The sequence below is a fragment of the Oryctolagus cuniculus genome, chromosome 4 (genome assembly GCF_964237555.1).
Source record: "Oryctolagus cuniculus chromosome 4, mOryCun1.1, whole genome shotgun sequence".
Taxonomy (NCBI): domain Eukaryota; kingdom Metazoa; phylum Chordata; class Mammalia; order Lagomorpha; family Leporidae; genus Oryctolagus; species Oryctolagus cuniculus.
Genome location: NC_091435.1, coordinates 8,403,436 through 8,684,373, shown reverse-complemented (window position 1 = coordinate 8,684,373; position 280,938 = coordinate 8,403,436). Strand labels below are relative to the sequence as shown.

At 51.3% G+C, this 280,938-nt stretch overlaps 4 protein-coding genes and 2 long non-coding RNA genes across 21 annotated transcripts in view; 4 read left to right on the top strand and 2 right to left on the bottom strand.

Annotated features, from left to right (window-relative positions):
- Positions 1–106,098, top strand: part of DOP1B (DOP1 leucine zipper like protein B) — a 119,383-nt gene extending 13,285 nt beyond the window's left edge. For 2 of the 7 annotated variants that reach the window (XM_051833576.2, XM_051833575.2), the window contains exons 3-37: positions 32,160–32,341; positions 32,673–32,843; positions 39,519–39,708; positions 41,753–41,851; positions 42,172–42,295; positions 46,974–47,083; positions 47,251–47,446; positions 50,531–50,651; positions 54,040–54,159; positions 56,962–57,064; positions 57,882–58,073; positions 60,558–61,239; positions 62,607–62,878; positions 66,886–67,038; positions 68,756–68,856; positions 69,467–69,657; positions 73,135–74,764; positions 75,464–75,575; positions 76,242–76,430; positions 78,784–78,900; positions 80,692–80,826; positions 84,096–84,151; positions 85,855–85,959; positions 86,045–86,111; positions 91,668–91,812; positions 94,753–94,835; positions 94,987–95,096; positions 95,187–95,333; positions 95,681–95,742; positions 96,096–96,224; positions 100,067–100,203; positions 101,833–101,885; positions 102,112–102,273; positions 103,837–103,966; positions 105,482–106,098. In XM_051833576.2, the coding sequence (XP_051689536.1) occupies positions 32,160–32,341; positions 32,673–32,843; positions 39,519–39,708; positions 41,753–41,851; positions 42,172–42,295; positions 46,974–47,083; positions 47,251–47,446; positions 50,531–50,651; positions 54,040–54,159; positions 56,962–57,064; positions 57,882–58,073; positions 60,558–61,239; positions 62,607–62,878; positions 66,886–67,038; positions 68,756–68,856; positions 69,467–69,657; positions 73,135–74,764; positions 75,464–75,575; positions 76,242–76,430; positions 78,784–78,900; positions 80,692–80,826; positions 84,096–84,151; positions 85,855–85,959; positions 86,045–86,111; positions 91,668–91,812; positions 94,753–94,835; positions 94,987–95,096; positions 95,187–95,333; positions 95,681–95,742; positions 96,096–96,224; positions 100,067–100,203; positions 101,833–101,885; positions 102,112–102,273; positions 103,837–103,966; positions 105,482–105,730 (6,825 nt within the window). In that variant the 3' untranslated portion in view covers positions 105,731–106,098. The remainder of the gene's footprint in view (positions 1–32,159; positions 32,342–32,672; positions 32,844–39,518; positions 39,709–41,752; positions 41,852–42,171; positions 42,296–46,973; positions 47,084–47,250; positions 47,447–50,530; positions 50,652–54,039; positions 54,160–56,961; positions 57,065–57,881; positions 58,074–60,557; positions 61,240–62,606; positions 62,879–66,885; positions 67,039–68,755; positions 68,857–69,466; positions 69,658–73,134; positions 74,765–75,463; positions 75,576–76,241; positions 76,431–78,783; positions 78,901–80,691; positions 80,827–84,095; positions 84,152–85,854; positions 85,960–86,044; positions 86,112–91,667; positions 91,813–94,752; positions 94,836–94,986; positions 95,097–95,186; positions 95,334–95,680; positions 95,743–96,095; positions 96,225–100,066; positions 100,204–101,832; positions 101,886–102,111; positions 102,274–103,836; positions 103,967–105,481) is intronic. The other 5 variants (XR_011387689.1, XR_007914535.2, XM_051833581.2 and 2 more) reach the window with 5 other exon arrangements.
- A 5,292-nt stretch (positions 106,099–111,390) lies between these two features.
- On the bottom strand, positions 111,391–113,621 carry LOC138849229 (uncharacterized). Its single transcript, XR_011387688.1, has 2 exons — positions 113,424–113,621; positions 111,391–113,106 (listed from the first exon to the last, which is right to left on the bottom strand). It is a non-coding gene; the product is annotated as an uncharacterized lncRNA (long non-coding RNA).
- A 23-nt stretch (positions 113,622–113,644) lies between these two features.
- LOC138849228 (uncharacterized) lies at positions 113,645–121,441 on the top strand. The gene is made up of 3 exons (XR_011387687.1): positions 113,645–114,002; positions 117,276–117,805; positions 120,047–121,441. It is a non-coding gene; the product is annotated as an uncharacterized lncRNA (long non-coding RNA).
- A 15,367-nt stretch (positions 121,442–136,808) lies between these two features.
- MORC3 (MORC family CW-type zinc finger 3) lies at positions 136,809–206,085 on the top strand. Of its 9 annotated transcripts, none has more exons than XM_070071847.1 (18): positions 136,821–136,978; positions 154,194–154,266; positions 156,032–156,164; positions 156,982–157,196; positions 157,775–157,922; positions 160,251–160,398; positions 164,129–164,257; positions 164,461–164,580; positions 166,989–167,086; positions 171,595–171,699; positions 174,797–174,919; positions 175,026–175,100; positions 176,032–176,077; positions 177,582–177,748; positions 185,637–186,528; positions 188,374–188,531; positions 199,872–199,992; positions 201,682–206,085. In XM_070071847.1, exons 1-18 carry the CDS (start codon positions 136,940–136,942, stop codon positions 201,805–201,807), a joined length of 2,916 nt encoding a protein of 971 aa, XP_069927948.1. In that variant the 5' UTR covers positions 136,821–136,939; the 3' UTR covers positions 201,808–206,085. The 9 variants fall into 9 exon arrangements, with proteins under 9 accessions (XP_069927950.1, XP_051689553.1, XP_069927948.1 ...); XM_070071845.1 differs by having other exon boundaries at positions 136,822–136,978; positions 177,579–177,748; XM_070071844.1 differs by lacking the exon at positions 136,821–136,978 and adding an exon at positions 137,268–138,277 and having other exon boundaries at positions 177,579–177,748.
- Positions 206,086–207,407: 1,322 nt separating this feature from the next.
- On the top strand, positions 207,408–238,466 carry CHAF1B (chromatin assembly factor 1 subunit B). 2 transcript variants are annotated; one of them, XM_051833594.2, is made up of 14 exons: positions 207,408–207,497; positions 208,316–208,506; positions 209,260–209,392; positions 213,726–213,843; positions 215,619–215,722; positions 220,723–220,819; positions 222,735–222,819; positions 224,350–224,443; positions 230,512–230,581; positions 230,669–230,760; positions 231,583–231,745; positions 232,778–233,206; positions 237,339–237,433; positions 237,979–238,466. In XM_051833594.2, the coding sequence occupies exons 2-14, from the start codon at positions 208,381–208,383 to the stop codon at positions 238,068–238,070; spliced, it is 1,698 nt and encodes a 565-aa protein (XP_051689554.1). In that variant the 5' UTR covers positions 207,408–207,497; positions 208,316–208,380; the 3' UTR covers positions 238,071–238,466. The 2 variants fall into 2 exon arrangements, with proteins under 2 accessions (XP_051689554.1, XP_051689555.1); XM_051833595.2 differs by having other exon boundaries at positions 207,454–207,605.
- Positions 238,467–277,754: 39,288 nt separating this feature from the next.
- Positions 277,755–279,195, bottom strand: CLDN14 (claudin 14). The gene has a single exon (XM_002721257.5). The coding sequence runs from the start codon at positions 278,958–278,960 to the stop codon at positions 278,250–278,252; it is 711 nt and encodes a 236-aa protein (XP_002721303.1). The 5' UTR covers positions 278,961–279,195; the 3' UTR covers positions 277,755–278,249.
- Between the last annotated feature and the right edge of the window lie 1,743 nt (positions 279,196–280,938).

Here is a 280,938-nt window from a genome sequence, read left to right as displayed (position 1 = left end):
CCCAGTGCTGGCCCCAAGTTTGCCTTCTTAACAGTATTGTTTTCCAACTTGTGAATGTAAGATGTCTTTTGACTTGTTTTAAAACATACACTTTTTGAGGTAGGCAAAATTATAAAAACGATGAATGCGATTTTTTAAAGATCTTATTAATTTATTTGAATGGCAGAGTTACAGAGAGAAGGGGAAACAGAGAGAGAGAGAGTGAAAGAGAGAGATCTTCCATCTACTGGTTCACTCCCCAGATGGCCACAATGGCCAGAGCTGGGTCTCCCTGTACAGGGGCCCAAGCACTTGGGTCATCTCCTGCTGCCTTCCCAGGCATATTAACAGGGAGCTGGATTGAAAGTGGAGCAGCTGGGACTCTAACCAGCATCCCCATGGGATGCCAGCATTGCAGGCCACAGCTTAGCCTGTTGCAGCACCACAACGCTGGCCCCAGCTGCATTCCTTCTAGGTATCGGGGTCGTCAGGGGACAAAACCGACATGACCCTGCACGCTGTCCAGTGTGGTGGGGGAGAAGCACAGTGAACAGAACTCAGGACGTAGGCAACGCTGAGTGTCGTGGGCGCAGGCGAGAAGGGAGGGGCCGTGAGTGGAGGGGAGTGCAGCTTATGAGATGACGTCACCCGGGAGCCCCCTGCTGAGAAGCTGCCATCTGACCCGGGGCCAGGCGCGTGGTAGACCAGGGCTCATGGAGCAGGCAAGACGGGGACAAGGGGGTGAAGCTGGAGAGGCACCGTCTGGCCTGAACTCAGGTTCCATAGGTTGGTTGGTTTTTGTTTTTTAAAAGATTTATGTATTTATTGGTGAGGCAGAGTTACAGAGAAAGAGGGAGAGACAGAGATCTCGCATCCACTGGTTCACTCCCAGACTACTGCAATGGCCAGAGCTGGGCCAGTCTGAAGCCAGGAGCTTTGGGTGGGTCTCCCGTGTGGGTGCAGGGGCCCGGGCACTTGGGCCATCTTCCACTGCCCTCCCAGGTGCATTAGCAGGGAGCTGGATCACAAGTGGAGCAGCTGGGACTCAAACAGGCACCCGCATGGGACGCCAGCACTGCAGGCAGTAGCTTAGCCTGCTAGGCCACAGCACCTGCCCCTCGAAGCCCCTGTTAAGCTGAGGTCCTGACTGGGCTGGGGGCTGGGGGAGTCGAGCAGAGTGGGGTGGCCTGGCTTCCCCCGGGGCGTGAGCCACAGTCCAGCCACTGTGCTGGGCGGGGAGAGTGGGCGGAGGACAGGCAGGAGCCGTTGCTGTGGTGCCGGTGGCCAGTGCAGTAGTGCTTGGTTCCAGATGCTCTTTGATAGTGTGCCCACGGATCTGCTCACATATCAGACACGGGGTAGAAGGGAAGGAGGAGAGAAAAGGGGAGTGTCAGGTGTGCCTCCGGGTGCTTGGCCCAAGAGCCAGAAGGACGAGATGGGGAGGCCATGGTGCCATGGGCCCCCAGGCAGGCAGGTGGCTCAGGGTTCACTGCGGGATGTTCCACTCTGTCAGGGACGCCCCCGTGTCGCATCCACGGGCACTGAGGTCTGAGGCTGGACTTGCATGGCGGATGAGGGAGTTAGCAGGAGGCATGCGTGTTGACAGTCCTGAGACGGGAGTGAGCATAGACAGAAAAGAGGAGGCCTGGGGCTCCCAACAGTGAGAAGAAAAGGAAGGAACCAGCCCAAGGGACTGGGCAGGCACAGGGAGGTCCAGAGAACAGGGAGAGCAAGCAGGTGGCTGGTCTGTGTCAGATCTGGCAAAGAGGCCCCATGTGATGAGGCCCAAGGCTGACCCCTGGGCACCGCCCCACAGAGGTAGGAGAGGAGAGGGGTTGGAGTAGGTGGGAGGTGTGGATGCCATTGTGCCCCCCATGCCCACTCCAAGTGGAACTCTTCATTGCACAGAGCAGGCTTTGGGGAAGCAGTAGACCAAGTTCAAGGTCCCCAGACTGTTTGCTGGGTGCTGTGTTTTGAACAAGGCCCTGACCTGTCATTGTTCTTTCTCCTTAAATTGTAGTAGAATGAGACTTGCCATCCTAGCCATCTTGAAGCGTGCAGTTTAGCATGGTCACTGACATCCCAAGAGTTAGAAGCCTCAGCCTTCAGGTCCGTGTGTTGTGGGATTTGTGGTACAAGGTGTGGTGCTCAGGAGGCCTGGGGCGAGGACCAGGCAGCTGCTGGTCTCCCTGACACAAAATGGGACAGAAACGCGAGCCCCATCCGTCAGCCTGCCGACACCTGCTGTAGCCACCACTCACTTGGTGACACGCCTTGAAGCTCTTTGTATGCGTTACCTGACACTTCACCCTGGTTTCCAGATGAGAACATAGAATGGGAATTTGTTCACCCGTGGCACAGCTGATGCCCTTCCTGGCAGACTCTTGCCCCCTCCTGCTGTGGTTTTCCTGGCCCTGCGTCCGCTGTGGTGCTGCGTCAGTGTGGGGCGCTGGGTGGTCGGTGCATCGATCGGAAGTGCGTGGATCCCAAGTACAGCCTGTTGCTGGCATAGTTTTGTTTCTTACCCTGATGATGAAGGAGACTCGTGCACAAGAGATACACACACACACACACACAGAGTGTGGGCAAAGCCAGCAGTGCTGAGCGGCCTGGCCTGGGAGCAGGCCTGGGCAGGCCCTCGCAGCACTGGCAGTTAAGCAGGCTCACAAGGTTCACCATCCCTGCCGGATTATCCTGCTGTCCACCAACACCCATCCTCAGCCAGGTCAGGGCTTTCCAGGAACACAGGATGCAAAACGAGTCTTCCTCTTTCATTCATTCCCTCCCATGCTGCAGGAAGGGAGAGTCCAAATGCTTTCTCCCCTGACGAGGTCTGCTCACTGGCTGCAGCCCCCTGTGCAGCGCTGGGCTGGGTGAAAGATGACAAGGACAACCATTTGTTGCGGTGTTATCCAAGGAGCCCCCCACTGTCTCCTCCTGGCTGTGCTGCTTATTCCCAGTTGCTGTGATTGGGCAGCGAGTTAGAGCAGCCACCTTGCAGAATCTGCTGGTATCTGTGGGAAGGCGGGTGACCCTGCCAGTCCCTCCCTCGGCCCCGCCCACGACAGCTGACATTCAGAGTGCCTGCTGTGTGCCGAGGACTGGCTGTGACTCATTGTGTAATACCTACAGCATGTCTTGAAATTGGTCTTGGGTTAAGCACCTTGTGCAAGTTCACGGCCAGTCAACGGCAGAGGGAAGGCTCAGACCCAGTCTGGCTGGGCCCTGAGCTCAGGCTCCTGAGCAGGGCTTCCTGACCATTCTTTTTCTTTTCTCTCTCTTTTTTTAGCGATTTATTTATTTATTTGAAAGGCAGAGTTACAAAGAGGCAGAGAGAGAGAGAGAGAAAGAGAGAGAAGCCGGCGCCGTGGCTCAATAGGCTAATCCTCCACCTTGCGGCGCCGGCACACCGGGTTCTAGTCCCGGTTGGGGCGCCGGATTCTGTCCCGGTTGCCCCTCTTCCAGGCCAGCCCTCTGCTGTGGCCCGGGAGTGCAGTGGAGGATGGCCCAGGTGCTTGGGCCCTGCACCCCATGGGAGACCAGGAAAAAAAGCACCTGGCTCCTGGCTCCTGCCATCGGATCAGCGCGGTGCGCCGGCTGCAGCGGCGGCCATTGGAGGGTGATCCAACGGCAAAAGGAAGACCTTTCTCTCTCTGTCTCTCTCTCTCACTGTCCACTCTGCCTGTCCAAAAAAAAAAAAAAAAAAAAAAAAAAAAAAAGAAAGAGAGAGAGAGAGTGAGAGTGAATTCTGGCCACAATGGCCAGAGCTGCACTGACCCAAAAGCCAGGAGCTTCTTCCAGGTCTCCCACATGAGTGCAGAGGCCCAAGCACTTAGGCCATCTTCTATTGCATTCCCAGGCCATAGCAAAAAGCTGGATTGGAAGTGGAGCAGCCGAGACTCGAACCAGCACCCATGTGGGATGCCAGCACTGCAGACGGCAGCTTTTCCCACTACACCACAGTGCCTGCCCCTCCCGACCTCTCATGTCCGTGTCTGCACAGCTCACATAAGAGGAAAGGGCCATGGCTCTGCACTGCCAAGGACCCTGACTACCCACGTGAGGTTGTCCGGTCAGCAGCCCTGTCTTATTGTTGAGGGTTTCCTGACTGGCCCAGTGTCCCGTGGCCACCATGTGGTTCTTAGGGGTTGAACTGCGGCCTCCAACTAAAAAGAGACATTGATGTCCTAACCCCTAGGGCCTCCGAAAGTGTCCTTATTTGAAGAGAGGGTCCTTACAGAGGTCATCAAGCAAAAAGGAGTCGGGGATGGCGCTGATCCAGCACGGCCGGTGTCCCTGTTAAAGGGGACATTCGGACACAGACGCAGACCTGCTCGGAGAGAAGACGCCACGTGTACGTGCAGGCAGAGATGGGGAGGGTGCACCTTGAGCCAAGGAACACCCAAGGTGGACAGCAACCTCCAGCAGCCAGGGGAGGGGCCTGGAATGGGTTCTGTGCTGCAGAAGGAGCCCACTGTGTAGACACGTTCATTTTGGGCTTGAGGCCTCCGGAGAGAGAGAGAGGAGAGGGAGATCTATCTTCCACCCACAGATTCACTCTCCAGTTGGCTCAGCAGCCAGGGCTGGGCCAGGGCCAAAGGTGGGAACCCGGAACTCCATCCAGGTCTCCCTGCGGGTGGCAGGAACCGATTGCTTGAGCTGTCACTGCCGCCTCCCAGGGTGTGCACGCGCAGATTGAGCCACCCAGGGTGTGGCACTTGGTGATGGCAGCTCATACAATGGGGGAAGCAAGATTCACTGAGCGCCGGGGAACTGGCACCAAACACACAGTGCCTGTTCTCACGGGCCAGAGGTGGAGCTTGTCGGCAGGAACAGGTAGCAGCGATGTGACTGCAGGGGTGGAGAAGAGGAAGCCCAGGAAGGGGGGCAGCGGGGGAGGTGGGGGAGGTGGCTGTTTCAGACAGAGGAGGCTCTGATAGCTGGACCATCCCGCACAGGCACGGATGCTGCGAGCCAGTGAGCAGGCCAGGAGGCGTCTGGGATGTAGGCCTGTGTCCGTGGCACGGTGAGGGGACAGGCTTGCTGGGAGTGGACAGAGAGCCAGGAGATGAGGGAGGAGAGGAGGGGGGCCAGGTCACAGGGAGAGGGGAAGCCACTGGGCCTCCTTCCGGGGAGACTTAGAGTGGAGAGACCTTGGCCCTGCCAGTGAGAAGAATCCCTCTGGCTGCCCGCAGGCACGGGGCCGGGGTGAAAGCACGTGGAGCCTTGTCATGGGGGTGGCCCTTCGTGAAGGGTCAGGATCGTGCTGCAGGGAGCAGTCCCCGTCAGGGTTAGCCAGGCCTGATGGCTCTGAGCCTGGCTGCCGCCACATCCAGCCACACATGACCGGAGCCCACATGAGCTCTGGCTTTGCTGAGGGCCTGATGGTGCTCTGGTGGCTTTGGGGCCGCTTCTTGCAGGAATCCCGTGAGTTAGAGGGAAAATAGTGCAGGTGGTCGGGATGCTCATGGGGACCCAAGGGGGTTTCAGGCGGACCACCAGAGGACACACAGCGTCAACCCCGAAGGCAGAGGGGAGGCCTCCAACTCCGCGCCTTTTACGAATGAGAGGTCCCTCCTTAAACGGGTTTTCCCTGTACCATTTTATAGATCTGCCCAACTTCCATATCATTTTTAGAATTTCTCTGTATTTGAGAATTTATCTTTTGTAGGTTTTTGATACATCAGCATGCATAGGTAACTTTTGCTTAATTGTTTATCTGAGACGTCACACCACTGCTTTTTCCTGATTAGTTTTAGATCGGTTTTTATCAGCAAAATATATACGTGGAGAGCCATTCAGCCTTGGAAAGGAAGGGAATGTCGTTTGGGACGGCACAGGTGGGCCTGCAGGGCACTTTGTTACATGCGAGAATCCAGGGGCAGAAAGACAGATGCCGTTTGATCTCAGTCTCCTGGGGAGGCCGGAGCCCTTGAGGTCAGGGAAGTCAGGAGTGGGACGGTGGCTACCAGCGTGGAGGTGGCAGCTTGCTGCTCACTGGGTGTAGAATTCCAGTTAAGGGGCAGGCGCAAAGGATCTGACGCACAGCACGGTGACCCCAGTTAGTAACTGTGCACTGTGTTGTGAAACACTGAGAGAGTGGATTTGAAATACTCCCTCTTCAAAAGTGATGGGTACGTGAGATGATTTATATATTAATTACTTGATTCAGGGAACCATGTTGTGGTACCGTGGGTTACGCCTGCGCCACCAGCATCCCGGATGAGCACTATTCAAGTCCTGGCTGATCCACTTCTGATCCAGTTCCCTGCCGATGCACCTGGGAAAGTAGCAGAGCATGGTCCCAAGTGCTTGGGCCCCTGACACTCACAAGGGAGACCCAAATGGAGTTTCTGGCTTCTGGCTACAGCCTGGCCCAGCACCAGCCATTGTGGCCATTGAAGGAGTGAACCAGCTGGTATTTCTCTCTCTCTCTCTCTCTCTCTCTCTCTCTCTACCTCTCTCTCTCTTTCTCTCCCTCTCTCTCCCTCTCTCCCTCTCTCCTTCCTTCCCTCTCCCCCCCACTCCTATAACTCTGCCTTTCAGATAAACAAATGTTTAATATATATATAAAATTATTAAATTTAACCATTCCACAGTGTGTGTGTATTTCAAATATGCTGTACACAACAAACATATCATTTTTATTTGTCAGTTAAAAATGAAAAAAATTAAGTTTACATTTTAAAGTATTATTTATTTGAGAAGTAGAGTTACAGACAGAGAGAGGGAAAGAGAGTCAGAAATCTTCCATCTGCTGTTCACTCCCCAAATGACCGCAACAGCCAGAGCTGGGCTGATCCGAAACCAGGAGCCAGGAGCTTTTTCCAGGTCTCCCATGCGGGTGCAGGGACCCAGTCACTTGGGCCATCCTCCACTGATTTCACAGGCCATAGCAGAGAGCTGGATCGGAAGATGAACAGCCTGGACACAAACTGGTGCCCATATGGTGCTGCCGGCAGAGTCTTAGCCTACTACACCACAGTGCTGGGCCCTACATCTTCTTTCTGGAAGATTTATTCATTCATTCATTCATTCATTCATTCATTTGGCAGAGTCGCAGAGAAGCAGAGGCAGAGATAGTTCATTCTTGCATCTGCTGGTTCATTCCCTGAAATGGTCGCAAAAGCCAGGGCTGAGCCAGACTGAAGCCAGCAGCCAGGAGTTCCTTCCAGGTCTCCCAATGTGGGTGCAGGAGCCCAAGCACTTGGGCCGTCTTCCACTGCTTTCCCAGGAGCATTAGCAGGGAGCTGGATCAGAAGTGGAGCAGCCGGGACACGAGCCGGCACCATATAGGATGTTGGTGCTGTGGGCAGCAGCTTTACCACCTACACCACATCACCTGCCCCCAAAAATGAAAAGTTTAATCAAATACCAGCCCCATCTCTCCTTCTAAGCAGAGCATGCTTATGAGGCCCGTCAGAGTCGGGGCTGTGTGAGCAGGAGGGCTGTGATCAGAGTCAGTGCCGAGTGAGCAGGAGGAAGCCCAGACCAAGGGTCAGCAGACTTGGTTTCTCTTCCTCTGAGGCCTCTCTGTGGCTTTCTGGTGGCACCTCCCCGTGTTCTCCCACATTCATATCTGTGTGTCTGTGTCCAAGGGTCCTCTGATAGGAGGACACTGCTCCTAACTGGACTGGGGTCCATGCTTAAGGCATCGTTCTTCTGAACGGCTCCTTAAGACCCCGTCTCGGCCGCGCCGTGGCTCAATAGGCTAATCCTCCACCTAGTGGCGCCGGCACACCGGGTTCTAGTCCCAGTCGGGGCGCTGGATTCTGTCCCGGTTGCACCTCTTCCAGGCCAGCTCTCTGCTGTGGCCAGGGAGGGCAGTGGAGGATGGCCCAAGTGCTTGGGCCCTGCACCCCATGGGAGACCAGGAGAAGCACCTGGCTCCTGGCTTTGGATCAGCACGATGCGCCGGCCACAGTGCGCTGACCACGGCAGCCATTGGAGGGTGAACCAATGGCAAAAGGAAGACCTTTCTCTCTGTCTCTCTCTCTCTCACTATCCACTCTGCCTGTCAAAAAAAAAAAAAAAAAAAAAAAAGACCCTGTCTCCAGGTGCAGGCGCATTCTGAGGGACTAGGGGGCGAGGGCTTCCACATGGGAATTTGGGGGGGGGGGGGGGGACACAGGTCAGCCCAGACAGGGTCTGGTGAGAAGTGCAGGTGGTCTCTCTACACAGCAGCTGTCTAAAAGCTCGTTTGGGGGCAGGCGTTTGGCGCAGCCCCCGTCCCTTGTCAGAGTGCCTTTAGATTCAAGCCCTGGCTCCACTCTCAATTCCAGCCTCCCGGTTACGTGCACCCTGGGAGGCAGCAGGTGATGGCTCCAGCACTTGGGCCCCTGCCCCCCATGCAGGAGAGCCGAACTGCCTTCCGGGCCCCTGGCATTGGCCTGGCTTGAGTCCCAGCTACCGAACCAGCTGATGGGAGATTTTCTCTCTTGCTCGCTAATAAAATGAAAATAAATAAATTTTCAAAGAAATTTAAGAAGCTCAGGTCATTCTGTGGCGCCTCACACAAAGTAGCTCTTTCTCACTGCCCAGGGTATGTTGGGGGACCCTGCTGTGACAGGGGTGGTGAAGTGCCCCTGGGCAGGGGCTTCCCAGTCAGGGCGGCCCTGCCGGTGGTCTGCACCCCCCAGCTGCACATCCAGAACCCTAGCGCGGGGCCGCATTGTGGGGTATCCTTCCATCCGCTATGCGGGACCTTCCACTGTTCCGTCCCCTGCCCTCCTCCCGCTGCTGCCAGCCCTGAGTGGTGCCAGACCTGGGAGAGGGGAGCAGCCATCAACGTGAGCTCCTGCAGGATGCTTGGCTCCGTGCAGCCGCCCCCTTGGTGGGACCCCAACCTTGCAGGGCGGAGCCTGTGTCTGGAGCTGTCATCTTAGTGGTTTTCCAGTTACCTTTTTTTTTTTTTTTGACATGCAGAGTGGACAGTGAGAGAGAGAGACAGAGAGAAAGGTCTTCCTTTTGCCATTGGTTCACCCTCCAATGGCCACTGCGGCTGGCACGCTGCAGCCGGCACACCGTGCTGATCCGACAGGCAGGAGCCAGGTGCTTCTCCTGGTCTCCCATGGGGTGCAGGGCCCAAGCACTTGGGCCATCCTCCACTGCCCTCCCTGGCCACAGCAGAGAGCTGGCCTGGAAGAGGAGCAACTGGGACAGAACCTGGCGCCCTGACAGGGACTAGAACCCGTTGTGCCGGTGCCGCAAGGTGGAGGATTAGTCTAGTGAGTCGCGGCGCCGGCCCAGTTACCTTCTGATGCTCTCCCATGGCCATGACCTTGAGCCTCGGTGCCCTGGGGGGAGGATGTGGGTGTGAGTTGCCGGCTGAGAAGAGACCCTGTGGAGAGGTTGCTGGTGGCAGCCGCGTGCCCCCAGAGTGGCGGGTGCGGGAGCACCAGGGCTCAGGAGCTGCAGCTCCCGGAATGTCAGGCCTCGCTCCCATTCCCAGCGTGCGTGGGGCGGAGGCGTCCACATGCTTCGCCGCTGTTCCGTCGTGGGTGATGCGCTGGGGCTTGGGACGCATGTGTGGCTTCACGCTCTACCCCAGGTTACTCCGGAAGGGGCCTCGCTGACGAGGCTGCTCCAGCGGCCTCGGGCGAGCTGCTCACTCACGTTAGCTGAGGTGGTCTTTCAGGGAAGAGCGACTGCCCAGGAGAGTCCCCTGTGCTCGGCCGCTGTTGTAGCCAGGACACCCTGTTTTGTGTTCGAGTCCAAGCAAATGGGGGCCCTGCTTGCTCTCCAGTCTGCAGGTGGGGCGGGAGCAGTCCAGGCTCCAGGGATCCCAGCACAAAGGCCGCCCTGGCAGAGCCAGCTGATGGGCAAGGGCACGGGCTGCGGTCCACTCGCCGTGTATAAATCCTGCCGTGTAAGCTGGGAACGCCGTACCAGCCGTGGATATGGAAAGGGCCATGGGCACAGTCCTGTCCCATAAAACTTAATCCCCCAGTGGCGACTGCTCTGGAGATGGGGTCTTTGTCAGGGTATGGAGGTGAAATGAGGGCGTAAGGCTGGGACTCTAATCTGTCAGGACCGTTGGCCTTGGGAGAGGAGCAGGAGGACGTTCCCGTCCCCCACAAGAGGCCAGGACGAGGCGGCTGGCTGGCAACAGGACGAGAACTGAACCAGCCATCGGAAGAAGTGGGTGTCTGTTGGTTAAGGCACCCACTCTGCCATGTTTTGTTTCAGCCCAGGCAGGCTGACACATAAGGAACGGAGGTCAGTTCAGCTGTTTTGTCTTTTGAAGGTTTATTTATATTTTTTCAGAGTCAGAGTTACAGATAGAGGGAGAGGCGGGGTGGGGGGGTGGTGGTCTTCCATGCACTGCTTCACTCCCCAAAAGGCCACAACAGCCAGAGCTGGCCCAGCTGAAGCCAGGAGCCGGGAGCTTCTTTTGGGTCTCCCATCTAGGGGCAGGGGCCCAAGCATGGACCACCCTTCCTTGCTTTCCCAGGTATATTAGCAGGGAGCTGCATCAGGAGTGGATCAGCCTGGACTAGAATTGGCACACAGATGGGATGCCGGCACTGCAGGACCCACTATGCCACAGCGAACTTGGCTTTTTTTTTTTTTTTTTAAGACAGCTGTTTGACTGTGACTACCAGCATTCAAACCAAACCTACACAGTCCCTTTATTGATGTATTTGTTCTTAAGCTGTTAAGTAGCTTCTGAACTCTTTGTGAAAAAGATTTACTGAGCCGGCGCCGTGGCTCAATAGGCTAATCCTCCGCCTTGCGGCGCTGGCACACCGGGTTCTAGTCCCGGTCGGGGCGCCGGATTCTGTCCCGGTTGCCCCTCTTCCAGGCCAGCTCTCTGCTGTGGCCAGGGAGTGCAGTGGAGGATGGCCCAGGTGCTTGGGCCCTGCACCCCATGGGAGACCAGGAAAAGCACCTGGCTCCTGGCTCCTGCCATCGGATCAGCGTGGTGCGCCGGCCGCGGCGGCCATTGGAGGGTGAACCAACGGCAAAGGAAGACCTTTCTCTCTGTCTCTCTCTCACTGTCCACTCTGCCTGTCAAAAAAAAAAAAAAAAAAGGATTTACTGAATTAGTTATTTGAAGGGCAAAGAAACAGAGAGAGAGAGAGAGAGAGAGAGAGATCTTCATCCACTGGTTCCCTCCCTCAATGGCTGCAATAGCGAGGGCCAGGCCAACACCAGGAGCCAGGATCTCCATCTAGGTCCCCTGCATGGGTCTCCTGCGTGGGTGGCAGGGACTCATGTACTTGAGCCATCATCTGTTTCCTAGGCGTGTCAGCAAGGAGGTGCATTGGAAGTGGAGTAGCTGGGACTTGAACCAGCACTCAGCTGTGGAATGCAGGCATTCCGGTAAGCGGCTTAACCCACTGTGCCTCAACACAGAGAAGTCTAAGTGGTCTTTGAGCCCCGTTTTTCAGCCATATTTTCAGTAAACTGCATGTGTGTGGACTTGTTGAGTTTATATTCCTGTGAAGACAGCCTTCATGCACCTTGTACCCCAGAAGTTTCTTTGAACCCCTCCTCCACCCCCAACTCCAGACACCTGCTGATGTACTTCCTGCCACTGTAGGCTGGTTTTCATTTTCTAAAATTCTGGATAAATAGAATCGTGTCCTTTTTTTTCCCCCATCTGATCTGTCTTCATTCAGCAAAGCTATTGTAAGAGTCATCCTAATCACTCCTTTTTAATGCTGGGTAAGGTTCTGTGCATATACACATTTTGTTTATCCATTTCCTTGTTAATGGATACCTACGTGGCTTCCAGGAGGTATGTGTTTAATTTTTAAAGAAACCGCCAAGCTGCTTTCCGACACGGCGGGTATCACTTGACGTTTCTGCCGGCATGCACGAGCGTCCCAGTCTGCATCCTCACAGACCTTCACGCGGTCAGTCTTTTTAGCTTCAGCCATTTTTGGTACGAGTGCAGTGCTGTCTCGTTGTGGCTTCCGCACTTCCTGGATGACAAATGAATAGAAAGTTACTGCCTGATCCTTTCAAACCTGCATGAATCCCTTTGACGTACCTCACAGAGATAACTACAGGGGGTGGCAGGACTTCACGGTGCAGGAGTACATTGACATACACAGCCATTTGAATGAAACAGACTTGCGGTGACTGGCATGAACAAAACTCGTGGGAAAATGAGAAGAAGGCAGGCGGAACAGTTTACACGTGTGTGCATAGCGTGGGGACAGAGGACTGTATAGGAGTGGACAAGATATAAAAGTGCTCCCTTGTTGCCCTAGTTTATTTCCAGTTTCTCACGATTCTCAATAAAATTGTAATAAGCATCTTTGTGCAGGTGGGTGTGTGTGCCCAGACAACTGCTGGCCGTGGATTCACTGTATCAGTGTCTGTGCTGCACTTGACTCTGTTCCGAGGCTCTGTCTGCAGTGGCTGCCTGGGGTTCTCCCTGTGGCTTTACCTAGAAGGTCCGCTCTCTACCCCAGCCCGTCGCTTCTGTGCTTCTCCCACACTCCACACACAGTTTGGGAACTGTGGAATCATTTGTAAAGTTCAAAAATAAATAAATAAATAAAACTGCTGGCACAGTGGTGTATCGGGTAAAGCCACTGCCTGCAATGCCTACATCCCATATAGGTGCCGGTTCGATTCCCGGCTGCTCCATTTCTGATCCAGCTCCCTGCTAATGGCCTGAGAAAAGCAGCAGAAGGTGACCAAAGTGCTTGAGATCCTGCTACCCACATGGGAGACCTGGAAGAACCTCCTGGCTCCAGGCTTTGGCCTTACCCCGCCCTGGCTGTTATAGCTATCTGGGGAGTGAACCAGCAGATGGAAGATCTCTCTCTGCCTCTCCCTCTCTCTGTGACTCTGTATTGATTTTAGGTAATAGTTACAGATTATTCCAGAAGTGGCATCTTTACCAGTGGGGCCTGTCCACATAGAAGTGCAATAGGGGGCTTGCACTGTGACATAGCAGGTAAAGCCGCCGCCTGCATATGGGCACCAGTTCTAGTCCCGGCTGCTCCACTTCTGATCCAGCTCTCTGCTGTGGCCTGGGAAAGCAGTAGAAGACGACTCAAGTCCTTGGGCCCCTGCACCTGTGTGGGAGGCCTGGAGGAGGCTTCTGGCTTCTGACTTCAGATTGGCACATCACCTGCTGTTGTGGCCAATTGGAGAATGAACTGGAGGATAGAGGACCTCTCTTTCTCTCTCTTTCTCTCTGCCTCTCCTTCTCTCTGTGTGTAACTCTTTCTATCAAATAAATAAATAAATCTTAAACAAACAAAAAAAGAAATGCAGTAGTTCTCTTGTTGACTTAAAATTTTTCACTAAAGCCCCCAAGAGTTTACTCTTCTTCCCCGAGTCCTCCTGCCCTTCATTGTAGGCCGTGGTTTGTACTTGTGGTTTTGCTCTTATAAGTGGGATTGTTTGCCTGTGTGTTTTAATTGCTTGTCAGTGTGTGGCATTTGGAAACTGCACATCCGAGTGCGTTCATTTCTGTGTGTGATCTGCTTGCTGAGTTAGAGTTCATCAGGTGCACAGGTACGCCATCACCCAATACTGAATGTGTGGGGGTTTTCCTGGTATTTTCCTAACATTTCCCGAAACTGCTGAATAATAGTGATACTATCAGTGTATTAGTTACAGTAATGTTAGCTGCAGTGGCAAAGAAATCCAAAAGCTCAGCAGCCCCCATGTAACCCAAGCCTGGCCCCTCACTCGCATGCCAGGGAACAGGGTATTCCAGACACGTGTGCCGCTCTCCTGCGGGGGCTCTGGCGTCCCTGGCCCCTGGCTTTCAGCATCCCTGCACCCACGGCAGCCCACCCCATAGGAAGAGAGCAGGGCAGGTGGATGTCCAGGGGGCCTCGATGGCACCTGTCACTTCCACTCAGACCTCCCGGGAGACTGAAAGAGCAGCATGGCCCAGCACCAACCCAACCGCAGCAGCAGAGTGGGTGGGACTTGGGTGGACAGTCCCAGGCCCGGCTCCCAGCTGGCGCACGCTGGTTCCTGTGCAAGGGCCTCTAGGGTTTCACTGTTATCACCACCCTGTGTGTTCTCCTTAAGGATCACTTACTGCTTAGTTACCAGCTTGGGTATCTGCTGCAGTAGATGTTTGTGTTACTGTAGCAAAATGCCCAAAGGGGGAAAACTTACAAAGAAAAAGAGTTTGTTTAGCTCATGGTTCTGGGCTTCAAGGCCACAGTGCTGACCTCTACTTGGCTCTGAGGAGGGCTCTTGGCAAATGGCAGAAGTGTGTCTGTGAGCAGCCATGTGGCGAGGGAGGGAGCTGGGGACCACGGAGGGCCGCTCCAGCTCTTTCTGTGACAACCCTGGAGTCCCCTGAGGCCCCCACTGACCCCCTCCAAGGGCACTGTCCACAGTGCCCTCTCACAGGCCCCACCTCTCACATGCCCCACTGTGGGCCACACCTCCAACATAGAGACCTCGGGGTATAGGGGGCAGCCATAGCATCTGTGTCTTTGTAGTGCAGGAAACGTCTCATTCCGTGGCCTGATCCATGCTTAAGGGGCGGAGTTGCTTTCTCCTTCACCCGTGTGCTCCTGGTGATTGTCCACCTGGCCCACCTCCCCACGCCTGGGCCACCCCTGGGAGTAAGAGTCCTGAGGATAATGGAGCTCAGATGTGGTGGAATGCGGGCAGGGGCCTGGAGCTGGAGCTCCTGGCTTCATGGGCAGACACCCTGTTCTGAGCCAGGGCGTTCGTGTGGTTCCCCCTTCCGCCGTGCACCCCCTCTTGTTTCTTGCCAGGAGAACCCCAGTGACATTGGAGGTTAGGTCAGGTCCCAGCGGGAAAGGTTATTGTTCTAGGACGTAAGCTCTCATTGTTTTCCTCGGCAGGGAGTGAGTTAGGTGAGGGCAGTGCGGGTACACGACCTCTCTGCCCCGTGAGACGCGGCAGGAAGCTGCAGGCTGGCTTCTGGAACGGATTTCCTCTAATACAAAGAGACGTGAAAGGCGCGTACTTTTGTATGCTGCTGTTGAGAGCTCAGTGCCTGGACCTATGGCCAACCTCGAGATCACGGCAGGAAAAGACAGGCCAACGGGCAGGACAACGCTGGGATCCCTTGGGGCTGTCAGGGAGCCACTATGTAAACCAGGACAGCAACAGGTTGTGCTGAACCCCTCCTCCACTCAGCACACTGGACAGCCTGGGCTGGGGTGGGTGTTGATCCGCCTCCTGGCCTCTGGCCGCCGTCTACCACATGCCAGTAGCACCCATTCCCCACCCCCTTTTGTGACAGAAGTGGCCCCAGGCATTGCCAGGTGAGCCCTAGGAGGAGATTCGCTACAGCTGACTCTGGGTCCTGTGAGGTGGTGTAACCTTCATGCCCACCCGTCTGGCTGACCGAGCTATCCTTATGCCGAGTGTCCTACCCCAGCCTGCAGCCGGGCCACCCTCAGTCCATCGGGGCTGAGCGTGTTTCTTCTGTGGGCTCTTGCAGACATGCTTGTCTGTTCACAGCCCAGGTATCTGTGTCCTTAAAAGAGGCAGAATGTGGGGCCGGTATCATGGCGTAGCAAGTAGGGCCGCCGCCTGCAAACCCAGCATCCCGTACGAGCCGTGGTTCAAGTCCTGACTGCTCCACTTCCCGATCCAGCTCCCCACTGATGTACCTGGGAAAGCAACGGAAGATGCTCCAAGCACTTGGGCCCCTGCACTCATGTGGGAGACCTAGAGGGAGCTCCTGGCTTTAGCCTGGCCCAACCCCTGCCATTGTGGTCATTTGGAGAATGAACCAGTAGACAGAAGGTCTTTCTGTCTGTCTGTGAAACTCTGCCTATCAAATAAATATTTTAAAAAAATGCCAACTGGCCGGCGCCGCGGCTCACTAGGCTAATCCTCTGCCTTGCAGCGCCGGCACACGGGGTTCTAGTCCCGGTTGGGGTGCCGGATTCTGTCCCGGTTGCCCCTCTTCCAGGCCAGCTCTCTGCTGTGGCCAGGGAGTGCAGTGGAGGATGGCCCGGGTGCTTGGGCCCTGCACCCCATGGGAAACCAGGATAAGTACCTGGCTCCTGCCATCCGATCAGCGCGGCGGCCATTGGAGGGTGAACCAACGGCAAAGGAAGACCTTTCTCTCTGTCTCTCTCTCTCACTGTCCACTCTGCCTGTCGAAAAAAAAAAAAAATGCCGACTGCCCTGTGCTGCCCCTGCCCCGGCCGCCTGTGCCAGGGCGGCTGCTGGCCATGATCGAGGCTACTCAGAGGCGCTGCCAAGGATTTTCTGTGTCCGCACTGCAGACGGTTTGTCCTCAGCACAGCCCCTCCGATGTGTTTCTGGGGAGCTCATGTTCTTCCAGCCTCCTGCGGCAGCCATAGCACGCTGCCTCTGTTCTGAGCGTCCTGCCACAGAACTTCAGGACCGCCCACCTTCTGGAAAGATCTGTTAGCTTGGGGCTCAAGATTGTCAGGAGGAAGCCAGGCGTTAGCCCCTCCGCACTTGGTGCAAGCGGCTCGTTTCAGGAACGAGGGAGCCAGGGATCAGATCCCGTCACTGAGCAGCCGGGTGGCCATGGAGAGCTGAGTTCTGGGCATCCCAGCTTGAGGATTCGAGTGACATTCCCTGGTGCTCTTGCACCCTGTGCCTGTCGCCTGCTGCAGGGGTTGGCGTGGTGGGCAGCTGACGTGCAGGAGAACCCCAGCAGGGGCAGGAAGGAACCAGAGCACTCAGAAATGTCCCAGGTTCCAGGCGTCTGTTCTGAACCCTTTCTGGAAGGGCCACTCGGGTGATCTGTGGGTGGCGGCAATGGGCGGGAAGAGGAGACATGCAGTCCCGAGCCAGCCCTGGCCACACAGTCCCGAGCCAGCAGGCCAGCCTGGCTCCCGGGTGTAACGGTGAAGACTGCTGGGTTCTCCCACCTGCAGTGTGGGCCCGCGCCTGCTTGCGACGGCCGTGAGACTCCCTTCCTGAGCGGTTTCTTTCTTCTCTATCAGCTCTGACTTTAGCAAGTCGTTTTCCGAGTCAGCCGTGTTGTTTGCTTGTTAAATATATTATGTGTTTATGGATGCAGCTATGTTTAAAAAGCAGAAAGATAACACTTCCAGATGCCTGTCATCTAATATTTCTAACAGCACCGGGACTGTTAATGGCTCTGGTCTGTGACGGTGGGCTGAGTCCTTGAGTTCTCCACAGCATGCGCGCTTCAAGGCTCACCTGTGCTCCGAAGGCCCCGCCTCTTCCCTTCTTCTTCCTGGGTTTCCCACGGGACTCCGTGGGCTTGGCCTCCTGCCACCATATCTGATCCCTTCTGGGCCCATTACCCCTTAGCTCCCAGGCCCCAGGTGGGGTGTCACTCGTGTACCAGGTGAAGCCTCTGCCTGCAGCGCCGGCATCCCATTTGGGCACTGGTTAGAGTCCCGACTGCTCCACTTCCTATCTGACTCCCTGCTAATGCACCTGGGAAAGCAGCAGCAGGTGGGCCACGTGGGCCCCTGCGGCCACGTGGAGAGACCCCAGTGAAGCCGCACACTGGCTGGGAGGTCTGGAAGCAGGGCAAGCACCAGAGAGTGTCCCAGCCGCCTGAAAGTCCCGTCCCGTGTGGGAAGCTGGAGCCGAGGTGTTGCTGGCGAGGCCGAGGGATGCTGAGAAGGGGCAATGAAGCGTATTTGCACGAGTGCTGGGGCTCACGTTGTGGGTGGCCGTGTGTCTGTCGTGTGATTTAAGAAGTAGGTTCTGATCCAGCATCTTCACAAAGAGGTTGAGAATGCCCTGCATGCATGAAGGACCCTGTTACGTGTGTACAGCATGTGTGTACATGTACACAGTGTGTGTGCACGCATGTCTGGGTGATGGTACATGCATGTGTGTATTCACAGGTGGGTGTGGGTGTGTGCACATGCGTGTTGTGTGTATGCATGTGTGTGTGCGTATGTGATATGTGTGTGTGCTCGTGTCAAATAGGTATGTGCTTATGTCAGGTATGTTTTTGTGCACATTTGGGTATGTACATGCATGTGGTTGGTGTGTATGGTATGTGTGTGCATGTGGGTGTGTATAGTGTGTGTGCTTATTGTGGGTGTGCATGTGTGTTGTATGTATGCATGTGGGTGTGCATGCATATTTGGGGTGTACATGTGTGTGTATGTGTGCATGCATATTTGGGGTGTACGTGTGTGGTGTGTGTGCATGTGATGTGTGCATGCATGTTGGAGTGTGTGCATGTGTGTTGTGGGTGTGCATGCATATTTGGGGTGTACATGTGTGTGTATGTGTGCATGCATATTTGGGGTGTACGTGTGTGGTGTGTGTGCATGTGGTGTGTGCATGCATGTTAGAGTGTGCATGTGTGTTGTGGGTGTGCATGCATATTTGGGGTGTACATGTGTGTGTATGTGTGCATGCATATTTGGAGTGTACGTGTGTCGTGTGTGTGCAGGTGATGTGTGCATGCATGTTTGGGGTGTACGTGTGTGGTGTGTGTATGCATGTAAGGTGTGCATGCGCACTCAGTGTTACCCCTGCCACATGGGGCAGGAAAAATGGGGTAAGTGCCCTGTGTGCTTCAGCTGCTTCTTGGGTCTGACCACACTGCCAGCCTCTGTGTGAGAAGACAGAGCCCCAGGACAGTCCAGTGACCTGAGCCTGGCTGGACAGCTGGTGAGGTGGGGCCCTGACTCAGGCCGGGCGGCTGGTGCAGAGCCTGTGCTGTGTCCCCACTCTGCTCCGTCGACTCTGAGCTCTTGTGACATCGGCCAGCCACGTACTGCCTACCTATAGATCAGGGCTGGGGAACATTTTTCCTACCAAGGGCCATTTGGATTTTTTTTTTTAAGATTATTTATTTGAAAGTCAAGAGTTACAGAGAGGCAGAGCCAGAGCAAGAGCGAGAGCGAGAGAGAGAGAGAGGTCTTCCATCCGCTGGTTTACTTCCCAAATGGCCACAACGGCCAGAGCTGGGCTGATCTGAAGGCAGGAGCCAGGAACTTCTTCCAGGTCTCCCATGTGGGTCCAGGAGCCCAAGGATTTGGGCCATCCTCCACTGCTTTCCCAGGCCAGAGGCTTTACCCAGTTTGCCACAGCACCGGCCCCCATTTGGGCCACACAAAATCATCACCTAAAAAAGCGGCCCTCTGTAGAGTTACTGGATTTCGAATCCTGCAGTTGCCTTGGCAGGGCCAGACCACCACGGCCTGGACGTTCCCCACCCCGGCCGAAGAGCCGACTCTGGGCAAACTGACAAAAGGGTGTTTCTGAAACGGCCAAGCTGCTGGGCCCAGCCTTGGGCCTCGGCTGGTCTTTCCTCAATGAGGAGCCACAAGCCGGGGCCGTGCGGTGCACTGTCCCCTGGGCCTGGTCTGCACCCTTTGCCTCAGCCGTCTGCCCTGCTGTGACCGCCTCTGGTAGCGTGCTCCCAGCATAGGTGTGCTGCTGCCCAAGCTCAGAAAGTAGACATGAACTTTGCTGTAGCCAGCCTAAACTGCTGATGCAAACTAAGCAGGGTAATTGTGAGAAAACCCGTATTCTAGTCATCTCTCTAATGGATGTGGAAGGTCGCATGAACCCAAGCGCCCTCGTCCCTGCCAGTGCTTAGCGCATGGTGGGATTGCCGAGTGCAGAGGCCCCAGGCTGCCAGGTGAGCGACTGGGGGCAGGGCTCTGATGGAGCTCAGGCGACTCTGGGTGAGGACGGTGATGGTGGCATCCCAGCAGCTGGCCTTGTGAAGGAAGCTCCCCGGGTACACAGACTGGAGCTGTGTCCTCACCTGGCTGAACAGAGGCGACCTCACTCTTAGCCGGGAAGCCTCCGTGGGCTGAGATGGCCCTCGGGCTTGGCTCCTGTGCCTCTGCCCAGCTCTGCCCTCCTGTCACTCCTGGGCCCCCCGTAACGCAGGACATCCTGGCCAGTCTCAGCACTCCACCCTACTTTTGTCCTGGAGGGCACTGGAGGTGTCTCTTGGTAAGGACGTGGCTGAGTGGCAAAGCTCATGCCGGCCGGGCTGTCTGACTCGCTCGTGCCGTACACTTGAAGGGAACGTGGCGGTGAAACCAGTGCTACCTGGAAGGAGGCTTTACCTGCTACGCCATTGCACTGGCCCCAGAGGAAACATTTACAAACTCTGCACAGGCCAAATAAGCCATTTTTTAAAATCAAACATAACTCTTCCCCCTTCCCACCCATATGTATATGTTTATGTATATGTATATGTATATGTATATATGTATGTGTATATATATATATTTTTTAAGTTTACTTGAGAGCTAGTGAACAATCTACTGGTTCAGTCCTCAAGTACCTGCAAAGGCCAGAGCTGAAGCCGGGACCCAGAAACTCCACTCGGGTCTCCCACAAGGATGGCAGGGAGCCAGTGACTTGAGCCATGAGCCATCACCAGTGCCTTCCAGGGTCTACACCGGCACGAAGCTGGAGCCAGGAGCCAGGGCAAGTCATTGAGCCCAGACACTCTGATATGGAATAGGAGTGTCTCAGCCACCAAGCTGAACACGTAGTCCCCCATATTACTAAATTGCCTTTTTAAAACATTTTTTTAAATTGTGCTAAAGTGCACATAGCATAAAAGCCACCCTCTTAGTGCATTAAGCTGCCTTTGGAGTCCAGGCCCAGCCTTCTGCGGCTGCCCAGCCTGGTTCCCCTCACAGAGCCGGCCTCCGTCGCGCGGAGAGCCCTGGAGAGCTTCGGCCTGGTGGGACTGGGCCCTGGGAAAGAGACGGAGGGGAACACCCGCGTTTTCTGGCGCAGAGCAGAGTGAGACACCTGCTCGCTAGTTACGACGCTGAGACGTAGGCATCCTGTACTCGAATCTGATGCCTTCACTTTGCGGCCGGCCCGCTGAGCCTGTGACTCTAACGGGGTCAGCAGAGTTGCTGTCGTGTGGTAATTACAGCTCGAGGAATGCCTGTGGAGCAGTACAGTTCCTGAGTGGAATAAGTAACAAAGCCTCATGTCCTGTTTAATGGTCATTTTCCCTCTTTGTACAGCACTTTAAGGATGTGATTACCAAAGCATGGCTGTGTTTTCTTCCGAGTTCATCTGTTTCTGAGATGTGTGGTCTATAGCTGTGTGTGAGCATAAATGACATGTATCAGGCTTAGTAGGCAGCCAGTGTGGGTCTCACCAGCTGTGTAAGGGCCCTGGGAGCCGTCACCCAGCTCCCAGAGGGAGCTGCGAAGGAGAGAGGTGGCCCTGTGGGGGCTGCTGGAGGGATGAAGACAAGGGAATTTGGGGGAGAGAGAGAGACTGGTTTCTTACATGTGGCCTGTTTTAGCCCAAAGAAGAAAAATGTGCACACCTGGAAGAGAGGGCTAGGGCCCCTGTTGTGTCCCCCAGCCCCCACCCAGGGCATGCATGGGGGAGGCAGCCACCAGGGGCATCCTGCTCAGCATCCAGCTGCGTCCCACCGGAGTTTGGCAGCAGGGGTCAGAGGGTTAGAAGTTGACTGTGTGTCCAGGTGGGAGCTGGGGGAGCCTTGGGCAGAGGGGTGAAGATGCTGTGAGCAACTAAGACGGAATCCACCAGAGCTCCAAGCTCCAGCTCCTGGGCAAGAAAGCACACGCCCACACTTCCCGAGATGAAACTGGGAGTTTGTGAGCATCGGAAGGTGGTGATTGTGCTGATTAAAGACTGGAAGCCTCCCGTCAGGAGTGGCTGGACGGAGTGCCGGGCTGTCTCGGATTTGTTGGGGACGCATCCTGCTGCCTCTGGTCAGGAGCAGAAGAGTCTTCAGGCCTGGAAGAGCCACTCAAGTTCATGGTTCTTGCAGCCTCAGCCAGCAGCAGCCGTTGCCATAAAATGCAGCATCATTTTTTTGATAGAGCACACATATAATACACCATTTTTTTAAAGATTTATTTTATTTATTTGAAAGGCAGAATTACACAGAGGGGGAGAGACAGAGAGAGAGAGACCTTCTATTTGCTGGTTCACTCCCCAGATGGTCACAATGGCTAGGACTGGGCCACACGGAAGCCAGGAGCCAGGAGCTTCCTCCGGGTGTCCCAGTTGGAGCAGGAGCCCAGGGACTTGGGCTATCCTCTGCTTCTATCCCAGCCACATTAACAGGCAGCAGGATGGGAAGTGGAGCAGCAGGGACTCGAACCAGTGCCCATATGGGATGCCAGCATCACATGTGGCGGCTTTACACACCACACCTCAATGCTAGCCCCAAAATTTACCATTTGAAGTGCATTACTTAGATTCCCGTTCTACAGCCATCACCCACATCCGTTTCTAGAATTATGTTTTTATCTTCCCAAGCTGAAACTTCGTTCCCATTAATCACTAACTCCTACCCTGTCCCCCAGCCTGTCCTGCCTCCAAGTGTCTGATTCCTCGGGGACTTGGACCTGGTGACACGTGCCATTCGCATCTGGCTCACTTCACTCAGCATCCTGTCCTCAAGGTTCATCCCTGCTGTGCTGTGTGTCCCAGCCCCTTCCCTCTCACAGCCGAGCGTGCCACGTGGTGTCTGTGCACAGACACTTGGCTGCTTCCCCATGTTGGCTGTCCTGGGTAATGCTGCTGTGAGCATGCGTGTGCAAGGATCTGTTCACGTTCCTGCTTGCCATTCTTCCAGGTGCACACCCAGAAGTGGGGTGGCTGGGCCACATGTTAATTTGATAAGCCAAAAAAGCCTGACTCCTTTTTTTAAAGATTGACTGTATCAATTTGAAAGGTAGAATTAGAGAGAGGTCTTCCGTCTGCTGGTTCACCCCCAATGTGGTCACAATGACGAGGGCTGGGCCAGACTGACACCAGGAACCTGGAACTCCGTGCCAGTCTCCCACGTGGGTACAGGGGTCCGAGGATCTGGGCCGTCCTCTGCTGCCCTCCCAGGAGCACTTGCAGGGAGCTGTATGGGAAGCAGAGCAGCCAAGACTTGAACCAGCGCCGAGTAGGCTGTCGGCATCACAGGGAGCGGCTTAACCCGCTGTGCCAGGTGCCGGCCCAGTGTCCGGCTTTCGGAGGAGTCACCGCACTGCCCTCCACGGTGGTGACACCATTTTCCATTCTCACCTGCGGTGCGCAGCACTCAGCATCGCAACCTGCAGGGCTGCTGCAGACAACACTGGGAAGGCAGCAGGAGCTGCAGGCACCGAGCCTGGTCTGACCTGGCGGGGGGGATGCAACAGGGCCCTGCCAGCCCTGCTCGGCAGGGGCTTCTGAACCAGAGGGCCGGACAGAAAGGTACCTGCGTGGGGCCAGGCTGTTAGCAGCAGGAAGAGGGAATCCGTCACCAGATGATTCTCATTCTCCTTTCTAATTTATTTTATTTTATTTGAAAGATACAGATCCGGAGAGAAAGAGGCAAAGCTCCCTCCCTAACCAAATGCCAGCAGCTGCTAAGGCTGGGCCAGGCTGAAGCCAGGAGCCAGGAACTCCATCCGGGTCTCCCATCTGGGTAGCAGGGACCCAAGTACTTGAGCCGTCACCTGCTTTCTCTCAGGGTGTGCGTCAGCAGGAAGTCAGAACCGACACTCAGAGATGAGATGTGGGCCTCCCAAGGGACGTCTCAGGAAGGGCATCCTAGCCAAGAGACAGACGGGGGTGTGGTCTGATGGCGAGGCTGGTTTGTTCAGATGCTTCCTGGCATGCCTGGGTGACAGTCCCGCTCTCTGAGTAGGGCAGGACGTCTGTCACGTGAGGCTGGTCAGGGGAGAAGGGCAGGGGAGGCTGGAGAGTGCCTTCCGAAGGAGGGCGACCGGAGCATGAGAGCAGACCTCCTGCACCTGCTGTCTCGTCTGTGTCCAGGGGCCTGCACCTGCTGTCTTGTCTGTGTCAAGGGGCCGTATTTGGGGGTGGTGTTTCCTGCTGTTGCTCTCGTGGCCAGTGTTCACCCCAGAGAGAGTGGTGTGCTGGGGGTGTGACAGCAAGGAGCCAGCGTGCCGCCTTCCGTGGTGGGCTTCACTCCCAAACGAGGGGACTGGCTCTTCCTCCTTCCCCACTGGCCCCACCACAGCTCCTGCACGAGGTGGAAGAGAGCAGAAGGGGGCGCCGTCAGGAGGTAGGCGGGGTCCTTCGTCTAGCCTGCTGTGGGCACATCGCCTGGCACCGCTTGCCTGGAAGGTGGTGGTTTGGTTTTGTTTTTAGGTTGGAAGGAGGGTGGAGCTGTGCTGTGTCCCCTGCTCCTCACACACACGGCTGAACCGGGTGGAGCTGTGCTGTGTCCCCTGCTCCTCACACGCGTGGCTGAACCTGCCTGGCCCTATCACTGTGTGTGTGGAGCCCATCACGTATGGTGGCGTTCACCCTTGACCGTCCGTGGACTCGGACAAATGGGCTGGCCGCTGTGGTGTCTCAGAGCAGTGTCCCTGCCTGAAGACCCTGTGTGCTCAGCCACCCCCCTCTTCCTCCCCACAGCCCCAGGCAGCCGCTGTTCTCTTCACCGGCTCCGTGGTTTGGCCTTCGTAATGTCATACAGTTGGAGCCATCTGCCGCTCGGTGCAGGGGTCCCCTCTCATTCAGGGGATGGCATCCGAGGCCCGTGGTGGATGCGGAGGCGTGGTGCCATGGGGCATCCTAAGCTGTGTCTGGGTATGTCCGGCCGCTTGTCTCCGCCTGTGCGTCCATACACAAATGCAGTGGCTTTTCCATCTAAGCACGCCCTGGCTACAGCTTCTGCAGTCTGAGGCGCAACAGAAGACCAGCGCACGGTTCTTCCTTCTTCACAGTTTCTCAGATAAATGCTTTGTTCTCAGTGCCAGTCGCAGCCTCGCTCACTGCGCTTCCTGTGAGGCTGAGAGCTTTCACCGTGTCGCTCCAGGAAGCGCCTTTCAGGATGTCCACGTTCCCAGCATCACAGCTCTTGCTCTGGGCCTTCTGTTAAGGACGGCCACACCGGGACACAGCCGATCTGATCCCAGACAGCCACACCGGGACACAGCCGATCTGATCCCAGACAGCTGCTGGGTGACTAACGGGGGGGGGGGGGGGGGGGGGCTGGAGGGTAATTCACACCTTAGGGGCAAGACAGAACAGAACAGAGAGAGACATTGCAACTTAAAATTGTGGATTGTTTGTTTCTGCAATCTTCCATTTCATAATTTTGGACTGGAGTTGACTGCAGGTAAGCGAAACCTCAGGCTAAGAAGCCACAGACCAGAGAGGCTGCCATGGTACACATTTGTTTCTTCCATGTCTCGTCTCTTAAATTCACTCATTCATTTGAAAGAACATCAAAGAAAGAGAGAGGTCTTCCATCTGTGGCCACCACAGCCTGGTCTGGGCCATCCCAAAACCAGGAGCCAGGAGCTCCATCCTGGTCTCCCAAGTGGGTGGCAGGGACTCTGGTTTTTGAGCCATCGTCTGCTGCTTTCCGGGCACATTAGCAGGGAGCTGGGTGGGAAGTGGAGCAGCCGGGACTCCAGCTGCCGGTGTGCCTGGGAAGCAGACTTAGCCATAGCGCTTCCTATCCATTAAAGGGTAATTCCGATCTCCAGTCTTCTGATGTGCAGAATGCTCTTTAGAAAGTTTTCGTTGTCATTAAGAAACAGTATTTTCCCTTTAATCTGTGCCACAATGGCGGCGCTGTAACTGTGCCTCTGAGGATTTGCGTGTTTCTTCCTCATTCTCACCACGTGCTGGGTCTGCAATTAATCTCTCTTCCACATCTACAGCAGTGTAATGTTTTCCTTCCCAATCTCATCTCTGTCTTCATCTTTCTTTGTTGTTCAGCCTCAGTTCTTTTTTTTTTTTTTTTTTTTTTTTTTTTTTTTTTTTTTTTTTTTTTGACAGGCAGAGTGGACAGTGAGAGAGAGAGACAGAGAGAAAGGTCTTCCTTTGCCGTTGGTTCACCCTCCAATGGCCGCCACGGCCGGCGCGCTGCGGCCAGCGCACTGCGCTGATCCGATGGCAGGAGCCAGGAGCCAGGTGCTTTTCCTGGTCTCCCATGGGGTGCAGGGCCCAAGCACCTGGGCCATCCTCCACTGCACTCCCTGGCCACAGCAGAGAGCTGGCCTGGAAGAGGGGCAACCGGGACAGAATCCGGCGCCCCGACCGGGACTAGAACCCGGTGTGCCGGCGCCGCTAGGCGGAGGATTAGCCTAGTGAGCCGCGGCGCCGGCCTCAGTTCTTTTTTTTTAAAGATTCATTTTATTGGTGCCAGCGCTGTGGCACAGTGGGTCAAAGCCATGGCCCGGAGCGCCGGCATCCCTTATGGACGCCAGTTCTAATCCCAGCTGCTCCACTTCCAAACAGTCCAGCTCTCTGCTATGTCCTGGGAAAGCAGTGGAGGATGGCCCAAGTCCTTGGGCCCCTGCACCCACATGGGAGACCTGGAAGAAGCTCCTGGCTCCTGGCTTCAGATCGGCACAGCTCCGGCCATTGTGGCCATCTGGGGAGTGGGCCAGTGGATGGAAGACCTCTCTCTCTGTCTCTATCTCTCTCTGTAACTGTCTTTAAAAAATTTTTTTAAATGCATTTGAGCTTGGGGGCCACAGCCTGGACTGTGGACACAGCCCACTACCTGCTATGTGGGCCAGCTCCCTCGGGCTGCAGGTTCCTAAGAGCGGGGACAGGTCCACTCCTAAGAAGTCAGCACAGGCTGGGCACAGAGACGGTAACCCACACGCTTCTCCTAATGACTAACTGAAAAGTAACCACAGGAGCTGCAGATGAGGCAACCCAGTGCATTTCACAAGAAGCAACTGAAACCCGGCTGTTCAGTAGCAACGTCTTCACTATCACGTAAGCAAACAAGGATAGGAATTAGATGCACTAGTAAGAAAGATTCATTTTATTTATTTATTTGAAAAACGGAGTTAGAGAGAGAGGTAGAGACAGAGAAAGAGGTCTTCCATCTGTTGGTTCACTCCCCAAATGATTGCAGTGGCCAGAGCTGAGCCAATCTGAAGCCAGGAGCTTCTTCCAGGTCTCCCATATGGTTGCAGGGGCCCAAGCACTTGGACCATCCTTTGCTGCTTTCCCAGGTACATTAGCAGGGAGCTGGATCGGAAATGGAACAGCCGGGACTTGAACCGGCTCACATATGGGATGCCGGCACTTCAGAATGAGGCTTTACCGCTGCACCACCTGCGGCCCCTCAGCCTGTTTTGAAGCAAGAGTTAAAGTCCAGGCTCTGTGGCAGTTGAGAACACTCCCAGCCGCTGCGCCCTGGGTACTGTGTCAGCCGTCGTGTTGTGATGCTGCGGGGTTCACTGTCATCACAGCTCCAAGGAGCGGTCTGACGAGTTCTGTCTGGCCAGATCCTGACCTCTGAGTTGACTAACTGCTCGTGATCTCTGGGTCTCTGTGTGCCACACCTGGACCTAGATGTGTTGGTCACACTTGTCCATCTGATGGGTGAGGAATGTGGCTCTGATTTGCCTTTTTCTTATCAGGCGGGGTAAGCATCTCCTCACTTTTCTGTTCATGTCTTTTGCTCTTGCTGCATTCTGTTTGGTTTTTAATTGACACGTCTTAATTGTGCACATCGACAGGGCACCGCATGATGTCTCGACGTGCACACACGGGGCGTACACACAGGCAGGCTTATCTTCATGCTCAAACGCTTATCATTTTTTTGGTGGTGAAAACATCCACAGTTGTATGTCGTAGCTCATTCTTGAACTGTACAGGGCACTGTCCTTCCCCGAGGTCACCAGAACGGATTCCTCCTGACCAGCCTCTCCCACTCTCGCACCCCCTCTCTCCCCAGCCGCTGGTCACCACCACGCACTCTGCCCTTGGATGAGGTCGGCGTTTGCAGGTTCCCAGGGTGCGTGTTTGTGTTTCGGTGCCTGCGTGTTTCCCTGCACCTCGTGTCTCCAGCTCCGTGCACGTGGCAGGAGTGGCAGGATCGTCCCTCCTCACAGTGGACAGTGCTCGGCTGTGCACAGGTGCCAGAGTTCTCATCCACTCATCACGGTGGACGCTTGTGCTTCCGTTCTTGCTGCATTTTTTTTTTTTTAAGATTTATTGATTTATTTGAAACATACCTGTCCTTCAGTGGGCGCCAATTCCCTGTCTCGGAGGTGCTTTACCCGTGTCGATCGGCGTGGCCAGGGTGCAGGGAACAGGCTCATTCTGCGTGTGCTGGACACAGCCTAGGTCCTGGTGTATGCTTCTGTGTCTTTTTCACTTTAAAAACTGGGGAACCAAATCCTGTGAGAAAAACCACAGCAGCCAGCCCCCCGCCTCTGAAACGAACGGTGTGGTTCATCTATAGCAGTGCCCCCTTACCCACCGACTTGCTGTCTGTGGTTTCAGTCACCACAGTCAGCCATGCTCTGGAAAGATTCCATGAAAACTCCTAGAAATAGACAACTCATCGATTCGATTTTTTTTAAAGATTTATTTATTTCAAAGTCACATTTACACAGAGAGAGGAGAGAGAGAGAGAGAGAGAGAGGTCTTCCATCTGCTGGTTCACCCTCTAATTGGCTGCAACAGCCGGAGCTGCGCTGATCCGAAGCCAGGAGCCAGGAGCTTCCTTCAGGTTTCCCACGCAGATGCAGGGGCCCAAGGACTTGGGCCATCTTCTACTGCTTTCCCAGGCCACAGCAGAGAACTGGAACGGAAGTGGAGCAGCTGGGACTGGAACCAGTGCCCATATGGGATGCCAGCACTGCGGGCAGTGGCTTTACCCACTATGGCACAGCACCGGCCCGTATCCATTTTAAGTTGTGCAGTGTCTGGATGCAGTCCCTCCACCCCACCCTGTCCCAGTGTGTCCCGTCACTGGGTGGTGTCTGGGTGATCAGCTCATCTGCCACAGTGGCACAGTGTCGTGTCAGAGCAGCCTGTTGGGTGGCTCAGCCCTGCACCACGGGGCCTGCATCATCCCTTATTACACGTCAGCCTCACAGGAAGGGAGACCACACTCACATAGCTTCCCTTACAATTTTATAATTGTTCTAGTTCGTTATTTTTGAAGATTTTACTTTATTTGAAAGAGTGACAGAAGAAAGAAAAAGATCTTCCAGGGCTGACACGGTGGAGTTGCGGGTAAAGCCACTGCCTGCAGTGCCAGCATCCCATTTGGATGTCAGTTCGAGTCCCAGCGGCTCCACTTCTGATCCAGCTCTCTGCTATGGCCTGGGAAAGCAGTGGAGGATGGCCCAAGTCCTTGGGCCACTGCACCTACATGAGAGACCTAGAAAAAGCTCCTGGCTCTGGATTGACTCAGCTCCAGCGTGAACCAGCAGATGGAAGACTTCTCTTCCCTCTCTCTCTCTCTCTCTGCCTCTGCCTCTGCCTCTGCCTGTCTGTAACAGTGTGTTTCAGTATGTTCCAAATGAGATAAATAAATCTTTACAAAAAAAAAAAAACAAACTCTTCCATCTGCTGGTTCACTCCCCCAAATGAATGCAGTAATGCAATGGCTGAGGCTGGGCCAGGCCGAAGGCAGGAACCTGGAACTCCAAACTGATAGGACTTGAGCCGTCATCCACTGCTTTCCTAGGCACTTTAGCAGGGAGCTGGATTGGAAGCAGAGCAGCCAGGACTCAAACCAGTGCTCTGATATGGGATGCCAGCATCCCAGGCAGCAGCTAAGTAAGGCTAACCCACTGTGCCACAATGCTGGTGCCGTCGATTAAACTTTATTACAGACATGTACGCAGAGGACCAAACAGAGCAAGTGTAGGGCTTGGCACTCATCCTGGTCTCTGGCATCCACGGGAGTCTTGGAACGTATCCCCTGCTCATAAGTGGGGGCTTCTGTCATGGCGTTCAGGTGAGAAGAGTTGGGTCAGGACAGGGAGGTTAACAAGGTAGCGGACGACCCCCGAGTCTCAGCCACCTTTACAGCAGGTTTGCTCCCAGCTCCCTGGGTCAGCGCATGGTTCCTGCTCTGTAGTGTCTTGGGGACCCAGGCTGGCAGGGGCTTCATCTCAGCCGTGTCACCGTGATCTCCAAGGCAGGGCAAAGAGAACCCGATGAGCTATGAGCTGGCTCTCAAAGCCTGTGCAGAAGTGACTCGTAATTCACTCATCTCGTTGGCCACAGCAAGTCGTGGTGCCGTGCCTGGGTTCAAACGGCCAGAATAATGGTGTCCTACTGTGTGCGTAGACTGAGGAACCAAGCACTGGCACCCCTGGTGCCCCTTCCTCAGATGGTGGAAGTCCCAGCAGTGACTTAAAAAGAGGAATAAACAGAAATAGCTGTTGCAGGCAAAGGCGGCTGTGAGCTCTGCTACTCCTGGACCCCAGCAGAGCCCATGACGGTCGAGCATCCCTTACCCAAAACGCGTGGGCCAGAAGCGCTTCAGGCTTCTGAATTCCTCAGATTCTGGAATATTTGCATAGACTTCACCCAGAACCCAAAATGACTCGGGTTTCTGCGCCTTCTGGATTTGGCTCTTTACCTGGGGGATGGATGTTCAGCCTGCGCTGCGTCATCGCAAAGCCACCAGAGCGCCTACAACCCGGTTCTCCCAAGAGCTGTGTCCTCAGGGCCGGCCGGGTGCTGGGCACCTGCTGTCCTGCCTGCCTGGGCCTGGGCCTGGAGGCGCCCACGGTGAAACGTGCCGTTTGCTGCCCACCGCCCACATTCGCCTCCTACGGGCTGCTGCGACCGGCTTGTTCTCAGTCTGTTACGGTGTGTGATTTAAGTGGCTTCCTCAGTTCTTTTTTTGGACGTAAGCACATTTCACAGGTGATTTTGTTGGCTGTCCTCTGTGAAGGGAACCAGACACCTCATAAATAATTGAAGGAATTTCTTGATGACCTCTGGTTGTATCTGATTTTTTCCTAATGTGGTTTTTATGGCATCCGAGAGCTCATTTTCTTCCCTCTCGGCCCTCGACCTCTGACCTAAACTGAGAGTGTGTTCCAAAGGGAGGAACATTTTCCCTGCTTTTTAAAGAAGAGAACAGTGAGGCCCGTTAAGACATAGGGCCCAGCAGGGACTGGCGATTCTGAGGCCCGGGCAGGAAGGCAGGTGGTTTTAGGCACCGTGCAAAGTACTGGGGGATGGGGGTGGTGGAGAGGAGGCGCCTGCCTGCCGGCCCCCTGCTGCCCGCGAGGAAGAGTCCACCGGGTGGACGGGAAGGGCTTTCGGGCAGGGGCTGCAGAGCACAGGTGGGAACCACAGATGGTTCCGTGCAGTTGCAAGCACACGGGTAGACGAAGCAGGCAGGAGTCATCGCATGTGTTGTTGCGCCTTTGTTAGGGACCTCCCAGCCCTGGCGCTCTATGCCGGGACAAGCAGCATCGATCTGGTCCCACTCTTCTTTTTTTTTTTTTTTCTTTATTTTTTTTTTTAAATTTTTTGACAGGCAGAGTAGACAGTGAGAATAGTGAGAGAGAGACAGACAGAGAGAAAGGTCTTCCTTTTGCCGTTGGTTCACCCTCCAATGGCTGCTGCAGCCAGCGCGCTGCGGCCGGCGCACCGCGCTGATCTGATGGCAGGAGCCAGGTACTTCTCCTGGTCTCCCATGGGGTGCAGGGCCCAAGCACCTGGGCCATCCTCCACTGCACTCCCTGGCCACAGCAGAGAGCTGGCCTGGAAGAGGGGCAACCGGGACAGAATCCGGCGCCCCGACCAGGACTAGAACCCGGTGTGCCGGCGCTGCAAGGCGGAGGATTAGCCTAGTGAGCCGCGGTGCCGGCCTGGTCCCACTCTTGACCATGTGCATGGGGTACAACCAAAATCCACCTCTGCCTTAGCAGAGACGAGTCAGGATCCTGCCTGCAGAAGACCTGCTCAGCGTCCCCCTGCTCCAGTCCACGGGGCGGTGGCGTCTCCTCATGTGGACCGGGGTCACTCCCAGCACAATCCCCGAGCCGTGGAGATGCCAGGAGTCACAGCCTGGAAGCCTGCTCCTCCCCTCCTCCCGGTCTGTGTCTTCTCGGTGACCCCCCACTCGGAGCCACCTGGCTGCAAGGCTGAGCTGGAAGAAGGAGGGGACACTATAAACTGCCTCCCCTCCCTGAGCAAAGACCCAGGGCTTTCCACAGCACACAGAGTAGAGTCTTTATAGGGCAGGAGGGTGCCTGACCCGGCGCAGCCTGTGTTGGCTTCAGCTCCTGAGAGAGAAGCACACAACCCTCACCTGTGCATGGCTTCCCAGGTGTGACCAAGAACCTGGCCCAGTAGTGACAAGGTCTCTCTGCTACCTGCTTCTTTTCCACCACTGCTGGGGCTTCCCCAGGCACCTGTGGCCCAGAGCCTGGTTCACAGCCCCCCAGGCCCTCCACGTGCTGTCCCTGTCCCCTCGCCCCACGTGTCGCTCACGGCCACTCCAAGCCTGGTCGTGCTCCTGCCATGCTAAGTCTCGCCGCCGCCTGCCTCATGACTGTCACTTCTCATTGGTTTTCCAGGCCCTGCAGAGTAACCTGAAGTATTCCTTGCTGCCGCGCCGGCTCTTAATCAGCAAGAGACTAGCCCAGTGCCTGCATCCTGCTCTGCCCAGCGGTGTGCACTTAAAAGCCCTGGAAACCTACGAGATTATCTTTAAAATTGTGGGGACCAGATGGCTGGCCAAGGACTTGTTCCTTTACAGGTATGGTTGCTTATTGCCCGAATAGTTCACGTTTCAGTTCACAAGGTTGGGAAATGGCGAACAAGCAAAATAAGCTTGGGGGCACCCAGGTGCCTCAGCCCTAAAGCCATCACCAGGAGATGGCCCTGGCACACCTGCTGGGGGATCTCCGTGCATTTTGTGGGAGATCCGGGCGTGCATCCAGCTTGGCTGCCCGCCCTGGTGTGTTGTGGCTGTGTCACGTCTGGCATCTCCACCACCCGGGTGAACAGCCTTGCTCCGCTGGCTTGTCATCTGGAGCGTCTGACACCGTGTCTTGCTTCTCCCCCCGCCCCCTTCTTTGTTCTCCAAGCTGCGGCCTGTTCCCACTCCTGGCGCACGCGGCGATGTCGGTGCGGCCCGTGCTGCTGGGCCTGTACGAGAGGTACTTCCTTCCACTGCAGAAGCTGCTGCTGCCCAGCCTGCAGGCCTTCCTCGTGGGCCTGCTGCCCGGCCTGGAGGAGGGCTCCGAGATCTATGACAGGTGAGTGGCGGCTTGCCCAGTGCCAACGGTTTGTGCCCATCTGGCCCGTGTTCGTCCCACTGCAGCTGTCCCTTGATACCTCCAGGGGACTGGTTCCAGGCTCCCCACGGATGTGCGAGTCCCTTATGTAAGATGCTATAGTGTTTACAGATTACCTGGGCACGTCCTTCCCTGTACGATTGACTGCCAGCCTCGTGCAGCCCAAGTGTCCTGGCGATAGCTATTAGAGGTTGGAGGTTAGGGAGGAGCGGCATGGGGCGGAGCCACGCGTGTTTAACACAGACACATCTCTGTTTCTGAGCATTCTTGGTCCTTGAACGTCTGGCTGCAGGCCCTGCGGCTGGCGAGGGCCACTTGCACAACAGAAGGAAGTGCTGGGACACGCGGAGCGGCCGGGAGGTGCAGGGGGAGGGGTGGCGTCTCCTGTCTCTCTGGTGGCCGCCTGTCAGAGCACAGTGCTGTCCCAGGATCCTTGCTGCATCACCCCCAGAGGGCTGGAGAACTGAGACCCTGCACCCAGAGACACGGAACAGGCCGGGGAAGGAGGCCCAGGGTCCCCGTCACACCCCGCCTGCCGCAGAGTTGTCCGTATGGTCGCGGTTTACAGAGCGAGGACACACATGCACACCTCCTTCCGCGGTGGTCACACTGGGCCGTACTGGGCCATACTGGGCCCTCGCACCGTGCCTCCTGCACATTGTCTCATCGAGCTCCTGTGTGGCTACAGGTAGGGTGGACAGGTGTGGGGGCTCCCCGGCCCCGCATGTGTCAGACACCAAAACAGTCCCTGTTTCAACTTCCAAGTAAAGCACCAAGTCCAGTTCTCAGGCGGGCAGGGTGTGGACAGGCGAGGTGGTGAGGCAGCCGCCCTGCCCCATCTCACAGCCCCCGGGAGGACCTCGGAAGCCCTAGCGCACAAGAGCTCACGCCCGGTATTTTACATGATTTGGGGGTCCTTTTAGTCACTACTTGGGACCAAGAGAAAGGTCGTTCAAGACAACTGCGTATCCCCAGTGCTGTGTTTTCTGTTGGATCCTAAAGCACGAACTCACTTCAGGTGCATTCCCCGGTCTCCGAGGCATTGCTGGGACCCGCTTCTGTGCATCCTACAAGCCCACGCTCAATGACAGGGACTCTGCCCCAGCTTCCACCGGCTCACACAACGCTGCGCCTGCACATCCCCACCGAGGCGGCCCCAGCACCACCCACGCCTGTGTTGGTGACAACCGGGAGAGTCAGCTGCTCCTGGGCAGCTCGTGGTGTTCCCCTGCACCTGAAGAAACCACGTAATCACCGTGGCTGGAGGGGTGTGGCCGGAGACCCAGGGTGCCATTCTGAGCGTATGCACTGGGATTTGACAAACGCAACTGGAAGCCTGCACCCTGCTGTCTCTGGCTCTCCCGTAGACCTGCACCCAGCTGCCTCGGACTGTCCTGTAGACCAGGTGTTGGCCCTGTGTCTCCCTGCCCAGCTATGTGGCTGCTTCCGTAGGAGGCACAACCTGTCTTCCCGCCTGAGCCTGACAGCTCACTCTGTGTGCAGCAGTGTGTAGAGATCATGGGCGCTCCAGGTGCCAGCTGGAGGACCCCTGTCAGACCCGTGGCCCCTGCCTCTTCACCCCAGCTCTTTCTAGAGGTCCTGCGGTGTCCACGTCCTCGTTTACACGTGTGTCGGGGATTGTAGAGAGTGTGCTGTTACGCAGCAGAGTAAGCCACCTCTTGGGACATTGCGTCCTGTATCAGGGTTGGTTCGAATCCCAGCTGTTTTTTTTTTTTTTTTAATTATTTATTTATTTGAAAAGCAGAGGAGCAGAGAGAGAAAGAAAGAGGTTGTCCTCAAAAGTTCATAGAAAATGTACATTATCCTTTTTTGAAAGGCAGAGTGACAGAGGAAGATCTTGCATTCGCTGATTCACTCCCCAGATGCCTGCAACAGCGAGGGCTGGGCCAGACCAAAGCCAGGAGCCCAGAATTCCGTCTGATCTCCCATGGGAGTGGCAAAACCCCAAGTACCTGGGCCCTCAGCTGCTGCCTCGCGGGCACAAGAGCAGGAAGCTGTGTTGGAAGCAGAGCAGCCAGGACTTGAGGCCACACTCCAGTACGGGATTGGGTGTCCCAAGTGGCTGCATACGCTGCCGCACCCCAACACCCTCAGAGCACATCGCCTGTTCCATGTTTTCCAGGAGCTGTTTGCAGTCCCCTCAGATGACAAATGAACAGAGTCCCAATATTTATTGTAGTCTTTTAAATCTCTAAGTGTGAATCACACCAGTTGGACTGTTTTTATTTGTTTTCCTACTTGATAAATGAGGGTTCATTGGAACAGTTGCTCGAGTTGCTTAACAGGGATGACTCTTCCCTAATGTTGTGGATTCTCGCCATTGAACCACACGCTGAGCGAAGCTGCGTGAATCACTGAGCAGATGGGAGCTGTGACAGAAGAGCAAGCAGTGCCTGCGGCACCCAGAGGCTCTCGGCATCCCACGCTGGGTGCTGGTCGAAGGTCATGTGACCCCTGGCTGGGCTTGGGCAGCGCAGTCATGGAAGTGACAGTAAAAGTTTGGCTTTGTGGCTGTGTCCATTTCAGTCTGAGACGGTTTGGCAGCTCTTGGCTCCCAGAAGCACTTGGGAATGGAATGAAGATTGCGCAGAGACAGGGGTGGGGAGTGGGGGTAGAGGTCACAATGGCCAGGCTGGCAGAAATTGCAAAGGGGCGCGTTCAGTGGAGGCCAGCGGACTCAGCAGTGACTCACGAACCTGACGTGGGCAGACGGTCCCTGCAGTGCTTGTTAGCTAGCCGGGAGGGATGGACGTTTTGGCCAGTGTTAAGCCATGTCATTCACCCTGACTTCCTAACCCTTCGAGGCCTGCCAAGTCTCTTCTGGCCAACACTGGCCAGAAACCCTTTTATGCAGTGCCCATGAGACAGCCACATGGCTGTGTTTTGCTGTAAGTAACAAGAATAGCAGGAGGAAAACACTCAACTTTTAAATGAGGTAAGGGGAAGTGAATGTTGTAAATGGGTTTTGAGAAACCAAGGACTGGCTCACTGGAAATTTCCACTTAAATCAGTGCTTCCGGGGTGGGTGTTTGGCTCTGTATTTTTTTCTTAAGATTTATTTATTTATTTGAAAGGCAGAGTTACAGAGAGACAAAGGCAGAGAGAGAATCCATCTGCTGATTCACTCCCCAGAGCGCCACAACGTCCGGAGCTGGGCCAATCCAAAGCCAGGAGCCAGGAGCTTCTTCTAGGCCTCCCACACAGGTGCAGGGGCCCAAGGACTTAGGCCGTTTTCCGCTGTTTTCCCAGGCACGTTAGCAGGGAGCTGGATTGGAAATGGAACAACCAGAACTCAAACTGACACCCATATGGGATGCTGGCACTGCAGGCAGCGGCTTTACCCACTACACCACAGCACTGGCCCCAAAGGCATTGCATTTTAGATGCTACCTAGGACAGCCCGCGTTCCCTGTTGGAGTGTGTGGGTTTGAGTCCTGCCTCTGCTTCTGACTCCAGCTTCCTACTAATGTGTACCTTGGGAGGCAGCAGGCGATGACTCGGGGTTCCTGCCACTCATATGGGAGACCCAGATGAAGTTCCGGCCTCCTGGCTTCAGCCTGGTCCAGCCACAGCTATTACGGGCATCTAGGGGAATGAACGTTAATGATGGGACCCTTCTGTGTGCATAGGTGCGTGTGTGTCTGTCTGTCTCTCTCACTCTGTCTCTCCGCCTTTGAAACAAATGAAAATGCAAATTTAAAGCCATGGTTCTCCCCAGGGGTGATGTTGCCCTGGGCTGCTTGGCAGTATCTGGAGACGTTTGTAGTTGGTGCAGCTGGGGGCTAGGGTCAGAGGCTAGGGTGCGAGCAGCTGACCCCATGACAAAGACGTAGCCACCCTGAATGTCGCAGCGTCAGGACAGAGGAGCCCCGATTGAAGTAGTTGGAAACATCATGGCCGCATCCCCAGGTGCCTCTGCGCTGCACAAGGCTTCCACGGTGATGTTCTCAGAGCTGTCTGCTCAGCTTCTAACCAATCAATAGCTCCCGCCACCAAACCGCCCTGCGCGCCTCCCGAAACGTTTGGCGGTCAACCCTTCTGTTGTTTTTATCTTCCTAAACAATCGGAGCAGACATCGTTTCTTATGAATATTTTATGAGACAGAAAGCTTCAGGCTCGGGACGGGTGTTCAGGCCGCTGCTTGGTAGACCTGCATCCCATACCAGTGTGCTGGTTCCCGGCTGTGCTGCTTCTGATCCAGCTCCCTGCCAGTGCACCTGGGAAGCATCAGCTGATGGCCCAAGTGCTTGAGTTCCTGCCGCCCACACGGAAGATCCAGATGGAGCTCGTGGCTCCTGGCTTCCGCCTGGCCCGACCCCAGCTATCGTAGCCAGATCTCTTTCTCCCATTCTCTCTCCCTCTGTCACTCTGCCTTTCAAATACATAAATCCATGTTTTAAAAAAAAAAGCTCCAGGCTCATTTTGAAGAAAAAGAGCATCCACCTATAATTTATAAAGGTGGTAGATACTTTTTGTGTGAAATATTGTTGTGTCCACTCAACTGATTGTTGCAAAGTGCTCCAAAGATGCCTGGGGGTGCAGGCGATGGTGGCGCTCATCTGATGGATTTCAGACACACCCCCGTGCTCAGGGTGGGGCAGCCCGGGGCCTGGCGCACAGGCAGCGTGCCCTGAGCATCAGAGGACTTTCCTGCAGAGTCTCTCTTCGTTCTCACTGCATCTCCACAAACCAGAGGCTCTGCCTGTCTCAGGGTGGAGGTTCAACTTGTCCTGCGTCGCCCAGCCAGAAGGCACCACGGCCAGGGTCTAGACATCCAACTGCTGGGGTCCGTGTCACACTGGACTAGTCCTGTCATTTTTCCCCCGTTTTCTTTGCAAATAGGGAGCATGAGAAGGAACGAGAATTCTGACAGCCTCTGAGTCAGGTCATTCAGTAGGGAACGCCTGTGCTGTGTTGTTGGAAGGTGTGCCCACCGAGCCCACACGTAGTTTCTTGGTTGGTAGGCAAGGCCCCTCCCTTAGCAGCAGGTGCACCTGGAGCAGGGCAGAGTCTGTGGGGAAACAAGGCCTGACCCCACAACGGCGCCACTGCTCCTGCAAAGGTGCTGACTGGGCATCATGGGAGACCCAGATCAAGATAAGGGGGCATCAGATCTAAGACCTCGGCACACGAGGCTCACAGAGCAGAGCTGGCGTGCAGAGGTGCTGTGGGCCAGGTGAAGGAAAGCACCGCCCCAGGGCTCATGGCGCTGGCAAGATGGCGCGAGGCCTGGGTGGATTTTGCCCCTGTGTTTCTAAATTCAGATGGCACTTGGCACACTTGGGGCCGTGCTCAGGTGGCAGGCACCTCCATCTCTGCTTCCATCAGTCCCTTGTTGGGAGAGGCCGAGGGACACAGAGTTCTCACCTGCTGAGTCACTCCCCAAATGCCCTCAACAGCCAGGGCTGGGCCAGGCCAAAACTGGGAGGCAAGGGTTCATCCAGTTGGCAAGGTCCCAACTGTTAACCATGACCTGTTGCCTCTCGGGTCTGCATTAGCAGGAAGCTGGAGTCAAGCCAGAGCCACGACCAAACCCAGATACTAATGAGGGGATGTTGGCATCTTAGCCACTGAGCCAAACACCAACCCCTTATACCTTTTTTTGTTTAATGTTTATTTATTTATTTGAAAGGCAGAGTTACAGAGAGGCAAGGGCACAGAGGGATAGAGAGAGGTCTTCCATCCACTGGTTCACTCCCCAGATGGCCACAATGGCTGGAGTTGTTGCCGATCTGAAGCCAGGAGCTTCTTCGAGTTTCCTATGCGGATACAGAGGCCCAAGGACTTGGGCCATCTTGTACTGCTTTTCCAGGCCACAGCAGAGAGCTAGTTCAGAAGTGGAGCAGCCAGGCCAGCGCCGCGGCTCACTAGGCTAATCCTCCGCCTAGCGGCGCCGGCACACCGGGTTCTAGTCCCGGTCGGGGCACCGGATTCTGTCCCGGTTGCCCCTCTTCCAGGCCAGCCCTCTGCTGTGGCCCGGGAGTGCAGTGGAGGATGGCCCAGGCGCTTGGGCCCTGCACCCCATGGGAGACCAGGAAAAGCACCTGGCTCCTGGCTCCTGCCATCGGATCAGCGCGGTGCGCCGGCCACATCGCGCTGGCCGCGGCGGCCATTGGAGGGTGAACCAACGGCAAAGGAAGACCTTTCTCTCTGTCTCTCTCTCATTGTCCACTCTGCCTGTCAAAAAAAAAAAAAAAAAAAAAAAAGAAGTGGAGCAGCCAGGACTTGAACCGGCGCCCATATGGAAGCCGGCACTGCAGGTGGCAGCTTTACCTGCTGTGCCACAGTGCCGGCCCCGCCCGGATGCTTTCATGTAAAGTGGCCTGTCTGCTTGTGCCCTTTTCATCATCCTTTCCTGAGCGCCGCGGTAACTGTGGCCAGGCTGGGGGCAGAGGTGGCGTCTGTGCCACTGTGGCAGGGCCATCAGAAGTGGCACCTCTGAGAGACACATTTGCTTCAGCACGTTGGTATCGCCCATGACACATGGCACATGGACAGCCCAGAAGGGCAAGCGATGGCAGCAGGTCACGGCGACGGGGAGGATGGTGAGCTCCCGAGACAGGATGACCCCCGGGGAGCCAGGGACGTGCCGGTCACTCTGCTGTCTCCCCACAGGACCGACGCCCTGCTGCTGAAGCTGTCACTGGTCGTGGGCAGGGAGGTATTCTACGCAGCCCTGTGGGGGAGCGTGCTGGCCAGCCCAGCTGTCCGCCTGCCCGCCTCGCTCTTCATGGTGGGCCACATCAGCAGGGACTTGCCCGGCAAGGAGCAGAAGTACATGCTGGGCACGGACTTCCATCTCACGGTGAGTGCTCCACCCCTCCTGGGGGCGCAGGTGGGCATGGGGGGAGCGAGGGCGCTCCCAGGATGTGCGGGGAGGCAGCATGATGTGACGGGGTGGGCAGGAGTGGTTCAGCACAGACGTGAGGGTTTGGGCACCCAAGGAGGGCTCAGCGGGGCTCTCAGCCCCTGCACGCACAGCGCGCTCCTGTAGCTAGAATCCCACTTCCTCCGCCTGCCCATCACCCCTGTGCCCCCGCCACACTGCTCACACGGCCCCTCCCCTGGCTCTCAGCCCTGTGTAGTCAGGGTTCCCGGACGTCGGTCTCCAGGCCCTTCCCTGGCAAGAACGTCGGGACCCTAACTCAAGCTTTGGTTCTTTCCCCAATCAGGCCACTTGTTTTAATGGCTTGAGGTCTGTCGCCACCTGGTGGTGGACCCACTAGTGGCATTTCAGATGTGCACTGGTGTTCTTAGGACAACTGCCACTTGTGCACAGTATTTGCCTCTGTGACTCCATCTCTCCTCGCAAAGCGAAGATGCAGATCTGCCTGGGGATTAAGAAGGAAGAGCCCCTTGCATGGGGACGGAAACATCGGAGACCCCCATGAATGCATTTCCTCTCTCCCAGCCCTGTCGACATCACCTCTCTCTTTCTCTCCATTTCATAATCCTGCTTCAGCTACCCAGGCCTTGCCCCTGGCCAAAGACGTCATTTTCTCTCCAATACGTTCTACTCCTGTCTCACTAAAAGATTTGCTTTTCTCCTTTTTTGAAATTGTATTTATCTGAAAGGAAAAGACAGAGAGCGTCCATCTGCTAGTTCACTCCTTAAATGACCTCAGCAGGTGGAGCTGGACCAAGCCAAAGCCAGGATCCAGGAGCTTCATACAGGTCTCCCACGTGGGTGGCAGGGGCCCTGGTTCTGGGGCCATCACCCACTGCTTTCCCTGGCGCGTTATTAGCAGGGAGCGGTGGGAAGCCAAGCAGCTGGGACTCGTACCGCCACTGCACTGTGGCCGGCTGGCGTCAGAAGCAGCAGCCTCACCTGCTGTTCCACAACAGCGGCCCCGGAGGTTTGCTTTGCTAAAGCATGGCGTCGCCCGTGTCCATCTCATCCTTATGAGTATTTGGCACCCGAGGCCAGGCGCTGCATTCCGGCAGTCTGTCCCAGCCTGCCGCCCCCGCAGGCCCTCTGCGCTCCCGCACAGCTGCCCCAGTGCAAGGCTCGGTTTGGCCACGCGGTTTCTTTGCTCTCGCCCATGAAGGAGCCCTCCGTCTGCTCTCCTGCGTTCTCTCAGCTGTGACGCACCTGTACTTGGGAGATGGCGGCATGGATTGAGTTGATTTGGATTCCCTCTGACCCTGTGTCCTCAGAGTTTTAGTTTAACCCAGGCTTCCTGGTGGGTCCCCTCTGGGGTTGTAGATGCGGAAGTGTGAGAAGCCAGCCACGTGGCCAAGACCCCTGCAGCTCAGAGGTGAGGGCCACGTCTTCCCAAGGCCATGCGGCACCCCCACCCATGGCTAAAGTGAGGCTGCGCCTTCGCGACCTGCAAACTCCTGTTCTCTCCCACTTGGTCTTCATGTGGTGGCACCAACCCTCCCAGGAAGTCTTCCTTGCATTCTTATGACTGAAGCGTAGTCTGGGAGCCAGTATTGTGGCATAGACGGTTAAGCTGCTGCCTGCAGTGCCGGCATTCCATATCAGGGCGCCAGTTCAAGTCCCCGCTGCTCCACTGCTGATCCAGCTCCCTGCTAATGCACCTGGGAAAGTGGCAGAAGATGGTCCGAGGGCCATCTGCCACCATGTGGGAGACTCAGATGGAGTTCCTAGCTCCTGGCTTCGGCCTGGCCCAGCCCTGGCTGTTAAAACCATCTGGGGAGTGAACCAGTAGATGGAAGATTCATATTCTCTCTCTCTCTCTCTCTCTCTCTCTCTCTCTCTCTGTGTGTGTGTGTGTGTGTGTGTGTATTTAACTCTCCTTTCAAATAAATAAGCCTTAGACAGTAGCCTGTAATGACGTCACACGTCTGTGAAATGAACCGTTTCTGCCATGTGTCGTATGCAGGTGAAGTCTCTGTGTGCATCGCTGCTGGACTCAAATGTTCTCGTGCAGAGAAACAATCTGGAGATTGTCCTGTTTTTCTTCCCGTTCTATACCTGTCTGGTAAGTCGTGGCGCCCTGCTGGGGGGTGGGGTGTCACTGCTGTTGGCGCCCTGCTGGGGGGTGGGGTGTCACTGCTGTTGTCTGCAGAGTCAGGGGCTGGGGGGTGGGGCGTGGCTCTCTGTCCCACACAGAGTTCAGCCATGCGTGGATCGTCATGCACTTTCAGCCCCTGACAGCGTCTTCAGGACGCTGTTTCCACGCAGATGCCCAGTAGCTTCTGTCCACAGCTGCCGTGCAGAGAGCTGTGTCTTGGGCTGAGGCTTTGTGGACGGCTGAGGGCGCTGCGCCTTGCGGTAAGCTTTTCTCTGTCTCCCGCACAGGATCCCAGCGAGAGCGCCATCCCCCTGCCGCGGTCCGACGTGGTCCGCATGCTCTCGGCCGCCACCCAGACCCTGCTGAGGAGGGACATGTCTCTCAACAGGAGGCTCTACGCCTGGCTCCTCGGTACCGCGTCGCGGGCGCCCGTTCCCGGTTCCCACCTGGGTGCTGTGTTTCTGGCTGGTGAAATGCAGAAAGAAACCACACGAGTAGCGCAGCAGCGGTCAGCTGAGGCCTCCCACTCCCACGGCGCGTGGCTTGTTTTTAAAAGGAAATGGGAAGTGGGATTTTTTTTTTTTTAGTGCCAACTGAGTTCCGTTTTAAGAGCATGAGAGTGACACGGCGGGTTAAGCCACCCTTGGAATGCCGCGTCCCATATCAGAGTGCGCAGAATCGAAGCCTGCCTGTGCTTCTGATCCAGCTTCCTGCTGATGCACTTAGTGGGGCAGCAGGTGATGGCTCAGGCCGCCCACAGGGGAGACCTGGATGGGGCTCCTGGCTCCTGGCTTTCACCTGGCCCAGCCACGGCTGTTGCCGTTGTTTGGGAAGTGAACCAGCAGATAGAAGTTCTCTCTCTGTCTCTGTATTCTACCTTTCAGATAACTAAACTTTTTTTAAAAGAGCATGAAATGCCACCTAGACATTGTAGCTAAACCTTATTCAGGTGGAAGCCTGGCTGTAGAGAAGCTTCCTGGGATGAGAGTGGGTGGGGCGTGAGCGGATGAGGGGAGGGTTCCATACGGATGGGAGGGTTCCTGGGATGAGAGTGAGTGGGGCGTGAGCGGGGGAGGGGAGGGTTCCTGGGATGAGAGTGAGTGGGACGTGAGCGGGGGAGGGGAGGGTTCCTGGGATGAGAGTGAGTGGGGCGTGAGCGGGGGAGGGGAGGGTTCCTGGGATGAGAGTGAGTGGGACGTGAGCGGGGGAGGGGAGGGTTCCTGGGATGAGAGTGAGTGGGACGTGAGCGGGGGAGGGGAGGGTTCCTGGGATGAGAGTGAGTGGGGCGTGAGCGGGGGAGGGGAGGGTTCCTGGGATGAGAGTGAGTGGGACGTGAGCGGGGGAGGGGAGGGTTCCTGGGATGAGAGTGAGTGGGACGTGAGCGGGGGAGGGGAGGGTTCCTGGGATGAGAGTGAGTGGGGCGTGAGCGGGGGAGGGGAGGGTTCCTGGGATGAGAGTGAGTGGGACTGAGCGGGTGAGGGGAGGGTTCCTGGGATGAGAGTGAGTGGGACTGAGCGGGTGAGGGGAGGGTTCCTGGGATGAGAGTGAGTGGGACGTGAGCGGGTGAGGGGAGGGTTCCTGGGATGAGAGTGAGTGGGGCGTGAGCGGGTGAGGGGAGGGTTCCTGGGATGAGAGTGAGTGGGACGTGAGCGGGGGAGGGGAGGGTTCCTGGGATGAGAGTGTGTGGGACGTGAGCGGGGGAGGGGAGGGTTCCTGGGATGAGAGTGAGTGGGACGTGAGCAGGTGAGGGGAGGGCTCCTGGGATGAGAGTGGGTGGGACTGAACGGGTGAGGGGAGGGTTCCTGGGATGAGAGTGGGTGGGACGTGAGCGGGTGAGGGGAGGGTTCCTGGGATGAGAGTGGGTGGGACGTGAGCGGGGAAGGGGAGGGTTCCTGGGATGAGAGTGAGTGGGACGTGAGCAGGTGAGGGGAGGGCTCCTGGGATGAGAGTGGGTGGGACTGAACGGGTGAGGGGAGGGTTCCTGGGATGAGAGTGGGTGGGACGTGAGCGGGTGAGGGGAGGGTTCCTGGGATGAGAGTGGGTGGGACGTGAGCGGGGAAGGGGAGGGTTCCTGGGATGAGAGTGAGTGGGACGTGAGCAGGTGAGGGGAGGGTTCCTGGGATGAGAGTGGGTGGGGCGTGAGCGGGTGAGGGGAGGGTTCCTGGGATGAGAGTGAGTGGGACGTGAGCGGGGGAGGGGAGGGTTCCTGGGATGAGAGTGGGTGGGGCGTGAGCGGGGGAGGGGAGGGTTCCTGGGATGAGAGTGAGTGGGACGTGAGCGGGGGAGGGGAGGGTTCCTGGGATGAGAGTGAGTGGGACGTGAGCGGGGGAGGGGAGGGTTCCTGGGATGAGAGTGAGTGGGGCGTGAGCGGGGGAGGGGAGGGTTCCTGGGATGAGAGTGAGTGGGACGTGAGCGGGGGAGGGGAGGGTTCCTGGGATGAGAGTGAGTGGGACGTGAGCGGGGGAGGGGAGGGTTCCTGGGATGAGAGTGAGTGGGGCGTGAGCGGGGGAGGGGAGGGTTCCTGGGATGAGAGTGAGTGGGACGTGAGCGGGGGAGGGGAGGGTTCCTGGGATGAGAGTGAGTGGGACGTGAGCGGGGGAGGGGAGGGTTCCTGGGATGAGAGTGAGTGGGGCGTGAGCGGGGGAGGGGAGGGTTCCTGGGATGAGAGTGAGTGGGACGTGAGCGGGGGAGGGGAGGGTTCCTGGGATGAGAGTGAGTGGGACGTGAGCGGGTGAGGGGAGGGTTCCTGGGATGAGAGTGAGTGGGACTGAGCGGGTGAGGGGAGGGTTCCTGGGATGAGAGTGAGTGGGACGTGAGCGGGTGAGGGGAGGGTTCCTGGGATGAGAATGGGTGGGACATGAGCGGGTGAGGGGAGGGTTCCTGGGACGTGAGCGGGTGAGGGGAGGTTCTGTAGGAGAGGAGTGTTGGTGGGCCTGAGGAGGGCAGGAGGACCCTGTGTTGTGTTTCTGTGGTCAGCCTGCACACTCACAGGCAGAGCCCTTGACTGTGGTCAGAAGGGACAGAGTCTGAGAAATCACGGAGCAGAGAGGGCAGAGTTGGAGGAATTTTTTACGAATTCTCACATTTGTGTACCCAAGACAGGTTGGAGAAAGGACACAGCTGTTCTTAACCCTCAGGGTACAGATCTGACCACGCCAGCCTCAGGGCGCCCTCCTCAGCCTTCCTGTTACAAAACTCTCAACAGCCATAGCGTGATGACTTGCTACGGATATTTGGGAGGTTCCAGGGTTCTATCCAAAGGCTGATGGTGTCAGATGCACAGTTCCTAATCGGACTTGCACGCTGTGTAGACAGAGGAGCCTGGCCCTCACCTCACTGTGTCCCAAAGCCCCACACACTCTGCCTTGAACAACCTCACAAACTTACCCAGGGCTCCCAGTGAGGGTGCGGGTGCGTGCACACGTACACACAATAGATGGTTTTTAAAAACAGTCCCCATTCTGTTACCTACTCACAATCATCCTTGTAAAAGACAATTTGGCCGGCGCCGCGGCTCAATAGGCTAATCCTCCACCTTGCGGCGCCGGCACACCGGGTTCTAGTCCCGGTTGCCCCTCTTCCAGGCCAGCTCTCTGCTGTGGCCAGGGAGTGCAGTGGAGGATGGCCCAAGTGCTTGGGCCCTGTACCCCATGGGAGACCAGGATAAGCACCTGGCTCCTGCCATCGGATCAGTGCGGTGCGCTGGCCGCGGCGGCCATTGGAGGGTGAACCAACAGCAAAAAGGAAGACCTTTCTCTCTGTCTCTCTCTCTCACTGTCCACTCTGCCTGTCAAAAAAAAAAAAAAAAAGAGAGAGAGAGAGAAAAAGACAATTTGGTTGCATTCTTGGGACAAATTAAATGGATGCGCATTGAGTGAAATTCTGCCTAGACAGAAGACAGAAGAAAATGGAATTCAGTCTTCCTCGGTCTAAGGAGCTGCATTTAAAAAATAATTTACTGAGGCCGGCGCTGTGGCTCACTTGGCTAATCCTCTGCCTGTGGTGCTAGCATCCCATATGGGCTCTGGGTTCTAGTCCCGGTTGCTCCTCTTCCAGTCCAGCTCTCTGCTGTGGCCCGGGAAGGCAGTGGAGGATGGCCCAAGTGCTTGGGCCCTGCACCCACATGAGAGACCAGGAGGAGGCACCTGGCTCCTGGATTTGGATCGGCGCAGCGTCAGCCATAGCGGCCATTTGGGGAGTGAACCAACGGAAGGAAGACCTTTCTCTCTGTTTCTCTCTCACTGTCTAACTCTGTCAAATAAATTAAAAAAAAAAATTACTTATTTATTTGAATGTCAGATTTAGAGAGGAGGAGAGATAGACAAAGAGAGAGATCTTCCATCTGCTGGTTCACTCCCCAAATGGCTGCGATGGTCAGGTCTGGAACAGGCCAAAGCCAGGAGCCAGGAGTTTTTGGTGTTTGTTTTTTTTTTTTTTTTTTTTTGCTTGTTTGTTTTTAAGATTTATTTATTTATTTGAAAGTCAGAGTTATACACAGAGAGAAGGAGAGGCAGAGAGAGAGAGAGAGAGAGAGGCTCTTCCATCCGCTGGTTCACTCCCCAATTGGCCACAGTGGCCGGAGCTGCACCTATCCAAAGCCAGGAGCCAGGAGCTTCTTCCAGGTCTCCTGCACGGTGCAAAGACCCAAGGCCTTGGGCCATCTCCTACTGCTTTCTCAGGCCATAGCAGAGAGCTGGATCAGAAGTAGAGCATTCGAGTCTCGAACCGGTGCCCTTAGGGGATGCCAGCACTGCAGGCTACGGCTTTACCCGCTACACCACAGCCCCGGCCTCAAGCCAGGAGTTTTAACTGGGTCTTCTACGTGGGTAGAAGGAGCCCCAGCACTTGGGCCATCTTCTGCTGCCTTCCCAGGCACATGAGCAGGAAGCCAGATCAGAAGTGGGGCAGCCGGGACTCAAGCTGGCACCCATATAGGATGCTGGTGTCATGGGCGGCAGCTTAACCCGCTATACCACAGCGCCGGCCCCAAGGAGCTATATTGGTAAAGTACTGTAGCACGAGACTTGCACAATATGATGTTCTCTGAAAGTGTAGATCTGTGCAGCTCGTGGTGTTCATTGCTTCGTAGGTTCAGACATCAAAGGAAAAACCATCGTGCCAGAATCTGAAATCTCGGACTCCTATGAAGACCAGTCCTCTTATTTTTTTGAAAAATACTCCAAGGACCTGTTGGTCGAGGTAAAGAGCGTGGCTGGGAGGCTGACCCCGGGGAGGGCGTTCCTGATCCCGGCCTGCAGGGGGTTTCTCTGTGAGGCCTCACTGTAGGCATCGGTGTGGCCGCGCTGCCGGGTTTGGTGAGTTGCGACGAGCTGAGGTGCTGGTGACGGGTGTTCTTCCTGTCCCAGAGTACTGAGCAGTTACACCAACCCAAAGGGTCACCCTGTGCTGCATGCGACCTCCTGCTGTGTGGCTGTCTTTACAAACAGAGTCTGGCCGAGACGCTGCACCAGAAGCTGGTGGACGCCAACGTGGAGGAGCGCCACCACGCCTACCTGCAGCCCTTCCGCATCCTCATCAGCCTGCTGGACAAGCCAGAGATAGGTGAGGGGCAGCCCCGCTCCCGGGGGCCGCCGTCTGGGCGTGAAAGCGAGGGGGACACGACCCACACCGAGCCTGACTCAGCCCGTGGAGTCAGTTCTCTCTGGGCGTCACTAAGGAAAGCGTGCGCCACGGTTCAGGCTCTGGTAGGACAATCCCGCGAAGCTCCTGCCGTGCCCATCTGCGCATGTTCCCTCCTCCAGGGGCACACTGCAGGTGAGCCTCCGTTTGATTCTCACGCACCCCTGTCTCTTACCCCGCGACCCCGCACGAGCCCCTTCTTGTCACTACATACAATGAAAATATTTCCTCTGTAAGACAAAAGGGGCTTGAACTAGACTCTGGTTACACTCGTCCTATGAGCATCAGTTGAGAAAAGTGAGCTTCCTGGGGGCTGGTGTGGTGTAGCCAGTAAAGCTGCCTCCCGCAATGCCAGCATCACACGTGGATGCTGGTTCGAGTCCTGGCTGCTCCACTTCCGATGCAGCTCTCTGCTATGGCCTGGGAAACCAATGGAAGATGGCCTAAGTGCTTGGGCCCCTGCATCCGCAGGGGAGATCCAGAAGAAGCTCCTGGCTCCTGACTTTGACCTAGCCCAGCCCTGGCTGTTGTGGCCATTTGGAGAGAGAACCAGTGGATGGAAGATCTCTCTCTCTCTCTCCCAAGCCCCCAACTCTGCCTTTCAAATCTTTCAAAGAGAAGAAGAAAAGTGAGCATCTCTCTCATGCTTTTCAGCAGCATTTTCTGGGGTTGGCCTCATGGCATAGCGGGTTAAGCCGCTGCCTGCAGTGCTGTCCCATCCTATGGGCACCAGTTCAAGTCCCGGCTGCTCCACTTCTGATTCAGTGCCTTGATAATGCACCTGAGAAAGCAGCAGAGGATGGCCTGAGTGTTTGAGCCCTGCCAGCTACGTGGGAGATCTAGATGTAGTTGTTGGCTTTTTTAGAAAAGATTTATTTATTTACTTGAAAGAGTTCTAGAGAGAAGGAGAGACAGAGAGAGAGAGAGAGAGAGAGAGAGAGCTTCCATCCTCTGTTCTACTCCCAAAACGGCTGCAGTGGCCAGGGCTGAGCCAGGCCACAGCCAGGAGCTTCCTCCAGGTCTCCCACGTGAGTGCCGGGGCCCAGGGACCTGGGCCATCTTCCCCTTCTTCCCAGGCCATCAGCAGAGAGCTGGTTCAGAAGTGGAGTGGCTAGGACTCAAGCCAGCACCCAAGTGGGATGCCAGCACTGCAGGCCTCGGCTCAACTTGCTGCACCGCAGCACCAGCCCCAAACACGTAAATCACTGAGAAGCAGTTTCCTGATCTGCATTGCCTGTGAGCGCCTCAGTCAGCCATCGTTTGGTCTCCCAAGCCCATCACAGGGAGAAGGCCCCCTCTCTGTTGCATTGCAGGCTGGAGCACATGGCTCCAGTGCCCAAGGCGTGCTCACCTCCTGCGTGCTGGCTGCAGGGCACAAGGGGCTGGGGTGTGGGTGAAGTGCTCGCCTCCTCCTGGCCTCAGCACAGAGGCCCTGCACTTCTCCTCCTGCACCGGCCTAGAGCACCTGCTGTGTGGCAGGGAGCAGCAAGGCCCTGGGGTGCAGCAGGGGATAATGGGCTTCCGGTCAGGTTGGATGGGAGGTCCCCGACTGCTTCCACTGCTTTAGAAAAAATCACAACGGCTGAGTGGTTACTGTGTGCTGAGTGTCGGCACACATCACGTGATGTATGTCTGCACACACAATACCCATGTCACCGATGCGGGAACCTAAACTGTCCTTACGGGGACCCAGCTGCTGCTGATCTGAGCGCTGTCAGACAAGCCACATGGAAGATCTTCCCGCTTCCTCATTTAGCAAAGAGGAGCTTGCATGCCAAGCTGTGTGCAGCAGTACCCGAAGCCCAGGTAGGAATCCTGTGTTCTCCTGAGCACGGCTGCCTGCTGGGTCAGACTCCCGTGCCCTCCCCCACCTGCCTGGCTCCTGGGGCAATGGCACAAAGAGATTTTTTCTCTGTTTCCTCTCATGGCTTAACTGCAGTGCCGAGCAGCTGTGATTCTGTCTAAAAGGTGAATCGAGCTGTGTACGTGTGTTGGGAGCGCGCTGTGCATCATGGGGAAGCATCCCAAGAAGGCAGTGTTCACAGCACCTCTGAGATAGGGGCTCTGTGCCGGAGCTCTGCGCCTTAGCCAGCTGCACAGATGCTGCCGCGAGCTCTGGTTCCAGGGGGCGTTCGCTGCGCAGGGGAACGGCCTCACGCGTGGACGAGGCAGAGGAGAGGACCGCGTAGCACAAGGGTGCAGGTGGCCCGGCTGCTGTCTGCTGCTGGCTTCAATCACAGCTTATTTCTCCTGAAACCAGGCGGCAGAGCCACCTGTGATTTGTAAGGAGCACTTGGCACTGTGACGCGGCAGGTGAAGCACGCGTGGTCTCACCGCGCAGGTGGCTGTGCCGGGCCCGCCCCTGGATTTGGTGGAACAGAAGCTCTTGTGCTTTCCACGCGGAGTCCTTGACCCGGCTTCCCTTGCCCAGCCTGGATCGTGTTTCCTGCGCCCAGCGAGCAGCGAGGGTCCTCTCCCATGCAGCCAGCCCGGTTCCTTGGTGCTCGGGCAGGTGGCAGACTCTGGACCTCCGTCCCCTTTGTGTGACCGGGGGCCAGCGGTGCCACCTGTGCCCACAGCTGTGGTGAGGAATGAGGGGTTGCACAGGTGTGAACGGTGTAGAACCGTGTCCAGCACGTACGGACGCGTTGGCTGTCTTCGTGTTGCTCCCCGAGCTGAGGGCGTCCTTGTCACCACTGAGGTTAAGTTTCTCCAGGCTGTGAACCATGTGCCATGCCTGTAGATACTGTTACTCTGTATGTGTTTCTATTAAACAAGCCTACTTCAAAAACCTCAAGGAAAATGCAATTAAAAGAGAAGTTTATTTTGGTGCAAAAAAAATGATATCCACGGATACAAGGGATCTTCAAAAAATTCATGGGAAATATGTGTTGTGGAAAGGCTGTGCTTGTTTCAGAGTTAAAGAATTTACCTCTTAGTTCCGGTTTTTCCACGAACTCTTTGAAGGGCTGCGTCTTTCTCTGACTGTTTCCTGTTTAACTGCAGGGCCTCAGGTGGTTGAGAGCTTGTTTCTCGAAGTCATCAGGGCGTTTTACTCATACTGCAGAGACGCCCTGGGCTCCGACCTCCAGCTCAGCTACACTCAGAGTGGAAATTCACTGATCAGGTAGGGCTCTGACCCCAGCCTCACATTCTCCTCGCCCCGAGCGCCCTCCATCTTTTCCCCTCTGTTTGCTGTCATTTGTGCCATCCTAGACATAGCAGCAGGTGGAGCCACCCCCGCCTTATCCATGGCTTCACTTTCTGTAGTTTCAGGTACAAGCCACAAATATTAGATAGAAAATTCTAGAAACAGGCAGCCCACAGTTTTTTGTTTTTGTTTTTTACTTATTTGACAGGTAGAGTTAGACAGTGAGAGAGACAGACAGAGAGAAAGGTCTTCCTTCTGTTGGTTCAGCCCCCAAAATGGCCGCTATGGCCAGTGCTGCGCTGATCTGCAGCCAGGAGCCAGGTGCTTCTCCTGGTCTTTCATGGGGTGCAGGGCCCAAGCACTTGGGCCATCCTCCACTGCCCTCCCGGGCCACAGCAGAGAGCTGGCCTGGAAGAGGGGCAACCGGGACAGAATCCGGCGCCCCGACCGGGACTAGAACCTGGTGTGCTGGTGCCGCAGGCAGAGGATTAACCAAGTAAGCCACGGCGTCAGCCCAGCCCACAGTTTTTACAGTGAATTCTTGCATTTGTTCTATTTTATTATGTTACTGCTGATCTGTTACTGTGCCTAGTTCATAAATCACACTTTATCCTGAGGATGTGTGTGTAAGAAAAAAACAGCATCCGTGGGGCTTGGTCCATCCAGAGTCTCGGGCATCCTCTAGGGGTAGGTATGGGGCACGTGGTCCCCACAGATTAGGTAGCCATGGGGAGCCACCCTAGCCTGTGCTCTTGAGTCAATCAACGTGAATCAACTGTTCCCCGCTGCGGACCAGGCGGAGCTTAAAAGGAGCTGCATCCAGTGTCTTCCCCCAGCCTGGGATGTGCGAGTGTGAAATCCCCTCAGCTAAGGCAGCTTGACCTTGTGCACCCAGGTGGTGAGTCAGAGGAGGAGAGAAGAGGGGCGGTGGGAGAGGACCGAGTTCAGGACATGGAGCCAGGCGTGGGAGTCTGCAGGAGATGGGGCGGGAGGGCGGCACCAGGACAAGATGCCTGCCCAGGGCCCTGGAGCCATGAGTGGTGTTTGGGAGCAGTAGGTTCCTTGGCTTAAACATGTAGTTACTGCTGGCGCCGCGGCTCACTAGGCTAATCCTCCGCCTGCGGTGCCGGCACCCCGGGTTCTAGTCCCGGTCGGGGCGCCAGATTCTGTCCCGGTTGCCCCTCTTCCAGGCCAGCTCTCTGCTGTGGCCAGGGAGTGCAGTGGAGGATGGCCCAAGTGCTTGGGCCCTGCACCCCATGGGAGACCAGGAGGAAGCACCTGGCTCCTGGCTGCGGATCGGCACAGTGCACTGGCTATAACAGCCATCTGGGGGGTGAGCCAACGGAAGGAAGACCTTTCTCTCTGTCTCTCTCTCTCACTAACTCTGCCTGTCCAAAAAAAAAAAAAAAAAATGTGCAGTTACTATAAACTCTGTGGCTTGTTTGATTTGTGCTAAGGTAATACAACCTCTCCTTTTTGCTTTACTCTTAACATAATTTGCCTCTGCCTAAATTTGCACTGGGCATGCTGCAATCGGTTCTAAGAATTTTCTGGTTTATTCATTGCACTTATCTAGAGAGTCCTCAGAGCTTGCATTTGTCTCCCGCAATGAGTGGTTTATTGCTTTCCTGAGAATGAAAGTAACGCACACGCGTTTACTTGGACTCAAAGGTGTCGAGAAAAAGGATACCACTCTCAGTCCTACCCCCTTCAGAGGAAAACATAAAACACTGGCACCTCTTCCCAGGCTCTCACGGAGCGCAGGAATACACAGACGGCGTGGTTGCCTGCCGCCCTCTGCGCCGTACGCGGCTCTGCGCCTTCCTCCTACCCAGTACTGCAGTTGCCACACTTGCGTTCCTTGCTCAGAATTTCTCATTTATACACTGACCTGTCTCACACTGATCAACCTGGAGGCCGTTTCCGCGTCTTCAGTAATTTTTAATGGCCTTGCAGTGGTGCATCCGTCCCCATGTCCCATGTCCCCATACGAGGATTTCCGTAGGATACACCCCGCGAATGAATTTCCTGAGCCGTGGAAAACACGTGTATCGTTAAAACTTTCCCTGATGAACAGTTGCATCATGTTATTCCATCAATAGAGTATCTAATTACCTATGATTGGAGCAAAATCAATTTTCTGTTTCAAATTCTTTTATAGCAACTCTTTTTAAGATTTATTTATTTATTTATCGTCACAGAGAGGCAGAGGCAGAGAGAGAAGTCTTCCATCTGCTGGTTCACTCCCCAAATGACTGCAGCGGCCAGGGCTGGGCCAGACCAAAGCCAAGAGCCAGGAGCTATCCATGTCTCCCATGTAGGTGTCAGGGGCCCAAGTACTTGGGCTGTCTTCCACTACTTTCCCAGGCACAGTAGAGGGAACTGGATTGGAAGTGGAGTAGCCAAGACTTGAACCAACACCCATATGGGATGCCAGAGCCACAGGCAGTGGCTTAACCCACTACACCATAGCGCTGGCCCCTGTAACAGCTCATAAGCAATGTATCAGTCAATAAATATTGTTTATGGGGTCAGCACTATGGCATAGCAGGTAAAGCTGCCTCCTGCAGCGTCAGCATCCCAAATGGGCACTGGTTCAAGTCCTGGTTGCTCCTCTTCTGATCCAGCTCTCTGTTGTGGCCTGGGAAAGCAGTAGAAGATGGCCCAAATCCTTGGGCCCCTGCACCCAAGTGGGAGACCTGGAAGAAGCTCCTGGCTCCTGGCTTCAGATCGGTGCAGCTCTGGCTGTTGCAGCCATCTGGGGAGTGAACCAGCAGGAGGAAGACCTCTCTCTCTGCCTCTGCCCCTTTGTAACTCTGCCTTTCAAATAAATAAATAAATAAATCTCTTTAAAAAATTGCTTATGATGATAAGCAAACTATATAAAAATAATATCTTTATCAGTTAGCCTACCCAGAACTGAGTTGTAAGTGGGAAAATGAGTCACAATTTGTTTCCTTTTTTAAAAAAGACTTATTTATCTGAAAGGTAGAGTTACAGAGAGAGAGACAGAAAGAAAGAAAGAGAGCTTTCATTTGCTGGCTCACTGCCCACGTGGCCGCAATAGCTGGGGCTGGGCCAAACCCAAACCAGGAGCCAGGACCTCCATCCGGGTCGCCAGTGTGGGTAGCAGGGGCCCAAGAACTTGGACCCTCGTCGGCTGCCTTCCCAGGTGCATTAGCAGGGAGTTCGATTGGAAGCGGGGCAGCCGGGACTCGAACTGGCGCTTCGGGATGGGGTGCCGGCATCCCAGGCAGCATTGGCTGGTGCTCCACGTGCAGACCCCTTGGTGAAGTTTCTCAGACGCCGAGTTCTCGCGATGCAGGACTTCCCGTAAACGTGCTTCTCTCTGCTCCTTTGACAGCACAATCAAGGAAAACAAAAGCGCGTCGGAGATTGTGAAGACGGTGAATTTGCTCATCACCTCCCTAAGCACAGACTTTCTCTGGGATTACCTGACCCGGCACTTCGAGGACTGCTTCAGGTGTGCCTGCACTTTGGAGTCTGGAAGGAAGGGCGGGGGGGGGGGGGGGGTCACAGTCCCAGCGCTGCCCAGCATGGTCAGGCCGCGTACCAGGAGCTGGGGCTGGGTGCTCCTGCCTGCGCTGCAAAGTTCAGCCGAAACGGCACTGGGAGGGTCTCCCGAGATCCTGATGGGCCAGGAAACGTCTCCAGCAGGAAGGGTCCCATCCTCTTGGCCACGCAACGCCAAAGCCACCTTACTTATTGAAGTCTAACTTGAGAAAATCCTCTGCGTTTCCCAGTCACGTTCATCAAATCCTCTTTCTTGGCACCGTTCTCCCGGCCTGATCTGTGTAAAGCAGCTTAGTGTTGTGGCTCTGCCTGGAGAATGTTCTGGAAATCCTCTGTCTTCTTACCTTCCTGTTGGAATTAGTGTAGCCCTGGTTACAGTAAAGCATTAATGCTTTAAGCTACCATAATGAGCTTTACTGACACTTTTTTTAAAAAGCTCTTTTTTTTTTTTAATTTGGGGGAGTAGGATGGAATTTTCCATCTGCTGGTTTGTTATCTAAATGTCCACAATGGCCAGTGTGGGCTGGGCCAGACCGAAGCCAGGAGCTGGGAACTCAACCCAGGTCTCCCAGGTGGGTGGCAGGGACCCGGTTACCTGAGCCGTCACTGCTGCCTCCCAGGGTGTGCATTCGCAGGGAGCTGGAGTCAGGAGCAGAGCTGGGAATTGTCCAGGCAGTCATGTGGGCATCCTAACCGATGTCTCCACTACCAGGCCAAGCACCTGCCCTGGTTATTTTCTTTTTTAAAATAATATTTATGTATTTATTTGAAAGGCAGAGTTACAGAGAGGCAAAGGCAGAGAGGGAGAGAGAGGTCTTCCATCTGCTGGCTCACTCCCCAGAGCTGTGCCGATCCAAAGCCAGGAGCTTCCTCCAGGTCTCCCACACGGGTGCAGGGGCCCAAGCACTTGGGCCATCTTCCTCTGCTTTCCCAGGCCATAGCAGAAAGCTGCACTGGAAGTGGAGCAGCCAGGACTCAAACCGGCACCCATATGGGATGCTGGCCCCGCAAGTGGCTGCTACCCGGGTGGAGCCAGCCCCCCACCCTCCCAGCCCTTGGTGCTGCTTTCCTCCCAGAGGCCATCATTGTCCTGGGTGTCCCTGCCATGCTGTTACGTGCGTCCATAACAGATGTGCCTCCCCAAGTGACAGGGTCCGCTCTATCCAAGTCCTGCAGCAGTAACGTTTTGCAGTGAGCTGTCTGAGGGCACCGACCGTCCACTAAGTGCTGTGGTCTCCTGAGTGAATAAACAGGTTTCAGTCTTGTCCTTGTTGCCTGCAGTACAGTGGCAATGTTGTCATCTGTCCTCTGTGCACAGGTGTGGGGAGCAGCCCGGACTGGACTGAGTTACTGGAATTAAGACTTATTCTATGCATCTGCTCTCCCACAATATGGCGCTGGGAGAGGAGAAAACAGCTTCTACGCAGCTGCCTCCAGTTCAACCAATAAACTGTAGGACTTGCTCCTGATTGGAGGAGAGCAGCGTACTCGGCGTGTGGGCAGCCGAGTTGGGATTGGCAGAGGAGGACTATAAGGGAGGAGAGAGACGGCATGCACCAGGAACATCTAAGGGGAACATCTGAGGGAACACCTGTGCAGCCCCCGAGAGAGCCGGCCGGCGGTGTGCCGCTCCCCTGCGGAAGTGGGGAATGTGGCCAGGGGGAACTGCCCTTCCACGGAGGTGGAAGGGACAGTAGCCAACCCGGGAAGAACCAGCAGCAAACCCGAGGAGGGCCGAGCAGACGAAAGAACAGCGCAGGGTTCAGTGTCGTTCCTCCACGAAGAGGGGGAGCGACACACAGGGTGTTTTGAGTAGACACCCCGAAATAGCTAACACCTCTAGGGTGCGGTTCTTTGAAGGAATTCTCCCTCTAAGATGAACTGTGATCATCAGCGCTGACTTACAGGACAGAGAAAGACCTCGGCATGGGCTAGCCGATAGCAGCGAGGTGGATCCTCAGTTACTGTGCTCTGAAAGTCAGTACACACAGCCACCCTCGGGTAGCCGTGGGGAGTGGCTTCCAGGACACCCCTGGGACACCGCAGAGCCTACCCACATCCCCCTGCAGTGCCTAAAGCACAGGTGTGCTCTGCAGATCCTCCTGACACCGTGTTACTTAAGGCGTCGTGTCCGGAGCAGAGGTCTGAAGGTGTCCACTACAGGCAGTTCTGCCCGCTCTGCGGCTCGATGACTCTGGGCGCAGAACACACGATGGGTCCTGAGGCCACGGCACCCACTTCTGCAGGCACCTGCTTGTTGAGGGGAGTGTCAGACGTCAGTAAGGGATAAGCTGCTGGCACTGGGCTTCATCTGTAAGTTGGGCTGCACTGTAGAAGCCAGCGAACTGTAACCAGCCCAGGTGCTGCTGAGCCCCTGGGAGTCCCCGGAGGGCCCATGTGTGTCAGATGCCTCCAGCCAGGTGCCACTTGGCCTGTGGTGGTCTTGAGCCCCTACTCCTGCCCTGGGACTTGCCTTGGGCCTGGGGCTGGGGACCAGGACTGTACCTGGTGCTGCAGGTCTGCCGGGCGTGACGTCCCACACGGGCACGGGACTGCGCACGTCTGAACTGACAGAGCCCATGCCGCAGACAGGTAGGTCACAGACACCTGCGAGTGTCATCCCTGCTCTGTGCTCAGCTCTTAGAGCGGCAGAAGCCGTCTTTAACTCTCTTGGAAGTGGAGTAACCACCGGAAGTACTGACAGGTGCATTAGGAGCAAGGACTCACTTGTTTTCTCCTGTGATGGCTGCAGGCCAGAGAAGCAGAGGGACCCTGCCTGGAGGAGCGCCGGCCCGCCCCCCACGGTCTCCGAGCTCTGCAGCCTCCTCGTGTTCCTGTTGGACGTGATTCCCTTGGTAGGTGCTCTGCTGGGACGGGACGGCGCCTGCCCGGAAAGCCCAGGTTTACTGAGAACCCCGGATGTTCGTTTCAGCTTGGAAACTGTACCTGGATGTAACCTCTTATGCTCATAATTCTTTTTTTGCTATGAGAGGCAGGAAGACAGACAAACAGATGGAACTCCTGTCTGCCAGCTTGTTACCCAGTAGCCAGGGCTAGGCTAGGCCAAAGCTGGGAGCCGAGAACTTAATTCAGGTCTCCTACGCGGGTGGCAGGGATCTAACCCCTGGAGCCGTCACCTGCACATCCGCAGGAGGCTGGGATTGAGAGTGGAGCCAGGACTCGATCCCAAGCACTCAGACTGAGACCCAGGCATCCCGGCTGGCAGCTTGACTGCGGGGCCAGACGCCGCCCTCCTGCTGTTTTTAACATCTTGTTTAGAAGAGCTCACAGTTTTTGAGCCCCATGTACGTGGGCCGAGCTGACGTCAAGTAAACCAGCTGTTGAACTGGCCATCATCCTGTTCTCCAGCTATTTGTTTAGGGGTGACTGTAAATATATTTTCTAATTAAAATTGCACAGGTGGCTAATTGTCACAGAGGAAGCCAATTTCTGCAGTTTGAAATGCGTGCGGCAGTTTTATTATTTCTTTCTCCATTAGAAAGAAAAGAGTGGAAGAGTGGCCTGCTTGATCTGGATAAAAAGAAAATATTGTTTGTTTTCTGATTTGGGATTTAATATGAAACCTAAGCTCTAAGAAACTGAATTTCCTGGATTTGTCCAGACTGTAAGCGGATGGCGTGGGAGTTCATTACACCTGTGCTTCTTTCACAGGAACTTTACTCTGAGGTGCAAACCCAGTGCCTCCCGCAGGTGCTTGGCTGCCTGGTGCGGCCTCTCGCTGAGGAGATGGGGGCCTTGAGCTTGCCGGAACTCACGCACGCCTTGAAGACGTGCTTCAAGGTGCTCAGCAAGGTGCAGATGCCGCCCTCCTACCTGGACGCGGAGTTCACCAGCGGCAGCTCGGTATGTGCCCCGAGGCGCGGGAAGGGCTCTGCGGGACTGGGGCAGCCTATGGCCGGGGCCAGTGTTGTGCCGCGTCCAGTGAAGCCCCTGCTTGCAACGCTGGCATCAGAGTGCTGGTTCAAGCCCCTGTCCAGCTCCCTGCTGATGCGCCTGGGAGAGCAGTGGAGGATGGCCCATGTGAGAGACCCAGATGGAGTCCCTGGCTCCTGGCTTCAGCCTAGCCCAGCCCTGGCTGTTGTGGGAACTTGGGGAGTGAGCCAGAGGATGGAAGGTCTCTATCTCCCTCCACACCCCACTTTCTCTCCATCACTGACTTTAAAATAAATTTCAAAAATCTTTTCTAAAAAATGGTCAGCGATGTTGCCAGATTGCCTTCCAGAAAGACAGACAGTAATCATCTCGCAGTTTGATGCCCATTGTCTTCAGATTGATGGTTTCTGTTTTCTACTTTATTTAGGGATTTGGAAATTTTGCCCTTGAAATCGGGTCAGGGCAGTGGCGGGCAGGTGACTGGACGGGAATTGGGGCTCAGCATGCAGACCACTTGCGGATGGCGACCCCAGTTACGAGCTTGGGCTCATCTCTGTCTTCTGTAGCTGCTCTAGCTAGTGGAAGAAAATGTCCTGAAAACAACGTAGGGCACAAAGCGCTAGCATGCGTGGTCCACAGACCTGAGCACAGACACCCAGCCGCCTCCCTCCCCAGGAGCAGGTGGGCAGCTGCCGAGGGTTTCACATTCAGTGGAGCCTGGGCCAAGCACCCCTCCCTTCTCTGAGCTGCCTGAGACCGGAAGCGTTTCAGATTTCGGGCTTTTTGTTTGTTTGTTTTTCAGATTTTGGAATGTTTGCATACACATGCGGTGTCTCGGGGACAGGATCCACATCTCAACAAAGATCATTGTGTCTCTTACACGCGTAGGCCAAAGAAACGGTGGTTTAGCACATGCATGGGATGATCCTGGCAGTACTCAGAAAGCCTCAGAGTTCCAGGTTAGGGAAGCTCAGCTGGTGTTTAGTTTAGACAGAGACAAGAGGTGAATCAGTCCATTGAAGGTTAAAGTGGCACCACGCTGGAAAAGCTGCTGTGTGCACGCCTGCATGTGTGTGAACAGGTGTAGGTATACATGTGAGTGAACACGTGTCTGCATCTATATGTATATATGTGTATGTGTATGTATATATATGTAATATATATATATTGCTGAACAGATACTTTTTTCAGCTTCATCTTAGGGTTTCATGCCTTTATTTGACCATCAGCTCAGTTTCCTCATTCATGGTTTTTAGAGCTTTTTTTTGACAGGCAGAGTAGAAAGAGAGAAAGGTCTTCCTTCCATTGGCTCACCCCCCAAATGGCCACCATGGCCAGCGCACTGCACCGATCCAAAACCAGAAGCCAGGTGCCTCTCCTGGTCTCCCATGGGGTGCAGGGCCCAAGCACTTGGGCCATCCTCCACTGCACTCCCAGGCCACAGCAGAGAGCTGGACTGGAAGAGGAGCAACCAGGACAGAATCCGGCGCCCCAACCGGGACTAGAACCCAGGGTGCCAGCACCACAGGTGGAGAATTAACCTAGTGAGCCGCGGCGCCGGCCTAAAGATTTATATATTTATTTGAGAGGCAGAGTTAGAGAGAGAGAGTGGGAGAGACAGAGAGAGAAGTCTTCATCTGCTGATTCACTCCCCAAATAGCCACAATGGCAGAGGTTGAGCCAATCAGGAGCCAGGATCTCCTTTCAGGTCTCCTGCAAGGGGGCAGGGACCTAAGCACTTGGCCCATCTTCCGCTGCTTTCAAAGGCCATTATCAGGGAGCTGGATGGGAAGTGGAGCAGCCAGGACTTGAACTGGTGCCCATATGGGATGCCGGATCTGCAGGTGGAGGCTTTAACTGCTACACCACAGTGCCAGATGGTCATTCACATCTTTTAGTTAGTTGGAAACAAGTTATAAGCAACCTACATTTCTTTTGATTTTTTTTTATTTGAGAGACACAGAGAGCAAGAGAGAGGGGTGGGGCTCCTATCCCGCTGACTGATGCCCCCTCCAACCCTGCAAATCCCACAATAGCCAGGGCTGCGCAGTCTGAAGCGGGGGCCAGGAACTCAGTCCAGGTCTCCCACATGGGTGGTAGGAACCCAGTCACTTGAGGCATCCCCACTGTCTCCCGAGATCTCCCTTGGCAGGAAGCTGGAGTCCAGGGCCGGAGCCAGGTGTCAAGCCCAGCAACTCCAGTGTGGAACACTTGCGTCCAGCCTTGCCCCAGGGCGTGCGGCCCCATCCGCCTGTTCCTTGGGGCCCCACTCCCCTACTTCGCCTGCCTCCTTACTGCTGTGTTCTCTTTCCATGGATTCTCTTGCTGGAAAGGGCAGCAGTCCTGAAAAATGGCTTTGAAGGGCATTCCTGATTTTCAGCAGGTCCTCGAATTCCTCAGTCTTAAGGAGATGCCCAGCACAATGTTAATAGTGGTTTCCTTTTCCTTTTTCAGAGTCCAGTAAAAGGCGAAAACGAAGTAATTTTAGAAACAAAGGCAGTGATTGCCAGGGACGAAGACGCGTCGTTCCCCCCGCTGAAATCTGAGGACAGCGGGATCGGGCTCAGCGCCTCGTCGCCGGAGCTGTCCGAGCACCTGAGGGTCCCTCAGGTGTCCCCCGACCGAGACGACGTCTGGAAGAAGGGCGGGAGCATGCAGAAGACGTTTCTCTGCATCCAGGAGCTGATCGCCAACTTCGCCAGCAAGAACATCTTTGGAGGGCAGCTGACGGCGTCCGGGGAGGAGAGCAGGCCCGAGGAGCCGGCGGGGAAGCAGGAGAAGGATGGGACCCCGCGCCCGGCGGCCAGCAACCCCGGCAGGAAGAACTCCTGGGAGGCCAAGCCCATCACCGTGCCCCAGTTCAAGCAGATGCTCTCGGACCTGTTCACGGTGCGAGGGTCTCCGTTCAAGGCGAGGAGTTCCGAGTCGCCCCCGTCTCTGCCCAGCAGCCCGAGCAGGAAGAAGGAGGGAGACTGGGGCGTGGAGCAGGCCGTGATCGAGCTGGGGGGCTCCAGGGAGGAGTGCAGGGAGGCCTTTGCGGCTGCCTGCCACCTGCTGCTCGACTGCGCCACCTTCCCCGTCTACCTGTCCCAGGAGGAGATGGAGCAGCTCTGCGCGACGCTCTTCCAGCTCCCAGGTGAGTGGCGGCCCTTCCCCCGGAGCCCGTCCCCCTGGGCCACCCCTTACTGAGGCGACAGACGAGCTGGAGCTGTGCCCGCAAGCTCAGACTCCAGAGCGTTTCGGGTTTCGGATTTTCGGGGTGAGGATGCCCAGCCGTGAAGCCTGCGCAGACGTCCCGCCTTGGGAAGCTCCCAGACGCGCAGCGTTCTGAGAAAGGGTGCTTAGCCTGTGTCGGCCACGTTGGTTTCCATCCCTGTTTGTCAATGAGTTGTGAACGTTTTTGACTTCTGTCTCACTCTGTGGCAGGTTGGTAAGGACCAGGATTGTGTTTTTGTTTTATTTATTTACTTTTGCTCCCTGGGTCTGTATCTTTTTTTTTTTTTTTAGATTTATTTATTTATTTATTTAAAAGGCAGAGTGACAGAGGGAGAGACAGAGAGAGAGAGAGATCTTCTGTACTCTGGCTCACTCCTTAAATGGCCACAACAGCCAGGTCTGGGCCAGGCCAAAGCCAGGAGCCAGGAATTCCACCCTGATCTTCCACGTGGGCAGAAGGGGCCCAAGTACTTGGGTCATCGTCCGCTGCCTTCCCAGGTACATTCAGCAGGGAGGTGGATCAGAAGCAGAGAAACCAGGACTTGAAGCAGCACTCCAATATGGACGTCAGTGCCACAGCACCGTAACCTGCCAGCCCCAAGGGTACCTTGGGTAGCTAGGCAGCCCCTCAGAAACCCAGGACATCCAAGGAACCATCCAAAAGTTCATGGCGAATGCATAGCATGTGTTGATTTCAAACTTTTTTTGCACCAAAATAAGCCTATCTTTAATTGCATTTTTGCATGAGCTTGTTGAAGCGCCCTCATCAGAGGTGTTACTGTAGGTGGTTCTTAGGCTGTTTCATGGCACCGGTTATTGCAGGTTTATGTGTTGGTTTGCTGGGCTGCCATAGCAACGCCCCCACAAACAGGGAGGTTGAAGACTTCAGAACTGTCTCCCCTCGCAGTTCCGGAGGCCCGAGTCACAAGGACTGCCCGGCCCCACTCCCTCTCTGTGGCTCTGGGCGGAGCCCTCCTTGCCTCTCCCAGCTCCGGCTGGTGGCCGCAGCCCGTGGCCTCCCGTGGCTGGCAGCTGCTTCCCTCCAGACTCTGCCCGCGTCCTCACAGGGCAGTCTCCCCGGGTGTCTCCATCTTGCCGTGGCATTTTCCTCTCGCGAGGACGCCAATCACGGTGGATTAGAGCTCACCCTAACTGGACGACATCTGTGCAGACCCCGTTTCCACAGAGCACCCCTCCCCCTCCCGCAGAAGGTCAGCACGCTGCCCTCCCGTGGTGCCTCGGCAGACCCGCTGCCACTCACACACTCTCACTTGTCCCTGGCTGCAGGAGCCGGCGACCCCAGTTTCCCAGCCTGGCTCAAGTCCCTCATGACGATTGCCTGCTGTGTGAACGACTGCTGCCTCCAGAACGTGGCCATCTCCACGCTGCTGGAAGTGATCAACCACTCGCAGTCCCTCGCGCTCGTCATTGAAGACAAGATGAAGCGCTCCCGGAGCTCCGGACACAACCCGTTTTTTGGCCAGCTGCAGATGGTGACCGTGCCTCCCATCGCACCGGGGATACTGAAAGTTGTTGCAGAAAAAACGGACTTCTATCAGGTACTCCCTGCTCTCAAGAGGCGTGTCCCCCAGGGGTGGCCACTGGCCGTGAATAGGGCTGTCCTGAGACGGAGACCGCCTGTGTCCCGGGCTGCTGCACAGCTTCTTGGGTTGGTTTTTTCGTTCGTTTGTTTGTTTGTTTATTTGTTTAAGAGGGACATAGAGAGCTTCCTTCTGCTGATTCACTCCCCAGTGGCTGCAATGGCTAGGGCTGAGCCAGGCTGAAACCAAGACCCTGAATCTCCATCCAGGTCTCCCACATGAGTTTAAGGGCCCAAGCACTTGGGCCATCTTCTGCCCCTTTCTCAGGAGCATTAACAGAGAGCTGAATTGGAAATGGAGCAGCCAGGACTCGAACCGGCACCCGTATGGGATGCTGGTGGTAGTGGCTTAATCTGGCATGCCACAAATTCTGGCCCATTTTTTCTTTTCTTTCTGTAGAGGTTAATTTATTTATTTGAAAAGCAAAGTAACAGAGAGAGGGAGGGAGAGACAGAGATCTTCCGTCTGCTGGTGTACTCCCCAAATGGCCGCAGTGGCCAGGGGTAGGCCAGGCTGAAGCCACGAGCCTGAATACCCATCCGGGCCTCCCACGTGGGTGCAGGGGCCCAAGCACTTGGGCCATCTTCTGGTCCTTTCCCAGGAGCATTAGGGAGCTGGGTTAGAAGTGGAGCAGCTGGGACTTGGGACTGGTGCTCACATGGGATGCTGGTGTCGCAGGCAGTGGCTAAACCTGCTGCACCACAACACCAGCCCCATGCACAACCTCTGACCCAGCAGCAGGTACTCAGTAAACGTTCGTATCTAGATTTAGGCTGATTCGACTTCACGTGTAACGACCCTATAATCATCTGAGTATTAGGAGAAAGAACCCATGCTCCAGTTTGTGAGATTAAAGGATGTGGTGGAAGTAGGAGGGCTTAGCCTCCAGGGACTCTTAGGACTTGTCAGACTTAAGAAAGATTATGGCTGAATACGGCAAGCAAATGTTGTCCCTCTTTCTTGGGGACAGAATAAGAACATCATTTAAAGAAGTACATCGTAGAGCCCATTTAACTGCAAGAGACTGGAAGCCACTGTGAAGCTTTCTGTAAGGAGGAAGGGAGCAGCAGGCGTGGCGGGCAGCTGGGCCTCCCCAGACAGAACGGGAAGCTGCTCCCCGTGCCAGGAACTCGCTCTGCACATCTCCCTGCCAGCCAGCCAGCTTTCCAGTGGCACCTCGACCTTCCCTCTGCCTCATGACCCTCAAGTTTGGTTCCCAGAGCTGGTGGACCTGGAGCTCTTAGAATTCTCCACTAAAGGTCAAGGTTGTAAAACAGTCTGCTGGTGAGACCCTCTTGGGTTGGATTCCTTCTGCTGGTCCAGCCCGTGGCAGAGAGGTGGGGTGAAGGGAGGAGAGGCGTTTGCTGCAGACAGGAGTTTGCTTGCCCCCCAGGACCCGTGGACGGAACGTGCCTTCCCAGCAAGTGGAGGGGCGGCACATACCCTGAAAAGTGAGACACTAAGGGATTTACTAAACACAGAACTGTGTGTGAAGGGGTCGTTGAATCCAAACTGTCGTAGAGCTTGCAGCAGCTCTCTGTAAGACTTAAAAAATATATATATATTTATTTATTTGAAAGGCAGAGGGGCCGGCGCTGTGGTGCAGCGGGTTAACGCCCTGGCCTGAAGCGCCGGCCTCCCATATGGGCACCGGTTCTAGTCCCAGCTGCTCCTCTTCCAACCCAGCTCTCTGCTATGGCCTGGGAAAGAAGCAGAAGATGACCCAAGTCCTTGGGCCCCTGCACCCACATGGGAGACCCAGAGGAAGCTCCTGGCTCCTAACTTCGGTTCAGCGCAGCTCTGGCTATTACAGCCATCTGGGGAATGAACCATCAGATGGAAGACCTCTCTCTCTCTCTGCCTCTCCTCTCTCTGTGTAACTCTGACTTTCAAATAAAAAAAAAAAATTAAAAAAAAAAAAAAAGAGAGAGAGGCAGAGGCAGAGAGAGAGACAGAGTTCTCTATCCACTGGTTCACTCCCCAAATGGTAACAACAGCTGGAGCTGAGCAGATCCAAAGCTAGGAACCAGGAGCTTCTTCAAGGACTTGAGCCATCTTCTGCTGCTTTCCAAGGTCATAGCAGAGAGCTGGATTGGAAGTGGAGCAGCTGGGATTCAAACTGGTGCCCGTATGGAATGCCGGCACTGTGAGTGGCATCTTTACCCATTGTGCCACAGCACTGGCCCCTCTAAGACTTTCAAACAGGCTGGATTTTTCCCTACTCATATCGGAATGAACGCATCTCAAAAACGGCGTTTAACTGAGATGAACTCTCTCCTCTTTTTTTTTTTTTTTTTTTTTTTTTGACAAGCAGAGTGGACAGTGAGAGAGAGAGACAGAGAGAAAGGTCTCCTTTGCCATTGGTTCACCCTCCAATGGCCGCTGCGGCCGGCGCACCGCGCTGATCCGATGGATGGCAGGAGTCAGGTGCTTCTCCTGGTCTCCCATGGGGTGCAGGGCCCAAGGACTTGAGCCATCCTCCACTGCACTCCCTGGCCATAGCGGAGAGCTGGCCTGGAAGAGGGGCAACCAGGACAGAATCCGGCGCCCCGACCGGGACTAGAACCCAGTGTGCCGTCGCCACAAGGCGGAGGATTAGCCTAGTGAGCCGCGGCGATAACAGCTTCATAGAGCTATGATTCACACCCTATGATTCACCTTTGAACATGTATACATTTCAGGGCTGGCACAGTGGGTTAAAGCCACCACCCGCAGTGCTGGTATCCCATGTAGGCACCAATTTGAATCCCAGCTGCTCCACTTCCAATCCAGCTCTCTACTATGGCCTGGGAAAGCAGTAGAAAATGGCCCAAGACCTTGGGCTCCTGCACCTGTGTGGAAGACCTGGAAGAAGCTCCTGGCTCCTGGCTTCGAGTCAGCTTAGCTCTGATGATTGTGGTCATTTGGAGGAGTGAACCACTGGATGCAAGACCTCTCTTTCTGGCTCTACCTCTCTCTGTAACTCTCTTTCAAATAAGTAAAATGGGGCAGGCTCTGTGGCACAGTGGGTTAACGCCCTGGCCTGAAGTGCCAGCATCTCATGGGCACCGGTCTAGTCCCGGCTGCTCCTCTTCCCATCCACCTCTCTGCTGTGGCCTGGGGAAGCAGTAGAAGATGGCCCAAGGCCTTGGGCTCCTGCACCCACATGGGAGACCCAGAAGAAGCTTCTGCTCCTGGCTTCGAATCGGCACAGCTCCAGCTGTTGCGGCCAGTTGGGGAGTGAACCATCGAATGGAAGACCTCTCTCTCTGTCTCCACCTCTCTCTGTAACTCTGTCTTTCAAATAAATACAATCTTAAATAAATAAATAAATAGAATGGCCGTTGTGGCCGTTTGTGGAGTGAACCAGCAGATGGGAGACCTCTCTCTCTGCCTCTCCCTCTCACTGTCTGTAACTCTACAGACTGGCTGGGCCAGGCAGAGTTTTCTACACAGGTGGCAGGGGCCCAAGCACTCAAGTCATCTTCTGCTGCTTTCTCACACACATTAGCAGGAAGCTGGATCAGAAGTGGAGAAGCAGGGATTCAAACCAGCACTCATATGGAATGCCAGTGTAACTGCAGGCAGTGGCTTAACCCGCTATGCCACAACGCTGGCCCGGCGGCCACTGCAGACCCACCATGCTCACAGTGGGTCCCCAGGGCCGGCGGAGGCTGAGGCTGCTTCCCTCCCTCGGGTGCAGTCTCCCGCTGACTGCCTTCCTGAAAGTGAAGTTGGGGGTCAGCTGGTGGGAAACCGTCACGGACAACCCGGGCGCTGCGGTGCTGGGGGCCTCGGCTGGGTTCTGCTCCATTCCCGGTGTCGTCTGTGTCGCCGATGGGTCTCTGGGAACCTAGGATGCTCTCACAGCGATGGAAGTCAGAGGCAGCTCATCGGGGTTGGAACTGGACTGACGCGAGGGCACGGGGCACGCGTGTGCGTGCTGCTGTGTTGACGCGGTCTCCGCTGCCTTGTGCTCATCCCAGAGGGTGGCTCGCGTGCTCTGGAATCAGCTGAACAAGGAGACCCGGGAGCACCACATCACCTGTGTGGAGCTGTTCTACCGGCTGCACTGCCTGGCCCCCACGGCCAACGTCTGCGAGGACATCATCTGCCACGCCCTCCTGGACCCCGACAAGGTGAGCGCTTCCGGCCGTGACGCAGCCCCCAGCCGGCCTTCGCTGCTGGAGCAGCCCACTGCCGTACCTCCCGAGACATACTTGGATGAAAAATGGCCTGGAAAGCTAAGTTGATTTGGGCCCCCAAAATTGCAGCCTGCACAGAGGTTCTTGATGGTAGTTTTCCGTAAGCATTTTGAAGCACCTGCTGAAGTCTGGGGCTCTGGGCATCCTGATTCGTGAGCGGGGGTGCTCCAGAGTGTTGGGGCTGGAGGCTGCTGTGCGCTCAAACCATCCCCTTTGCAGTCCCAAGATCAAGGTTTGCAAGGGAAATCTGCCCAAAGTCTGTGTAAGTAATTTTTTTAAATACTTATTTATTTGAAGGCAGAGTTATGGGGCGAGGGGCAGTCCTTCCATCAGGTGGTTCACTTCTTAGATGGCCGCAATGGCCAGAACTGGCCAAGCTGAGGCCAGGAGCCAGGAGCTTCTTCTGGGTCTCCCACGTGGGTGCAGGGGCCCAAGGACTTGGCCATCTTCCACTGCTTTCCCAGGCCATAGCAGAGAGCTGGATCAGAAGTGCAGCAGGGGCCGGAGCTGTGGTGTAGCGGGTAGAGCCACCGCCTGCAGTGCCTGCATCCCATATGGGCGCTGGTTCGAGTCCCGGCTGCTCCACTTCTGATCAAGCTCTCTGCTGTGGCCTGAGAAAGCAGTAGATGACCCAAGTCCTTGGGCCCCTGCACTCGCGTAGGAGACCCGGAAGAAACTCCTGGCTCCTGGCTTTGGATCAGCTCAGCTCCTGCCATTGTGGTCAATCAGGGATGAACCAGCGGATAGAAGAACTCTCTCTCTCTCTCTGCCTCTCCTCTCTGTGTGTAACTCTGCCTTTCAAATAACTAAATAAATCTTAAAAAAAAAAAAGTGTGGAGCAGCCAGGACTCAAACTGGTGCCCATATGGGATGCTGGCACGGCAGGCAGCAGATTTACCCATTATGCTACAATGCCGGCCCCTGTGTTAGCATTTGCCGCACCTCCCAACCTATTGGGGTAGTAGACAGGTGTAGAAAATGTAAGAATGGATTGAGATTTTCTCGTCCCTGGCTCTGCCTTGGAGTCCGGTGTGTGTGTCTTCATTCTTCAGTGTGGGCCCGGCCCTTCCGTGTGGCCTGAGGAGCCGTGCCCGCCAGCGTTTTCCTTAAACCTCGAGCTTCCGGTGTGACCCTAGACACGAAGGCCAGGTCCTTTTTCTTTTTTAATTAATTTATTTATTTGAAAGAGTGGTGGAGAGGGAGACACACAGAGAGAAAGATCTTCCATTTGCTGCTGCACTCCCCAAATGCATGGCCACAGTGGCCAGGGCTGGGCCACATTGAAGCCTGGAGATCCCGCAGGGTCTCCCACATGGGTGGCAGCAGCCCAAGCAATTGAGCCATCCTCTGCTGCCTTCCACGATGGGTCATCCAGGAGCCGGCTCACAGGCAAAGCAGCGGGGACTCGAACCGGCGCTCTGATATGGGATGCCAGCGTTGCCACTGTGCCACGAGGCTGGCCCCGACGCCAGCTCCTGAATGCACACTTTACTACCCGTGCATCTGTGATAAAGTGGTTGAGAAAAGGGAGCGGGTGCGGGTTGTCCCTTTCCCGCTGCTGACGTCAGACCAGTAACTGTGGCATCCTCGCTGCTGACGCCGTCGCTGCCTCTGTTCTTAAGTTCTGTGCTCTCGTTTCTTTCCGGCTCAGGGGACGCGCCTGGAAGCCCTGTTTAGATTTTCCGTCATCTGGCACCTGACACGCGAGATCCAGGGCAGCCGAGTGACGTCTCACAATCGCTCCTTCGATAGGTGAGGCCGCCGCCGCCGTCGTCAGAGTTCCCCTCCCGCGAAGGAAGTTCGGCAGGGTTCTTGCTCGGCATATGGGGCTGGGGTGGGGGGAGGTGACGTCTGTGCTGCACAACAGACGGTGCCTGTCCTCCCCTGCGGGAACGTGGCTGGACACACGTGGATACATGGCAGGAGTTTTCTTCACTTGCTCGGGGAGTGAGCAAGCCAGCTTGCTTCAGACCCTGCCTCCGCCTCGTGCCGTGGGCAGATGCAGGGGCCTCCCCTGGACGGGTCTGGCGGCTGCCCTGGGTGTGCACGTGTGTCACATGGCCGACCGCTTGCCTCAGGTGTAGACAGTATGCAGGAACGCTGTCCTCCATGCTGTTGCAGTCTCTGAAGCGCTAGGTGGGAGGACAGGCGTGCAGCAAGGAGCCCACCCCCAGGGGGAACACATTTTGGTTGAGACCTGGGCACTGGGGTTTTAAAGCGCGCCCTGGTGTTTCCAACCTGAAACCAAGGTTGCGAAGCCCTGGTCCTTGCCTGCTGGGATCTGTCATCAGGGCTTGGGTGCAGCTGCCCGGGGCGTCCGTGTGATGACACCACGGGCTCAGTGCAGCGTTCCCGCCCACAGGTCCTTGTTCGTGGTGCTGGACAGCCTGGCCTGCACGGACGGTGCCATCAGCGCGGCAGCCCAGGGCTGGCTGGTGCGCGCCCTCTCCCTCGGGGACGTGGCGCGCATCCTCGAACCCGTGCTCCTGCTCCTGCTGCAGCCCAAAACCCAGCGAACGTCTATCCAGTGCCTCAAGCAGGAGAACTCGGCTGGTGAGCAGCCCGCACGGGGCCCCGGGTGCGGGAGGGAGAAAACAGTGGCTGGACGCAGCTGCGTGGAGGGACTTGGGCTTCCGTGCTGAGTAGACACAAACAGCGAGAAAGGACTTTGGGAACCTGCGGGGACTTTGGCAATGTAAGGATCCGGTGAACCAGCACCTAGAAATACCAGGTGGTGAGTCTGCTGCTGTCACCAGAAAACTAGATCATTTTGTTATTGAAAAACAAAATTTTTGAAATAGACAGTCCTGTGCAATAAGACGCTAAGCCAGGGCCGGTGCTGTGGTGCAGCAGGGCGCGCTGCTGCTTGCCTTGCCTGGATCTGCCGTATCAGGTGCCGAGACGAGTCCCAGCTGCCGTGCTGATCCGGCTCCCTGCTCGTGCACCCAGGAAGGCCGTGCACGACGGCCGCTGTGCCTGTGCCCCTGCCACCCGGTGAGAGACCAGGATGGAGTTCCAGACTCCCGACTCCAGCCTGGCCCAGACCCCGCTGTCGTGGCCATCTGGGGAGTGAACCAGCTGATGGAAAATTTCTCTCTCTCAGTCTCTCCCTATTTCTCTCTGTAACTCTGCCTTTCAAATCAATCAATAGTTTTTAAATAGATAAGGGAAGTTTATTTTGGTGCAGAAATACATTTTTTCCACAATACCCAGTTCCACAGACTTGTTGAAGACCCCTGCATTTGTGAAGGTTCAGCTATGAGGTTAGTGGTTTCTCTTCTGCCTGCTCTGAGGTTCATTCCAGCTGCAAAGTCCTGTTCATCACAGTAGCAGAAATGCAAAAGAAATAAACCTTCTATTCAGAGAATTTCCAGAAGGCATCTGTAGCACAAGAGAACATAGGGGATCACAGGGAAGGAAAAGAAAAACTATGTAAACCTGACAGGTGCACTAACCCAGCACCGCTCGTGCCAGGTGCACTAACCCAGCACAGCTTGTGACAGGTGCACTAACCCAGCACACCTTGTGCCAGGTGCACTAACCCAGCACCACTCATGACAGGTGCACTAACCCAGCACAGCTTGTGCCAGGTGCACTGACCCAGCACACCTTGTGCCAGGTGCACTAACCCGGCACAGTTTGTGCCAGTGCACTAACCCAGCACCGCTCGTGCCAGGTGCACTAACCCAGCACCACTTGTGCCAGGTGCACTAACCCAGCATCGCTTGTGCCAGGTGCACTAACCCAGCACCACTTGTGCCAGGTGCACTAACCCAGCACAGCTCGTGCCAGGTGCACTAACCCAGCACCACTTGTGCCAGGTGCACTAACCCAGCACCACTCATGCCAGGTGCACTTACCCAGCACACCTTGTGCCAGGTGCACTAACCCAGCACACCTTGTGCCAGGTGCACTAACCCAGCACCCCTTGTGCCAGGTGCACTAACCCAGCACCCCTTGTGCCAGGTGCACTAACCCAGCACAGCTTGAGAACAGTTTTCTAGGTGGGAGTTTAAACTTCGAGTTAGTTTGTTTAGGTGGGTTACTCGGTGCTGTCTCAGTCTTCTCTTACCTAGAAACGTAGCCCAGGGGCAGGTGTTTAAGCCCGCAGTTAAGACACTTGCATCCCGTATCAGCGTGCCTGGGTTCAGTGCTCCTCATTCCAACTTCTGCTGAGGCAGCAGTGGGCCGCTCAAAGGGTTGAGTTCCTGCCACCCACAGGGGAGACCTAGATGGAGTTCCTGGCTCTTGGCTTCAGCCTGGCCCGGCCCAGCCCTAGTTGTTGGAGGCATTTGGGATGTGAACCAGCAGATGGAAATCAATCTCTCTCCCCCACCCCACCTCTCAAATAAATAAATATTTAATTGTTTTTTAAAAAGCCCAATGTTTGGGAAAGCAGGTGCATGAAACAGCCCCGCCTCTTGCTGACCCTGTGAGCCCTCGTAGCCTTTGGGAGGGAAAGCTGGCTGCCTTCTCCGAGAGCAGGCGCTGTGTTAGTCCGTGTTGCAAGAAAGCAAGACTTACGGAAGTGTACACTCAGCACCTTCTTAAAAGGTTGACAGCCAAGGCAGTAGGTCTCTTAGCATCCCTTTGCTTGGGCTTTCAAAGTCTCCCAGCACCTCCTGCTGCTTCCTTCCTGGGCACCTTCTGCCGGCCTCCTGGTGGGAGAGAGGGCTTCGCTCCCACCGTCTCTCCCTGGAGGAAGCTGGACGTGAGCGCTCACCTCCTCTCGCCTCTGCCATCCTCTAGAAACCTAGGTTCTGGACTTGGTGGTGCGCTCCATGGAGCTTCTCCGTTTCCGAAGTTCTGTCCTGGTCCTGTGCAATGTTCAGGGTGTGGATTGGTTGAAACCTGCAGAATTGAAATGTTTGGCAACACCAAAGACCTTTGTCTTTCACTGATTTGTGAAAATGTTTAACTGACATATAGCAATTGTACTATTTATGGGGTACAGTGTGAGAATTCAGTCCATGGATACGATGTGCAGTGACCGCATCAGGAGAGTTAGTGTTTCCGTGTCCTTAAACGTTTATCATTTCTTTGTGTTGGGATCCTTTTTTTGAGACTCGAAGGCCAGCATTGTGGCTCAGCGGACTAAAACACCACTTGCAAACCCAGCATCCGTCATCAGAGAGCCGATCCAAGTCCCGTCTGCTCTGTGTCTGATTCATCTCCCCGCTAATGCACCTGGGAAAGCAGCAGATGCTGGCCCAAGTGCTTGGGCCCCTGCACTCGTGTGGGAGATGCAGGTGGAATTCTAGGCTTCTGACCTCGGCCTGGCGTAGCCCTGGCTGTTGGGGCCATCTGGGGAGTGAACCAACCGATGCAAGATCGCTCACTCCCTGTCTCTTCCCCTCCCTCTGTCACTCTGCCTTTCAAATAAACAAATCTTGAAGAAGAGATTTAAATACTTTCAAATGTTGGCTGCTTTCAGGAATACTAGCACACTTATCTTAAAAACTGGAAGGGGGAAGTCCAAGCATTAGGAAGTCCCCCTGATGCAGGCTGAACGGCATGGGGGTAGGGGGTGGGGTGGGGATTGGCTGGGCAGGCAGCCTGGACGGCTGTCTCCTGGCTGTGTGCTGCAGACGCTGCCCCGACTCGGGCTCCTTCCGTGCCCACCACTCTGCAGCCCCGTCTCCCCTGCAGCTCGCTCCCATCGGCAGCCTGCTGCAGGCACGTCCCTGATGCGCCGCATCTCCTGTCTGTGGTCTGCACTCTGCTTCCCAGTTTGCCCTGGCACGGGACGTTGCCCCCGATCACTTCCAGGGACATCTTAGATCCCTGGTTTTCACCTGCTTTCCCCCAAAAGCTGTAATATGTAAATTCCCTATGATGGAGTAGCTAGATTCGCCCCTCCGTTGTCTGCCTTCTGCCCGGAATGTGATCTGGACTCCGGGGCTGTGGCTTCGTGTGGGAATTTTGTTCGCATTGAACTTCCCGTCTGTGCCGTCTGACTTGACTGTCCCAGAGCTGTTCGCCACAGCCACCCCTGGGTGCTAAAGCCGTTTGTGCTTCTGTCATTTTCAGAGGATTTGCATCGCTGGTTCAACAGGAAGAAAACCCCCTGCAAGCAGGCGTGCGGTGCGCCTGAGCTTCCGGAAGGCAGCTCGGAGGAACACCTGCCCCTGAGCCAGTTCACCACGGTCGACCGCGAGGCCATCTGGGCCGAAGTGGAGAAGGAACCAGAGCAGGGCCTGCCGCGGAGCGAAGTGAGTGAGGAGGACCTGCCCTACTATGTGGACCTCCCCGACGGGACGGCCCACGGTGCCGGGGACAGCAGCGAGCACACCGAGTCCGCGGACACCAGCTCCGGCCACACGGACAGCGAGAACACGTCCTCCTTCTCGTCCCCCTCCCACGAGCCACAGGAGCTGAGCCCGGACGAGAACTGCTGTGTGGCCCTCCCCATGGCGGGCAGGGTGTACCCCAAGCGCCCGTCCTTGCTGGCGGCCTTCCACTCCGAAAGCTTCAAGGCCGGCGCCGGGCTGAGCCTGACCCGGGCGGACTCGGACAAGACCCAGGCTTCGGAGTCGCTGTCGAGCGACGAGGAGGCCGACGTGGAGCTGCAGGCCCTCACCACGTCCCGGCTGCTGAAGCAGCAGCGGGAGCGGCAGGAGCGGCTGGAGGCCTTGTTCAAGCACATCCTGCTCTACCTGCAGCCCTACGACTCGCGCCGGGTGCTGTACGCCTTCTCCGTGCTGGAGGCCGTGCTCAAAGCCAACCCGAAGGAGTTCACCGAGGCCGTGTCCAGCACCAGCATGGACACCAGCTCCACCGCGCACCTCAATCTCATCTCCAACCTCCTGGCTCGCCACCAGGAGGCCCTCATCGGCCAGAGCTTCTATGGAAAGCTCCAGAGCCAGCCCCCCAACGTGTGCCCCCACTCCCTGCTCATCGAGCTCCTCACCTACCTCTGCCTGAGCTTCCTGCGCGCCTACTACCCGTGCTACTTGAAGGTCTCCCACCGGGACATCCTGGGCAACCGGGACGTGCAGGTCAAGAGCGTGGAGGTGCTGATCCGCATCATGACCCAGCTGGTCTCCGTGGCCAAGTCCGCGGAGGGGAAGAACGTGGAGTTCATCCACAGCCTGCTGCAGAGGTGCAAGGTCCAGGAGTTTGTGCTGCTCTCGCTGTCGGCGTCCATGTACACGAGCCAGAAGCGCTACGGCCTGGCCACCGCCGACCGGGGCGGGGCCCTGCTGGAGGACGGCGTCTTCGAGGAGAGCCTCATCCACCTGGGTCAGGACCAGATCTGGAGCGAGCACCCTCTGCAGATCGAGCTGCTGAAGCTCCTGCAGGTGCTGATCGTCTTGGAACACCACCTGGGGCAGGTGCAAGAGGAGGCCGGGAACCAGCCGGCGCTGGCGCGGGAGTGGCAGAAGACCCTCAACTTCCAGCAGGCCATCAGCGCCGTGCAGTACGTGCAACCGCACCCCCTCACCTCGCAGGGCCTGCTGGTGTCGGCCGTGGTGAGGGGCCTGCAGCCCGCCTACGGCTACGGCATGCACCCGGCCTGGGTGAGCTTGGTCACGCACTCCTTGCCGTACTTTGGAAAGTCCCTGGGCTGGACGGTGACTCCCTTTGTTGTCCAGATTTGCAAAAACTTGGACGAGCTGGTCAAGCAGTACGAGAGCGAGTCTGTGAAGCTGTCTGTCAGGTACGCTGACCCGTTTTGCCTCGGGTGCTGACGGGAGGTGACTTCAGTCTGGTCAGCAGCCTCTCTAGCATCAGCACGAGAGGTGTCAGGGAACTTCCAGTTGGGTTGCTTTATTTTTAGCTCTGTGCAGCTACCCAGGCTTTCTCAGTGTTGCCGGGAAAATCCGTTACTCTGTTAATTCTGCATAAAAATGTGAGTCACCTTCATAGAAATTCTACAACATCTGAAACCGTTGTTCCAAGGTGACACTACGAAAGTAAAATAGCACAAGAGATGCCTGTTTATTTAAAAACTCATTGCAGAGTCAGGGAGACAAGACAGAGTGAGCGAGCGCCATCTGCTGGTTCACTCCCCAACTGTGCACAGCAGCTGGGCCTAGGCCAGGACCAAAGCCAGGAGCAGGGAGCCATCCAAGTCTCCTACGTAGGTGGCAGGAACCCAGTGACTGGAACCGTCACTGCTGTCTCCTAGGATCTGGGACTCACACCCAGGCACTCCAGTATGGGACGTGAGCACCTTAGCCCCTTGGCCAACTGCACCCGCTCCATCTATCATTGTTATAACAGTATCTCATGATGAGAGCGTGCGTTTATTTAAAATGGTGACATCTGACTGATCCCATGTTTATAGGGAAGATTAAAACTTTGTGGCCTGATTTTCAAAACTTCTCACGGCCGGTTTCTCATGTCCTCACCACAGCACAACCTCCAAGAGGGAGAACATTTCTCCAGATTATCCACTCACACTTCTGGAAGGCCTGACAACCATTAGCCACTTTTGTCTTCTGGAACAACCCAACCAAAACAAAAAGGTACATTCTTTTTTGTGAATTCGAAGCAATTTTCGTATTTTTTGTTTGCCTTCATTGGGTTATGACTGCTTCAAATAAGTAAAGTATGCATGTAACATTTGTGAGAAATGTGTGTATGCAAATGATGATAATGCATATGCAGGTTGTAAATATATGCAGGCATCACGAATGTGCAATGAAATGTCGGGGGAGCGTGGTACGGATGGGTGTGTTATGCAAATGTGTATGTAAATGCATGCAAATAACGCAAATGCGGTTTTGTTCTTGCTTGAGCGGGCACTTCTGCCCTGCCCCGTGTAACTGTGTGGGGTGCGTGTGAAGCTGCTCGTGTTCATCTCTGCAACGTGTTTTCACTTGTCCTGCTGTTCATGAAATTGGAGACGGAAGCCATCAGAGCGGCTAGTTGCTCCACGCCATCCATGATTAAGCCTTAGATATGATTAAGCCTTAGAGTCCATCCAGTTCTTTGTCGAATGACAGAGCATGTGCAGCGCGGAGCCCCAGACTCCAGCTGCCTCTCCCTGCAAGCAGGCCGTAGTTGAAATGCACAGGGAAGCACAGTGCTTCCCGTAGCCTCACGTGTGGCTCTCCAGGGAGAGACTCCCGCAGCTCAGACCCAGCCCCACCAGCTGTAGCCGAGGCTCACGTGTTCGTTTTCATCTTTAGGCCATGGCTATCGGTGACCCCACCAACTTGAGAAATGCCAGGAACGCCATCCTGGAAGAGCTGCCCCGGGTGGTTAACACCATGGCCCTGCTCTGGAACGTTCTCAGGAAAGAGGAGGCTCAGAAGAGACCTGTCGACATCCTGGGGGGCGCGAAGGGCTCCTCCTCCGTCTACTTTAAAACCACCAAAGTGAGTGGCCTTTCTCCTTACTCTGCCTTCCGTTGTCCCTGCACAGCAATGTGCATCCTCAATCGGGTGCACTCCAGGAATGGAAGTCAGAAACACAAGTCTCCGGTTTGGTTGTTTCGTTTGTTTGTTTTAAAGATTCATTTATTTGGAAAGCAGAGTTACAGAGAGACAGAGAGAGAGCGAGGGAGAGAGAGAGAGGTCTTCCATCTGCTGGTTCACTCCCCAGATGGCCTCAACAGCCAGAGCTATACTGATCTGAAGCCACAAGCCAGGAGCTTCTCTGGGTCTTCCACATGGGCACAGGGTCCAAGGACTTGGGCCATTTCCTACTGCCATCCCAGGCCATAGCAGAGAGCTGGATTGGGAGTGGAGCAGCCGGGACTCAGACCAGCACCCACATGGGATGCCGGCACTGCAGGCCGCGGCTTCACCCGCTGCGCCACAGTGCCTGCCCCTCCAGTTTGTTTCTAAGGAATGAGCTCCCTGTACGTTGAACACGAGGATGTGAGTGGGTCTGGCCTCTTGTTTTTTTCTTCCTTTCTTTTTTGTAGCCTTGGAGGTGGGGACAGGTAGAGTCCTCACCTGAGTCTACAGGGTGGGGAAGGTCTGGCCCACAGGCCATGTGAGGCTGTGACATCATTTGGTCAGACCCCTGCCAAGGCAATCTCAGGCAGGACTCAAAATCCAAGTCTACAGCAGGCTGATTTTTAAGATGGCTCCGTGTGGCCCACAGATGATAGACCCAAATGGCCCCCTGCAGAAAACGTGTTCCCCACTCCTGCTCTACGGCATTTCTGCCCGAACGGCTTGTCTTGTGTTCAGGGCGGCACATCAGAGCGGCTCTGGGGTTTTGTGCTGAACCATCAGCCCAAAACTGCTGCATCGTGGAGAGTCCTTGGTGCCAGGCGTGGCCTCGGGGCTCACCCACAGCTCCTGGTGGCCCTGTTGTCCTGCACTGTGGTGCACACATGGCCTCCAGAACCTACCGCTGGTCCCCATGGTGCCCTGGGAGGGAATCCTGAGTTTGAAGCTGCTACAGGAACCTGCTTTTGGAAAATGTCCAGGGGCCAGTGTCGCGGCACGGCGGGTAAGCCTCGGCTTGCAGCACCAGCATCCCAGAGCAAGTCGTGGCTGCTCCACTTCGATCCAGCTTCCTGCCAATGCACCTGGGCAGGCAGAGAAAGATGGCCCAAGTGCCTGGGCCCCTGCCACCCATGTTGGAGATCAGGATGGAGTTCCTGGATCCTGGCTTTGGCCGGGCCCAGCCCCGACCATTGTGGCCATTTGGAGAGTTAACCAGTGAATGAATGATGTCTCTCCCTCTCCGTCTCTTCTCTGCTTCCTCTGTCACTCTGCCTTTCAAGTAAATCTTTAAAAAACAAAAATTCAGAAACTCACAGCCTCTCATGCTCAGTTTCCTTCCTGTAAACAGGCTCTGTGGTCGCCCTACTCCGTGGGCTGATGGAGAGTGAAGTCATCAGGCTTTTGTTGCACAATGAAGTACCTGAGGAAGGCGAACCTTTTTAAAGAAAGAGGCTTATTAGCCCGCAGGTCCCAGCACACGGCACTGGCACTGGCACTGGCACTGGCACAGGGGACGGGCCCCTTTCCCCCACCCCATTGCCCAGTGCCAGGCTCTGATGGGAGATCAGCGCGGCCAGGGAGGACATAGCAGGCACTCAGCAATCCGTCCACTCAGCCGCTGTGTGCCGCTGTGCACTGGGCCCTGTTTGTGTGTGCAGGCCGGCAGTGCAGGCTGCTCTGGCCATGTGCGGCCCACCCGGGAACCTGACTGCTGCTGGGGGTCGGCAGCGGGCTGAGCTGGACCCCAGGTGGGGAGGATTTAACTGGGCGGGTGTTTCAGGTGGGACGGGCGCCAGATTTGCACAGCAAGGAACACCGTGGGCAGGGCTCAGGAGCTGAAAAAAATCCACGAGCAGCGAAAAGGAGCATGGGGAATGAGGCCCAGGCGTGTTCCAGGAATCCTGTGAGCAAAGACTTGGTTGGCTGGTGCTTGTGGCCTGCAGGCTTCAGGGCCTCGGCCGAGGGGTCTCCCCGCGGAAATGGCGCTGACTCAGTCTCCCAGCATTGCGGGGCTTCTGGCCAGCCCTTCCCCAATCCTCCTGAGCGGCTGCGCCTTGACGTGGCACTGTGTGCCCATCGCACACACCCAGCTCCTCCAAGGCAGGGCTCTGGTTCCTCCTGCGCCCCAGGGTCCTCCAGCCAGGCAGCACTGGGTACCAACAGGACAGGCGTCCGCTCTCAGCGTGCACCACACAGTGGCCACGCATACCCAGGCAGGAATGAGTGCCCTCATGTCACTCTGCAGTAACTTTGTTTTTCTGTTTTCTAGACCATAAGACAAAAAATTCTAGACTTCTTAAACCCCCTGACGGCCCACCTTGGGGTCCAGCTGATGGCTGCGGTTGCCACAGTGTGGAGCAGAAAGAAAGCCCAGCGACACAGTAAGGTGAGGGTAAAGGTCGAGTGGGAGGAGTCGTTAGAGACATGCCCAAGGGGCGTGGGCAGCAGAGGTGACCCCAGAGGCCCACGGGAAAATGGTTGAATCAGTTTCACTGAAACTCCAAGCCGTGTCTCAGAACAACAAGGATTATGCCCAGGGGAAGCCCACCTCTCCCTCCCGTGTCCTAATGTGTAATACTTGTACTTACCGTGCCCTTGAGAGTGCTGGGAACACGTGCATTTGAAGGGAGGAAACCACCCAGGAGTGCACCCCTGGCCCGAGAGGCCATTCGCGATCCTCCTTGGAAAGCCATGGTAGGCCGTTTCCTGGTGGGGTTCTGCCTTCGTGTCTGCGGGTTGCACTTGGCCGTGATGGGAGAAGATGGGAGCCGTCAGGCCTGTGCATGCATGCATGTGTGTGCAACAACCGTGTTCTGCGGCCTCCCGGGCCTGGGCCTCCCTACCAGGGCCAGGTTGCGTGTACCTGGTCTCTGTCTCCTCCCTGTCTGCTTCAGATGGAGCACATCTCTCCCGAAGGTGCTTCCATAAATCCCAGGACGCCAGTGTTACTGCCACAGGGTCCACAGCACCTTCCGTTCCTGATGTGTGCTGGACACTGAACGCGATTCTGTAGTTAAGGGCCAGCTCGCTCTGTTCCCATCCCTGGGGTCCCTCCCACCGTCCACTAGGAAGCATTTGTTTCAAAGGTTGAGATGGGGGCAGGCCTTGGGCCCAGCACTGAAGGCTCCCGTGTCCTGCCTCTGCACCTGACTCCAGCTTCCTGCAACACAGACCGCGCGCCTCAACCAGCAGGAGGCCTGAAAGGGATTCCTGGCTCCCAGTGTTGGCCCCTTTGGCTGTCCCAGGCATTTGGGGGATTGACCCAGTGGCTCCCCCACTTGCTCGCTCACTCTCACACTCCCTCCCACCTCCCCCCACCATCTCTCTGTGTCTCAAAAAAAATTTTTTTAATGAAAACATCAGTTAGATATTTATTCCCATGTCCTATACTCAGTATTCTACAGATTCTAACGTATAATTCTCTTCAACCGTACCAAGTGGTAGATTTTAAAATCTCATTTTCCAGTTGAAGTAACCAAGACTCAGAGAGGGCAAGTGACCCTTGCAAGGTCACGGGATGAACAGGTGGCAGAGCGAGGACCTAAGTCCAGGAACATTGCCACTCGGAGTGGCATGTGGTCTGCATCCTTATAACAACTGAGTAAGCACTCTCCTGAAGTGGGTTGTTACCCCGTGCCTTCCTGCTGGCGTGGCGTGGCGTGGCGTGGCGTGGTGTGGCGTGGCGTGCCCGCGAGCTGGGCAGTAGGGAAGGGAGCAGAGCACCGGAACAGCTTTGCTGATTCGGCTCAGGGTTCACCTTTGCCGACTGCAGAGCCTGCCATCTCTAAGCCAGGCAGCCTCGGCTTTCTGTCGTGTCTGATAAGAGTCAGTCTCTCCTAGGACTAGAACATATTTTGGGACATCACTCTCAAGAGGAACCTAAAAAGTTAAATCGATAAATTTGTGCGCCACTGAGAATTCTTTGCAATCAAGTTGTCCATTGCTTCCTTCAGGCAATGAGCCAATTTTTTTTTAATTTATTTATAAAAGGGAACAAATTCCATGTATTTCACGTGTAGTTTGAAGAGCTTCCTACCATACCCTCCCTCCCTCCCACATTGTTCTTTAATGAAAACAAAGTTCTTTCCCCAAGGGCAGCTATCGTAGAACACTTCTGTGGGTCGGCCCTGTTCTGCCTTCTCTCTGTGAGCATTCAGTGTCCTCCCCCCCTCGGCAGATCATCCCGGTGGCCAGTGCCTCGCAGCTGACGCTCGTGGACCTGATCCGCGCGCTCAGCACTCTGCAGACGGACACGCTGCTGCACCTGGTGAAGGAGGTGGTGAAGAGGCCGCCGCAGAGCAAAGGGGACGAGGTGAGGGCCTGGGGAGGCGGCGGCCCTGCCACCCCGCTTCCTGCACACCGGGACTGGGAGGAAGGCCCGGGCAGCGAGGGCGAGAAGGTATACCGCTCCGTCCGCGGCCTTGGCCCCGGCCGGCCATCTGCTCTCAGCTGGCCGCTGCCCCTGCCCTGCCCGCCATCGGGGGCTGTCTCCTCTCCTCGCAGCCACAGAGTATGGAGCCAGCCTCCAGCCCAGGTGTAGACGGCGCCTGGGAACTGGCAATGGGCAAGGCAGGGAGCTCAGGAAAACGAAGAAGTTGGCAGGGAGAGCAGGGGCCGAGCCAAAGCAGGAGACGGGAAATGACCCCAAAAAGCGAGTCAGGGCCAGCCGATCACCGTTGCCAGGCTGTGTGGATCTGCCAGGTGCTTCTGCTCAAGGTTGGCTCCCGCAGGGGCTGGGACACAGGGAGCTGCCTGTTGCAAGGACTGCTCCAGGGTTCTTGAGAGAGACATTCCTGAGTCACAAGGTCACACAGATGTGTCAGAGGCCCGAGGGCGTATTTCTAACTGTGAGCTTTTTCTTGTTTTTGTCCTTATTATTTGACAGAGCTACCATCTGCTGGTTCACTCCCTCAAATGCCCATACCAGCCGGGGCCCGGGGGGGGTGGGGGGGGAATGGGCAAAGCCTAGAGCCAATCCAAGTCTCCCATGTCCATAGCAGGGTCCCAGAGGCAGGAGCAGATCTGGGCGTTGAACCCAGGCTCTCAGGTGTGGGACACGGATGTCTCAACCGCAGGCCAAAAATTTACCATTTATAAGCTTTTTTAAAGTAAGTGTCTTGGGGTCAGCATTGTGGTGCAGCTGGTTAAGCCCACCGCCCGCAACACTGCCATCCCATACAGGTGCTGGTTCGTGTCCCGACTGCTCCGTTTCTGATCCGGCTCCCTGCTAATGTGCCTGAGAAAGCAGTGGAGATGGCCCAAGTGCTTGGACCCCTGCACCTACATGGGAGACCCTGATGAAACTCCTGGCTTTGACCTAGCCCAGCCCAGCAGTTGTGGCCATCAGGGGAGTGAACCAGTGGATGGAAGATCTCTCTCTCTCTCCTCCATCTCTCCCTCTCTCTCCGTAACTCTGACTTTCAAGTAAATTAAATCTTAAAAAAAAAAAAAAAGTGATACCCTTAGAGAAAGAAGGCAGAGGCCAGGGCCCTGTCCACAGGTGTTTGTGGGAACAAGGGCGGCCCCGTGCTTTCCCGGCAGGCTCTGTCCTTGCTGGGACGCAGCTCCGTGGCTCTGGAACACGCACTCGTGTCTGCGCCAGGCTCTCGGGGTGAGGGGTCACCGAGTCATCCTACCGAGAGCCGCCGTTCTTAAGCCCAAGGCCAAGGCCTGGTTGCAGAGGGCTCAGGGGAGACTGACCAGGACGCCTTAACAAAGCAGAGTGAGAGGACGCAGCTCGGGCAGCTCACTGTGAGCGTGAAGGCGCTGGCTCCGGCCGCTGTGAAGCGGGACGCTTCGGGGTGATGGTGCTGAGCCCCGCCGCCCCGCCTGGTCCTGCTCGCTTTCTGCAGCGCAGGCGAGGGCCCTGGGCCCCGTACAGGCCTTTCTCAGCTCTGCACGGTGGATTCAAAACAGCACGCGCTTTGTGGTTTAATACTTTTCCCTTGGAGCTTTTTGTTTTTACCAAAGCAAACCTCTTTGTAGACAAGTGCAAGGAGCCGTCTTGCTCTTAATTTGCTGGAAGCAGGATTGATTTCGGTCTTGAAATAGTTGCCTTCTAACATGCTTTCCAGCACAAATTGAAAGCAGGGTCTTGAAGAGGTATTTGTACACCAGCGCTGTTAGCTGCATTATTTATAATAACATAACTTAGAAGTATCCCAAGACATCCAGCAGATGAACAGATAAACAAAATGAGATACAGGCTCAGCTTTGAAATGGAGAGAGATCCAAAACAATTTTTTTATTGTATTTTATTTGAAAGGCAGAATTACAGAGAGGGGGGAGACATCTTCCATTTGCCATTTCACTCCCCAAATGGCCACAAAAAGCCACATTTTTCTACATGCGCCTGGGAAAACAGCAGAAGATGGCCTGAGTGCTTGGGCCCCTGCTACCTATGTGGGAGGCCTAGATGGAGTTCCAGGCTCCTGGCTTCATCCTGGCATAGCCCTGGCCTTTGCAGACATTTGAGAAGTGAACTAGCAGGTGGAAGACGTCTCTCTCTTTCTCTCTCTCTCTCCCCTCACCCTTTCAAATAATAAAGCTTTTTAAAATATATATAGGGCTGGTGATATGGTACAGTGGGTTAAAGCTGTGGACTGCAATGCCGGCATCCCATATGGGCACTGGTTCAAGACCCAGCTCTCTGCTATAGCCTGGGAAAGCAGTAGAAGGTGGCCCGAGTCTTTGGGCCCCTGCACCCATATGGGAGACTCAGAAGAGGCTCCTGGCTTCAGATCGGCACAGCTCCGGCCATTGTAGCCATCTGGGGAGTGAACCAGCAGATGGAAGACCTTTCTTTCTCTCTCTCTCTCTCTGCCTCTCTGTAATTCTGCCTTTCAAATAAATAAATAAATCTTTAAATACATATATTTAATATGTATAAATATATATATAATATGTATATAAAATATGCATATATATATACACACACAGCTGCACAGATTAGAGATTCGGGATTAGGAAGCAGAGAGGCAAGGATGGGGTGACTGCCACAGCCCCCATTGGAGGGCCAGCCCAGGCTCTCCCGAGACCGTTGTTGTCCTGTTGCCTTTCACCCCTACAGAAACACGAAGTGGCTCGGCCCAGAGGGTGGAGCTGGGACGTAGCGCGCTGGGGGAGCAGTCAGGTCCTTGGCCAGTTTGCGCTCATGACTCTGAGCAGGTCTCAGGTCGACCTTGAGCTCCCACAGGAGGTCCGTGCCTGCTGCCTGACCCTCTGGCCATGGCCACGTTGGGGAACAGTCTGACCTGGGCCTGGCCCAGCCCTGGCTGTTGTGGCCATTTGGGAGTGAACCAGAGACCTCTCTGTCCTTCCTCTCTCTCTGTCACTCTGCCTTTCAAACAAATAAATCCCTCCCTCCTTCTTCCTCTCTCCCTCCCCTCCTGTCCTCCTCTGTAACTATTCAAATAAATGAATCTTCTAAATAAACAAATCTACCTATTCAAATAAACAGGTAACTTTTTTGGGAAGCAAAGCTTGGCTGTGCCGGGCCCGGTTCTGGTGCATTTTGGTGTGAATTCTCTCGGGCTGTGCTTGCAGCCACCCTGGAGTAATCGGCTGTGCTTTCGTTTCCAGAAGTCACCGCTGGCGGACATCGCCGTGTTGCAGTTCTGCTACGCTCTCATCCAAAGGTAACGCAGCGCCCTGGGAAACGTGGCCCAGGCGCAGAGGCCCTGGCTTCCTGTCCGGCCACCTGGTGAGCCCGAGGTCAGAACAGAGCTCAGGGTGTCTTCACGTCCTCCCGAGGCTTGGGGCGGCCTGGCCCGAGCGTCTTTACTCTTCCTCCCCCAAGGATCTCATTTAACATTTTGAGATCCACGTGCTGAATCCAGAGGACTCCTTGAAGTCAGCAAAGCCCTAGGCGAGGCCTCTGCAACTTTTTTTTTTTTTTTTTTTATTGATTGATTGATTTGAAAGAGTTACAGAGAGGCAGAGAGAGAGAGAGGTCTTCCATCTGCTGGTTCACTTCCCAGATGGCCACAATGGCCAGAGCTGGGCTGATCCCAAGCCAGGAATCAGGAATTCCATCCAGGTCTCCCACATGGGTGCAGGGGCCCAAGCACTTGGGCCATCTTCTACTGCTTTCCCAGGCCATTAGCTAGAAGCTGGATCGGAAGTGGAGCAGCCAGGACTCTCATGGGATATAGGCACTGCAGGCAGCAGCTTAGCCTGCCCTGCCACATGCAACTTTAAAAGACTCAGGTCCATATTCAGTTGATAAGAAAAACAAAAACAAAACAGCAAAGAAAGACACAAAGCCCTCAGATAGGAAGGTGCTGGAGAAGTGACGGCTGGGCCTTGTTCTCCCACTGGGTGGCTTCTGCTTGGCCCTCCCAAACCCGGTCCCCCTGATGAGCAGGCCTGATAAAAGGAGGCTTTGGGGAGGGGACTCCCCGGATGTTCCTCCAGGGACACAGGAAGCGTCACCGGGCGTCCTCCAGACCCTAGGGCCCGGCAGCGTCCTAGCCACGGCTCCCAGGCCCCTGCTCCGCTGCAGTACGTGGGGGTGAGGGGCTGTAGGCCACTTCTCAGGGGAGCCTCTACCCCACGTCGCCACCAGGAGTTGCACGGTGAACAACTCTGGGATGTCCTTGGCTCACACTGTAACTCGCATTCAGCTCAGCTGAAGTTGCCAAGAGCTGAATGAAGGGTCCTAACCCCGGGGGCCCCCGGGCCAGGGCTTAAGTTCAGTCCCGCTGTCACCCCCCACCCGCAAGCATCACTGCGGCTCTCACCTCCCTCCTCACAGCAGACGGAGGTGAACGGTGACGCCTGCAAAGGCGTTACAGTGGCTCAGGCGGACTCCGCTTTCTGTGCAGCTGCAGGTTAGCTTCTGGCCGGCTGCCTTTAGCAGTAGACACAGTGAGTTGGGGACCAGGACTTGGGGAGCCGGGGCCCCCAGCTGCCTCTGAGCGTCAGTGGCCTGTGCTGGGCCACCTGGCTTTGCAGCAGGACCCCAGCATCCTCATCCCGGGGAGTCCTCTCCTGGGGGCTGCCGGGGGGCAGATCAGTCTCCTGGTCCGTGTCCCCCAACCCAGCGCCTTGCAACCTTCTGACAGAGAAGGCTGGGCCGGCGCCATCAGGGAGGTAGAATGTTAGCCCCAGAGGATCCCAGGATCTCGAAGCCGGCCGTGTAGTTTCAGGCCCGTATTTGATAGACAAGGAAGCCAGGAGTGAGTCACCTGCCCCCAGCAGGATTGCAGGTTCCAGGGCCCCAGCCGCTGAGCTTGTGTGTGTTGTCATGAAAGCAGCAGGTCGGCCAGATGGGCCGATGCCCCTCTGCCCAGGCCTGCTCGTTCACGCCTGGGTGTGTTCTCTTGTCTGTTGTCCACAGGCTGCCCACACCAGCCCTGCAGGAGAGCTTCGGCTCGCTGCTGGCCGTGCTGAAGGAGTCGGTGCAGCTGAATCTGGCGCCACCCGGCTGCTTTCTGCTCCTCAGGTACCGCGTCCGGCCTGACGTGTCCTCTCCTGGGACAGTCTGCTCCGGCCACGGTTCTGATCCGGAGCTGATTGTCTCTCTACAGCATGCTGAACGACTTTGTCACCAGGACCCCCAACCTGGACAGCAAGAAGGACCAAAAGGACCTGCAGGTCTGTAGGACGACGCGTCCAGCACAGCAGCCGCTCCATCCCCGGGAGGGGGCGGGGCCGTCGCTGTAGAGAGCAAACCTTGGGCAGGATCCGAGCGCAGCCTCAGAGTGGAAGGCCAACTGCCAGATACAGGGGCCAGGAGGGAGTTAGGAAACCACGATTTTGCTCCATGGTAAACACTGGTTGAGTCAGTGGCTTTTTGTCAGTGGCTTTTTTTTTTTTTTTTTTTTTTTTTTAAGTTTTGTTAAGACAGAGGGATCGAGAGAGGTCTTCTATCCACTGGTTTGCTCCACAAATGGCCGTAACACCCAGGACTGGTCCAGGCCAAAGCCTGGAACCCAGAGCTCCATCTGGTTCTCTCACATGGGGACGGGGCCCAGGCACTTGGGCCATCTTCTGCTGCCTTCCTAGGTGCATTAGCAGGGAGCTGGATTAGAAGCGGAGCAGCCAGCACCTGAACCAGTGCCCAGATACAGGATGCTGGCATTGCAGGTGGTGGTTAGCTCACCGTGCCAGTGTTGACCCCCGCCAGGCTTCCAGTTAAACAGCAAAGCCCTAGGCTGGTGCCACAGCTCACTAGGCTAATCCTCCGCCTGCAGCACCGGCACCCCGGGTTCTAGTCCCGGTTGGGGCGCCGGATTCTGTCCCAGTTGCCCCTCTTCCAGGCCAGCTCTCTGCTGTGGCCCAAGAGTGCAGTGGAGGATGGCCCAAGTGCTTGGGCCCTGCACCTGCATGGGAGACCAGGAGGAAGCACCTGGTTCCTGGCTTCAGATCAGCACAGTGCGCCAGCCGTAATGGCCATTTGGGGGTGAACCAACAGACCAACAGAAGGAAGACCTTTCTTTCTGTCTCTCTCACTATCTAACTCTGCCTGTCAAAAAAAAAAAAAAAAACAGCAAAGCCCTTGGTTCTAAGTCCAGGACTCACAGGTAACAAAATCCAGACAGTCAAGTCCCTTCTGTGCAGTAGCGGTGTTTGTGCAGAACCGGTACCCATTGTCCTGTACATGGTGAATCTTGTCTGCATTGCTTACAACACCTGACACAGCGTCAGCAGTTGTTCCACTGTATTGCTGAGAGCTTAAGGACAAGAAAAATGAGTCTGTATGTGTTTGATGTGGACACAACCATCACAGCCTCACCACATTGCAAGCCCCAGCCACAGTGTGACTTTCTGGAAATAGGCCCCTGTGACCTGAGCCTCTGACCCCACTGTCAAGTCAGGTTCCCAGGGTCCCCTCTTACAGATCAGGGTTCAGGTCACTTGCTGGAACAACTCGCAGATCTCAAGGAAATGCATTTGCTGCTTCATTGTCAAGGGCATCACAGGGACACAGAAGCAGAGATGTAGGGGCTGTGACGGGGCGGGACAGGAGCCTGCCTGCTCTCCCCACCACGCACCCTCCAGGAACCTCCACGTGTTCTCTGGCTGTCAGGGGTTTGTGGAAGCTCGTTACTGGGGAGCCCCTTCACCCTCGGGCCCCTCCCTCCTGAGCTGGCGGCCGGGCAGAAAGACCCAACTCTGGTCCTGCCTTGGCCTTGCTTTCTAAGGCCTCCCTGCCACCAGGAGCCTCCGGGGACTGCGGGGGCTGTGTGCCGGCAAAGGGGAGGGAGACCCGAGAGCTGTTTCCCAGTGTCCCACCCACACCCCCGGTGAGCTCAGTGCCCCTTTTCCTGGTGGTTTCTCCGTCTGGCACGTGGCACCCTGCCTGGGCTCCCCATGGCCCAGCCCAGGCGCACCTACTTCCCACAGTGCAGGGCTCTCGCTGGCACCTAGACCCATCTGCCAAGCTGTGAGCCTTGCCTTGCAGTCAGGCCAGGATTACAGCTCCTGCTAGTTGGGGTACTCGGTAATGCAGCCTGGGAAGCAGGCTCCAGGTGCCACCTTCGTCCCACAACTGCCCAGACGCTTTGCTGAGGACGCTATGATAGTGTACGGCTCACTCCACCCCCGTGTGCTCAGCACCTTAGTTTCAGCATGGGGACATGGAAACCAGAGCGCGAGTGACTCCATTTTGGTTGTCAGCCTGGCCTGTTGGGGCCCTGTTAGAGCTCAGTTCAAAACAGGGGACTTCTGTGGTTTTTATTTAACACCAGCTGGGAGACATGGTCCTTGAAAAACCAGAAACTCAAGCTGCTAATACAGTGTGCACCAGCTGAATACAGTGTGCACCTGCTGAATACAGTGTGCACCTACTGAATACAGTGTGCACCTGCTGAATACAGTGTGCACCTGCTGAATGCAGTGTGCACCTACTGAATACAGTGTGTGCCTACTGAATACAGTGTGCACCTGCTGAATGCAGCATGCACCTGCTGAATACAGTGTGTGCCTACTGATACAGTGTACACCTGCTGAATACAGTGTGCACCTGCTGAATACAGTGTACACCTACGGAATACAGTGTGCACCTGCAGAATGCAGTGTGCACCTGCTGAATGCAGCGTGCACCTGCTGAATGCAGTGTGCACCTGCTGAATGCAGTGTACACCTACTGAATACAGTGTGCACCTGCTGAATACAGTGTGCACCTGCTGAATACAGTGTACACCTACAGAATACAGTGTGCACCTGCAGAATGCAGTGTGCACCTGCTGAATGCAGCGTGCACCTGCTGAATGCAGTGTGCACCTGCTGAATGCAGTGTACACCTACTGAATACAGTGTGCACCTGCTGAATACAGCGTGTACCTGCTGAATGCAGTGTGTGCCTACTGAGTACAGTGTGCACCTGCTGAATACAGTGTACACCTACGGAATACAGTGTGCACCTGCAGAATGCAGTGTACACCTGCTGAATGCAGTGTGCACCTGCTGAATGCAGCGTGCACCTGCTGAATACAGTGTGCACCTGCTGAATACAGTGTGCGCCTGCTGAATGCAGTGTGCAGCTTTGCTATCAGCGTGCTGCCCTGGGTTGGGAGTGTTTTACCTGCTGTCACTCTCTGAAGAAGAATGGTGTTTATTGACGGTAGCAGAGCACCGCAGCGGGGATGCGCTTGCCGTGGTAACCTCTGAGCTTTTGAAAGAGGGTGAGGCAAGGGGAGGTGCTGCGCCGATCCGAAGCCAGGAACCAGGAGCCTCCTCCAGGTCTTCCCACGAAAGTGCAGGATCCCAAGAAGTGGGCCGTCTTCCATAGCTTTCCCAGGCCACAGGAGAGAGCTGGATTGGAAGTGGAGCATCCAGGTCCCAAACTGGCACCCACAGAGGCCAGCACGCCTCAGTGCCGGACTCTGCTCCACTTCTGATCTAGCTCCTTGCTAATGGCCTGAGAGCACAGCCCAAGTGCTTGGGCCCCTGCACCCACGTGGAAGACCGGGAAGAGACTCCTGGCTCCTGGCTTCGCTTTGACCCAGACCTGGTCCTTGGAGCCATTTGCAGAGTGAACCAATGGAAGGAAGACCTCGGTCTCTCTGTCTCTCCTTTCTGTAACTCTTCCTTCCAAATAAATAAAATGAAGCTTAAACACACACACACACACACACGAGGAAGACTGCATGAGGTATTTTTGAAACCGTGACTTTTGGCCACAGTGGTTAACACCCGGGCACAGGTCGAGCGGACGCTTCTTGGACAGCTATCTTAGCAGAAGCACTTCAGATATGGCCGTGGTGGTGTCTGTGATGCTGAGGTTCTGGTGGTGTCTTTGTGACAGCCACTGTCAGGGAGGCAGCCAGGGACTGACTGAACGAGGTAGGTCTGTCACTGGCTGCACACAGAGCACCTGTTCTGATTGATTGATGAGAGACAGCTCCCATCTGCTGGTTCACTCCCCAGATGCCCACAACTGCCGGGGTTGGGCCTGAGCCAGAACCTGAGCCGGGAGCACAACCCAGGCCTCCTGTGTGGACGGCAGGAACCCAACCACTTGAGCCATTACTGCTGCTTGCAAGCATGCGCATTAGCGAAAACCAGTGCTTGGGATCCAGAGCCAGTGTGAGGCCGCCACAAAGCACCAAACTCCGGAGCTAGAGGAAGGTTTATTGTCGAGTGGCAGAAGCCCAGCAGGCCTAGGGGAGAGGACAATAGGGTAAGATCAAGAGAGACCACGTGTCTGGAAACAGGTCCTGTTAAACTTTTGCCGCGGGCCGGGCAGGGAAGTGGGAGTAGCAGATCCCAGTGGGTAGGGGTGGGGCTGACACTGGTGGTTGGGCCATGGGGCTTAGGACCGAAGCTCACTGTGCAACGTGGTGACAGGGGCCAGGGCCTAAGATGGTGTCCAAGGCACAGATGGCGCCGCAGAGAAGACGGCACCATTTTACTAACAGCCAAGACTTAAGCCCAGGCACTCAGTATGGGATGCAAGTATTTTAACCAGCAACGTAACCACTAGGCCAAATGCCTGCCCCAAGAATCCATTGCATGAAGACACTTTGTGTGGCCAAAGCAAGGGGCACTGGAGTAAGGCCTACGTCTGTACCCCCAGTCATGGGGTGGGGTGGATCTATGGAGTGGCCTTGGGGGTGGGGACGTTTCAAGGGGGTCCCAACTGATCCCCAAGCTAATCTGTTGGCTGCAGCCTTTGGTGACAATGACAGACCTTGTTCCATCGAGGACTTGGGCTGCCACACGCCAGAGCACCTCTCACATCTCTGCAAAAAGACGTCCCGCGCTTGGGGGCAGAGTGTTTGCCCTGACAGTGAGAGGCTATTAAAGGCATGGCGTCTGTACCTGCCCCCAGCTTTCTGCTAGTGCAGACCCTGGGAGTCTGCTGATGGCACAAGCAATCTGGTTGCGGGTTCCCGGCTCCCAGCACCAGCACCAGCCTAGCCCTGGCCGTTGCAGGTATTTGGAGAGTGAAGCAGCAGGTGGAAGCTCGCTCTCACTCTTTCTCTGTATCTCTCTGCCTCTCAGAAAAAAAAATGCAAAAAGCAAGAAACTCAACACCGAGCTCAGCAGTCTCCCCTTCCCTCGAAACCTGCCGGCGTGATTTATTTATTTTTGTTATGTTTATTGTAAACTGCTCCACCATGATTCTGACAGCTGTCACCTCCCTTTCACACCACCCTGCCTGAGACAGTAGCTGTTGGCCACCTGTGGCAGGCACTTGCAGCATGGCCAGTCCAAACTCACTGTGCTGTGTGAGATTTCAAAGATGTAACACCCAGAAAATGCAAAATCTCATTAGGAATTCTGGAGTTCGTATTGACTGTTTGTTGATGATCCTTCAGATGGATTGTAGGTAGAATTTACTGTTAAGGTTAACTCCGACTGTTTCTGGACAACTTGGTGTGGCAGAGGGCTCCCAGGTGCTGCCCGCGTTCTGTCCCATCAGGCGGTGCTGTCTGGGGCCTGCGTTCTGTCCCATCATGGTGCTGTTTGAGGCCCACATTCTGTCCCATCGTGGTGCTGTCTGGGGCCTGCGTTCTGTCCCATCATGGTGCTGTTTGAGGCCCACATTCTGTCCCATCGTGGTGCTGTCTGGGGCCCGAGTTCTGTCCCGTCGGGTGGTGCTGTCTGGGGCCCGTGTTCTGTCCTGTTGGATGGTTCTGTTTGAGGCACTGACCCTGCTTTCCCTTAACTGACCTCCCTTCCTCTTTGTCTGGCGGCTCTCAGGAGATCACCCAGAAAGTCCTAGAGGCCGTGGGGACCATCGCGGGCTCTTCCTTGGAACAAACCAGCTGGCTGAGCAGGAGCCTGGAGGTGAAGGCCCAGCCTCAGGTGGCGCTGGAGGAATCCGACGTGGAGGAAGATCTGTATGGTGGGTGCAGGGCCCCAGGCACAGAGCTGGCCTGCCAGGCCTGCTGGCTTTTCCTGAGAATCTAAGTGTTCCCACCATACTCCTCCCCCAAAAAAGGGAGCAAAAAAGTGGCAGCCATTTGAGGTGATGGACATGCTAAGTAGCTTGATTATGATGGTTATTTCACTACCTTTTATTTAAACAGTTTTATTTATTTATTTGAGAGCTAGAATTATAGACCATGAGAGGGAGAGACAGAGAGAGAGGTCTTCCATCCATTGGTTCACTCCCCAAGTGGCTGCAACGGGCCGAGCTGAGCCAATCTGAAGTCAGGAGCTGTCGCTCCCCTACTCGCGGAGGAACGACACCGGACCCTGTGCTGTTCTCTTTGCCTGGCCCTTCCCGGGTTTGCTGCCGGCCCCCGAGCCTCCGCGGAGGGGTGGCACCCCCGCCGCTTCCCCCACTTCTGCGGAGGAGCGGCACACCACCGGCCGGCTCTCTCAGGGGTTCCTCAGATGTTCCTCCTGCATGTTGTCTCTCTCCTCCTTTATAGTCCTCTTCTACCAATCCCAACTCTGCTGGCGTTCTCTCCCCACGTGCTGAGCGCTGAGCACACTGCTCTCCTCCGATCAGGGGCAGGATCAGCTCCTGCAGCTTGTTAGTCGAATTGGTGAGGCAGCTGTGTGGAAGTTGTTTATTCCCTCTCAGCGCCATATGGTGGGAGATCAGGTGCATAGAATTAGTCTTAGCAGTTCCAGTAGTTTAGTCTCGGTTGCTCCCCACAAGGAGCCTGGAGCTTCTTCCAGGTCTCCCACGAGGGTACAGGGGCCCAAGTGCTTGGGCCATCTTCCACTGCTTTCCCAGGCCACAGCAGAGAGCTGGATTGGAAGAGGAGCAGCCAGGACTCGAACCAGCATCCATATGGGATGCCAGCGCTGCATTCAGAGGCTCTAGCCCACTATGACGCTGCGCTGGCCCCTTCAGTACCACTTTAAATTGTCAGTGATGCCTCAGTAAAGCTGGGAGGGGGGAGGTGTTGGAAAGTAAAAATAATAACAACAGGCCGGCGCTGCGGCTCAACAGGCTAATCCTCCGCCTTGCAGCGCCAACACACCGGGTTCTAGTCCCGGTCAGGGCACCCGATTCTGTCCCGGTTGCCCCTCTTCCTGTCCAGCTCTCTGCTGTGGCCCGGGAGTGCAGTGGAGGATGGCCCAAGTCCTTGGGCCCTGCACCCGCATGGGAGACCAGGAGAAGCACCTGGCTCCCTGCTTCAGATCAGCGTGGTGCGCCAGCCGCAGCGCGCCAGCTGCGGCAGAAAAAATAATAATAATAATAATAATAACAACAATAATGCAGTTTAAGCACAGGAACAAGCCAACTGCTTTCTTAGGTCTGTGTTAATTCACCTGCAAATTTCTTTTTCTTTTTCTTTTTCTTTTCTTTTTTTTTTTTTTCTTTGTCAGCAAACAGGCAGAGTTAGACAGTGAGAGACAGAGAGAAACATTTTTTTATTTTTATATTTAACCAAATTCTTCAAGCCGTGTTTTTCTTTAAGTTTTATTTATTTATTTTTATGTGTGTGAAAGAGCAACAGAGAGAGAGGCTCACTGCCCTGCTGCAGCTCAGGCGGACACCCCAGCATCTCACACCTTAGCTGGGCACGGCAGGGGTCCCGCAGGTCAGCTCGCAGGGTCACTGACAGGGACTCAGTGATAGAGCCCGAGTGGATAGACACAGTGGACATGCACACGGGGCCCTCGAAACATGGAAACTAAGTGGAATTTTTTGTTTAGATTTTACTTATTTATCTATTTGACAGAGTAGGGGCCAGTGTGGTGGCTTAGCAGGTAAAGCCATAGAGATGTATATCCTGAAAAAACTAGGTGTGTTTTCAGAATTTTTCTGCACCAAAATTACCTTTTAATTGCATTTTTCCAAACTTTTGCAGCCCTCCCATATTCTGAATGTTTATTTGAGTTTGTGTGGAAAGAAAACTTAGTCAATCCGGGGCAGGTATTTGGCTCAGTGGTTTAAGATGCCCCTGGGGGCGCCTGCATCCCATATGGGGAGTAACTTCTGATCCAGCTTCCCACAGCTGTGCACCTGGGAGGCAGCCGATGCTGGTAGCACTGGGCCTCTTGCAGGATTCCTGGTCATGAGATAAAGCAGTCGCATCGTTGTGTGGTCTGCTCCAGAACACGGAGCTGCGCAGAAGTGCACAAGCAGGTGGGTGGGTTTAGCTGGTGTTGGGTTTCCCTAGGGGAGTGCTTGAGAGGAGATAGGGTTTTTTGCCAGGTAGAGAGCTGGCCACGGGAGGGAGGCAGGGATGCCAAGGCCTGCCGAGGGGCTGGTGGTACAGGTGGCAGGCACGAGGGATGGAAGGCCACCCCAAGGAGTTGGGAAAAGGGACAAGTGGCGGTCAGAGCTGGGATCAGAGGTTTAGGCTGTGGGGGGTTTGCAGACTGATGAGATCTTAGGTGACGGTGGCAGTTGGTGGCCAGGATGGAGTAGAGGAAGATTTTGAAAGAGCCAAGGGGGCTAGCACTGTAGCGTAGCAGGTCCGGCATCCCATATGGGTACCAATTCAAGTCCCAGCTGCTCCACTTCCGATCCAGCTCTCTGCTGTGGCCTGGGAAAGGAGCAGAGGATGGTCCAAGTCCTTGGAGGAAGCTCCTGGCATCTGGCTTCAGATCAGCCCCGCTCTGGCCGTTGTGGCCATCTAGGGAGTGAACCAGCGAATGGAAGACCTCTCTCTCTCTCTGCCTCTCCTTCTCTGTGTGTAACTCTGACTTTCAAATAAATAAATATTTTTAAAAAAGAAAGAACGAGCGAGCAGAAGTTAGGCCCGGGTTTCATCCATGGGGGTGTCTGAGCTGCAGGGGTGGTTGCGGGAACAGAAGCGGGGCAGGCAGTGAACAGTGGCCGCCCATCACGGTGAGACGTGGATGCCTCCTCTGTCAGCAGGTGCCGCTGCAGCCTCCACCATGGTGTCTGCATCCGCCCCTTCGGTGTACAGCGTGCAGGCCCTGTCTCTCCTGGCAGAGGTGAGCGCCCCCTGCCCCCGGCTGGGAGCTCCTCTCAGTGCAGGTGCCCAGGGGCTGCACCCCACCCCCACCATGGGAGTGTGGAAGCCCAGGGTTTCCAGGGTGCCCCTCTCTTGTGAAGCTCCCCGCTTTCTTCCCTTCTCCATCTCAGGTTCTGGCCCCTCTCCTGGACATGGTCTACAGGAGTGACGAGAAGGAGAAGGCCGTGCCTCTCATCTCCCGCCTGCTGTACTACGTGTTCCCTTACCTGCGCAACCACAGGTACCGCCCAGCCCGGCGGCCCATGCGATGCGGGAGAGCAGGTTCTCGTGGCCAGTCTCTGACCGTGACCCTTTGCTTCGCCCCATTTAGCACCTACAACGCCCCCAGCTTCCGGGCCAGCGCGCAGCTGCTGAGCGCCCTGAGCGGCTACGCCTACACGAAGCGAGCGTGGAAGAAGGAGGTCCTGGACCTGTTCTTGGACCCTGCTTTCTTTCAGATGGACACGGCTTGCATCCAGTAAGAAACGCCGTCCTGTAGAATGTGCCCTCAGGCCCCAAGCGGAGCAGGGTTTGGGTTTATGTAACATTGACCCAAATACTAGGCTGGCCTGTCCCGGGCTCGCCTGTGACCCGTGGGTTCATGGGAATGCCCCTGCCTCTGTCCATCAGCGCAGCCTCTTCCCGGGGGAGGGTCCTCTCCGCTTGGCCTTGTCTCTTCCTTACACAACAAGGAATTTTTGTGTCGCGGAAGTTTCCGAAGGCAGTTTCTAGTATTGCTCAGAGGGGTGTGTCCTTTCGTTGGTGCTGTTACTCAGACTCATCCGTTGCATGTGTAACTAATTTTGATTTTTTTTTAATAACCAGTTGGAAGTCCATTATTGACCACCTTCTGACTCATGAGAAAACAGTGTTTAAGGATTTAATGAGTAAGTTCTGTGTTGCTCCCACGCAGTCACACTGGGGAAGCCTGTGCGGCTCTCTTAAGCTGCGCACAGTACTGCTTGCGCTTTACTGCTCGAGACCACATGGGGCGCCCATGAGGCCGAGTGCCTCCACAACCCATTGTCCCGCATCACGGTGTAGACACCGTGAGCTGGTGGGTTTTCTGTGGTGCGTCAGGAGTGCTTTCCTAACCCCATGGTGAAAGCAACAGGAGCACTGATGACATCCCGCTCCCTGCACAGAGCTCATGGTTCCTGGGCAGGGAGGGCACGCGTTCCTGTCCCTGGCTCTGGCTGTGGCTTCTCTGAGTGGGGCCTCTCTGCTGTGTTTGTCCTAGACATGCAGAGCAGTTCTCTGAAACTCTTCTCGAGTTTTGAGCAGAAAGCCATGCTGCTCAAGCGCCAGGCGTTTGCTGTCTTCAGTGGAGAACTGGACCAGTACCACCTTTACCTGCCCCTGATCCAAGGTAAGACGGCAGCCTGCGTCAGCTGCCTGCTGCCCCGCAGGTGCCTGCGCCCGGGCGGCTCCAAAGCAACTGAGAGTGATCAGCTCACAGCTCTGGAGGCGGGGAACCCACCGCTGACAGGCTGGTGTCTGGGGAACCCTGCACTGACAGGCTGGCGTCTGGGGAACCCTGCACTGACAGGCTGGCGTCTGGGGAGAGCCTTCTGCCTGGATTCCCACGGGGAAGGCAGAGGGCAGGAGGGCAGAGGCTGAACTTGCCCACCAACGCAGCAAGGGCCGGAACTTCCTAATCACCTCTTCAAAGCCCCACCTCCCCGCATCATCTGGTCATTAAATTGCAAACTAAGGGGCTAGCATTCCAACCACAGCAGTGGCCCCGCCCCAGGCACACCCCACTCCACCCCCTCCCCCAGAGCGGCTCCGTGGGCAGTGAGCAGGGGGGCCACAGCACACAGAGGTCAGGTACTGCAGCGCGTGCTGTGCAGGCACCTGTTACACACAGCAACTTCCCAACTCAGTCGCTGAATCTGAAGCTTTGTTTTATAAGTCAGTTATTATGCTATTAATTCTTATTAGGTGGATTGCAGTAGGGCAGGCACTGGTGCTCCACAGGTTAAGCAGACCCCGGGACACCACAGGCCATATCCTTGACTGCCTGGCTTGAGTTCTGGCTGCCGCACCCTGATCATGGCACAAGTGATTGGGTCCCTGCCCCCCACGGGAGACCTGGATGCAGCTTCAGGCTCCTGGCCTTAGCCTGGCCCAGCCCTGGCTGCAGCAATCATTTGGGGACTGAACAATGGGATGGGAGATTCTGTCTCACGCTCTGGCTCTTATTCTGCCTTTCAAATAGATGAAAATAAGTAATTTAAAAATTGAAACATAGGTGCTATGGTGTAGCAGGTTAAGCCGCCACCTACAGTACCAGCATCCATGGGCCTTGGTTCCACTTCCAATCCAGCTCCTGCTAATGCGTCTGGGAAAGCAGTGGAAGATGGCCCAAGTGCTTGGGCCCCTGTACGCACGTGGGCGACCTGGAAGAAGCTCCTGGCCCCTCGTTCAGCCTGGCCCAGCCATGGCCATTTTGGGGAGTGAACCAGCAGATTGGAAGACCTCTCCTTCTCTTTCTGTCTGTAACTCTGCCTTTCAAATAAATAAGATAACTCTTTAAAAATTAATAAATAAAAATTTGAAAATGATAGAGGTCTGATAGTGTGGTGCAGTAAGGATACTGATCCCTTCACCGGGGCTCCTGCTGGGCTCTTGCTGCGTCCATGCTACTTAGATCTGTAATCGGCACTGCCTCAGTCCACACTCTCAGCGGAGGCCAGTGAATGGTGGAGATTTTGGAAAAGGCCTAGTTTTTTGCTTGTGGTTGTTTTTTCTCTTTTATGTATCCATCGTATTCTTTGCACTGAAAATGAATTACCATAGATATTGAGCATGATTTCTTTTTTTTAAGTCCCTTTTTTCTGTAAGATTTATTTATTTCATTTAAAGGCAGAATTACAGAGAGACAGAAGCAGAGAGAGAGAGAGAAAGAGAGATCTTCCATCTGCTGGTTCACTCTCCAAATGGCTACAACAGCCAGAGCTGCGCAGATCTGAAGCCAGGAGCCAGGAGCTTCTTCTGGATCTCCCACCCAAGTGCAGGGGCCCAAGGACTTGGGCCATCTTCCACTGCTTTCCCAAGCCCTAGCAGAGAGCTGGATCGGAAGTGGAGCAGCCAGGGTTTGAACCGGCGCCCCTGTGGGATGCCAGCACTGCAGGCAGCGGCTTTGCTATGCCACAGCGCCGCCCCGTGAACATGATTTCAAGTAACATTTTTTTTCTTCATAAAATGCTGAAGTGGAAGATCTGTTTTTAATTAATTCACTCTCTTCCAAGATAGGCAAGATTCTCAAAAAGAAATATATGTTTCTTAATATTCATAGCCAAAGTGGAATCAAATAAAATTGATAGTTCTTGAAGAATTTTGTTATTTAAGGCTGATGTAATGAAACATTTTGCAAATACTAGGATCATGCTATAAATCCTTTGGGGTTTATAAAATCCATCAAGGTTTCATCATATGCAGTAAAGGTCACCGTTTGGGTTAAACGGTTCTGTGAAGTCTTTTTTCGAAAGGCAGAACGATAGAGCCCTTCCACCCAGTGGTTCACTCCCCAGATGCCCGCAGCAGCCGTGGCTGGGCCAGGCTGGAGCCAGGAGCCGGGAGCCAGAAACTCCAGCTGGGTCTCCCCTGTGGGTGGCAGGAACCAGAGTACTTGAGCCATCCTGTGGTCCCTCGCAGACTCATTAGCAGGAACTGGATCCCGAGTAGCCAGGACTTGAACCAGAAATACTGATACAGGATGTGGGCCTCCCAGCCAGTGGCTTAACCAACAGCACCACAGCTGACCCGCTGATTTTTGTGTGTTTATATTATTATTGACATCATAATTATTAGCAGTACTAATAATTGTGTGATTACATAAATGCTAATATTTGTATGATTATGCTATAATGACAGTTTATTCATATAAAGGCAGCATAATGCTGACATGATCAGGTTATTTTGGGAGCTCGTAGGGAAAGAGGAATTTCTGTATATGTAGTATGTACCCTCTACTTTGTCGGGTTTTTTTAAAAAAGATAATTTATTTTTGAAAGGCAGAGATCTTGCATCCTCTGGTTTACACCCAAAATGCCAGCAACAGCCAAAACCAGGAGCCAAGAATGGCATCTGGTGCCGGCGTTGTGGCCGGCATCCCATGTGGACGCCAGTTCAAGAGCTGGCTGCTCCGTTTCACATCCAGATCGCTGCTATTGCGCATGGGCTCCTGGCTCCTGCTTCAGCCTGGCTCAGTCCTACCCAGCCCTGGATGGTGTGGCATTTGGGGAGTGAACCAGCAGATGGAAGCGCTCTCTCTCCTTTTCTCTCTTTAACTCTTTCAAATAAAAAATAAAAATCTTTAAAAAGAAGAAGAAAGGACTAGGATATAATATGCTGACCTTATCTTGCCCAGAACCAGGGTACAAACCACTCGTGTTACAGGTGTCTGAGCCGTGCATGGGCCGTGATTTCACAGAGTCCTTTCAAAGGCGAGCGGTAAAAGCCCACCGAGGCTCGCTCAGATAGAGGGGTCCATCTCTAAGTGTGCAGCCAACCTTAGCCGGCACAGCCACAGCTCAGCTGTTCGCTGTAGCGTTTGCTGCATTCCTGGGAGACTTGAGGCTGTCAAGAAAAGACAAAGTCACGTTCTACAATTACTTCAGTGGAGAAAGAGGGTGTCAGGCGCCAGAGAGTTTGGCCTGCGGCTTTGTCCAGCTGCAGGAATTAAAGTTTTTGTGCCAGCCATGAAATCTCAGCCTGACTGGGTAAATCTGTTGTATTTTCTGCTCCACCTCCGGCCGTGGAGCTGTCTGCCAGCCGAGCTGCAGGATCTGCAGAGCCTGGCCCTCCCCAGGGGCTGTCTGCGGCCTCGGGGTCCGATAGTTCACGTCCTCAGAAGAGGAATGAGCCGGGTCAGGGCTCCCTGCCCTCCCTCCCAGCTGTGCTGAGCGCTGTTCCTTGAGCCGTGGCCACCAACTGCTGTCATCCACAGCACAGAGGGCTGCGGCTGCCCGCCTTGCGTGGGGACAGCATTCTCCCAACACTCGCCCCTAATGCTGAGCTGTCTTCAGAATGTCAGAGCAGGGAGAAAATCCACACACACGTGCACACACGCACACACGTGTGCACACACACACACACACGCACACACACGTCAAAGCTGTTACAGTTTTAATTTTCTTCTCTGGTTAATGAGCCCCCCCCAACCCTGCATATCTGTGTGACTTGTTTAAAATCTTCTTTCCTTAGAACGCCTGACAGACAATCTCAGAGTGGGACAGACATCCACAGCTGCTGCTCAGATGTTTCTTTTTTTCAGAGTCTTGCTGCTAAGAATATCTCCTCAGCATTTGACTTCACTGTGGCCAATCATGGTCTCTGAGCTGGTGAGTGCAAGGGCTTTCCTCTTGGAGCTTTCTTCTTTAAAAGGGGGCGCCGGCGCTGTGGCACAGCGGGTTAAAGCCCTGGCCTGAAGCGCTGGCATCCCATATGGGCACCGGTTCTAGTCCCAGCTGCTCCACTCTGATCCAGCTCTCTGCTGTGGCCTGGGAAAGCAGTGGAAGGTGGCCCACGTCTTTCTGCCCCTGCACCCATATGGGAGACCTGGAAGAAGCTCCTGGCTTCAGATCAGTGCAGCTCTGGCCATTGCGGACTACTGGGGAATTAACCATTGGATGGAAGACCTCTCTCTCTCTCTGCCTCTCCTCTCTCTGTGTAACTCTGACTTTCAAATAAATAAATAAAACTTTAAAAAAAGACATAAGAAAGCTACAGACTGATAATTTTTTTAAAAAAGATTTTTATTTATTTATTTGAGAGGTAGAGTTGCAGACAGAGGGACAGACAGAGAGAGAGGTCTTCTATCCTCTGGTTCACTCCCCAGATTGCTGCAATGGCTGGAGCTGGACCAATCTGAAGCCAGGAGCCAGGAGCTTCTTCCAGGTCTCCCACGCGGGTGCAGGAGCCCAAGGACTTGGGCCATCTTCTACTGCTTTCCCAGGCCATAACAGAGAGCTGGATGGGAAGTGGAGCAGCCGGGACTAGATCGGGTGCCCGTATGGGATGCCAGTGCCGCAGTGGAAGTTTAGGCCATCATACCACTGTACTGGCCCCTCTTGCAGCTTTTTAAAATGCATTTTCATTAACACACGACATGATGTCCACTATGAGTGTGCTTTATCTAGAAGCTGTTTTCAATCAGGTTGCTAGCACATAGCCAGCTCCTGGTTAAATAAACAATTAAGATTTATTTATTTATTTATTTATTTATTTTTAAAGATTTATTTAATTGAAAGAGTTACAGAGAAAGGTAAAGACAGACAGAGGTCTTCCATCCAGTGGTTCACTACTCAAATGGCCACAATGGCTGGAGCTGAGCTGATCCAAAGCCAGGAGCTGCTTCTGGGTCTCCCACATGGGTGCAGGGGCCCCATCCTCTGCTGCTTTCCCAGGCACATTAGCAGGGGGCTGGATCAGAAGTGGAGCAGCCAGGACTTGAACCGTCGCCCATATGGGATGCCTGCCCCGGGGTTTAGCCCACTATGCCACAGTGCCAGCCCCAGGATTGATTGATTGATTTGAAAGGCAGAGATGGTGATGGATCTTTCATCTACTGGTCCATTCCCCAGTGGCTGCAACAGCCGGGGCTGGGCCAGGGCCAGGCTGAAGCCGGCAGCCAGGAACTCGGGGTGGCAGGGATCCATGTGCTCGGTCCATCCTCCACTGCTTTCCCAGGCGCATTAGCAAGGAGCTGGGTCAGAAGCAGAGCAGCCCAGCCTCAAATCAGAACTCCTGTATGCAATGCCAGCATCATTAGCATCAGCCTAACCTGCTGTGCCACAAGGCCAACCCACGTGAAGAATGTTTCCTCTTAGATCAGCTTCACCTCTTGCCTGTCACTCACTCCAGCTAATCCGTAGCGCTTGCTAGTGTTTGCTAGTGTTACGTGGCTGTACACCTTTGGGGAAGTTTCCGGTGTCTCAAATAGTGACTGGAACACCCATTTTCTTTTTAAGATTCAGACATTCATACAGCTCGAAGACGACCTGAAGGAAGACGAGTCCGCACGGTGAGTTAGCCCAGAGCCTGTGCCCGAGTGCCAGGCCGGCCGCGACTAGCGGACTTGGCTTTATGGCAGGCGGCTGCCTAGTGCTGACGGCAGCTTCCTGGTCATGGCACCAGCTGTCCCGGAAACTTCTTTAAAAAAAAAATCCTTCTTGATGCTGCTTCCTACGCAAATGGGCGGTAGCAGATGCGGATGGATTTCTAACAGGGATTTCTTTGTGAATTTATAGAAACAGCAACAAAGTAAACAGAGTGAAAGCCTCAGCCACCGATGGCAGCGGGCCGGCCGCGGGGGAGATGCCCCCGAGTGAGCTGCTCTTGTATTTGTCGGCTTGCAAGTTCCTGGACACCGCACTTTGCTTCCCGCCCGACAAGATGCCGCTATTTCAGATGTAAGTCCACACCGACGTCGGTGGCTTCTCTGCTAATGAGCGCGTTCGCATGCTCGTCCACGGGTGGTACACGAGGAGCCACGGGCCCCGCGAGCCCGTCTCCGATGACCCTCGAGGTCCGTGGCTTCGTGCCCTGGCCTCACAGCGCATCCACAGATGCGCCTGTCGCGGGAAGCGGGCGCGCGTGTTTAGCTGGCTGTGCAGCTTCATTGCTTATACAATCCGGGCCTCCCACAGCTGCGCCTCACGGCCTGTGTGTGGGTTTTTGTTTTTGTTTCGGTCTGTTTTCAGTTAAATGTGGATGCCTGTGTTTGGAGCATGCAGCCTCCGATTCAGGCATGCGTTTCCTGTGGCCCTAATACAGAGTGTCCACGTTTCATGTCCCTCCACTCCGCCCGGAAGGCAGTCATTGGGTTCCCAAGTGCACGTAACTGCATGAAAGAAGCCAGTCGGAAGAGGCCACACTGCGTGTCGCTCCCGTTCTCTGACATTCTAGAAAAGCTGTGGCTGCAACACGGGATCGTGAGGGCAGTGACAACGCTGTGTAAGACACTGTGGTCACCGCGCGCTCGACCACCCCGAGCGAGCCCTAGTGACATCTGTGGACCCTGGGGGGTGATGGCGTCTCAGTGCAGCGGGGCCGGCGGTGTCCGTGTGGGGCTGGCGTCTGTGGGAGCTGAGTTGTGCTGTGACCAAAACTGCTCCACAAAAGGAAGTCTGTCTGTTCCTAAAGCAGGCTCTTACAGACACAAATGACACGGCAGCGTTATCCGTGATAGGCAAGGGGTGACGGCAACCCCGTGGCCACCTGATGAACTCATAAGTAGCGTGTGCCGTAGCCATGCAATGAAATCCCACTCAGCCGTGAACAGAAATGCAGCATTGGGACCAGCGTCGTGGTGCGGCAGGTTAAGCCGCTGTTTGCATCCCAGCATCCCATATCGAAGTGTCTGTCCCAGTTCCGCTCCATGCTAATGTGTCTGGGCGGGCAGCAGAGGCGGCTCAAGTGCTTGAATCCCTGCCTCCTCATGGGAGACCCGGATGGAGTTCCTGGCTCCTGGCTTCAGGCTGGCCCAGCCCCAGCTGCCGTGAGCATTTGGGGAGTGAAGCAGCAAATGGAAGCTCTCAATCTGTCTTTCTCCATCACTCTGCCTTTCAAATAAGTAAATCCTGAAAAGGAAAGAATGAACTGATGTGTTGGTACCTACTAAACATGGATGAAGCCTGCAAGTGTGACACGGGAGAAGGAAGCCGGTCCCAGAGGAACATGGGCAGGGTCCCGTCCACGCCGCACGTCCTGAAGAAGGAATTCCGTAGAGCACAGAAAGTAGTGCCCGGTGGCCCAGATCCCAGGGGCAGATGGGGAGGGGTGGCCGCAGGGAGCAGGGCTCCTTGGGGTAAAATACCCAGCACTCAGTAGTAGGGGTCCACACACTGCATGGAGGAGCAGCCGTGGTGTCACACACGCACTGTGGGTATTGTGTGGGTCTTCATGGAACCGTTGGAAACACCCGGAGGTGGTCCCTGGGCCGGCACACCTGACCTTGGCTTTCTTCCCTCCAGTTACAGGTGGGCATTTGTCCCAGAAGTGGACACAGAGAGCTCAGCCTTCCCATCAGAACTGGAAGAGGGTCACCAGGAGTGCAGACCCCACACTGTCAGGATTCTAGAACTTCTCAGATTAAAATACGGGGTAAGTGTTTTCCTTTTTAGAAATTGTATCAGGGGCCAGTGCTGTGGCGTAGCGGGCAGAGCCTCTGCTTGCGACACCAGCATCCCATGTGAGCACCACTCCGTGTCCTGGCTGCTCTGCTTTCCAATCCAGCTCCCTGCCAAGGGCCTGGGAAAAGCAGCAGAGAATGGCCCAAGTGCTTGGGCCCCTGCTACGCACATGGCAGACCCGGAAGAGCTCCTGGCTCAGCTCCAACCATTGCGGCCATGTGGGGAGTGAACCAGGAGACAGAAAAACCTCTCTCTCTGCCTCTGCCTCTCCGTAACTCTGCCTTTCAAATAAATAAAAAATGTAAAAATAATAATAAAGGGGCAGCGCTGTGGCTCACTTGGTTAATCCTCCTCCTGTGGCGCCAGCATCCCGTATGGGCACCGGGTTCTAGTCCTGGTTGCTCCTCTTCCAGTCCAGCTCTCTGCTGCAGCCTGGGAGGGCAGTGGAGGATGGCCCAAGTGCTTGAGCCCCTGCACCTGTATGGGAGACCAGGAGGAAGCACCTGGCTCCTGGCTTTGGATGGGCGCAGTGCCGGCTGTAGCGGCCATTTGGGGGGTGAACCAATGGAAGGAAGACCTTTCTCTCTGTCTGTCTCTCTCACTGTCTACAACTCTACCTCTCAAATAAATAATAATAATAATAAAATAAAGATTGTATTCATTCTCTGTTTCTCCCTCACTGTAATTCTCCCTTTCAAATAAATAAAATAGATCTTTAACATACATACATACATAGCAATACATCAAGGCTGTGTCCACAGCAGAGGGAGGGCAGGGCTGGGCCGTGAGTAATGAGCTCCATGTGTCACCTGATTGCAGTGACCACGAAGCATCTTCAGGAATCATCCCTTGGTGTCAGAGCCCTGGTGGTTATAAACACCGCTGTGTTCTCTCATGCCTGTGTCACACAGACTTTCTCATCGCGGTGCCAAGAGGCAAAGCTGCCTGGCTGACACAGCCACCCTGAGGCCCCTCAACCCAGGGCTGCAGCGACTAGAGTCTAAATAGAAGCAGTGCCAGGCTGGGCTCAGGGTGGACACCGTGGGCGGTGGCGGCCAGGCGGGGCTCAGGGTGGATACCCATGGGTGGGGGCAGCCGGGCTGGGCTCAGGGTGGACACCGAGGGCAGCGGCAGCCGAGCTGGGCTCAGGGTGGACACCATGGGCGGAGGCAGGCCAGGCTGGGCTCAGGGTGGACACCGTGGGCGGAGGTAGCCGGGCTGGGCTCCGGGTAGACACCCGTGGGCAACGGCAGCCGGGCTGGGCTCAGGGTGGACACCGTGGGCGGAGGCGGCCGGGCTAGGCTCAGGGTGGACACCGTGGGCGGAGGCGGCCAGGCTGGGCTCAGGGTGGACACCCGTGGGCGGCGGCAGCCGGGCACTGGGGCGCCTGCCAGTCACTGGTGAAGGGAACGGGCCCCGTGGGCTTGGCTGCAGGCCTGGGCATCCTCACACCCCTCTCACTGGTGTGCTTCCCTTGGGCTTGCAGGAAACGGGCGGTGCCGAGGCCATGGCCAAGGGCGAGCTCCCCCTGCTGCGCCAGCACTCGGTCTCCAGCATCAGGGAGCTGACGCCCTTCTTCACCACGCTCAGCTCGGCCTTTAAGACCCAAAGTCAGCTGCCTGCCGACGCCCCGGGGGCCCCGACCTTGGAGTTCCCCGTCACGGACAGCCCAAGGCTCCTACAGCAGCTGGAAGAATGTGTGGAGTGCGATTTCTTGGAATATCCGGAATGTTGACGTTAGAAGGGCGCGTCTGTGGGTACTTCGCTGCAAACCAGGACACGTCCTAAAGGAGCAAAGACTTTCAATCAAGTCCAGTCTGCTGCTGCAAGTTCATTCCAATCCCTTTCTGTTCAGCCACAAAACACGCACACCCCGGAATGCCTTGTAAGATATTTGGGTCTGATTCTGTGTTTCCTCCTCAATGTATGTAATGGAAATAAAATTAATATGTCACCCAGCAGTGGCACAAAAGCTGTGACGTGAGCAGAGCACGGGACGAAGGAGCCGCTCCCTTTGCTGAAGCAGAGATGTGACCTTCCTCAGGAGATTTCTCGCACAGTGTAAGCTTATTAAAGATAATTATTTTTCACCTTTCGCACAAACGTCTTTTCAAGCATTTTATTTTGGTTCTGCATCTTCCAACCGAAGCATTTTATTTTCTGAGACGAATTGCCCATGCCCCACTCTTGTCCGTGGAGGTCAGCATCCGCACCGTGGAAACACGTGGAAGCGCAGCGTCGACAGCGTTTGGCTGCTGTGACGTGAGCGGTGCGACACCAGCCACCTCCTGAGCACGCTCTGTTGAGTACAGAGCTGTCAGCCACGTCGTGGGGATCCCAGTGTCGGGAAACATGGCAGCCAGGGCCACCCCTCCGCAGTCGCCCCTGCCGCTGTCCACTCCTTGCCACGTTGCAGGCCTGGCCGTGCGTTCCCATGACCCCTTCCCAGGCGCGGGAGTCTCGGGCGTGGCAGCCTCTCTGCCCATGCTGCGCACCCCGTTGCCTTCTGCCCACTACACCATTTAGCAGCCTGGCTGCAGCAACTGCTCCCAGGCGGGCCTTTGCACACCCTGCGTGCGTGAGCCCCATTCACCTCCCAGGCCTGCCCTGCTCCCATCTCCTGGGTGTTTCCCATCCATCCCCAGCCAGAGGGATGCAGTCTGCCCTGATGTGCGCTCCCAGGCCCACCCCCACTATGCACAGGGTTGCTAGACGGTGACCAACGCAAAGTTTCTCGAAGCACCTTGATACTTAGAAGTTGTACAGTTGCGGCCAGCGCCGTGGCTCAATAGGCTAATCCTCCACCTAGCGGCGCCGGCACACCAGGTTCTAGTCCCGGTCGGGGCGCCAGATTCTGTCCCGGTTGCCCCTCTTCCAGGCCAGCTCTCTGCTGTGGCCCGGGAGTGCAGTGGAGGATGGCCCAAGTCCTTGGGCCCTGCACTCCATGGGAGACCAGAAGCACCTGGCTCCTGCCTTCAGATCAGCGCGGTGCGCTGGCCGCGGCGGCCATTGGAGGGTGAACCAACGGCAAAGGAAGACCTTTCTCTCTGTCTCTCTCTCTCTCACTGTCCACTCTGCCTGTCAAAAAAAAAAAAAAGTACAGTTGTGTGGGTAGCATTCCGGGGCTGCAGGGCCACTCAGTGGCTTACGTAAAACACCACTAGATTCTTTGGATTATAGTACATGTACTTGCTGGAAATGATGTCCCTTTGGTGTGCAAGTTTTGGTCACTAAAATTTAAAATACCAAAGCGTAGAATTGTAAGTTCTTGTCGTTGCTTATGCTCTGAGATCCCTGTCATTCAAGTTGTAACACTCTGATGCGAACATCAAGGAGGAGGGCCGCAGGGGGTGAGAGACAGGCATGGAGCTCCTGGCTCCTCGTTGGGGCTTACCCAGCCCGCCCAATAAGTCTTAAAATAAATAAAAAATAAAAACTGTATTCGGGGCCGGCGCTGTGGCGTAGCGGGTAAAGCCGCCACCCGCAGTGCCGGCATCCCAGTTGGGTGCCGGTTCGAGTCCTAGCTGCTCCACTTCCGATCCAGCTCTCAGCTATGACCTGGGAAAGCAGTAGAAGATGGCCCAGGCCCTAGGGCCCCTGCACCTGCACCCAGAGGAGGCTCCTGTCTCCTGACTTCGGATCAGCCCAGCTCCAGCCGTTGCAGCCATTTGGGGAGTGAACCAGTGGATGAAAGACTTTCTCTCTCTGCCTCTGCCTCTCTGTAACTCTTTCAAGTAAAATAAATAAATCTTAAAAAAAAAAAAAAAAGGGCAAAGGTCTTAAGTAGACATTTTTCGAAGAAAGTATACAAATAGCCACAAGCACATGAAAAGATGTTCAACACCACTTATCATCAGGAAAATACAAATCAAACCACAAGGAGATAACAACTTACTCATTGACTACTGTCAAAAACAAAACCGCCGCCTATGACGCAGGCATTGCACATGGGCGCCAGTTCACGACAGGACTGCTCCACTTCCCATTCAGCTCCCTGCTAATGTGCATATTTGTTTGAAAGGTGGAGGTAGAGGGAGGCAGAGAGACAGAGATGTTACCTCCTCTCCATCTCCCTCTCTGTCCCCCAGAGCTAGAAACTGATTTTTCAAGCCAAGGCAAATTTTGCCTCTGTTGGTAACATAGCTACAAAATGCATCAGAAAAGAATCACGGGATTTGGGGGCTGACATTGTGGTATAGTGGGTAAAGACAACACCTGCAGCGCCAGCAACCCACATGGCCATGGGTTCGTGTCCTGGCTGCTCCACTTCTAAGTCCCTGCTAATGGCCTGCTATGTGGGACCCCAGAAAATAAAGCTCCTGGCTCCTGGCTTTGGCTTGGCCCAGCCCTGGCCATTGCAGCCATCTGAGGACAAAACTAATGGATTGAAAATATTTCTTTCTCTCTCATTTCTCCCCCCCACCACCACTCTGCCTTTCAAATAAATAAATTTTAAAAAAAAGGATTTTTAAGTAAACTGTGTGATGTAACTGGCAAACACCACATTTGATAAGGGGTCTCATGTACAGATGGTCGTGTGCTGTTCATTGAAGATGATCTGAATGTGTGGAATACAACAGATCCAGGCCTTGGCACCCAGTGGCTTCTTTATTATTCTGAAGTCTTAGAATGTGAACTATTTCCTGGTTGAGAAAACACAGATACAGGTTAGCCCCGAGCCAGTGTGGCTCCTGCTTGTAATCCAGACAGAAACTGTGAGTACTGTCAAAGCTCCGATAGGCTCTGTGCCCTTACATTACCTTTTTTTATTTTTTAGATTTATTTATTTTGGAAGAGTTAGAGGAAAAGACAGAGATTGATACTCCATCTGCTGGTTTACTCCCCCAGATGGCTACAACAGCCGGTGCTGAGCCAGGCTGAAGCCAGGAGCTTCATTCGGCTCTCTCACCTGGGTAGCAGGGGCATTAAACTCTGGGCCACCTTCCACTGCTTTCCCAGGCCATTAGCAGGGAGCTGGATTGGAAGTGGAGCAGACAGAACATGAACCTGCGCTTGTGTGGGATGCCAGTGTCGCGGGCAGCGGCTTTTTTTTTTTTTTTTTTTTTTTTTTTGACAGGACAGTGAGAGAGAGACAGAGAGAAAGGTCTTCCTTTACCGTTGGTTCACCCCCACAATGGCCGCTGCGGCCGGCGCACCGCACTGATCCAAAGCCAGGAGCCAGGTGCTTCTCCTGGTCTCCCATGGGGTGCAGGGCCCAAGGACTTGGGCCATCCTCCACTGTACTCCCTGGCCACAGCAGAGAGCTGGACCGGAAGAGGGACAACCGGGACAGAATCTGGCACCCCAACCGGGACTAGAACCCGGTGTGCCAGCGCCTCAGGATCAGCCTAGTGAGCCGCGGCGCCGGCCAGCAGCGGCTTTATGTGCTTCACCACACTGCTGGCCACATGTGCCCATTTATTTAAAGGCCTCATATTCTGGGTTCGGTGTTGTGGTGCGATGGGGTTAAGTGCTGCCTGCAGTGCCGGCATCCCATATGAGTGCTGGTTCCAGTCCCAGCTGCTCCACTGCCAATCCAGCTTCCTACTAATGGCCTGGAAAAGGCAGTGGCAGATGGCCCAAGTGCCTAGGCCTCTGCTACCCATGTGGGAGACCCACATGGAGTTCCTGGCTCCTGGCTTCTGCCTGGTTCAGACCCAGCTCAGCCATTTGGAGAGTGAACCAGGATGGCAGATTTCTAACTTTGCCTTTCAAACAAATAAATCTTACAAAAAAAAATGCATTCAAAGTGAAGCTCACCAGTAGTAGACACTCCCAGATTAGAGTTCCTTTGTGTCTCCCAAGTACCCTGGGCAAGGCTTATATTTGCCCAAAACTCCCACACATGCACAGTGTTGGGTAAACCTCCATGTGCAGTAACATCTGGATCACTTACCTTTGTGTCCCTGCAGATACAACCATAGCTGATTCTAGAGCCTCATGAACGTCTCTAGGACTTTTTTTTCACTGTTTATTTGAAAGGCAGAAAGACAAAAAGGGAGGCCGGCACCGCGCTCACTAGGCTAATCCTCCACCTAGCGGCGCCAGCACACCGGGTTCTAGTCCCGGTCAGGGCGCCAGATTCTTTCCCGGGTGCCCCTCTTCCAGGCCAGCTCTCCCAGGGAGTGCAGTGGAGGATGGCCCAAGTGCTTGGGCCCTGCACCCCATGGGAGACCAGGATAAGTACCTGGCTCCTGCCTTTGGACCAGCGCGGTGCGCTGGCGGCAGCGCACCAGCCGTGGCAGCCATTGGAGGGTGAACCAATAGCAAAAGGAAGACCTTTCTCTCTGTCTCTCTCTCTCTCACTATCCACTCTGCCTGTCAAAAAAAAAAAAAAAAAAAAAAAAAAAAAAGACAAAAAGGGAGAGACAGAGAAAGCGATCTTCTATCCACTGGTTCACTCCCCCAAATGGCTGCAATAGCCAGGAGCTAGGATTCCATTTGAGTTTCCCATGTGGGTACAGGGGCCCAAGCACTTGGGCCATCTTCTGCTGCTTTTCCCAGGGAGTTGGATGAGAAGCCAAGTAGCCAGGATGATGAGGGAGGCCGGGCCCTCTGGTGCTCTCCAAATGGAAAGCTGTAAGGCAGGGTTCAGTCCTGGGCTCAGACAAACACAAACACACAAGGCTTCTCGTCATTTTGGTACTTGAAATAATCACTTGGCTTTTTCACTTCAACATGAGAGCTGTGAACTGTCCCTCTTTGTGACCTGGAATAATCTCCTAAATACTTGCTGTTTTCTTTAAGGAGCTTTAAAATGCAGGATAAGAGGCCTGGCATTGCGGCCTAACAGGTAAAGCTGCCACCTGCAATGCTGGCATCCCATATGGCCGCCAGTTTGAATCCCAGCAGCTCCACTTTTGGTCCAGCTCCCTGCTAATGGCCTAGGAAAGCAGCAAAGGATGGCCCAAGTGTTTGGGACCCTGCCACCCATGTGGGAGACTCAGAAGAAGCTCCTGGCTTCAGCCTGGCCCAGCCCTGGCCCTTGCAGCCATCTAGGGAGTGAACCAGCAGATGGCAGATTCTCCCTCTCTCTCTCTCTCTCTCTCTCTCTCTCTCGCTAACTCTGACTTTCAAATAAATAAATATTTTTTAAAATGCAGGATAACTTCCTGTAGAAATACCACAAAGCTGCTAGGATGCCCACTCGAGCCCTCCCTGGCAGATGTCTTAGATCCCATCCCCAAAATTCCAGGTAATCAAAGAGAACACGAGTCCTTGGCTAGGTCAGCGCAGGCTCTGATGGGCTCAGCAGATCCGCACCCCTTCCACCGCGCACTCAGCCTGGGTACCAGAGCTGCAGGAGGCTTGCTCCCTGAGGCCAGCTCCGCCCACTCCCCTGCCCCGCCCCCATCTAGCCACGCCTCTCACCGACTACTGACTGTCCCCTGGCTTTTTTTTTTTTTTCAAGTAACAAATTTAATGTGCAAAAAATAATCTTCTTTCCAATTATTGAAAGATAAATTTCCAAACAATTGTATGAAAATAGCCAATACGCTGAACAAAGAAAAATACAAAAAGGTAGGTAAATATAATTACATCCTCCAAACCCAAGAGAGCAAGAGACCATCATTATAAGCCAAATCATCCTTGCAGCTAGTTCTTCCAGGTTACCAAAATGCATAAAATAAAAACCTCTACTTTTTATGACTTACAGAAGAAAGAAAACAAAACTCCAATAAGAAAGCTAACAAGTTTTATGGGAAATTGGACCATACTTATAACTTTAAATTTTTCAAGGATTATACTATTATATATATAGGAAATACCTATTGGTTTTCATAGCAAATGAATTTTGACTTTTGAAGCTTAAAAGACCGTGTGATATTTAGACTTTATATCAGATGTAGAAACCAAGAGGAAAGATAATACTCAAAGGGACCCATAGGACTTTAACCTGACCCTAAGTAAACAGTCAATTTTAAGACAAATTAGTTCAAGAATGAAAATATTTTCGTTTAGAATTAAATATAATAAACAAAATTATCATGATTAGGATTTGACAAAAGTTCGGGTAAAAGTTACTTCATATTTGTCTCCCTCATAGATAATATTGGTCACTTAATAATCAATGGATATGCTTATTTTTGAATGAGGATGATGTACTTTCAGGAAAAATACTTATTAATAAGTTTATCATTACTGCCAGGAATTGATAAAACTAGTGTCCAGGGTGTGATATTGTGTCATATCATTATTCAATAAATGACAATTGATTTTTTTGCTATAAAGTATCCTCAGGAAGATGGAAACTAAGCAGAAAGTTATTTCTCTATCCACTATATGATACATACATCTCCTAACTATATCACAAATACAACATTAATATATTTACATACATACTGGGCCAAAATGAATTTACTCTGCTTAAAAAACTTTTCACTGGGAAAACAATAGACATCACAAAATAAAAAGCAAGGCCCTCAAGAAAAGATGGTAACAATTCAAATAGCTGAATACTATTTGCTTTTTCTTAACATTTCTGACACTGGGAAAAAGGAAGAATAGTTGTTTGTAAAGAGACGTGTTTCTATTTCAGAAATATCTGCTAGGAAAAGCCAAGCTACCTAAAAATCCTAGTTCTGTATATGGGCAAATGGCTAATGTTTTTGTCAATGGTAACTTCTCCTATACCTAAATGTTCCTCCTTATGACAAAGCAGAGAGCAGTACTTCAGTCAGGGGGAATTTTCCATGAGTGTACTACTACTTAAACCTTTAGAACAAAAATGAGCAACTTGATTACAGAATATTTGAGGCCTTTCCTCACCCCCTGATTACACAGATTTGAAAACTACTCAAACGTATCAGTTATAACATCTCCCCGACTACTGACTGTCCCCTGACTTTGCACCTAAAAGCGTTCTCTGGCCCAGGGGCTTGTCCTGGTCTTTGAGCTGAAGGTGACTTGCTGGGTTGGACTCAGCTTCCGCGCATACCAGCCTGGGCACATACTCCATGCCTGGGTCTTCTCATCTCTCAGGTGGGAATGCGGGTGGAAGTGCCTCTGACTGTGCGGCTCTGTGAAGTTTAGTGTGTCTCTCTAAGCCCGGGTGTTACATCCATTTGCCTGGAACCAACGTGAATTTTGTATTTTAACAGGAAGTAGAATCTGAAAAAAAAATGGTAAAACTATGAAAAAAAAATCGGCTCTGCTGTTTCCTCCGTGCACCCCCAGGACGAGCTGCACCCCACTCAGGACGACGGCTATGACTCTCCCTCCCGGGGAGCAGTGCCATGTGTCACCCACGGACCAAGGGGCCACCACCCTGAGGGCCCGCAGTGTGTTGGGAGAGGTGGCACTCGCCATGGGCGGCCACAGTACCCGTGGGCTGAGAGTTAGGGGCCCACGGAGCATGGGGAGTGCAGCCCGTGGGTGTGGGTGTGGGTGAACTGGTCCCGAGCGCGGGGCCTGGCACAGCACCCCACCCTGTGTGCGTCAGTTTCTGTTATCCCATCCGAGGGTGCCGGGGCCCTGGGGCTGGTCTCGCTGTAGAGCTCCACGCTGCCGACTGCAGGACTGGGAAAGTGAAACTGCCCTTCAGTTTCTGTTCTCAGAAAGTGAAACCGCTCTGCAGCCCCGGTGGAGAGGGCTTCCCAGGCTGCCCCACCCAGTTAGTTCCTCCCAAAGCCACAGCACCCAGGAGGCCACACAGAGAGGGCGGCACTTCTCTTCCAAAGAATGGCCGAGTGGTTTTTACTCGTCTCCAGGATTTGTGTAATATGCACAGTTAAGATTAGGAAAAGAAAGAGCTAGAACTGGGGAGGGCGTTGTGGTGCAGTGAGTAAAGCTGCCACCTGTGACGCTCGTGCCCCATACGGGCACTGGGTCGTGTCCTGCCGCTCCGCTTCCAGTTCAGCCCCCTGCCAATGGTCTGGGAAAAGCAGTGCAGGATGGTCCGAGTACTGGGGCCCCTGCACCCATGTGGGAGACCTGAAGGAAGCTCCTGACTGCTGACTTTGGCCTGGCCCAGCACTGGACATTGCAACCATCTGGGGAGTTAACTGGTAAATGGAAGATTCTCTCTCTCTCTCTCTCTCTCTCTCTCTCTCTCTCCCTCTATGTTACTCTGACTTTCAAATAAATAAATACATTTTTTAGAAAAGTAATAAAATTACTCTATTAAAAAAGAGAAAGAAATAGCTAGAGTCATGGAAACAGGTGAGGAAGGCTGTACTTGAAAGTTTTGAACAACGACCTGGGAGAGCAGACAGGATTTTGTGCCGCTGGCTTTAAATGCTTCACATAAAGAGGATGCCTTCCACCTGCGAGCTGAGTTCCGTGGGACTGATGCATGTGCAGAACCAGCAACAAGAAAGAAGAGCACAGGGGTAGGACCAGGACGCAGCCTAGGCGAGGGCGCACCCATTCTTCCCAAAGGCGCCTTGGACCTTGTGAGAATCCCGCGAGATGCTAGCCTCGGACGCCGATGATGATCGCGCTTGAGTGTTGGGTGACTTGCTCAGGACGCACTCGCTGCGCGAGTCCAGTCATCCTCCGTCACTTGCGTTTTCACTCTGCAGCTGCCTGAGAACCTCTGCAAGCCTTCTCCTAACGGTTGGTCGTGAGAAACCCGCGTTTCCAGATCTGATGATCGCAGTCGGGCTCCAGCGAAGCAGCTGCAGCTCCTGGGGGTTCTTGCTCTTGTGTGGGCACGAGGTTCACCTGGGAGCTTGTTAACGTGCAGAGGGCCCAGCACCTCCCTGAACCAGCAGATGGGATGGCATCCATGAATCGGCTTGGATAGCCACTGGGTTTTGGTGTCGGTGCTTCCTGGACCACTCTTGAAGTATCACCAGTTATGAGAGCCACGCACTAACAGGGGAGGGCTCTAAGGGAACCGAAAGGGAGCCAACGTGTCTGAGGTGTGTTCGCTCATCCTGGATCGGAAGTGCTGCAGCCAGGACTCGAATCAGTACCCATATGCCGGCTCTGCAGGCTGTGGCTTTAACCCACTGTGCCACAGCACCTGCCCCTATGCTATATTTTAAAATCCATTTCTTTTCCTTTCTCCCTTAGTTTGAAGATGGGCTTGGATAGCTTGCACAATTAACCACTTGGAAAGCAGCCAAGACACTAACCAGTGCCAATATGGGGTGCTAGTGTTGCAGCTTTACCTGCTCTGCCACAGTGCCAGCCTAAAGCTATTTGGGGCCAGCGTTGTGGTACAGTGGGTTAAGCCACCACCTCCAATGCCAGCATCATATGGGTACCAGTTTGGGTCCCAGCTGCTCCACTTCTGGTCCAGCTCCCTACTAATGTGACTCATGGGCAGCAGAAGATGGCCCAAGTTCTTGGGCCCCTGCCACCCACATGGGAGATGGGACTGAGTTCCTGACTGCTACCTTCAGCCTGGCCCAGCCGTAGCTGATGCAGCCCATTTAGGGAGTGGGCTAGCAGATGGAAGGATGGAAGATCCTCTTTCAAACAAATAAACACATTTAAAAAAAAAAAAACTTAATGCTTTTCCCTCCTTCTCCCACCCCCAAAAATAACAATTGGAGTTTTTGAACCAAATAAATTCATTCAAAAACTTACATGGTGGGCCGGGCTGTGGCACAGTAGGCTGGCCTCCACCTGCAGTGCCATTGTCCCATATAGGCACTGGTTCATGTTCTGGCTGCTTCTTCTCTGATCCAGCTTTCTGCTTGTGACATGGGAAAGCAGTGGAAGACAGCCCAAGTGCTTGGGTCCCTGTGCCCGTGTGGGAGACTTGGAGGAGACTCCTGGCTCCTGGCTTCAGATCAGTACAGCTCCGCTCCGGCTGTTGCAGCCTTTTGGGGAGTGAACCAGCGAATAGAAAACCTCTCTCTGTCTCTGTCTCTGCCTCTGCCTCTGCCTTTCAAATAAATAAATAAATCTTAAAAAAAAAAAAAGAAGCAGCTAACAGTTTTTTTTTTTAAGTTAAAAGAAAATCCTAGAGTACTTCTCAAATACTAAGACCCTACCCTGTTTGTTTATCCAATTAAGGCATCACCCCTACCTCATAAAAGAGGCTGAGAATGTCTCTTTGCCAGGGACCACACTTGAGGTCCTTCTTTCTCTTTTTCTCTCTCTCGTGGCTGACACTGGCCCATGCGTGACTGGTATCTCCCCGTGTGGGGTAGCCCACACTCACGGGTGAGTGTATGCTTACTGCCTCACTTTTAAATAAACCCTGTTCTCATCTATACATGGTACTATCCCTCTGCTTAGGGATAGTACCTCTGTGGGGACAAGGCCCTGGATAAAAATGAAAGTGCACAGGCACATATCATGAATATTGTACATGCGGAAAGAAGCCAACATGAGTGGTATAAAGGATGCATGGCTGGTGCCCCGCAGTGCAGAAGCAGCACTAGGTGTGTAACCACACCCACTACATCTTCTTTTTCCTTCTTTTCAGGTTTATTTATTTGCTGTGGGATGCCTGCACTGCAGGCAGCAGCTTTACCGTCTATGCCACAGTGCCAGCCCCACTTTTCCTTTTTTTCTAAGATTTTCTTATTTGGGGGAGGCAGGAAGCAAGGGAATATAATTATGTTCTTGGAGTTGTATCTACAAATCACTCTGACTTTTTTTAAAAAAAGATTTATTTATTTATTTGAAAGGCAGAGTTACAGAGGCAGGGGCAGAGAGAAAGAGAGAGGTCTTCTATCCAATGGTTCACTCCCCAAATGGCCACAAAAGCCAGAGCTGGGACGATCTGAAGCAAGGAACCAGGGACTTCTTCCAGGTCTCCCACATGGATGCAGGGGCCCAAGGACTTGGGCCATCTTATACTGCTTTCCCAGGCCATAGCAGAGAGCCCGAGAGGAAGTGGAGCAGCCAGGACTCAAACTGGAGCCCATATGGGATGCTGGCACTGCAGGTGGTAGCTTTACCCGTTGCGCCACAGCGCTGGCCCCTAAACATTTTTTAAAGATATATTCATTTATTTGAAAGGCAGAGTTACAGTGAGAGAGAAAACCAAGTGAAAGAGTAAGAGATCAATATTCTGTCCACTGGTTCATTCCCCACAGGACTGCACTGGCCAAGGCTGGGCTAGGCCGAACCCAGGATCCTGGAACTCTGCCTGGGCCTCCGATATGGGTGGCAGGGCCCAAGTACTCAGGTCAGCTTTTGCTTCTTTCCCAGGCTCAGTGCAGGGAGCTGAATTGGAAGTAGAGCGGCCAGGACTTGAATGGGCACTCATGTGATACATAACCTGCTCTGCCAGGAAGCCAGCCCGTTCCTTTTCCTGCTCACACTCTAATGAACAAAAACTAACTACTGACTTTGTGGCTAATTAGTCTGTTTAGTTTAACAGATAAACAACACTTCTTTGAAAATTTCTGAAACCGGCAAAGGAATCTGCCTGTCTGGTCCATAAACCAGTGGATTAGATTTATGACCTCAGGATGGAAGCGTTATGGGGGCACCGAGAGAAGAAGGTGGCCTTGGTTCTTGGCCCACATAGAAGACTTTCCATGCGGACAGGACAGTGAGCAAAGCATAATTCACTTAAGTCAGAAACCTCCTGCTGCAGCGTCGGGAGAGGGCTCCCAGAGGGAAGATGAAAACCTGTCAAGGTGGGTCTTACAAAGCACAATTACAGGTGAGCAGACCGGCAGCCAACCAAAGGGCAGGGACGAAACTCATCAGAAGGCAGAACTGTGGTCCTGTCTAGCTGCTCAAGACGGAACAAAGAAGCCATCAGAAGGTTGGGACTGGGAGAGTCTTCCTGTTCTCAGGATAAAACTGGAAACGCAGAAGGGTGGGGTCCTGGCTGTCCTCTTTTATGATGAAGCTGCACACTCAGAGGAGCACTAAAAGGCAGCTTCTGGGAGCGGCAAGTATCTGGTCCACTCTTTATATATATATGAATTGCATATAATTAAATATATATTTATAAATATATAATTTAATGTGTTATGTGTTATATTTATATGTATAATTAAATATATATATATATATACTTATTTTTTGAAAGGCAGAGTTACAGAGAGAGGCAGAGACAGAGAGAGAGAGGTCTTCCATCTGATGGTTCACTCCCCAAATGGCTGCAACAGCCAGAGCTGGGCCATTCCGAAGCCAGGAGCCAGGAGCTTCTTCCAGGTCTCCCACATAGTGCAGGGGCCCAAGCACTTGGGCCATCTTCTACTGCTTTCCCAGGCCATAGCAGAGAGCTGGATTGGAAGTGGAGCAGCCGGGACTTGGACCGGTACCCATATGGGATGCCAGCACTGCAGGCGACGGCTTTACCCGCTATACCACAGCACTGAACCTTCTCTACTCTTAAAGGGACTTCCCCTTTTCTGATTCCAACAGGGATCTGACCCAAGTGCCAATCATTATGGCCTGGCCTGAGGCCAAGGTACTGCTGGCCCTGCTCCTTTTAAAAGTCCTGTTACAGAGCCGGCGCTGTGGTGCAGTGGGTTACAGCCCTGGTCTGAAGAGCCGGCATCCCATATGGGCGCCGGTTCTAGTCTTGACTGCTCCTCTTCTGATCCAGCTCTCTGCTATGGACTGGGAAAGCAGCAGAAGATGGTCCAAGTCCTTGGGCCCCTGCACCCACCTGGGAGACCCAAAGGAAGCTCCTGGCTCCTGGCTTTGGATCGGCTCAGCTCCAGTCATTATGGCCATCTGGGGAGTGAACCAGCAGATGGAAGACCTGTCTCTCTGTAACTCTGTCTTTGAAATAAATAAAATAAATCTTTAATAAAAAAAAAAGTCCTGTTACAAAAACAAAGGAAAACAAAAATAAAAAAAAGTCCTCTTACTAGATTGCAATTCGGGTAGAACATAGTTGGGATAAAGAAATTTGCCTTCCCCTAGTAATTCTGTTCCCTTGCGTCAGCTTGCATTGGTTTGGAGCAGAGAGCAGTCCAGAACTAATTTTGAGCAGTAACACATACCACTATTCAAAAAAAAAAAAAAAAAAAAAAAAAAAGGCGGGAGGGGAGTGTGGGAAGGGTTGAGGTGTGGAGAGGTGGAGAAAAAGCATGTGCAGGGACCAGTGCTCTCAAACAGCGGGTAAAGCCACTGCCTGCTGTGCTGGCATCCTTATGGGCACCGGTTCAAGACCCGGCTGCTCTGCTTCCGATCCAGCTCTCTGCTAGGGCCTGGGAAAGTAGTAGAAAATGGCCCAGGCCCTTGGGCCCTTGCACCCATATGAGCAACCTGGAAAACGTTCCTGGCTCCTGGATTCAGAATGGCACAGCTCTGGCCGTTGCAGCCATCTGGGGAGTGAACCAGCGGATGGAAGACCTCTCTCTCTCTCTCTCTCTCTCTCTCTCTCTCTAACTCTGACTTTCAAGTAAAATAAATAAATCTTTTAAAAAAAGAGAGAAAAAGCATGTGCAAAAAAGTTCAGTAATCTTATTGGTTATGTTGGTGTTGCTGTTTTAAGAATGTTTTGTGGGGTCAGCCCTGCGGTGTAGTGGGATAAGTCGCCATCTGCGGCGCCGGCATCCCATTTGGGCACCGGTTCCTGTCCTGGCTGCTCCACTTCCAATCCAGCTCCCTACTCAAATGCTTGATTCCTGGCTCCTGGCCTTGGCCTGGCCCAATCTTGGTTATTGCAGCCATTTGGGGAGTGAACCAGTGGATGGAAGCCCCCCCCCCCATTGTAACTCTTCTAAATAAATAAATAAATCTTTTAAAATTTTATTTATTTATTTATTGACAGACAGAGTTAGACAATGAGAGAGAGAGAGAGACAGTGAAAAAGGTCTTCCTTTTTCCGTTGGTTCGCTCCCCCAAGTGGCTGCTACGGCCGGCGCGCTGCGCCAATCCGAAGCCAGGAGCCAGGTGCTTCTCCTGGTCTCCCATGGGGTGCAGGGCCCAAGCACTTGGGCCATCCTCCACTGCCTTCCCGGGCCACAGCAGAGAGCTGGCTGGAATAGGAGTAACTGGGACAGAATCTGGCGCCCCAACCGGGACTAGAACCCGGGGTGCCGGCGCCGCAGGTGGAGGATTAGCCTAGTGAGCCACAGCGCCTGCCAATAAATATTTTTTTAAATAATGTTTTGGATACAAAGTGGACTAGACTAGTGAATAATTATGTGCTACTATACTTTATCATCCCTAGCATCCTCCAGAGCCACAGTTCTCAGTGGGAAACAGTACGTCGCAGGTCAAGTAAATACTGAGCGATCTTGAATGTGAGCTGGAGACGACGGAGGGGGCTTTCTGTTTCAACTGCTCCCCTCCCCCGCGATGCTCAAATCAGACAAGCTCGAGTCTACTTATGAGACTCAGTGGGGGAAAAGTCCATATCGAGTTTGCTGGGAATTGGAAGTATCACTATTGTTATGTAAAGCAATAACGCCACCTCCTTAGGTTTCAACACCGACCCCAGCACTATTTCCCTTCGAGAACAGGATAACTTTGAGCCAAAGCTCCTCCTCAGCCAACTGGTTTGGATTGTTAGGATCCAAGATGGCTGCCAAGCGACCTCAAGCCGACCTCAAGTCATTAGCATCTCATGTCCTTGCTAAAGGCACTCCCACCTGCACAGTGATGGTTGACAATCACCATGACAACCCGCAGAGGAGCACATCAAGGAACAGAGAGACGGTGGCTTCCTGACTCCGAGCTTTATGCAACCCGTTTTCCAGAAGATCCGTGGGTATTCCTCCCACCCTGGAGCATCTGCCCCCTTCCCAGCAGTTGTCCCCCGCCTGTGACGCCGCCGCCCTCAGAGGGTTGAGGAGTTGACTGGGAGCCCCGCTCCTGCTCGACAGCACTGGAGCAGTTGCTGCCCCGCTTCGGTTTCATCAGTCACCTTGTGACGCTAAGCTGACAAAAGACCCAATTTGGGGGTCCCTCACCCCTCAGGAAAGGGATAACACTGAATTCATGGGGCATTTTCTCTATGAAAAATACGCATTTTTAAAAAATCTCGGGCTGGCGCCATGGCTCGCTAGGCTAATCCTCCACCTTGCGGCGCCGGCACACCAGGTTCTAGTCCCGGTCAGGGCACGGGATTCTGTCCCGGTTGCCCCTCTTCCAGGCCAGCTCTCTGCTGTGGCCAGGGAGTGCAGTGGAGGATGGCCCAAGTGCTTGGGTCCTGCACCCCATGGGAGACCAGGAGAAGCACCTGGCTCCTGCCTTCGGATCAGCACGGTGCGGCAGCCATTGGAGGGTGAGCCAACGGCAAAGGAAGACCTTTCTCTCTGTCTCTCTCTCTCTCACTGTCCACTCTGCCTGTCAAAAAAAAAAAAAAAAAAAAAAAAACCTCTACTGTGTGAAAAGAGCTAGAGACAATGACCAAGGACTAGCAGCAGTGAGGACCGTGGACGTGACACACTGCTGCCCAGCAGGAAGACCCAGGCCTCGAGATGGCTGATTTCACACGTGCACACACCAGAGAGTGAGAGTGAGAGGTTGCACTGCTGTGTATCAGCGGGCAGCCAGTTTGAGCCAAGAGTTTGGTAGTCTTGTCAAAAGACAAAATTTTAATAAATTGACTTTAATGCTCTAATTGACTCATATTTGTGATCTATGAATAAGGCAGTGTCTCATCTAAAAATACAGAGGCACGCCCCTGGGTGTGGCAGAGCAGTGGGTTTTAGTGAAGTAACTTTAGAAAAAGGAGGAAACAGAAAATACAGAAAGCAGATTAGCATCGGTTCGGTTATTCAGCTAGGGACTTCCTGACCATGCCAGCTAACACTGGCCTTTTGGGGGCACTTGGCTGTCATCTCTCTCCAGACTTCTCAGCAGGTCAGATAACTTAGTTTTGGCTTGGGGACATGAAACTCTAGCACGAGTGACTCCATTTCACCAAGTCCAAGAGCCTGGTGCAAACCAGTGGCCTCCCATGCTTTCCTCTTAATAGGCTGAGTAGTGTCCCCAAAGATATTCCCATCCTAATCCTTGGAATTTGGGAATTGAATGTTTCTTTAAGTAGGACAAAGGGACTTTGCAGATGTGACTAATTATAGGACTTTTTTCATTTTTTAAAGATTAATTTATTTGAAAGAGTTACAGTGAAAGAGGGAGAGACAGAGAGGAGAGAGATCTTCTATCTGCTGGTTCACTCCCAAGTGGCCACAATGACCAGGTCTGGGCCAGGCCAGAACCAGGAGTCAGGAGCTTCATTCGGGTCTCCCACATGGGTGGCAGGGGACCAAGCATGTGGGCTATCCTCCACTGCTTTCTCAGGCGCGTTAGCAGGGAGCCGGATCAGAAGTGGAGCAGCGCCCATGTGGGATGCCAGCACTGCAGACAGAAGTTTAACCTGCTGTGCCACCGTGCCAGCCCCTAATTACAGGATTCTGAGATGAGGCGATCACCCTCGTCCAGATAAGCCAGCCCCAGGTGTGATCACAAGTATCTTTATAAGACAGTCACAGGGCGGTGTAGTCACAGAAAGCTGTTTAAACCCTTTGAGCAAACAGTGGCTGGCCTGGCAAGTGGAGGTGGGGCCATGAGCCACGGAATGCAAGGAATGCATTTCTAGAGGTCGGAAGGCACAGAAGCTCTATCCTAAAGCTCTCAAAGCCTGCAGACAACTTGGTTCAGCCCAGGGACTCTCCTTCCAGACTCCTGTCCTCCAGAACTGGTACAGAATCTACAGCTGTCGTTTTAAGCCACTGAATTTGTGGTCATCTGTTATGGCAGCAGTAGGAACAGACAACAGACAATATGTGTTTGCCTTCTTGACCTATGGTCAGACTTCATAGTAGGCCTCATTAGCGGTCATTTCCATTGGGATCACATCACAGGGAGGAATAAAGGTTGTGTCTCTGCCAGGCAGGAAGATATCCTAAGCATGATGGTATGGGAAAGTTTAAACACCATTCTAATCACTACCATAACCAAGTAAGAACACGTAGTAGGTAAGGTGAGGGTCAGTGGAGAGATAATGTAACTATATATAGGTCAAAAGCTAAGACATTTTGCAATTAGCAGAGTTAATCTCTTTGGGCCATCTTCTGTTGCAAAAGACAAATAGTAGTCATGGCTTCAGAAGTCCACAGTGGCGTTGTGGAATAGCAGGTAGAGCAGCCACGTGGGACATCAGCATCCCATAGGGGCGCTGCTTCAAGTCCCGGCTGCTCCACTTCTGATCCAGCTCCCTGCTAATGTGCCTGGGAAAGCAGCAGAAGATGGCGCAAGCAGTTGGGCACTGTACCCACATGGGAGACCCAGATGAAGCTCCTGGCTCTTGGCTCTTGTCTAGCTCAGCCTTGGCTATTTTGGCCATTTGGGGAGTGAATCAGCGGATGGAGAATCTCTATGTCTCTCTCTCTCTCTCTCTGCCTTTCAAATAAGTAAAATAAATCTTAAAAAAAAAAAAAAGGTTCAAGGGTCAAGTCAGGCGCATACTGGAGGCATTAGGAGGTGGTGTCTGGGCAGGGCTTAACTGAACATTCAAAGGGGGTGGGGTTTGGAGCAGGCTTGAATATAACCAGTTCTTTGCCCATTTTTGGAAATCTTGGACATGTCATGGTGCCAGGTGCATGTTAGGAGTGGCAGTGTTGCCATAGTAATTTTATTATAATGACTTTATGATGAGCTAAAGGTCACTGCCCTGACCCAGCTGGCAGCACCTTGGGATTTTTTAGCTGATGCCGGTTCTAAGCTGCAAAACCGCGGAAGCTTCAGTTTTCCACTGCACAGAAAGGGGGGTGCTGGGGGATGCAGGGGAGCCTGTGGGAGGTGCTGGTTCCTTCAGCTCGTCCTTGCTAGCTACCTCCCTGCCAACTGCAGTAAGAAATGTTTGATAGACTTTCCATGGAGACTGTAGGGAGTCCTTTAACTGATGTCTTTTCAAATAGACCCAATCTCCAGGGCTCAGACCGTGGTGTTTGATGTGTTCATCTCCGGGGAGCGCACTGGAACTTAGCTGTTTTGATTGCAAGCTAATGACTTTGGATTTTCTTCCTCGTTAGTTACAGTCTGGGGCAGCACAAGTCGCTAGACTGCCTGTGGGAAGAGACACCCGGGTACCTTAATGCCTTTTTTTGGGTGTAGTTAGTTCTTCATCAAGCCCTTTTATGAAGCCAGAATTTAGAAGAGTATCACTTTTATGATTTTCAAAGTGTTGTGGGGGATTTTAAAGTTTAAAATGTGGGTTGAAGTTCTTTTCAAGACAAATATAGCAGCCGGCGCTGTGGCATAGTGGGTAAAGCCACCGCCTGCAGTGCCAGCATCTTATATGGGCGCTGGTTCAAGTCCTGGCTGCTCCACTTCCGATCCAGCTCTCTGCTATGGCCTGGGAAAGCAGTAGAAGGTGGACCTAGTGCTCCTCGCTTCAGCCTTGCCTAGCTCTGGCCATTGTGGCCATTTGGAGAACGAACCAGCAGGTGGAAGATCTCTCTCTGCCTTTCCCTCTCTCTGTAACTCTGCCTTTAAAATGAAATTAAATAGATCTCAAAACAATGAATTGGAAGCTTTGTCTCAAAAATTCCAATCCAGTCTCAAAAAATCCAATCCAAGACCCACTAGAATTTGCGAAACAATTTCAAGTTACTCTTAGGATTTATGACCCTGGGTACTCTGACCTACACCAGTCAGTTCAATGATTGGCATTGGAGGGTAAATCAGAAGGATGAAACCCCTGGATGATTCGGATAAAATGGACCCCAACCCCCTGAATGCTTACACAGAACCTGGGGATCAACTGTTTTTTCTAGAGTCTTGGACGGAGCTAAGCTACAACAGTGTAAGCTAAGATCCAAAGAAATTATTCCTAATTTTTCTATTTGTCTTTTTTTAAAGATTTATTTATTTATGTGAAAGGCAGAGTTACAGAGAGGCAGAGAGAGAGAGAGACAGAGAGGTCTTCCATCGACTTGCTCACTCTCCAGATGGCCGCAATGACCGGAGCTGTGCCAATTCGAAACCAGGAGCTTCTTCCAGGTCTCCCACATGGGTACAGGGGCCCAAGTGATATCGGAATTGACCCCTTAAAATTACATTGAAATGTGGCCCCTTAGAGTTCCCCAGAAGTCCCATCTGGGGTGCCGCATGTTATTGGAATTTGGGGTGCCATACGATGTCACCATATGCTTATTAATAAATCCCCAATATTAATAAGCCCAAGTGGTTCTTGCCTAATATTTAGAGAATTCTAAATACCAGCAAAAATGAATGAGGCAGCATGGTACATTTTAGGCTTTTATTTAGTGCGAAAGATGCATATGAGAGTGAGAGCTTTATCTAAGAGAGAGGGGTAAATCTGGGTTCATACCGAGTACCCAGAACCAGCCACGTGGGAGAGCATTAGGCCCTGGAGGCGCAGAGCTAAAGCCAGCCCCCTCCTGGCAAGAAGTTAGGGCAAGGGAGGAAGGAAAGAAGGGTCAGACACACCCTGTTCCAGGCTTTTCATCCACTCTCAAAGGGGAGTGGTTAATTAACCTGATTGGCTGGTGGGCACCCAGGTGTGGCCAGGTGAGGGCATGAGGTCACACAGGGGCGTGGTGAAGGCATGGTCTTCCAGCTCACAAACCTAATCAGTGTTAACCTGCATGCCTGTCTACTTCACAAGTACTTGGAGCATCCTGCACTGCTTTCCCAGGTCACAGCCGAGAGCTGGATCAGACAGCTGGGACACCAACTGACACCCATATGGGATGCTGGCATTGCAGGCTAATTTCTCCAATATGCAAAGAACTCCCACACAAATTGGAAAATGGACAAAAGATACGAATAAAGAGTTCCCAGGGCCAGTGCTGTGGCATAGTAGGGTAAGCTTCTGCCTAGATCTGAAGTTGAGCAGCCAAGACACAACCTGGCTCCCTTATGGGATGCTGGTGTCAGGCAGTAGCTTAACCTGCTGCGCCACAATGCCGTTCCCCACCCCCCCCCCTTTTTTTTTAAATTTATTTACTTATTTATTTGAAAGGCAGAGTTACAGAGAGAGAGAGAGAGAGAGAGAGAGAGAGTTTTCATCCACTGGTCTATTCCCCAAATGTCCACAATGGCCGGGACGAGGCCAGACCAAAGCCTGGGTCTCCCAGGTGGGTGCAGGCTTCTGCTGCAGTAGCAGGGAGCTGGAAGTAAGTGGAGCAGCCAGGACTCGGCCAGCATCCTCATGGCAGCAGGGGTAAACGTGTTCTGCCACAACGCAGGCCCCTCACTTCTTATCTTTAAATCTTTGATCTGCTCGTGAAATTGGAGAAGACCCCCTAAAATTTACCCTGAAATGTGGCCCCTTAAAGTTCGCTAGAAATGCTATCCAGCGTGCCACATGTGCTACCGGAATTTGGGGTGCCATACAATTTCACCACGGGCTTATTACTAAATCCCCGATATTAATAAGCCCGAGGGGGTTCTTGCCTAATATTTAGAGAAGAATTCTAAATACTGGCACAGATCAACGAGGCAGCATGGCACGTTTTAAGCTTTTATTTAGTAAGAAAGATGCATAAGAGAGTGAGAGCTTATTTAGGGGAGAGAGGTGAATGGGGGTTCATACCGAGCACCAGGAACCAGCCACGTGGATGAGCATCTAGGCCAGGAAGCATAGAGCACATGGCCCGAAGGCCATGCTTTCTGGAGGCGCAGGGCTACAGCAAGCCCTGTCCTGGCAAGAGGCCAGGGAAGAAGAGCTGCCCGGGCACACTGTGCCCTAGGCTTTTAACCTACTCCAAAGGGGAGTGGCTAATTAACCTGATTGGCTGGTGGGCACCCCGGTGTGGCCAGATAGGCGAATGAGGCCACACAGGAGCGTGGCAAAGGCATCAGGTAGGGGCATGAGGTCACACAGGGGTGTGGCAAAGGCGTGGTCTTCCAGTTCACAAATCTGATCAATTTTAACCTGTATGCCTGCCTACTTCATTCCCCCCTCAGAGACTCCAGACCTTAATCTTAAGGGGATGTTGATGGGCGTTGAGTCTCCATCTTCTGTAGCTACTTCCTGCTGACTAGGGGCACAGACCCTGCCTGTTCTCGGTCTGGAAGTCTCTGCCTATCTCATCTAATGAGTTCACTTCATGAGCTGGATCTCTTTCAGTCACCGCCATCCTCAGTGTCTCCTGCATGGTCATCATTATTCTCAGAAGTTGCTGGGTTCTGCGGGGTTATTTTAGGTACAAATGAAGGTCCATTGTCACTCTGGAGTGACCACGGGAGTCCATAGTGTGGCACGATGTCTTTCAACAAGGCTTAAAAGCACTTCATGTGCTTTCTCCGTTCAGGTCGAAAAGGCCTCCATCCACCCTGTGAAAGTAACAATACAGACTAGAAGGTACCTATAATTGCTTGTAGGGAGCATATTGGTTAAATCAACCTGCCAGTCTCCAGCTGTTTATGTTCCCCTCCTCTGCACAGGAGTAGACAGGAGAGGGGGCCTTACGTGGCCAGGGTTATTCTGTAAACATAGAGGCCAAGAGCGAGTCACTTCCTTTATGACCATATTTGGTCCCTTTCCTCCAAAAGCTCAGGAGACCAGTTGTACTAAGGCATCTCTCTTCCCAAATGGGTAGAGCTGTGTAATTCTCCATTAAGTGGCCATTGGTAGCATAATTCTGTGATTTGGCATCCACCATCCATTTGCTTTTTAGTATAGCCTCGCTGTTGAGCCCATTCGTTCTCAGGCTCCGTATAGTGAGGTTCCTTAGCCGCTTCCACAGATTCACGTATAAGGGCCATTTCCAAACTTTCCTGTGTAGCTGCTCTATCTGCTAGTGCATTTCTCTGGTTAACATAATTTTCTCCCTTCTGATATCCCTTGCAGTAGATGACGGCCACTTCTAAAGGCTCCAGTGCTGCCTGGAGTAGAGCCAGTATCTCTTTTCCATATTTAACAGGGGAATTCTTTGCAGTCAGTAAGCCCCTCTTTCCAGATTGCTGCGTGTGCATGTAACACAAGGAAGGCATATCTGGAATATATATATATATATATATATATATATATATATATATATATATATAAACTTGCTGACCTTTTCCCAGTTGTAAAGCCCTAGTCAATGCAATAAGCTCCGCCTTTTGGGCTAAAGTATTGTGTGGTAATGCTTGGGCTTCTACCGGCTGCCTTTCTAACTACTTCCTTCAGATAGCTGCTGCCATCAGTAAACCATTCAGCATCTGGATTTTCCAGGGGCACATCTCGAAGGTCTGGCCTACTAGAGTACATCTGCCTAATTCACTCGGAAATTAGTTTGGTGAGAGAGATTGTCACTGTACCAAAATCAGGCCCTGGCTGCTGAAGGCTGGGCAGGCGATACAGCGGAGAGAGGGGAGTCCACTCAGGGAGAGAGTTTGCTTGTTAGAGTGGGCGCACTGAGGAAGGAGGACTCCACGGGCTCAAAAAAGCTCTTTCCTCCACTGTGCAATTTGCAGGATGAACTTGAAAGGGGAAAAGAAAGTTGTTGGGGTGCTGGGTCAGGGGAGCAGCAGGAAGAGAAGACCCTAGGCCCTGAAATTCTTAGGTAAACAGCTTAAGTCCCTAGAGGAGTCACAGGATAAGACCGATTGTTAGCTTTTGTTAGTTAATTGAAGTGTTTGTTAGTTAAAATGTGAAGAGTAGGGAAGGGAAGCAGCATTTGTCTTGGTTACAATCTGAGGTCTGAGTCCGACTTGTTTTTCCAGTTGTTACCCAATCACCCCGCACCATTTATGGAATAAACAGTTCTCTTTGCGCTTGCTGATTTGAAGTGCGCCTCTTTGTCACACAGCTCTTTTTCCGTGCATTTGTGTCCACTGCTGGCCTTTTTGTCTTGTTTCATTGCTCTCCTGTCCATTGCTGCACTGGTACCAATGATTTATTTTCACTATATAGAGATATTTTATACATGCTCACATTAGTTCTACTCATTACCCTTCTTTTTCAGAAGATTTTTGGCTACTGTTCCTTATTTTTCCATGTAAGCTTTTTTAAAAAGTTAATTAAATTATTTGAGAGGCAGAGTTACAGAAAGAGGGAGGGAGAGAGAGAGAGGTCTTCCATCTGCTGGCTCACTCCCCAAATAGCCTATCCCACCCTTCCAATGGCTCTTTTATTTTATCATGAGCAAGCCAAACAGGGCAAATAAGATTACAAATCAGGTCTTTTGATGGGTTTTGTCCCCGCCTAGTAACTGAGTGTTAGCTGATCGGCAGTTTTTTCCCCAAAATTGTGCTTAAAAGCTCCCTTCTCCCCCCCACCAGCCTCCTCCGGTTCCTCTCTCTTGGAGCTCCCTTCCTGGCCACTGCACCAGGAGGTTCTGACTTAAACAAATCTCCCATTCCTCTCTGCCTTGTCCACGTGGAAATTCTTCTTTCCTGTGAGACAAGGAACCAAGGAAATCTTTTCTCCTCTGCCATTCCATCCGTAACACAAGGACTCCTATTATATATGTATATATATTTTTCCTTTTTTCTATTTGTCTTTTTCCTATATTTGTCACTTTCTCTCAGAATTTTCATCTATTGCCAAGTTTTATTTTTTATTTTTATTTTTTTTTGACAGGCAGAGTGGACGGTGAGAGAGAGAGAAAGGTCTTCCTTTTTGCCCTTGGTTCACCCTCCAGTGGCCCCCATGGCAGGTGCACTGCGGCCAGCGTACCACGCTGATCCGAAGCCAGGAGCCAGGTGCTTCTCCTGGTCTCCCATGCGGGTGTAGGGCCCAAGCACTTGGGCCATCCTCCACTGCACTCCCGGGCCACAGCAGAGAGCTGAACTGGAAGAGGAGCAACCGGGACTAGAACCCGGTGTGCTGACGCCGCAGGTGGAGAATTAGCCTATTGAGCCGTGGCGCCAGAACCATAGTTTTATTTTAAATTTCCTTTTCATCTTCCATACTTCTTAAGGCTCTATCTGTTGTGTTGATTGGCTCTTGAGTTCCCTCTAGTTTGGTTTCCAACACTGGTATGATTTTTCTATTTCTAACATTTTCTTGAGTTCTATTACCTAATTTTTTTGAAACATTTACTTATGGGGCTGGCACTGTGGTGTAGCAGGAAAAGCTGCCACCTGCAGTGCTGGCATCCTATATGGGCGCTGAAGTCCCGGCTGCTCCACTTCCAGTCATGCTCTCTGCTATGGCCTGGGAAAGCAGTAGAACATAGCCCAAGTGTTTGGGCTCCTGCACCCCCGTGAGAAACCTGGAAGAAGCTCCTGGCTTTTGGCTTCAGCTCTGGCCAGTTGTGGCCAATTGGGGAGTCAACCAACGGATGGAAGACCTCTCTCTCTCTCTCTCCCTGCCTTTCCTTCTCTCTGTGTAACTCTGACTTTCAAATAAATAATAAATAAATCTTTTTTTAAAAAGGAAACATTTATTTGAAAAGTGAAGTTACAGAGAAGAGACAGAGTCAGAGAGACAGAAAAATCTTCCATCCACTGGTTCATACCCAAATGGCTGCAAAGGCCAGGGCTGGGCCAAACCAAAACCAGGAGTCAAGAGTTTCAAACAGGTCTCCCTCATGTGTGCAGGAGCCCAAACACTTGAGCAGTCTTCCGCTGCTTTCCCAAGTGTATTTTCCCAGGAAGTTGCATTGGATCTGGAGCAACCAGGATTCAAAGTGGTGCCCATATGGGATACTGGCACTTTAGGCCAGGGCATTAACCCTCTGCACCGCATTGCCAGCCCCTAGTCTTATTTTTTTTTTAAGGTTCATTTATTGATTTGAAAGGCAGAATTACAGAGAGGTAGAGGCAGAGAGAGAGAGAGAGAGAGAGAGAGAGAGAGAGAGAGGAAGTCTTCCATCTGCTGGTTCACTCCTCAAATGGCTGCCACAGCCCGAGCTGGGCTAATCCAAAGCCTTGAGCCCAGAGCTTCTTCCAAGTCTCTCACCTGGGTTCAGGGACCCAAGGACATGGGCCATCTTCCACTGTTTTCCAAGGCCGTAGCAGAGAGCTGGATCAGAAGTGGAGCAGCTGGGACTTGAACCAGCGCTCACATGGTGTAGGCACTGTGGACACCAGCTTTACTCACTATGCCACAGTGTTGGCTCCAGTCTTTTTTTCTTTGTTTGTTTGTCTATTTTTTTGAGTGGCAGAGTTACAGAGAGAGAGAGAGAGAGAGATATCTTTCATCAGCTGGTCTACTTTCTGGGCCAGGCCAGACTGAAGCCAGGAGCTTCTATCGGGTCTCCCATATGGGTGCAGGGGCCCAAAGCTCTTGGGCTTCCCAAGTGCATTAGCAAGGAGCTGAAGCAGATCAGGGGGACTCAAATCCCACTCTAGCAACGTGGACTGCTGGTGTTCTGGGCAACAGCTTTGTACTGGAAAGGCACTCTGGTTGGCTTACTTTTGAGAATCCCAGCGGACAGCTTGCTCCAGGCCCCTCACTCGGCGACAGGCTTGTTCTCCTTTGCCGTGGAAGCCACTGTCTCAGCTGCTGTTCTTCAGCAGACATTCTTGAGTGTCACGCTGGGTTCTCACATCCATCTGACCCATTCACTCCCTTCCACCCACACAGATGCCCAAGTCTTCCAGGTCTTGCTGTTGTCCACGTCTTGTTCCACCTGATCCTACTTTGGGTTGGTGATGATGGTTTGTTTAGAAATCCGTGAAACTGACTTTTGCTGTTCTAATTGCTCCATGTGTTTCTGCTGTGGGATGGGGGCATCCCATAGGTTCTTTGACTTCATGCAAGAAAAAATTTGAGGATGAGGCCAAGACATAAATGTAAAGGAATAAGATTTATTAGCAAAGCAAACACACACTCAAGATGAAATACAGGCACACTTGAGGGAGAGCAGCACTCCAAAAGAATAGGGGTCATCCCTTTGTGTGATCTGGGGGTAGTGCTTTGGGTGGAGTTTTCCAGGAAAAGGCAGAGATTTCTGGAAATTTGGTGACTGTCTATTTTCTGGCCTTCTTAGGATATATCAGACATGCCAAGGCATCAGATGCATGATAGGAGTGGGAGTGCCCCCCAAGGTAATTTTATTATCATGATATATATATTTAAAATTTTGATTTATTTGAGAGGTAGAGTTACAGACAATGAGAGGGAGAGACAGAGAGAAAGGTCTTCCATCTGCTGGTTCACTCCCCAAATGGCCACAACGGCCAGAGCTGCACCGATCCAAAACCAGAAGCCAGGAGCTTCTTCTAGTCTCCCATGCAGGTGCAGGGATTCAAGGACTTGGGCCATCTTCTACTGCTTTCCCAGGCCACAGCAGAGAGCTGGATGGGAAGAGGAGCAGCCAGGGCTAGAGCCAGCACCCATATGGGATGCCAGCACCACAGGCAGAGGATTAACCTACTGTGCCACAGCACTGGCCCCAGGATATATATATATATATATATTTATTAAAGATTTATTTATTTATTGAAAGTCAGAGTTACACAGAGAGAGGAGAGGCATAGAGAGAGAGAGAGAGGGAGAGGTCTTCCATCCGATGGTTCACTCCCTAGATGGCCTCAATGGCTGGAGCTGTGCTGATCCAAAGCCAGGAGCCAGGAGCTTCTTCCCAGTATCCCACGTGGGTGCAGGGGCCCAAGTAGTTGGGCCATCTTCTATTGCTTTCCCGGGCCATAGCAGAGAGCTGGACAGGAAGTGGAGCAGCCGGGTCTTGAATCGGTGTCCATATGGGATGCCAGCACTTCAGGCCAGGGCGATAACCCACTGCACCATGGTGCTGGCCCCCATGATATAGATTTTTTAAAATTTATTTATTTAAGATTTTTTAAGGTAAAACAAATTTCATGTATTTCATATATACAGATTTAGGAACACAATGATACTTTCCCACCCTACCCTCCCACGCATAATCACTTTCTCTTCCTTCCTCTCTTATTCCCTCTCTTAATTTTGACAATGATCCACTTTCAGTTTACTTTGTACTCACAAGATTAACTCTATAGTAAGTAAAGAGTTCAACAAATAGTAAGAAGAAAACCACACTGCTCCTCAACTGAAGACACAAGGGCTGTAAACAATCGCCAAATCTCACAGTGTCAATTTCACTCCTGTACATTACACTTTAGGTGCTCTATTAGTTACCACACATCAGGGAAAACATAGGGCATCTGTCTTTTTGGGACTGGCTTATTTCACTAAGTGTGATGTTTCCAGTTGCATCCATTTTGTTGCAAAAGACAGGATTTCATTCTTTTTTTTAATGGCTGAGTAGTATTCCATACCATAAATACCACAATTTCTTTATTGAGTCATCAGCTGATGGCCATCTGGGTTGATTCCATATCTTAGCTATCATGAATTGAGCTGCAGTAGACATGGGAGTACAGGTAACTCTTTCATATGCTATAGTGATACTGTAATAGGCTGTAGGTCAGGTTGGGAGGGGATCCCAGTCAGTAGCCAAATGAGATATTTTTTTGCCATAATAGTAATGTTGGGTTGCAGCCAAGAGGGGAGTTTTAGAGGAAACCCTGGGGGAGGGTGTGATGATATATTTCCCTGGATATATTTTTTTAAATGTTTATTATTTCCATTTTCTTGAAAGGGATATTGACAGAGATTGAGAGGGAAGACAGAGCTTCCAGTCACTGGCTCACTTTCCAAATGACAGGAAAAGCCAGGACTGGGCCAGGCCAAACCTTCCATCTCTTTTTAAGATTTGTTTATTTGAGGCTGGTGCTGTGGCATAGTGGGTAAAGCTGCTGCCTGCAGTGCCGGAGCCCCATATAGGTGCCAGTTCAAGTCTCTGCTGCTCCACTTCTGATCCAGCTCTCTGCTAAGGCCTGGGAAACCATTAGAAGATGGCTCAAGTCCTTGGGCCCCTGTACCCACATGGGAGACCCGGAAGAAGCTCCTGGCTCCTGGCTTTGGATCATCACAGCTCTAGCTGTTGTGACCAACTTGGGAGTCAACCAGCGGATGGAAGACCTCTCTCTCTCTCTCTGCCTTTCCTTCTCTCTCTGTGTAACTCTGACTTTCAAGTAAATAAATAATAAATAAATGAATCAATCTTTAAAAAAAAGATTGATTGATTTACTTGGAAGGCAGGATTACAGGGAGACAGAGAGAGAGGGATCCTCCATCCAGTGGTTCACTTCCTGAATGACCACAGTGGTCAGTGCTGGCCCAGACCTAAGCCAGGAGCCAGTGGCTTGATCCAGTTCTCCCATGTGGGTGCAGTGGCCCACAGACTTGGGCCATCCCTGGCTGCTTCCCCAGGCACATCAGCAGGGCTCTAGTTCTTTTCTGATCCCTGACTATCTCCTTACCCATGTGGTTTCTGCGGAGAGATTCATGAAACTGTGTATCTGGAAGACTGCGAAACTACACCACCACATCATCTTTCCAGAATCTTCTCAACCTCAAGAGAATTTGAAGATATACCGTGTTAGACAATAGGTTGTGAAACAGATGCATCGACCCATCAGCGACCCCTCTGCTTTCAAGCACGCTTGCCCTACTTCCTTCCCAAACGTTTAGATCACTGCAGTTGCTTTTCCCTGGAATGCTTCCCCGACTTCTTTGGAGATTTCCCTCTATGATGGTTTAAAATTTATTTCTTTAGATAAACCTTCCCCCAGTACTTGGGTCATCTGCTGCTGCCTTGCAGGCACACTAGCAGGGAGCTGGATCCGAACAGCGGGACTCGAACCAGATATGGGATAATTTTTTTTTTTTTTTAAGATTTCATTTGTTTACTTGAAAGAGTTACACACAGAGAGAAGGGAGGCAGAGAGAGAGAGAGGTCTTCCATCCACTGGTTCACTCCCCAGATGGACGCAACGGCTGGAGCTGCGCCAATCTGAAGCCAGGAGCCAGGAGCCAGGAGCTTCTTCCGGGTCTCCCAGGCGGGTGCTGGGGTCCAAGCACTTGGGCCATCTTCTACTGCCTTCCCAGGCTATAGCAGAGAGCTGGATCAGAAGTGGAACAGCTGTGGCTCAAAGCCGTGCCCATACGGGATGTCGGGCTGCAGGTGGCGGTTTTACCTGCTACACCACAGTGCCAGCCCCAGATATAGGATAATTTATTTTTATTTATTTATTTATTTTTTGACAGGCAGAGTGGACAGTGAGAGAGAGAGAGAGAGAGAGAGAGACAGAGAAAGGTCTTCCTTTTTGCCATGGTTCACCCTCCAGTGGCCGCCGTGGCCGGTGCACTGCAGCCGGCGCACTACGCTGATCGGAAACCAGGAGCCAGGTGGTTCTCCTGGTCTCTCATGCGGATGCAGGGCCCAAGCACTTGGGCCATCCTCCGCTGCACTTCCGGGCCACAGCAGAGAGCTGGACTGGAAGAGGGGCAACCGGGACAGTATCCGGCACCCAGATTGGGACTAGAACCCGGTGTGCTGATGCCGCAGGCAGAGGATTAGCCTATTGAGCTGCGGCGCCAGCCCAGATATGGGATAATTGTAAGGCCACCACAAAACACACCAAACACCAGAGTAAGGTAAAGAGTTTATTGGGGGAAAGCTGACAGACTGGAGGGAAGGGTCAAAGAAGGAAAAGAGGGAGAAGGAGAGCGTAAGAGAGAGACAGAGGTCAGGAGATGGAGAGAAGAGAGAGCCTGTTCAGGAACAGGTCCTTTTAAAACTTCATGGGGGGTGGTGGGCAGGGAAGTAGGAGCAGGAATCCCATTAGGATGGGGGTGGAGCATGACACCAGTGGTTGGACCATGTGGCCACCTAGCTTCTAGCAATGGTGGTGGGGGCTAGAGCCTAGCATGGTGTCAGGGTGTAGATCGCACCATAGATAAGACTGAGCCCATTTTACTAACAATAATGGCATGGCAAGTGATGACAACGCGCTGCCTGCCTCCCCAGGACCGTTAATACTTGCATTTTACAGACGAGGATACAGGTACATGCGAGGGATAAAGGGACTTGCTGGGTGCCCCACGACTAACAAATGGGGAAGTTGGACTTACACCCAGAGAGACCCTGCAACTATATTAAACTGAAGTTCTCCTTTTGCGCACAGTTCAGACTCACATGATTCATTACAGCTCACCAGTGCGCCAGCACCACGGGCTGACAAGGGTGGGGACCTTCTCTCCGGATAACCACTGCACTCTTAGCTTGCCAGAGGGGGGCTCTACACAGCTGCCCTAAAAGCCCCGCACATAACACCACGATCTTAAAAGCTGGAGCAGGGGTGGGTGTCGGCACAGGGCTTAAGAGGCAGGTCCCAGCGATACTGGATTCCAGCTTCCTGCTAATGCACACCCTGGAGGCAGCCCGCGATGGCGAGTGCTTGGGTCACTGCTGCTCACCAGAGAGACTTGGACTGAGTCGCCAGCTCCTGGCTTGTGCCTGGCCCAGGGGGGCCGTTGAAGGCATTCTGGTTGTCAGTCTCCCAGCCTTTCAATTAAACAAAGAAAGAGCCGGAGGACACCTGGGGATTTCCTAGCCGAGAGCATCAGGAATGGTACTAACTAGCACTCTCGGTGATTTCCGTCACGTTATTTACCCAGAGGTCAGTGCAAATGTGACAAGAGTACACAGTGCTTTTCAAAAATATTCCCTCGCTCATTTATTAATCCAAAAGTATCTGGGCATTTATTAGTCGCCTATCGGAAACACTGCTTGGTATGTACACAAAGTCTACGCCCGCAGAACTGGGGCCTGGAGGCGAATTCTGTTTTTTTTTTTAAGGGATTTTAGAGAACTTGTGGCTGCTTCCTCCACCTGCAGCATCTGCCGGCCGCTGCCTCACTTCTGTCCCAGGGACCACCCGCAGGAAGATCGATCATTCTCGGGGCAAACCCACACCGGACCAATCACCCCCGCCTGCATTTCGCTAACTAGGGCCGCCGACGGCTTTGCTGCAGCCAGACCCACAGCCTACGAAGTCAAGCGCATCGAGGCCACAGAGCGCCCGGAGCAAGGCTTCGCCCCTCGGGGCCTCGAGTCTGCAAGCCCACCCACGCGTCGTGCCGGGCTCTCGCCCCCCGCGCCTCACGCATGCGCCCTAGCCCTGCAGGGTCCCGCGCTCCCAGGCAGGTTCCCGCAGCGCTACGCTCTAACCCGCTCCTCGCGACTGGAGGCGGAAGTGAGGGGGCGGGGCCTCCGGAGCACCGCCCCGGAAGTGGGCGTGGCCGAGAAGCGACCCCCGCAGTTGCCCCGCCGCCTCCCAGTCGGGTTGCGGCGGAGGCCGGTCCTGGCTTTGTAGCTCGCTCAAGATGGCGGCGCAGCCACCCAGCGGGATCCGCCTCAGCGCGGTGAGCAGCCGCAAGGGGTGGAGCGGGCCGTGTCCCAGGAGGGCGGGCAGGCGGGCAAGCGAGGGGGGGCCGGCAGTGGGCGGTGGCGAGTGGCGGGCCCCGCGCGGCGGCCGGAGCCGGGGAGGGGGCGGCCATCTCGCTCCCGTCGGCGGGGCGGCTCGGCGGCGGCGGGCCGGGCAGGGCCGGGGCGGCGCGGCCGGGCTGCGTCCGGTCGCCCTCCGTGTTGGGTTTCTGTTTTGCTCCCGCGGCTTCGGGGCGGGCCAGGGCCCCGGCCCCTCCTCCGGCGCCCGCCTCGCAGCTGTCGTCCGAGGGCGACGCCGCGGCCAGCCGCCCCTGCTGCCCCTGAGCCTCCGCTGCCCGCTGGCCGGAGGGGCGCGGGGACCGCGGCCGGGATCTGGATGGGGCGGGCGCGGCCGTCCGCGAGCTGGCCGGGCCTTGACCTCCTGGCGGCGGCACGGGGACCCGGACTGCCCACGGGCAGAGCCGAGCCGGCCGGGGCGCGTCTTGCCCAGGCGCCTCCTGCAGCCGAGCCGCCAGGCCCCAGCCGCCTGGCGGCCGCGCCTCTGGTTCGGGCCGTCTGGAGTCCTGCATCTTAAGTCGTGGGGAACGGTCACCCGGTGCGACTTAGAGTCTCCGGTCCTCAGACTGGGGGCGTGGCTTCCCCACCTGATTGTCCTGAGAAAGTTTTATTCGCTGCTGGCGCGATGGGTGTTCATATGCAAAGACGGACCTTCTCGCCGGAGGTCTTGGCTTTTGCCCAGAGAGTGGCTACTCCTGGGTCGTTCAATCGAGCGTTCGAGTGGTAAACGCAGCCCGTTCTGAAATGGTGCATTGTTCTGTGACTTCATTCATTCAGCCCGGTTCTTAGCAACGCCTGGCATTGTGGCCGCTTCCAGTGCGATGCGCGTGAAGTGATACCTGGTGTCACCTGCGTTTCCTACTGCTCAGTTGAGCACTTTCCACCTCTGTTATCCTTATTCAGTTTACATTTTTTTTTTTTTTGGCTTCTACTTGCTATGCAAAGCAGGGGACAGAGAGAGAGAGAGGAGAGATGTCTCGCATCCCTATTTCACTCTGCAAATGCCCTCAACAGGCAGGGGCCAGGAACTCAGTCCAGGTCCCTCACGGGGGTGGCAGGGTCCCAAGCACTTGAGCCATCACCTGCTGCCTTGCAGGGTGCATTAGCAGGGAGCTGGACCTGAGCGGAGTAGCCGGGATTGGAGCCAGGCGCTACAGTACGGGATTCGGATGTGGAAGCCCTGGCTTAGCTCTGTGCCACGACTCCTGCTCTCCTCCCATGTATGTCTTATTTCCTGGAATGGCCTGTTCAGATCCTTTGTCTGTTTTTCTCTTTCTTTTTCCTCGGGAGGGGGAATCTGTTGACTGAGGAGTTCTTTACATGTTCTGGATAGAGGTCCCCTGGTTACATAACTGGTTCATTCACTGATGGAATAGTCTCTTCGGTAGTTTGAATATGGAGAGCTGCTTTTTCTTGCCATTGGCTTTAAGCAGCATTTGTACGTTATTCACTCCCCTCTGTGAATCAGGACTGGTGCGAATACTTTGCAGTTAGCCTCAGGTATTAGACAGTCTGGCCTCATTTAGTTTAAAATCTATTCCCTTTAACCGCCCCCCCCCCCCAGCTTGGGTCAAGTTCTGGTCCAGAAACCTCTAATGGGGAAAAGGGGCGACTTGGTTTCTTAACTGTTTCTGCTTTCTGATGCTCTTCTTCCTTCCCCGGCCCCTCCCTCGTTGGAAGTTCTGTTCTTCCAAGATGGAGATTAGGGGGCTGTGTTGACCTGTGGTCTGTGATGCTGGCATCCTTTATGAGCCCCAGTTCAAGTCCTGGGTGCTTTGCTTTGCTTCCAGTTTAGCTCCCTACTAATGCACGTGGGAAAGCAGTGGAGGGTCCCGAAGTACCTAGATCCTTGCCACCCATGTGTGAGACCCAGATGGAGCTCCAGGCTCCTGGTTTCAGCCTGGGCCAGCCTGAGCCAGTCCTGGCCATCATGGCCATTTGGGGAGTAAAGCAGAGCTTGGGAAATTTTTCTCTGTCTCTGTCACTCTGACTTTCAAATAAATAAACATATATATTTTTAAGATGTATTTATTTTAAAGGCAGAATCTCAGAGAGGCAGAGACAGAGAGAAAGGTCTTCCACCCGCTGCTTCACTTCTCAAATAGCTGCAGTGGCTATAGCTGGGCAGATCCAAATCTGGGAGCCAGGAGCTTCTGGGTCTCCCGCACGGGTGCAGGGGCCAAGGACCTGGGCATCTTCTGCTGCTTTCCCAGGCCACAGCAGAGAGCTGGACCGGAGGTGGAGCAGGGGCCAGCGCTGTGGCTTAGCGGGTAAAGCCGCAGCCTGCAGTGCCGGCATCCCATGTGGGCACTGGTTCGAGTCCAGGCTGTTCCCACTTTCAATCTGGCTTTCTGCTATGGCCTGGTAAAGCCGTAGAAGATGGCCCAGGTCCTTGGGCCTCTGCACCCACGTGGGAAGACCCGGAGAAGCTCCTGGCTCCTGGCTTGGGATCAGCGGAGCTCCACCCATTGAGGCCAACTGGGAAGTGAACCAGCAGATGGAAGACCTCTGGGCTTCCCTCTGCCTCCCCTTCTCTCTCTGTGTAACTCTGACTTTCAAATAAATCAATACGTCTTAAAAAAAAAAAAAAAAAAGTGGAGCAGCTGGGACTGGAACCAATGCCCATATGGGATGTCTGCACCGCAGGCAGTGGCTTTACCCACTGTGCCACAGCGCTGGCCCCAATAAGTAAATCTTTTAGTAAAAAGATTGAGAGGAGAAAGAGCAGAGATGGAGGTCAGCACAGTTTTGAGGGACCATTATTGTTAGCCACCTGTCTGGGTGTAGCAGCTGAGCACATGCTAGATCTTTCCTTTGTAGGTAATGTGGGCCATTTGGAGCCTCACGGACAGAAGTCTGCCATCTGCAGCTTCTGGACAGTGCTCCACCGCCTGTTTGCTTCTGCTGGAGGACAGAAGTTGGCAAACTACAGCTCGTGGGCCTAATCCAGCCTAGCACCTGTTTTTGTATGGCCTGTGAGCTAAAAATGATTTATTTATGCATTCATAAATGGTTGGGAAGAAGTCAAAGAATCTTTCATGACATGAAAATTATATGAATACAAAACTTCAGTCTCCAAAAAGTTTTATTCGAACATAGCCATGGACAATTCATAGCTCTGAAATGCTTGTATTAGGAAGAGGCCTAAAATTAATAATCTTATGCATTTATCAAAAGCCATAGAACTTAAGGCACAAAAGGTGAACCTTAATGTATTCAGGTTTTAAAGTGTGATCTTGGAGGTTGAGAGATCCCAGATGAAATGCAGAGTGACAACAGCTTTTCCAAATGTTTGCTCCTCCCACCCCCATATTTCTCAGTAAAATGCTTATACCATTTTTTTTATTGTTGATTTTTTTCCTCTAGAAATCCAGATTTCCACTCTGACTTGTCCTTCCCGTAGTTCTGTCACTTTTTTTTGGTTCAATTAGCATGTGGCTTGTTGTTACCCGTACCTTGAGTCATGAATGAGGCACCCGCTGTTACCAGGATTTCGTTGTCTTGCCTATACAGTGTTCTGTTTTCCCTGAGGTTAATAATTGGTTTATGTTTTGTTTGCTTACTTTTCCTCAGTACTGGTCACTAGTTCATCCAGACTGTCAGAGAACAGGAAGATGTTTTCCAGATGTGTTTAGACACACCCAGTATCTTGGCAATAGGGAGTTAGTTGGGAGCCATTGGGTTGGTTGTGATTTGGTGGCTTCCCTATACTATTTCTGTGGAAATTTCTCCCCCCTTTTGTGTGTCCCTCTGAGTGGAAATAGCTGTTGGTTCTTGTCTTCCTGGAAGAAAGGAATTTGGGACATGAGACAAAGTAGTGGTAAACAAGGTAGCAAGGCTTAGTGCATCCTTCAGAACATTCGGACTGGGGTCAGCGAGAATACACCTGCCAGGCCAGGCGAGCACAGGGGAGCACTGAGCGTGGTCTGGGTCAGAGGGAACGGGCGCTAGTTCTCCCTGCCCCTTCTCCTTCCTTCACCCTCTTCTGGACACAGGGCTTCCGGGGTGTGAGATAGATGAAAATTCCTACGACAGTTTTATTACTCAGTGCTGTTTAGACTGGTAACCTGCTTGCTGCTGGCCAGAGAGGATTCTCCTTGGGCATGTTCCTTGGAGGAAGGCTGGTATCACCTATAAATACGAGGTTCTTGCTGTGTAGGGGGGATTGTGTAGTGTGAACGCTGGGCTGCTGGGAAGCGGCCACGTTGCTTTCTGCAGGTGCTGTTTTCCTTAGGCCCCTTTCACACACATGGGCTCATTTCTGTCTTCCTGCCTAATCATATCCCCGTCCCACATTTTGCTCGTTTGGACTCCCTTGGTAGGCACATTAGCTTAGTGACTTGATGGTAGGGCTCTGGTCCCCTCCCTCTTGGGTTCAAATCCTGACTAAAAACTGGATGTGTGACCGTGGACAAGTCACTTAGCCTCATTATGCCTTAGTTTTGAGGCTGAGTGATGCAGATAATAATCTTAGGCACGTCAGAGGATTGTTTGAAAAATTAAATGAGCAAATACACAGGGAGGGCCTGTTCAGGCCCCCAGTGGTGTTTGCCGTCTCCGTTGCTGTCAGTGGTGGAGCACGTCCACCCTTCCGAAAGCAGATGGAGCTTCCTGAGTACTGGATGCAGGAGGGGAAGAGGTTTTTATGTTACTTCTTGAAAATGGTGTTTTCTACTGTGGTCGTTTCCTCTCCCCACTCCTCACCCACCGGAATTTTATTTATTTATTTATTTGAAAGGCAGAGCGACACATCTTCTGTCCTCAAATGGCCAGAATAGCTGAGGGTGGCCCAGGTGGAGCCAGGAGCTGAGAACTGCATCTCGCTCCTGCACATGGGTGGCCGGGGCCGTCTTCTGCTTCCCCAGGCTCATTAGCAGGGCACTGGATCAGAAGTGGAGCAGAAGCAGTGGCTTAGCCTGCGCCGCCACAGCACTGGCCCCCTTAGAATTTGGCTTCCGGATTAGAAATTAATTTTTCTTAAGAATTTTAAAGATGTTCTTTATTGTTTAATAAAGTCAGTGCATTGTACTGGGCACTTAACATAGACATTTAAGTCCTTCAGAAATGGAAATTTTTTTTTACAAATTTCCTTCCATTTTTCTGTTCTCTTTTGTTTCCTGTTTTCTTCTTTCTTCCTTTCCTAGATTTCCTCCACTTTTTCTTAGATTTTTATTTGTATGCACGATCTCATTCTCTAACTTTTAAAAATCTCCTTGGACAAAATGTTGGTTCTTATATTGGTTAAGTATATTAACCATAGTATTTTTTGAAGTTGTGTTTTCCTCACAGTGTTGTCTCTGTTTGGTTTCTGTTTTGAGACGTCCTCAGATGTGTAGAGATGGTTAGCCTTCTACTTACAGACTCCACCAGTGTCTGGCAGTTGTTTGAGAACCCTGAGGGCTTTGCTGATGGGTAATCAGCGAGGAAGGAGCTATGTCATTGCGTCACATTGTGCAGTCTGCTGACTTGTTGGTTTGCTTGGTTTGGTTATTTGTGTGGTAAAATGCACAACAAGACATTGACCATCTTAACTATTTTAAGTGCTCAGTATTGTTGAGTTCATTCACACTGTGTTGTGCAACCGGTCTCTAGAGCTGTTCCACCTGCAAAACCAAAACTCCTCTGTCCTCCCTCTCTTAGCCCCTGGCGAATGCTCTTCTACTTTCTGTCCATTTGACGGCTGTGGGTTCCTCCTAGCAATGGAATGGTAAAAGGGGTCTACAAAAAATTCATGCAAGATGAATACTATGAAAAGACTTATGCATGGGTCTCAGATTTTTTTTTTATCAAAACAATCTTTTTTTCTTCTGTGAACTGGTGCTTCAAGCCAAGGCTTTAACCCGCTGCGCGAGAGCACCGGCCCCATCTATGAACCATTTGAAGCACTCTGGTACAGTCTCTACCTTTCTGTGACTGGCTTATTTCAGTTACCTGAATGTATTCAGAATTCATCCTATTGTGGCATGTTTTAGAATTTCTTTCCTTGTTGAAGGCTGAATAATCCATTCTATGTTTAAAGCTGTGATATAGTAAGAAATGTGTATTTGTTCCTGGTCCCAGTATTTGGCAGTGGAGTTCCTGAAACCCTTAGAATTTCCTGGGTGATAGGGGGAGAGGAGCATCTTTTGTTGTTTATCATGAGCCCATTTTCAGCCTGACCTCAGTTTATTCTGATGTGCTTGTTTGGCTTTTTAATTTGAAAGGCTGAGAGCACTGCCCCACCTGCTGATGCACTCCCCAAATGCCTGCAACAGCCAGGGGCTGGAGCGGGCTGGAGCCAGGGCCTGGGAACTCAGTCTGAATGTCCCTTTTGGGTAACAGGTACCCAGCCACCTGAGCCATCGTTGCCTGCTGCCTCCCAGGGTGTGCATGAGCAGGAAGCTGGAGCAGGAGCAGAATCAGGACTCACACCCAGGCACTTGGATTTGGGATGTGGGTGTCCCAGGCAGATCATGGTAGCTCCTTGTACAGCTTCGTAATGGAGGTTGGTAGCCAGAGACACCAATTATGTAATTTAGGAGGTTGGAAATTTCGGCTTTAACCTCTTCCTCTCACCTCCAGGAAGGTGAGGAGGACTGAAGATTGAGCCCAGTCACCATCAGCCAATGATTAATCAACCAGGCCTACAAAGTGGGGCCTCTGTGCAAATCCTGAATGATGGGGTTCAGAAGAGATTTGGGATTGGAGAATTCATGAGGGTGCTGGGAGGGTGGTGCAGCCGTGGAGAGCGTGGAAGCTCCAGGCCCCTTCCCCACAACTTGCCCTGTTGAACCTCTGCATCTAGCTGTTTATCAGTATCCTTTGTGATATCCTGAAGAGTAGGCCAGCAGACCTAAACAGCTAAACAAATGTTTCCTTGAGTTTAGCGAGCCATTGTAGTGAATTACAAAACGTGAGGAGGGAATTGTGTGAACCTCCAGTTTGTAGTTGGTTTGTCAGGGGTATTGGAGGCCTGGACTTGAAATTGGCATCAGACGTGGGGGCATTCTTTTTTATTTTTCAGAGATTTATTTATTTATTCAAACGGGAGAATGATGGGGAGGGGAGAGAGAGAAAGAGAAAGAGAGAATGAATATCTTCTGTTTGCTAGGATACTCCCCAAATGCCTGCAGCAGCTGGGACTGGAACAGGCCAAAGCCAGGAGCCAGGATCTCCATTTGGGTCTCCCATGTGGATGGCAGGGGCCCAATTACTTGGGCCATCTTCTGGTGCTTTCCCAGATACATTAGCAGGGAGCCGGGTGGGAAAGAGAGTACCCCAACCCCACATTGCAGTCATGGGCTTGCTGTACCACAACTGCTGTTCCCAGAATTGGGGTATTCTTATGGGATTCAGACCTTGGCTTAGGAGTCTGAACTAATTCCAGAGACTGTTAAAATGGAATTGAATCATTGCTGGTATCCAAAGAGAATTGGTTGTTGGTACAGAAACAATAATTCTGGGACCAGCATGATGGCGTAGCAGGTGAAGCAGCGACCCATGATGCTAGTTTCCTGTATAGGCGCTGGTTTGATCCCCTGCTGCTACATTTCCTATTTAATTTTTTGAGGCACTGCTGCACAGTTTTCCATAGCAGCTTCACTATTTTACATTCCTTCCAACTTGTCAACCTAGATAACAACAGAGTGGCTTTCTGAAATGGTTAATCAGGAATAGCAGCGCACTGCCATAGGAAATCATGTGCCATAGTGAGCATGGACAAGTCCGAGGAGGCAGAGCCAGGCCAGGGCTGTAAAGGCAAATAAGGGGTAGTTGGCATTTGGCCTAGCAGTTCAGATGTCTGTGTCCCTCATGAATTTGGTACTTGGCTCCGACTCCTGACTCCAGTTTATTGCTAATCCAGTCGTTGGAAGGCAGCTGTGATGGCTCAAATAGTTACGCTCCCACCAATCATATGGGAGATCTGGATTGAGTTTCTGGCTCCCAGATTCATCCTGGCCCAGTCCTGGCTATTACAGGTGTTTGGGGAGTGGACCAGTGGATGGGAGCTGTCTCATTCTGTCTCTGGCTATCTGCCTCTTAAATTAAAAATAAAATAAAATAAAATAAAATAAAGGAGTAAAACAAGGATTACATAAATTGTGGGTGATAGCAACCCAAGGTTAGTCAGGCAGTTCCTGGACAGATGTCCTCATGGAATATATTTTTGTGTGCAAAATTGTGGTGGCCCTTGTCAAAGGTTGTGGTTTTGGCAGTCTTCTGTGATAGTGAGACCCTTCCACTCATGGCTTTCCCCGGTTCCATTTCATCACAGATGATTCCCTTTTTGGTACTGACAGCTTTCACCCCACAAAGCCCAAGAGTTCTAGTTTTTCTACATCCTTGCCAATGCTTGTTATTTTGTGTTTTATTATTTTTTAAAGATTTATTTATTTACTTGAAAGGTAGACTTACGAGATGGAGGGAGGGAAATAGGGATCTTCTATCTGCATATGGGTGCAGAGGCCCAAGCACTTGGGTCATCTTCTGTAGCTTCCCATGCACATTAGCAGGGAGCTGGGTCAGAAGTGGAATAGCTGGGGCTCAAACCTGCATCTGTGGGATGCTGGCACTGCAGACTGCAGCTTAACTCTCTGCACTACAGCACCAGCCCCAGAGATTTATTTTTTATTTGAAAAGCAGAGTTACAGATAGGGAGTGAAAGATCTTTCATCTGCTGGTTCATTCCCCAAATGGCCACAATGGCTGGGGCTGGGCCAGGCTGAAGCAGGAGTCCTGAGCTTCTTCAAGGTCTCCCAATTGGGTGCAGGTGCCCAAGCACTTGGGCCATCTTCTGCGGTTTTCCCATGCACTTTAGCAGGGAGCTGAATGGGAAGTGGAGCAGTCCTGTCGTGAACTGGCGCCAATGTGCAATGCCTGCGTCATAGGCGGCGGTTTTGTTTTTGACAGTAGTCAATGAGTAAGTTGTTATCTCCTTGTGGTTTGATTTGTATTTTCTTGATGATAAGTGGTGTTGAACATCTTTTCATGTGCTTGTGGCTATTTGTATACTTTCTTCGAAAAATGTCTACTTAAGACCTTTGCCCTTTTTTTTTTTTTTAAGATTTATTTATTTTTCTTGAAAGTCAGAGTTACAGAGAGGCAGAGGCAGAGAGAGAGAGAAGTCTTTCATCCACTGGTTCACTCCCCAAATGGCTGCAACGGCTGGAGCTGGGCTGATCCGAAGTCAGGAGACAGGATCCTCCTCTGGGTGCAGGGTGCAGGGGCCCTAGGGCCTGGGCCATCTTCTACTGCTTTCCCAGGTCATAGCTGAGAGCTGGATTGGAAGTGGAGCAGCCGGGACTCGAACCAGTGCCCATAGGGGATGCTGGCACTGCAGGCAGTGGCTTTACCCGCTATGCCACAGCGCCGGTCCCCTGCTCTTCTTTTTAATATGGTTGTTTTGTTTTTAGTTGTTGAAGAAATTCTTTATATATTCTAGATGTTAGCCACATATCAGATTTTTTAAAGGTTAATTTTATTTCTTTGAAGGGCAAAGTGAGACCTCTTCCATCCAATGATTTGCTTCCCAAATACCTGCAACAGCCAGGGCTGTGCCAGATCTAAGCCAGGAGCCAGGAACTCCATCCAGATCTCCCACATAGGTAGCCAGGACCCAAAGATTCCACCCATCATCTGCTGTTTCCCAAGGTGTGCATTAGCAGGAAGCTGGATTGGAAGCAGCAGCATTCGATTGTAAGATATGGGAGTGTAAGTGGTAATACCCTTCTCTGCCTCAGTGCCCACCCCAGCAGATACTCAATTTGCAAATATTTTCTCCCATTCTCTAGGTTCCCTTTTTATTTTGCTGATTGTGTCCTATGATGTGGACTTTTAATTTTTATTTATTCATTTATTTTGCTTATTTGAAAGGCAGTGACAGTCAGATCTGCTGGTTCATTCTCTTTAAGTCCCTGCAATAGCTGGGGGCTGGGACAGGGGCCAGGAACTTAATCCAGGTCTCCATGTGGGTGGTAGGGACTCAAGCACGTGTGCCATCACCTGCTGTCTCCTAGGTGAACATTAGCAGAAGGCTAAAACTGAGAGTGGAACCCGGGTTCAAATGCCACCACTCCTGGTATGAGGTGGGTATCCCAAGCAGTGGCTTAATAACCGCAATGCCAGTTACTTGTCCATGATCACGGTACAGATTTTTGTTGTTGTTATTCTTTTTTTAAGATTTACTTATTTTTACTTGAAAGGCAGAATCATAAAGAGAGAGGGAGCAACAGGGAGAGATCTTCCATCTGCTGGTTCATTCCTCAAATGCCCTCTATGGCTGGGGCTTGGCATGGCAAAAGCCAGGAACTTAGAATACCATTCAGGTCTCCCACGTGGTTGCAAGGGACCAAGCACTTGTTCCATCTTCCGTTGCTTTCCCAGGTGCATTGGCAGGGAGCTGGATCAGAAGTGGAGCAGCCAGGACTTTGAATTGGTGCTCATGGGATACTGGCAACACTACCAGCAGCTTAACCTGCTGTACCACAACGCTGGTCCCATGATGGGAGTTTTTTTTTTTTTTTTTAAAAAGATTTATTATTTATTTGAAAGAGTTAAACAGAGAGAGAAGGAGAGGCACAGAGAGAGAGACAGAGAGAGACAGAGGTCCTCCATCCGCTGGATCACTCCCCAGATGGCCGCAACAGCCAGAGCTGCACCAATCTGAAGCCAGGAGACAGAAGCTTCTTATGGGTATCCCATGTGGGTGTAGGGTCCCAAGGACTTGGGCCATCTTCTACTGTTTTCCCAGGCCATAGCAGAGAGCTGGATTGGAAGTGGAGCAGCCAGGACTTGAACCAGCACCCATATGGCATGTCAGCACCGCAGGTGGCAGCTTTACCCGCTATGCTACAGTGCCTGCCCCCATGATAGAGTTTTAAACTTTGACATGATCTATTTTATATTCACTTTTATTGTATCCAAAATATCATCCTCTGATCTGATGGCATGAAGCTTTTCTCATTTTCCTCTGTTTTACAGTTTATTTTTTCCAGTTTAGTTTTTTACTAAATACTATGTAACATTCTGTATATTGCATAATACATTGCACAACCTTCTAGCAGCGGTAGATGACCATAACCATAACTGAGTTTTTTTTCATCAATCAGGAAAATGTTTCCTTAATCAGTGTTCTGTAAACACTTTGTCACACAACGATGAGTTTTTAAAATATTTTTTTAAATTTATTTTATTTATTTGAAAGAGTTACAGAGAGAGGTAGAGACAGAGAGGTCTTCCATCCAATGGTTCACTCCCCAGATGGCTGCAATGACTGGAGCTGCGCCAATCCGAAGCCAGGAGCCAGGAACTTCTTCCGGGTCTCCCACATGGGTGCAGGGGCCCAAGGACTTGTGCCATCTTCTGCTTTCTCAGGCCATAGCAGAGAGCTGGATCAAAGAGGGGCAGCTGGGACTTAGAACCGGCACCCATATGGGGTGCCAGTGCTTCAGGCCAGGGCTTTAACCCATTGCGTGGCAGCGCTGGCCCACACGGTGATGATTAACTCCAGGGACACGCATAGCTCTTTCCATCAAATGCCACTGTAAATGAAAATGGGCAGCTTTTTTTCCTTGCACCCATTAATGAACTTGTGAATGTGTACAGTGGCTACTCTGGGGATAACCAGGCCCACCGCCGTGATGGTGGCTACCTGAGCTGAAACCCTCCTGTAGGCCCCTTAAGGGTGACCAGGAACTCAAAAGTGGGGCCGTGCCAGGTACTTCAGAGGGAGCGGCAGTCAGCTGGGGCTCAAGAATGGCTCAGGTTTCCCAGTTTTAGCTCTACGTTTACATGCTTGATCAATTTTGAGTTAGTTCTTGTATGTTTCTTAAGGTGGAGGTCCAGTTTGGCCCTTTTGCAGTTGGCTGCTTGTTAAAAACATGCCCTCCCCACATTCAGTGATCTTGGCACTCTTGTGAAAAATCACTTTTTCGTACACGCAAGAGTTTATGTGTAGCCTCTGCTTACTGACTTGCTTTTAATTCCTCTGTCTTCAGTTGTCCCTGGAGTCCATGGCCTGCGATTATCAGTTTCCTCGGAGGACAGATCTCCAGACTCTATGGGGTTGCTCAGTTTCAAGGCTGCTTGGCATGAGAGAAGGGACTGGGGGAATCTATTCTGTGTTCTTTTGAAGACTTTGAACCTATCTTGTTTAAATCTGTCAAGGATCGCGGCTTGGTTCTTGTTCGGCTTTCCATCACCTTTTTTTTTTCCCAGTCACCTTAAGACTGGATTTAGGCCGGCGCCGCGGCTCACTAGGCTAATCCTCCACCTTGCAGCGCCGGCACACCGGGTTCTAGTCCCGGTCGGGGGCACCGGATTCTGTCCCAGTTGCCCCTCTTCCAGGCCAGCTCTCTGCTGTGGCCAGGGAGTGCAGTGGAGAATGGCCCAAGTGCTTGAGCCCTGCACCTGCATGGGAGACCGGGAGAACCACCTGGCTCCTTGCTTCGGATCAGCGCAGTGTGCCGGCCGCAGCCCGCCGGCCGCAGCCCACCGGCCACAGCCCGCCGGCCGCAGCCCACCGGCCACAGCGGCCATTGAGGGGTGAACCAACAGAAAAGGAAGACCTCTTTCTCTCTCTCTCTCTCTCTGTCTCTCTCTCACTGTCCACGCTGCCTGTCAAAAAAAAAAAAAAAAAAAAAAAGAAAGAAAGAAAGAAAGAAAGAAAGAAAGAAAGAAAGAAAGAAAGACAGACTGGATTTAATTAATTCCTTCCAGGCTATTACATCAGGTATCACTAATCTGTGTTTTCCAAAGTCCATGCTAATGATTATGTTATCTGCTGCCACCTATCACTTCTCCAATTCTTTTTGTTCTTTTAGATTTATAACTTTTTTAAAGATTTTATTTATTTATTTGGAGGGTAGAGTTATAGACAGAGAGAAAGGTCTTTGATCAGTTGGTTCACTCCCCAAATGGCCACAACGGCTGGAGCTGGGCCACTCTGAAGCCAGGGGCTTCTTCCAGGTCTCACATGTGGGTGCAGGGGCCCAGGGACTTAGACCATCTTCCACTGCTTTCCCAGACCATAGACAGAGAACTGGATCAGAAGAGAAGCAGCTGGGACTCAAACCGGTGCACACATGGGATGCTGGTGCCACAGGCAGAGGCTTAGCATACTGTACACAGTGCCAGCTCTGGTTTATGACTTTTTTTAAAATTAATTAATTTATTTATTTGAAAGAGTTACATAGAGAGAGAAGGAGAGGCAGAGAGAGAGGTCTTCCATCTACTGGTTCATTCCCCAGTTGGCCGCAACAGCCAAAGCTACACCAGATCAGGAGCCAAGAGCTTCTTCCAGGTCGCCCACATGGGTGCAGCGGCCCAAGGAATTGAGCCATCTTTCACTGCTTTCCCAGGGCATAGCAGAGAGCTGGATTGGAAGTGGAGCGGCCGGGACTCGAACTGGTGCCCATATGGGAGGCCAGCACTGCAGACAGCAGCTTTACCTGCTACGCCACAGTGCTGGCCCTGGTTTATGACTTTTTAATTTTCATTTTGGAGAGTTTTAGGCGAGAGCGGAAGTAAACAGTCCAAACATTTAAGCTTCCATGTTTTAAAAGTTTTATATGTAGATTTTTAAAGTTTTGTGACTCATTGCTGATTCTAAAAGTTCTGTTGATTTTTTAAGAATCTATTTCAATTCTATAGTCTTGCATTCATGTGTGTGTGTGTGTGTGTGTGTGTGTGTGTGTTTTTGTGACAGGCAGAGTGGACAGTGAGAGAGAGAGACAGAGAGAAAGGTCTTCCTTTGCTGTTGGTTCACCCTCCAATGGCCGCCGCGGCCGGCCGGCGCGCTGCGGCCGGCGCACCGCACTGATCCGATGGCAGGAGCCAGGTAATTATCCTGGTCTCCCATGCAGGTGCAGGGCCCAAGCACTTGGGCCATCCTCCACTGCCCTCCCTGGCCACAGCAGAGAGCTGGCCTGGAAGAGGGGCAACTGGGACATAATCCGGCACCCCGACCGGGACTAGAACCCGGTGTGCCGGAGCCGCAAGGTGGAGGATTAGCCTAGTGAGCCACGGCGCCGGCCTAAATTGTTATTTTTAAAAAACATCTATTTCTATTTGAAAGTCAAAATTGCAGAGAGAGGGAGGGAGAGATTGAGATCTTCCATCCCTGGTTCACTCCCCAGATGGCCACAGTAGGCCAGGCTGAAGCCAGGAGCCCAAAGCTGCTTCTGGGTCTCCCATGTGGGTGCAGAGGCCCAAGGACTTGGGTCATCTTCTGCCTTCCCAGGGACATTAGCATGGAGCTGGATGGGAAGTGGAGCAGCCGAGACTCCAGCTGGTGCTCATAGGGGATGCCGGTGCTGCAGACAGCAGCTTTACCCGTTGCACCTTAGCACTGCCTCTGTAAATTATTTTCAAATGTCACTTTAAGTGTGTTTTACAGGGTGATGTTCGATGTTCTCCAGGAGTATTCTCTAAAACTACTATACTGGTCTGTTAATATTGGTGGATTATTTCTTTAAATGTTTGATTATTTTGGTTTGTATACCCAAATATTTCCCAAATAATTACCTAAGGGAATCCTGTGCTGTCTGGTTGAGGCTGTCTGATTCTTTTTACACTTTTTCATGTTATAGTTTCTTTGGGATTTGGGAGGACAGGATGGGGACCTAGAATCCAAACTGGAGCAGATATGATTCCTGTTAGGCAGATTTTCCCTAGCCAAAGTGTAGTCTACTCTTGTATTGGGGTGGAGGACTTGTTACTTCCAGTCAAATACCTGCTTCTCTTCTGCTGAATCTTCTAACCCTGAGTCACATGAAAACCAAGATCTTTGTATATCCAGTTAAGTATCCCTGCTCTAAACCCTACTCAATTCTCGTTTTCAAATTGTATTTTGGTTTTAGTTCCTTTACCTGAGGCCCTCACATATTTCCTTGTCTTTATATGAACTCATACTTACAATGCTTACTTGTTCCAGGCATGCTTGTGAGCACTTAAATATATTGTCTTGTAATTTTCTTGGCACCCTGTTGAGCTGATAGTGTGGGTCATCCTCAGTTAGAGATGGCAAAACCTGAGGCACAGCAGGTAGGCCCTTGCCCAGGCTCGCACATCCAGTTCACCTGCTCCGTGCTCTGCTCTAGCGTGTGCCTTGTCTGTTCAAGAGTAGTTTTTCTTTCTGGCTAAGGTCATGTTCTAAAGAATGAGGTTAAGGATGGTTAAAGATAATTGCTTGTGTTTAAATAACCAAGAAGCCACTCTTCAGCATTTGTTGTCTTTTCTTACTGATGCGCTTTTCAATTTGCTCTCAGGGAAATGTTACACCGAAATTGTGTGCCTTGTCGGTTTGGCATCAGTGTAGGGACTGAAGTCATTCAGTGAGTAGTGGGCGGTTGCATCACCACATTGTACCTTACATCTAAATTCTGGCTGTCATAGTGTGGACCAAAACACCCCATTTCTAGCTCCAGACTTCACCCCTAACAAATACATAAAATGCAGCAGAGACAGAGCTGTAAGGATTTGCGGTAGTGACAAATCATCTTCTCTTCTGGTATCCAGAGGTTTTACACTCCATGGGCTTGCTCTATAGTAAGATGTAGAATGTGCAAGGAATATGCCATTTTATAAACAGAGATCGTGCAAGGGGTGGCAGTGGGTCAGGAGGATCTTTCTGATTGGGACTGCTGGCATTTTGTCAGGTAGACACTACATTTGAGAAAAAGCTTATTGTGCAGGATGAAGATCTAGAAATTGATTTTTCATTTAAAACTGTGATGTATACTTTAGAATGACTGAGTTACGTATCCTTATTTTGTGAATGTGTTACGCTGTATTATCCAATGTATGGCATAGAAAGTGAGAATCACATGTATTTTAAATTGAAGAACAGGCTTCTGTAAGATACCATTTATCACATGAGTAATACTTGAACCTGATGATAAACAAAGAGTTGAAGACTGACTAAACAGCAAATGTGGGAAAGCAGAGGAAAAGAGGATCTGTCCTGGCACCTGTTGGCAGCAGCTGAGCATTATAAATGTAGTTGCCTTGATTGATAATCTAGTCCTATTTCTCAGGCTCTTCACACTAAACACAATGCCCCTTTTCTTGTTTTCCTTAACCATGAGAGAATCTTCAAAATGAACACAAGAAAAGTTGCATGGAAATTCTCTGCATATTGACAGTTTCAAGCCTCATCCCCCCCCCTTTTTTTTTAAGATTTATTTTATTTATTTGAAAGACAGAGTTGCAGAGAGAGGTAGAGACAGAGAGAGAGGTCTTCCATCTGCTCCTTCACTCCCCAGATGGCCGAAACGGCTGGAGCTGTGCCGATCAGGAGCCAGGAGCTTCCTCCAGGTCTCCTACGTGGGTGCTAGGGGCCCAAGGACTTTGAGCCATCTTCTACTGCTTTCCCAGGCCATAGCAGAGAGCTGGATTGGAAGAGGAGCAGCCAGGACTAGAACCGGTGTCCATATGGGATGCCGGTGCTTCAGGCCAGGGCTTTAGCTCGCTATGCCACAGCGCTGGCCCCTCAAGCCTCATCCTTTTAAAACCATGTATATACTATACATTTGATGTCTGCAGTCATCAGGAATTTGGAGTGTTCCCTATGATGTGATTGATTGGCATATTCTTTTAGACTATTGTGAGAAAAATCGGAGGTAAGACTCTAGCAAGATGGTTTGTTACATGGAAACTATTACTTGTTGCTGTTCAGAGTTTTCAGGTGCATACCATGACACTGCCCTGCATGTTCAACTGTAGTGAGCTTTGAGTAAGTGCTATAATCAAGTTGAGGCGTCAAATACTGACTCTTGAAGAGACACCAGAAAAGCTGCTGACCAAGCAAAGTTAAACTGATTAGACCTAATACACTAAGGAGAAAACACCCCCCAGACAAGATTGTGGCTCAAAGTGGACAGATTAGAAAATGCTGTTTATGGGATTTTAGGGCCTTGGCAGGATCGTTTTAAGATGGGTTTTGAAAAGAGTCTTAATGTATGAGCTATCTAGTTGGTTCTCAGCCTTATTTTCCAGAAATCATTTAGGTTTTATCTTCCAGATACACCTTGCACCCACTAGCTAAGTCATTTTTGTTTGGTTTCAGTGTTGGTTATCATGGGAACAAAAGATTATATTGGTTTCTGTTCTCAAAAGTAAGGCTCAGATTAACTTATATGAATCTTTATTTTGTTTTAGCTTTGTCCGAAGTTTTTACATACAAACTCTACTAGTCACACTTGGCCATTCAGTGCAGTTGCTGAATTAATAGGTATGTAAACTGACATTTCATGTATGATCTGTGGTTTGTGATTGTAGTTTTAAAGCTATTTATTGAAAAATAATATACAAATGCACTTTAAAAATGTATCTTAAATGATAATACTATGGCCGGCGCCGCAGCTCAATAGGCTAATCCTCTGTCTGCGGCACCAGCACACCAGGTTCTAGTCCCAGTCGGGGCGCCGGATTCTGTCCCGGTTGCCCCCCTTCCAGGCCAGCTCTCTGTTGTGGCCTGGGAGTGCAGTGGAGGATGGCCCAAGTGCTTGGGCCCTGCACCCGCATGGGAGACCAGGAGAACCACCTGGCTCCTGGCTTTGTATCAGTGCAGTGCGCTGGCTGCAGCGTGCCAGCCGTAGCGGCCATTGGAGGGTGAACCAACGGAAAAGGAAGACCTTTCTCTCTGTCTCTCTGTCCACTCTGCCTGTCAAAAAAAACAAAAACAAACAAAAAAACCCAACAAACTAGTGGTGAAGGTGACCTACCATAAAAACTATTAAGGCTTGTATTAGTGACTTCTCTACCTTCTCCCATAAGTTATCCAAGTACTTCATAATATTTAGGATTTAATTTGCTGTGATCATAAATGATATTGGAAGTATTTTTATTCTGGTTATAAAAGTAAAAAATAAAAATTACATTTAGTGAAAAAGTTTGTGTACATACAGAATGGATTAATTTTTCTGGTGTTAGAAGTGTTAATTTTATATTTTAGTTATAGTAAATTATTTCTCCAGCCAATGGGATGATCAAGGTCGTGTTATATTGAATATTGTTCTTTAAATTTATTTGAGAGAGCTCCTGCCTGCTGATTCACTCCCAAATGCCTGCAACAGCCAGGGCTGGGCCAGACTCAAGGTTGAGTGACAGAGCGGGAGAGAGAGAATCTTCCATCCCCTGGTTCACTCCCCAAATGCCTGTAATAGTCAGGTTGGGCCAGGGTGAAGCCAGGAGGCAAAAACTCCATCTAGGCCTCCCACTTGGGAAGCAGGGACTCGAGTACTTGAACCATCATCTGCCCCCTTTAGAGTGCACATTTGCAGAGAGCTGGACTGGAAGTGGAAGAGCCAGGACTGGAACTAGGCGCTCCAGTATGGGATGTGTTGTCCTAAGCAGTGGCCCAATCTGCTATGACATGATACCTGCCCTTATTTTCTGTTTTTAATGTATCCCTTCATACTTGCCTATTCTATTGCTACTCTTTAGCCAGTACGCTAAACAGGATATTAAAGGGATGAGTTTACAGATATAGAATTGTAAAGCTCTCAAGAAACTTCAGTGAAACTCAAGGACCACCATTTGAAATTTGTTAAGCAGTCTTATCTTCTGTCTGTGCATATTGCTTAGTAGAAAATGACAGTGCCTTCCCTTTATTGAATGACAGTTGTGTGTACCTTCCATGTCAACTAGTGCTAGTAGAGAATTCCAGGTTCCATGTGGCAGCCAGGCTAGTCCCTCTGAATCATCTCTGTAAGTGCCTTGAGTTTTCTTCCTTTATACTCTTCAGTGTAGTAGGTACCAGCCTTTGCTCTCTGCTTAACATAAAGGGCTTTGGGAAGGATTAAATCTGTACTAGCCAATGAGTAATTCAGATGCAGGATGCAGAGTAATTTCATGTTTTCTTAGGAGTTCCAAAGTTGCTGCTTTCAAAGTTATCTTAAAATGTGGTATTCAGTTCCTTCTTACAGGATTGTTCTGAACTAATTGATCTTACTTAAAATGTGAAATGAGAATTTCTCAAAACTTTTGTTTCCCAGATAATGCTTACGATCCTGATGTGAATGCTAAACAGATATGGATTGACAAAACAGTGATAAATGAGCGTATATGCTTGACATTCACTGATAATGGGAATGGTATGACTTCAGATAAATTACATAAAATGCTGAGGTATGTAAAAATGTGGTGTGCTTCTTAAAGTCTTTGCTTGTATGGTTTCAAGTGTCATATACACCGTCCTTTGTTTTTAGTGTCTTAAACATGAAATTGCTGTAACCGCTATCTGATCTATTCTTTAAGAGTCTTCCATCTTGTTCTGCTGTTGTAGCTTTAGGCAGTCTCCATGTTCTCAGTACCTACTCCTAGAGTTCTGCCATTGCCGTCAAGTTGTAGCACATCGGTATCCGTTATTTACACGTAATACACATTGGTTTGAACCAGTATTTCTAATAAAACCTGGCACTTTGAGGGAGTGAGGACGCAGCATAAAATAGTAAAGCCTTGTTTCAGAGAACATGGCATCAGTAGGAGTCCAGATGTGCCTGAGATACAGAGTACAGGTGCAGGGTAGAGGGAGAAGTGAGAATCAGGGAACTCTCTGCCCCTTAAATACTCCTTGTGCTGCCAGCAAATCACATTGAGTCCTTCATTAATCATACCATGGTAGGCTTGCTAACAAGAGAATGATTCATACTGAGAGGAAGAGATTCATGGGGTGCGATCTCAGGGCCCAGGGGCTCAGATTTTAAATTGCCTGTTTAATCAGAGAGTGCCAGGTGATGAGCTCCTGTGGTAATACCTGTAATCTTTACACCTTGGATGATAGATTTGGTTTTCTTCATTTCAGAGAGGAGGGATTAGAGTAATTTGCCTGAGAGTATGCAGCATTACAGTGGTTGCATGTACTTGCTATTATACTTGTTGTGTTTTTTAAAAAAACATTGAGGAAGATCGTTATTTATGTTTTAAATCTTTCTGTTCTTTTTAGCTTTGGCTTCAGTGACAAAGTCACCATGAATGGTCATGTCCCAGTTGGATTGTATGGGAATGGCTTCAAGTCAGGTTCTATGCGCTTGGGTAAAGATGCAATCGTTTTTACCAAAAATGGAGAAAGCATGAGCGTGGGCTTCTTGTCTCAGACCTACTTGGAAGTCATAAAAGCAGAACATGTTGTTGTCCCAATAGTGGCATTCAACAAGCACCATATCCTTTTGCTTTTGAAACAGAAGCTGTGGAGAAACCGTTGAAATATTCTCAAACATGCTGTCCTTCTGCCTTCCTCCAAACTTGTGGTTTTTAATCATAGCTGTTCAGCTCATGTCTTTGTCTACTGCCTTTACATTACACCAGAGGCCAAGTAAGGGTTTGTCCCTTTCTCTTCTCTGTCAGAATTGTGCCATGGAAATCCTCAGCATGAAGTGGTTGCATTTTGTTAGGCTTCCTAAGACTGTCCTCTTTATTTCAGACTCACTATGAACAAGTAAGACACTGATAGTCTGGTTTGAAAATATTGCTAACAAATGACCCTGAAAAGCCAGGTAGCTGTAAGAAAATGCCTTCCTTATAAACAGATTGAAGTATTAGAAGGCATTAAATTAGTTTGGAATAATAGTAAACTTATTTTTTAATCCTGCTTGGTGTTCATTTATAAGATCAAAGTGCCATTTTAAAGCTTATAAAATAATTTAGGAAATGGCTTTTTTGTTACTTGTTTATTAAGGTGATTTTCATACTGTAATTTAAAAATACATTGCTGATCTCAGTCTTAACTTCGGATATACGACAGATGATTAATTTAGCAGAATCAAAAGCAAGCCTTGCTGCAATTCTGGAACATTCTCTGTTTTCTACGGAGCAGAAGTTACTGGCAGAACTTGATGCTATTATGGGTAAGAAGGGGACGAGGATCATCATTTGGAATCTTAGAAGGTAAATGTACACTTGTACACTTCAACTGGGTGCTGGCCATTTGGGAAGTGGTTTCCTTATAAATGTCTCATACAGAGTAGAGACGCATGGGAAGGTACTCTTTTGGACATAGTTCGTTCGTGAATTGACTTTTCCAGGGATATTTCACAGAATCCACTCTGACTTCATTTTGAGATATTTTGATATTGCTGCAGTAAATTCCCTGTCTCTGCCATTCAGTCTCCATTAGCTTTCTATTCTATTATCCTACCTTCTTCTCAAAAAAATGAAAGACAAGGGTCGGCACTATGGCGTAGTAGGCTAAGCTTCTGCTTGCGGCACCATTCGTGTCCGGCTGTTCCTTTTCCGATCCAGCTCTCTGCTGTGTACTGGGAAAGCAGTAGAAGATGGTCCAAGTGCTTGGGCCCCTGCATCCACATGGGAGACCTGAAAGTAGCTCCTGGCTTCGGATCGGCCCAGCTCTGGCTGTTGCGGCCATTTGGGGAGTGCACCAGAGGATGGAAGACTTTTTTCTTTCTCACTCCCCTTTTCTATAACTCTAGCTCTCAAATAAATATAAATCTTAAAAAAAAAAAAAGTTCAGCTTGTGAAAGTTAAAGAGTAATCCTTGTCCATTTTCCCTTTGTAAAGGAGGATTTATTATCTGTTAAGAAAAGTAATATAGGTAAAATTTTTGTTTCTAAAAATTTATAGTTCATTATCCTTATGAGTATAAAATCCATTGCAAATAAAAGTTTTAAAATTTAGTGTTAATGTGTAATATAGAGAGCTAAGATAGGCTGAAGAATAAAGCAACAAGTAGTGGTTAGCCTAAGATTGCTGTTTATTTTAGAAAAGTTTGTTTTCATTTTTACTTGAAAGGCAGAGATAGAAATTTGGTTCCCTCCTCAAATGCCTGCAAAAGCTGGGCATGGGTCAGGCTAAAATTAGGAGCCCAAAACTCAACCCAGGTCTCCCCATGGGTGGCAGGGACCCAAGTTCTTGACCCGTCACTTGTTGCCTCCCAGTGTGTGCATTAGCAAGAAGATGGTTTGCAAGTGGAGTAGCTGGACTTGAGCCAGGCACTCCAGTAGAGAATGTGCGTGGTGGTGGCTTAACTACTGCACCAAACACCTACTCTATTTTCTTTTGGTCTGTCCTCCTGTAGGGTTTTTTATAATTTTTAGTTAAAAGTTTTTAAGATAATTATAGACTTACCTGCAATTGTAACAAGTAATTCTGAGATGTCATGTACCTTTTGCCTGGCCTTTCCTGATGATAACATCTTGTAAGAGCTAGAAAACAGTTTATTGATATTGACAAGTTCTTGATGTTGATACAGTCAAGATACAGGGCACTTTTCATCACTGAGAGAATTCCCCTGATGTTGCCCTTTTGTAGCCACATCTATCTTCTACCTTCTTAATCCCCGGCAATTTCTAATCTGTTCTCCAAATCTATACATTAGTCATTTTTTTAAAAGATTTATTTATTTGAAAGGCAGAGTTACAGAGAGAGGTAAAGACAGAGAGAGAGGTCTTCCATCCGCTGGTTCACTCCCCAGATGACTGCAATGGCCAGAGCTGCACTGATCTGAAGCTAGGAGCCAGGAGCTTCCTCCAGGTCTCCCACGCAGGTGCAAGTCCTTGGGCCATCTTCTACTGCTATCCTAGGCCATAGCATAGAGCTGGATCGGAAGAGGAGCAGCCGGGACTAGAACTGGTGCCCATATGGGATGCTGGCACTTCAGGCCAGGGCATTAACCTGCTGTGCCACAGAGCCAGCCCCTAAATTTATCATTTTAAGAATGTTATGTAAGTGGAATACAGTACGAAACCTTTGGGGACTGGTCTTTTTCACTCATACTTCTCTGAGGATTCATCCGGGTTCTTGTGTGCATCAGTGGTTGTTATTTGCTGAGTAGCATTGCTTTGTATGCCTGGGCCACAGTGTGTTAAAGGACATCTGGTTGTTTAGTTTTTGCCCATTCCAAAAAAAAAAAAAAAAAATAGGTGTGAACAGTCACGTGCAAGTGTTGGTACGAACACAGCCTTCATTTTTCTAAGGTAAATGGACGGAAGTGTAATTGCTCTGTCAGGGTAGTTGCAGTTTTACTGTAATGGACTGCCAGACTGTTGCCCAACATGGCTGTACCATTTATATCCCCCACCTCCCACCCCGGGAAGGTATGAATGATAACAGTTTCCTGGCATCTTCTTGAATTCTCTTTTTTCCCTCTTCTTTTGCTCGTTCCCCCTCATGCCATGTTTTGTTTGTAAGCAACCTGTAGTATTTGGTTATATTGCTGCAAAGTAAAATTTTGGTTCTATCTGAAAATTGTTTTTATAGCTACAAAAATGCAACAGAGTTTGATTTTGACAAAGACAAATATGACATCCGAATTCCTGAGGACTTAGATGAGACAACTGGGAGGAAGGGGTACAAGAAGCAAGAACGGATGGACCAGATCGCCCCCGAAAGTGACTACTCCCTGAGGGTAGGTGCTCCGCTCTGTGCAATGAGGAAACCGAGTTTGCGGTACCTGCTTACGATATGAAGGCTGCCAGTGATCTCTGAATGAAAACATCTGAGACAGAAGCCAAATCACTAAAGTTTTCATTAGCTCACTTGTTATGTTTCCTTGTTAATTGCAAGGTCCTTAGGTCTGTCAAGTGCTTGTATTTCTAGTATGCATTTGATTATTGAATTGGTAATGTTGGAACCAGTGTATCAGTATGTTGCCCATCGTAATCAATTCAGTCAGAAAACACCAAATTCAGAATCTTTAAAAAATGTTTATGATGTATCAATACATGCCTAATGTATATTAATTGTTTTTCTAAAGCAATAAATTATAGATTATAATGTTCATTAATTCAACTTTGTGATAATTATCTCTAAGAATTAACCTTAGACATAGGTTGTGTTTAAGATTAAAGAAACAAATATATCAGAAGAACAGTGTTGATATAATAAAGAATATTAAGTATCTTAGTTGCTATGATAAGATATGATGCTTTTTGCTTTTATCTTTTGGACTAAAATTACTGCAGAACCCCAGGCCCAGGCTTATTTGATGTTAGCAGGTTTGTTGTGTGACTTTTTCTAGAAGTCACAGTGGCAGGCATTTGTTGTTCCTTGGTTTTTCCTGATGTGTTCTGGGGTATGTTCTAGCTATTAAGAAAATTTTGTCCAAATATGAAACAGATCCAGAGGCAGCCAGAATAGATAGTGTGGTTTTAGCACACTACAAAGTATACTATTTTAAAATGTTTCTCATAAATTTTATAAATGACAACATATTTTGAATTCAGGAGTTAGAAAAAGGAAGAGAAGTGTTGAAACTTTAGTTTTGTGTTGAACTTTTCATTAGTGCTTTATGAGTTGATCAGTGCATTTTCTTTAGGGCTTTCTGGCAGCTTGGGAGCAGGTACGGGAGAATATATGAAGAGTCTTCATGGAAATGCATATTATGACAAAACTATGTGTGGATTTCAAAAAGTTCACATCAAAATAATTTACCTTTCAATTCCATTTCTTAAATGAACTGTGATTTCCTCTCATTTTAAAATATTTTAAAGGGCCAGTGCTGTGGCACAGTGGGTTAACGTCCTGGCCTGAAGCGCCAGAACCCATATGGGTGCCAGTTCGAGACCCGGCCGCTCCACTTCTGATCCAGCTCTCTGCTGTGGCCTGGGAAAGCAGTAGAAGATGGCCCAAGTCCTTGGGCCCTGCACCCACATGTGAGACCTGGAAGAAGCTCCTGGCTCCTGGCTTCAGAGTGGCCCAGCTCTGGCCGTTGTGGCCATTTGGGGAGTGAACCATCAAATGGAAGACCTCTCTTTCTCCCTCTCTCTGCCTCTCCTCTCTGTGTAACTCTGACTTTCAAATAAATAAATAAATCTTTTAAAAAATATTTTAAAGTACAGAGTTTAGTAAACTTTCTAAAGTAGCTCAACGTTCATACATTAAGAATTGAAGACATAGAAGTATCTTGATGAGCACTGATTGTTACAGCGCAGTTTTGAAAAATACATTATGTTTGTCTACTGGGCTTTGATATTGGTGCATTATATAGAATTCTTTTTATTTATTTATTTTAAAAAAATTTATTGATTTTCTTTGAAAGGCAGAGGCAGAGAGAGAGGTCTTCTGTCTACTGGTTTACTCCCCAAAGGCCACAATAGCCAGAGCTGGGCTGATCTGAAGTCAGGAGCTTCTTCCTGGTCTCCTACGTGGGTGCAGGGAACCAAGCACTTGGGCCATCTTCTGCTTTCCCAGGTCATATCAGAGAGCTGGATCAGAAGAGGAGCAGCCAGGACTCAAACCAGCACCCTTATGGGATGCTGGCATTACAGGCAGTGCTTTACCTGCTGTGCCACAGCGCTGGCCCCCTTATGTAGAATTCTTTTTTCCTATTCAAATGTATATATTACTCACTAATTTTATTAAATCTTGCTGATTATTATTTTTTTAAAATATTTTATTTATTATTTATTTGAATGGTAGAGCTATAGAGGGAGAGACAGAGAGAAAGGTCTTCCATCTGCTAGTTCATTCCCCAAATGGCCACAATGGCCAGAGTTGGGCCGATCCAAAGCCAGGAGACGAGCTTCTTCCAGGCCTTCCTCTTGGTTGCAGGGGCCTAAGATCTTGGCCTGTCTTCTACTGCTTTCCCAGGCCGTAGCAGAGAGCTGGATTGAAAGGGGAGTAGCCAAGACAGAACCAGTGCCCGTATGGAATGCCGGCATTGCAGGCAAAGGCTTGGCATACTGTGCCATAGCGCCGGTCCCTTGCTCATGATTTTTTGCTAAAAAACATTAATTTTGCTTTTTGAATCGTGATAGAAAGGAAGCTAGCTTTGTGGTACAGCAGGTTGAGCCACCACCTACAATGCTGGCATTCCATATGAGTGCCGGTTCGAGTCCTGGCTGCTCTACTTCCAATCCAGCTCCGTGCTAATGCACATGGGAAAGCAGTGGAAGATGGCTCAAGTGCTTGGGCCACTGCACCTGTGTGGGAGTCCAGGAAGGAGTTCCAGGCGGCTGGCTTCAGCCTGGCCCAGGCCCTCCCACCTCACTTCCTCCTGTCTCTGTGTTTCTTCCTCTCTCTCTGTAAATCTGCCTTTCAAATAAAGATAATGAATAAATAAATTCTGATAGCAACATATGTACTTGACAGAAAAAGTCCCTTTGTCTGTATGTGTGTGTATACACACATTTTTTTTTTAAATTAAAATGAGATCATACCATACTTTTTTTAAAAAAATTTTATTTAGGGGGAAGCCATTGTAATCCATTAACTGTACTTTGGAAATTTATATTTACTAAATAAAAAAAATTTAATCACCAAAGTGAAAAAAAATTATTTATTTAAAAGGCAAAGTTACAGAGAGAGGAAGGGAGACAGATATTCCATCTGCTGGTTCATTCCCCAAATGGCTGCAATGGCTGGGGATTGGCCAGGCCAAAGCCAGGAACCTGGAGCTATGTCTGAGTCTCTCATGTGGGTGCAAGGGCTCAAGCACTTGGGCCATCTTCCCCTGCTTTCCCAGGCACATTAACAGGGAGCTGGATTGGAAGTGGCATAGCTGGGACTTGAACCGGAACCCATGTGAGATGCTGGTATTGCATATAGCCACAACCACCCTCAATACATGCATTTTTTTTTAAGGTTTTACTTATTTATTTGAGAGGTAGAATTATAGGTAGTGAGAAAGAGAGACAGAGAGAAAGGTCTTCCATCTGCTGCTTCACTCCCCTAATGACTGCAGTGGTTGGAGATGGGCTGCTCCGAGGCCAGGAGCCAGGAGCTTCTTCCAGGACTCCCACGTGGGTGGAGGGGCCCACGTGCTTATGCCTTCTTCCTCTGCTGTCCAATCCAGAGCTGGATTGGAAGAGGAGCAGCCGGGACTAGCACTGGCCATCATACATATGCGGTTTTTATCACTTTTTTCTCTCAGTGATAATGTCTGCGTTTTTATAGATCAGTAGATTGTTTCTGCAAATCATTTCTACTGATGACAGTATATGAAGTTGATTTTTGATGAAAAATAAATCAGAATAACTATTACAGCTTTATATAGTCTAAAATGTTTCACTGAAAAGTTGAAGTTCTTTTATTAAGGCAAGATAATGATCTTCTGTTTAGGTGCACATCTGGGTGGTGGTGAGCAATCTGTAGATAATTAATTAGCAAGGACAGATGTTGTTATGTTTTTTCTGCAGGCTTACTGCAGTATCTTGTATCTAAAGCCAAGAATGCAGATCATCTTACGTGGACAGAAAGTGAAGACGCAGCTCGTTTCGAAGAGTCTTGCCTACATCGAACGTGATGTTTACCGGCCCAAATTTTTAGTATCCTTTTTCCTCTGTGCGGTGCCATGTGTAGGTGTATGTCAGTCAGGCATGTTCCGCTTTGCCCTGTCCCCTTTTCTCCTGATACAGTCTACCCCCTCTCAGCTTTGCCCTTCTTTATGGACTTTTGGACTTATTGACATAGAAAGGTTGATTTGAAGGGAGTGAGATATTGTGTTCATACTTTTCCTTAACATTTTGAGACTAAAACAGTGAGAATTACTTTTGGATTCAACTGCAGAAATAAAGATCATTATGGAATAATGATGTACCACAGAAATAGACTCATCAAAGCTTATGAAAAAGTTGGATGTCAGTTGAGGGTAAGCTTTATATTTGAGAAAAAATTCATATTTTTTTTACAAAAGTTAGAATAATGTTATTGGTTCATGGAAAATAATTTTACTGTGTTTTCTGTCTATAACTTTAAAATGTTAGTCTTTTAAGTTAACGTTAGTGTGGCATTTGAACTTTTATACTAATTTTTCTCATCTGATCTTGACTGATCTTACGAGGGGAGCAGGATATTTTTATCTTAATCCCCATTTCATTTAAGGAAGGAGCCTGTAGCGGTGAGTATGGAAATGAAGCAGGGCTCTTCGACTGCGTCTGGATCGTTTCACACTGACATGGAACGGGATTGCGTTAGTGCTGACTTGAGCGACCTGAAAACAGTATTTGTGTGTATCAGAACTGACCTGCATAACTTCCACTGTGGTGGAATTCACTTTAGGATGATGAACATGGCCCGCCAAGGCAATCTGTCTCCATCCTCTACTTTGCAGAGAGAGGCCTTTTCAGAGAGTGATTTTTTTAAGAAATTCAGAATTATGAAAGTCAGCTTTGTTAAAAAGTTTTAAGGCTAGATCTATTTTTATATTTTAGTTCTTTGGTTTTCTATTTCTATTTTCCACTTGTGTTTCATTTTAAATTCTTTTTAGAATGATGTGGTCTCTACAGACTGGATTTACTGTGAATACCATCCAACAGATGTTGTCACTGCTTCACATCTGTTACATGGCATGAGCCCAGAGTATAGCATTTTTGTGCAAGTAAATGAACTTTGCTAGCCTCTTCATTGCAACCACTAATTTTGATCAGAAATTAAATTAAATCTATCAGCATGCTATATGATACCAGTGACATTTATTCAAAATATTAATATTCATTTATAGTTAAAATACTAATTTCTGCCAGGAACATCTATAATATGCTATTAAAAATCAAATTTCATTGATAATTTGAAATGCGTGATTGGTAATGGGCCTTATTTCTCTAGAGCTTTTACAGTCAGAAGAAACAGTGTTTCTGCTACGTAACATAAATGATTTTTTCCCTTTTATCATTTACGAATCTGATGTAGATGAGACATATAGACCATTTTTCCAACCCAGTTAAATATGTGTGTTAGTCTTGACCTTGTAAAAGGCTGTTAAAGCTGACAGTGCTTATTTTTACAAGCATTGATGATGGAATAGCATTCTGTGGATTCAGTAATCATTTTATTAAGTAAATACCAGGCAGTATGATTTACCCTACTCTATGTTCAGCATACGAAGATGGTAGCATTCAGAGCTCAGTTTGGTGAGGGGGCTGTGGAGTATCCTTGGAGTGGCTGAAGGGGCTTCTTGTAGAAAGTGGTGGTTGAGATGTCTCAGTTAACCTCACTTTGTTAGAAACTGTGGTCGGGCTTTCCAGGCAGTGCGGACATCTGCAAACATAAAGGAAGTCAATTTGCTGTGGCCAGACCATGTTGTTAGTGGAGAGCAGAGGGCAGGGGCGGAATGGAAGATGAGGCTGAAAGTATAGCCCGATGAACACAGACTGAGGAGGTCTTGATTCTGCTGTGGTTTTCAGGTTGTGAGATGAGGAACCGCAGATGGGCAGGATGCAGATCAGATCTGCTTTTTCAGCCTGCGGTTAGAGCTGTGCAGTCCTGAACAGAATCACACTTGTTAATCATGTGTCAATAATCAGAATATCACTCGTGCTTCCAGTTCAGTGTTTTCACTACCAGGACAGCTGGGCTTGTAGCTTGGGTGAACGGTTTCAGCTTTTGTCTGGCAAACTTATGGACTATTATGTCTCAGCTTTAGTAGGGGCTGCAGATGTTGAAATAAATTCTTCATGATGGCTGCTCTTTAAGAAATTGTACCCTAGTATAGGTCCTTTTCCCCTCGTCTAAATGCACCCTTGTAAGGGAAAGCGATTTTGGATGAGGCACTAATATATTTAGATTAACTCCCAGAAAAATCACCTCCCAGAAAGTGTTGTTTTCAGTCTAAATTTTGTGAGAATCAAATGAAATAAAAATACAGGAAAATAAATTATACAAATTATAGTCTTTAAGAGTCATTTCCTGGGTGCCGGCGCTGTGGCTCACTTGGTTAATCCTCCGCCTGCGGCACCAGCATCCCCTATGGACGCTGGGTTCTAGTCCTGGCTCTTCCTCTTCCAGTCCAGTTCTCTGCTGTGGCCCGGGAAGGCAGTGGAGGATGGCCCAAGTGCTTGGGCCCGGGCCCGTGCACCTGGCTCCTGGCTTCGGATCAGTGCAGTTCCAGCCATAGCAGCCATTTGAGGGGTGAACCAATGGAAGGAAGACCTTTCTCTCTGTCTCTCTCTCTCTCTCACACTGTCTGTAACTCTGTCAAAAAAAAAAAAAAAAATTGTTTCCTTGAGTGTCATGCCTTATGCTGAAATGCTGATTTATTTATTTATTTTTAAATTTCAGGCAAACAACATGGGTGTTGGAGTAGTTGGAATTATAGAGTGTAATTTCCTTAAGCCAACTCACAATAAACAAGATTTCGATTACACCAATGAGTACAGGTATGTGCCAGTGAGTACAGGTATTGATTGAGACTTGTAGGAAATGGATTAGCAAAGCCAAAAAAAAAAAAAGCAGGAATTTGCTTCATTTTTGTGAATCTCAGAAGAACCTGATCAGTAAAAATGGTAAAATATACTACTTCTGATGAACTAGATTCACTTCTGGGAAGGGGAAAAGATGGTTAAAAGTTGTTTTCTGTGTAAACCCGTCATGCACTCATTATTTAAATGTCAGAGTTTTAGAGAGGGAGAGACATTGATATTCAGTCTGCTGGTTCACTCCCCAGATGGTCTAAACTGCCAGGGCTGGACCAGGCTGGAGCCAGGAGCCAGGAGCTTCATTTGGGTCTCTGTGGGTAGCAGGGGCCCAAACGTTTGGGCCATCTTCTCCTTTTCCCAGGCCATTAGCAGGGAGCATGATGGGAAGTGGAGCAGTCTGGATACAAACCTGTGCCCATTTGAGCAATGCCAGCTTTACCCGCTATATCACAGCGCTGGCCCCACAAACTCTTTTAAAGGCCTTATGAGGCCACATAACCTTGCAAATAGTAAGTATATTACAAGAAAAAAATTTTGTCAATTTTTCATAAAAATCTCAATTAAAATAATAGTAAATATCCAGTGACACGTACAAAGGAAACTAGCATTAGAGCCAAGTAGGCTGTAGTTCAAGATAACATAAGCGTTTTTAGTGTTCAAAAATCAATGTGGTTCATCACATTGATGCTAATAAACACAAAATTCTTGTGGTTTTCTTCACTGATACAGAAAAAAAGCACTTGATCAATTTCCATACCCGTTTGTGATCTAAAAAAAGAAAGATGAAAATCTTGAAACAGTATTTACAAGAAGTTATTAGCAAGCATCATTTTTTTGGTTAAGATTTATTTATTTATTTTTCAATTGAAAAGAGAGGGACAGAAAGAGTGATCTCCCATCTGCTGATTAACTCCCCAAGTGGCCACAAATGGCTGGAACTGGGCCAGTCTGAAGCCGGGAGCCTGGAGCTTCTTCTGGGTCTCCCATGCGGGTATAGTAGCCGAGGGACTTGGGCCATTTTCTACTGCTTTCCCAGGCCATAGCAGTGAGCTGGATCGGAAGTGGAGCAGCCGGGACTCGAACCAGCATCCATATGGGATGCTGGCACTGCAGGTGACGGCTTTACCTGTAATGCCACAGCGCTGCCATAGTGGGTTAGGCCAATGCCCGCAGTGCTGGCATCCCATATGGGCGCCAGTTCAAGTCCCGGCTGCCCCACTTCCGATCCAGCTCTCTGCTATGGCCTGGGGAAGCAGTGGAGGTTGTACAAGTGCTTTGGCTCCTGCACCCACATGGGAGACCTGGAATAAGCTCCTGGTTCTTGGCTTCAGCCTGGCTTAGTTCCAGCTATTGCAGTCTTTTGGGGAGCAAGCCAGTGGATGGATGATCTCTCTCTGTCTCTCCATTACTCTGAGTTTCAAATAAATCTTTAAAAATTTTTATTTATTTGAAAGGCAGAGTGATTAGGTGGTGGGAGAGGACAGAAAAAGATCCTCTGGTTCACTCTACAAATGGCCACACTAGCTGGGACTGGGCCAGATAGAAGTCAGGAGCTAGGAATTTCATCTGAGTCTACTTCATGGGTGGCTGAGGCCCAGTGATGACCCGTCCTCTGCTGCTTTTCCAGGTACATTAGCAGCAAGCTGGATCAGATAATGGAACAGCTGGGGCTTGAATCACACTCCAATAAGGGTTGCTGGTGTATTGGAAGCTGCTGCTTAATTTGCTGAACCACAGTGCTGTCCCCAGTTCATGCTTTTAATATATACGATTTGTTTTTTAAGATTTATTTTATTTGTTTGAAAGGCGGAGTTATAGAAAGAGCAAAAGACAGTTCTTCCTGTCTGCTGGTTCGATCCCCAGATGGCTGCAACCCACCAAGGCTGGGCCAAACCAAATCCTGGATTTCTTCCAGGTCTCCCACATTTCTTGGGGGAGCCCAAGTATTGGGGCCATCTTCGGCTGCTGTCCCAAGCACATTAGCAGGGAGCTAGTTCAGAGGTGAAGCAGCCAGGATATTAACTGATGCCCTCATGGGATGGTGGCATCACAAGCAATGGCTTAACCCCTTTGCCACAACCTTGGCCCCCATATCATTAATTTTTTATACATAAAGTTACCTGATTATCTCAAAGGTTACAGTAGTAGTATGAAAATGATCATCCTTTCAAAAATGCTAAATCAGTTGAGTATATGTGAGTAAAATGGACCTAAATTCCTGCCTGTGGGGTAAAAATCAACCTGAGATGTCTTTTCATCCTAAATGAAAACTGAAAAGGAAAAACTAAGTGAGTTTTTAAGGCAGGCTGTAAAAATTTTGATCATGATGGGCGAAAATGGAAAAATCCACATGGAAAGGGCATGGCAAATGTTGGCAAGATAATGCGGTTGGCACGCTTTCACATCGCAGGTTGGTGCAGAAATTGTTGCACATTTTTGGGAACTATATTAGATTGTTGAGTAAGGCTGAACGTCAGTGCACACCCTTGACCTTGCAGTTCCTGCTTGCGGGCGTGGTCTCAAGAGCAGTGTGTATGTTCTCCTTCATTAAGGACAGAGGTTTGAGAAAAGAGATGCAGTGAAGCAAAAAGTGATATGAAGGGAAAGAAAATTTAGGAGGGAAGATTTGTTCTCATTTGGACATTTATATATGATATGATAGTGGGTATTCCTGGGGAAGAAAACTACAGTAAGCAGGAGGAGGGTAGGAGTTTGACCTCAAGGTTAAGGCACTGGTTAAGATGCCTGTGTCACATATCAGAGTACTTGATTTGATACTATTCTGGCTTCTAGCTCCAGTTTCTTGCAAATGCAATGCAGACCCTGGGTGGCAGTGGTGATGGCTCCACTGAATTGGCTTGAGTTCCCAGCTCCTGGCTTTGACCTCAGTCTAGCCCTGGCTGTTGGCTCAATCAGTTAATCAGTGTGTTCCCTCCCCCATTGTGGCTGTTGCTCTGTGTCTTTATACCTCCCAAATAACAATTTAAAAATAAAAAGTATACAGTAGGAAAAGTAGAGATAAATTACAATAGTCATGTCTAATAGTAATCTGCCAGAGTATAAAATGTGAAAATCTTGCTTTTTGAAAGCTTTATTTTAAATGCAGAGGTTATACTGCCTGAATCTTGTATTCTATGCACATGGTTTCATTTTTACTTCACTTGAAAGACAGAGAGAGCTTCCATCTGCTGGTTCACTCTCCAGATACATACATCCCGGCTGGGCCAGGCCAAAGCCAGTGGCCCAGAATGCAATGTAGGTCTTCTACGTGATGGCAGAGGCCCCAGTACTTGAGCCTCCTCGGATATGCATTAGCAGGAAGCCAGATTGGAAGCAGAGCCAGAGCTTGAACCTAGGCGTTCCAATATGGGATGCCGTTGTCCCAAGTGACATCCTAACCACTGAACCAAATGCTCACCCCAGAGAGTGGAAGTCTTGGCTGGCATTGTGGTGCATGGGTTAGCTACACTAGCATCACATGTAAGTGCTGGTCTGAGTCTCTGCTGCTCCGCTTCTGATCTAGCTTCCTTCTGTGGCACCTTGGGATGGCAGCAGATAATGGCCCAGTTGCTTGGACCTGAGCACCCACATGAGAAACAAACATGAAGCTCTGGGCCTTTGACTTTGGCCTGACCCAGTCCTAGTTTTTTGGGCCATTTAAGGAGTGATCTAGCAGATAGAAAATTTCTGTCAGCTGGCGCCGTGGCTCAATGGGCTAATCCTCTGCCTGCAGCGCCAGTACACCGGGTTCTAGTCCCGGTCAGGGCGCCGGATTCTGTCCTGGTTGCCCCTCTTCCAGGCCAGCTCTCTGCTGTGGCCAGAGAGTGCAGTGGAGGATGGCCCAAGTGCTTGGGCCCTGCACCCCATGGGAGACCAGGAGAAGCACCTGGCTCCTGGCTTCGGATCAGTGTGATGCACCGGCTGCAGCGTGCTGGCCGCGGCGGCCATTGGAGGGTGAACCAATGGCAAAAGGAAGACCTTTCTCTCTGTCTCTCTCACTGTCCACTCTGCCTGTCAAAAAAATTTAAAAAATAGAAGTTTTTTTAATTTTATTTTTGTCACTCTGCCTGTCCAAAAAAAAAAAGAAAAAGAAGTGGTCAATGTCTTAATTGTGGGACAGTGTATCTGTTTGAAGCATACCTGTTGATACTGTGTTTACTTCTATACCCCAGAAGTTTGAGCTGTAATTTGATTTGAAGGTTGTAAGCTTATTGGTTTTGGTGTTGAAATGTAGAAGGCTGCTGGTTCTCCCTGTAATTGCTCTATAACGTGGTTTCTTAACACCACCCAGCACAGAACGGTCCTTGTAGATAATTGGCATTCCTTGAAATAATCTGTTCACAAGCTGATGATTCTTTTCATTACAGTGTCCACGTGGTTATTTCTAGATTGTTTATGTTTTCCCTTTTGTTTGAATGGATTTTACTTTGTATCATACTTGAATTGATTTTATAATTTGCTTCTTTAAGGCTTACAATAGCAGCACTGGGAGAAAAACTGAATGATTACTGGAATGAAATGAAAGTGAAGAAAAATGCAGAGTATCCTCTAAATTTGCCAGTTGAAGATATACAGTAAGTGTATTAAAAAAAAAAACCCAACTCACTGATACCAAGATGTGGCATTTGTACAATATTGAACAAACTTAGAATTCTAACTTTTCACAGTAAGACATTCTGCAACATTAGTCAGCACAGCACAAGACAGATGAATGGAAATACACATGAGTACCTGTACACATTCATGAAACAGTATTTACCCATTTGTCTGATACATGTTGATACCCTTTCATTTGAAAACCGCTAATCTTGACCCATAAAGTTAATATTACAGCCCACTAATGGATTATGTCTCATAATTTGAAAAACACTGAGTGTAATTATTAGAATCACAGTCTAAAGCCAAACTTCAGTTTGAATTCTTGCTCTGCTGATTAAGTAGCTATGACATTGAGCCTTCTACTTGGCTTCCTGTAAGCTTCCATTTTCTCATGATAAAGTTGGAATATTAGAGACACTTAACACCTAGACTTGTGAGAATTAAGCAGTCTGATGCTGGGCAAATACTTAGTGACACATGTAGTACACTGACATCCTGTAAATGAATGAGTGAGCAAATCCATGTGTACTTATACGGAAAGTATCCAAGACAGATAATGAAAAACAAGAAAGGAGGAAGTTCAGTGCATAAATGTTTCACTGCATTTTTTAAAAAAGATTTATTTATTTGAAAGGCAAAATGATAGAGAAAGAGATCTTCCGTCTGCTGGTGTGCTCCCCACATGTCCACAACAGCTGGAACTGTGTCACGCTAAAGCTACGTGGCAGAAATTCCATCTGGGTCTCCCATGTTGATGACAGGAATCCAAGTACTTGGGCCATCATCCACTACTTTCCCAGATGGATTAACAGGGAACTCAGTGGAAACAGAGCAGCTAACTTGTGAACCAACACTTGGATATGGGATGTCTGCACCTTAACTACTGTCACACACACAGTGCTTATCCTATCCATTCTTTTGTTTTAAGCTAGTTTATTTTTAACGTAGGGTGACAGAAAGAGAGAGAAATCTTCCGTCCACTGGTTCACGCTTCAAATGCCTACAATAGCCGGGACTGCACCAGGATGAAACCAGGAGCCAAGAACTCCGTCTAGGCTCCCACATGGGTGGCAGAGGCTCAAACACTTGATGCATCCTGGGATGTGTATTAGAAGGAAGCTAGATTAGAGGTGGAGATGGGGGCCAGCGCTGTGGCATAGCAGGTAAAGCCGCCACCTGCAGAGCCAGCATCCCATATGGGTATCAATTCGAGTCCCGGCTGCTCCTCTACTGATTCAGCTCTCTGCTGTGGCCTGGGAAAGCAGTAGAAGATGGCCCTGCACCCATGTGGGAGACATGGAAGAAGACCTTGGCTCCTGGCTCGGGATCCGCATAGCTCCAGGTGTTGCAGCCAATTGGGGAGTGAACCAGTGGATGGAAGACCTCTCTCTCTCTCTCTCTCTCTCTCTCTCTCTCTCTCTCTCTCTCTCCCCCTCCCCCTCTCCCTCTCCCTCTCCCTCTCCCTCTCCCTCTCCCTCTCCCTCTCCCTCTCCTCTCTCTGTGTAGCTCTGACTTTCAAGTAAATAAATAAATAAATAAATAAATATTAAAAAAAAAAAAAAAAGGAAGGGGAGATGGTGGGAAAGCAGTGGAGGTTGGCACAGCTCTGGCCATTGTGTCCATTTGGGGAGAGACCCAGCAGGACTCCATCTTTTGCAATCTAGTATGGTATGTCGAGTCCCAATCAGTGACTATGCTGCCCACTTCTTACTGTGTGTTTGTGTTTTTACAAGTATCCCTATATAAAGCTGTAAGTTTCTGCTAGGATTTAAAAAATTAGTTGTCATAATCTGAAATAAGGGGTTGACTTTATCAATTTCAGAATTGTTTTGAAGTTTTACATAAATGTAAGTAAGTGTGTAAAACCAGATTTTTAAATTTTTTATAACCAGATTTAAAAGGTATTGGGGTAGGTGTTGAGTAAGCCGCTTCTTTGACATCCACGTCCCATATTGGAGTACCCGAGTTCGAGTTTGGCTCAGCTGTGCACTCCAGCTTCCATTCCAGCTTTTCCATTCCAGCTGATGTGTACCTTAGGAAGTAGTAGGTGATGGCTCAAGTACTCGAGTCCTTGCAACCCATGTTGGACACCAGGTGTGACGTCACAGATTCTTGCCCTGGCCAGGCCTAGCCCTGCTGTTGGAGGAATTAGGGGAGTGAAGCAGTGGATGAAGGATTTTTGTTTCTGTTTCTGCCTTTCAAATAAGTGAAAATACATTTAAACAGAGCAAGAATAAGGTAAAATAATCAAATCTAAAACTAATATAATTAAGTTCTTTTTAAAAATTTTTATTTATTTTAATTTTTTTAATTTCTTAAGTGTAATGTTTTCAACTTGTTCTGAGGGGTTGTTATGTGCTATAATAAAGTGTATTGTACATTTGACATTGCAGTTGGTAACTTAATATAAATTTCAAGCCAATGCATTTGGAAACATTTTTAACTTTTTATTATCATAAATAAAATTTAACAGTATGCTGTTAAGTGAGATATTTAAATCACTTTGCTCAAATTGGCCTACAAACTTTAATCTCTAGAAGATATCCAAAGTTTTTTTTTTTTTTTTTTTTAGATTTATTTTTATTTATTTGAAAGGCAAAGTTATGGAGAGGCAGAGAGAGAGAGAGAGAGAGGGGGGCCTTCCATCTGCTGGTTTACTACCCAGGTGGCCTCAATGTCCAGAGCTGTGCCCATCTGTAGTCAGGAGCCAGGAGCTTCCTCTGAGTCTCCCATGCTGGTTCAGGGGCTCAAGGTCTTGGGCCGTCCTCCACTGCTTTCCCAGGCCATAGCAGAGAGTTGGATGGAAAGTGGAGAAGCCAGGACTTGAACCAGTGCCCAAATGGGATGCTGGCACTTCAGGCAGGCTTTACCCACTGTGCCACAGTGCTGGTTCCCAAAATAGTTATTTTTAAAATTATGAATTACTTTACAACAAACATAGTTATGTCATAGAATTTTCGTGAAATCAGTTAAATATCAGGCATTTTTTGGTAGAAACAATATGGAAAATTTAATGAAATACTTAAGAATCCAAATTTTCATGCTTGAATTTTTTTTTTTTTTTTTGGTTAGGAAAAGTCCTGATCAGACATGGGTTCAATGTGATTCCTGTCTAAAGTGGCGAAAATTACCAGATGGGATTGATCAACTTCCAGAAAAATGGTATTGCTCCAATAACCCTGACCCACAGTTCAGGTACCATATAGTTGGTAGTACCCTTTTTGGAAAGGCAGAATGTACTATTTAAGACATTTGAATAGGCGCTGGTGACGTGTTATTGCCATGTGATTTTTCTGACTAGAAATTGTGACGTTCCAGAAGAACCTGAAGATGAGGATTTGGTACATCCCACTTACGAAAAAACCTACAAAAAGAAGTGAGTATCATGTTCATGTGTGATGGTGAAGAATGCCCAAGTCCTGAAAAGTGACAAGTCTACAGCCCTAGTTAATGTCTCTCCCAAGACAAAGCTAGAGTGACACTGTGGAGTGCAGAATATCAAGTTTGTACTGTGGACAGCTGCTGTTTACTGCTGTGCTGACCTCTCTGTGCGGTACTCTGCGTAAGAGCAGGTTTCTGTTGAGCCATGCCCAGGGGAGTGAATCCTAAGTGAATAGTCCCCTTGCAAGCTGATGGTCTTCGCAGAGAAGGCGTGATGAGTGTGCTAACAGTTCGATGTAGATGAACACATAGAAGATACATCAAGTAACGTCAGGAGGCTCCTAGCGAGAGAGTGCTTCTGAACGGGGCAAACGGACCAGGAGCTTCATGAAGATGCTCCTTCTGTCACAGCCCCGGAAGGATAAGCAGGATAGGATGTACAGAAAACAGTGCCTTCCGTCCGCTTCACTGAACCGAATATATGAATGGGAAGAGTGGAAACATTGGGAAGATGGGCTGGGTAATGGTAGTCAGCTGGGAGAACGTGCTGACATGGTATGGGAAGGCCATGCTCATGAAGGACATTTCTGTGGCTTTATTGGCAGGGCACTGTTCCTCGATTAAATCCAGCAGCAGTATTAGAAGTACAGAAACCCATGTGACATTCCAGTTCAGATGTCTGTGATCCATGGCTTTGGGGATGGAAAGCTTTAGGTCAGTCTGAGGATGTCAATTGAAATAAAAGGTGGCTAACTATTCCCTTGTAGAGGAGCTGGCCACCAATTCTAATGAAATTTAAGCATACTTCAGTAAGAATGTCTAAGTAATGTGGTAGTGAGATGGCAGGGATGTCATTGGAAAATGGGTTTGAGAAATAATAATGAGATAAGTTGTAAATATGTTTGTGTTTTATCTTTCTTTTAAAGCAACAAAGAAAAATTCAGAATCAGACAACCGGAAGTGATCTCTCGGGTAATGAAGCCTTACAGTTTGTAGATGTGTTTTCCATTCGGTGGTTCTCACTTTAGACAAAGCTGAGTTGTAGAGCTAGGACTTACGTACTGCAGCTCAAGCTCACGTTCTCCTCTTTCCCTGCTCTCCTTTCCAGTCCCAATATCCTGAATCCAGCAGCCGCATTCGACTGTGCAGTTGTGCCGTTTAGTTGAACAGCTTCTGAGGAGAGGCACACGGTCTTTTTTATTTATTTATTTATTTCTTTATTTTTATTTTTTGACAGGCAGAGTGGACAGTGAGAGAGACAGAGAGAAAGGTCTTCCTTTGCCGTTGGTTCACCCTCCAATGGCCGCTGCAGCCGGCACACCGCGCTGATCCGATGACAGGAGCCAGGTACTTATCCTGGTCTCCCATGGGGTGCAGGGCCCAAGCATTTGGGCCATCCTCCACTGCACTCCCTGGCCACAGCAGAGAGCTGGCCTGGAAGAGGGGCAACCGGGACAGAATCCAGTGCCCTGACCGGGACTAGAACCCGGTGTGCCAGTGCCGCAAGGTGGAGGATTAGCCTAGTGAGCTGCGGTGCCGGCCGGCACACGGTCTTTTAAGAGTCTATTAGTTAGGCAGTTAAGGAAGAAGTCAGAAGAACATGTTGGTGCCATGTTTATGGAATAACATGGATGCCAGCCACAGTTTTTCTTTCCCTTGGACTCCTCGCCTCACTTTCCCATTTCTTAGTACCCAGTGGTGGTCAAAAGCTTTGGCTGGGGCTGGCGCTGTGGTGCAGTAGGTTAATCCTCTGCCTGTGGCGCTGGCATCTCAGAGAGAGAGAGAGAGAGAGAGAAAGAGAGAGGAGAGAGAGATCTTCCATCTGCTGATCCACTCCCCCAGATGGCCGCAAAGGCCAGAGCTGCACTGATCTGAAGCCAATAGCCAAGAGCTTCTTGCAGGTCTCCCACACAGTTGCAGGGGCCTGAGCACTTGGGCCATCTTCTACTGCTTCCCAGGCCATAGCATGAGCTGGAATAGAAGTGGGCAGCTGGGTCTCAAAGCAGCACCCATATGGGATGCTGGCACTACAGGTGATGGCTTTACCTGCAATGCCAGAGCGCTGGCTTAGTGGGTTAAGCCAATGCCTGCAGTGCCGGCATCCCATAAGGGCACCAGCTGCCCCACTTCCGATCCAGAAGTGGAGCATTGAGACTCGAACCGGCTCCTGTATGGGATGCCAGTACTACAAGCAGCAGTTTAACTGGCCACAGCACAGCACCTGCCCCTGCATATTCTTTACTTTTATTTTGTTCATGCTGTTTAAAATGTAAAACTAATGTAGCTCACTTGCAGGCTGGGTTTGGCTCTTGCTCTGATTGAATCCCTGGTATAACACAAAGAATCGACATGTTTAGGAGAGTTCTTGATGCCTCTGGGAAAAGGGAAGGGGAGATTATACCTTGTGCTTTTGCGCATGTCACAATAAAATAATTCCTTTAAAATGTTTTCTTCCTCCCATCCCCACTCACAGCAGATCAATACTGAACTGTTGTTTCGGACAGCACCAATTTCAAGTCGAAGCTTTTCTCCTGCAAAGGAAAGTGTTCCAAGGGGGCATCTTTCAGAAGCGACAAATTCTTACACAACAAGGCTTATAAATAATCATCGTGTTTCACCCCTGTCTGAACCTGAGAGCAACAGGTCAGTGGCTCAGATATATTTTTCCATATGGGCAATTTTATTTCTTTTATTTTTTATTTTATTTAAGGTATACACATTTCATGTATTTCATTTATACAGATTCAGGAACAGTGATACTTCCTACCATAGTGACACTTCCTACCCTACCCTCCCTACCACCCTTGCTCCCACCCTTCTTTCTTCTCCCTCTCCTATTTCCACTCCTGTTTTTGCAAAGATCCATTTTCAGTTTACTTTATACCCATAAGAATAACCTTACACTAAGTAGAGTTCAACAGAGAGTATGAAGAGAAAAAGCACTGTTCCTCGGCAGTTGAGACAGGGGCTGTAAACAATCATCAGATCTCAAAATGTCAAAGTCACTCTTATCCATTACCTTTTTCATATTCTGTTAGTTACAACAGATCAGAGAGAACATGCGGTATTTGTCTTTTTGGGACTGGCTCATTTCACTAAATATAATGATTTCCAGTTGCAGCCATTTTGTTGCAAAAGACAGGGTTTCTTTTTTCTTTTTTTTTAACTGCTGAGCCATATTCCATAGTGTATACTAAACGTAAATTCTTTATCCAGTCACCAGTTCATGGACATCTGGATTGATTTCCTATCTTGGCTCTTGTGAACTGAGTGGCAGGAAGCATGGGATTGTAGATCATTCTTTCATATGCTGACTTCATCTTGTTTTGACAAATTCCCAGGAGTGGGATTGCTGGGTCACATGGTAGGTCCATATTCAGATTTCTGCGGTATCTCCACACTGTCTTCCACAATGGCTGCACCAGTTTACATTCCCACCAGCATTGGATTAGGGGACTCTTTTCCCCACATCCTTGCCAGCACTTATTGTTTGTTGATTTCTCTGTGAGAACCATTTCGATTTGGGTGAAGTGAAACCTCATTGTGGTTTTGATACGCATTTCCCTGATGGCTAGTGATCCTGAACATTTTTTCATGTGTCTGTTGGTGATTTGAATCCTCTTTTGAAAAATGATTGTTCTAAACCTAGGCCTTCAGCAACCAAGTGGTCAATCAAATGTTGCTACAGGGATATACTCAGTTCCCCGCCCAGGAGACAGCGGCTTGAGACATCGACCCATGCTACCAGAGTACCTTGTCATCCATGTCAGCAGGAAGTAGCTCTAAAGACAGATCATCGTCCCTCTATCCCTCTTGGACTTTTGGGACTAATGTAATCCCATACAACTCCTGCTTTATAAAAAACAAAAGGGAGGAATGTTAGTAAAATGGCGCACTTATCTATGGCATGATCTATACCCTGACACCGTCCTAGGCTCTAGCCCCCACCGCCATTGCTGGAAGCTAGCTGGCCACGTGGCCCAACCACTGGTGTCAACCCCACCCCCATCTTAATGGGAATCGCTGCTCCTACTTCCCTGGCGCCCCCTCCCTCCCCCCCCCGCAAAGTTTTAAAAGGACCTATTCCTGAATTCATGGCTCTCTCTTTATCTCTGTCTCCTGATCTCTCTCTCTCTCTCTGTTTGTCTCTTGATCTCTCTTTTATGCTCTCCTTCTTTCTCTCTTTTTCCTTGTTCACCCCTTCTCTCTGGTCTGTCAGGTTTCCCCCAATAAACACTTTCCCTTAAAAAAAAAAAAAGAAAAATGACTGTTCTAGTCTGTTGCCCATTTCTTAACTGGATTATTTGTTTTGTTGTTGCTGAGTTTCTTGAGCTCTTTATAGATTCTGGATTTTTTTTTTTTATTTGACAGGTAGAGTTATATAGAGAGAGACAGGGAGAAAGGTCTTCCTTCCGTTGGTTCACTCCCCAAATGGCTGCTATGGCTGGCGCTGTGCTGATCTGAAGCCAGGAGCCAGGTGCTTCCTCCTGGTCTCCCATGTGGGTGCAGGGCCCCAAGCACTTGGACCATCCTCCACTGCCCTCCTGGGCCACAGCAGAGAGATGGACTGGAAGAGGAGCAACTGGGACTAGAACCCGGTGCCCATATGGGATGCCGGCGCAGGATCAAACAAATGAGCCACGGCACCAGCCCCTATAGATTCTAGATATTAATCCTTTATCAGTTGCATAGTTTCCAAATAATTTCTTCCATTCTGTCAGTTGCCACTTTACTTTGCTGAGTGTTTAACTTTTGTAGCTCAGAAACTTCTCAGCTTGATGTGATCTTGTTTGTCAATTTTGGCTTTGATTGCCTGTGCTTCTGGGGTCTTTTCCAAAAAGTCTTTGCCTATGCCAATGTCTTGCAGTTTCCCCAATGTTCTCCAGTAATTTGGCAGTATTAGGTCATAACTTTAGGTCCTTGATCCATTTCGAGTAGATTTTTGTGTAAGGTGTAAGGTAGGAGTCTTGCTTCACACTTCTGCATGTGGAGATCCAGGATTCCCAGCGCCATTTGTTGAAGAGACTGTCCTTGCTCTGGGGATTGATTTTAGCTCTCTTGTCAAAGATTAGTTGGTTGTAGATGCAAGGGTTGATTTCTGGAATTTCTGTTCTGTTCCATTGGTCTATATGTCTATTATTTTGCCGGTACCAGGCTGTTTTGATGATAACTGCCTGTTAGTATGTCTTGAAATCAGGTATTGTGATGCCTCCAGCTTTGTATTTTGTTATATCAGTTTGCTTTACATGTTTGGGATCTCTTGTGTTTCCATATGAATTTTAGCATCATTTTTTTTTAGATCTGAAAAGAATGTCATTATTTTGATTGGGATCACATTGAATCTGTAAATTGCTTTTGGTAGTATGGAAATTTTGTTGATATTAATTATTCCAGTTCATGAACATGGAAGATTTTTCCATTTTTTTGTGTCTTCTTCTATTTCTTTCTTTAATGTTTGTAATTTTCACTATAGAGGTCTGTGCCCTCCTTGGTTAAATTTATTCTTAGGTATTTTTTGTAGCTGTTGTGAATGGGATTGATCTTAGGAGTTTTTTCTCAGCCATGATATTGTCTGTGTGTACAAAGGCTATTGATTTTTGTGTATTACTTTTATATCCTGCCACTTTATCAAACTCTTTTATGAGATCCAACAGTCTCTTAGTAGAGTCTTTTGCTTCCCCTATATATAGAATCATGTCATCTGCAGATGACTTTGTCTTTTCCAATTTGTATCCCTTTGATTTCTTTTTCTTGCCTAGTGGCCTTGGCTAAAACTTCCAGGACTGTATTGAACAGCAGTGGTGAAGGTAGGCATCCTTGTCTGGTCTAGATCTTAGTGGGAATGCTTCCAGTTTTTCCCATATGGGCAATTTTAAATACCACCTTTCCTTGATACTTCCATGGCCATAAGGAAGTTCTCAGAAATTGTAACTGATATAACTATAAGAAGTCTTCATAGGAAATTAGTTTGCTTTTTTGTTTTTTTATTTTTTGACAGGCAGAGTGGACAGTGAGAGAGACAGAGAGAAAGGTCTTCCTTTGCCGTTGGTTCACCCTCCAATGGCCACCGCGGCCAGCGCGCTGCGACCGGCACACCGTGCTGATCCAATGGCAGGAGCCAGGTGCTTATCCTGGTCTCCCATGGGGTGCAGGGCCCAAGCACTTGGGCCATCTTCCACTGCACTCCCTGGCCACAGCAGAGAGCTGGCCTGGAAGAGGTGCAACCGGGACAGAATCCGGCGCCCTTTGGGGGCCAGCACTGTGGTGTAGCAGGTAAGGCCGCCACTTGCAGTGCTGTCATCCCATATGGGTGCTGGTTCGAGTCCTGGCTGCTCCACTTCTGATCCACCTCTGCTTTGGCCTGGGAAAGCATGGAGGATGGCCCAAGTCTTTGGGTCCCTGCATCTGTGTGGGAGAGCCGGAGGAAACTCCTGGCTCTTGGCTTTGACCATTGCAGCCATCTGGGGAATGAACCAGCGGATGAAAGACCCCCCCCCCCCCCCCCATGTAACTCTGACTTTCAAAAAAAGGAATAAATCTTAAAAAAAAAAAAAAAAAAAAAGAATCCGGCGCCCTGACCGGGACTAGAACCTGGTGTGCCGGCGCCTCTAGGTGGAGGATTAGCCTAGTGAGCCGCGGCGCCGGCCTAGTTTACTTTTATTGTCTTAACTTTTCCCACCACATTCTGTCATCTATTTAAATTAAGGAAAAATTAAATTCATTGTGAAGTTTGATCAAATTGTCATCTCTTTGAACTTAAGATGTAGTTTGAAAATTTTTGATTTTAAGATGATCATATCTAAGTAAAGGAAGCTATAAAACATTGAATAACACAACACTGTAATGTCAGATGTGACCTAGGAGTTCTTAGCGTAACCGGGTCAGGCTTGCTGGAGCTATTTATTACATTTGGATGAGTCCATGAGCAGGAAGGGAGAAAGGAAGTTCCAAGTGGTGCGTTAATTGAACAGGTAGCCATCTTGACTAGAATGGTCAAGAGTAGCTTCTGGAGGAGTGGTCTTTTTGTTTATTGATATATTTGATTTGAAAGTAGAGTTAGAGAGAGAGAGAGAAAGCTTCCATTTGCTGTTTCATTCCCCAAATGGTACCCATATAGGATGCCAGTGTCACAGGTGGCAGCTTAACCTGCTGTGCTGCAACACTGGCCCCAGATGAGTGGTCTTTAGTTTAGTTCTGGAAGTTGCATCTGGCCTGGGTGGCCCATACAAAGTTAGTAGAATGGACACAAGTGAGAGAGAACAAAATTGGGAAGCTCTCTGGGAACCAGCACACCAGGCTCCTACACCTAGTGGTTTGTTATCGAAAAGAAAACATTGAAAGGTCCCTGAGATAGAATTTCTCAGAGGTTTTATTGCCCTTACTAAGTTATCAGAGAGACTTTTGACCTCATGGAAGAATGGAAATAACTAACTCCCTTAATGCATATTTAGATGAAATCAAATTGTTTCTAAAATAGCCTGTTCTAGGGATGTGAATTGCTACTTAACTAAGAATTTACATGACATTTTTTTAGTTTACTTAATATTATGACTTTTCTTTATAAAGGGAGTTGTGTAATTTACTGACAGAAGATTTAGACTTGAACATTTGAGGGTGAATGTTGTGGTGTAGTGAGAGTTACTTGGGATGCCTGCATCCCGTGTCTGAGTGCCTGGTGTGAATCTCAACTGCTCCATGCTTCCTATCTAGCTTCCTGCTAATTTGCCTGGGAGCCACCAGGTGATGGCGCAAGTACCTGGGTTCCTGCCATCCTTGTGGGAGACCTAAATGGAGTTTCTGGCTACTGGCTTCAGCCTAGCCAGCCCCGGCTGTTGTGGGCATTTGGAGAGTGAACCAGTAGATGGGAGATGTCTTGCTGTCTCTTTCACTTTGCCTTTCAAATAAACAAATAAATCTTTAAAAAATTACCTGATGTCAAAATAGAGGAAGAGAATTTCTGTCAGCCTAAATCTATGGTAAAAGTGCTACAATAAATTGAAAGTAGCCTGGTAAGAGAGGTGATAGGGCAATGACCAATTTAATGGGACAGAGAAGATTAACAGGAGGTACTGATCCAGCAGCCCAGGAGAGCTGAAACCTAAGCCTGCTGGAGGAGGGTGGAAACCTGAGGAGACACAAACTGTGAACTCCCCAGATCCTGAGAGTCTTCACTTGGCTGCGTTGGGTCCTGCTGAGGGTGCGAGGGCAGAGTGTGAGTAGGAAGCTAAAGGAAGAGCAATAGTTCCCCTAGGTGTTTTCCTGAGACCTGCAAACTCTGCCACCTGGCGCTTCTCTTTCTCTGTCAGAAGAGGGTAAATTCATTTCCTGGAAAGCTGTTTTTGCTGCTGAAGGTAGATAGGAGCTGTTGTTTTGAAATCAGAAAGAGTATGAGACTGTTTGAATACTCAGTGGTGAGAAATCCACCCTCTGCTCTGCCCTCTCTCACTGGGGTCCCGAGGGAAGAGACCTTGCAAAATGTTGTGGCACAACAAAGGAAGTAAAAGAAAAAAGTGTGAACTTTATTGGAGATGTGGTGTGGCAGGTGTACAATAAGTAAGTCTCTTAGAACAAAAGGACAGACAGTTGGAGAAAGGAGAAGAGACAGTATCTGAACAGGAGACCAACAGTAAGGGAGTTGGAGAATGGGAACTCAGACGGGGTGGCGGTGGGGGGAGGGTAGAACACATGAAAAACTTCATTTCTACTAAATACAGAGCACACTGTCTTGGCCCAGATCCACTTCCAGGCACATCATAATGATGGGACACAAGGGGAAACGATTCTCTTCTTTCAGAGAGAAAGACCACAGATTGCCTGCAAAAGTGCAGGAGTCAGAAGGTACACATGGAATGATGTTTATATTTGTTGTGTCCCCTGTGTCCGGTCCATATATGATGGTAAGCCCAAGAAGAGGGAAGTCTTCCAGCGCTCTGCCAACTCTAACATAATACGTCCCAAATAGCAAACATAGAAATGTCTCTCCAAATCCATTGGTGAACATGTTACAGGAAGCCACATGGGTGAGGAAATGAGGTGATTTTTTAAATTCAGAGAACATTGTTTAGTGTGAAAGGATGGGGGTGCTCGTTTGCTTTATGGCTTCCTCTTGCTCACTCAGCATTGGTCAGAATTAGGATAGGCAGCGGAACATCGCAGTGCCATTCCTTGAGCCTGATCAGGAGTGTGAGGAAGAGGCTTCTCTTTAGGGCACGTGTACATGGAAATGCTGGGAGGATATCAGATGAAGTGATGATTGGCAGGACCCAGTATGCAGGTCTAGTAATTCACAGAAATCCAGTAGTTGAGTGTTTCCTCATTGTAAAAGACAGTAGGGGCTGGTCCTGTGGCAAATGGGGTAATGACACTTCCTTCAATGCTGGCATATCCCATATGGATGCTGTTTCATGTCCCAGCTGCTCCACTTCAGACCCACTCCCTGCTAATGGTCTGGGAAGAGCAGTGGAAGGTGGCCCACGTGCATGTGGGAGACCAGGATGAGGCTCCTGGCTTCTTCCTGGCTCAACACTGGCCATTTTGGCCATCTGGGGAGTAAACCAGGGGATGGAAGATCTCTCTCTCTCTCTCTCTCTCTCTCTCTCTCTTTTTTCCCCCCTAGATTTATTTATTTATTTGAAAGTCAGAGTTACACAGAGAGAGGGGAGGCAGAGAGTGTTGGCGGGGGGGAGGTCTTAATGGAAGGTCTTAATGGAAGATAGTTCACTCTCCCATTGGCTGCAATGGCTGGAGCTGTGCCGATCCGAAGCCAGGAGCTAGGAGCTTCTTCCGGGTCTCCCACGTGGGTGCAGGGGCCCAAGGACTTGGGCCATGTTCTGCTGCTTTCCCAGGCCATAGCAGAGAGCTGGATCAGAAGTGGAGCAGCTGGGTCTCAAACCGGCGCCCATATGGGATGCCGGTGCTTCGGGCCAGGACGTTAACCCGCTGAGTCACAGCGCCAGCCCCGGAAGATCTCTGTCTCTATCCCTACGTCTGTCTGTAACTGACTTTCAAAATTAAATTAGTGGTCTGTATTGTACAATGTACTCTTTTTTTTTTTTTAATTTATTTATTTGAAAAGCAAAGTTATAGAGAGGCAGAGAGAAATATCTTGAATCTGCTGGTTCACTCCCCAGGTGGCTGTAACAGCTGGAGCTGAGCCTATCTGAAGCCAAGAGCCAGGAGCTTTTTCTGGGTCTCCCACGTGGGTACAGGGGTCCAACATCTTTGGCCATCTTCTGCTGCTTTCCCCTGCTTTCCCTGGCCATAGCACAGAGCTGGATCCGAAGTGGAGCAGCTGGTTCTCAAACCAGTGCCCATGTGGGATGCTGGCACTGCAGGCAGCGGCTTTACGTGCTATGCCACAGCGCCGGCCCCACAATGTACTCTTAAAATAAAAAGGCATGGATGTTTCTTAGAAATTCAAGATAGTTGTAAAACTGTCATGATCATGCATTTATTTTGATTGATTACTTCAAGGCCATCTGTTTTGTCCATCTTTTTATATGCTTACATTTCAAATGCAATTTTTTTCCAGCTTGAAACGGAGACTTCCTATTCGCTCCTCAATTTTGAATGTTAAGAATCGAAGATTGAGTAATCAAGCATTTGAGAATTCAGCTCCTAAGGCTGATGATGATGATGAAGATGTCATCATCTTAGAAGAAAACAGCACTCCCAAGCCCGCAGTAGACCATGATGTCGAAGTGAAGTCAGAACAGAGCCACACTGAGCAGAGTCTGATGGACGTTGAGCTCGTGTGTGGTGCTGAGCTTTGTGGGCCGACCAGTTCAACCAGCAGCTCGTCGTCCAGATGCGACCAGGGAACTACTGCAGCCACCCAGACCGAAGTCCCAAGTTTAGTTGTCAAGAAGGAGGAGAGTGTTGAACACGAGATAGGGGTCAGAAATGACACGACAGTAGCCCCCTCCTGTGTAGAAGCCGAAGCTAAGGCACAGGAGACCCAGGAAGCTTTGGCTACATCGGCAGAGGATGCTGGCTGCCAGTTGCATGAACTGAGAAACGAGCTGCTTCTTGTCACCCAAGAGAAGGAAAATTATAAAAGACAGTGTCAGATGTTCACTGACCAGATCAAAGTGTTGCAAGAGAAGATCCTAGAAATGAATGACAAATATGTGAAGAAGGAAACTTGCCATCAGTCTACTGAAACAGACGCTGTATTTTTACTTGAAAGTATTAATGGCAAATCCGAAAGCCCAGACGACGTGATGTCTCACTATCAGCAAGCCTTGGAAGAAATAGAAAGGCTGAAAAAGCAGTGTAGTGTTCTGCAACATGTCAAGGCTGAATGCAGTCACTGTTCGAGTAGTGAGAATAAAAGTGAAATGGACGAGATGGCTGTGCAACTTGATGATGTATTTAGACAGCTGGACAAGTGCAGTATTGAGAGAGACCGGTTTAAAAGCGAGGTAAGTTACGTCGTTCAGTGTGTAGTTGTCAGAGTCGAGGACCGTTTCACCTTTAAAGAATTACCAAACACTAGATGGCATTACTTTCAGTCTGTTTATCAAGCATCTGTTGTTCCACTGGTTCTCTCCTGGGGGCAGGGCATTTTTGGATCTTCTGGGGGATGTGCATTGCTGGAACAGTTACAGTGACTGTCCTGTGGTGCACAAGACATTGCTGTACAATAAACAATTTCTTCAAAAGTCAGTATCTTCTCCACTGAGACACTCAGTTACGCACTTTGCAGGTAAATGGTGGTATCTGCATTTGATAGATGTGCCCTGTATTAGGATTAGCTTTGGATACTCATCTCATAATACCCCCCGATAAAGAAGCAACTCCATTGTCATCAGAGACACCGGCTCTTGCATTGTGGTTTTGCATTTCTACCTGCTGTGTGATCTCAGATAGCTCGCCATGCCCCTGTTCCAAGCTACAGGAAAAAGATGGGGTATGGTTCCTGGAAGTTACTGTCAGAATTTAGCCTCCTGGGAAATGTAGTCTATTCTTCTGCTGAGGAAGGAGAGAGGCAGAGGAGACCAGCAGTGGCTTCTGTATATGCCCTCACTTCAAAATCAGGTAGCGTCTTTTTAATCTACTTCAGGTATTGTTTTTTTTTTTTTTTTAATATTCATTTATTTATTTGAAAGTCAGAGTTACACAGAGAGAGGAGAGGGAGATAGAGAGAGAGAGAGAGAGAGAGAGAGAGGAGTGAGAGAAATAGAGAGAGAGAGAGAGAGGTCTTCTTCCATCATGGTTTACTCCCCAGTTGGCCGCAACAGCCGGAACTGCACTGATCTGAAGCCAGGAGCCAGGAGTTTCTTCTGGGTCTCCCACACGGGTGCAGGGGCCCAAGGACTTGGGCCATCTTCTACTGCTTTCCCAGGCCATAGCAGATAGCTGGATCGGAAGTGGAGCAGCGGGTCTCGAACCAGCGCCCGTATGAGATGCCAGCGCTTTAGGCCAGGGCGTTAACCCACTGTACCACAGCACCAGCCCCCAGGTATTGTTTTTAATGTGACGTTTAAAAGAGCTTGCATACTGAAAAGGATTTGGAAACCACATTAAGGTAGAGATACTGTTGACATAATACGCGTTCACGCTCATTTTAATGTGTTGGCTTAGGTACATAAAAATCAGTATAAGCTCACGGTACTAGCTTAATATTGTGTGAGAAATGAATACCACGGTGATGTCAACATCGTTTAGGCATTAGTATTTTTTCAGAATGTAGATTTCAGTTACTTCTGGTCTAGTGGTAATTAATATTTTGGATTCTCTCAATATAAAAAGAGATAGAAGTAAAACCAAACATGAAGCTTTTTTTGTAGAAGTCTAAAGTGTGTGTGTGTTTGTGTGTATTTAATGTAGTAGTCAGTAATTTTTGTCAAGCAGGTTCCCTCCATTTCTTTTTTTTAAGGATTTTATTTATTTATTTGACAGGTAGAGTTATAGACAGTGTGAAAGAGAGACAGAGAGAAAGGTCTTGCTTCGGTTGGTTCACTCCCCAAATGGCCGCAACGGCCAGAGCTCCGCCAATCTGAAGCCAGGAGCCACGTGCCTCTTCCTGGTCTCCCATGCAGGTGCAGGGGCCCAGGCACTTGGGCCATCCTCTGCTGCTTTCCCAGGCCACAGCAGAGCTGGACTGGAAGAGGAGCAACTGGGACTAGAACCAGGATGCTGGTGCCACAGGCGGAGGATTAACCTAGTGCTCCACGGTGCTGGCCCCTCCCTCCATTTCTTAGCTTAAGTTTGTACTTTGGTAGTATTTTACAATATTTGTTATAAAATTTATAAATTTTTGACAGGTTGAATTACTGGAAATGGAAAAGTCACAAATTCGTTCACAGTGTGAAGAACTCAAAACTGAAATCAATCAGCTAAAATCTACTAATCAACCAATGGGAACAGATGTTTCAACTTCAAGTAACATTGACCAGTCTGTAAATTACACGGATGGGGAAAGGTAATATTACCTGAGGCTTTTTGCTAGGCTTGCTATTATGGTGAGCTATATCTATTAGCACACATCAGATAAAGACCATTAAAAAAAAAAAAGATTTATTTATTTATTTGAAAAGCAGAGTTCCTGTGGGGGGTTGGGGAGCTTCCATCCACTGGTTCACTCATCAGATGGCCGCAATGGCCAGAGCTGGGCTGATCCAAAGCCAGGATCCAGGAGTTTCTTCTGGGTGGATGCATGAACCCAAACACTTGGGCCATCTTCTACTGCTTTCCTAGGCCATAGCAGAGAGCGGGACTGGAAGAGGAGCAGCCGGGACTCAAACCGGTGCCCGTATGGGATGCCGGCACTTCAGGCCAGGGCTTTAAGCTGCTGTGCCACAGCACCGGCCCCACTGCAGGTGGCAGCTTTAACTGCTATGCCACAGCACTGGCCCCAGATAAAGACTATTCTATGGAAAACATCTTGTCTACTGTGACTCCAGCATTCCACAAGAGAGATATGAGGGGGCTTTAAAAAATTAATAGAAAATGGATATTATGAAAAACTATGCATGTATTTCAAATCCTGACAACACAGGGATTTAGAAGAAACAAAGCTTTTTATCAATGAGGTCTAGAAAGTTTGAGCTAGATCTTAAAGAATGGGGTGAATTTGGTCTTAAGTAGAAGAAAGGAACTTGAAACACACTTCTCCAGGTGGGTGGGTTTTTCCTTTTCTTTTGTACTGGGCTCCATATCTTTATGGTTTCTGTTCTTATTTTGCTGTATACCCTCCTTAAATCAAAATTACTACAAATTGCCATAGTGCAGGACTATGAATGATTACTATTTCAGCAAGATGGGATAATGGGTTCGAGGCTAGTTTTAGTTTGATTTTGTTTTTACTTTTGGTTTCTTTATTTTTTACTTATTTGAAAAACAGAGAGACAGAGACACCTATTGATTTACTTTCCAAACGCCCACAGCATCTCGGGCTCAGCCAGGCTGAAGTCAGGAGCCTCAAACTCAGTCCTGGTCTCGACAGGTGGGCAGCAAGGAACCGACTGCTTGAGCCATCTCCAGCTGCCTCGGAGTGCATATTGGCAGGAACTTGTAAATGAATGGATCTGGGGCTTGAATTCAGGCATTCCAGTAGGGGAAACAAACATATAAACTGCTGTAATAAATGCTCGTCCCTAAATGGTGGGACAGGCAGAGGATGACAATGTTGGTGATGGTGTTGGTTTGTCATTGTCATTTAGAAATCGTCATTAAGTTGTGCAGCTCTGACCTGCTAAGTGATGTTATTTTGAGATCTATAAGAATCTACTGTTTAGAAATGCCATCTGCCATCCTCAGTTGACATTAATTATTAGCCTTTTAGTGTAAGTTTTTTTCCCCTTATTTTTAAAGCTTTATTTACTTGAAAGAGTGAGAGTGAGAGAGAGAAAGAGAAAGAAGAGACATAGAGAGATCTAAAGTCAGCTGGTTCACTCTCTAAATGACCACAATGGCTGGGGCTGGGTCAGACTGAAGTCAGTAGGCAGGAGCTCCATCCAGATCTCTCACATTGGACGGGGCCCAATCACTTGGGATCATCTTCCACTCCATTCCTAGGGGCGTTAGCAGGGAGATGGATTGAAGTGGAGCAGTGGGGAACTCGATCTGGTGCTCATATGGGCCTTGCAGGTGGCAGCTTAATCCCCTACACCACAGTGCCGGCCCCACTTAGCTTAAGTATTAATAGGATTTCATTAAAACTGTTCTTGGAAATAAAGCATGCTTGTAAGCTTTGAGACCAAGAAATACAAAGAAGTCTTGTCAAGTGTTGCTTATTTTTTTTAAAAGATTTACTATTTTTTATTTGAAAGTCTGAGTTAGGGAGAGAGAGATCTTCACCCGCTGGTTCACTCCCCCAAATGCCTGCAACAGTTGGGCCTGGGCCAGGCCAAAGCCAAGAGCTTCATCTGGATCTCCCATGTGGGTGCAGGGGCCCAAGGACTTGGGCTGTTTTCCACTACTTTCCTAGGTGCTTAAACAAGGAGCTGGATTGGAAGTGGAGCAGCCAGGACACAAATTGGAGCCCATATGGGATGCCAGTGTTGGCAGGCTGCAGCTTTACCCACTGTGCCAGAACCAGCCCTTTGACCAGTGTTTCTGAAAATGGAAGCCATAAGCTTTTTTGAGCGTGGAACCTTTTTTCTTCATAAGACCATAAATTATCTCATAGAACATGTTTCAGGGTATGTTTTAATTTATTTTTCTCAAAGGGAAGCTGAAATTCAAACAGCTGCCTTGTTTTTAGATCAGTGTTCTCAATAGCACATCATTAATGTTTTTCAAGTATAACAATGTTTTAAATTGTAAATAATGTCTTCTATTTGATGTGTTTTGTTAGTCCATGTTCTCATCAGTCTACAAATTAAAAGTCTCATAGGAACCAAACAGCCAGTGGTTTTATGAAACATTATACTTGGGTTTAGGCTAGCATCCAATGGATATAATGAATTGTTGTTAGCCCCAGTTCTCTAGGGGGAACTTTTGCTTTTCATTTCATTGAATCTTATGATTCTATAGAGATTTGATTTTAATGTTTTCACTTTTAATTTGTAAGCTCTGCATGACTATAGGTTGTATCGTAATGCTTACCTAATAAGTTTAATCTTTATATTTGCAGCCTCAAACTTCGATCTCTTCGCGTTAATGTAGGACAGCTGCTGGCTATGATTGTGCCTGACCTTGATCTTCAGCAAGTGAATTACGATGTTGATGTGGTCGATGAGATTTTAGGACAAGTGGTTGAACAAATGAGTGAGATCAGTAGTACTTAAAAGTATAATTTATGTGAGATAATAAAAGTATTTGCTCAATTCTTTTGGTTGTACAGCTTTGAACATTTAAACAGCTTTGTTTTATAGATACGATAGATAACAGACTGTATTCTATGCATTTAAATGTGGTCACATACGCTGTGGACACATCCTACTTTCTGAAATACTATGAACTGTTGGTCTTGAGCGGCTGAGTAGCTAAACTCATGATTCTGTTTTGAATGTAAATATTTGTAATTAAGTCAGCACATATTTTTTTATTGCCCTAGAGTACTTAATTGTTTTTCACCAAGAGCTTTTCAGGTTGCCTCTACGCTTCGTGCAATTTTTTCTGGGTCCCCAGAGTGTATTTTTCTCTGAACTGAGGGCTGTGCCATAGTACAAATGGAAATGCTACCTTTGATTTTCTTATAACGGAGTTTAACTGGGGTTTTTAAATAATGTAATAGCACTCCTGATAAGACTCTGGTTACAAGCAAATTGAGCATTAAGTGTTTCTTTTCTATAAATTCTTACCTCCTGAAGTATTTTATTCGGGAAAATACAATAAGTGTGAACTGACTCCATTTTGCCAGGATTTTTCTTGTGCTGAAATTGCTAATCATGATTAAACACGAAGTGTTTTTATAGAACAAAAAAATGATCTTTAGTATATAAAAAGAATTGAAAATATTAAATAACCACCAGGTTTACTTTGAAGCCCATTTTTGGCTGTTTAGTCAGCATGAAGTGGGCATGAGAATTATTTAATATTTCTTTTTGTGAAATTTCCTGTACAGCCTTTTGTAGGATTACTACAGGTTAATGTGAGTTGAGGAAGACAGTCTTTCTCAAACAGTACTGCATACCTTTTATTCTATTACGGACTTACGTGTTTTATATCCTGGAGTTAAGGAACAGCTGCCTAGGATTATAGTATTACATGCTATAAAATATTATGCATTATTGGTCCCATGTTTTGTGCAATTTTATTAAGTATGACTATGTATATATAATTAAGAAACATATTTTCCACAACTAAAATGTGCATTATTTTTTCCAAAGTTTTATCATTGCTATTTATTTTTACTTTTGTTTCTGAACATTCAATACATATCATTTGTATGAATGCTTAATTACATCTCTGTCACCCACAAAGTTAAATTTTTACTGTACATTAGCTTCTGGAAATAGCAAATAAATGAAGATTCTTTTTATTTGCTTGATAAAGTAATTGAAAGTGTATTTTTGGTATGAAGCTGGTTTTCTGTCGCAATTATAACTGCCCAGATTTTAAAATATCTTGTAATAAAATAAAAATATATGGTGGCTAACTCTTCAGATAATACTTTTAAAAATTTAATAATAAGTTAAAATTATTTTAAACTGAAAATTTATCAACTAAACCCTCAAGGTGAGCTCATTTTACTATATTAATTACATGGTACATGTTGAAAACTGACAGTTACCCTGAGTACGTTAAGGCTGGGCTCTTCCTGACAGAGCCGGACAGATAGGGGTGTGTGTGTGTGTGTGTGTTCTGTGGTGCTCAAGAACAAATCTTGACTTAGTACAGATCTTTTTTTTTTTTTTTTTTTTTTTTTTCTTTTTGGACAGGCAGAGTGGACAGTGAGAGAGAGAGACAGAGAGAAAGGTCTTCCAGGCCGGCGCCGCGGCTCACTAGGCTAATCCTCCGCCTAGCGGCGCCGGCACACCGGGTTCTAGTCCCGGTCGGGGCGCCGGATTCTGTCCCGGTTGCCCCTCTTCCAGGCCAGCCCTCTGCTGTGGCCAGGGAGTGCAGTGGAGGATGGCCCAAGTGCTTGGGCCCTGCACCCCATGGGAGACCAGGAAAAGCACCTGGCTCCTGGCTCCTGCCATCGGATCAGCGTGGTGCGCCGGCCGCAGCGCGCTGGCCGCGGCGGCCATTGGAGGGTGAACCAACGGCAAAGGAAGACCTTTCTCTCTGTCTGTCTCTCTCACTGTCCACTCTGCCTGTCAAAAAAATAAAAATAAAAAAAATAAAAAAAAAAAGAAAGGTCTTCCTTTGCCATTGGTTCATCCTCCAATGGCCGCTGCGGCCGGCATACCACGCTGATCCGAAGGCAGGAACCAGGTACTTCTCCCGGTCTCCCATGCGGGTGCAGGGCCCAAGCACTTGGGCCATCCTCCACTGCCCTCCCTGGCCACAGCAGAGAGCTGGCCTGGAAGAGGGGCAACCGGGACAGAATCTGGCACCCCGACTGGGACTAGAACCTGGTGTGCCGGTGCCGCAAGGTGGAGGATTAGCCTAGTGAGCCACGGCACCAGCCCCAGATCATTTAATCCACAGACACTCTGCCTAGGTAAGAGCAGCTATTTTGTGTAGCTTTTATAAGTTTTGTGAATATTTAAGTTTTATAGCTTTTTTGGAGGGGTAGTTGGCCATTTTCACCTTCATCTTGGTCAGCTTCTATATTCTGGTGACTGTATTTTATGAGGCTGTTATCTGGTTTACTAGGAAAATCAGTGATAGGAATTCTAAGGGAAACTTACTTGCTAAATTGACTCTTCGAAAGTACTTACAGGCCAGCGCTGCGGCTCACTAGGCTAATCCTCCACCTGCGGCGCCGGCACACCAGGTTCTAGTCCCGGTCAGGGCACCGGATTCTGTCCTGGTTGCCCCTCTTCCAGGCTAGCTCTCTGCTATGGCCCGGGAGTGCAGTGGAGGATGGCCCAGGTGCTCGGGCCCTGCACCCCATGGGAGACCAGGAGAAGCACCTGGCTCCTGGCTTCGGATCAGCGCGGTGTGCCGGCCGCAACGGCCATTAGAGGGTGAACCAATGGCAAAAGGAAGACCTTTCTCTCTGTCTCTGTGTCTCTCTCACTGTCCACTCTGTCCAAAAAAAAAAAAAAAGTACTTACATATTTTTCACCCTCTAGAACAATATTGCCAAGAAATGAGACATTGAGAATACAGCAAGTAAGAAATTTTCCAGAACAACACCATGGGTTTTCCATGCGTACTCTGTGGCGGTAGCCGTCCCAGCTAAGTTTGTGAAGGCCAGTCAGGGAGGGCGTTGTTGAATGTTTATTCTTTTAATGCGGAGCATGAGGAAACACACGGACAGTCCTCCGATTCTGTGGTTGGGACCTTCTGTAGTCAGCCAGGGCCGCAGAGTAGAGGAGAGTCACCCAGCAGAGCAGTGTGACGGATCTCTTTGTCCTTCCTGTGGGCCTCAGTTTCCCAGTGGGGCAGGGGTCATTGGTGACACTACCTGGGACCTCAGGTGCGGGATTCTTGCTTGGCACGCAGCCCTCTTGTACTTGGGTCATATTTGTCATTCGAGCATCATTTAAGGGACCCGTTCTGGTGGTTCTCAGCACTGGCTGTGTGTTAGTACCACCTGGAGAGCTTTTAAAATTCCCAAACGCAGGCTACACCCATATAATTAGGTCAGAGTCTTTGGGGATTGGACCTAGAGACCTGTATTCTTTTTGTAAGGCATCCCGGGTTAATGCCAGTGTATTGTCATAGCTGAGAACCATCAGCCTTAGTGTTCTGCTGAAGAATATCTTAGACGTGTTGAATTCCAGTGGTTCATGAAACAAACTCAGCCTGGCCACATTCTTCAAGCTGGGGCAAGCAGGATGGTTCCCCAGTTAGAAACAAATGGAGTGGAATGGGATAAAATGCAAAGACTTACTTTCCCCATTTCCTGTAAAGGTAACCATTGTTGGTTTGTGTTTGTTCTTCCTGCAGATACTGACCACATACACAGACACATTGATATACATGTGTTCAATATATATTAAATTGTATCTGTATCAGTTTATGCAGAGGTGTTGTATCATAGCATTGGTAATATTTACATAACATTTTGTCAAAATGCTTCAGTAATATTCTATGATATGAGTGTGCTCCTAATGTTTATTATTTCTCATTTTGATATAAAAATTACTGTGAAAATTAATAAATTCAAACCATACATACTTTCTCAGGTACATTCAGAGTGTAAATTCTTTGCAGTGAATATAAGAGTATATGCTGATTCTCTTTTAATAAGGTTGTCATCCAAAAAATAAGGTAGGAATTTATACTCCCAGGATATATGTTATGAATAATAAATGTATGAGTGTTTTATCCTCATAATCTTCCAACCAAACTTAGTTTTGTTAATCTGATATGTGAAAAAAATGACTGCTTGTGTTTGTCTCATTGAACATGTTTTCATTTTATGGGTCATTTTTATTTATTTTTCTAAATACTTACTTTTTGCCTAATCTTTTTTATTGGATTTTTTATTTATTCATTTATTTGAAAGGCAGAGTTACGCAGAGACAGAGGCAGAGATAGAAGTCTTCCAGATCTATTGGTTCATTCCTCAGTTGGCCACAACAGCTGGAATTGGGCCCATCTGAAGCCAGGAGCCAGGAGCTTCTTCTGGATCTCCCACATGGGTGCAGGGCCCAAGCACTTGGGCCATCTTCCACTGCTTTCCCAGGCCATAGGAGAGAGCTGGATTGGAAGTGGAGCTGCCAGGACTTGAACTGACACCCAGTTGGGATGCTGGCACTGTAGGCGGCGGCTTTACCTGCTACTTCACAGCTCCGGCCCCTTTCTTGGCTTCTTTGTCTTATTGCTGTAAAGAATCTAAAAGTATGTGTTAGTGTGTCCTCTAACACCAGCCGAGCAGCTAGGAAATCCACAGTAGGTTAAATCTTATTTTGTATCCTGTCTTGGAAATAGACTCATTGGGTTGGGGTGAGAGTCGCTGTAGCTTCCTGTATCCTTATTTTCCATGTTTTGGATATTTGGCCACAGTTCACAGAAGGAATGCCATAAATATCCCGTTGGTGCAGAGCACAGTGCACTGCTTTCCGGAATTACATGTCTTGATCATGGAGTTAACGTGATACACAGCATAGAAGGAAAGTAGAATCCAGAGGAGCCAGAGTCCTGGTAAGGTCAAGCCCTGTGCAAGTGAAATTATTCAGTGAGTGGGGTCATTAGAATGAATTAGCCATTACAGAACTGGAGTGTGGACTGCAGCTTCATTTCCTATGCAGACATTCTAAGAAAAAATTGTGAGGAAATGTGGTTTTCATCTCAAACACAAGTGTGCCTCAAGGTTCTTTAAATTTAGTTGATAGGCAGAGTGATGGGGGAGAGGGACAGATCTTCCCTCTGCTGGTTTACTCCCCAAGTGGCCACAAGGGCCCGAAGCGAGGAGCCTGGAAATCTATCCTGGTCTTCCCTGTGAAGGGTAGGTGCCCACGTACATTACCAGGGAGCCAATTTGGAAAGCAGCCAGGACTCAGCTGACCTTCCCAATACAGGATGTTGGCATCCAGTCACAGGCAGGGACTTAACCCCTTCTGCTACCGCCAGGAGATTTCTCGCAGAGTAGTCAACACTCAATCCGTTGGTAACAAGATTCAGAATAAGTTTAAACGTGATTCAGAATGACTTTTGTCGCAACCTGGTTAATGTTGAGGGTATGACTTGAATGTCTTTTATATGTAAGTATCCAGCATCTAGCTATATCCTGATAACAATGTAGTGGTGCTTGGAATCACAGGGTGTTACATCAGCAATCTTCCTGACCTCCCCGGGGTTCCTGTTGCATGTCTGGAAAGTTGTGGCTTCTGCTTTGTAATGTGATCTGGCTGCATTAAAGTTATTTGGGCTTGTAATGTTTCTATTTATAATCTTATTTTTATTTATAAATAAATTATACTTATGATGTGCATATGTATTTATATAAATACGTGTAAATATCTGTAGACTATAAAATCATAAATATATAGGTTGTGTTATGTAAATTACATATTTATATGTTATTATCTTAATCATTGTATTTTTTAGAGGCAGTTGTCCTCTGTGTGGTCCCCTGTTAGTTGCATTTCTCCTAAAGTATTACAGAGGCATTTGAGATGCTGTTAGAGTATTGTTCCCAGGTTGTCTGCTCTTAAGCAGGTCCAACTAAGGTCCATTTATATTCCAGATTGTAGAAGGGAAGCTTGCTGTTACCTCTCAGGAGTTTGCAGTGTGAGCAGTGTGAGTTGTTTAAACAACTGACAGCAGAAGTGACACAGTCTGACATAATTGCACCATCCCCTCTTTTCCAGGATTGAGAAACAGAGTCTCAGGGACAATAATAATGTTATTATGTTATAAATTATAATACATATAGTTATATTAGGGATCTTCAGAAAGTTCATAAAAATGAGTATTATGAAAGATATGTACACATTTCAAAATTTCTTGATGAATTTTAATGAACTTTTTAAAATATTTATTAGAGTTACGGAGAGGGAGAGACAGATCTGCCATCGGCTGGTCCACTACCCAAATGACTGCATTAGCTTGGGGCTATTCCAGGTGGGAGCCAGGAGCTTTTTCTGGGTTTCCCACGTTGATGCAGAGGCCCAAGCACTTAGGAGCCATCGTCTGCTGCTTTCCCAGGCACATTAGCAGGGAGCTTAATCAGAAGTGGAGCAGGCCGGACTTGAACTGGTGCCCATATGGGCATCGCAAGTGGCAGCTTTACCTTTTTTTTTTTTTTTTTTTCTTTTTAAAGATTCATTTATTATTTGAAAGGCAGAATTACAGAGAGGCAAAGGCAGAGAGAGAGAGGGGTCTTCCATCTGCTGGTTCACTCCCCAAATGATCACAACGGCCAGAGCTGAGCTGATCTAAAGGCAGGAGCCAGGAGCTTCTTCAGGGTCTCCCACACTGGTGCAGGGGCCCAAGGACTTGGGCCATTTTCCTCTGCTTTCCCAAGCCACAGCAGAGAGCTAGATAGGAAGCGGAGCAGCCGGGACCCACATGGGATGCTGGCATTGCAGATGGCGGCCCCGGCAACTTTACCTGTTATGCCACAAAACCAGAACCTTAAATGAACTTTTTAAAGCACCTTTATGGAAAGAATATATTGTATAATGCAAAATGTATAATAGTGTTTGTTGCCGTTGATTTCTCAACAATGTTGCAGTGGATTCCTTTCTGAGAGGAGCAGCATGATGGGGGCAAGAGGCGCAGAGTCACCACACAGACCCTGGGAGTCCTGTGAAAGCAGGCCTGAGGCGAGCAGCCTGCAGACTCTTTTGAGTTAGTACAACAGCTTATATAGCCAAGACCAGCCAATCCGGTCAAGGGGCGGTCTGTGCCCCAACCAATCACAGCCTGTTGCCAGGCAGTTTCCAAAGCCATCCAATCATAGCCTGTTGCCAGTCAGGTTCTTGTTGTCAGGCAGTTTCTGAAACCATCCAATCACGGCCTGCCGTCAGTCAGGCTCTGTTGTCATGTGGTTTCCAAAGCCATCCAATCATGGCCTGTTGCCAGTCAGGTTCTTGTTGTCAGGCAGTTTCTGAAACCATCCAATCACGGCCTGCCGTCAGTCAGGCTCTGTTGTCATGTGGTTTCCAAAGCCATCCAATCATGGCCTGTTGCCAGGCAGTTCCTGTTGTCAGTGGCCATCTTGGCATGACCTTTTCACCTCAGCAGCCATCTTGATATGACCTTTTCACCTCATTCCACAGCATTTGCTCACAGCAGTTCAAGTCCTGGTCAGTCTATTTACTTACCTCTTCCTATAATGGTGTGTACTATAAACATTAGCTCATTTTACCTCTTCTGGAGGTAAAATGTGCATAACAAAGTCTACCAGTTAGCCATCTTTAACTACATTTCAGTGGCATTAGCTAAGAATTCACATTGTTGAACACCATCACCATCCATTTCCAGAACTTTCTCATTATCCCAGAGTCTCTTATTAGACAATAACTTCTCATCTCTAGCCACTTCAGTCTCTGCTAATCTTTACTTTCTATGAATTCTGTATTTTATCTATGAATTTCTGTATTATAGGGACCTCATGCAAGTGTCCTTTTGTGTCGGCTTATTTTACTTTGTATAACGTTTTTAAGATTCTTGTAGGGGCCAGTGTGACACAGCAGGTTAAGTCAACACTTGTGATGCCAGCATTTGACTCCTTGCTCCACTCTAAATCCTTCTGCCCGCTAATGTGCTTATTAGGAAGGTAGTGGATGATGGCCCAAGTAACTTGGGCCCCTGCCACCCATTTGGGAGACCAGGATGGAGTTCCTGGCTCCTGGCTGCATCCTGGCCCAGCCTTGGCCATTTAGGTAGTGAACCAGCAAATGGGAGATCAGTCTGCCTGTCTCTTCTGTCATTCTTCCTTTCAAATAAGTAAATCCTTTTTAAGAAAGTTAAAGCCCTGGCCTGCTGCGCTAGCATCACTTGTGGGCTCCAGTTTGCATTCTGGTTGTTCCACTTCCAATCCAGCTCCCTGCTAATGCACCTACGAAAGCAGTGGAGGATGGCCTAAGACCTTGGGGCCCTTGCACCCACAGAGGAGACCTGGAAGAAGCTCCTAGCTCCTGGCTTCGAATCAGCTCAGCTCCAGCTGTTGGAATCATTTGGGGTGTGAACCAGCGGATGGAAGACCTCTCTCTCTTTCAAGTAAATTACATACAAAAGTTAACATATATAGCTTGGATCAGAATTTCATTCCTTTTTAAGGCCATTCTTCTATGTTTCATTTTCTAAGGACTCTTCCGGACTTGCCCAGAGCCAATGCTGGTTTATGTTCCCATGAGGAGATAGAAGTGTTCCAGTTCCTCTACATCCTCTCCAACATGGAGATTTTCTATTTGATAATACTCAGCCTTGTGAGTGAAGTGGTATTTCATCTGGTTTTGCTTTGTATTTCTCTAATGGCTAATGATGTTGGTTATCTTTTCATGTGCTTATTGGCCAAATTTGTTAATTTTTTTCTGGAGAAATATCCAAGTTCTTGTCTATTTTTGATTTTTGGTGAAGTTTTTGTTAAGTTGTAAGAGTTACAAAAATATTGTGTTGTGGATATTAGTCCCTTATCAGATAAATGTTTTACAAGTGTTTTCTCCCATTTAGTGTGATGTTTTTTCACTGCTAAAATATTTTTTTTTAGAGGCAGAGAGTGACTGCATCCATCCATTGGTTCATTCCCTAAATGCCTACAGTAAGTGGAACAGGGCCAGACCAAACCTGGGAATGAGGAACTCAATCTAGATATCTCCCAAATGGGTGGCAGAAAACAAATATTGGAGTCATCATGACTGCCTCCCAGAATCTGCATTAACAAGAAGCCGAAATTAGCAACTGGAGCCAGGAATGGAAGCCAGGTATTCTGATGTGGCTAAAGGCATCCTAACTGGCATTTTATCACTAGGCCATGTGGTTGTTTTTTTTTTTTTCTTTTTTTCATTTTTTTTTTAAAGATTTGTTTACTTGAAAGGCAGAGTTACACAGAGGGGTGTTCTATCTGCTGGTTCACTCCCCCAAATGGCCACAACTGCTGGAGGTGGGCTGATCCGAAGCCAGGAGATTCTTCCCGATCTTCCACGTGGGTGCAGGGGCCCAATGCCTTGGGCCAGCCTCTGCTTTCCTAGGCCGTAAGCAGAGAGCTGGATGAAGAAAACAACAGTTGGGACAGGAACTGGCTGTCCATATGGGATGGGTGGAAGCTTAGCCTGCTACACAACACTGACCCTGTGTTTTCACTGTTGATGTTGTCCTTGGATGTACAAGTTTTTAATTTTAGTTAAGCCAAATTTATTCTTTTGTTGCCTGGGCTTTTAATGTTGTATCCAAGAAATAATTGACTAGTCTGTTGAATATTCTCTCCTTTTTTCTTTTTGTAAGGCTTTTATAGCTAACAGCTCATATGCTTATGTCTTTGGTTCATTTTAAGTTAATTTTTATGGTATAAGTTAAGATTTGAACTTTATTTTGCAGTATCTACTTTTCCCTGCACTATTTGTTGGAAAAGACTGTCTTTTCCTCATTGAGTAGCCATGACACCATTATTCGAAATAAATTGAGTATATACAAGGGAATCTTCAAAAAGTTAAAATGGAAAATGCTAAATTTATTACTACTATTCTTTGTTCCAAAGTAAATTTGTACATGTCTGAGTAGGATCTAGTTTGAGGCACATCAGTTTGAGGAGAGCCCCTATCAGAGTCACATGAATTGTACAAAAATTGAAGAAGAGGCATGCAATGCATGTTAAGGTTTGTATAGAAGAAATGTGTAATCCTTGATGCTATATGAGATGTTTATGAGGAAAATGTCCTGAAGAAATGAGCAGTATAGAAATGGATAACTGATTTTAGGAAGGGGATGAGACAGTGTTGAAGATGAAGCCTGCAGCAGCAGATCATGCATGTCAGCGTATGAGGAAAAAATGGTCCTGTGCATTCCCGGAGTGAAGAGGGCTAATGATTACAGCAGAAAGGATAGTACCATCGGTAGCTCAGTTTGTTACAGTTTGGTTTCTCTGGCTGAACAAGTGAAAGAATCTCTCTGTTTCCTAGGTGCTGGAAGTTTTATGCCAGCTGCAGACAGGCATAGAGCTTTCAGTGGAAATTTGGAGGACGTGCGATCAAGACCCTCAAGCATTTCCTCCAAGAATTGTTGCAGGATGTGAAACAGGACTTTGACAGTGTGATCCCGAATACAGTGCACAGTCAAGGCAGTGACCACCAAGAAGTGGAAGCAGTGCAGTCCAAACCCAGGTGATTGGGTCAAGAGCAGAGTTCATGGCAGATTTTTGTTGTCGCATAAAGCATTTTGCTTTTGTTGACTGGGAAGACCAAAGAATGATAACACCTTGTTGGGAGAGTGCTTTGGGAAAGTTAGCCAGAGATGTAGGGAAACAAAGCAATAAACAAAACACCCAGGAGAGCTTCATAGGTGTCCTCCACCACTGGGGGACAGTGGTCCTCATTCCTTTCATCAAACAAGGGCAGTTCTGTGAGTTTTGATGGTAATCATTATGCATATATCCTGTGGTCCCAATTTCGCTCCTTCTAACTTGTTTTATCAGTCTTAGAATTTTGGGGCTTGCTTTGTGCTGTAGAGGGTTAAGCTGCCACATGTGATATTTTCTGTCTGTCTTCCTTTCTTTCCTCCCCTCCTTTCCTCCCTCTTTTGTTTATTTGAAAGCCAGAGTCATTGAGAGAGAGGGAGTGACAGAGAGATCTTCCATCTGTTGCTTCACACCCAAATGGCTGTAATGCCAGGGCTGGACCAGGCCAAAGCCAGGAGCCAGGTGCTTTCTCCGGGCCTCCCACATAGGTGCAAGGTCTCAAGCACTTGGGCCATCTTCCACTGCTTTCTCAGGTGCATTACTATGGAGGTTGATCACAAGTGGAGGAGCCGGGTCTCCAACTGGCACCCGTATGGGATGCTGGCCTCACAGGCAGTGGCTTAACTCACCGTGCCACAAAGCTGGCCTATAAATAAGTTTTTGGAAAAAAGCCTCAAATAATTTTATGGCACATTGTTTTTCAGTTAACAGTGTGAAATGCATTGGCGTTAAATTCAGAACACTTAGTTCTGTTGCGTTGTGTAAATGGCTGGGTTCACTGCTTACAGAAGTGTCCGGACCATGTCGGAGCTTGTGCTGAGAAACCTTGCATTTTTATTGCTTATGTAGTTTCAGCTTTCCGTGAACACTTTGAAGTCCCCTCATACGTGAGGATCTGTTCCTGAGCTCTGTCGTCTATTCCACTGATTGTGTGTTTGTCCTTAAGGCAGAACCACACTGTGTGGATGAGTGGTTTCCTAGCAAGTCTGAAATCAGCCTATGTGTGACTCTTCCAACTCGGGCTGCAGCCTGGCTGTTGTGCGCATCTGAGGAGTGAATCAACAGAAGGAAGATCTCTTTCTCTTTGTCTTTCAAAAAAAAAAAAAAAAAAAAAAAGATAAAAGTGTTTAAAAACCAGAAAGTATGGGGCTGGTGCTGTGACACAGCAGGTTACACCAGCGTCTGCAATGCTGGCACTGGTTTGAATCCCCGCTGCTCCACTTCAGATACAGCTCCCTGCTAGTCCACCTGGGAAAGCAGAGGAACATGGCCCAAGTGCTTGGGCCCCTGCACCCACGTGGGAGACCAGAGGAAGCTGCTGGCTCCTGGCTTTGGTGTGGCCCAGTCCCAGCCATTGCAGCCAGTGAACCAGTGGATTGAAGATCTTTGTCTCTGTCTCTCCTCTCTGTGATTCAAGTAGTTCCTTTTGATTGCTGAAAAGAATGCCATTGTATATCACAGTTCAGTTCTACTCACAGACGTTTTGTGTCTCTCTAGTTTGGGCTTTAATGAATAAAGCCATGATAAACTTCTTAATTTGCTTTCATTTTTCACGTATGCAGCAGGAGGTGGAATTGCTGGGTCAAAGGGACATCCCTTTATTAGCAGCTGGACAGTGAGCCTCCACGGCAGTGAGCCAGAGTTCTCGTCGCCCCCACTCTCCTGTACTCTCTCACCTCTTTCTCTTGCTGAACTAATTTCTACAACGTTTCTCCCAACCCTGCAGTGAGCTTTCCGTCTCTGATGTTGATGTGCACTCCTCTCTCCCAAGTCCGTAGTATGTTTCTGTTGGTTCTTATTCTGATTTCAGGTGTTGATCCCAGAGTTTTTACACTTATAAAAGGAAATGACAATAAAGTGGATTTCAAATGTTTGTTGTTCTTCAAGCTAGATTAAGAATTATTTCCTTTTGGGGCCAGTGCTGTGGCATAGTGGGTAAAGCTGCTGCCTGCAGTCCCGGCATCCCATATGGGCACTGGTTTGAGTCCCGGCTGCTCCACTTCTGATCCAGCTCTCTGCTGTGGCCTGGGAAAGCAGTAGAAGATGGCCCAAGTCCTTCAGCCCCTGCGCCTGTGGCTCCTGGCTCCTGGCTTTGGATCGGCGCAGTTCCAGCCATAGTGGCCAATTGGAGAGTGAACCAGCAGATGGAAGAATTCTCTGTCTGTCTCTGCCTCTCCTTCACTCTCTGTGTAATTCTTTCAATAATTATTTCTATTTTCATTATTAAAAAGATCTCAGGAGACTGGAAGTTGTGGCTGGCACAGTGGGTTAAGTACCACATGTGACAGTGCCATTCCATATCGGAGAGCCGGTTTGAGTCCCAGTTGCTCTGCTTCTGATCCAGTTCCCTGCTAATGCTCCTGGGAAAGCAGTGGAAGATGGCCCAAGTACTTTGGCCCCTGCTATCCATGTGGGAGACCTGGATGGAGCTCTGGAGAGAGCTGGATGGAGTCTTCAGCCTGGCCCAGCCCCATTTGTTGTGGCCAACTGGGGAGTGAACCAGCAGTTGGAAGACCTCTCTTTCCCTCTGTGGCACTCTGCCTTTCAAACAAATACAAAATAAATATTTTTAAAGATCTCGGGGGCCAGATAGCAGTGGTCTTTCTTAACTGCGGCCGTCCTGCTGAAGATGGCTACCTGGGCCCCCAGTAAAACGCAGTGGTTGAGGCCTCCAGTTAGGATACCGTGTTGGGGGACACACGTAGCCCAGTGTTTGTTCAGTGTGCGTTTGACACGGCCTGGCCCTCCCTCCGCACCTCCTTCAGGGTGTGCTGGCCCACCAGTCAGGAACTGATACGGACCCTAAAATCTTTCCCAAGAAAGTCCACTCCTTCATGTGTTTTTGGTGGCTCAGGCTTGTGCTTTATCTTTTTCATGCACAGTCCATTCTGGTACTTTAGAGGAAGGTGGGTTTTGAATCAACATGTTCTAAAAACTTGGAGAAACCATATGGAGATACCCAATCTACCTTCGAAGCTAGGCTGATTACCCGACTTACCAGGGAGCTGGCCAAAATCCAGGCCGCTGGTTTCCCTGAAGCTGTGGGTCTGGGAAGGCCAGGTCTCTGTGCTTTGAAAGCAGCCAGATTATCAAGTGTGCAGCCATTTCCAGCCATGGAGGTGCTGCGGATCCAGATTAGGTTGTTCTGGCTCCCTGCAGAATCCGGGGTTCAAGGAGCAGCCGGCCATTCTGGTCAACGTGAGACACTCGTGTGCCTTTCCTGAGACTGAGTAAGTACTTAAGAACCCACATCCATTCTTTTCCCTCGAAATGCCAGGAAACTTGGCTTCTCAGATGAACCCGTGTGTGCTTTGTATCAGTTTGAGACTATACCTCTCAAGGTATTTGTTTACTGGCCTTCAGGAGGCTCACAGAGAAATGAGGTCTCGCTTAGAAACTTAAGTCAGAGGCCTGCCCTAGGCAGACATTGGGCGCAGCGGTCAAGGCTGCTTGGAACCCCCACATCCCATTTTTGGAGTACCTGGTTGAAGCCCCAGCTTCTCTACTTCCTGTCCAGCTTTCTGCTAATGTGAATCCTGGGAGGCAAAAGGTAAGTACTTGGGTCCCTGCCACCCATGTGGGAGACCGGGACTGAGTTCTGGACTTCTGACTTTGGCCTGCCTAGACATGGCTGTGCAGGCATTTGGGAAGTGAACAGGTGGAGGATCTCTTCCTGCCTTTTAAGTAAAAATTTTAAGACTATGATCATTAACAAAAAGGCCTACTATTTCTGTCTATGCCTACTGATTGACTCACAAGCTCACTTTAAATGGCTAAATACTGCTTTTTCAAAAATGTTTATAGGGGCTGGTGCTGTGGAACACAGCAGGTTAAGCTGTGGCCTGCAGTGCCAACATCCCGTATGGGCACTGATTCGAATCTTGGCTGCTGTACTTCTGATCCACCTCCCTATCGTGTGCCTGGGAGAGCAGTGGAAGATGGCTCAAGTGCTTGGACTCCTGCAACAGAGTGGGACACCCGGAAGAAGCTCCCGGCTCCTGGCGTTGGCCTGTTTCAGCTCCCACTGTTGTGGCCATTTGAGGAGTGAGCCTGTGGATGGAAGTTCTCTGTCTCTCCTCCTCTCTCTGATTCTGCCTTTCAAATAAATAAATCTTTTTAAAAATGTTAATATAGTTGAGTCAAAAAATGTTTATAACCACTTCTATGTAAATATAATATATGTCATCCTGGCTTGGGTACTGAACAATTTCATCTCTGAATTTTTCCAAAATGCTCTAGAAACCAATGTATAGGGGGCTGGCGCTGTGGTGCAGTAGGTTAATCCTCTGTCTGCAGCGCCAGCATCCCATATGGACACTGGTTCTAGTCCCCGCTGCTCCTCTTCCCATCCAGCTCTCTGCTATGGCCTGGGAGAGCAGTGGAAGATGGCACAAGTCCTTGGGCCCCTGCACCCACGTGGGAGACCCGGAAGAAGCTCCTGGCTTCTGGCTTCGGATCAGTGCAGCTCTGGCCGTTGTGGCCATTGGGGGAGTGAACCAGCTGAAGGGAGACCTTTCTCTGTCTCTCCCTGTCACAGTCTGTAACTCTACCTCTCAAATAAATAAGTAAAATCTTGAAAAGAAACCAATGTATAATACACAGAAATCTCAGTTTTTGAACCAGGTTGGGTCCAATGCGATAATACTCATAGCTGTGTGTGTGTGTGTGTGTGTGAGAGAGAGAGAGAGAGAGAGAGAGTGAGAGTCCTGGGAAGTTCTAGGCTATGTCCCATGAGGTTGCACCGAACCTCCTTGATTTTACGGAGTGCCTCGACTCGCTGTCAGTACATGGAGGGTGTCTGTCTATCTTCAGCCAATCCCCTTGACCAAGCTCACAGACTAACACCAGTTTGATGCGTGCAGCCAGGTTTCCGGCTAAAATTCTGCCACCTGAAGTCCACCTTAAATGTCACTTCCAACTTCCGGGAGCTTTGAACTCCCAAATCGCCTGTGCTGGGAACAGTAAGAGCGCCTTGCTCCTTCCAGCCTTGTGCACTCCGTCTGTTCGTGGGCGTTCCGTTTCGTTGACACTTGAAACTCTGGAGACCAGGATGCGGCTGCCAGGGTGACAGCGGCAGCTCCCCGCCGCACCAGAGAACTTTCACACTTTGGTCTTTGGGCGTCCTTAGGAAGGGCCTTGCTTTTCAGGGACCGGGAATTCCCTGCGGGCGAGTCAGCCCGCTCTGCGCTCCGCCGCGACCCCAGCGCCAGCACAGGGTCGAGCCTACGGCAGGCAGACGCTCGGCAGGTGTTTGCTAAGAGAAAGGACCAGCGAGGAACCGCCGCACGGAGCCGGGCCCCACCGAGCGCAGAGCTGGCTGGAATCAGCGCGCCGCCCGCTGGCGACCCGGGTTCCTGTCTACCGGGCGGCGCCGGACCTGCTCCGGACCCAGGGCGGGGCGGGGCGTCCCAGGCCCCACCCACCGGGAGGCGGGGCCGACGTGATCCCGCCCTCCCGAAGGCGGGGCCTGCGGCGCGCGGGAAACGGCGCGCGCGGCGGCGGTGGGAGGTGGCGGCGCCGGCGGCTGGCCGCGTCCCTGAGGTACTGGTTCCCGGTGGCCGGCTCCGCGGCCCCGCGGTCCTCCGGGCCGAGTCCCGCCGGGGAGAGGGGTGCTCCCGGAGGGCAGGCGGGCGGGCCGCTGTGGCCGGGGTAGGTCCCGAGCGGCGCGCGTCGGGGCTGCCGGCGGCGGCCCAGGCCCGGCCCTGGACCTGCGCGGCCTCGCCCGGCCAGGCCGGCTCCCGGCTTCCCGGTCCCTGGGGGCGGGAGGGCCCCTCTCGCCGCTGTCCGGGGCTGCTCGCCCGCGCGGCTTTCCGCCCCAGGGGACGCCCTCGTCCGAGGGGTCCCGGCCCCGGGGGACCCCCACCCCAGGCGGGCGCCTGGGTCGCCTCTGCCTGGGTGTTTCCTTTTCCCCGGGCTCGAGGAAGAATTTTACGTGGAGCCTTAGGGGGTTAATGGCAGATGGCAGCATTCACGTCCTCTTCCCAGAGAGGATGTACAAATGTTTAAATTTATTTTTTATTTGAAAGGCAGAGACAGAAATAGACAGATCTTCCATGCCTGGATTGCTCCCGAAAAAGCCAGCCATCACCAAGCCAGGCCGAAGCCGGAACTTGGTTCTGGGCTCCCACCTGGGTGGCGAGGGCCCAAGTCCGTGAGCTGTCACCTGCTGCCTTCCCAGGGTGCACCAAGCAGGGGGCAGGGTGGGTACTGGAACCCGGGCCCTCGGGTGTGGCAGGCCCCCCAGGCTCTCGCCCCTTGTGCGTTTTAGGTGGTTCTGATCCTCTGCACATAGTGCTGCGTAAACCCCTGCTGTTCTAATGCTGTTATTTAATTCATCACCAGCAGTTTGTTTTTTGCAGCTTTCTTCTGTCTTCTGGAAAGAACATTGCTTGGGGAATCCCCTGCCCTTTCAAGACTCAGGAGGATGAAAGTCATCACGTGTGAGATTGCCTGGCACAACAAGGAGCCGGTGTACAGCCTGGACTTCCAGCACGGCTCTGCCGGGAGGATCCACAGGCTGGCCTCGGCCGGCGTGGACACCGCCGTCAGGGTAAGCCAGGCGCACCGAGGCAGACCCTGGGAAGCAGCACTTGATACGGCAGCTCTCATTCTGTTTAACAACAGCGTTAACACACTCCAGCTCTGTAGTCACGTAGCCCAGAGTGCGCAGTTCTCAGGGCCTCGGTGAACATGGAGAGCAGAAGAGAATCTCTTCCTAGTCCTGTTCCCTACGACGTTGTACTGGACACCCACTGTGATTGAATGCTGAGCTGGCTTCCCCCGAGGCAGCAGTGAGAGGACAGCAGACGTGGGACTGTTGGTTTACCTATTTATTTTTTAGGTTCGTTTGTGTATTTGAAAGAGTTACAGAGAGAAGAAAAGGCAGAGAGAGAGAGATCTGCATCCCCTGGTTCACTCCCTAGATGTCCGCAACACCCAGGGCTGGGTCGGGCTGAAACCAGGAGTTTCATCTTGGTCTCCCATGTGGATGCAGGGGCCCAAACAGTTGGGCCGTCTTCTGTGGCTTTTCCCAGGCTATTAGGAGAGGACTGGATCGGAAGTAGAGCAGCCTGCACACAAACCACCACCCATATAGGATGCTGGCATTGCAAGTGGCAGCTTAACCTGCTGTGCCACAACACCGTCTCCTGGTTTATGTTTAGATGGGAGATCTTCCTTTGTTTTGTGTTTCAAAAGAAAAACTAAAATTTCTTCCTGAAAATAAGTGTAGTATTGGTTTAGTACAATGACATGGTAGGGTGCTCTCTGTGTGATTTTTGAATGCATGTTTTGGTATCGACAGATCTGGAAGGTAGAAAAGGGACCAGATGGAAAAGCCATTGTGGAATTTTTGTCCAATCTTGCTCGTCACACCAAAGCTGTCAATGTCGTGCGTTTTTCTCCAGCCGGGGACATTTTAGCATCGGGAGGAGATGGTGAGTATCGCTATGCAGGTTGAGTATCCCTTATGTGAATGCTTGAGACCAGAAGTCTTTCAGATTTGGGAATTTATCAGATCTGAGATAGTTGCATGGGTTGACTGGCTGAGCACCACTCATCTGGAAATCTGAAATCCGAAATGCCCCGAAACCTGAGACATCCTGAGCATCACGTTGGTGACCAGTGTTTTGTGTTTCCTGTATCTGCTTTTCGGATAAGAGTTGTTCAGTGTGAAAATTTTTGAAGAATCAGATATCTCTGTGTCTCATGGTGAGATTGGAGCAGGACATGCTTTTTTTTTTTAAAGATTTGTTTATTTGAAAGAGTTACACAGAGAGAGAAGAGGAGGCAGAGAGAGAGAGAGAGAGAGAGGTCTTCCATCCCCTGGTTCACTCCCAAATTGGCCCCAACAGCCGGAGCTGTGCCAATCTGAAGCCAGGAGCTTCCTCTGGATCTTCCCATGAGGGTGCAGGAGCTCAAGGACCTGGGCCATCTTCTCCTGCCTTCCCAAGCCATAGCAGAGAGCTGGATTGGAAATGGAGCAGCTGGGACTAGAATCGGCACCCATATGGGATGCTGGCACTTTAGGCAGCGGCTTGCCATTCTGTCACAAGGCAACTCTGCAGGCCTTGTTTGCATGATCAGAGTCAGTTCCATGTTTCTGTGTAATTAATTGGCTTTGGGAATCTCTTTAATGAATAGCCTTGTACTTTGTGCTTGTTTGGTGAGAGCAGATTGATTTATATTTTTCTGCCTGTGCTTAAATGAGATAAAATTAATACAGAAAAAGCAAACTTTTTTCATTATACTTTTTTTTTTTTAAGATTTATCTTATTTATTTGAAAGAGTTCCAGAGAGAGGTAGAGACAGAGAGAGAGGTCTTCCATCCGCTGGTTCACTCCCCAGATGGCCGCAACGGCCGGAGCTGTGCCGATCCGAAACCAGGAGCTTCTTCGAAGTCTCCCACATGGGTGCAGGGGCCCAAGGACTTGGGTCATCTTCTACTGCTATCCCAGGCCATAGCAGAGAGCTGGATGGGAAGAGGAGCAGCCGGGACTAGAGCTGGCGCCCATATGGGATGCCGGTGCTTCAGGCCAGGTCTTTAACCTGCTGCGTCACAGTGCCGGCCCCTTTTCATCATACTTTAATGCAGTCTGGAAACCAGTATGAAATAAAATAGAGCACAGAGTGGCAGAGATAGAGGGAGAAGGGGAGAGAGCTCTTCTGTCTGCTGGGTAACTCCCTAAATGTTTGCCACAGCCAGGACCGGGCCAGGCTGCAGGCAGGAGCCGGGAAGAGAACTCACCCTAGTTTCCCACACAGGTGGCAGAGACCCAAACACCTGGGCCATCTGCTGCCTTCTAGGTACATTAGCAGGTACATTAGCATTGGATTAGAAACATAGGTGGGACTTGATCTCTGGCACTCTGATATGGAATGCAGGTGCCTCGGGCAGTAGCTTAACCATCGTGCCATACGATGCCTGCCCTAGGTATGTCAATTTTTGTTTCTGGAAGTTCGAGGAAGAGGCCTGGTTGAGTTTGGTCCATGATCCCTAGATGTGTATGTGTGTGTGTGCATGTGTGTGTACATGCATGTGCCTTCATTAACCAGCTGTGCCATACGATGCCTGCCCCATAAATGCCAGGTTTTTTTGCACAAGTTCGAGGAAGACCAGTTGAGTTTTGGTGCCACAGTCTCTAGATGTGTGGACACACATGTACATGTGCTTGCGTCTATGTATGCACAGGTGTGTGTGTGTAGAGGGACAGGACGACAGTGTGCCTGGGGGAGGCCGCAGGCTGTCTCCAGTGAGGTTGCACACGCAGGTTCTCCTTTTACAGAGTTCTTTGACCTTGAAGGCCAGAAACTTGTCATTAGTCAACACATGGAGAACGTCCAGCTGGAAGGGCCACTCTTCTCCAACCTCCATAACTGTGTGTGCTGCCAGGATTCTGGTTCATTTAGAATGGGAATGCACATGTCCATATGTGCTGCTCATTCAGTCACTCTCCTGTTTTTTTTTTTTTTTTTTTTTTAATATTTATTATTTGAAAAGCAGAGTGACAGAGAGGTAGAGGGAGAAATGGAGAGGGAGATAGATCTTCCATCTGCTAGTGCACTTCCCACATGGCCGTAACAGCCAGGTCTCCCAAGTACCTGGGTCAGGTACCTTCTGCCTTCCCAGGTGCATTAGAAGGAAGCTGGCTGGAAAGTGGTATAGCTGCGACTCCGACTGGTACTGGAAGATGGGATGCTGGTGTCGCAGTAGCCTGACCAGCTGTGTCACAACGCCAGCCGCAACTTTCCTGTTCTTAAAAGGGAGTCGGGGCCAATGTTGTGACGTGCAGGTAAAGGCGCTTCCTACAAAGCTGACATTCAGTATGGGTCCTTGTTTGTGTCCAGGTTGCTCCACTTGTGATCCAGCTCCCTACTAATGGCCTGGGAAAGGTAATGGAAGGTGGCTCAGGTATTTGGACCCCTGCCACCCCCATACGAGACCCAGATGAAGCTTCTGACTCCTGGCTTCAGCCTGGCCCAGCTCTGACTGTTGGGGCCATCTGGGTAGTGAACGAGTGGATAGAAGATGTCTGTCTCTCTCTCATCTCTGTAACTCTAATTTTTTTTTTTTTTTTTTTTTTTGGTCAGGCAGAGTTAGAGAGAGACAGAGAGAAAGGTCTTCCTTCTGCTGGTTCACTCCCCAAATGGCTGCTAAGGCCGATGCGCTGTGCCGATCCAAAGCCAGGAGCCAGGTGCTTCCTCCTGGTCTCCCATGCAGGTGCAGGGCCCAGACTTGGGCCATCCTCCACTGTCTTCCCAGGCCACAGCAGAGAGCTTGGACTGGAAGAGGAGCAACTGGGACAGAATCCGGCGCCCCGACCGGGACTAGAACCCAGGGTGCCGGCACCGCAGGCGGAGGATTAGCCTAGTGAGCCGTGGTGCCAACCTGTAACTCTAATTTTCAAGATAAATAATTTTTTTTTATTATTTTTTATTTTTTTATTTTTTGACAGGCAGAGTGGACAGTGAGAGAGAGAGACAGAGAGAAAGGTCTTCCTTTGCCGTTGGTTCACCCTCCAATGGCTGCCGCGGCCGGCGCGCTGCGGCCGGCGCACCGCGCTGATCCGATGGCAGGAGCCAGGAGCCAGGTGCTTTTCCTGGTCTCCCATGGGGTGCAGGGCCCAAGCACCTGGGCCATCCTCCACTGCACTCCCTGGCCACAGCAGAGAGCTGGCCTGGAAGAGGGGCAACCGGGACAGAATCTGGCACCCCGACCGGGACTAGAACCTGGTGTGCCGGCGCCGCTAGGCGGAGGATTAGCCTAGTGAGCCACGGCGCCGGCCCATAAATAAATAATTTTTTTAAAGAGAAGCCAGACATAGGTTGTGTGGCAAGGGTGGAATCAGAATGTGGGGAGTTATTTTTTTCCAACATTTGGCGACATCAGGCTTAGGTATCCGGTGCATCCACACTAATAGCTAACACTTATGTGGGGCTTCCCTGGTGCCAGACACTGTGCTGAACTTGCTTTAGCATGTTAACCCATTGACTCCTCCCAGCAGCCCTATGAGATAGTTATATTGTTGTACCCACTTTATGGCTAACATCTTGATGCATCAAGATGTTAAAGGACTTGCTGAAGGTTCCACAGCTGGGAACACTTCACTAACCCTTGTGTTGGTGGCTCTTGTTTTGTTTTTCTGTTTTCAGTTATTTATGGATTATGCCCTTAGCTTGGTTAACACAGTTTACAATGCATTTTGCTGGCCTGGAGACACTGTGTGTCAGGTAACTTCATATAGCTCTTATTTGTAATGACTTTGAGTTTAGAATTTATGAGTTCATGAGGCTGATGCTGTGCTATAGAAATTAAGCCACCTCCTGCAATGCCAGCATCCCTTATGGGTGCTGGTCGAGTCCTGCTGCTCCACTTCCAATCCAGCTCTCTGCCACTGTGCTTAGGAAAGCAGCAGATGATGGCTCACGTCCTGGGGCCCCTGCCAGCCATGTAGGAGACCTGGAAGAAGCTCCTGGCTCCTGGCTCTGGCCTGACCCAGCCCCACCTGTTGCAGCCATTGGGGAATGAACCAGCAGATGGAAGATCTCTCTCTCTCTCTCTCTCTCTCTCTCTCTCTCTCTCTTTCTCTGTGTCTCTGCCTTTCAAATAAACAATTTTTTTAAAAAAGAATTTATGAATCCTGAAGGCAAACCTGCTTTTCTAGTCCAGATTCTTAGAAGTACTTGTAAATTCTGTGGCCATTTTGTCCGCTGGACAACCTGAGGAGCACACAGTGACCCCAGCTTGTGCCTGATTGAATCACTCCACAGACGCCGTCATCCTGCTGTGGAAGGTGAACGACAACAAGGAGCCTGAGCAGATCGCTTTCCAGGATGAGGACGAGGCCCAGCTGAATAAGGAGAACTGGACTGTGGTGAAGACCCTGAGGTAATGTGGGAGACTGTAGGCTGGTTGCCGTTGCCACGGAGTGCCTGGAACAAAATGTGTGTTTTATCTAACCTAACCCTTTCATTTACCTGAGACCGCCATAAGACAGTAGTTTTAAAGGACTGAAGTATGAATAAAATGGATTTTATTAGTTTCTGCTACAAACTTTTCTGTAGTAGAAATGAACCAATTGGGGCCAGCATCGTGGTGTAATGGGTAAAGCTGTTGCCTGTAATGCCAGCATCCCATACAGGTGCTGTTTGAGTCCTGGCTGCTCTACTTCCCATCCAGTTCTGTGCTGATGGCCTGGGAAAAGCAGTGGGAGATGGCCTGAGTATTTGGGCCCCTGCTACTCACTTGGGAGACCTGGAAGAAGCTCCTGGCTCCTGGTTTTGGCCTGTTCCAGCCCTGGCCATTGAGGCCATATAGGGAGCAAACCAGTAGATGGAAGATCTCTCTGTCTCTCCCCGCTCTGTAACTCTGACTTCCAGATGAATAAATAAATCTTAAAAAACAAAACACTAAGAACCAATTTATGGGGTTGGTATAGTGCAGCAGTTAAGCTACCACTTGACGCCCACAACCCTTACTGGAGTGTCCAGTTGAGTCCCACCTCTGCTTCCTCCCTCCCTCTCTCTCTCTCTCTCTCTTTCTCTCTTTCTCTCTTTCTCTCTCTCTCTTTGTTCATTCGTTTGAAAGGCAAAGTGATAGAAATGAAGAAAGGAAAAAAAAAAGGTCGTCCATCTTTTGATTCATTCACCAAATGGCCCCAACACCCTAGGCTGGTCCAAACTGAAGCCAAGAACCTGGAACTGCATCTGAGCCTCCCCCTTGGGTAGCAGAGCCCCAGATAGTTGGGCCATCTTCTGCTACTTTCTCAGGTGCATTAGCAGGGAGCTGAATCAGAAGCAGAGCAGCTAGGACTCAAATTGGCACTCTGAGATGGGGTGGCTTAAATCTGCTATGCCAGAACCCTCTACCCACCCACCCACCGCTGCCTCCACTTCTGATCCAGAGAATGCACCTGGGAGATGGTAGATGATGATCCAAGTGCTTGGGTTCTTGCCTTCAATTGGGAGACTGGAAGGAGTTTCTTGCTTCTGGTTTTGGCATGGCCCAGCCCTAGCTGTTGTTGACATTTGAGGAGTGAACCAGAGGATGGGAGGTCTCTGTCTCTCTTTCTCTCTGTCACTCTGCCTTTCAAATAGATAATTTTTTTTTTTTTTTTAAACAGGCAGAGTGGACAGTGAGAGAGAGAGAGAGAAAGACAGAGAGAAAGGTCTTCCTTTGCCTTTGGTTGACCCTCAATGGCCGCCATGGGCGGCGCGCTGCAGCCGGCGCACCGCGCTGATCCGATGGCAGGAGCCAGGTGTTTCTCCTGGTCTCCCATAGGGTACAGGGCCCAAGCACTTGGGCCATCCTCCACTGCACTCCCAGGCCACAGCAGAGAGCTGGCCTGGAAGAGGAGCAACCGGGACAGAATCCGGCGCCCCGACCGGGACTAGAACCCGGTATGCAGGCGCCGCTAGGTGGAGGATTAGCCTATTGAGCCACGGCGCCGGCCCTCAAATTGATAAATTTTTTAAAAACTCAATTTTGAGGATATAAATGCCCTTGAAAGTGGTTGTTTATAGCTATAGCTAATGTAGTACCAATGGAAATTTCTGGAATTCCATTCTCATGCATGGTCCCTGAGTTTGTCTTTAAATTTTTGATATTTTTTCCTGTTCTGAGACAATAATTGCTTCTTTTTCTTTGACCTCTTTGGATTATAGGGGCCACTTAGAAGATGTGTATGATATTTGCTGGGCAACAGATGGGAATTTAATGGCTTCTGCCTCCGTGGACAACACAGCCATCATCTGGGATGTCAACAAAGGTGATTGATGTGCTTTTGTGATTATCAGGGGGAAAGGAATACTCTAAAATATTTTTAAAAATTAACTTGCTTTAACTTGAAAAGCAACATAGCAAATGTCTTTTGTGATCTAAGATAGATAGGTGTTGGCTCAGCAGGATAGGAATTTGCCTCACAAGTCATGAATCCACCCCGGGGTTTAGGGCCCCAAGTGGAACATAGGAGGCTTGAGTTACTGGTGCTGAGTGGAGGCAGATCCCCTGTGCTTGGGAGACAGTGGTGAGGGGCAGGCTTGGTCCCTGCCTTCCTGGAGCATAGGCTGTCAGGAGATGAGTAAGTCACTGTCACTGGGGTGTTGTGGGCTAGTTGAGGGGTAGGTGGAATCAGGTATCCATTTTAGGAGGAAAGCCAAGAACATTCCACTGCCCTCAAGGAGCCTGTTTTCTGGTTGGGGAGATGGTAGACATTTGAGCAGTTAGAGTGGAGTCAAAATACCAGTGAAATGGTGGAGCTCATGGTGGCTCATTGCTAACTGTTTGTATCCCCTGCTGTCCTTCATGAAACTTCCTGTTCCCACCACACCTCTTCCTGTGCTCTTCTCTCACCAGCAGGCTGCCCAGCCTCCCTGCACCCAGGTGCTGGGTGGGGACTCGTGGCATGGAGTGGCATTCGTGCTGCTGCACTGCATCAGTCCAGTTCTCATGCACTCTAAGAACCTCTCTGTTCTGGTTGGTTCTGTACCAGCCAGCCAGGCAGTTCTCTCCTGTCCCATCTCATCTTGTCCTGTTTCTTTCTTCCCTCCCTCCTTCCTCCCCTCCCTCCCTCCCTCCTTCCTTCCTTCTTTCCTTCCTTTCTGATTTTATTTATGTATTTGAGAGAGTCACAGAAGGAGAGACAGAAACGTCTTCCATCTGCTGGTTCACTCTCCCGATGGCCACAAGGGCTGGACTGAGCTGATCCAAAGCCAGGAGCTTCTTTCATGTATCCTGTGTAACTGCAGAGGCCCAAGCACGTGGGCCGTCTTCCATTGCCTTCCCAGGCATAAACAGAGCTGGATCGGAAGAGGAGCAGCTGGGACACAAACTGGCACCCATATGGGATGCTGATGCTGCAGGTGGAGGCTTAACCTAGTATGCCACAACACTGGCCCCTCTTGTCCTGTTTCCAGTTGATCCCTAATGTTCCAGCACAATGCAGGGCTAGCGTCACAGTCTCCCTTGATACCGCAGACCTGCCCTGTGTCCTGGATAATCTCAGGTCTCCCGGGCAGTCCATCGGCATGCTCCTGAATCAGTTGTGATGACCTTGGACATTACTGGTACACTGGAAAGAGCAGGAGTGAAATGGCTGCGTTGTGGTAGGAACGCGAGATAAATCTATTCATGGATACAGTGGTTGTTGCTGTGAGGGTTGCCAGGGATGCTGCTGTGAGCCTAGGGCATTTGAGCAAAGATCCAAATAAAGTGAGGGAGAAGCCATGTGTGTTTAGGGGAAGAGCATTCCAGCCTGTGGGAACAGCAAGTGTGAAGGCTCTGACACTGCTGCATGGTATATCACAGGAACGGGAACAGAAACGGGGTAGAGTAAAACAGAGAGGATGGGAGCAACTGAAGTTGGAGAGGAGGGGCCCAGGTCATGTAAGATTGTGGACCTTGGAAAGGATCATGCAGGGGTTTTTTCTTAAAAAAAGTTTATTGGAAAGGCAGAGTGACAGAGAGAGGGAGAGATAGATCTTCCATCTACTGGTTCACTTCCCAAATGGCTGGCTATCTTGCACTGCTTGCTCAGGCGAATTAGCAGGGAGCTGGATCAGAAGTGGAGCATCTGAGACTTGAACCGGGGTGAGCTCATGGGATGTCAGCATCATAGGCAACCGTTGAACCCACTGTGCCACAGTGCTGGCTACACTGCAAGGTTTTGAACCACTGTTTGAACGTGATCTTTTTTGCTTTACAAAGAAGGCTGTGGGTAGCCCATGGAAAAGCAAGGCCTCTGAATGTGCACAGTGATTCAGAGGTGGGGCCAATGGCTTGGATGAGGTTGGCAGTGATGGACGGGGCACAGAGTGGGGGAATGTAGTTTCTTAGAGAAAGACCTACCAGGATTCGTGGGTGGGTTGACTGTACCTCACAGATTTTTGGCAGTTGGAAATATTGGCTCCATTTCCTGGGATTTGGGGCACAGGGGGAGGAGTGGTTTGGGCAGCAAGTCTGAAAATCAAGGCCACGCCCCAGATCTGTCATTTCACTACTTTCTCAGTGTCAACCTCAACCAGATGTTCTCTCCCTAACCTCACCTCCTTCAGTTTTTGAACATCCTCTCGAGGCGAGCTCTGAGTCCCCTGAGTGCTCTGATTCCTGATCTGTTGGCCGCTCTGGCCTCTGTCCAGCTTGCTCACCTACATGGGTAGTCAGGTGCCAACATGGCCATTTCCCTCTGACCCCTTTCCTCCACCTTCCCCACCTAGGAAGGCCTGAGCCTGAGATCTGTGTGACTGTCCTGTCATTTCCTAGCCCCGGGAAGGTAAGCAGCCAGCTGCCTAAAAAGCTCTGGCTCTGGAGCAGATGTTGAGCCTGCAGTTGAGATGCCAGGGTCCCACATCAGTACCTGGCTTCCATTCCTGTCTCTGACTGCCGTCTCCAGCTTCCTACCAGTGCAGACTCTCCACTCACATGAGAGACCTGGATGGGGTTTCCTTGCTCCTAACTTGAGCCCCAGCTTAGCCCCAGCTGTTGTGGGCATTTGGGGAGTGAAGCACCAGATGGGAGCACTCTCACTTTCTCTCTCAGTGCTTCTCAAATAAAAATTAAAAAAAAAAAAAACTAAACTTATTAAAGACGAAAACAAAAACCTGTGACTGCAGACTGGGCCAGGACATATTTACCCTGACAGGCTCTCAGTGACCTCTGCCCCCTTGCACTTGTCACCCATTCCCTTTTCCCCAGTAGCTACTCCCAACCTATACAGGCCTCCTGAAGCCTTTGTCTCACTGCAGCCACCTCAGTCCCAGCTGGTTTCCTGGGAGGAGACTCAGGAAGGAGTGAGAAATGCCACCAGGTGGGCCAGGGCCTGGGAGCTGGACTGGAGCTAGAGTGTTGAGTTTTGCCTGTTCAGGTCACTGGCACCTGGAGCATTAGTGGTTGTAGGGGGTGGTGGGTAGGGAGAGCCTGATTGTAGGGGTGAGTGAGTGGAAGGTGAGGTTGGGTGTAAGATGTGAGTGGACCACTCTTCAGAGGAGAGGGCTTGTGGTCTCATAACCCCCTCTTATCCAGGCAGTCTCTCTGCTGCTGGATTTATCTTATAAATGTCTTCCTTGGTGTCCCTCTTCCATCCCTACTGACGTTGCTCGTGAGACCCTCCTGGCTCTCACCTGCTCACCCGTATCACCTAACTGGTAACCCTCTGTCGTCATTTCTTTTTTTTTTTTTTTTTTTTTTTTTGACAGGCAGAGTGGACAGTGAGAGAGAGAGAGAGAAAGGCCTTCCTTTGCCGTTGGTTCACCCTCCAATGGCCGCTGCCGGCATGCTGCGGCCGGCGCACCGCGCTGATCCAAAGGCAGGAGCCAGGTGCTTCTCCTGGTCTCCCATGGGGTGCAGGGCTCAAGCACCTGGGCCATCCTCCACTGTACTCCCAGTCCATAGCAGAGAGCTGGCCTGAAAGAGGGGTAACCATGACAGAATCCAGCGCCCCGACCGGGACTAGAACCCGGTGTGCTGGCTCCGCTAGGTGGAGGATTAGCCTATTGAGCCGCGGTGCCGGCCTGTCATCATTTCTATACCTTCGTTTCATCTTTAAAATGCAGTCATTTCCCAGCTCAGTGCTCCTCAGCCTGTACCTTGATGCCCAAGGAAGGCCTTTCCCTGCATGTACTGGTATCTGTGATATACAAAGAGGCTTCAAAAAGTTAATGGAAAAATGGAATTAAAAGATGTTTATTTTGGGGGCCAGTGTTGTGACACAGCAGGTTAAGCCACTGCCTGCGACACGGGTATCCCATATGGGCACCTGTTCCGATCTTGGCTGCTGCGCTTCTGATCTGATACCCTGCTGATGCACCTGGGAAAGCAGAAAAGAGTAGCCCAAGTGCTTGAGAGATCTGGATGAAGTTCCTGGCTCCTGGCTTCAGCCTGGCCCAGCCCTGGCCATTGTGGCCATCTGGGCAATGAAACAGTGGATGGTAGATCTCTCTCTGTCTTTCCTTCTCTATAATTCTGCCTTTCAAAATAAATAAATAAATGTAAATTTAAAAAAATGATAAGTTTATTTTGATGCAAGAAATTTTTGAAATTCATGCACAGTCTTTTCATAATAAACATTTTCTGCAAACTTTGAGGTTCCTGCATCTCTTCCTGCTTCCCTTGGTGTTCACAGCCTCTCTTTACCTGTTAGCAGTTCTCAGTTGCTTATCACTGCTCCATACACGCCTGGCTCAGCTGTCGTTTTACCCTTGGATTTCTTTAGAGTGTTCTGCCCTTCTGTTCCCTCATCTCTCTCCCGTCAGATCTGGAGAACTGAGCTCTGATGCTCACCTCTGCGTCCTCTGGTCCATTGTATTTCACAGTCATCCACTGCTTAATGGGGGTGCCTTCTGAGAAGTGCGTTCTAGGAGATCGCGCTGTGTGAACATGATGGTGTGCTTACACAGACGAGGACAGCAGGCAGTATCATCTCCTGAGACAGCCTTTGCATAGTGGGCTGTCACTGGGTGGCAGAATCACCTGCTGGTGGTCTCTCCTGTGACTCTGAGCCTCGGGTGAGGCTGTCTACAAGTCATTTTTCTATCCCCAGAGTCTTGCACGGGGCTTGTACAGAGTCTCCATTTACCACCTGCCTAATGATGGGGTGGCAGAAAGGGAATCAGACTCTCATGCATGGATTTCAAAATTTTTTATACAAAAAAAGTCACCTTTTAATTCTGTTTTTCTATAAACCTTTTAAAATATCCTCATATTTTATAAGCTTTTTATATGTTTATACTTGTGAGTAGATTTTGGTAATGCTATTGTGTGCTTCTTTTGTAGGACAAAAGATATCAATTTTTAATGAACACAAAAGTTATGTACAAGGAGTAACCTGGGACCCTTTGGGTCAGTATGTTGCTACTCTGAGCTGTGACAGGTATGGTTGTGATTGCAAGCTGCCTTTGGGTGCACTGAGGGTTTTTTGCAGAGGTATTTTCATCACAACTTAACCAAAATAAATCATAGTCTAGCTTTGATTCTCTGGTTTGTTTTCACATTTTTTCTTTTTCTTTTTTTTAAAGATACTTATTTATTTGAAAGAGTCACAGAGGGCAAAGCAGAGAGAGAGAGAAAGAGAGAGGTTTTCCATCCACTGGTTCACTCCCCAAATGGCTACAACAGCCAGTGCTGGGGTGGTCTGAAGCCAGGAGCCAGGAGCTTCATCCAGGTCTCTCACAGGGGTACAGGGACCCAAACACTTGGGCCATCTTCCATTGCTTTCCCAGGCACATTAGCAGGGAAATTGAAAACTAGGGCAAGTGCCTTACATTAAGTTAGTACTTAGTAAATTTTTACGAATGAGTGAATAAAGGAGAATTCCATCTGATTTTTGAACTTTGAATTACATTTGATTTTATGAGAGACTTATGAGAGTTTTTTTGGTTTTTTTGAATATGACTTAAGAAGATACTAGTGAGGTTGGAGTATTTGTCTTTTTTTATTTTTTATTTTTTTAAAATTTTTTGACAGGCAGAGTGGACAGTGAGAGAGACAGAAAGGTCTTCCTTTGCCATTGGTTCACCCTTCAATGGCCGCCGCGGCCGGCGCATCGTGCTGATCCGATGGCAGGAGCCAGGTACTTATCCTGGTCTCCCATGGGGTGCAGGGCCCAAGTACTTGGCGCCATCCTCCACTGCACTCCCTGGCCATAGCAGAGAGCTGGCCTGGAAGAGGGGTAACCGGGACAGAATCCGGCGCCCTGACCGGGACTAGAACCCAGTGTGCCAGCACCGCAAGGTGGAGGATTAGCCTAGTGAGCTGCGGCTCCAGCCAAGTATTTATCTTCCTTCTACTGGAAGCTCCCTATTTGGCCACAAAAATGACCAGGGCTGAGCCAGGCCATAACCAAGAGCCAGGAACTTTGTCCAGGTCTCCAATGTGGGTGGCAAGGGCCCAGACACTTGGGCTGTCTTCCATTGCTTTTTCCAGGCCATTAGCAGGGTGCTGGATCAGAAGTGGAGCAGTTGAGACCCAAACGAACTCCCTTATGGAATGCCAACATCACAGGCAGTGTCTTTACCCACTATGCCACAATGCTGATCCGGTCTCTTCCTTTTTGATAATTTAATGAGAGTGATTTGACTCCATTTAAATTGATATAAAAATAAAATGTTTTTGTCTTCTGAAAAAGATGTCTTGTTACTGCATTGCTGGTATAATTTAATTTAATTGTATTTTTGGGAACAAAGAATTAAAAAAAATGAGAGAAACCAGGCACATTATTTAACAAACTAATGCTTTTGAATAGTTATTGAAGTACCTTTAATTAAAAGTAACATAATTTAATCAATCAAATTTAAATCAGCCCAAACAGAACCTTTCAATTAATTGAGTTAGGGCTGGAGCTAAGATGGCCCTGGAGTGAGCGGTATAGAGCGGTAGGTGTTTCTTTGTCATAGGCCCTGCCTTCCATTTTCTGGAGTTTGTGTTTTATTCAGGCCCTCAGGAGACAGTCTGATAGCTAATTCACCTGCCCGTGCTTCTCCTCCCTCACGGATCCCTGAGTAAGACTGTTGAACACAAAACAGACTCCACTGCAGGCACCCAGATCACCCAGACAGGACTAACGCATATCTTCCTTGAGAAGTTGGAACAGTCAGTGAAACGTGAAGTAAAAACAAAATAACGATTATTTCCTGGGAAAGTTAGGTTGTGAACGTTGGCCTCTGTCAGTTCCTTGGCCGGGTCTGCGCGACATTGGCAGGCTGCAGTCATTCAGGCGGCCTCCGGGCGTTTCTGTGAGGAACAGTGCGTTTCCTGCAGAGCTCAGTCCCACTTCCCTTCTTTTCCAGGGTGTTGCGGGTGTACAGCACGCAGAAGAAGCGGGTGGCTTTTAACGTTTCCAAGATGCTGTCTGCAATAGGGACCGAAGGAGAGGTATAACACTTCGACATTCCCTTTTAGCAGCTCTTTATTTTTTTTTTAAAGATTTATATATTTATTTGAAAGGCTGAATTACAGAGAGAGAGAGAGAGACAGAGAGATCTTCCATCCACTGGTTCCTTCCCCAAATGGCCGCATCAGCCAGAGCAGGGCCGATCTGAAGCCAGAAGCTAGGAGCTTCTTCCAGATCTCTCTCCTTGCAGGAGTCCAAGCACTTGGGCCAGCATCTGATGCCTTCCAGGTGCATTAGCAGGAAGCTGAATTGGAAGCACAGGGTCCTCAGGACTTGAACCAGGCACTCTTATATGGGATCCTGGCATCCCAAGCTGAGGCCTAGCCTGCTGTGTCACAATGCCTGTCCCTCAGCCCTCTTTAATTGACACTTAGACAGTCATGTGCTCCTTCCACATTCCAGCAGCTATGTCCCTGGCCTCAGGGACCCAACACCTGTCCTTTTGGACAGTCAGAGCTCAGTTAGTGTGGCAGGGTGGTCTCTGTGGAAATGGGTACACCTTGGGGCTGGGGAGGGCCCATGATGGACCGTAGTGATTGTAACCCTGGCCACACTGGAATCACCTGGGAAGCATTAAAACTGCTAGTGCCTGGGTACTACCCCCAGCTGTGTGATTCACCTGGCTGGAGGTAGGCATTGCCTCTGTGACTCAGGTCACAGGGTCACTCACCACTGATGTGGGAAAGCAGGTAGGTGGGACGCTGGATCTCTGGCAGCAGGTAGGCAGAGAACTCTGGCAGCAGACAGCAGAACCCAGCCAAGAGGTTGGTCTTTAGGAATAGGAAGGGTTTTGATCTTTGAAAGAGCTGGCAAATGACATAGGATTCCAGTCCTAGAGGGATCTAGACCACCAAGGCAGGCACATCAGTGATAGGAGCAACCAAGTACTTGATGCAAGCGTAGCCTTAGGGTGCAGGGTGAGGCAGCCAAGAACTGACACACCGGGAGGCACATGTGTGAGGGAAGGATAGTAACAGTTTATAAAATGTCAGTAAAGGGTAGCAAAACTGCCTCACAGGTGTTCAAGAGATGTGGTTTGAAAAGTGATTTAATAATCTGTTTAATAATCTATGAAAAATGTCATCCATTTGGAAATTCTGAATATGTACACACAGATCATCTTCCTGCTATCACCTAGTAGTCTGTCCCCAGACAAAACACTGTCAGTGATGTGGGGTGTGTTCTTATAGAAGGGTCTAGAATAACCATAGAACTCCCCCCCGCCCCACAAAACACTGTCAATGGTGTGGGGTGTATTCTTACAGAAGGGTCTAGAATAACCATAGAACCCCCCCGCTCCCTTCCCCACAAAGGACTTTACTTAACAAAATGGGCGATCAGTTCCCAGGCATGATTGCTCTTGCAGTCTTGCATGATTATTTTTTATATGTCTGTTTCATTCATCATTATTTCAATAATAAATCACCCTATGTAGTGAAAAAACAGGAATTGGTAAGCCTTTATTGTGAATGTGAAGGTTTGGAATAACGTTTAAACTTTGTATGCCACAGGCACGCAGTTACCGGATGTTTCATGATGACAGCATGAAGTCATTCTTCCGTAGACTCAGTTTTACTCCCGACGGATCCTTGCTCCTCACACCAGGTGTGTTTGACGGCATTTGATTTGAGGGCATGAAGCCGGAGCGGATGTCTCTGCTGCTGTTTTCTGATGTGCTTTGCAGCTCAGTGAGTTCTGATCGGAGCAGGGCCCACAACTTGTCCACATGTAGGAGACCTCCAGGAAGCCTTAAAAAGATACTGGTCCCTGTGTCCTTGCCTAGAGATAGTGGTTTGAGTGGCCTAGGCTGGATGACCTGGCTTGTGGATTTTAAATCTCACAAATTTTACATCCAGTGGATGTACAGACATGTTTGGGAGTCTTGGAACTAGAGTGATACCAGTCTCTTTGATACATTTAGCTTTGAAAATTTAGTGTTTAAACCTGGTGAGTGTTTTTTCACTAGACATATATGTGGAGAACGTGGTTCTCAAGCTGTAGTGCCTTTGTTGTTTTTATCTCAATAACCAGCAGCCTGCTGTGATAGGATTAGACCCAGGCACAAGTCAGATTAGTCTCACTAACGGGAGTGGCACTGGTCGAATCCAGAGTGTTAGCAAAGTCAGCAAGGACGGGACAGGTTTGTTGTCTGCAGGAATGCAAGAGGGTAAGCCCCACAAGATCAGGCAAAGCACTGTTAGGGCCAGAGCATTCTCAGAGGAGTTTCTGCTAATTTCCAAAGCTGTAAGACCACCCTGTATGTAAAGATGATGATATAGCACAGGGTTGGGCCAAACAGACCCAGGTCAGGTTTATTGCTAAGAGTTCCTGCCAGGCTGGGCAAGGGGAGGGCCTCAAAACGTTAGGGAGTTCCACATTGGAGAGCCTAGATTCAAGTCCTGCCTCCAGTTACTGATTCCCACTTCCTGTTAATGCATACCCCAGGAGGCAGCATTGCTAGCTCAAGTAGTTGGGTTCCTGCCACCCATGTGGGAGATCTGGTTCGTGTTCCTGGCTTTGGCCTCAACCTAGTCCCAAGTCTTGTGAGCATCTGGGGAGTGAATAAGCAGATAGGAGCTCTCTGTATCTGTCTTTCTGTCTCTCTCTACTTCTCAAATTAAAACAAGAACATTAGGGAGGGGCCACCACTGTGGTATAGTAGGTTAAGTCTCCCCTTGCAGTGCCAGCATTCCACAGGGGCACCAGTTTAAGTCCCGGCTGCTACACTTCTGATCTAGCTCTCTGCTGATGGCCTGGGAAAGCCAGGGAAGATGGCCCAAGTCCATGGGCCCCTGATAGCTGTATGGGAGAACCGGAAGAAGCTCCTGGCTTCGGATTGGCAAATCTCTGGCTGTTACAGCCATTTGGAGAGTGAACCAATGGACAGAAGACCTCTATCTGTGTCTCCCTCTTGTTGTCTGTAATTCTGTCTCTCAAATAAATAAATAAATCTTAGAAAAAAACTGTATTAGGCAGCATTTGGAGAATGACAGTTTGGTTCAGGGAGTCTCAGAACCAAGTTGCTTAAGTTAGTCATTTTATAAGTATTTATTAGTAGTAGTTATTTACTATCCCTAGTAACAAGTCCTTTACTGAATGGTAACTCCAAAGATATTTTCAGTTAAAATCAGGTACTGGATAGGATGTCTGCAGTCACCATTATTGTTGCTTGTGGTGTTAATAAATGTGGGAAAACGAAATCAAGATTGGAAGAAGAAAAAACTTTTTCTGCCTGTGATGGTGTTATAGTTCTAGAGAGTCCTCGATGTTTAAAAAATGTTATCAGAATTTAAAAGAGCATTTGATAATGTGGCTGGATATTGTGAAATCTGTAAGAATCATTTTTTGTCTTATACTAGTAGTAAGTACTTAAATGGAAACAGGAGAAACATTCTGTTCACAGTGGTGTAAAACCCATAAGACAGGTGTAAGTGAATCTAGTGCAACCACAGCAGGGCCCTTATGAATAATATGAGAAGGTATTGCTGAAGGTTGTAAAGCAAATTCTCTCTTTTTTTTTTTAAGATTTATTTATTTATTTGAAAGCCAGAATTAGAGAGAGAGAGATTTTCCATCTGCTGGTTCATTCTCCAAATAGGTGCAACAGCTGGGGCTGGACCATGCTGAAGCCAGGAGCCCAGAGCTCCTTCTGGGTCTCCCATGTTGGTGGTAGGGGTCCATGTACATGGGCCATCTTCCATTGCTTCCTAGGCTCATTAGATTGGAAGTGGAACAGTCAGGATTTGAACCAGTACTCCTATGGGATACCGGCATCACAGGCAGCTTAACCCACTGTGCCACAATGTTGGCCCCGTAAAGCAAATTCTGAACAAACAAGAAGATACACTGACCTAAAAGTATTAACACCAGTTGTATTTCTTTGCTTTATTATTATTATTATTAATTTATTTGAAAGTCAGAGTTACACAGAGAGAGGAGAGGCAGAGAGAGAGTTCTTCTGTTCGATGATTCACTCCCCAGTTGGCCACAATGGCTGGAGCTGCTCTGATCCGAAGCCAGGAGCCAGGAGCTTCTTCCAGGTCTCCCATGCAGGTGCAGGGACCCAAGGACTTGGGCCATCTTCTACTGTTTTCTCAGACCATAGGAGAGAGCTGGATTGGAAGTGGAACAGTTGGGTCTTGAAACCAGTGCCCATATGGGATGCCGGCGCTTCAGGCCAGGGCGTTAACCTGCTGCGCCACAGCGCTGGCCCCTGCTTTATTATTTTTATATTTATTTATTTATTTATTTATTTATTTATTGACAGGCAGAGTGGACAGTGAGACAGACAGAGAGAAAGGTCTTCCTTTGCCGTTGGTTCACCCTCCAATGGCCACCGCGGCCGGCGCGCTGCGGCCGGCGCACCACGCTGATCCGATGGCAGGAGCCAGGAGCCAGGTGCTTTTCCTGGTTTCCCATGCGGGTGCAGGGCCCAAGCACTTGGGCCATCCTCCACTGCACTCCTGGGCCACAGCAGAGAGCTGGCCTGGAAGAGGGGCAACCGGGACAGAATCTGGCGCCCCGACCGGAACTAGAACCCGGTATGCTGGCGCCGCAAGGTGGAGGATTAGCCTATTGAGCCGCGGTGCCAGCCTATTATTTTTATTTTTTTTTTTAAGATTTATTTATTTATTTGAAAGGCAGAGGCAGAGAGAGACAGAATTCTTGCATCTGCTGGTTCACTCCCTAAATGGCTGCAATGGCAGAAGCTGGGCTAATCTGGAGCCAGGAGCTTCTTCCAGGTCTTCCACGGGGGTGCTGGGGCCCAAGGATTTGGGCCATCTTCAACTTTTTTCCAATCCAGCATAGAGTTGGATTGGAAGTGGAGCAGCTGGGACACGAGCTGGCACCTACTACGCCATAGTGCTGGCCCCACCAGTTAGATTTCTAATTGGACTCCCATGAGAGGTTTTTTGTTTTCTTAATCACAGCTTTGTTTAATAGAATAAATGCTGAAGAATAGTTGAGGTACTGTGGAAAACAGAATAATACTTGAGAGGCCATTTGCCTTTTCAGATGTCAGTAGATGAGCTTAACGTGGGATTGATGCAGTGTGGGACTAAACAGATGAGTTGACCAGAACAGAAATCCAGAAAGAGATATCCGACTATAAAGGAATTTATGACCTTAGATGATGTTTTGGGAACAAGAGTAGACTATTGAGTGAATGGTACTGAGGTGGCCAGCTATATGGGAGAAGCCTGATTTGGACCCCTTGCTCATATATGAGAAATAAATTCCAAGTTAGTCCAGTACTTAAATATGTAAGATGAAGTAGAAAACTCTTGCAAGAAAACCTAGGAGGACATTTCAGAGATGAAGAGGGGAGTATATGATGGGGGGGTGCTGGTGTTGTGGCGCAGTTGATTGAACCGCCACTTGCGACACTGACATCCTATATGGGCACAAGTTCAAGTCCTGGCCGCTCCACTACCAATCCAGCTCCCTGCTAATGCACCTGGGAAAGAGGAAGATGGCCCAAGTGCTTGGACCCCTGCACTCACATTGGCAACCCAAAGGGAGCTCCTGGCCCCTGGCTTTATTTAGCCTGGGCCATCCCCTGCCATTGTGGCCGTTTGAGAATTGAACTAGCAGATGGAAGATCTGTCTTTCTATCTCTCCCTCTCTCTAACTCGGCCTTTCAAATAAAAAATGATAGAGGACCTAGTGTTTGACTTACTGGTTAAGATGCTGATTGGAATGCCCACATGCCACATTGGAGTGCCTAGGTTTGCGTTCTGACTTGGAGATTCAAGCTTCTTGATTCCTGCTGACGTGGGCCCTGGGAGGCAGCCGTGATGGCTCATATGGTTGAGTCCCTGCCACCACATGGGAGACCTGGATTGAGTTCCCAGCTGTGGCTTGGCACAGACTCAGCTGTTAACAAGCATTTAGGGAGTGAACCAGCAGACGTGAGCTCTGTCTGCCTTTCAAATAAAATGAGAAAATTTAAAAAGTGATAGAGCTATTTGACTACAAAGAGGCTTCAAGTGTATCTGTGGCAAAGTGGAATTGAAAGATGTGTTTGCTTTAGTGTAAACATCTGAAATCCATGCATAATTTTTGCATAACACATTTTATATGAACTTTTTGAAGACTTCTCATCCATGGCTTTCAGATTTTTTTGCATCTTTGTAAATTTAAAATTTCCTTTAATTCCACTGTCCGATGAACTTTTCGCAGTACTCTTGTGTATTTGAATACAGAGCTTTTGAATGACGAAAGATGTGGGAGGCAAAGTCAGTAGGTGAGTGATGGATCTGGAGGGTAGTATTTGTGCCGCAGGGAAGAGAGACTGATGCATACGCCATACAGTGGTACCTTCAATGTGGACAAGACATGCACACACTCATACACAGAGAAGAGAAGAATGAGTGAAAGATGCATAAAGGCGGTTTGTGGAGGAGCCATCCACATGTTCAGCAGATGGTCAGTGGTAGGGATGTACACACTGAAGTGGCGTAGCCGTTGCATGTCTGTTCCCTTCAGACTGGAGAAAACAGGACCCTCGCTAAGGGATATGTAGAGTGGGGACTGCTGGTGGTAATGGTATTTGTAGCGGCTAAATGCACGTGCCATCCCATCTGTCTGTCTGGTGTCTAGACTCAATTTCTTAAGAAACTAAGACATAGTGTGTCAAGGATATTTGTTGCAACTATTGTTTGTAGCAAAAAATCAAAAACAAAGCAGTCCATAGAAGGTTTGGTGAATGGATACTGGTAGTGCAGGTTAACCTTCACAAGTAGTTGACTGGGACAAGCTCAGTAAGGAAAAGGGTAAATAGTACCCTTTTTTGTAAATTTTGTAAAACAAGCATTCTGAATCAAGAATCATCCTAAGAGCAAATGCGTCATTGAGTTATAACTGGTTATAGTCCCTTTGTGAGCACGGCAGAAGTAGAGAGAGGACATAATGGTTTGTTAAACCTGATTATTTGGGTCTGGAAGCATGGGGAGAAGGTAGCTATGCAGAAACATCACAGTTTAAAAAAAAAAAACAAAACAAAACATCGCTGACACTAGATAGGAAATGGTCACAGGTAAAATTGTGTGTGTGTATCAAGAAATATGAACGTGAAGCAGGGAGGAGTTTCCAGGAGCACTGTGTCTGATGGTGGTGTCCGGCAGGCTCTGAGCTGGTGTTGTGTACATCCTGGGGTGAGTGCAGAAGAGCGCTCGGTGTGCTGCTTCCCAGGGCGCAGTCAAGTCCTGTAGGAGGCTGGATGAAGACTGCAGCGAGGTCAGGTCTTCCGCAGCCCCATGGCTGAGGTAGGCAGATGGAAAAGACCTGACCTCTCAGCTTTGGAAGGCATCCAGGGGCAGAATCAGAGAAGAGTGAGGTGAGAGCCTGGGCAGCTGGATCCAATCATAGCACTTCACCTGTGGGAGTTGCCCAGATGCTCAAAGGTGTTCTAGGACAAGCTGTTCTTCTGCCCAGGACTGGAGCTGTTTTCTAGGGGACTGCTCTCAGGTGGAGCTGAGAGTAGACCTGGGTAAGGCCAGACAGTAGTAGAATATTTGTGTTGGTCCTCAGTCACAAAAGCATTGTGCAGAGGATACAGTTTTAGGAGAAAGTATTGTACAGGCAGAATTGAATACCATTAAAGTTTTGTTGGTGAACAGGTTAATAAAACATCAACTTCTTTCTTTCTCTCCCTTTTCTTTGCTCCCCAGCCGGGTGTGTGGAATCTGGTGAAAATGTAATGAATACAACTTATGTTTTCTCCAGGAAAAATCTGAAAAGGTATGTGATCGAGAGGGTGTTTGAAACGTTGACCCTTTTTGATGTTGCTGAGTAACAAACTTCTCCTAAAACTGGTTCATTGTTCAGGCCGATTGCACATCTTCCCTGCCCTGGAAAGGCCACTCTTGCCGTTCGCTGCTGTCCCGTCTACTTTGAGCTGAGGCCAGTGGTGGACACAGGTACCCTCAGAACCACAAAGTGGTGGTGTTTCCTCCCTGTTTGGGTCTTTCTTATGGATTCCAAGTCGTACTGAACATGGTTATGGTAACTCTTCTCATGTTATTGAATACGAAAGGTTGATTTTCTCCTCATTCTGGGTCATATTTTCCTGGTTCTTTGGATGCTAGGCAGTTACAAACTTGATCTTGGAGGACACTGGTTATATTTTTAGTTTCACAATTATTCTTGAGATTTATTCCAGGATACAGTTAACATTTTGGAAACATTTTGATTCTTCCGGGTCTTACTTTCAAGCTTTATAGTCGGGTTCACGGCCGCATGTAGTCCAGCTCCCTACGAGGCCATGCCCGAGTACCTCGAAGGGTACCCTGTAGGTGAATCCAGTCCTGATCCTCCATAGCTGAGAGCAGGAGCTGCTGTTAGCTCTGTAAGCCTTTCTGTGAATGAATGTAATCAGCTTAGTAGAGCATGTAGCGCGTCACTTCATGAACTGTTTCTGTGTGACTGGCATCTGCCCAGCAGCGCTCGGCCCCAGGCTGAGCTGCCGCATCCACACGTCGTCTGTGCTGAGCTCTCCTTTTGGGAACCTCGGTGCCTGAGACTCTTAGCTCCTTGTTCCCTGGTTCATGCGTGGTTCTCTTCTATTGATGTATTCATGTGGAAAAGAGTATGAAGAGCTGTGTTCTCCAAGGCCCACAGTGAGCTAGGGTTTGATAAAGTGATGTTCTTTGTGTCCTCTTGGAGAGGACCTTTTTGGTCTACTGGTTACGTGTTCCCTTTGGGGACTTTGCTGTTTTACTTTGTCCCTTCCCCTCCTGCAGACCAGTCAGCACACGAGCCAGGCATGGAGCTGATGGACCTGCCCTACCGCCTGGTGTTTGCAGTGGCCTCCGAGGACTCTGTGCTCCTGTATGACACACAGCAGCCCTTCCCCTTCGGTTACGTGTCCAACATTCATTACCACACCCTGAGTGATATTTCCTGGTGAGTGCTGATAGCCAAGCGAAGTGAAGGAAAGAGAGGGCATTCCCGGGGCAAGCCTTGGGCTAGGGAGCATCAGTACTCAAGGTGGCTCCTTTGGCCCTCTACTCACCCTCTTTTTTTTTTTTAATGAATTAACATTTAAAGGTAAGCCATTTTTCATTTGCCACAGCAGTGCTTCCTGTTTGTTTTTTGTAAGATTCATTTTATTTGAAAGGTAAAACAAGAGGGAGAGACAGAGAAAAGAGATCTTCCACCTGCTGGTTCACTCCCAAATGGCCCCAACAACCAGGGCTGGGTCAGGCCAAAGCCAGGAGCCTGGAACTCCATCTGGGTTTCCTACATGGGTGCTAGGGGACCATCATAGTTGGGCTTTCATCTGCGGCCTTCCTAGATGCATTAGCAGGGAGTGACTGGGAAGCAGGGCAGCCGGAACTTGAACCAGTGTTCCAGTATGAGATGCCAGCATCCTAAGTGGTGACTTAACCTGCCGTGCCGTGGTGCTGGCCCCCACCTCCTGTTTTGACACCAGTGCATTTTGATGCCTTTCAATTGCCCTGTGAGATGTACTTGAACTCTGATAAACGAGAGAAGGCCCCATGGATTCTCTAGTCATTGGGGACTTGTCAGGCTCTGGGAAAAAACCCTCAACAGTGAGCCCTGCTGTCCAGAAGAGGGAGGGGGCCCCAGAGTCTGTCTCCGAGGTCGCCACCCTGCTCCTGTGGGAGGACCTGATGCACCCTCTGCTGCTTGCTCAGCCCAGCTGGAGCTCTGGCCAAGGCTTGGCCTGACACCATCTGTTTCTTGGTTCCTTTTTTCTTCTTTTAATTTTCTTTTGCCTTAGGAGAAAAAAGGTCATCTCACGTATATTCAGATGAAAGTTAGTAATACTGCACATAGCTGTGGTGACTTAGAACATGGAGATGGGATTGGGAGAGGAAATTGCACGCATAAGGAGCCTCTGACGGTAACAAGTGTTAAACAGGGTCCGCAGACTTTGGTGGCACCTCTGATTTCCCCGTTTTGGGAACACAGGTCCAGTGATGGGGCCTTCCTGGCCATCTCGTCCACTGATGGTTATTGTTCATTTGTGACCTTTGAGAAGGATGAACTTGGAATACCTTTGAAAGAGAAGCCAGTTTTGATCATGCGAACTCCTGATACGGCAAAGAAAACTAAGAATCAGGCACACCAAGGATCTTCACCGGGGTCCAGATCCATAGAGGGGACGCCCACCAGCAGAACCCAGGACTCCAGCAGTCCCTGTACAACCCCACCCCAGGCCAGACAGTCTCCGGCCCCAGCAGCCGTCAAGGACACGCCTCCCGTTCCTGGTGTCGGAAGCCCCTTGCCAGGACCTTCAGAGGAGAAGACCCCGCAGCACAGCAGTCAGAACCCAAGAGCGCCTCCACCCCGGAGGGTCACGCTCAACACCTTGCAAGCCTGGAGCAAGCCAACACCCCGGTGAGTTTCCACGAGACGAGAAATCATCACTGTGAAATGAAAAACAAATCAAACATCCCAGGGTGTTGTGAGTGAAATTCTAGAAGCAATTACTTGCCAGCAAGGGACATTTACTGTCAGGTCCAGTGACAGCGTGCTGGCTCGGAGGCCTCTGTTAGCTCCTCCCCTTCCTGTGTGCCTCATGCAGCCCATGCCCTGTGCATGCCTGGGGACTGTGGTTTGGTTGCAGCCTGTGTCCAGGACCGTAGCCCTCACTCTCCACAGTCCCACGTGCCTTACTCCTAAGCCTGGGCCTGCATGTGTGTTCTCAGAGCATACTGTTTCTGTTTTGAGGCTTTTGTCCCTGCCTTCCTTGGGAAAGCCCTGATCACCCACCCACCCACACCCCCTTGTTGGAACTAGAGTCCTCTTGAAAAACCCATTCAGGGTGAATGTCTCTTTCCACTCCTGGTCTTTGTGGCCCTTTAACCCTTTGCTTGCCATACCCATGACCCCTGTAGCAGGTGTTTCCTCAAGGGCAGGAGGCTGTTTGTTTGTTACCTGTGCTCTTCTGTCTAAGCACCAGGCACTTCCTGATATGCCAGGAATCAAAGGAGTGCCTTTTTTTTTTTTTTTTTTTTTTTTGACAGGCAGAGTGGACAGTGAGAGAGAGAGACAGAGAGAAAGGTCTTCCTTTGCCATTGGTTCACCCCACAATGGCCGCTGCAGCCAGCACGCTGCGGCCGGCGCACTGCGCTGATCCGAAGCCAGGAGCCAGGTGCTTCTCCTGGTCTCCCATGCGGGTGCAGGGCCCAAGGACTTGGGCCATCCTCCACTGCACTCCCAAGCCACAGTAGAGAGCTGGACTGGAAGAGGAGCAACCAGGACAGAATCCAGCCAAGTAAAATAAAATTTAATTTTTAAAAAGAAGTCACTCCTGGCCAGCGCCGCAGCTCACTAAGCTCGTCCTCTGCCTGTGGCGCCGGCACCCCGGGTTCTAGTCCCGGTCGGGGCGCCAGATTCTGTCCCAGTTGCTCCTCTTCCAGTCCAGCTCTCTGCTGTGGCCCAGGAGTGCAGTGGAGGATGGCCTAGGTCCTTGGGCCCTGCACCTGCATGGGAGACCAGGAGAAGCACCTGGCTCCTGCCTTTGGATCAGCGCGGTATGCCGGCCGCAGCGTGCCTGCCGGAGCAGCCATTAGAGGGTGAACCAACGGAAAAGGAAGACCTTTCTCTCTGTCTCTCTTTCTCACTGTCCACTCTGCCTGTCAAAAAAAGAAAAAAAAAATTATTTTACTTTTGAATGGTATGTAAGATTAGACATTTTTATGGGGTGCAGTGTGATATTTGGTATACATGTATATATGTATGTGTGTATATATATACATATATGATAGTGCACTTATCAAATTGCAGCAATTAGTATACCCATTACTTTAAACTTTTTTTGTGGTAAAGACACTCAAAATCTTCTCTTTTAGCCTTTTTTTTTTTTTTTTAGATTTTATGTGTTTATTTGAGAGAATTACAGACAGTGAGAGGGAGAGACAGAAAGGTCTTCCTTCCAGTGGTTCACTCCCCAAATGGCCACAACAGCTGGAGCTGTACCAATCGGAAGCCAGGAGCCAGGTGTCTTCCACATGGGTGCAGGGGCCCAAGCACTTGGGCCATCCTCTGCTGCTTTCCCAGGCCATAGCAGAGAGCTGGATTGAAAGAGGAGTAGCCGGGACTAGAACTGGCACCCATATGGGATGCCGGTACGGGCCCCCCTTTAGCTTTTTTGAAACACAATCTGTTTTATTGTTAACTGTAGTTAGCCTGCTATGCAGTAGAACATCAGAACTTTGTCTTCCTGTCCCACTACATATTTTATTAAGATTTATTTGTGTGAAAGAGCATTCTGCCTTTTAAATAAAAAATCTTAAAAAGATTATTAAAAAGGCAGAGCAACAGAGGGAGATAGAGAGACAAAGAGAAAGATTTTCCATCTACTGGTTCATTCCCCAAATGGCCACCACAGCCAGGGCTGGTCCAGGCTGAAGCCAGGAGCCTGGAACTCCATTCCAGTTTCCCATATGGGTTGCAGGAGCCCAGGTACTTGGCCATCTTCTGCTTTCCCAGGTATATTAACAGGGAGCTGGATTGGAAGCAGAGCAGCCTGGTCTCAAACCAGCAATCAAATATGGGATGCCCATGTTGTAGATGGGAGCTTAGCTCACTGCTCCACAACGTGGGCCCCTTGCTGTAACATTGAACTTACTGACCAATTTCTCCACAACCTACTCCCCAGGCATTTTACTCTTTTTTTTAAAAAAGATTTATTTGTTTGTTTGAAAGAGTTAGAGGGAAAGACAGAGAGACAGAGTGATAGAGAGAGAGAGATCTTCCATCCACTGGTTCACTTTCCAGGTGACTGCAATAGTCAGGGCTGGGCCAGTGCAAAGCCAGGAGCTTCATCTGGTCTCCCACATGGGTAGCAGGGGCCCAAACACTCAAGCCCATCTTCTGCTACTTTTCATAGGCCATTAGCAGGGAACTGGATCAGAAGTGGAACAGACGGGACACTAGCACCTATATTGGGTGCCAGAGCAGGCGGCAGCTTCACCCACTCACTACTCCACAGTGCTGGCCCATACTCTTAACTTCTACAGGATCAACTTTTTGTTTGCACAGGTCATGTGGTGTTTGTCTTCCAGGCCTGGCTTATTTAACACGTCCTCCAGGTTCATCCATGTTATCATAGATGACAGGATTTTAGGGCTGCATAGCATTCCATTGGGCTTATAAGGAGCATCTTGAGACTTGACCTTCTAGCAGCCTGGTCACAAGACACAGGACGTGCTGGTCTGATGCTAACCAGTCTCCCAGGCGAGGCTGCAGGCAGTTCTTCCCTGTGTGGGGGAGGCCGTCTGGCACCCAGGCCTGAGCCAGGGCCCTTGCTGCAGACTGAGCCCCCTAGCACATTCTTCTGTTGCCAGCAGCGGTAGCCTGCTGGGCACCTTCCTTCCTGGGCACCTCTGAGACCCAGTTTCCCCCCTCTACCTGTGAACTTCCCTGTCCACCAGTCTCCCTACCACCTAGCCACCCCCCTTCCAGATGCACTAGGGTGGGAGGAGGGTGAGGGTGACGAGTTAAACTAGAAGTATTCTCTGCCTCTCCTGTTCTCTGCCGTGCACAAGCTTCCCTGGGGAATCCCTAAGATACTTCAGGTGGAGGGTTCAGGACCCTTCACATCTCATTTCTTTCTGCAAACCAGCAATGGCTTTCAGGGTTTTTTCCCTTATTTGTGTTTATGTAGCGGAAGATACTCTTTGAAATATTTTTGCTTCTAAATTGTTCTCCCCTCTTGAATTCTATTTACTAAGCTGTTTGCAGTTGTAATTTTTTTAAATATTAGAGGTTGAAAATGAAGACTTTGGACCGCCGGCGCCGCGGCTCACTAGGCTAATCCTCCGCCTTGCGGCGCCGGCACATGGGGTTCTAGTCCCAGTCAGGGCGCCGGATTCTGTCCCGGTTGCCCCCCTTCCAGGCCAGCTCTCTGCTGTGGCCTGGGAGTGCAGTGGAGGATGGCCCAAGTGCTTGGGCCCTGCACCCCATGGGAGACCAGGAGAAGAAGCACCTGGCTCCTGCCTTCGGTTCAGCGCGGTGCGCTGGCTGCAGCGCACTGGCCGCGGCGGCCATTGGAGGGTGAACCAGCGGCAAAAAGGAACACCTTTCTCTCTGTCTCTCTCTCTCTCACTGTCCACTCTGCCTGTCAAAAAAAAAAAAAAAAGAAAAAGAAAATGAAGACTTTGGGTGTTAGGAAAAGAACGATCTGTGTTTCGATGCTTTCCACGTGTAGGCCCATGTCTGATGGTCTTCTGCAGAGGCAGCCAGCGGGTGTGCGCAGGCTGTCAGCAGTTAAAACACAGCTCTCGAGGCTTTGGGGCTGTGACTTCAGCTGACCATTATAAATGTGTTGGTTTAACGTAGTACGTGAATGGAATCTCAGTAAGCGGAACCATCATTGTATTTACTCTGTTTAATAGCTTGCAAGGTAAGATCAGCTCGCATTTTTAAGTATTTCTTTTGGCAATTTTGACACTTAGCATCCTGCATAAGCCATTTTTGTAACACTAATGTGTAGTCCACTACTTCCCTTCTTTTTGTGCTTAAGGAGAATAAACCTAATACCCTTAAAGACAGAGACTCCACCAGATTCTGCACCTCCCAGTGTTATTTCCTCTCCATGCACAGAAGAAACACAGGCAGGTAAGTGACATTGTTACTGGTTTGATATAATTCTCTTTTGTTCTTTTGGAAATTAATACTACATAGTTCTAAGTCAGTTCTGAGGAAGTACACATGCATCTTACTAGCTCACCGGCTGCTGTTTCTATCCCACCAGGAGCCCACCTTGCCAGCAAGCAGGCCCCTGGGAGCCAGGCAGGCTCGGGAGGTGGTGGTGTAGGTTGGCAGTAGTGTAGGTGCTTCAACCTAAAAGATTTGAGATCTGGGGCAGGTGATTCTTCACTGTGGGAGGCTGTCCTGAGCGTTGGAGGATATTTGGTAGCATCCCTGGATGCCACCCCTCGCCCTGTGACATTATAAAATGTCACCAGACATTGCCCACTGTTCCTGGAGAGGCAGAATCAGGCCAGGTGGAGAGGCAGTGGCAAAGATCCTCCCCTGCAGCATTGTGGGATCCCGCCCGGCCTGATCCTGCTCAGTGCCTCTTCCCAGTTCTGTGGTAAACAGCAGCTCTGGATACCCCACCGTCTTCATTTCCCTGCCAACCTTGTCTGTTACTGTTTCAGAGATGTCTGGAGACCCTCAGGACAGTCCCCCACAGCTGAAGCAGCCCAGGCTGGAGGAGAACAAAGGACACACACAAAGCCTGGACGCTTGAGGGGACCCTGACTTCTGCCTGCCAGGTCTCGGAACACCCATGTGGACAAGGCAGATAGGCCTGAGGCCAAGGGCATGGAGTGGAACAGACGCTTGTAAATTGATTTCCACGACAGAAGACACTTGGTGTACTGAGTCTTCCAGACATGCGTGCTCTGCATTTGCATCATCTTTCCTCCGGGCTGTGAGTGTTGCCTTGGATCGCACGCGCTGCTGCTGAGCTTCTGCAGCGTGGAAATCGCTGACCCCTCCCTGGAGTCCTCGTGAAAGGGCGCATGGCCCCCTTTAGCGTCCGGGGAGAGGTAATTTGAGAAGGTTTATTCTCTTGAATTTTAGAGTGCTTGAAGTGATTGCTAGACTTGGCTTCTATTTTTGATTAAACTTCGGAAGTTCTTCAGGTTTATTGTCTGACTTTAAAGGTAATAATGCTCATTCTGGAAAGTTAGTGAACTACAGTGACAAAAAAAAATCATAAGAAAAAGGGCTAGGAGCAGGCATTTTCCCTCCTGGTTCCGACACCCACGTCCCAGTTTCAGGGTACCCCGTTCCTGGATCCAGCGCCTGATCCCAGCTCGGACACCCACGTCCCAGGTTCAGGGTACCCTGTTCCTGGATCCAGCGCCTGATCCCAGCTCGGACACCCACGTCCCAGGTTCAGGGTACCCTGTTCCTGGATCCAGTGCCTGATCCCAGCTCCGACACCCATGTCCCAGTTTCAGGGTACCCTGTTCCTGGATCCAGCGCCTGATCCCAGCTCCGACACCCACGTCCCAGGTTCAGGGTACCCCGTTCCTGGATTCAGCGCCTGATCCCAGCTCCGACACCCACGTCCCAGGTTCAGGGTACCTCGTTCTTGGGTCCAGCTCCTGATCCCAGCTCCGACACCCATGTCCCAGGTTCAGGGTACCCCGTTCCTGGATCTAGCGCCTGATCCCAGCTTCTGCTGAGGCAGCCATGATGATGCCAGTAATTGGGCCTCTGCCACCCGTGTAGGAGGCCCAGATGGATTCCAGGCTCCTGACTTCAGCCTGGCCCAGTCCCAGCTGTTGCAGACAGTTGGAGAGTGAACCAGCAAATGGGATCTGTCTGTCTGTCTTTACTCAAATAAATAAAAAAGTTTTCAGAAAACAGACCGGAGTTGGGAAATACCTCTAGTCTCAGTCTTAGAAGTAACCCTGTTAATTAATGTAGCTTATTTCCTCCTTAGCACTTTTATAGTCTTTTTTTCTCCTAAGAGTTGAGATTTTACTTCAGATACGATTTGTAGTCAAATAAATAATGTTTTAGATTGGTTTTTGAAGGCGATATATTTCTCTGCCTTTGCTTTCCCTGGGCCTGAGGGTGGCTGGCAAGGCATACACGTGGAAGGTGGGGTTGGGGACAGGTTGTGGCACTGTTAGTTGGAGGTGGCAGGCATGCACGTGTGGAACCTTCTAGCTCAGGACATAGTGGGTGGTGTGACTGAGAGCGGACAGTGTCCTGTGGCAGTTCAGCCGCCAATTCAGAGGCTGGCGCTGCGGCCTGCCCTTCAGAAGAGTCGCCGCAGCTGTGTTCTCATGGTGCACGTCTGTCCCTGACCTGGGACACCATGAGGCGTGCATGCCCATGAGGGTGTGAACAGGTCAGCGGATGAGAGGGTTTAAGTCTGTTGAAACTCGGGCTGACAAGTGGAAAAGTATACTCTGCCGGCGCCATGGCTCACTAGGCTAATCCTCCGCCTTGCGGCGTTGGCACACCGGGTTCTAGTCCCAGTCAGGGAGCTGGATTCTGTCCCAGTTGCACCTCTTCCAGGCCAGGTCTCTCCTGTGGCCCAGGAGTGCAGTGGAGGATGGCCCAAGTCCTTGGGCCCTGCACCTGCATGGGAGACGAGGAGAAGCACCTGGCTCCTGGCTTCGGATCAGCACAGTGCGTCCGCCAGCGCGGCTGCCATTAGAGGGTGAACCAACGGAAAAGAAGACCTTTCTCTCTTTCTCTCTCTCACTGTCCACTCTGCCTGTCCAAAAAAAAGTATACTCTTTAATGCAGATTGGCAGAAACAGAAAAGAATGGGGAATATGCTTCCATGCATTGCTTAATTCTCAGTCTGTAACCAGAATAGTCTGCCTCCCTTTCGGATGGGCAGGTGGTACTAGGGCTAACTGACAAGGTGGTGCATAGAGCTGAAGACATCCGTGTCTGTAAGGACGCAGTGTTGGTCCCTTTCAGAGTGGGACGGACTTACGGCTTCAGTCATGTCTGTTCCAACCACAGTTCCCGCTACAGCTGTGCATTGGAATCACCCCAGGAGCTGAAGGCACTGGTGCCCGGATCCCCTGTGGGTCTGGCCTGCAGGACCTGGGTGGGATCGGAACTTCAGGAATTTTCAAAGCTCTCTGCTCTTCATGTATAGCTACTGCTGAGATCTCAAGAGAAAAAATGTCTCCTGAGTATGTGTGTCCTTTAAAATAATATTTATTTGAAAAAGTGAGAGACAGACACAGATCTTCATCCACTGCTTCTCTCCCCAGACAGCAGCAACAGCTGTAGCTAAATGAGGCTGAATCCAGGAGCCAGAAACTCAACTGGGTCTCCCAGGAGAGTGGCAGGGACCCAAGTATTTAGGCCATCATCTCCTGCCTTCCCAAGTGCCGAAGTTGGATCGGAAGCAAAGGAGCCGGGACTGGAACCAGCGCTCTGATGTGGGATGTGTTAACCACTGTGCAACATCACTCCCCACCCCCCACCCCTGTCTGTCCTGAAGGAGTGGCTTGGTTCTCTGCTCATCACTGACTGCTGTAAGAGCCCCTCTTCCCTGGACAGCACCCAGGGGCTCCAGCTCTCCTGAAAACACGTTTGCTCACCATGTGGCTGGCTTGGGGTGCAATCTAGCAGTTTGTGCTCCTGCAGACAGATCAAGGGTCCTCTGTTCCCCTGAGTGGCTGCTTCCTGGCCACACCCAGGGGAGGGACAACATGAAGTTTCACAAATCTCTGGCAGTGGGAGGTGGGCACACGTTCAGCCCGAAGCCCACATTTGTGGGAATAACTGGACGTCAGCCGGCACCCTCAGACATAAATAACAAGGCCGGGAGACATCACCTTGGCATGTTCCTAAACCACCTGCTTCCCGGGGGTCATTTACTGGAAGCCTTTTGCTGAAGAGCCTGGCCTGAAGGTCAGGCAGTGGGCATGGGACATCACCCTCTGTTCCAGGTCGTCCCCAAAGTGGGGCTTTCATGGGTCTGTTTTGAGCTCTGGGAGGCTGCTCAGAGACCGGGGAGTCTGGGTCTGCCCCTCAGCTGCACGTTCGCAGGACAAAAGCTGGCCGAGTTGCCTGGGCAGCAGTGAGGGAGGAGCCACAGAGGGTGAGGCCCCCATCACTTGCTGGGGCTGGGGGAGGTACAGTGGGCCAGGACGTGTGGTGCCTCTTCCGGGGGCTGCTGTCTGGAACACAGGCCCCAGCAGAACCAGCAAGGATTGCCTCAGGGGCAGGGGTCCCCAGCCACTCTGTCAGCTCTGCTCACATCTGTGCTGCGCACCCTGGACCCTCCTCACCACTGGAGCAGCATGTGGGGAAGAGGGGAGGTAAGCTGGCGCTCTCCTTCCCCAGCCTGGGGTCTCCCGAGGTCGCCCACAGCTGCCCTTGCGTTATCTGATCCTGGTTCATGAGCTCCCTCTGTGTGTGTGTGTATGTGTATGTGAGAGAGAGAGACACCTTGGGCAGTCGACTTCATTGGTCTTGTGCTTTCGTTTCTTCACCTGAAGAGGTCTCTACTGCTCTAAAAACTTGAACTTGGTCCTTGGACTGGGAGAAGGGTGGGAGAAAAGGCAGGCCGGCCGCCCACGCAGAAATGAGAAGTGGAATGAAATGGCTGGAAGGTGAATTCCACAGCGCTCCCCTCCCCTCAAGCAGCGCTGTTGTCCTTGGCGGCCCCTGGAGGTCGCTGCCCCACTGAATCCACTCAGCAGTGTGCTCCCAGTGGAAGCTGGCTTGGCCAGCCAGGCTTAGGTGCTGCCTTCAGCCCCAGGTGGCCAGACGGAGAACAGAGCAGGACTCAGCAGGTGGGGTGGGGAGGAATATCAAGGCAATTAGAGAACACTCCCCCCTTCCTTCACTCCTGCGTTCATTCATTCCTCATTCAGGAAATGTTGGAAGTGTCACCAAGTCACCCGGGTACCCAAGGCCACATGGGGAGCAAAGCAGACAACACTGTGGCCACTGTGCCCCGTGGGGCTGACGTTCTCATTGGGGAGCCAAGAATGAAAGAAGCAAATACGCATTAAGGGGAAGGCAGGCTTAGGGGAGCCGGGTGGGTGTGTGCAGCCCCGCAGCCTCACTGAGGTGGGCGCGGCACGTGAGAGGGCAGTGGGGACGCCATCAGACCTGGCGGCCTGGGTTCCTCTGGGGGTGCAGCATCCTTGCCTTCTTGGGTCCCAGCGCAGGCCTGGTGTGGTGGGGACCCCTGGACCCAGGTCTCCCTGAGTGATGTGTGAGAGGGAGCCTGGAGGGGCCCGCCCATCATCACACTCACCTGCCGGAGCAGTCTCTGGCTGAGGTTGGGTGAGGGCCGCCCTGATGATACCCAGCAGGTGCCCTGTGGCGCTGTGGTGGGGGTGCCCACCTTGTACAGTGCACACGGCCGGCCCCGCCATCTCCGGCTGTGAGCCTCCCCGTCCCACAGCCCCACGCTGCAGCAGATTCGGAAGCAGTTTCAACAACTCGGCTGTGGGAGGCTGGAGCTGGGAAAGGCCCTTTCTTCGGCCCAGCAACTGCGCCTTCTGGCCTGCGACTCCTCCCAAGCCTAGACCCCCTGCAGAGCATTGTTTCCCTCCACGTGCAGCCTCGGTGCTGCCCCCTCGTGGATGAAGTGCTCAGCCCGGACATGGGAGGGCCGACGCCCAGCCTCTCTTTTTAAATCATTTCATTTGAGAGGCAGATCTCACACCTGCTTGTTCACTCACCAGATGTCTGCAGCAGCTGGAGCTGAGCCAGACCAAGGCCAGGACCCCACGTCGGTGTCAGTGACCCAAGAGCTTGAGCCATCACCTGCCGCCTCCTAGGGTGTGCATTGGCAGGAAGCTGGACTGGAAGCAGAGATTCTAGAACCCGAACCCAGGCACTCTGAAATGGGGTGTGGGCGTCCCTGTCGGCCTCTTAGCTGCTGCACCAAATGCCCACCCCTGCCATCTCTTCTCAGGACCCAGGGGCACTTGGCCCCTTCTCCCAGACACTGCGTGTCAGCGCGGTGACAAGTCTCGGGAGTAACTCCGCCTCTCTCTGTGCCGGGGCTGGCGAGCAGCAGGAGCTTGGGCTTGGGGTGGCGTGACTGCTGGTGGCAGCCTCTGTCCCAGCAGGCCTTCTCTCCCTGTCTCTGCCTACCCACCAAGTGCAGGGGACTGGCAGCACCCTTGGTGCCCAGCCTGGCCCTGCTCACACACCAAGACAATAAAAGCAGCTCAAATCCGGGCTCTGCCGAGACCTCCCGAATCTGCCTCCAGGTGGGCCGGGCACCTGCCTTTCAAAAGCTCTCTGGGAGCCTCGCTGTGGGCTGTTGTGAGCCCAGGGGATTCACGCGAGCGCCCACGCTGCCCGAGAGGCCGGCTCCCGGAGGAACACTCACCACCCCGCCCCGGCGCTGCCTCCGTGTGGAAGTTACAGAGCTGCTGGAGCCACTGCCAAGGTCGGCGCCACACGGTGCTGACCCTGCCACTTCCTGCGCATGTCCCCTGCGCTTGCCTGGGCTCTTGTGTGTCCAGAGTCCTGTCCCTGTGTCTCCACCCTGGCCAGGTCTTGTTCCTGGCTGCCCTGTGTCAGGCACCTGTCCCCAACACTGTCCGCTCCAGAGCCTGGCCGGTCCCTCCAGGGCTGACCTGTGGCTGCGGAGTGCAGGCAGGCCTGTCTCGCGTCTTTACAAACACTGAGCCCTTGTCCTTTGATTTTGAAAGAATCCTCTGTGCTCAAGATCGCCCTTGGACTGGAGCCATCGGGGTTACTGCTCGGTCACGCTGCCTGGCTGGCCTGGTGGACGCTCTTGGTCTACATACTCCCAACACCCGAGATTTTGGGATTCTACTTTTTTGTTTGTTTGTTTGTTTTTGGTGGGGGTTGGTCAAACATGATACCCAGCACTGGACAGGAAACCTGCAGTGGCTGGTTGGTCTCATGTACTCCGCTCGGGAGAGGGGGACCTTGCTGCCTTGCAGGGCCACATGGGAGGGTGCGCTGGGGGTGCAGGATGAGCACAGCAGCTGTGAGGTGGGGGTGATGTGGCTGGGTGGTCTGAGTCATTCCTGGAGCTGCTGGGGAGATGAAGCGGGCTGCTCAGTACCTGGCCCCGTGGGGTACGCACAGCCAGGGAGCAGAGGACGGAGAGGGGTTTCCGGGAGGCCGTTGAGCCTTGCCGGCGTTGGATGTCAGGGCTTCCCCCATGTTCATTGTTGACCGTGTGCCACAGGCCGGTGCATGGGAGCTGGCGAGGGGGTGGCTGGGACTCGGGCCAGTGATCGTGGGTTTCTCTCCTGAAGCCTGGCTGGGGGAGTGGGTGAGAAGGTGCAGAGGGGGTGCGGCAGGGCCGGACTTCGGAGCTACACGGGTGAGTGGTGACTCCGTCTCAGCAGCCGGTTGCTGTGTGGCTTTGCGCTCGCTTGTGGCCTCTGTCTGTGAAATGGGGAGGTGGCATTTGCCTCCCAAGGCAGTCGAAGGGATTCGGGGAGACGCGCACCTTCCTCTTAGGCTGGGGGGGTGCGTTTTCTCATCAGAGAAGCACGGTGGTTTCTGAAGTGGTGTCCAACGAGGGCATTGGAGTTATTTAGAGGGGCACGACCCGTGGTGCGTAGACAGTGTGCCACAAGGAATTGGCTCGATCTTTTGTTCAGTGCAGACCTTCAACTGATTAGGGGAGACCCACCCACATTGTGCAATGGCTTCCTCCAAGTTCATGGATTGAAATGTGAATTTCATCCAGAAACACCCTCCAAGTTGACACACACACAATGATTCCCCCCTCCCCCAACTCAGGTCCTGAGAGTGCATGAGGCCTGGCAAGGTGACGGGCAGTCTAGACTGACCTGGGTTGGCCTCGACCCCTAGTCCACGGCTATTTTGGGCCCCCAGACATTTAACAGGACACCCCCTCTCCGACGGCATTTCCCCATCTACAAAATGGGAATGCCGGGTGTTCAGAACCTGGAAATGCAATCAGCATTTGCTGGGACAGCATTCACACGGCGTCTTTCCTGTGAGCAGAGACGACCAGAAACACCCGGGAGCTCGCTTGCTACCGCTCCTTGGCAATCCCACGCTTCTTGGGCTGCAGACCCCAGGCCAGCGTGCCTGGGCCTGACGGCTCTGTGACTTGCTGTGTGACCAATGGTGCGTTGCTTAACCTCTCTGAGCCTTGCTGTGTCTTATCTGTAAGGTGCACTGACAGCCCTGGCTCATGGTCTTGTGTGGTTTGTCCCTAACCAAACCCCATGCTGATGTTTAAACCCCAAGGCTGCCGTGTCAGGAGGTGGGGCGTTGGGGCTGACCAGGTCCCAAGGGCGCTTCCGTTGTGAATGGATTATTGTCTGTCTCCATATACTGGACTAGGTCCCTTGTTACCACGGGCGTGGCTTGTTAGAAACCCCTGGGCACTTCTGCTGTCCCGCCATGCGTGGAGCAGCGCGTGGTCCTCACTGGGGGCCAGGCCCCCCTGCCCCCTGTTCCAAGTTCCTGTGTCTCCAGAACCATGAGGCAGAACCAGCCTCTTCTGGATAAATGACCATGAAGCCCTGCTCTTTAGGGGATGACGGTGGCCAGGTGGGCTGCAGTCGGCGTGTGGGTTCCGTGCAGGTGGCAGCTACATTCTGCCCGACCTGGGATCCCCTAATCAGTACTGGCCAGCAGAGTTTGTCTATTGGCCTTACAGGGCCAGCTGTGTCCTGCCTTCAAGTCAGTTGAGTTTTTTTTCTTTTTTCTTTTTTTTTTTTGACAGGCAGAGTGGACAGTGAGAGAGAGAGACAGAAAGAAAGGTCTTCCTTTGCCGTTGGTTCACCCTCCAATGGCCGCCGCTGCAGCCGGCGCACCGCGCTGATCCGATGGCAGGAGCCAGGATCCAGGTGCTTTTCCTGGTCTCCCATGGGGTGCAGGGCCCAAGCACCTGGGCCATCCTCCACTGCACTCCCTGGCCATAGCAGAGAGCTGGCCTGGAAGAGGGGCAACCGGGACAGGAGTTCTTTTTTTTTTTTAATACATTTATTTCTTTAAAAGTGAGAATTAAAAGGGCAGACAGAGGCAGAGAGAGAGGTCATCCATCTCCTGGTTGATTCTCCAGATGGTCACAATGGCCAGGGCTGGGCCAGGCCGAAGCCAGGAGCCAGGAGCTTCTTCCAGGTCTCCCACGTGGGTGCAGCTGCTCAGGCCCTCGGGCCAACTTCTGCTACTTTCCCAGGCACAGTAGCAGGAAGCTGGATCAGAAGTGGAGCAGCTGCGACTCGAGCCCACTCTCACATGAGAGGCTGGCATCGCAGGTGGCGGCCTTGCCCGCTGTGCCACAGAGCCAGACCCAGTGAATTCCTTTTGATAAAGGCCAGGCGAGGCCCTCTGGGGTTAAGGGACACAGACAAGAGACTGGGTCCCGCTTTTCCATTACAGGGATTTGGTTTCAAACAGAGCAGACTAAAAAATCAAGGTTTAGTTTTTATTAGGAACGGTAGCTCGGAGGTTCATCTTCACGCAAGAAGGAATGCAGACGTGAGCGAGTGGTGAGTGCTGGGAGGTGGTGGAAAGCAGGCTAGCCAAACTGAGCGAGGAGAACACGCCGGACACACCAAGCGGGCATGCCAGAACAGAGCTGAGCCCAGTCTGCACTCACACCGCAGCACGGATGGACATGGGTGTGGGCGGTCCGCTTCTCCTCCACCTGCCCTTCCGGGATGGCACTGGGTGGAGGGCTTCCCGGGTGTGCAGTCCCTGCAGCTCCTCCCAGAGCCTCACCAGCACGGAGTCCTTGGTGATGGAGCGAGCCCGAGAGCCTTAGGTCTGTTTTGACCTCTCACCTGCGGGCCGGGGGCAGGCCCCCAGCTCCCTGCATTCCCCTTTGTCACTCCCCGTCTTCGTGGAGGAACGACACAGGACCCTGCGTTGTTCTTTCGTCTGCTCGGCCCTCCCCGGGTTTGCTGCTGGTTCTTCCCGGGTTGGCTACCGTCCCTTCCACCTCCGTGGAAGGGCGGTTCCCCCTGCCACATTCCCCACTTCCGCGGGGGAGCGGCACACCGCCGGCCGGCTTTCTCGGGGGCTGCACAGGTGTTCCTTCAGCTAGATGTTCCCCTTAGATGTTTTCTGGTGCATGCCGTCTCTCTCCTCCTTTATAGTCCTCCTCCGCCAATCCCAACTCGGCTGCCCACACGCCGAGTACGCTGCTCTCCAATCAGGAGCAAGTCCTACAGTTTATTGGTTGAACTGGAGGCAGCTGTGTAGAAGCTGTTTTCTTCTCTCCCAGCGCCATATTGTGGGAGAGCAGATGCATAGAATAAGTCTTAATTCCAGTAACTCAGTCCAGTCCGGGCTGCTCCCCACACCCTTCAGCTGGCTGACCCCGCCCCGCCCCGCCCCCACCCTGGGCTGCACCGCTCTCCTGAGTCCAGCCGCTAGCCCAGGCTCTCCCCAGTAGTCAGGAGCTCAGCCCTAGTCCGAGCCCTGCCATCTCCTTCGTGCTGCAGAAGCCGTTAGTTTGTGGCTAAGGCTCTCTCTCTGCTGTGTGTACCCGGGGCTCACCTGGAGGGAGCCTCTCTCAGGTTTGTTCCCTGAATAAACCTGACCGGAGCCCCTGTCTTGTCTCCATCTCTTGCTCTCCTGTCCTTATGTTTGGACCTGGTAGCCCCCTTTGCCGTAGGGCAGGGAAGATTTTCCCAAGCTGCTCCCAGGAGAGGGCCGGGAGCTGCCTGAAACGGCTCATGGAGCGAGGGCGAGACCGGATGTGCAGATCCTGGTCTGCCTCCAAGGCTTCTGCATTTGTCCCGTCATTCAGCCTCACAGAAATTCCCATCTGCTGCACAACATTCCTGTTTTCTTTGGCCCTTCTCACAAACAGGCTGATGTCTACCTTGCTACCAGCCACAGTCTGTGAAGTTCAGTCCCCAGCTAAACCCAAGCGGTGACTCTGGCGTGAGACGTGGATTAAAGACAGAACAGCCAGATTTCCCCGACGGGCCGGCTTCAGAAGGCGTGGTAAGGAGGTTTCCTCTGCCTCAACCTTTATAGCAGGTGGGTGACTAGCGCAGTTGTGGAGGGGCCAGGGACCCTGCTATGCCCCAGGGGAAGCGCTGCCTGGCAGGCCTGTGGTCCTGGCTCTTTGCAGGCAGGACAATGGCTACCTAGATCTAACCAGTCAGGGGAGGAACAGAATAACAGCAACCAATCAGAGGGCTGGAATGACAACCAATCAGAGGCTGGGATTGGTAATTCTTTGTAGCCTGTTCTGATAAAATTTAGCTACAGGCAGCCAAGAAAGAAGCAGGCACTTTGTCCCCTTTTAAAGGGACTCCGCTGCTTTTCTCATTGCCACAGGGAGCTGGCCTAACTGCCTGTCAGCCCGTCCAGCTCCTCACACTGGCATGGGAGATGGGCCTCACAAGCGTTGGCTTAACCTGCTGCACCGTAACGCCAGGCCCCAAATTAATACCTTTAAGTTGTCGTTTTGTCCTCTGATGGGACGTGTGTGTCCTGGCTTCCTGGGGCTGCCATAGTAAATCTTAAGGCTAGCTTAAAACAGCAGAAAATGGGGCTGGTGTTGTGGCGTCACAGGTAAAGCTGCTGCCTGCAACACTGGCATCCCATATGGGTGCTGGTTCTGGTCCCGGCTGCTCCACTTCTGATCCAGCTGCCTGCTAATGGCCCGGGAAAAGCAGCACCAGATGGCCCAAGAGCTTGGGCCCCTGCACCCATGTGGGAGAGCTGGAAGAAGCTCCTGGCTCCTGGCCTTGGCTTCGGTCAGCCGTGGCCGTTGCAGCCATCTGGGGAGTGAACCAGCGGCTAGAAGACCTCTCTCTGTGTGTTGCCCCCTCTCTTTGTAACTCTGACTTCCAAAGAAGTAAGTAAATTAAAAAAAAAAAAACAAAAAAACAAAAAAAAACAAAAAAAAACAAAAAAAAACAGCAACAGAGATGTACCCTTGTAGTTCTGTAGGCTGCACCCACTGGAGTGCATGGGGAACCCACCTGTGTCTTCCAGGCGCAGGCAGCTGTCGGCAGCCCTTACACTCCTTGGCTGTGGCCACATCACCCCAACTGCTGCCTCCATTTCCCCATGGCCTTTTCTGTCCCTAATAAGGCCACAGGCCACTGGCTTTAGGGCCCACCCTAATCCAGCGGGATCTCATCGCAAAATCCTTAACTAGCTACACTTGCAAAGATGCTGTTTCCAATTAAGCTCATGTTCTTGGGTTTGGGGTGGGCACAAGATTTGAAGGGATGTGAGTCAAGCCACTGCGCCTGGGGAGGGACCCGTGAGCAGGATCCCAACATTCGGCTGCTGGACCCAAGCCGCAAGGGGCTGTGGTGACCATGGCATCGCGACGAGTCCTCTGAGCTGTCCGCGGCTGCTGGGCACGGCCCCTCCACGGTGGTGACACTGGACTTACCCCTTGACCCCTAACTCAACCCCCTTGTCATGCTTCCCGGTTCCTTTCCTGAAGGTTTCCTGTCGTGGGCTCTAACAGTGGGTCCGCTGCAGCGTCTTCAAGTTCCCGCCCCATCTCGCCACGCGGACCTCATTCCAAGTCCCCAAGACAGAACCGGCCTCGCCAGCGTTCCTGCATCTCGCCTTTTTCCTCCTGAATCCCTGGAACTCCCCAGACGCCCCGAGGGAGGGGACAGGTCCCCTGCCTCCTCGCTGTCAGTGACACAGGCTTTCCCTTTTGCAGAGCTCAGGGTCACAGACTGGTGCCTGTGTGCCCTGGGCACAGACTGCCTTGTTCAGAAGCACTGGCTGTAAGAGAGGCGTGGGTGGCCCTGGGACCCCCGGAGGCCGGCTGAGATGCGCCGTGCTCACCTGCACAGCTCCCCGGATCTCCACCGCGCGTCTTGAAGGTGTGAGGAGGCCGAGGCTCAGAGAGATGAAGACACTCGCTCAGCCCCTCGTCACGGGCCGGGAGCCAGCTGGCTTCAAAGATGGTGCTTTGCTGGTGGGTGTCGCCTAGGGCCTGTGGCCAGAGCGTGGGTCCACCTGGAGCTGCCGTTTGGATGTGGTGTGTCTTCCAAGATTCATGTGTTGGAGGTACAGCTCCTGGGTGTGGCCATGTGAGAGGTGGGGGACCTTTAGGAGGTGGGGCCTGGTGATGAAGTCGTTGAGGGCGCTGCTCTGGGGAAGAGTTGATGGTGGCCCGGGGAGGGGGTGGGTTCTCAGAGCGGGTTGCTGTAAAAACACGCCCGGCCCCTCCCCACTCTGGCCTCCTGCCTTGCCTTGGGCTCCCCGCCGTGAGGCACAGCCAGAGACCCTCATCAGAGCTGAGCAGGTGTTGGTCCCGAGCCCCTGAGCCCCCAAGACGGGGAGCCAAATGAACCGCTTGTGTTTGCACGTTGCTCGCGCTGGGCTGGTGAGCGTCCGCCAGGGAGTCGAAGGTGGAGACGAAGCCCTGGGGCCAGCTCTGGCTATGAAGTTCACCCTCCTTCAGAAGCAGGGACGCCGCCCACTCCTACACTGCTTCTTCTCGCTCGGCTGGCACAGTTCCAGGGACGGGGAGCTCACCACCTGCTCAGTTTCCAGTCCACCCTGGGCAGGGGGCAGCTCTTCCCTGCATGGGACGGCGCCACTTACGTCTGAACCACAGCCAGCCCCTATGCCCTCCGCCCAGGAGTGAGGACAACGCCTTCCCTCATCGGGGCCTTCTTTCCTAGGCTGAACACCCCTCAGGAAAGGAGGGGACCCCCACATCCCTGTACTTCCCTGGGGGGAGCCAAGCCTGCAGCAGGGCCTGTCCCGTGAGTCAGGGGCGAGGTTTGCTCCTTGGGCCAGAGCTTCGGGTTAACTAGGGGCTGCTGTTTCCTGGCTGATGGCAGAAACACAATCCGGCTGCCCAGAGGCCCGTGTGGGACATGAGGCCATGCTGGGCTGGTGCCCGAGCTCTCTGGGTGGGACCGGAAGCGGCTCTGGCTCTCCCTGGTGAGGCACCAGGGGCCTTGGCCAGGCTCTCTGGTTGGCTTCGTCTCTGCTTAGCAGCCGGGAGCTGTGCCAGCTGCAGTTTTCCCTCACAGTGTGACCTGCGTGGTTCTATCGTGCGTAGCTGAGAGGGTTGGAAAGGGGGCCTGGGTGGGAGGCCCCCTCACCAGCCCATGGGTGGGGTGGCCACTCCCACGGGCGTGCTCTTTTAGGCCCATTCGGGGCTCAGCTCAGCAGTGTAGGACGAGCCGGGACGGATCCTTCTTCACGGGGCCTCCTCTGTATGCCCTTCACACCGTAGGCCCTCTGTGGAATCCAGAATGTTCCATGGGTGGCCTTGGCCACAGCTGGCAGGCTGACAGAGGGAGACTGAGCTCACCCCTGCGTGGCTTAGCCAGAGAACAGCCCAGTCTGCTGCTGGCAGGAAGCGGAGGGAGAGTGTGGGGCCACCTTGCGCAGGTGGCGTGGCTGCTCTGTGGCTGGGTTTCCCTGGGGACAGCCGAGGGGAACGGTGGCCCTCCTGTCCCCTGGTTCTGTGAGGGCGAGATGAGCCAGAGTGGGTGCCTCGGGACATCTTCTGCAGCCATGGCAGAGCTGCACAGCCCGGGGCAATTTGAAGCACTGGGCTCGCGTTCTGGATACCAGGAGGCTCACGGTCCAGGGACCCCTTGTTGGGGGGGGGGGCGTGGTGGAAGGCAGCATGTGGCAAGAGAGAGAGAGAGGGTGAGAGTGAGCGAGAGTGTAGAAGGGGCTCAGAGCGCGTCAGCACCGATCCCTAACCCATCCGTGTGACAAGCAGTCCGTCATGCGACAAGGGCCGGAGAGCCCTCACTGCCCAAACATGGAGGTTCCAGTACTGGAACAGGTGTCACAGTACGGGTACACTGGCAGTTACCGCCAGCAAGAGATCTGGGGGAGCTTTCTCTCCAGCAGGGGCTCCCTGTGTTGACACGTCACCCCCATGTGTTGCTGTGGATTCGTTTCTGGGAGGAGGAGCATGGTGGGGGCAAGAGGCGTGGAGTCACCACACAGCCCCCGGGAGTTGGGTGAAAGCAGGCCAGAGGTGAGCAGTCTACATACTCGTTTATTTCAGTTGCTACAGCAGCTTAGATAGCCAAGGCAGCCAATCCGGTCAAGGGGTGGTCTATGCCCTAACCAATCACAGCCTGTTGCCAGGCAGTTTCCGAAGCCATCCAATCACAGCCTGTTGCCAGGCAGTTTCCGAAGCCATCCAATCACAGCCTGTTGCCAGTCAGGCCCTGTGACCATCTTGGCATGGCCTTCTCATTCCACCACACCCATGGGAGCTGTTCAGAGGGCAGAGCCCTGGGAGGTGGAGAGGGTTGAGTGAGGTCATTGGGCCGAGCCTCCATGATGACCCTGACTTTGCAAGAGTGGGGACGGAGACCAGAAGACACTGTCTCCTGCCTGGTGAAGCCCCGCCCTGCCCCTGCCAGAGGCAGCCTTGAGCCTGCAGAGCCATGAGCCTGAACACACCGCCTTTCTTACAGCCGGCCAGCTCAGACAGACACAGCGCACCTGCGCGCTGCTGGGCGTCTACACCTGAAAACTGTGGATAGGAAGTCTAACCATCAGCTTGGCCTCCCTCGGAGCAGCTGCTGAAACCACTAAAGGCTGGAGGCCTGCAGGGGTCTCGCAGCGCCCCCTGCCCCATCCCAAGCCCAGCCCATCACCAATAGCAGAGGCTCCTGGGTGTCTGGGAGCCTTCTCCCTCCTGTCTCTATGCAGATGTCCGTTTGTCCCCAAACTCCCCACCAAGGTGTCTCCAAAGGGAAGGAGTCCCCTCCCAGCTCCGCTCCTCTGTCACCTGCCACCCCTGTTTTTTTTTTTTTTTTTTACAGGCAGAGTTAGACAGTGAGAGAGACCCCCCAAGTGGCCACTACGGCCGGCTCACTGCAGCAATCCGAAGCCAGGAGCCAGGTGCTTCCCCCTGGTCTCCCATGTGGGTGCAGGGCCCAGGCACTTGGGCCATCCTCCACTGCACTCCCTGGCCACAGCAGAGAGCTGGACTGGAAGAGGGGCAACCGGGACAGAATCCGGCGCCCCGACAGGGACTAGAACCCGGTATGCCGGCGCCGCAGGTGGAGGATTAGCCTAGTGAGCTGCGGCGCCGTCCCTGATTCCAGTTTTCTGCCAATGTGCACCTTGCAGGGACAGCAGGTGATGGCTCAAGTAGTTGGGTTCCCGCCACCCATGTGGGAGACCCAGACTGAGTTTCTGGCTCCTGGTTTTGGCCTGGCCCAGCCCCAGCTGTTGTGGGCATTTGGGGAGTGAACCAGCAGATGGAAGATCTCTTTCTGTCTCTCTGCTTTTTAAATAAAGAAAAAGGGGCCAGTGCTGTGGTGTGGCAGGTAAAGCTGCTGCCTGCGATGCCGGCATCCCTTATGGGCACCAGTTTGAGTCTTGGCTGCTCCACTTCCTATCCAGCTCCTGCCGATGGCCTGAAAAGACTAGCAGAAGATAGCCCAAGGGCTTGGGCCCCTGCCACCCATGTGGAAGACACAGATGAAGCTCCGGGCTTCAGCCTGACCCAGCCCTGGCCCTGTGGACATCTAAGGAGTGAACCAGCAGATAGAAGATCTCTCTCCTCTCTCTTTCTCTCTCTCTCTCTGTCTGTCTCTCCCTCTCTCTCTGTAACTCTGACTTTCAAAATAAATGATAAATCTATAAAATAAAAAGGGAAATAAGCAGAAAATGCATATTATGAAAAAAAAACTATGCAATTGAGTTAGAAAACTTTTGTACTCAAGTAAACTTTTTTTTTAAAGATCTATTTATTTATTTGCAACTCAGAGTTACACAGAGAGGAGAGAGAGAGAGAGAGATCTTCCATCTACTGGTTCACTCCCCAGTTGGCCGCAATGGCTGGAGCTGGGCTGATCTGAAGCCAGAGCCAGGAGCCTCCTCAGGGTCTCCCACACGGGTGCAGGGGCCCAAGGACTTGGGCCATCTTCTACAGATTTTCCAAGCCATAGCAGATAGCTGGATCAGAAGTGGAGCAGCCAGGGCTCGAACTGGCACCCACATGGGATGCTGGCACTGCAGGTTTTTAAAAAAATATTTTATTTATTTGAGAGGTAGAGTTACAGACAGAGTCGTGAGAGATAGAAAGGTCTTCTATCCGGCCGGTGCCGGGGCTCAATAGGCTAATCCTCCACCTGCAGTGCAATGTCTAACTCTGCCTGTCAAAAAAAAAAAATTAAAAAAAAAAAAAGAAAGGTCTTCTATCCGCTGGTTCACTCCCCAAATGGTTACAATGGCCAGAGCTGTGCTGATTTGAAGCCAGGAGCCAGGAGCTTTTTCTGGGTCTCCCACGTGGGTGCGGAGGCCCAAATACCTGGACCATTTTCCATTGCTTGTCCAGGCCATATCAGAGAGCTGGATTGGAAAAGGAGCAGCCAGGACACGAACTGGTGCCCAAATGTGATGCTGGCATTGCAGGTGGAAGCTTAGCCTACTAGCCACAGTGCCGGCCCCTCCCATTAACTTTTATTTTAAAAACCTTTTATTTAATGAGTACAAATTTCATAAGTACAACTTTAGGAATATAGTGATTCTTCCCACCATACCCACCCTCCCACCATGACTCCCACTCCACCTCCTCCTCCCTCTCCCATTCCCAGTCCCATTCTCCATTAAGATTCATTTTCAATTAACTTTATACACAGAAGACCAACTATATACTAAGAGTTCAAAAATTTGCACACACACACAAAATATAAAAACTGTTTGAGAACGAGTTTTACAATTAATTCTCATAATACAACTCATTGAGGACAGAGGTCCTGCATGGGGAGTAAGTGTACAGTGACTCCAGTTGTTAATTTAACAATTGTCATTCTTATGTATGACGTCAGTGATCACTCGAGGCTCTTAACATGAGCTGCCAAGGCTATGGAAGCCTTTTGAATCCACAAACTCCGTCAGTATTTAGACAGGACCATAAGCAAAATGGAAGTTCTCTCCTCCCTTCAGAGAAAAGTACATTTTTTTTTTTTTTTTAAGTCTTTTTTTTTTTTTTTTTTTTTTTTTTTTTTTTTTTTTTTTTTTGACAGGCAGAGTGGACAGTGAGAGAGAGAGACAGAGAGAGAAAGGTCTTCCTTTTGCCGTTGGTTCACCCTCCAATGGCCGCCGCTGCAGCCGGCGCACCGCGCTGATCCTGGCAGGAGCCAGGAGCCAGGTGCTTTTCCTGGTCTCCCATGGGGTGCAGGGCCCAAGCACCTGGGCCATCCTCCACTGCACTCCCTGGCCATAGCAGAGAGCTGGCCTGGAAGAGGGGCAACCGGGACAGAATCCGGCGCCCCAACCGGGACTAGAACCCGGTGTGCCGGCGCCGCAAGGTGGAGGATTAGCCTATTGAGCCACGGCGCCGGCTCGAAAAGTACATTTTTCTTTGATGGCCCCTTCTTTCCACTGGGATCTCACAGAGATCTTTATGTAGGACATTTTTTCTGCCACAGTGTCTTGGCTTTCCATGCCTGAAATGCTCTCATAGGCTTTTAAGCCAGACCAGAATGCCTTAAGGGCTGATTCTGAGGTCAAAGTGCTATTTATAGCGATTGTCATTCTATGAATCTGCTATGTGGGCTGCTTCCCATGTTGGAACATTCTCTCCTTTTAAATTCTATGTACTTTTATTACCAGACAATTGATCTAATTTATATGATCCCATTGACTTTCTCCATGTCAGTAATTTGCAGGCGTACAACTGGTGGCACTAATTACACACACAATACTGTGCGAGCATCCCACCACTCCATCACCCCAAACAGAAAGTCTGGGCCCACTGGGCAACACCTTCTATCCGCCTCCCCTCAGCCACTGCTAACGCCTCCTCTGCTCTGGGTCCCTGTGAATCTGCCTGTTGCAGATACTTCATATACATGCAGTCATGCAATGTCTGTCCTTCAGTCGCTGGCCTATTTCACTTAGCCTAATGTTTTCAAATTGTTGCATGGATCAGGACGTAATTCCTTTGAAAATTATTTATTTGAAAGGCAGAGAGAAAGAGATCTTCTGTCTACTGGTTCATTTCCCAAAAGGCCGTAATGGCTGGGACTGGCCCAGGCCAAAGCTAGGAGCCTAGAACTCCATCTGGGTCTCTCGTATGGGTGGCAGGAGCCCGAGCACTTAGGCCACCTTCTGCTGCCTTCCCAGGAGCATTAGCAGGGTGCTGGATTGGAAGTGGAGCAGCCGGGACACATACTGGTGCTTCGATTTGGGATGCCAGTGTTGCAGGCGGCAGCTCAACTCCCTGGGCCACACTGCCAGTCTCAGAACTCAGTCCGTTTTGGTGCTCAAAAGCTATCCCGTTGTATGGATAGATGGCGTTTGTGTGTCCACCTGTTGTCGGGTAAGGTGCCTGTCCTCTTTCTGATTGTGCTGAATGAGGCTGCCAGGAATGCTGGTGGACAAGTATCTCTTCGCATCACTCTTTCTGGTTCTTTGGGACTATATACTTCGGAGCAGCATTGCTGACCCCAACGGTGGCGAGGGTTGGATTAGGGACCCCCACAGAGGTAAGAGGAAGTCCTAATCCCAGCTCCTCAGAATCGATTGTCATTTATTAAAAATATTTATTTATTTATTTATTTGAAAGAGTTACACAGAGAGAGGAAAGGCAGAGAGAGAGAGAGAAAGAGAGAGAGAGAGAGAGAGAGGTCTTCCATCCACTGGTTCACTCCCCAGTTGGCCACAATGGCCAGAGCTGTGCTGATCTGAAGCCAGGAGCCAGGAGCCTCTTCCCGGTCTCCCACGCAGGTGCAGGGGCCCAAGGACTTGGGCATCTTCCACTGCTTTCCGAGGCTGTAGCAGAGAGCTGGATCAGAAGAGAAGCAGCCGAGTCTGAACCGGTGCTTCAGGCCAGTGCGTTAACCCTCTGTGCCACAGCACCGGCCCCTCAATCGTCATTTGGAAACAAGTTCTTTACAGAGGAATCAAGTAAAAGCCGTTAGGGTATTAACGAGACTGACTCACGGCCTTACGAAAAGGGGAAACTGAGACACAGAGACAAACACACACACAGGGAGGACAGTGTAGACAGACGCAAGACCACGGCCACCTGCAGGCAGGTGCGCCGGAGGCCGCTGGGAGCCCCGAGCGAGGCCAGGGACAGATCCACTTTCCCCACATCCTCGCCAAAACTTGCTTCTGGCCCTTTCCGTTCTCATGGCAGCCGCCCTGTGGGTCCGGAGTGCGGCTCGCTGGGGCTGGGGTCGAGTGTCTACACGTGCATGCTGGCTGGCCATGTGGCCTTCCTTTGTCAGCTGTGCATCCCCAGGCCACCACACAATGCCTGCTGTGCCCGGAGACAGCTTTCTGACTTACGAGCAGGTGGAAGTCCCAGCCTGGAACGTCCTAACCACCTGCACCAGCAGGCACGGCTCCTTTAAGGAGTCACTCCTCAGAGACAAGTGTCCATGGACTGAGAGGACAGGGGAGGGGCCCTCTTGCCGAGCACTGGGGACGTCAGTGAGTCTGTTTTGCAGGTGCTTCTCCACTTAGGAGGAGCCAGAAGCCAGATGTGGGATACAGTAATGTGAGGACAGTGGATAACTGTCTCTTGGACAAATGCAAACCAACCAAATAGACTTGAAATTGTGCCATTAAAAAAATAGACACACCACCACATGTTGGAGGATTTACATGTAAAATTAAACTACATCATGATGTTGCCTCATGGTCCCAAGGTGGCTGCAATGCCCTTCCTTCCTTCCTTCCTTCCTTCCTTCCTTCCTTCCTTCCTTCCTTCCTTCCTTCCTTCCTTCCTTCCTTTCTCTCTCTCTTTCTTTCTCTCTTTCGACAGGCAGAGTAGACAGTGAGAGAGAGAGACAGAGAGAAAGGTCTTCCTTTGCCGTTGGTTCACCCTCCAATGGCCGCTGCAGCCGGCGCACCACGCTGATCCGAAGCCAGGAGCCAGGTGCCTTCTCCTGGTCTCCCATGCGGGTGCAGGGCCCAAGCACTTGGGCCATTCTCCACTGCCCTCCTGGGCCACAGCAGAGAGCTGGCCTGGAAGAGGGGCAACTGGGACAGAATCCAGTGCCCCGACCCGGGACTAGAACCCTGGGGTGCCGGCGCCGCAGGCAGAGGATTAGCCTAGTGAGCCATGGCGCCCGGCCAGGTATTGTTCTTTAAACAAATAAACAAATCACTAGGGCCGGTGTTGTGGCTCAGCAGGTTAAGCTGTTGCCTGCAACACTGGGTCCCATATCCAAGTCCCAACTGCTTGGCTTCTCATCCAGCTCCCTGCTTGGGAGAGGCAGATGGCCCAAGTACTTGGACTCCTGCACCCACATGGGAAACCCGGATGGAATCCCTGGCTCCTGGCTACAGCCTGACCCAGCCCTGACTGTTGCAGCCCTCTCTCCCTCTCTCCCTGTCTCTCTACCTTTCAAAAAATAAAATACATTTCCAAATTTTTAAAAAATGCTAAAATGACTTCCTGGAAGCCTTAGAAAATTTCACAATTATTTCATGGTCCAAAGTAAGAGAGGCTGGGAAACAGAAATATCTTCTTTCAGGTCCATTTCTTTTCTTTTCTTCTCTTTTTCTTCCTTCCTTCCTTCCTTCCTTCCTTCCTTCCTTCCTTCCTTCCTTCCTTCCCTCCCTCCCTCCCTCCCTCCCTCCCTCCCTCTCTCCCTCTCTCCCTCCCTCCCTCTTTAGATTTATTTATTTATTTGAGAGGCAGAGTTATAGGCAGAGAGACGGGTAGAGACAGAGAGAGAGAGGTCTTCCATCCATTGGTTCACTCCCCATTTGGCCACAACGGCTGAAGCTGCACCGATCCGAAGCGAGGAGCCAGGAGCTTCTTCTGGGTCTCCCATGTGGGTTCAGGGGCTCAAGGACTTGGGCCATCTTCCACTGCTCTCCCAGGCCACAGCAGGGAGCTATATTGGAAGTGGAGCAGCCGGGACTTGAACCAGTGCTCTATGGGATGTCCCTGTCCAAGAGGAGGCTTAGCTCACTACGCCACAATGCCCTCCCCCATCTGTTTCTACCCCAGACAAACTTGGAGGCATTTTAGTATGAAAAATGATAGAAACGCTACTAGGTACACCACAGGCATGCCCAGCTCCTCACTCACTAACGGCCGTAAGTGGATGGGGGAGAGTGGCAGGTGGGTCGCAGGCCTGGGGACAGGGAGGGTGGGAAAGAGGCTGCGAAGCAACAGTTCCTCCGCCGCGCTCAGTCGGCGGTGCCTTCGAGGGCTGGGCTCCGGGCAGAGAATCCAGGAGGCCGAGGACTGCACATCCTGGGAGCTGTGGACCTGCGACGAGAGCGAGCAGTGCACGAATGAAATTGCCAAACCGTGCGCTGGCTGATGGTACCAGGCAGGGGCGAGAAGGAAGTCCAGGATGGGCACCTGGGTCTGGGAGGAGCCAAGAGAGACTCCTGGGGCACGCAGTGTCCCCCAGCCCCCAGGAGCAGCTTTCCAGCAGGAACAAGTGACCCAGCATGGTGCAGGCTGCTGACCCCAGACAGCTGGCTGGTGGTTAGGGCTCATGAGGGGCCTTTGGTGACTCTGGTGACAGTTGCTTTCATTTTTTCCAGGGATGCCTGGTGCACGTCCCACACTGCATTTAACCACTCCTTACTGATGTGTGCCTGGACAGTGTCTTGGCTCTCTTATTTTTTTTTTTTTTGCAAATGAAACCAGTGTTACATGTTACAACAAGCGTATCTTGTGCATATATTTTTGTCAAAGAGTGCCAGTGTATTTTTTTTAAAGATTGATTTATTATTTGAAAGGCAGAGTTACAGAGAAGCAGAGATAGATAGAGGAGAGACAGAGAGAACCATCCACTGGTTCACTCCCCAGATGGCTGCAACAGCCGGAGCTGGGCCCATCTGAAGCCAGGAGCCAGGAACTTCCTCTGGGTCTCCCACATGGGTGCAGGGGCCCAAGCACTTGGGTCATCTTCTACTGCTTCCCAGGCTCATTAGCAGGGAGCCGGATTGGAAGTGGAGCAGCCGGGACTCGAATCGGGGTACTTGGCATTGCAGGTGGCAGCCTAGCTCACTCGCCACAGTGCCGGCTCCTGATCTATCTATTGTTCAACCACGCATCAGACTGAAGTCGATTTTCTGGGTATACAACCAGATTACCAGGAAAAAAGCATAATTTTCTATTTTTAGTGATTTATATTATTTTTTAAAATTTTTTGACAGGCAGAGTAGACAGTGAGAGAGAGACAGAGAGAAAGGTCTTCCTTTTGCCGTTGGTTCACCCTCCAATGGCCGCCGCGGCCGGCGCACCGTGCTAATCCGAAGGCAGGAGCTAGGTGCTTCCTCCTGGTCTCCCATGGGGTGCAGGGCCCAAGGACTTGGGCCATCCTCCACTGCCTTCCCGAGCCATAGCAGAGAGCTGGCCTGGAAGAGGTGCAACCAGGACAGAATCCGGCGCCCTGACCGGGACTAGAACCCGGTGTGCCAGCATCGCTTGGTGGAGGATTAGCCTGTTGAGCCATGGCGCCGGCCCATTATTATTTTTTTATTTGACAGGTAGAGTTATAGACAGCAAGAGAGAGAGAGAGACAGAGAGAGAGACAGAGACAGAGAGAAAGGTTTTCCTTCCATTGGTTCACCCCTCAGATGGCCGCTACGGCCAGCGCGCTGTGCTGATCCGAAGCCGGGAGCCAGGTGCTTCTCCTGGTCTCCCATGGGGTGCAGGGCCCAAGCGCTTGGGCCATCCTCCACTGCCTTCCCAGGCCACAGCAGAGAGCTGGACTGGAAGAGGAGCAACCGGACAGAACCGGTGCCCACATGAGATGCCGGAGCCGAGAGAGAGAGAGAGAGAGAGGTCTTCCATCCACTGGTTCACTCCCCAGTTGGCCGCAACGGCCGGAGCTGCGCCGATCTGAAGCCAGGAGCCAGGAGCTTCTTCCGGGTCTCCCACATGGGTGCAGGGGCCCAAGGACTTGGGCCATCTTCTACTGCTTTCCCAGGCCATAGCAGAGAGCTGGATGGGAAGTGGAGCAGCCGGGACTAGAACCGGCGCCCATATGGGATGCCAGCACTTCAGGCCAGGGCGTTAACCCGCTGCACCAGTGCCAGCCCTCTCCTTTGCTGCTTCTCCTTCTACCCAGAAGAGGCGGCGGCCGTTTATCAGAGGTAATGGTTGTCTTTTCTTTCCCCCTTTGACTGCCTGAGATCCCTCTGCGATATATTTTGAGTGGTGATGTGCGTTTAACTTTGTGTGATCTATCGCGAATCTCTCCTTAAGCCTTTGTATCAATCTTTGTGATTGAGGCTGGCGCTGGCATTAGTGTTTGTAGTGTGTTAGCCCGGGGCCACCCAGTAAAACTGAAGCCGTCCCAGGCACGACAAACAGGAGGGATTTCACGCAGGGAGCTGTGACCCAGGCGTTGATGGGCCTGAACGACAGACGGGAGTCCTCCAGGAGGACAGGGAGCTGCCCCTCCCGGAGGGCCGGAGACATGAAGCCGCGGGGTTGGTGCAGTGCTTTCTGCCGGAGTGTGATGGGGTGTGACGGGGCCGGTACCCCGCGTGCTGGAGACGGGACCCCAGCACTGCTGCAGCTGCCGGAGCTCAGCCCCGTGCCTCCCACTGCAACCTGGATGGCTGGCAGGTCCCGGTCCCGGTGTCTGGCTGAGCCCACCTGGTCATTGGAACCGGGAGACCTTAGGTAAATGAGGGAACTAGGAAGCTGAGCTCCCTCTGCTGAGCTGCTGCGTTCTTTCTGGAAGACGGCGAGAATGGCCATCAAGACCCCCGGCACGAAGCCTTGTGGGCCAGTTCTGCATTGACAGCGTTTCCAGTTTTCACCGGGACGACAGGCTCCGTCTTCCGGTCGTGCCTTCCGCCAGGTGCGGGGGGATTCCACCTTGTGGAGGGGCAGGAGGGGGCAGAGGGCTGCCTGGTGTCGTCCGGAGTCCTGGGTCCTTCCGCTCGTTCCGTCACCATCCCAGGCCTCGTTGGCCGCATCCCTGCCTTCTGAGACGCTCGCCGGGGGCTTTGCGGGCTTTCTACTTCGCTTTTCCAAAGGAACTAAATCTTGACTTCATGATCACTTCTTCCACCCGCTCTGTTTTCTTTCAGTTTTCTATGGATTTTCCTATGTCCGCTCTCTCCAGAGCACTTGATTAGTTTTTATATCTTGTGAGGGTTTAAGGATATGATTATTATTTTACCTTCAGCTCTGACTCTGTCCCGTGGGCTTTTGCTATATGATATCCTCATTTATTGTAATTTCCTAGATAGGCTGAAGTAATAGTTTGATTTCCTCTTTAAAACAAGGAAAAATACGATTTTTTCTTACATTTCCGATAGGTTGAGTATTAATTTTTTTTTTTGCCTCAACTTTATTATTTTTGGTTTCACTGCAGGTTGGGAATGTGGATTCTGTTTCACGTCTTGGAACTTGTGGGGGTTTTCTCTGTGACCTCTCATACAGGAAAGTTGTGGTACAAGTCTGCCATTGGTTTTGAAAAGGCAGTGGCCGGATTTTCTTTCTTTCCAGGACACACACTTGGGCGTGCCCGAGCCTTGTCATCCTGTCATTCGGGCCATCAGTGTTTGCTCTGTTTTTCCTGCTTGATGATAGGGCTGAACGCGATGCGAAGTTTCTTACTATTAACGTGGTTCTGTCAGCCCCCCGCTGGCTGAGCAGTGGTCTCCACTGTGGATTCTGAAGCTCCCGTGATGGCGTGACCTCCGTGTAGAACTTGAGTTTCCCTGCAGTTCCACTTCTCCCGTATGAGCGTTGCGTACTTTTCCCAGCTTTCTTCTTTCTTTCTTTTTCTTTTCTTTTTTTTTTTTTTTTGACAGGCAGAGTGGACAGTGAGAGAGAGACAGAGAGAAAGGTCTTCCTTTGCCGTTGGTTCACCCTCCAATGGCCACCGTGGCTGGCGCGCTGCGGCCGGCGCACCACGCTGATCCGATGGCAGGAGCCAGGTGCTTCTCCTGGTCTCCCATGGGGTGCAGGGCCCAAGCACTTGGGCCATCCTCCACTGCACTCCCGGGCCACAGCAGAGAGCTGGCCTGGAAGAGGGGCAACCAGGACAGAATCCGGCACCCCGACCGGGACTAGAACCCGGGGTGCCGGCGCCACAAGGCGGAGGATTAGCCTAGTGAGCCGCGGCGCCAGGCCCCCCGCTTTCTTTTGACCCAGGTACCCTTTTTCACCTATCATTTGGCTTACAATTTGATTTTCAGCTTTTCTGAGTCACTGCATTTTAATGCATCGGCATACACTTACTTAGATTTTGTTTTTGTAATCCAATATGAGAAGTCTTACATTTTGATGACTTTGATTATAAAATAACTGGTTACTTTTTTAAAAAAGATTTATTTATTTTTTATTTGAGAATCAGAGTTACACAGAGAGAGGAGAGGAAGAGACAGAGAGAGAGAGAGAGAGAGAGAGAGGTCTTCCATCCGTTGGTTCATTCCCCAATTGGCCGCAATGGCCAGGACTGTGCCAATCCAAGCCAGGAGCCAGGAGCTTCTTCTGGGTCTCCCACATGGGTGCAGGGGCCCAAGCACTTGGGCCATCTTCTACTGCTTTCCCAGGCCATAGCGGGGAGCTGGATCTGAAGTGGAGCAGCCGGGACTAGAACCGGCGCCCATATGGGATGCTGGCGCTTCAGGCCAGGGCATTAACCTGCTGCACCACAGCGCTGGCCCCTGGTTACTTTTTTTTTTTTTTAAGATTTATTTATTTATTTGAAGGGTACAGTGATGGACAGAGGGGTGGTGCTATGGTGTAGAAGGTTAAGCTCTCACCGAGTCCCAGCTGCTCCGCCTCCAATCCGGCTCCCTGCTAACGTCCTGTGATTGGTTACTCTTGTCTGACAGGTTTTTGTGTGCGTGTTTGAGTACTCCTTTGCTGTTTCTTTGATTTCTGCCTTATTGCACTTTTGTTCCTTCTCTTTGGGAACGTGCAGTGTCTCTGGGGCTCTGGCTCAAGCCCGCTTTCCAGAGTGTGTCAGTGTGAGCGACACAGCCACATCTCTCATCGTCTCATCCAATGATGGGGATTACACTGATTCCCCCTCTCCGAATTCTATTTGCTTGTCCTGGGGTTTTGGCCTACTTTGAATCATTGTCAATTAAGCATAATGAAGTAGTCCCCTGTGTCTCAGGCATTATTATAAATATGTCATGGTAACTGGGACTTCTGCGTTGTCTGGATAATTTGTACTTGGCAGATTCAGTGTCATCCTATGACATCCTCACTTCTGAGTTCCTTATTTTTATCTTATGTTTCAGTTAGATTCCACCTTCAGACACATTTGTTTGATGTTTATTGAGGTATTCTGGAAGGACACTTGATTGGTTTGTGTGTGTGTGTGCACACACACGCACACACATGCACACACACACGCACACATGCACACAACCACACCTGTGATCCAGATAGCCAGCACTTCTGTTGCTGGGCACAGAAGACAGACAATGCAAATATCCAGGGGCAGCAAACCTCGTAGATCCAAAAACCATGATGGAACAAACTGAATGAAATAATTATATAGAATAAAAACAGGATTTACCAAAGTAAAGAGAGACATAAAATTTTTAAAGACTTATTTTATTTATTTGAAAGACTGAGTTATAGAGAGAGATACAGATAGAAAGAGAGAGAGAGAGGGAGAGGGAGAGAGAGAGGGAGAGAGAGAGAGAGAGGTCTTCCATCTGCTGGTTTACTCCCCACATGGCCATAATGGCTGGAGCTGGGCCAGTCTGACACCAGGAGCCAGGAGCTTCCTCTGGGTCACCCACATGGGTGCGGGGACCCGAGAACTTGGGCCATCTTCCACTGCTTTCCCAGGCCACAACAGAGAGCTGCATCAGAAGTAGAGCAGCCAGGACTCAAACAGGACCCATATGGGATGCCGGCACTGCAGGCAGTGGCTTTATTTAACTTGCTGTGCCACAGTGCTGGCCCCCAGAGACAAATTTGTACATGAAAAGAATTCTTCATTATTTTGGACAAAAATAACAAAAAAACCCTGCAAACTCTGAGTGAAATTACCGATAGACAAGCTTAAAGGGCTTATGCCGGAACGGGTGTTATGGTGCAGCAGGTTAATCCACCATTTGGGATTCCCGCATCTCTTAATGAAGTGCCCCGATTTGAGGCCTGGCTCCTCTGCTTCTGACCCAGCTCCCTGCTAACGCACCTGGGGAAGCAGTGGGGGGTGGCCCAAGTGCCTGGGCCCCTGCTGTGCCAGGGTGGCTTGAAGTTCAAGGTTTTCCCACAGGACATAGCCTCCATCTGCTGGTTCATTCCCCAGATTGCTGCAGTTGCCAGAGCTGGGCCAAGCTGAAGCCAGGAGCCAGGAGCTCCTTCTGGGTCTCCCACGCGGGTGCAGGGGCCCAAGCACTTGGGCCATCTTCCACTGCTTTCCCAGATGCACTAGCAGGGAGCTGGATCGGACGTGGAACAGCAGGGACTCAAACAATGCTCTTGTGGGATGCCGGTGTCACAGGAGGCAGCTTCACTGGCTGTGCCACAATGCTGCCCCACCTCATCACATTTTATAAAATTAGTATTAACATCGTATGCTTTTCTATACTTTATTTTTTAACTTAATTGTGTCTTCTTTTTAAGGATTTATATGTAGGTTGCTTTTTTATCCATGTGATAATGTCTGTCTTTGAATCGCTGTATTTAGACCCAATACATTTAATGTGATTATTGCTATGATTAGGTTTTATCAAGAGAACATCACAATTCTAGCTTATGCACCTGACAACATGAAGCAGAGGTAGGCGTTTGGCCTAGCGATTGAGACACTGGTTAGGCCACCTGTACCCCTTGTTGGAGTGCCTGGTTTTGTTTGTTTTTAAGATGTATTTATCTGATGGGGCTGGCGCTGTGGCGTAGCGGGTAAAGCCGCTGCCTGCCGTGCTGGCGTCCCACACGGGTGCTGGTCCGAGGTGCTGCTTTTGCACAGACAAGGCCAAGCGGCGCGGGTGCTCTGGAGTACCTAGGATCAGGCTTCAGGGCTTCCCCCGAGACCCTGAGTGGTCACACTCCTTTCTCCCGAGACCCTGAGTGGTCACACTCCTTTCTCCCGAGACCCTGAGTGGTCACACTCCTTTCCCCCGAGACCCTGAGTGGTCACACTCCTTTCTCCCGAGACCCTGAGTGGTCACACTCCTTTCTCCCGAGACCCTGAGTGGTCACACTCCTTTCCCCCGAGACCCTGAGTGGTCACACTCCTTTCTCCCGAGACCCTGAGTGGTCACACTCCTTTCTCCCGAGACCCTGAGTGGTCACACTCCTGACCGTAGCAGGCCTGTGGGGGACCCGTCTGTCCCTGCTGGCTGTGAGCGACTGTCCTGGGAAACGAGGTTCGGCCCTCTTAGGAAGAGCGGCGGCTTCTTGGGCACCGTACCGGGCGCGTCCTCTTGCATTTCGCCTCCCTTCCAGCTTTGGCAGCTTCCGCAGTGCGATAGGCCGTGGTGCCAGAGGCCTCATCTCCACACAGCGTGGCCCTGGGAAGGTCTGTGCAAAAGGGTTTTCCAGTTAAACTAAGGCGCATGTGAAATGCATCAGGAGAGCTGTGAATCTAAATGCATTCAATGGCCCTGAGCCGCGCATTCAATCCCAAACCTCGCATGGAGCAGCAGTGACGCGCCAGGATGCTTGAGATTTGCTGAGATGATCCTTCTGAATCTGATAAACTGGTCTTTCTTTCTTTCTTTTAAATATATGGTAGCCTGTATTTTCTTTTTTAAGATTCATCTATAGGGGCCGGCACTGTGGCACAGCGGGTTAATGCCCTGGCCTGAAGTGCCAGCTTCCCATATGGGCACCGATCCTAGTCCAGGCTGCTCCTCTTCCAATCCAGCTCTCTGCTAAGGCCTGGGAAAGCAGTGGAGGACGGCCCAAGTCCTTGGGCCCCTGCACCCACGTGGGAGACCCGGAAGAAGCTCCTGGCTCCTCGCTTCGGATCAGCTCAGCTCCAGCTGTTGTGGACATCTGGGGGGTGAACCAGCAGCTGGAAGACCTCTCTCTCTGTCTCTACCTCTCTCTGTAACTCTGTCTTTCAAATAAATAAAATAAATCTTTAAAAAAAAGAGATTCATTTATCCATTTGAAAGGCAGAGTTATAGGGAGGAGGAGGGACAGAATCTTCCATCTGCTGGCCATAGTGGCAAGAATTTTACTGATCTGAAGCCAGGAGCCAGGAGCTTCCTCTGGGTTTCCCACATGGCTGCAGGGGCCTAAGCACTTGGGTCATCTTCTACTGCTTTCTCAGGCCACAGCAGAGAGCAGGATCGGAAGTAGAACAGTCGGGACTCGAACTTGTGCCCATATGGGATGCTGGCAGTGCAGGCGGAGGCTTAACCTATTACGCCACAGTGCTGTCACCCAAAAACTGATATTAAAGTTACGATTAGTAGCACGATGCTTTGAGGGGACTACTTAATTTTGAGCTTTTTCTTGTAACTCAAACCAGTACTAAGCTGAATGGCTGGCCAACAACGAGGAAGCCCATTCACACAGACCACTGGATAACCCGTGTGCTGATATGCAAATGACCAGGCTTGACTCTGAGACCCTCCCCCTCCCCCCGCCCTCCAAGGTTGACATCTGGAAGCAGAGACAGGACACCTTCCGGGACAATAAACACAGGTGCCTTCAGACTGCCATGAGAGGCCCCCTGCTGTGAGCCACGCCCCATCCCAGAGTGGCCAGAGGCTCTGCTGGGGTAAGAGTCCCTTTCTTTGTTGGTGACAGCGAGATAGCATCCAGAACCACTGAGCCCCACCTGACGGGCCGTGTTTTCCACTGTGGATGCCGTGTCGTGGCCAGCGCCTTGTGCTCGGGTAATTTTTCTCCCAGCTGTTTTTGCCGGTCCTTTGATTCACTTGTCTTGGCTATGCTGCTTCTGGGCCCGTTGCACTAAATCGATTGCTTTAGGAAGTCCCTTTGCCTCACTTGTGTGGTGGAATGAGAAGGCCACGCCAAGGTGGCCACTGGCAAGAGTTACTCAGGAATGGCTTTGAAACCCACCTGGCAACGGAGCCTGCCTGGTAACAGGCTGTGATTGGATGGCTTTGGAAACTGCCTGGCAACAGGCTGTGATTGGATGGATTTGAAACTGCCTGGCAACAGGCTGTGATTGGATGGCTTTGGAAACTGCCTGGCATAGTTTGGGATTGTTTGGGGCATAGACCACCCCTTGACCAGATTGGCTGGTCTTGGCTATATAAGCTGCTGTAGCAACGGAAATAAAGGAGTCTGCGGGCTGCTCGCCTCAAGCCTGCTTTCACCCGACTCTCGGGGTCTGTGTGGTGACTCCGCGCCTCTTGCCCCCACCGCGCTGCTCCTCTCAGAAAGGAATCCACTGCAACATTGTTGAGAAATCAACGCAACACACTTGGTCTGTCATTTCATTAAAGGGTAAAAGGACCCGCCCCTTTTGGAAAAGTTATAACCCTTGAAGGCGACATTGTCACCAGGAATTGGGAGACCAGGCCACCCCGGCCAATGCAGTGTGACAAAAGCAATGGGAATAAAACGTGACTGGGGCAGCAAAGTTTATCACCCAGGGAGGAAAGAGACCAGGACGGGGGGCATTGTGATGAAATCAAATGCAAATCACAATTGTCCACGTGGATAAGGGATCCCAGAATGAACACCCCTGTGCCACTGCTCCCCAGGTCAAGAGAGGGAACCTTAAAGTACCCAGAAGCCCCATGCCACCACCTCCTCACATTCCCCCCCAGTCACCAAAAACACTGCACCAGTTTTCACTCCCCTCCCTCCAGCGTAAACTGCGGTTGCTCGACCTTCGTGTCAACACTTGATATTGTCAACCTGTTACATTTTAGTCCTCTCGTGGACGTGTGGTGGTATCTTGATGTGGTTTTCATCAGAATCAGATTTGATTTTGGAAAAATAAATGCATGTAAAGGTCTCATGAATGGTGTTATTTATATTTTTAAAGATTTTATTTGAAGGGCAGAATTACAGAGAGACAGGGAGAGAGAGAGAGAGAGAGAGAGAGAGAGATCTCCTGTCCACATAGAGAGAGATCTTGTGTTCACTCTCCAAATGGCTGCAATGGCTGGGGCTGGGCCAGGCTGAAGCCAGGAGCTTGGAAATCCTCCAGGTCTCCCACATGTGTGCAGGACCCACGCACATGGGCCATCTTTTGCTGCTTTCCAAAGTGCATTAGCAGGGAGCTGGATTGGAAGTGGAATGGCTGGGCTGAGAACTGGTGCCTCAAGACAGGGTATTATGGAGCAATTCATAGGCATTACCAAAGTGGGTGCCAAGTCTCATAGCAGAAGCATCTATGGGGCTCTCTGTGAAAAAGGACACCCCTTAGTGCTCAGGGTGGTCCAGGAGGCCAGCACTGTGTGTGTGCCTCAGGAGGGGCTGGGAGTCACATCCTGCCCAGGTCTCCCCACTCTCACCATCTCTTCTCTCTGCTGGGAACACACTGTCTCCAACTCACGTTTAGCGAGCTCGAAGCGAGCTCCTGCCCAAGACAGGCGTCCACTTCCCCAGATCCCTGTGGAAGCCACTGGAGCAAAACTCTCCTCTGTTCTCCCTGCTGGCCACCATTCGACGGTGCCAGCTAAGCCTTGCTACCTTGCTCACCACTGCTCCTGTCTTGCGCAGGAACTCTTTCTTGCACCAAGACAGGAACCTGTATTCCAGCCGTCTCCACGAACATTTTGAAAAGGACAGCACGTACAAAGCTTAAATAATCATCCGTTACTTGACGGTAAGAAGCTGAAGATGGGGCCAAGGATTTGCACCCTGAAATCTGATACCCCAGCCCCAGTTTGGGGCCGGGTGCCACTGGCTGCATTGGCAGGTTCCATGCACTTAGGGAGAGGGAGGACCTTCAGAGGGGCCTCGCTACACCGAGGGAGGCTAAGAACCAAGGGACACCAACCGCACCTGTCTTCAGCAGGAAGTCCCAGCTTGAGACAAGTGACGTTAGAACGGGCAGTGCTCTGCAGCTGGGCCGTCTGCGAGGAGAGGAGAGGAAGGAGAGAGCAGAGAAGCCCGAGAGGGAGTGACCAGTGAGTTCAACAGACTAGCCGAGGCGTGGAGGGCTTTTCAAAAAGCTGCCCCACGTCTCCTGTGGGAGCCTCACCCGCTTCTCACTTATGAGTCACAAGAGGGGTGTGTGTGTGTGTGTGTGTGTGTGTGTGTGAGAGAGAGAGAGAGAGAGAGAGAGAAGGAAATACTGAAATCTAAGGTCCTGTTCATTTTAAGCCCTTTTTTCAATCAAAAAGCACAAAGCCAATCGCTAAGCAACTATCCAAAGGAAAGCACAGAAACTTCATTCTAGCGAATTCTTTCAAAATCTATCAACCGGCTTGTGCAGGTGTGTGGCAGGGAAGGCGCTGGTAAACAGACCATTTCCTGCCGGGAAAGCCTAGCGGATGTCACCCCATAAATCGGGGGGCACCCCCCAGGAGGCTAGTCACCTGCCCCTTCCTCCCTCGTCGCCTCCAGCCCTCCCAGCTGCACCTGGGCGAGCCCAGTACGATGGTAACTCCTTTCTCGGGGGCGCCCTCTGCTGGACGGCTTCCCACCTCCACAGCCTCTTGCTGGGGGGGCAGGGGGGAGCAAGCTAGCACTTTGTAGTCATCTCGGGCATTTTTCCAGAATAAAGCATTTGTGTAGGTTTTCCCTCTAACATAATGAGAAGGTGAGCATCTCGGCAAGGTGGGAGCTGAGAGCGACTGACCTGGCCAGCCAGGTAGCCCCTCAGGAAGGGCTGATTGCGATTTGCTTTCAGGTCAGGGAGTGGGGTCCAGTTCCTCTCTCCCTCTTCTCCTGGACAAAGGGTTTGCTGGGTGTGTAGTAAGGAAAACTCTTCCCAGGGCTTATTGCCCATTGTTACCAGACTGGGTATCCCACATGGCCCTGGGCAGAGAGGATGCCCCCGGGGTGCAGGGGGAGGCTGGGCCGCCTGTGGAGTACTTGCGCTCTGGGCAGGACTCCGTAGTGTAGAATCCTGGGCTGCTTCCCAGGCACATCCTTAGGCCCCTCTCTCACACGCAGAGGCTAATTTCTATCCTCCTACCTAACACAAATGCTTCCACCGAGGGCCGTGGTGGCTGACCTGAAAGTAGCATCCTCTGGGAGACGTCAGAGGCCTTTGGTTTCAAATGGCTAAACCCGGGGCCGGTGCTGTGGCACAATGGGTTAACACCCTGGCCTAAAGCGCCGGCATCCCATATGGGTGCCGGTTCAAGTCCTGGCTGCTCCACTTCGGATCCAGCTCTCTGCTATGACCTGGGAAAGCAGTAGAAGATGGTCCAAGTCCTTGGGCCCCTGCACCCACGTAGGAGACCTGGAAGAAGCTCCTGGCTCCTGGCTTCAGATGGGTGTAGCTCTGGCCATTGCAGCCAATTGGAGAGTGAACCATAGGATGGAAGACTTCTCTCTCTTTGTCTCTGCCTCTCCTCTCTCTGTGTAACTCTGACTTTCAAATAAATAAAAAAATCTTTTTTTTTTTTTTTAAAAAAGACTAAACCTATGCAGCAATTAGGGTGTCATGTCCAAGACGGGGAGTGGTCAGATGCTTTGCTTGTAAGAGGGGAGCGATCCCATTTTGGGAGGAGGCTTTCCGGGGACTGCTGGGAAATGTGGTTTCTCCCCAGGGTTCAGCAAGGTGCACGGTTCTAGGGGAGGCGCTCTGGGAGCCACAGGGCTTGGAAGACATCAGGACCTGGAAGTTGGAGGTATGTGGGGTGTCCCCGAGCATGAAGACCAGCCCAGCTCCCCTTCCCGGTCTAGAGCCTCCCTCTGTGCAGGGGAAGGGAACCAGAAAATGTGGCCGACGTTAGACCTCTGTGTGTCTGCGACAAGCTGGCTCGGGCTCACAGAAACAAGGAGATCCCGCGTGGCTTAACCGCGTGGCTCACGGCGCCATTTGCACCTCTGAGAGCTTTCAGAGTTTGAGCCACAGTTCCTCTTCATTCCGAAATTGGGGGTTGTGTGCTGAACCTCCACAAGGCCATGCTCCCAGCCAACGACCTTGCTAAAGACCCCCGGTCCTGAAGACATGGGCAGAAACAGGAATCGACTTGATGGCTGCGGTTGTCATGTGGCAACAGCTGGGCTCCGAGGACCTGGAGTACTTGTCTTGGGAGTGAGGGACAGCAAATTAGGAACTGCATTCCCACAATCTGGTGCCCGAGGGAGGGAAGCAAGGTCTTATTTGCATCCACTTTCTGCTTCATCTGGCCAGCGGGTAGGACACAGCCATGCCAGTGCCACTTCCTGTGCCAAACTTCCTGTGTGTCACTTCCTGTTTCCCGCGAGAATTCAAACTTGGACCTCTGGGTCTGACATCCCTTTCAGCCAATCAAACCAGGATCCAGCGAGCAAGAGCCTGTGGAGTGATGTTCCGGACAGAGCCAAGAAGGGCCATGAAACAGGTAACTCCTTTGGACGCAGTGTAGGTCATGCTCCTTCTTGACTTAACACACGGTTGCCCCTGCTTGCCTGTCTGGGTCCGAAGCCGAGTCTTTTACTTACTGGCTCTGTGATCTGGGCAACGGAAGTGATCCCTGTGCTTTAATTTTCTCCTTTGTAGAAGGGGGTTAAGGAGCGTGTTTATTGCACTGGGTTCCCTTCTTTCTACCTGGATCAAATTTGTAAATGAGGTAAAAGTAGGAAAATGAGTAAAAGTAGGTTAATCCTCCACCTGCAGTGCCGGCATCCCCTAAGGGCGCTGGTTCTAGTCCCAGCTGCTCCTCTTGCCATCCAGCTCTCCGCTGTGGCCTGGGAAAGCAGTAGAAGATGGCCCAAGTGCTTGGGCTCCTGTGCCCACATGGGAGACCAGGAAGAAGCTTCTGGCTCCTGGCTCCTGGTTTCAGATTAGCTCAGCTCATCTCCTGCTGTTGCGGCCATTTGGGGAGTGAACCAGCAGATGAAAGACCTCTCTCCCTCTCTCTGTCTCTGTCTCTGTCCCTCTCTGTGTCTCTACCTCTCAAATAAGTAATAAAATCTTAACAAATATTAGTAAGTGAAAAGTATGCCTGGCAGAGAGTAAGGGCTCAGGGAGCTGTGATATTCATTATGCTGAGGGACCTTCAAACTGTTTATGGAGGACACATATCAGCTTTCAATTCCATTTCCATGAACATTTTGAAATATACTTGTATTAATCTTTCATCTGAGTAGGAGAGACATTTAAAAAATTTTTTTTGACAGGCAGAGTGGACAGTGAGAGGGAGAGAGACAGAGAGAAAGGTCTTCCTTTTCCGTTGGTTCACCCCCCAAGTGGCCACTGCGGCTGGCACACCACGCTGATCCGAAGCCAGGAGCCAGGTGCTTCCTCCTGGTATCCCATGGGGTGCAGGGCCCAAGCACTTGGGCCATCCTGCACTGCACTCCCTGGCCACAGCAGAGAGTTGGACTGGAAGAGGGGCAACTGGGACAGAATCCGGCGCCCAACAGGGACTAGAACCCAGGGTGCCGGCGCTGTAGGCAGGGGATTAGCCTAGTGAGCCACGGCGCTGGCCATGGAGAGACATTTTGTTAGTGTCAGAAATCAAAATTTGAGGCCGGCCCCGCAGCTCACTAGGCTAAGCCTCCGTCTTGCGGCACTGGCACACCAGGTTCTAGTCCCGGTCAGGGCGCCGGATTCTGTCCCGGTTGCCCCTCTTCCAGGCCAGCTCTCTGCTGTGGCCAGGGAGTGCAGTGGAGGATGGCCCAAGTACTTGGGCCCTGCACCCCATGGGAGACCAGGAGAAGCACCTGGCTCCTGCCATCGGATCAGCGCGGTGCGCCGGCCGCAGCGTGCCGGCTGCGGCGGCCATTGGAGGGTGAACCAATGGCAAAAAGGAAGACCTTTCTCTCTGTCTCTCTCTCTCACTGTCCACTCTGCCTGTCAAAAAAAAAAAAAAAAAAGAAATCAAAATTTGAAAAATATTATTAAATTTTTAAATTAATCTAAAACATGTATGTATCATGACTGGCACTGTGACGCAGTGTTAACGCCCTGGCCTGAAGAGCCAGCATCCCATATGGGCGCCGGCTCGAGACCTGGCTGCTCCACTTCCAATCCAGCTCTCTGCTATGGCCTGGGAAAGCAGTAGAAGATGGCTCAAGTGCTTGGGCCCCGGCATCCGTGTTGGAGACCCAGAAGAAGCTCCTGGCTTCTGGCTTTGGATGTGCTCAGCTCCGGCCATTGCGGCCTATTGGGGAGTGAACCATCGGTTGGAAGACCTCTCTCTCTCTGCCTCTCCTCTTTTTGTGTAACTCTGATTTTCAAATAAAATAAATAAATCTTTACAAAAAATTATTAAAAATTTATGCATTTATTTATTTGAAACGTAGAGTGATAGAGAGAAAGGGGGAGAGAGAGAGAGAGAGAGAGAGCAAGAGCTCTTCCGTCTGCTGATTCACTCCCCAAACAGCTGCAATGGCAGGGGCCGGGCCAGCCCAAAGCCAGGATCCGGGACCTCCATCCAGGTCTCCCACATGGTGACAGGGGCTTGGGTACTAGGGCCATCATCTGCTGCTTTCCCAGGAGCACTAGCAAGATGCTGGATCGGAAGTAGAGCAGCTGGGACTTGAATCAGCACGTGGTTATGGGATGCTGGCGTGTGAGCAGTGGTTTCACCTGGTGCACCACAATCCTGGCCCCTTTAAATTTATTTTGATTTATTTGAAAGACAGAGACAGAGATCTTCCATTATCTAGTTCACTCCCCAAATGTCCACAATAGCAGAGGCTGGGCCATGCCAAAGCCAGGAGGCCAGAACTCAACCCAGGTCTCCCTCGTGGGTGGCAGGGACATGAGCACTTGAGTCATCGCCACTGCCCCCCAGGGAGTGCATGGTCAGGAAGCTGGGATTGGAATCAGGGCGAGGCTCGAACTTGGGCGCTCACTATGGGATGTGTGTGTCCTAGGCCACCTGTTCACCGCTGCACCGGACGCCCACCCTTCAAAGGGTTATTTTTTCTTTTCTCTGTAATCGGTCTTTTATTACCTAGAACAAGTTCACCACACGGATTGCAGACTGTGGCCGTCCTGGCTTCTCTGTGGCCAGCTGAGGGCCGAGATGTTGGCACCTGCTCCTTCCAGGCACCTGACCTGTCACCTGGGGTCTACAGCTCTGCGTGAAGCCGGGAGGACCTGTGTGTGTGCGATTGTTCCCTGACCCCTCTGCTTCTCCGTCTTGCTGGGAGGCCCCTGAGAGACGTCCCCAGCATTGCAGGAATCAGGGGGATCAGCAAAGTCTGGGGGAACCGGCTGTGGGCACTCCGTGGACCCCGGCCCCGGGACAGCCTCGGCGTGAGAGCAGCAGGTGGCCGCTGCGTTTCTCACTGCCCTCTGCAGGGCCTGGGCTGAGCGCCGGCCTGGGGACCCCATCAGGTCAGCAGGACTGTGAGACCTTGGCCTTGAGGTTCCAGGGTCTCTGGGCTGTGCCTGTCGGCCTTTCCTTCCCACCTGTTCTCCCTCCTGGTGCTGGGCCAGAGTCTCCCCAGGCTGTGCCAGCAAGAAGCTCCGCTGTGGCTCTCCTCCCTGCGAACAGCGACGGCTGGTGCCCTTGTGGCCCCACCCCAAGACCATCACGGATGGAGGGATCTCACCATATGGCACCCCCATGTGTAGGTCTCCGCGCAGCCTTCAGAGCGAGACATCTCCCACCGCCAGAGTCTGAGGTTCGGGGCAGAGGCATGGGCAGGGCGCTGTCAGAGATGGGCAAGGACGTGCACCCACGTGGGCACAGCAGCAGGTGCGGCTCCCTGGATTCCAGCCAGAGGGGACGTCAGTGTCCTCAAGGCAGCTGAAGGAGCAGTCAACCCTGGTTAGTCCCTGCTGTCACGGCCACTCCAGGAAACAAGCCCGCCAGTCCCTCCAGGGTGCTTGGGGACGAGTGGTCTCCCAGCTGGGCATCCTGCCAACACCCAGAGAGCCACGAGCCCCGCTGGCTTTGCTTCCCCTCTGCCTTCTGTTCTCTCAGCAGTGGGGACTTACTTCTCACAGGGCGAAAGTGACCTTGTCCTTGTCATGTGATCTATGACACTACCTTGTCCCAAGGGGGCCCCTTCCTCCCTCCCTGTCCCTGCATTTCAGATGGGCTACAGATATCGTGTATGCCTGTGTGTGTGCGCATGTGTCTGTGTCTCTGTGTGTATCTCTGTGTGTATTTGTGTGTGTGTCTATATATGTCTGTGTGGGTCTCTGCATGTGTGAGTCTGTGTGTGTCTGTGTGTCTCTGTGTGTGCGTGTGTCTCTGCATGTGTGTGTCTGTGTCTGCATGTGTGTATATCTTGTGTGTCTCTGCATGTGTGTGTCTCTGCATGTGTGTGTCTCTGCATGTGTATGTGTCTGTGTATCTCTGTGACTGTGTGTGTCTATGCATGTGTGTGTCTCTGCATATGTGTCTGTGTGTGTGTGCATGTGTCTCTGTGTGTCTGGGTGTGTGTATGTGTGTGTGTCTCTCTGTGTGTATCTGCATGTGTGTGTCTGTGTCTCTGTGTATATGTCTGTATCTATGTATGTGTCTGTGTGTGTCTGGGTGTGTGTGTGTGTGTCTGTGTCTGTGTGTGTCTCTGTGTTTGTGTGTGTATGTATGTGTGTGTCTGTATGTATGTGTGTGTCTCTGTGTGTATGTCTGTGTCTGTGCATGTGTGTGTCACTGTGTGTGTATGTGTCTGGTGCGTGTCTGTGCATGTGTGTATCTCTGTGTGTGTATGTATGTGTGTGTCTGTATGTGTCTGAATGTGTGTGTATGTCTGTGTCTGTGCATGTGTGTGTATGTATGTGTCTCTGTGTGTGCGTGTCTGTGCATGTGTGTCTCTGTGTGTGTATGTGTGTGTGTATGTATCGTGTGTGTCTGTGTGTATGTCTGTGTCTGTGCATGTGTGTGTATGTGTGTGTGTATGTATCGTGTGTGTCTGTGTGTATGTCTGTGTCTGTGCATGTGTGTCTCTGTGTGTGTGTATGTGTCTGGTGTGTGTCTGTGCATGTGTGTATTTCTGTGTGTGTCTGTGTGTGTCTCTGTGTCTGTGTGTGTCTCTGTGTGTGTATGTATGTGTGTGTATGTATCTTGTGTGTCTGTGTGTATGTCTGTGTCTGTGCATGTGTTGTCTCTGTGTGTGTATGTCTCTGTGTGTGTATGTATGTGTGTGTATGTATCTTGTGTGTCTGTGTGTATGTCTGTGTCTGTGCATGTGTGTATCTCTGTGTGTGTATGTGTCTGTACATGTGTGTGTGTGTCTGCGTTTGTGTCTGTATGTATCGTGTGTGTCTCTGTGTGTATGTCTATGTGCATGTGTGTGTCTCTGTGTGTATGTGTCTGGTGTGTGTCTGTGCATGTGTGTGTGTGTATGTGTGTGCGTGTGCGTGCGTGTGTGTGTGTGTGGCTCAGCATCCGGTGGATGTTTCCTGATTCTTGTCGTCTTGCATCGGTGGGGGTCACCATAGGGTCAGGACTCAGAGGTGTTTGTGGTCAGCATGGCTGGCGGTGCCCCTGGGCCCCACAGGCTCTGACTGTGAGCCCCAGCACCTTGGGAGAACATTCTGGAAACCGAAACTAATTCAGTGCACTTTCCCAGTCAGTCTGCATCACAAACTCCATGGGCCAGACTCACCAGTTGGTTTTTATTGTGCCGTTATTAAGCCACCCACGTAAGATACATAGAATAAATACAAAAGCAGAAGGGAGTATTTGGGAGTCTTTGGTACACCGAGTTCTCGTCCCTGCTCACAGTGTTCCTTTCGATTCGGAACCGGCCCAGAAGCAAACGTCGTGATGTGGCCACACATCCATCAGGCTCCGAGGCTGGACAGTAGACAGGCCCCCAGGCGCTCACGCTGGTTCCCACCGCCGCGCCGGCCTGCATGGGTGGTGGCTGCTCCTGGGGCTCGGTGTCTCTGAGCCGGACAGCCTCTGAGGGTGACCACCAGCACCTCGGAAGCACAGTCTAGAAGCAGAAACTCACACTGTCCACTCCCCAAGCAAGCAGTCCAGGCTTTCTGTGCGGGCCCTGGGGACTCGCACAAGGTCCCGCAGCCTGCACCTGCCGGGCACACAGCGCAGGGGACTCACACAGGTGGGCGTGCAGGCCCCTGGTTCACACGTAGTCGTTCAGTCTGTACCCGCTGTGTGTCGCCGAGGTCACGGATGGGGCGCGGTTGTCCTTGTAGGCGGCTGGGGGCTGGTAGGTGGGCGCCGACGCCAAGATGGGCCGGGGTTGCGCCCGGGAGGGCCGCCGGGGCTCCTGGTCCTGGCAGGAGAGGCAGAGCAGGGTACCCCCGATGAGCGACAGCGACGAGGAGATGAAGCCCAGGTAGAGCGCCTGGCCCAGCTCGAACTTCATGCCGCTGGGCAGGAGAGGGTTGTAGAAGTTCTGCACCACGTCGTTGGCCGTCCAGGACACGGCCACCATGCAGAGCAGACCGGACAGCATGAAGAGTGCGCCGCCCAGCACGGCCATCGCGGCCTTGGCCGGTGTGCCCTTGGCGCAGCGCGTGCACTTCATGCCCACGACGGCGCAGGCGCAGGCGGCACCGGCCAGCAGGCACGAGATGACCATGAGCGCGCGGGCCGCCTGCAGGTCGCGCGGCAGCGCCAGCAGCGAGCGGTAGACCTGGCACTGGTAGATGCCGGTGCTGTGCCACACACACTCCATCCACAGCCCCTTCAGGTAGGACACGGCCGTCAGGATGTTGGTGCCCACGTGCGCCGTGCGCCGCCAGTGCGGGAGGATGGTGGTGATGAGTGTGCCCACCAGGCCCAGGAAGCTGAGCAGGAAGCCCAGGAGCTGCACGGCCGTGCTGGCCATGGCCAAGGCCGCGGCCGTGGCGCCCGGGACCCTTGGGGTGGCGCCGCACCACTTCAGGAGCCCACAGGAGCCCTAATGAAGCCGAGGGAGGCGGGGAGGGAACGGAGAGCGGTTAAACATTACCCGTGTGTGGTTATTTCTGTCCCGGGCGGCTGGTGTGACCATTAACATATTCTAGAAAATAGCTCCTGAGAGGTCACGGGGTGCAGGAACGGGGCTGGAGCTGCAGGGCAGGGCGGCAGACAGCGGGCAGCCAGGCTCTGGGTTCCGGGGAGCTGCTGTGTGTCTGCTCTCCAGCGCCCCAGCGTTCTAGCCTCCGGTCGTCTCCACTGTTGTTGAACCAGTGCACTGACAAGGCTCAAACCAGGGGAGAGCCTTGGGCTGCCCCCCGAGGCAGGTCCGACGCAGTCTTGACTTTCTGAGCTGGAAGTGACCTGAGTTTGATGACGGATGCCAAGGGTCACTTTCCCAAGGTCACCAGGACCACAGCCAGGACGGTGTCCCTGTGCCCCTGGGGCCTGCAGCTCGTGCACAGCTTCAGGCCGGAGCCAAGGCTGCACGCGGCTCGCAGAGACGGGACGTGGATCCACTCCAGAGGTTTTTGAAGAAGCTTTCTAGACGCAATAGCATCCGGAACGTTTCTGGGGACCTCTGGTGTGCCAGGCGTAGAGGGGGCACTCAGGAGGTGTGGGAAGAAAGGAAGGACAGAAGGAGAGGGGGAGTGGGAAGTCCCCGCGTGGACACTGCCAGCTCCCTTCTCTGCTGTCGCCTGGGGACAGAGTCCAGAGGCCTGGGCCCTGGTGCTGGCCCCACCCACGGGCAACGGAGGGCTCGGCGTCCTCCTCTTTGAAGTGAGGGAGCCAGGCTTCATTCACAGCCCTCGAACCTCATCTGGTTCTGAAGGGAGGAAACCAAAATGTCTCCGTGGATGGCGACTGATTCAGTGTCCTGAACCGGCCAGGAACTCCGCAGGCCAAACCTGCTTCTCCTGCCGGCGTCTCCAAGGCAACGTCTGTTTCAGTCGCCCTTGCTGAGTGACTGATAGTCTAGACCGTCATCTGGTAAGCACTCACATCCCTGGGCTTCCAGGTCCTGGCGTTGTGGGAGGTGATCTGTCGTTTTCTGTCCTGGTGGACAAACAGGCAAGAAGGGATAAACACAGATCAAGGCAGGGCGTCATTGGCTGCAGGAGTCGCGCGGGCATATGTGGTGGCGGCTCACGGCTGGTTCTCTTGCACGACACCTGCACCTGCTCACGATGCCGTCTTTGCTTCGGCTTTGCCTGAAGTCTTTTGTCCCTGCACACAGCTATGCAGAGAAGGGACGGAGCAGCTCAGCTCTGCTCACTGCCGCTGCAGGGGCCTGCGTTCTGGTGCAGGCACCGAGGCCGGAGCTGCAGCCGGCAGGCCCGCCAGGTGCAGTGAGCCCAGGGCAGAGGCACACCGGCCGTGCCCGTGTCCTGGGCCCGAGCGCTGTGCACACGCTGACATGTGCTCCCCGGGTTATCCTAAAGAGCCACCCGTGACCACCGTGAGGAAACTGGGCATGTGCAGGGGATCCAGGATCTAGGCCCGACCTGCTTAGTGCTGGCCCAGGTTCTAGTCCTGCTTTCAACGCTGCCTCACTCAGTTCCAGAGCTTAAGAGTGGGCTTGGGGCGGGGAGGGGGGGTGGCGGGTCTCAGCAGCAGGTTTGGAGGAGTTGAGTCACCTCCCCAAAGCTGTCCTGGAGCAATGGTTCAGGTAGCCAGGGGTGACCAACCTCCTGCTCTGCTGGGGGTGCCCAGGACAGGGGACTTTGGGGCTGACACCGGGACAGTCCCCAGCAAAGCAGGACTGTTGGTCCTCTAGGTGCCCCTCCCTTGCGGGGGTGGTCTTTGGCCCTCTCCACCACAGGTCTCTGAGGGCTACCCGGGCCATTCCTGGCCTGGGCCATTCTGCTCCGTCTCAGCTCTGTCAAGGTCAACCGTTAAGTTTGCTG

Bases quoted from the DNA above. Each gene is read 5' to 3' on its own strand.
- MORC3 (XM_070071844.1), top strand. From the start codon at position 138,227: ATGTGGAAGCCCTGGCTTAGCTCTGTGCCACGACTCCTGCTCTCCTCC. The intron at 138,278-154,193 runs GTATGTCTTATT...ATTTTGTTTTAG, and splicing joins GACTCCTGCTCTCCTCCCAT to CTTTGTCCGAAGTTTTTACA. The intron at 157,923-160,250 runs GTAAATGTACAC...TTGTTTTTATAG, and splicing joins ATCATTTGGAATCTTAGAAG to CTACAAAAATGCAACAGAGT.
- CHAF1B (XM_051833594.2), top strand. From the start codon at position 208,381: ATGAAAGTCATCACGTGTGAGATTGCCTGGCACAACAAGGAGCCGGTG. The intron at 224,444-230,511 runs GTGTGTTTGACG...TTTGCTCCCCAG, and splicing joins ATCCTTGCTCCTCACACCAG to CCGGGTGTGTGGAATCTGGT. The intron at 233,207-237,338 runs GTGAGTTTCCAC...TTTGTGCTTAAG, and splicing joins TGGAGCAAGCCAACACCCCG to GAGAATAAACCTAATACCCT.
- CLDN14 (XM_002721257.5), bottom strand. From the start codon at position 278,960: ATGGCCAGCACGGCCGTGCAGCTCCTGGGCTTCCTGCTCAGCTTCCTG.